Source organism: Crassostrea angulata, chromosome 3 (assembly GCF_025612915.1).
Source record: "Crassostrea angulata isolate pt1a10 chromosome 3, ASM2561291v2, whole genome shotgun sequence".
Lineage (NCBI taxonomy): Eukaryota > Metazoa > Mollusca > Bivalvia > Ostreida > Ostreidae > Magallana > Magallana angulata.
The window spans coordinates 55,521,963-55,810,320 of NC_069113.1; the positions used below are offsets into that span (position 1 = coordinate 55,521,963).

Genomic DNA, 288,358 nt, shown 5'->3' on the forward strand with positions numbered 1-288,358 from the left:
TGGTATATCGCACATTTTTAATGCCCTAATCCATCACCCAAAACATTTTCATGTATAATTTTTATGATCCTACTTTGAAAAGAGTGTACAGTATTCCTTTATTTCAACAAGTAATATATTTCTATCAAACGTGGGTTGCTTTTCTATTAAATGTGGGTTGCTTTTTTGCCAAGTTTGGTTAAAAAGGCTTAGTAAATTAAGAAAAGAAGTACATTCAGAATTAAAAGTTTATGAACAAATATTTGCATTCAGTGTATATTTCCCCTTATCTTTGTATTGGATATCTGCGATGTTCAATTTTCTATGAATACACTTTGATAATTTATGCGCCATGTGCATAAATATAACGCTTCCACATGTTTTGAGTATATTTATTTTTGTAAGATTAAATGAAACGTCCAACCTTCCATGACCAATTTGATATGTACTTTTGAAAAATAATCATTTAATTATATCTACTTCTTAATAAAAAATATTTTTCTTTACAAAGTTACTCACACTATATTTTTAGTCGCAGAAGCCAACTAAATAACATGTTAATATGGCTGTTCAATGTATGTTTCATATCCCTGATTATGAGCATAAATAATGACTTTACAGTGGCGATACACAATATTTCATACAAAAAGACATCAGTATGAAAATATAAATTTAGCATTGAATGCTTTTTTTTTTGGATGTCGTTGGTCCAATGATGCACGAAGCGGTGCATACAAATTATCATACGACATCCAAATATAAGCATTCAATTTCATTCCTAAATCAATGTAGTACCATGTGTGAGCATTACATTGTCCTCACAGGGTGGCACCAAGTTCTGAGTACAGAGGCGTCACAGTTCTGGAATATATACCATTTGTTTGTTAAATAATAACTACTACCGGTATATAGTACCCCAAGCAGTTTCATCTGATGATACAAACAAACTGTATGCATTTAACTATTCATTTAAACTAATATATATGATAGCTATGTCACAAAGGTTGAAACGCTCATTTAAGAACCACACTTGTCTTATTTGTAACTCACTCCAGTTGGCATGTTCACATAATAAGCAAACGCTTGAGTTCTTCTTATACATTTTAATAAATATGACAATAATTACCCCCTCCCCAATTTACAAATAATTACAAGAATGTCATAAAGTCTATAACTAGCTACACACATGTATACATGTATATTTTTATAATGTAGCTTGAAGTTTTTATGACTGACACTATATACACAGTTAATAAATACATGTATAATGGTACAAGCATTCACTTGGTGATTTTGTTGGGGAGTTGGGATGTTGATGCTGATGTCCTCAGACCTGACACTTGTTGAGACCTACAAGAAAACAAAACAACAGGAAAGTAGGAAGTTTTTTACCTGTCATGTAGACCTTGATATTGTTTCACTCTAAAAATATTACAAACATCTTGAAAAAATTGAAATAAACATATGACAACTATCGATGAACTTTAAAACTATTTGAACAATTTCTTTTAACAAAAATTTTCTATTGAATTTGAACATAATTAATGGACAAAAAATAATAAAATTGTGTTTAATTGATCAAAAAGCACAGATAGAGTTCTTATTAAGATTCTGAGTCTTACTTTGCTGATGTGATGACAGTTTTTTTCTTGGCATTGGCTGCATTAGGCTGAGACGAGGAAGCTGGCTTTCTGTTAAAAAAAACAGACTGCCGTGTAAATGGAGTTCCTTTATAAACAATATCCATGGCCAGCCTGGCTGGTTTTATGAATGGCTATGTAGGAACATGTACAAGCTTTGTGTTATATGGACCTCAACACGAAGAGCTGAATTGTATGTGACAATATGTTTCAACAACTGTTTATGCTGTTTAGTATTGGTGTCTGATCAATTTGTGACACCAAATACTGTATCTTCTGATGATGACATGACTATTTTAGAATTTTGTATAGTGCTGTAGCTCTACATTGATAACAGTAATATGTCTCGTACAACACAATACAGTATGATCATTATTGAAAACATGGAAAATTCAAAACCATTGTATATTTTTGGCTGCACTGCTTCACTGCCATTGCATTGTTTGACAGTACAACAATACTAACATACGTACACATCTACTGCTATCTTATTTTGCACATTTAGATGACAGTAACTCAGTCATTCATCCGTACTGACAGAAAATTGCCAAGCTTCATACATTCTACTCATGCAGTGCTTACTTTTTGTCTGTCTTCCCCTTGAAGACCTTGCCAATGTCAAGGACACTCCCGGACTTTGGGATGGAGGGCAATGTGTGGGGGTCACACATCGACTCCCGGTCCAGTTCTAGCCGTGTGGGGGCATACATGTTGAACCATTGCTGTGTATGGAAAAATTTATCAAAATAAAATTTTCCTTCTTAAAATTTATTATAATACAAATTAATGCACAATGTCATGTAAAAGCTTTTGCAAATGTTCAACTCAAAGTAAATTAAACCCCACAGACCCTGTCATGCTCTCTTTCTAACTCTCTCTCTCTCTCTCTATTTTCTAACTTGCTGTGTACTGGTATTTCTTGCTTACTAATGTTATCTTAATGCTTAATGACTGGGCTTGAAGGGATACCTCTGTCTTCCTTTTCTTTATTTTGAGCATTGCTGCAGACTGAGCTCAGACATACCCTTTATTTTCTTTCTCTCTTTCTCAATTACTTCTTGCTGACTAAGCCCTAGCTGTGCTAACTGTGCTCATTGACTGAGTCTTGAGTTACATATGCTTGTTGACTGAGCCCTGAGTTACCTGTGCCTTTTAACTGAGCCCTGAGTTACATATGCTTGTTGACTGAGTCTTGAGTTACATATGCTTGTTGACTGAGCCCTGAGTTACCTATGCTTGTTGACTGAGTCCTGAGTTACCTGTGTCTGTTGACTAAGCCCTGAGTTACCTGTGCTTAATGATTGAGCCCTGAGTTACCTGTGCCTGTTGACTGAGCCCTGAGATACCTATGCTTGTTGAATAAGCTCTGAGTTACCTGTGTCTGTTGACTGAGTTCCTGAGTTACCTATGCTTGTTGACTGAGTCTTGAGTTACATATGCTTGTTGACTAAGCCCTGAATTACCTGTGATTGTTAACTGAGTCTTGAGTTACTGTTACCTATGCTTGTTGACTAAGCCCTGAGTTACCTGTGCTAAACGATTGAGCCCTGAGTTACCTATGCTTGTTGACTGAGTCCTGAGTTACCTGTGTCTGTTGACTAAGCCCTGCATTACCTGTGCTTAATGATTGAGCCCTGAGTTACCTGTGCCTGTTGACTGAGCTAAGAGTTACCTATGCTTGTTGATGAATTACTGAGTTACCTATGCTTGTTGACTAAGTCCTGAGTTACCTGTGCCTGTTGACTGAGTCCTGAGTTACCTGTGATTGTTGACTGAGCCTTGTGTTAGCTGTGCCTGTTGAATAAGCTCTGAGTTACCTGTATCTGCTGACTAATCCCTGAGTTACCTGTGCCTTCCGACTGAGCCCTGATTTACCTGTGCTGGTTGAATAAGCTATGAGTTACCTGTGCCTGCTGACTAAGTCCTGAGTTACCCGTGCCATCCGACTGAGCCCTGAGTTACCTGTGCTTGTTGAATAAGCTCTGAGTTACCTGTGTCTGCTGACTAAGTCCCGAGTTACCCGTGCCTTCTGACTGAGCCATAAGTTACCTGAGCATAATGAATAAGCCTTTAGATTTCTGTGCCGTCTGACTGAACCCTAGCTTACCTGTGCTTGTTGATTGAACCCTGGCTTACCTGTGCCTGCTGACTGAGCCCAATGTCTGTGAGGGCATACTGCCACTGGGGAAGCCCCATGTGCATCAGCAGCAGTCTGTAGTATGCGACGAAAGAGTCGGACAGGAAGTGCCATCGTAACGCCCGGTCCAGGAACCAGATCTCAACTCGAGGCTCATTTCCTCCTGTTAAACATTTCCTAGCATCTTAGTATATGATTTTTGTAAAGTTTGATTTTATTTAAAACTGTTTAAAACAGAAATTTACAAACTGAGAAACATTCTCATGTCTGGGTTTTGTAATTAACATATACAGGTAATTTTCCCAGAAAAATGCAGGAATGAAGTACAATTTTCAAATTTTTTAATAAAATTTATGATTCAATCAGTTAAAAGCATAATCAATAAATAGACATACAATAATATAATTGTTTCTCATAACTATGGAGTTAATTATCATCTCTCTTTTTTTTAAACATTAGGAATGTTTTTGCTTTATGTTTAAGTATAGCACTGTTCTCAAAGTCAAATCATCATGAATATATAAACTAACAGAAGTGATCTCACATTTATCCAATCAATGAAGGGAATGATTTAACCTGTCATTAAGCTGTTTGTCTGGGATTCAATATGACAGATATTTTACATAAAACACATCACAAATTAAACACCCCAGTCCTACATCTAGGGGCAATCTGCTACGTTGCAAACACTAAAGGGGGAAATCGAAAAGGGGACATCTAATAAAACCACACACCAACAGACAGATGGATAGCTACACACTGGGAACCTACTGGACAAGTCTAGCTCATAAAACAAAATTGGACTGTTTGAATCCATCTTTGTTGACTGAAATTTTTTGCTTAATTATTATACCAAGAAAATTATTAGAGAATGAGTATCAGATTTATAAACTTACATGTACTAAGACTTCTAAGAGCCCTACTAGTACAAATCTATAGGATGTAAAATTGATCCCAAATATTTATCACTTATTTGAATATACAGTTACAGAAACATTCATTGATATACAGGATATTGATAACAAATACTCGTCTGTATATATAATCATGATCTGTATTTCAAAATACAGATCTTACTTAGACAACTCCTTATTCCCCCACTATCCCATACCATCCTTATTCATTAGACATACCAGTATATTCTGTAGATATTATAAGGATGGATATTGGGATTTTTTACATACAATTATTAATTTTAGGATTGTTATCCTTGAATTAATAATTATACAGAATACATGTTATTATCCCAATATCATTTCTTTTTAGATTAAATTTTGCAAAATGAGTATAAAAATACCTATAACAATACCTATCCTGATTACTTTTACAGGATAATTATAACAATATCCTACCTAAATATAGATACATGTAACAGGATAACTGTACCAATATCCATCCTTATTAAATATTCAGGATAAACATACAAATTTCATCCTAATTAGATTTACAGGATAATTATCCCAATATCCATCCTTATAAGATTTACACTACAATATAAGTATCCCAATACAATGCCCACTCTTACTAGATTTACAGGACAATAATTCATCCTTTTTAGGTTTTTAGGTAGCGGCAGATCTATAGCTCTCTGGTTGAAAAAATTCGGATAAACAAACCATTATTAGGATACTTATACCAAAAAAATACCCATCATTTCTGGATTTGCAGGATAAATATACCAATTTCCATCCTTATTAGATTTACAAGATAATTATCCTAATAATCATCCTTATAAGATTTGCAGTGAAAGTAACCTAATACCAATCCAATTAGATTTACAGTATGGGTATCCCAATACCCATCCAGACTAGATTTAAATGGGGTGCCATGTTAATATTTTTGAGGTATTTTCTAATATCAAAGAATGGTTTTCTGATATCAAGAATTCGGTTTTTTGATATCAAAAATTAACTTTAGTTCTTGATATCAACAAATCTATTTTGGAATATTAGAAATCATTTTTTGAAATCAAGAATTTGAATTTGTGATATCAAAAAATGATTTTCTGATATCACAAAATAGATTTTTTTATAACAAGAATTTTTTTTTTTTAATATCAAGAATTTTTTTTTTCACATCAATTATTCGAATTATTGATATCAGATATTTATTTTTTGATATAAAAAAATACATGTACCTCAAAAATATTAAAATGGCGCCTCCTAGATTTACAGGATAACAATTCCTTATTAGATGTACAGGAAAATTATATCAATATCCATCCTTGTTAGATTTACAGGATAAGTATCCAAATAGTTGTCCGTAAAAGATTACAGGATAATTATTCTAATATCTATCCATATCAGATTTACAGGATAATTATCGCAATATCCATCAATCTTTATCAAATGTAAAGGAAAATGATACAAATACATACAAAAACAATCCAGATAATTGACCAAGAATATCTTGAATTTACAAATAAGTTATTCATACTTATAATCTAAAATACCACAAAACCCCCACAATAAAACGGATATAAAGTAAATAACTCAATGATTACACATCCTCTACATCAGGGTGCAGTACATTTACATACAGTAACCAGTGTAGTGGGTGTGAGGATACAGCGATATAGAGTGTCATATATACACAGTGGGATCTAAAGATTGAGTCCAGGTAAACTTCCAGGCTTTATGAGAAATATCCTCATCAAAATGAGAGATAAAAATCCCTGTGGCCACACCAATTTTATTTCTTGCTCGTCAAACCTGAGTGTTCATATTTAAACAAAACTATACAAATAATATTATTTTAAATTTTCCACTACCTGAAAATTCAGTTATTTTTCCCACTTCATTCTTCTAATTCATAATTTTTTTAATCTGAAAACTTTAAAAATATATAATCGTATTTAACTCATTTCACCACTCAAATTCAATTTTGTATCGCTAGAAAATTTTGCCAGCCAAAAAAATAATATTGCATGTATTAATATTAAATCACTCACCCACTCATACCTTTTTTCATCAGATAGCTGACATGCAAGAAATTGAATTGGTGTGGCCCGTTTTAAAATCTCTATCAACTTAATTTTTTGAAGCATTGAAAGCAGCATAGAGCATGGAAGTTTATTTGAATCCAGATTGTACCAGGAAAGTTGGCCATTTCTGCATGATATGCTGTCACCAGTCACACAAAGACGTAGAACTGTTGTATGGGACTGAAATGCACCACATCCCACAAAACACCGCGATCCACACAACACCACCCACCACATAACAGAGACTGTGTGACCAGGACGTTACCATGCCCAAAAAGCCAGGGGAAGTAACTACCATAAGTAGGAGGAGAAAGTCATACCAAATCGTACAAGTTCAGATGTGTATTTGCCATCAAATATTTCATTGGCATCAAAATAGGACATTCCTGATAAATTACAATGCAAGGCCAGTGTTAGAATGTGAGGTACATGAGTGAACAAATAGTAGCAATGTTATTAAAAGACAATTCAGATTGTTTTTGATTTGACAAAGGGTTTTTTTTGCATATTAAACAGACATGCATCCCTCAAAAATTGACAAACTGGAGCATGCAGGCACAAAATATCACATGAATAATACAACGATTAATTTTTTGGTGAGTTTCAAGTTAACTGAAATTCTTTCATGAGTAAATTGTTATACAGAAATAAACAAATATTATTAATATAATCTGACATTCAATAGGAATATACTGTACATTTACAATTCCATCTTAGGCCAGTGTGAAAAGGGAGATAAATCAGACTATCCCGCATAATTTTTGGAAGTGAAGAGTTACCTGTCCTGCTTTCTTTATACACGAGGCACACTCGCCCGTACCCGTCACACGGATCTAACTCAAACACCTTACACCTGTTGTCAAAGGTCGGCTTCTCCTGCCCTACACAAAAACAATAAGACACAGTTAACATCCTGATCATAGGCCAGGCTTAGAATAGTTTGACTTTAATTCAAACTTACAAATTTATAAGAATATTAGATCTTAATATTTACAAAACTGGCTAAGGATGAGAAATTATTACTTTTTCAGGCAATGCATGCACTAGTACATGTATTCCATGTTCAATCCCCATTTGTAATCTGACACACCCTATATTTGAAACATGTATTTCAAATTGTGATGAAGCAGAAGGGATCATCCTCAAATGATCTGCTTTGCTCTTTGCCATTCATTTTGCATTGTGCATGCATATGGTTTAATTGTTACTTCAAAGTTTCTGTTCTAGTCCATAATATCATATTACATTCATGTACATCTGTTCATTACCTGACAGTATTGTCTTTCCCATTATAAGATATTTTAGACTATGGTATATCTCACATAAGATATATTCTATTTAATCTGCATTAACCTTTTTGTCTGATCTATCTCACTACTAATTTTTGTCTCAAATAATCTGTCTCCATATATATCACAGAATCCATTTTATAACATCTTTCTTCATAGCTGCAGAAATGTAGCTCCATGGGAAATTTGGGTTGACAAAGCATGGAGCTACAGTTCCATTCATACAAAAAAACTGTATATTTATTGTGCACAAAAAGTTGTGCTTGGTTTTGGACTTATTAAACTTATTTAGGAATATATTTTGTGAAATTCCTGGCACATTTTACTTTAGATGTCATAACTCTGAATATCTTTAAACACCCTCACCAGCCCCTTAAAGTAAAATGGTGTGGGCTTTTTATGGATGAAAATGGTGGCTTTTGGTCCCGACTTCAATCTTTCAGAGGCCTGTTAGGGGGTTTAGGAAAATGTTTGATGAAAGTAAAGTGGTGAATCAGTAGTAAAATATCAAAGGAATTTTTTAGTATGAAAATATTTACAGAATACTGTAGTAGTTGGGGCTATATGGATTGAGGATATCAGCCTGGGTAGCTCTGTGGTAGAGCTCTTGACTAGAGTTGCAGGGGTCCCGGGTTCTATTCCCAGTCCACCAATATGTTTTCAATGTATTTAGAACCATTTTAACAAAAGCTTGGACTTTGGGTCCAAACATCACTATGACATAGGCCTGTCTATTTCATTGCTGGCCACTCAGCCATGGCTCTTTGAAATCAACAAGATAAGACTACGCAATCGGTGTATATTTCACTTGAAACCAGCATCATTTTAACTTGTTTTGACGCAAGAAATAAATAGTTACATCCTACTGAAAGTCCAAGGCCTTTTTAAAATGGTTCTATATATTTCACAGTCAGTTGCTGCTTAAAACTTTCTTAACTATCTCACTGATAATCTTTCTCTTAGACTTTCTCACATTTGCTGTCATAGAAAATCTCACTGACACACACAAACCTGACACTGGGTCCTCGGTGTCTGAGTCTCCATCAAGGTCGGCCAGGGTCGGGTTTACATGACTAGGGGCAATGCTTCCACCGATGCGGGTCAGCTGACTTAGTTTGTTGATGTGGAGTTTACCCAGAGGAATTGGGCCGTCTTAAGTGCAAGGATAAATATCAATGATAATCTTTGAATGCATTCCAACTTTCATTATTTTCCTATCCCAAAATCTCATAATATATAATTTTGGTGTCATGTTACAGTATCCTTTAGTTTTTAAGTGTATCTTAAAGTGGTGTGTTGTCACATATTTGGAGAAAAATTATTGTTTAACAAGTTATAATAGATTTGATTTAAAATCTAATATAAATTAAAATAGCAATTTTCTGAATGTTTGTTTGCAGATATTAAAATATGAACTTGTAATTGAATATTGTAACAAGTAACATATAACTCTGATACATGTACTTTCAAGTGAGCTTATTTTTTGTTCAGCCTATAATTGTACCGTAGGTGGATCCCTGCTAATCACTTACTGTCCATTTTCACACACCATGTCAACTTGTACCCATCAGTCGTCAGGTAAAAATTCTTTAAATCTTCTGGTAGGAAACATGTGTTCCTCTGAAACAAAGACTTATAGTATATAAAACTAGCTGCAGGTCTGTAGCTTCCAGTCTGAAAAATTCGGATGGACAACCTGGGAGCTACAGTGTCACCCATTGAAAAAATTGTGTATTTATTGTGCACAAAAACGTGCACTAGTTTTGGACTGATTAACCTTATATATATGCAAATTCTGTGCAAACTGTTTGTACCATTAAATTATTTATGCTATTTACTAATGATATTATCTCTCTACTTGCCTTAGATCGTCTTTAAATCACCATTACGGCCCAATACAGTGAAGTGATGCAATTTGTTTACATGTTAAAGTGGCAACTCTTGAACTCAATGTAAAATTAACATACATGATTTTCTGAGGTTGGTAGCATGTTCCCGAGAGACTCAGAGGCAAGTAAAGAGACAATATCAGTTGTAAATTGCATGAAGAATTTAATGGTTCTAATTGTTTTTGAGCGCAATAAATACAAAAGTTTTTTAATGGATTGCACTGTAGCTCCCAAGTCGTCCATCCGAATGGTTTCAGACCGGAAGCTACAGACATGCAGCTAATACCGAGCGCAGCGAGAGGCGGGCGAAGCCCGCCTTGCGAAGTGAGGATTAATGGTAACACGTATATATAAGAAAATCAGTAAAAAATGAAAGTTGAATCAGGGGTACTAAGGCCAAAAAAAATTTCTTCCAGCCCTGGGCGCCGCCATATTGGCAGCCATTTTGTTTTTAAAAAGTTAGTTCGATCATTGATTGACAGGTACTTTTCGATGTTTATTGCCCCTAAACTCGCTTTAATAGGTTCCAGTGTTTCAATAGAAGTGAATTTGAATTAAAAGAAATTAAAAAGGAAACCAGAGAAGTTTCAATAGTGCTTCAATCAAGAAACACGACTTGTTCTATGTATGTCTTATCAAATTATCAGATTGAAAATAAAAACATAAACGTCAAGGAACTGATCTTTTAGATACTGAATAAAGTATTATTAAGTTTTATTACCGCGGCATTTATATGAATAAGATTGATGAACAATAAAAGAAGAAATAAAAAAAATTCGGAATCACGTAACTGTCTTCGGCTATTTCCGAAGACAAAACTTGAACGTTTTACGTCTGAAATATGACGTCATAATGTAGACGGAGCACGCAACGTTTAGTTTAACTTTGACGAATGGTATGAGTAGGCAACTATGCAGGCGGATCCTACTGTGTGCGTTTTAAATATATTTTATCATACATAAATCAACCTGCACTGTGTTAAATCTGCGCTCGGTCCAACGGTCACACCGTTTACATATCATAATAGATGAATAGTATAACCATCCCTCTCTTTTCTCTCTCTCTCTCTCTCTCTCTCGTGATAAATCATGAAGAGACAATATCTAAAAAGATTGTTATCGTTTGTTTACCTGTTCCCACATAAGGACAGCATGTCTATCAGCCGGAGTTCGTTGGTCTAGGTCCACTTTACACACACCATTTTTCTTCCCTGAAATATTTTATTGTAAGCTGGTAAGGTCGTTGATTACACTTAAAAAATGTACACAGGATGCTACAATATGTTTTTTATCATCTTCGAAGGAAACGCAAAATACCTAAGTACGTGATAATGCCGACATTCAGTTGATCTAACAAACTCTTGGTTTTGTCAAGGTCTTCCATCAGAAACTTCAACTTGGGTTTCCATCGGTTTGTTTACTGATCAATGTCGAAATATTTCTTGATAGCATCCTGTTATTTTTTATAGAATAAAAGCGTTGATAAGATTCCAAAGGTTCGCGATATTTCAAACTTCGATCCCGAATAAAATTCATTCAGAGCGCTAGCACTTCTCAGACCTGTGCATGCATCCTCTAAGTTAAAGTATGTATAATAGTTGTTGACCGAAAATAATGGTATATATTAATTTAGATTGATTATCAGTTTTTTGGGTGGGTTTTTTTTTTTAGTTTTTTTTTTTGGTTTTTATTTGGGAAGGGGGTGGGGGGGGGGGGTGAATACAATTAGCCATTGATCGGAAAGAAATTACTTTGCAAAGCCTAAGCAATCAAAAGAAATCTGTAACATAATGTATATGGGACTCTTATTTGGGAATAATTAAATCATTTTTTATAATTGTGATAATTTTTACCCGAGGTCTGTGTTGACTGAGATATATACTGCAAAATAACGACGCCCATCAGTATCTGTACACGACCATTCTCTTTAAAAACAAACTATGTATACATAGAATGTAACTTTTTTGGAATGGAATTTTAAATCGGATCAAAGATTTTCCGCCGATTAAATTATCAGCTAGGAATGCTGGTTGATTTAATTAGTTCAAACATTATTTTATTCGGAAAAATACTTTAAATGGGAGTAGCAGGCATAGCCAATAAATCATCACAGCCCCTCCGCCCCCCCCCCCCCCCTCCTACAGATAGACATGTTGCAGCCACCCCCTGTAGCAATGACGTCCCTGAAGAGTCAAATTTTAATATGAGGGACCCATGCGGAGTATCATTAAACTTCAGAAAACATTTAAAGTTGCGTTACATGTTTTCTATTCCACATGTGTAGCGGAGTGAATTCTGAGAGCGTGCTCGAGGCGATAATAAATCTACGAACGAAACGGCACACATCGGTGAAATCAGGATCACGGCTGTTTGAACTTTATAGGGAATTATGTACTTTTATATAAAAAAGAAGAAAGAGAAAATTTAGCGGTATATGTAAACAAACATTGGTATATAATGAAAAGAACGGATCCCGATCGAACTACTGAACAAAGGCAGACAGACGGGCAAAGGGAGATACCAGGGGCACTCCAAGCAGAGCTCATTAATCTTCATACATGTATAACAACGTTAACTATTTCCAGTTTTATCGCGGTGCAGTTTATTCATTGATTTAAAGAATAAACCAATACCCGCAGGAAGACATAAATTCGGATGTCGTCTTTTGAGCGGTGACTTTAAAACACCAACAGTTTGACAGTGTGGTAGAGATGTTTATGAATGGGACTCCAGTTTCGGGGTAGATCGAGTTTCGCTTCACACAAGAAAAGTGTTAAGGCATGGGCCCTATTTATTTGTGTTAAACGCCATTCTTAACTTTCCGTTCCTTAAAGTAGTCCAAGGTTTCTCAATTGAAATGGCAAGGAAATTCCGCAGATGACATTGCGCACGATACAGACTAGCAGCCGTTGAGTCTGGTTTTGCACACTACGGTCCTGAAGGATCTGGGTAGTACTGGATTTAACGACGCCAACTGAAGGATGCAGAAGGTATGAAAAAATAAAACCCAGAATAATGTAATAGCATCAGTTTATTGACTATATTAAAATTTCGTGTGTAATGATTCATATTATATAGTTATATGTTCGGAGTATATACATAGATAATGAACACTTGTACAACCCATCAAATTTTTAATGAAATATCTATTGGTTGCATATTAATAATATGTTTTGTTATTTTCAAATAAATTTGCTTTGGTAAATAACTTTTTCTAATGTATTGTTGAAAGTACAATATAAAAAATTATTAAGTGAAATTTATATTGATATCAAAGGCACAGCTTCGTTATCTAGAATGAAAATCTCCATAAACTGTAAACGGGGTTTCTTTTTTATAATTAAACTGTACTCCCAAAATATAATATGATAAGCATACAGCATATTTATTTCATTCAAAATATATGATTTTCACTTATTTGAGGATTCATGCACTCAATTTCATTCAATGATATTCGTTGATTATTTTATACCAAATTAAAAATATCATCGGAGATCTGAAACCAACTTCAAAGTTCTCCGTTAAATAGGTACCTATTTCGTTTAGGTTTACATTCTAATTAACACTGACCCCAAATTAACAGGTCATAAGATAAACGTTGCAATCAACTCTTGAATAGAGCTTTTAACTTACACAAAAACGACATTCAACAATGAATTAGGGAGAATGTTGAAAAAATGTAAACGAAATAATGAAATTGAATAGAAGTGAGGAAAATGTGTAGTATAATTGTAGTTGTCTAAAAATAAGATTATGATGTAACACAATCCTAAGATATTGTAGACCTAATGTATTTAATGCGTATTTTGATTGGAATTCATGCTAAATAGCAAAGCATACAAAGCAACTTAAGATCCCAGAGATCTTGCATGATATGTACTATGATAATTAAACTTTATAGGATATAGAGATTTAAATCTACATATTTGCTGTCCATTATATCTGAATGAATTCAAAATGACTTAATTTGCGGTGCCTTATCAACATCAGAGAAAAGTGAACTGAAAATATTTTCAAAGATTGATCAATAGTCCATTAACAGTTTCCAGTAAAACTTTTGAAACTATATGGCCAGTGGGTCTTTTTTCTTTGATACACGGCGGTTCAATATACGGAGCACGACATTAGGGAACTTGTAAAACCTTGGGAGAATGGTTATTTATATTGCACATGTAGATCCCTAGGTTAAAATGTACAAAATACCAGACCGAAACATCAGGAGAATGCCCTTTACGTAGGAGTGGAAACAATTTGATTTTTCTCGAAGAAAAGTAAATATGAGGCGATTGACGAATTAATATCTGATACGTTTAAACCCCAGGCGATCCCCGGCTTACGATTTATCAACTGACGACCGAGACACGATCGGTGACGTCACTGACCGTTTTTTTCTCATCCTAGTGCTGACCAGTGCTGCTACGTTACCAAACACCCCTACCACCTAGGGAAAACGGGACAAAACCCATGTGAGGGAGAAGGGCCACTAAGCCTCCTAATGTCACCACATTTTATTGTCTTCACTTTATAAGTACGCCGAGTGATCCGTGTCTATTAATTTCATCTTTCAAATTGATTGACAAATCTAAATACGACATGGCGAGTTAATCTTCTGAAGAAACAAACAAGTGGCGACAGGATTCCGAGAAAAAACGTGGTTGTATCCAAAATAACTATCCGCCAAACCAAGTTACCCGTGTATTGTAGGTCCAGTTGGTTGTAGATCAAATATAAATGCACAGAGTTTGAAGTGTAGCTACATTCATTGACATATTTATACCAAAAAAGCCCGATATTCTTTAATTTCTAATATATACATGTACTTTTCAAAAGATATTTTTCGTGAGTAGAAAGAAATTAAAAAAAAACCCCGAATTATTTTAGTATTACACTAAGATTTTTTTCCATTTTGTTAAATCCAGTCCTTCGCTTACATGACAAGTTTCTCGCATGTATGACATTTCGACAATGGGAGCAATACCAATTCATTTTGAGCATTAATTTTGATTTTTTACAATATTTTTTGAACATGAATAAAAGATTGTGATATTGTTCGAACTTCAGCTTGGTTCAATTTAGAATAAGTTATTGTACATAAAATTTCCGACTTCTTTGACAAACTTTATAGTATTGTCCTTGGCAATCGTATCCAAATAAACTATTTAAAAATAAATCGTATTGTATAAAAAAATGTTTGAGGTTAGGAATCTGAATAGGTGAACGATTCAAATTAATGATCGGGAATTGCCAAGAATTATCTGAGATATACATGGATGATCTCCATCAAATTCCTGACAAATGATGTTGATAGAATTCTTTGGAATAATCATACACCTATTTCAGTATCCCTTCTGATTTAGAAATAACACCTGGTCAGCTTAGCAATAACATAACACAGCGTTTAGGAATGGTTGCGTGTTTCGTTGCTCTATACCGTGGGTCCAAGGACTTGATGAATAAGTAATACCTGAACTAACTACCACCCACTTACAGAGTGACCCAATCTCTTACCTTGCTAATTGTCACTGACTCTCCTGGTTCCATTTCCACATTGTGGTTTACCTGTAATTTACCTGTAATTCCTCTTTGAAGTCCAAAAAGCATTACATGAATTAAAGATCTCTGTATTTTCTTATGAGTTTTATGTCGGGAGTTGCTGTCAGTTAAATGTTGGTTTTAATGAGTAAACACAATATGTAGCGTGCTAATGCTAAAAACCATTAAATGAATGTCAGGATTTTTTAACCATCGATCTCTAAGCAAACGCGTAATCATTTCTGGGTTCGTGTATACGAACAAAGAATTCCTGATGCCCAATATGGGTTTTAATTTAAATCCACCAATCTATCAATGAGAATAAGTTATAGATATATTCATTTATATGCACTTCTAGACTTATACAAAAATGCTTTCAAGAAATTATGTGTGTGACTGTATGACTATCTTTCAGGACTTGGCGCTTGCACATTCATCTTACGCTCGAGTTGCGGGAATCCAAAGCGAGGTCAACAAGGTTACGGTGACCCGTGTAGCCGGAAGTGAGGTTCAGTACCAAAAACAGATGAACCTACAGCGGAAGGACATGGAAATTATGGTCCGAAACATTCGTAAAGAACAAAAAAAATTGCGAAAGTCAATTGTGAGGTACTCAAGAAAACTCCACGAGGGGAGGCGAGACCGAGCAAAGAGAGAAGTAGAGGACCAAATCAGAGACAAAAACAGCAAGAACAATATGCGGAGGATCTCCGAGATATATAACATGCAGTTCCCACAGAATAGTCAGACTCCTCCCGAAGAAAATAAACTCACTATATCAGAGAATCTTTCTTGCACTAACCAAGAAGAAGAAGAAGACACGAAAGAAAATGTGAACGATCAACAGAATAAGGAGAATGTTGGGGAGAGAGATGAGGCGCTTGAAGGGGACACGGAGGATGGGGGACTCACACTTCCCCCCATCAGTGCCCCCGCTCCGTCAGGAAGAAAGTCAAGCGTCTACGCCGAAGAAGACAATCTAGTGAGGGAACCAAGAACGTTACCGGAAATCACGCTGAATCCCGAACTAGAGACTAGGATTGGTCCCAAACGGACGCTAAGAGCGAAGAAACAGGGCGTGTCCTACTCTGACTTAATTAAACTACAGCACTCCACAAGCTCCAAGAAACTGTTTAGTTTGGTCAATATACTGGCACAGAAGCATGGCGGGAAAAACAGAAACATTGAACAAAACGATGCGAGTAGACCTACGCAACTTTATAATTCACTTCCGGCAGAGAAATTTAACCATACCGGAAGTATATCAGAGGTTTCCACACTAAAGACAGACAGACATAAATTGAACTTTGATTCACTGGAATCGACGACAGACGGTAAAATTATGCACCCTACGCCGAAAAATCACGAGAAATCCAAACAAAGCTCTGCCCGAGTGAAATCTCCTAGGTCGGGCTATTTGCCGATTATACCACGACAACCTGTGGAAGAAAGTCTTGAATTTCGCAAAATGACAAAAAAGCGTGGTCCGATATCCTGGACAGATGCGATTGCTTTGATCAAAGGCGTACACACGTTAATTGATTGATAGGGCCTTCATAAATTTAAATGTTCATTACATATTGCATGCAAGATAAAGATTTTATGAATGTACATATAATATGCTTATATATTGGATTTGAAATTAGTGTATTGGATGTGTAAAACATAGTTTGTCCAAAAAAACGTCTTTCAATTAAGTGTAATTTAAAATAAAAACAAATTTTAAGTTACAGGTGTCACTCATATTGTATTTTTCGGTAGTTTCCTACTTCACTTGTATTGCATACAGCCGATGGCTATGTTGCCGTAGAACTAAATGCTTAATAAAATTACCCAAGTTTGCCAAGTCCACCAAATCGAAAGTATTGTAAGTTTGGTCTACTTAAACTAAGGATCTAATTTAAGGGTTTTATATGGCATTTATTGACATTAGATGATAGCTTCGATACGTTTCTATTAGAATAAACCACACAAATTTGATTTCCAGATAAGTATTTGGCTATTGCATGAAACTGCATGTAACGGTTAGGTTTTAAATCGTTGTTTTAAAAGCAACCAGTAATAAAATTTGTTTGGCCTATTTTTGTTATATTAAAAATATATACAAATATTTTGTTGAATTTGTTTTCAGCCTATGACAAATTGTAAAGTTGTCCTAGGATGTTGAACAAAACCAATGTGTAGTTGATGTTGAACAAAACCAATGTGTAGTTGATGTTGAACAAAACCAATGTGTAGTTGATGTTGCTTTGGCTAATTGTTAACACACATAATTCCCATGTCTTGGCCGATTACAACTACTTATAAAGAAACCCATAATTCTGTTATCTTGGCCTATTTAAAACAACTCATGTTTCCCTTATCTTGGTCTATTACAAGCAACACATGAATCCCCCTTGCCTTGGCCTTACAAACAACACATAATTTCCTTCCTTTGGTCATTCATACAACACATGATTTTCCCCCTTGTCTTGGCCTTACAAACAACACAAGATTTTTTTTGCCTTGACCTGACAAACAACATATAATTCCCATGCTTTGGGCTTATATACAACACATAATTCGCTTGCTTTGGTCTTACATACAACACATGAATTTTCCCTTGCTTTGGCATTACAAACAACACATAATTCCATTGTCTTGGCCTTAAAAACAACAAATGATTTCCTTGCCTTTGTCTTACAAACAACACATGATTCCCTTGTCTTGGCCTTACAAACAACACACGATTCCCTTGCTTTCGCCTTACAAACAACAAATGATTCCCTTGCTTTCGCCTTACAAACAATAAATGATTCCCTTGCTATACCAAACACAATATGGTGCTTCGTTTATTGTATCATAGAGGTAAAAAACTGAAACAAGATACAAAATATGAATTACTCATAAATTCTAAAAATCTTTAACAATGTACTTCAAGGCAACAAAAACTCATTATGAAATTTGGTTATCAAAAAGTGTAAAGATAAAAAGATTTAAATTAAATATGAGATCCAAAACATAAAGTTTTAACAGAAATGTATTCCATAAAAAGAATTGTTACAAACGTACGTTTCTTTCGATATAATAATAATGACAGTAACGTTGCTCCATACTTTTAAGAGAGAATGACATATTTTCTTAATACTGCAAATATTAATATATCAAACAAAACAGGCACATATGCAATGAGTATTCGCGCAAGAAATACATCAAAATACAGGTTAACTTACAGTGTGTGGCAGCATAGATACTTGGAATAAACAACGGTAGAATGTCGTTGTGTGGGTCACACAAGGAATCAACAGGAAGTGGATAATCAGGGAAAATAACTCTAAATTACAAATGAAGGACAACTCTAGATAATGAAAGGAAGGACAACTATATGATTAAGAGATAACTCTTTCAAAACATTGAACTTTAGAAAAACAAAATATACAATAATGTTGACAAACATTAGACTTGCCTTGGCCTTACAGACAACACACGATTCTCTTGCCTTGGCCTTCCAAGCAACATAAGATTCCTTTGCCTTGGCCTTACAAGCAACACAAGATTCCTTTGCCTTGGCTTTACAAACAACACAAGATTCTATTGCCTTGGCCTTACAAGCAACACATGATTTTCTTGCCTTGGCCCTACAATCGTTTCTGTAGCACCCGACGCTCGATGACATTTTAACATTTTTAGAGATAAAAAGAGATAAATCTTGGATCGATACAAGAAGCCAGTATGAATTATGGACGCATCAGACAAGACGTGACGAACCACCCAGGGTAATTACCTGAGATCTACCGCTGGGGCACGCTGCACCCTGTACAGTCGAGGGGCAGAGCAACGACTGTAGGTACGTTGTAATGTATATGTTGAGTAACTTATAAAACCTGTCCTAAAAGTCCCATATTACATGTAGATACATTTAGATATATGCACAATTTTTTAAGAATCTAAATTATTATTGATTTTGTACAGAAATAAGTAAGAGTAAAACGAATTATATCTGAATATATGTTTTTCGAAGATTACATAACATATTACAGTGTTTAATGTGATTTTTTCTAACCTGACTTTAAATGCTTTCATCAAACAATTCCGTTTCTTTATTTGATTAAAAAAGGATTTTAAAATGTACACCGAGTTAATAAACACTTAATATCTTTTTCATTGCTTATAAGAAATCAATTTATGAAGACAAGATCAAATATCGGTTATTGAAAAAGCGACAGTTCTTCTACCTGTTGAGATGTACTCTTACAAAATATAGGAGATTCCCAATGGCTGGACGTTAATCAAACAAATCTGACTTTCTAGAATCAACAATATCCAGTCAAATAAAGTGTGGCCAAGAGATTAACGATTTCTAATTTCATCATTAACATGTTTGCTTCAAAAGTACATAAATTGGTCTAACAGTTCAGATATCACTTCCCACACTCTGTGACGACAAACTCTCACTTTGTCTTTTTTTTTATAAGGAACCATACACGGATTCAGTGAGTGAAAGCAGCGATCAACCTTTTACACAAGCTGAGGGATGCCTGATATATAGCCAGTCCGGTGATAATTTTTTGTTTACATCTCCGCGACCCACATATGTGATTACCAGGGAGGGACAGATTTCACCCCCAACCCCTCCTTCTATGAGGATCCACGAGGGTCAGTGTGTTAAAATCCCTAAACAACGGAGGCTTACAGTTCTTAAGGAAAATGCATAAGGTAATGTCGCTGTACATCTATTTCCATGAATTTATTAATTTTTTAAATTATGCTTACAAATCGAAATGGTATGCACATTTATTAAAAAGTCCTGCGACAAAGAAGACATTTTGAGATAATTTTCATATCATTTTAATCCAAGTATCCCTAATTTTTAAAATAGGAATTGCTGGTAAAAAGAAATACCTTTTCATAGAAATTTAGTAACGAAATGTGATCAATTTCCAAAGGTACATTTTAAAACATTTATGGTATTTTTATTAATCTTTACGATTAATTTGATTAACCTGAATATAGAGTGTAATTTATTCAGCTAAAACGAAAGCCAGACAGACTCAAATATAAGCTTGAATACAACAAAGAGGGTTTTAAATAATAGCCAGATGTATCAAAAATGGAGATAGTTTACCGTCCACTAATTAAGAAACTCCCCGCGCATTTTAATATTTCCATATGTTTCATTTTAATGGCATTTACAATGATATATTTAGCATTACATTTATTACAATGTTACATTAACATGTAATGTGAAATACAATAGTATTATTTTTTATGCTAGCTACACTGACTTTGAATGTTATGAAAATGATATTAAAAATGATAAACTCATCTTATGAGATAAAAAAAAATAATGTTACATATAAATGTATCGAAATACGCGAAAGGTGATTATTAAATTCAAATCTAGAATAAACTGAAGTTAAAGTTAGAAAAACTCATTGAAATTTCAGAAGTATTAACGAATTTGAACCGCGTGCTTGTCAGTAAGTTGTTATCTACCCAACAAAGGAATATTTTTAATTTCAAAAATCAAATCTCCCCTATACGCAACCCTTAGTCAAACACTTCCCTTTCCGTCAAAATCTCGTTCACTTCTCGCCACCGAAATGCCAGAACAGCTGGAGAAATCCAGAGATTTGGTGTAAAGTAAATATTTGACGATTTGACGATTTAAGTTTCAATACATTTAAATCACCACCCCAGGTCCCCGCAGCTGATTTATCAACTGTCGATCACCGGGGATCGATACCTAACCATGGACCATTCCTGGTCCCCGCCACTACAGGGGGACGGCGATCGGCGGGGGGACCTTAGTTCTAATCCTTCGACTCACGGCGTCCTCTCAAACAGCCTGAATAGAGCTCAAGGTGTTAGGAAATAGAAACAACTTGTAGATATGGACAGAGATAAGGTTTATTTTATTGCATCATTTAAATCAATATGATGATAGAATATGCTACTTCAACAGGCAATTTATGTCGATATAACAGCTTGGTAACTTTTTCAAGTATTATAACAGAGATCATATACAGTAGCTTTGTTCGGAAATTAAAGTTTACTCTTATAATCAAGCGACCAAGTTTTAATTTTTATTTGTTTTAAGAACTGTCTAATAATGTATATTCATTTTTAAAAGATCAAGATTTTTAAAATGCTATATACGACTTTAGCCACGAATTAACATACTTTTATTATTTTCTCTAAACTGTTCAGTTGTTGGGATACCAAATGATATTTTAATGTATCTAGTGTTTTTGTTGATTGAAATCGGTTTGTTTTCTATAAAATCTTATTTAGACTATGACAAAAAATGTAGCACAAACCTACGCTATAAAAGAAAAGGCATTGAAGTCAAATTCTAAAATGTGTTACTAATTTGAGGTTTTAATACGCATACGCCAATTTAAATCGACATATTTCAAGTATTAGACATATTTCAGGGTTAAAATCGATGTTCTATGGAATATATATTGTTTTAAATGATTTAAAAAATTTGTTGATATTTTAATTTTTTTAGTATCTTTTCCGTCATTATGTAGGCATTTTATACGCCATATCCTTTATGATATAATCTTCTTAATTTAAGGTCAGACGACACGTTCCTCGAGAATATTTTTTGTATCTCCTAGTAATAAAGAGTTCCAATAAAAGTTTTTTTTATAATTATTTTCAAAATGATTAAAATTTACTTGTAAATGAATATATGCCTAGATGGCCTAGTGGTTAGAACCGGGGCCGCTCTCTGCCATGGGAGTAGGTTCTAGGAGTCTGGCCCCGTCCGAGATAGTGTTCAAATATAGTGATTTTCGTTGTGCTGTATATTCATTTATTTTTATATCAGCAATTCTAGTGTATTTTCAAGAAGATTATATAGGAAATTGCATACTCTAGTATTTTGCAGAAATGCCTAGTAAGGTACCCTAATTTTTTGCAAGAAAGGATGTCAAAGTACTAGTAAACCATTAACAAATTCATGGAAACAGTTATATAAAATTGAGGAACGTGTCGTTTGACCTTAAGTGCAAATACCTTTTATTAATTTTTTTCTTTACAGTAAAGATGAATCTTTAAATATTTGAATGTTTTGACTTATCTATACGAGTTGAAATTCATCAAAATCATTCTACCTCGTTTCGAATATTAGACAGCAAAGAACGTGAAATCACCATTTTGCAATTGCTTGATGTAATGAGTATGTACATGAATAATGTACTCGTAGTCTGGTCTGGGAAACCACCAACATTGTGATCAAATGTTAACCTGTCTTAAAGTCGTAATTTGAATAGAGATAGTTTTGAATTTTCCAAACTCAATTAATTGTCAAGCAGTCTGTTCAACATTGAAATAGAAACTTGGTAAAAGAAACGTCTGTAATGTTACAATAATGCATGTACTTACAGATTAGCGGAACACAAAAAAATTCAGTTAAATGTAGGCGTTTAATTAAATACATACATCGGAGGAAGACACGTTTTAGGTTAATGTTATCAAATTCTGACATTAAAAAACCCCAACACAATACAGTGTTTTAAGCTATACTCTTTTGGTTTGTTTATAAAAAATAATGTAAAAGTTTTGTAAGTTTGTTTGGTTCGATTGGATGCAACACGGACGGAACCCAACAAAATCTCTTCTTATCCACCAGATCGGGGTTTGGATTCGGATTCCAGACTACAGTCTGCATTTCTGGGTATAGATCCATGCCTTGCTACTCCGACTCAAGGTTCTTTTCTTTATTTGTAGTCTGATAAACAGGATTTCCTGGTAATTATTTTGTACTTAGTTAATGTCAAATGTAGATAAGGTCTAATTAAGTTAATTATGAGCTAACAAACTTCCACCGGCCAAAAACCCCAAAATATTGATTTCTTTTACCAAATTATCCTCGGATCAGTTGTTTGAATTCCTGCAAACAGAGAAACGAGTGCAGAGGAATTATACAAAAACAACTGTCTTAATACGCCGCCCTGCCTTATCGGGACCGCCCTGCCTTATCGGGGCCGCGCGGCTTACGGAACCCTCACCTTATAGTCACTCACTTGTTTGTTCTTTATTTCTACAAATGCGTCACATCTTGATCTTCATTTTGCCGTTTCCACTCATAAATCGTTCACAAACATAGACTTGAGCAGTTGGTCTGGGACTTTAAGTGTTTATTTTTTGTGTCGCATGAAGAAAACTGTATCAGGATGATGTCAAGAGTTCGCTGGCGAGAGCAGGGGGACCAGTTTAATTACTGGATCCGTGGGGTACTAGACAAGGTATCAAATTATAACTTTTTTCAACACGTCTGTCCAACATGTCCTGCTTATAAATCAGAAAATAAATATATGCGCATTTGATCATACAAAGGGGTTTTAAACTGATTTTGTGATAAAACTTTTGAGACTGATTTACGGTGACAAAAATAAACATTTACAATAGTCAATCTAAATCCTTCAAGTAACCGACATTTAGAACAAAATGTTCTAAAACTTTTGCAATTTACGTAAGACATTTTTAAGCTTTGTGGAATTATTGGTGAAATATTTCGGTAATGAACAGGTAGAAACTGGGTATTAAAAAAACAATCAGCGAGCTATTAAAGGTAAAAGGCCCAATATTATAAATCAAAACAGTCTGTAACAGGACAAAGCTTCAAACCAGGTAATAAGTCATAAAACACCCTAACTCACAAATTACATTGCAATCAGTGTATCGTCAAGACTTAAGATCCGACATTTTCAAAACAAACACGATCCGGGTCCTTTGTGTCCCCGTCAGGCCGCGGGGAGGCGCTTAAAAGCTTTCTCTGTCGCCTCCTAGCAATGCCGCGATCAGGGGCGATAATTTGACGGTCTATCACAACCGTTAATAAGACAAGTAAGCACGACTCCGATAGTCCACACGTAACACTAACAGCCGATTCCCATTTATTGCAGAGATTCTCAAGATTTATTGCTTATTTTTGTCACAAATGTCGGCGATTCCTGCACCCCCAATCTTCACCCCTTCATTTGTCGTGTATAAAACAACGCCCGCGAAAACCAAAGACTTAGAACGTCTTTAACGGCAATTACAGAAACCAAGTGTGAAACTGTTATCATGTTCTAAACATTGTATATAGTTTATGTCATCGTGAATACGTGTAGTGAAAATCTGGATAGCGAAACATGTGCATTATAAAGACAAATGATGAACTTCAGGACTAAACAACACACTTGTGAGTTTACAAAGCTCATCGGGAAACTTAGTCACTCCATCATGAAGGTAATGGTCGAGTCGATTGCACAATCCAAGAGTTGCTCTGTCATTCCGTCTGCATTGGAGGGCCACATTAACTGTACTGTAGATTAATGATAGGTTCTGACCTGACAGTTATACAATGTGGAAGGCTCAACTTTTCCTCTGATTGGTGCTTGTAAGAAAAACGTTTCTAAATAAGGATACTTATTTCCGATAATAGAATATTTAAGAGGCAATTTGTCAAAATATGCAATTTTAACGATAACCCCACATACTGTATTGAAACATCAGTCAAATAGAAAACGTAGCGAAATATTACACATAAACCTACAGAGGTAAGTATTAAAATGACTTCTCTGCGAAATGTTATAAACCGCGTTAACGCTATAGGATATATTTTTTTCTTAAAGATCTCAATAAAATGACTTGAATAATTAAAAGTGTTGTACTCATTGCTTAGCTTATTCAAGCAACAGCACATTTTTTCTGTTTATGATACGTAAAATATTTAAAATTTGAAACCTGTATTCGTATTGGATTTCTAACTAAAGTAAATCTTTACTTTTACCTTAGTCTATTAAAAAATAGTAATTTTTTCAGCCATGATAACATATTTAAATAGATACGGTCATGTACTTATGGACTGCATTTTTAACTTTTACTATTCTTTACTTCATTACCTTCGTTAATTGCCAGTATGTAACAAGAATTTTTTCAAACAATAAATGTAAGCAAATATTTTACTTATTTGTAAATGATCACAAAGTTTAAAGACAACCTTTTATTTGCAGGAAATGGTTCTCGCCCATTCCTCATATGCACGTGCAGCGGGAATACAAAGCGAAATTAACAAAGTCACGGTTACACGTGTGGCCGGGAGTGAGGTGGAATACCAACGACAAATGAACTTACATCGAAAAAACATGGAGTTTGTGGTAAGAAATATAAAAAAGGAACAGAACAAACTACGAAAATCCATAGCTAAATATTCCACGAAGCTTCGAGAGGGCAGACGTGACCGAGAAAAGAGAGAACAGGACGAAAAAATCAGAGACCAGAGGAGTTCCGATAACATGAAACATGTGTCCACCATCTTTGTTGTGCGGGATAAACCGGTGTTACCAAATATCCGGAAGAGTGAGCTCGAGCCCGACAACATTTCTCCTGACAGCGGGATAGGCGGCAGCGACGATGGAAAGGCGCAAGACACGGAGGAAAAGAAACAACGCACAGAGGAGGGGTCTCAGAAAACAGTGAAAGAAAGAACCGACCTACATTTGCCTTCCCTTGGTGCTCCGCTACCTTCCATCATGGAAGACAATGAACAAAACGAGGATGATGAGTTGGAAAGGCGTGAAAACCTCAGCCAGGATATGACGCTTCCCGAAATATCTCTAAACAGAGAGCTTGAGACAAAATTAGAAAGCCATCTTAGAACAATTAAACCCAAAAAACAAGGGGTGTCTTTCTCCGATCTGATTAAGCTGCAACACTCCACAAACACGAAGAAACTGTTTAACCTAGTGAATATTCTGGCTCAGAAACACGGACTAAAGGATATCGAGGATAAACATGAGAAGGAGAACAGGAACTCTAGCATTCTCAGGGGAAGCACTGAAGAATCAATGTCACTTAAAGCGGCGTCCGTCTTGTACCCGATGAAATATGGATACGATTCCGGAACAGAGTCTGAGATCTCGATCCCGATGCTTGAAGGTGAGCGACTGTCTATGTTTGACGGACAGGAAAACAATGTGGATGTTTCTAGTGCAAACAACAGCCATAGGGTAGACACCGCTTCTCCTGAGAAGCTGGATTCTCCCCTGTCACCGTTGCGATCACGTGATCCCACAGTGTTGTCACCGTCAGGGAGGAGCAGAAGGCGGAACAAAAGCCTCCCCATGCTGATGGACGAAGCCCAGAGTCTAAAGTTCATGAGCAGCCTCGGTGTATCCGATGAACCAAAACGAGGCCTGTCTTCCGTCAAGTCTCCCAAATCCAGAGTCCTACCTCCGATCCCGAAGCAGAAGTCCGAGGACACTTATCTAACGCGATCCCAGAGAAGTAACTCAATTTCCTGGACTGCGGCATTTGGTTTGTTGAAGGGAGTCCATAGTCTGCTGGAGCAGTGAGTGCTAACGATACAATGTCTACAGAATTGGTGCTGCATGATTTTACCTCAGGCAACTGAAGACTACCGGTGTTTAAGAAATTGTAAAGTTTGAAATTTCTATAGACTGTTTTGACTTGTGTTTGTTACATGTACGGAGGGGGATACACTGGGCCGGTACATTGTATCCTTTTGTATATTACGAGAGGCGGTATGTTTTGTTCTTTCAAATGTTTAAGTTATTGTTTATTTATTTCTTAGAAAACGGTTAAGTCGTTCCTTTTAAGATTAAAGTAAGATATCTATAAGACCCAAGTGAATCGGTTTGAGTTGTTTTTCACAATTTCAGTGGATCTCCTTCAAAATCCAATAGCCCTGTTATCGCCTCTCGATCCGGCGTCGAGCGACACCCCTGGTATCTGTCCTAATCACCTAAACCACTCCATCCAAAGAGCAATGTTTGTTCCTCTGTTTTTATAAAGTGTTCGATTTACGTAAATACAGATTATTTTGCACCCGACTTTAGAGGGGCAATGTTTCTTAACAGATTCTGGGGAACATATAGGATCGGGAGTCGGATGTTTCAGTATCACAATGATTGTATGGACATTGGTAACTGGTAGTGGGTTCACAGATAACTATTATAGGGTCACAGCGCCCTGGAAAGCTTTGTTGGTGTGATCTATGATCAGGTCACCCCTGTATATGGTAGGTTACTCACCCCAAGAAATATTTGTAAGACTCGAGACAGTTACCTGATGGTGACGTGATTTATATAGATGGAGCAGAGAGTTCATTGTACACCGTCTGGTGATAACATTAATTTTAGATTTGTATTGCTGTAGGCTCCCATTCAAATGCCTTTACCACACAGTAAACCTTAAATGAGTATCGTCTTATTAACAAATCCAAAAAAATTCATATATCTTTTTTCCGTAAAATGGTTTACATGTTCAAATCCTTTTAACAACTCTGTCACAATGCTTGACTCAACATTACGTTGCACATCACTGATAACAAATAAACAGTGATAAATTGTTACGATTCTAACCCAAACATTAGGTTAATAGATGTAGGAAATAAAGTTATTCACCAATTTACAGTAACAAGACAACTTGATCACGTTATTATATCGTCAAAAATGTAGAAGGTTGTGTTAATTTATATGGGGCCACTCAGATATGCCTCAGTGTGATCAAAAAATTAAATAATCTTGCTGAGATTACAACAATCAATCAACTTTTATTTCACATAAGTAGGCCAACTTTGAGCAATGTTACTAACGAAAAGATACACATTATGAACAGCAATTCTTCTCAGTAATTAGACGACAATGCAAACATTATATTAATTCATCGTTTATACGGACAACATACGCATGTGCTTAGTTATATGTAACTGATTTAATCAACTTTTAGTTAAATTAATTCTCAGAATATAACCTAACATACATCTATTTCAACTTTCAGAAATTAAATTACTGAGTTGAACGCGACTTTTTTGATATCGGTGGATATGATAAGTCTTGCCTTTCAAGTCAGGAAACATGGATGTCCTTGCCTTACTTTGTGTTTGTTTTTGATATACGGCTTTTTGTAGCTGTAGGTCTGTAGCGCCCGTTCTGAAAAAATTCAGATGGACGTCCCAGATTTTTTCAGACCGGGAGCTACAGACCTGCAGCTATATTTTTGGACCTTTTAAAAAGAAAGCTGCTTTTTTTCTATACACAATTTTCTTCTTGAAAAATAATTTACAAAGGAAAAATAGAAAGGACAAGATTAAAAAGAAAAAGCAAAACTTTCTTAGATTTAACATAGCTCATTCGCCCCCCCCCCACCCCCGGAAAATTCAGTCTTAATAAATTCACATAGTAAATTATTTTCCGAAAATTATCTCTCATACCCCCCCCCCCTGGATTTTTTTTTATCCATGCATATCTCTTTTTTAACAATATACTGCAATATAAAAAGGTAAATATAATTTTATTTTGTTCACCTCTCTTTATGTGATTTATAGATTAAGTTTGATATATGTAATATTTTGTTATATGCCATCAATATGGTGCAGGATACAAATACTAATAACAAGACTCATTGATTAACTTCATCACCAACGGATATTTATGTTGCATAGTATGCGACAAGTTACAAACATAAACATCATAAATGATATAAATAAATAAATAAATAAATAATTTAAAACCTATATCAAAGTTATCACATTCTATCACATACTTTGGGGGCGGCATGTTTATTGTAAGCATTAAACGACAAATTGAATGCATTGCTTTCACAGTGGTTGGCACGTGTTGGATGACACGTGCATTACCTACAGTGTGTAGTTAGGGTCCGAGTGTTCCCTCAGTATTGCCCGTGTTTTGAATCTTTTTGGTTTTTCTAGAGAACTATATTGTGAAAACGGAAAATTTTCCGGAGACTCTTCTTCCACCGGAAGTGTGTCATGATATTCCTTCGGCTTCCGGTAGCCAATGGCCGGTGTAACAGGAGTGCTCGGAGTGAAGAGTCGCCTGGTTTTCATAAAGTTATGAATGTAAACGTTGTTGGTGTGAGAGACGTGATTGTTATTCACCCGGTTGTAGGTTAAATCGCTCACTTCGCCAACCTCAGAACTTTCTACCGGAGGGAAGCTTCCACTGTTGGGCTTTTCAACTGGAGATTCTCTGTGAACTTTCCTGAGTAAATTTGGGTAATCCTGTCCCGTGTGATTCGGGCGGAAGCCTTTGTAGCCCTCCTCATAGGAGAACTCGCTGTACTGGACGTTAGGGTTCCGGACTCTTTGCACCGGCGGAGGTTTACATGTTGGTTTGATGTCTACCACAGTGACGAGGTGAGCGACTCCGAGCCCGATCTGTTCAGGGTACCTAGAGGGGCGCCTGGGTAGTTCTCTCTAAAACGACATTAAAAAGGGTATTATTTTAAAAAGAGGGTGTTACATTTGATTAATTAACGTCAATTTAACGACGTAAAACAATGCTTGATAAATTTTGGATATATTCAGAGGCGGGTCAAAGATTTGAAATTAGAGGGACGTCTATTGTAGGCAGAGGCTCCATAGGCGTCGGAACCGGGGGGGGGGGGGGGGCTAAGTTAGACCTTACCATTAGGCAGATAGCATCAGGGAGGGTCCATCCCCCCCACCTTTTTTTTATCGCAGCAAACATTTTACCTTAATAAGATTTAAAAATTGGTTGGAGGCATTGGAATAGTATAGGTAATTACCCCCCCCCCCCCCCACCATGGAGTAGGGTTTTCCTGATTTTGGGAATTAGTGGGGGTTTTTTGCCTGTCGAGATTTCTGAGGATTAGTCTAGTCCCCCACTTTCAATTTGCTTCCGACCCCACTGGGCTCAGTGTGTCCAAGACAAAGCCCTGATAATTATTTGTTCTTATGACATTAAAGTAATGAAATTTTCCAAAAGGTTTGTAGAAAGCCACCATATGCTTCTGCCTTGCATATCCTTTTAATCTTTTCATTTGTTTTTATATTAAGAGTATTAAAAACAGTCTGCTTGAGTTTTTATTGTGTAACAACGATACCACATAATGGTGGAATCTACAAAATGCCCTCAACGAATTTTAATACACATTGTACTAGGTGGTGATTTAAATGTTAATGTCAATAAAACAAAAATAATGATTTTCTCCAAAGGTGCAATACAGAAAAAGTTTTTTTATTATAAAGGAGAAATTAGTGAAAATGTTAAAGAATTCAAATACCCGGGTATCGTATTATCAAGAAATGGTTCATTTACTGAAGCAAAAAAGAATTTGTGCTCAAAAAGTCATGTATGTAGTTATAAGAAAAATCAGATATTTGAGTTTACCAGTAAATTGTCAATTCCATTTGTTGTTTAAAACTTGGGGTCTAAATACATGTATTATTGAACGCGTACTTCTGAAAATTTTTAAAACATTTCTTAATTAAAGAAGCACAACACCATATTTTATGATATGTGTTGAAACAGAGCCCTACCCTTTGTATATTATTGTTTTTACAAGAATGATTACAAATTGGGGGAAAATGCTACTAAGTCAGGAGAACGAAATTGTATATACAGTGTACAGATATTTATTTTCACAACATTATAATAGCGATTGTAAAAGCCCATGGATAGATTGTATTCAAAGAATTTTGAACATGTGTGGGCTACAATATGTCTGGCAGAACCATAATTTGGTCAATATCAAATGGTTAACTGCTACTGTAAATCATAGATTAGAAGACCAATATGTCCAAATATGGTCCAATCACAAACTGTTCTTCCAGAGATCATGTGTATAAAATTTTGAAAACCTAAGTTTGGCTTTGAGAAGTATCTCGATATTTTACCTGTAAAACTAAGAAAAAAATAACATTTCGTACATCAAACCCTCGTCTCCCTGTAGAGACAGGTAGATGGTATAACATTCCTTTGAATTAGAGACTATGTTTATTGTGTAATTAAGTTCTCATTGGCGATAAAATTCTCTATATTTAGGAATGTTCATCCCTAGAAGAAATAAGGAAAATATCTAAACAAAAAATATTGGGAAAGACCAAATTTTTTAAGTTCTCTGAACTCATGACCAATTGCAATTGTAAATCGCTAAGAAAATTGTGTGTATTTCAAATATTTTCGACTCTGTCTGCTCTCCTAAGTTGTTTTCCTATTTTGATCCTTTATACCATAGTCTTACACAAGTACTGATTCTATAATATGTCCTTTTTAATTCATATCTTTTCCCTGTATGACAATGTACATGTATGTCCTTCGATTTATATGTTCCTCTTCTACAAAATTATTTCGTTGAAAAGAATATGAATTAGTAGAAATTCTGAAAAGTTCGATGGGAGGATGCAAAAGGTTAATATAAGTTGTGTGTAGGGGACTCACCTGTGACTGTTGTCGGGGTTTGGGGTCAGTGACCCCGACAGGTGCTTTGTTACAGCAGTAGCGACAGATGAAGAAGATGGCGGGAATCAACACAGCCAGGAACAGGATGCATCCCCCCACCACGGCCAGCAATAGCGGCACGCTCATGTCGTCAGCGGCTGTAATGTAGGGCAGGGGATAGGCTTATAACACCATGTCATTCTTATTAAGAAGATTTAAAAATTCATTCACCATTTTAACACGTGTAATGTACATGCATATATACATGGATACATCTAATACATATTAAAAGAAAGTATCAGTTGCCCTTTCATGTTCAAAATTCTTCTTATAAAATTGCATTTTACTATAATGAAAAAGAGGGTTTATAGATTGCTCAGTCATAATTTTGTTGGAAAAGCTTTTTAACTGCTATGATTGAAATAATATGACTGATGTCGTTTTGTTTTCAACTTGGTTTGCTTTACTTCTAAAAAAGGTATTCCATAGTTCAAAAAAATTTCTTTCTTCAACGCGTTAACGACATGTTTTAATTTTATTTATGATATGAAAGTACACGTGCAGAAATATTATAATGACACGGGTATGAAGGAAAATAAATCTATAATATGAATTTTTAATGGGCTATCTAAAAAAAGACGTTTTTACCGTGTACAAAGAATGATAACTCCAGTGTCTTAATTTTAACGTAGCATAAAATGTTCCAAAAATATCAAAAATACAGCTCTTGAAATTGTTAAAATTTGTGATTTCAGTAATTAATTTTTCTGGTTGTGTTTTTATTATAGACACACGACCAGAATATTCAAATAATGGCATACATAGGCCTTTTTGTACATTTTCAAGAATATGTGAAAATTTTAAGATGATTTATTTAGAGGCCTACAGTTTCACAGTTCTTTTTGGTTTCATTACTTAATCTGATTACAATTAAACATTTCCATACTCAGTATGTAGTCAGTACTACATGTAGGTGGTTCCAGAAATTGGTTTGATATTATTTACAACCCTCAATTCATATAGCCCGCTTAACATCGATAGCACTGACTGCGCGCTGTACTTAAAAAAGTATTATTTCATCTGAATACCCGTATATAATTCTAAATGATAATATTTCAAATGAATGATTATATTTCTGTATTGCTTATGATGTCATTCTTAAATTGCATACACTGTGTACATTCGTATTTTGTATGTCGTTTGTATATTACGTTTAAATTGTAATTTCGCTTAATTTCTATCAAAATAATACAAAAATATAACAAACCATTCTAATTATATCTGTTCAAATCTACCTGTTTAAAAAAAATTCTTCCCTGTCTCAAATTACAAAACATTCAACAATCGAAGAATACGTTTATATTTTCAGCACAATATCAGGATCTTTTATTTTTTTTCAATTTTTTGCGTTTATTCTTTTGTGTCTTGAATTGCTGTTTCAAAATTTCTGACACACTTATGGAAATATTACCAAACCTTGTCAGAATCACATTTTAAGGGGTATAGAGTTTTAATAAAAACCCGTTTTTATTTCTTTCAGCAAATTATTTTCAGTTCATAAATACACATGTCGTAAAATATATACCGAAATTTTTATATATGTCTAGTATGTCAAGACTGTAAAATTTTTAATCACTCAGTCCTAAAAACATACAAACACATCTAATTAATAAGATACTATTAGGTAGTCAGAATTCCTTTTTTTTCCTCGTTAGAGACAAGAAAGGAATTTTCATTAGTATACTGATCTCATTATTACTCGTTTTTTACCCAAATCTATTTTGTCCTTTTTAATAGTTGTATTTGAAAATGACATTTTGGAGCCCCTATTTGTATCGAGTTTCATGAAGGGAGTTTAACCATTTGTCAAGTGAATTTGTTTTATCAAAAGTTGAAGTCAAGAATGATTTATAAAAAGGATATCGCTTAAATCATTAATATTCAGAAAGGAAACATTATACAGTTGTTGACTGGGGTCGAGGGCAACAGTTGATCTGTCGGACCGGCTCGCAAACTGTTGCCCAAGGCCGAAGTTCCAATCTAACAGTTCCAGTCCAACAGTCAAAATGCTGGACTTTTTTTCGTATAGAGTTATATACATGTAGTAACTGTTCTACAGGGGTATAACAATATATAAATAGTGCCTGTTTGGGAGGGTAACAGTTGAAATTGACACCCCGAGAAAACCATTGTCAACCGACGCGAAGCGGAAATAATAATAAATAGTGCCTGTTTGGGAGGGTAACAGTTGAAATTGACACCCCGAGAAAACCATTGTCAACCGACATAATTTTCACGCATGTAACAATTTTTATTGTACGGTACGCTGTAGAATTCACGTTATTCCTATATAAAAGAAGTGAAATTTTCTTAAAAATTAAGACATTCGCGTCGGTTGACAATGGTTTTCTCGGGGTGTCAATTTCAACTGTTATCCTCCCAAACAGGCACTATTTATTATTATTTCCGCTTCGCGTCGGTTGACAATGGTTTTCTCGGGGTGTCAATTTCAACTGTTACCCTCCCAGACAGGCACTATTTATATATTGTTATACTTTCATGTTAAATACTGAAATCTGATTGGTTAAGACGCAGTTCATAATCCTTTCTATTACCCTCAGCGTTAGAAACGCACTTAGCAACGGGTAACATTATATAAATAGTGCCTGTTTGGGAGGGTAACAGTTTTAAAATTTTAAAGAAAATTTTACTGCTTTTATATAGGAATAGCGTGAATTCTACAGCGAACCGTACGCGCATAATTTTCGCGCATGTAACATTTTTTAATGTTACCCGTTGCCAAGTGCGTTGCTAACGCTGAGGGTAATAGTAAATATTATTAACTGCGTCTTAACCAATCAGATTTCAGTATTTAACATGAAAGTATAACAATATATATGACTGGGTGTCAATTTCAACTGTTACCCTCCCAAACAGGCACTATTTATTATTATTTCCGCTTCGCGTCGGTTGACAATGGTTTTCTCGGGGTGTCAATTTCAACTGTTACCCTCTCAAACAGGCACTATTTATATATTGTTATACTTTCATGTTAAATACTGAAATCTGATTGGTTAAGACGCAGTTAATAATATTTACTATTACCCTCAGCGTTAGCAACGCATTTGGCAACGGGTAACATTAAAAAATGTTACATGCGCGAAAATTATGCGCGTACGGTTCGCTGTAGAATTCACGCTATTCCTATATAAAAGCAGTAAAATTTTCTTTAAAATTTTAAAACTGTTACCCTCCCAAACAGGCACTATTTATATAATGTTACCCGTTGCTAAGTGCGTTTCTAACGCTGAGGGTAATAGAAAGGATTATGAACTGCGTCTTAACCAATCAGATTTCAGTATTTAACATGAAAGTATAACAATATAAAATGAATGCTTTAGTGTTTCATGTTAAGGAGATTATGTGATAATAATTGTGCAACTTAAGGGAATACGTATGTGTAACAGCATTTTGTTCGAAAGGGTTAGAAACGTAAATGCACAAATAGAATAAACTATACTATAGAGATGTATTAAAATTTAAATTAAATAAAAGATATGTATACGATATGAACTTAGCAAAGTCATATTTTCAACAATTTGCAGCACTCGATCTAATATCATTTTTTTTATGAATGAAGAACAAACAGAATTTTTACAGTGCTTAAAAAAATTCACCATGAATGTTTTGTTTTGTAATTAAGATTGGTTTAGACAAAACCATGGCAAAATAATTCCTATAAGACCCTGTCATTCTTGGTTGCGGTCTGAATTAATTTAAAAGCAGCACATATTTAGTAGAAAAAAATTAATTAAAAAAAAATCAGTTGTTCTTTAAAAGATACAGATACATTTATAAAACACACACCCTCAAAACCCGAAATTGAAAAAGGTTTTTCTAAACTATAAATTAATTAAGAAAGAATTCCTTGAGCCGGTATAGGTGGAGTTTTGGGGAAAGAGAGGAATTTTACAATGCTAATGAGATAAAATTAACTTACATTTTGATGAAATCCAAACAAACCGACATCCCGCCGCCTATAGCCAGGGTGGGGTGAGGGAGAACACGTTTAGAATTTTGCTGCACTTTCATTAATTTCCACTAAAAAGTTAGCAATTCTAATTATATTTAAAGTTTTTATCCATGTCAAGATTTTATTATCCTAGTTTGTGAAATCGTTGATAAATTAAACGGGGTTTCATTATGTCGGCCCCTATAAAAAGCGGGCCTCGTTTTTGAAATGGAGGAATCCATTTGCAGTTAATCTTTGGGTGGGCAGTTAGTGAAAGCGACACAAATATTAATGAGAAATGCAGGTTTACCATAAAACAATTAATCACTCTATTTTGAAAGAAATTGAAATTTTTGTGCACAAAGAAAGTGACTTAAGATGGCGGGTGGCACTATCGGCCGGGTACGATCAGGGCCGCGACGGGGTGACGGTCATGGAAGCAATTGGCCAAATATTGATACAGAAATCATTTTTCTCTATTTATTTTGCATTTTAAGTTCCCGGCTGTCTAGATAGGACTGTGGAATTGGTGAGTAATGTCGTCAATGAGTTACGGTTGTCGTAATATTTGACGCCTTTTTTCAATGCGGTTATCGGATGGCGAGTCTCCTTTGTTCGCGTCGATTCGATCAGTAATTCATCAGTGCACACTCTGGCTGTCACTGATGATTGTAAACAACGCTAAACCAGACCAGTCAATATTGTCAAGTTAACGCAATGTCGTCATAAACAACGCTTGTAAGTCGTAGAATAAAATGATGGGCACTATTACGTTTCAAAATCTTCAACCTTTGCTTGTATCATTTAACCCCCCCCCCCCCCTTATGTTCCTTTTCCTTTTACAATTTGGGATTTTTTTATTTTATGAAAAGTTTTATTATTTAGATGTATTCATCAATTTGAATTTTATACAGCTTACCGATTTCAGTAGAAAATACACATGTACATGCACAGTTGCATGTATTTAATTTTGATTTGACATTAAAAATAATACATAGTTTGATCACAACTAGTACTGTTATTTCCTAAATATGCAATCTCAGGTAGATTTACTTCATTAAACAGTTAAATGATATAATGAATCTTATGAAATTTTGGGTCGTCGATTTTGTTTTGTGTGATTCTGTTTGATCCAAACCTATATAATTTTGTTTTAAATAGCTTTTGAACCTTTTTTTACTGCGCTATATTTTCTCACATTTATTCTAATATAACTGTTTTAAACATTTTATACAAAAACTAGTCTTACAGATGTCTATATAATACTTGGAGCATATAGAGACAATATGTAATGCATGCGATTTCCATTCATTATTTATAACCTTCTAAGTAAGAAACTACTAATCTATTGACCTTTTATCTTAACAATTATGACACATTTATAACCGTCCGTTGCTAATAAAAATACATGCAGATGTAAAAAGATCAGCTTGTCATACACATTTATATACTAATAGAAATATCTATGCAGATTTCCCACATCCCCAGTGGTTTTTGGTAGACTACTTTTCCAAAACAGTTAATTGAAAAGCATTATTGACAAATCTAACAAAAGGCCTCATTGGAAGAAGTAACCACTTGTTGTTGTATTCTAACGACCTGGGTTTCCCAATCAAAACTTTTACATAGGGTTTTCTTTAAAGGTCGTCACTATTTCCTTTTCTCATTACATGTATATGGAATTTCGATCGCGACTTATTTTCGGTGAAATGATATTTAGATTGATGACATTTATTTGCAATATTCAAATACTGCAAACCAAAGAAATTACTCTTTTTCGCAGAGTGTACTTTAGCGTTACGATATAACACCTGAAAACAGAACGTTTTGACATACTAATTAGTGCAGGTAAATATTTGATGTTATGGAGATTAGTCTTCCGCTGACCTTTTGTAAGTTACAATGTAATTACGTGTGGTGTCAAACATTATCCCCATAAATGATAGAAATCATCACCCTGAATTTATTTTATTTAGATATCAAAATTTTAAGTACGAGCATTCGATTTATTCTTGTCTATTTGCATGATGGTAAAAAAAATATATATATATATATATAGGAACAAATTAAATTCTAGTATCAACGAAAAAAAATTCCTCAGAATGTTTCTACGATGTTTATCTTTATCATGTATATCAATCTATGTTCTTTTGGACTACAGTCGATGAATTGATTTATTTGATAGAAATAAATGAAGTACTAGCGATTTGAATTTTTGATTAGTCAATTCATTTATCATAACCATATTTTTAAATATTGCATATAAAACATTTCCGAGAGCTATACATGTATTTACCGCCCCCTTAAAAAAAAACAACAACAAAAAACCCCCAAAAACAAAACAAAAAACATGTGGAAATGCAGGGAGACGAAAGGAAATTTTTCTAATCAATTAAGCCCAGATTCCGTGTCATAATTTACAGTACATGTATGTATAGGCTGATTCTCCGAACGCCTAATTACTATTTTTAATTGAGGAGTAGGCGTTCGGAGAACACACCGTATATGCCACCCTGGGACCCTTCCGAGTCATTGTTATTTATCATTTCATGTTTGAATGTCCTTTTGGGTTTTAATCGTTTAATTATTGCTTATTACACTAATACATTTCTTTGATATTTTGATAATTAAGCTTAATTAAACAACTTATTTAACTTAAACCAAATATATTGTACACCGTACGGTACGAAAAATTTAATCCTAGTTCTCTAGACAGAATTAATTTTTAACTAGAAAGAAGACAACAGCACTGTTTCTCTTCAATTTTATGGAGGAAATATCGCGATTTTCACGCTAATTCATGGAAACGATTTCATGTCGAAATGTAATTAATTTTTTTTCGAGAAAAAATGTTTATAATTATTTACACTCCTTTTGCGTGAAAAAAACGTTACGTAGAATTTTACATTTGATTTTATTGTTTATTTCGATGAATAGTTCGTCATAACACGAAGGTGCCCCATACCACCTTAGATCGTTCTTGTTATTTGAATGACAATGTTCTGAACAAGTTTTTAATCCCCTTTTCATTTACATACTCAGTAAACACCGATCATCTACACCTACAAGCACCTGGCGTTATATATTTTTCTCATGATAAAAATAAATCTACTCCCTACCTAATAAAAAGGGGGTATATTTTTTTTCTTGTAAGAAATATATACAGGGCCTATAAAACATCAGATGCCTGTGTCTACATTCATTATAAAGATATACCCTCAGTGTGATCATCCACACCCACTATATAAAACACCTACCCTCAATGTGAGCCCTGTGAGGGGGCGGGGCCCGAGTCCCGGGGCTCCGTGTGGTGGATCTCCATGTGGTGGAGGTGGTGGGTCTAGCTGTCGTTGTTGTTGTTGTTGTTTTAGTTGTCGGGTGTGGTGTACTGGTTGTTGTTGGCCGTGTTGTTGTCGTTGTTGTTGTTGTTGGTGTAGTGCTAGTTGTTGTCGTCGATGTCGTTGTTGTCGGTTTTACGGTGGTTGTTGTTGTTGTTGTTGTTGTACTGGATGTTGTTGTGCTTGTTGTGGGGGTGGTAGCAGTTGTTGCTGAAGTAGAGATATATCTGTCATATCATTGGGGCCGTAACGATTTATCGATATATTGTGATGTATCGGTATAACGATGTACACGGATAATCGATACATCGATATAGTGTGATGCAGACAACGATACTTAAAAGGAAGAGTTCTAGACTTTTTGAGTAATTCTAGTAATATCCAATCCATATTATTATTGCATTCAATATATACATGTATACGGTAAAAACTGATAGAAACCTGATATTAATGCCAAATTTTTTTTTTATAAAAATATGTATTAGCATATATATTTGAAGCTGCCGATCTGTGTCTCTCTGGGAATTTTCGAAATGACATGCAGTTTTTTTTTCCGTAGAGCTACGGACCTACGGCTAAGATACTTGAACAACTTTTAAATTGTGATAATGACAATTATAATATCCTAGAATTATCTTGTAACTCGTTTTAAAACATCAAGTATCACAAGTATTCCCGTGGTATTTAGTGACCCCCTTCCCGCCCCCTTTAGTCCGTACTTGGGCTCTCGGTGGACACGGTGAGGAAGGGCTGGCTCCACTTGCCCGCCCCCGCGTCGTTGACGGCGCGGATAACGATGTTGTACTGTGTCCCGGGGGACAGGCCCGTCAGGGTGTACTGGGTGGTGTCCTCACCCCCGGGGACGTCAATAGGAACCGTCGACTTGTCTGGCCGCTGATAAAGAAGCCTGCAATAAACATAGATCACCTACAAGGTTGTTTAGATGAACATAAATCGTGCCGTTGGAAATTTGAGCAATGACTCATACATGTACTTCACTACAGTGTAAAATTTTTTTTTTCTCTTTTCGACAGTAAACAATAAAATTTTAAAAAATATGTATACACAAATTGGCATTATACTACAGGCTATACAGAATTCGTCCTCATATTTGTCCTCAAATGTAATTATTTGAGAGTCGTTACTAACGTGTATCCTGAAATGACGCCACATCTATGGTAGATGCTGAGTTTGTCCCATTTTACGGTAAGTGACGTCAGAGTCTTGCTGGTCACGTGTATTCGTGGGAAGTCGTCTGGCGCTGCAAATTGAACGAAAACCAGAATAAAAACACATGCGCGAATTCACTTGAATGAATAATTTTCAACTGTTCTGAATAAAAATGCCAATCTTGATAGTCCTTCCTGACTTTTTAAGTATCAGCAATTATATGTGATATTGGAAGACTGATTTTGGTGGTCGTTTGAATGTGCTGGGTCGTTTCAAATGATGAAGTGTACGTGTTCAGAATAAATAATTGCAGTTTTGAAATTCCCTGCTAAAAATCCAACGCAAGTGCTATTAAATCAACCAAAGATTCTAAAATCAAAGGATCGAGACTATCGTTCAATTCACTTGTCCATGACCATATCCAAATAAATTGCCTCTCAACCTACTCACGTGACCGTGTCAGTTAAATTTAAAAATTAATTTCAGAAATTCCATAAAATTATCTAGCAAATTTTACAGCAGCATTTGGATGATGCGTGAAATCATGAAGAAAAACTCCACAAGGAATTAAATATCCATGTACCAAGAAAAAACCCCCAGGCAAATGTGGAATGGAACAAAAGAAAATCACTAATATAATTCAAAATTTGTTCCAATTCCATTTTCACATAATTGCAAACAAAGACTTTAATTTCACCCCCCAACCTGGTCTAATTTGGATGCCGAGCTTATCTTTTTTTAGAACCAAGTGGATACATTGGCAAATCCTTGAACGAATTATTTTTTCAAAGATCAAAAAACATTTGAATTATTCATTGTGTTGCTGACCAAGGAATAAAAATACTGACTCATCCAGAACAACTGTAATCTGTGTGCATAAACTGCTTTGTTGTATTCTTTGTGTGCATACAATGTATTGTTGTATTTGTTTAGAAACATTATCCTCTCAGGATAAATAGAGTAATAACACGATATCATAGCAGATAATATGGCGAAATCGTAAATCAAGTTTGAAAAAATTCTAATATTTCTTCTGACATGGCGTCTAAACTTTCCCAATCACGGAGAATAAATTAAGATCATTAATTGTAAAATAACGAAACAACAATAAAATAACTATCAAACTGTCAAAAAATGTCCTGGATTTTGAACGTTTTCATTGTAAAACGGATAACAAAAATCTTTGAAAGCAAAGTACGGCAAATGCCAAAGAAATGACTTTTTGATTAATATTGCTATGTAATCCGAGAGAGATCTCCTTTAGCAGGTCATCAAGACTTGGTGTAAATCAGCGCAAACATTAACGCTGATAGAAAATAAAGCTGCTTGTTATCAAAAGGGATTAAAGAGAACGTCCAATCGGTCGTAAATTACATCAAAATGGCTTTCTTAAAGAGATCAACCCCCAAAATATAAAAATAAAAACCCCAAAATTTATTATGAACGGTTTTAAAGTCAGAAAATGACTTTCCCAATGTACTATATCGTGGTTTAATTGTTAAGATTTTCCCTGAATGAGACTAGAAATGAACATTCCAAAAGGCGTCGTTAATTTCACATCCAAGAAATTCGTCCGAATTATAACAAATACAATTTTGCCAGTTTGTTTATCACTTGATATCAACATAGAGCGCATCCCTAGAAAGAGAATGCTGTATGTATGGTCAGAACATTCGGTGCACTACTAACAGAACCGGACGCGGGCTACTCACGGGTACTGGGGACGGTGTAGGACACGGAGTCGGGGGTGGGCGGTTCCGCCGTGGCCGTCAGTCCGTTGACGTAAATGTTGTAGGTGAAGGACGGCGTGACGTCAACAACCACGCTGCTCTGTCGGGGATTCGTCACGTTAACACTCCGGAACACCGTCAGCGGCTTCCGGATCTCAAAATGGACGGCGTACTGTAAAATCCCACAATTCACGTTCGATATATCCCAAGAAATGTTGATCTGTTTCGGCTGAAGTTGGGCCACACTTACACCTGAGGGTCTACCATTACAGAACCCTGGGAAAGAGTGCAGTCATTAGCATAATTATCAGAATCGTATTAGTAATAGAGCTAAATAATATTCAAATGTAAATTGAAATTATTTTAATTTAGGCGTGCACATTTTGTCGTGGAGTTTATACTATTAAATAACTTGTTTGGTAATTTTAGTAAATAAATAAACTGAATTAAACTTCATAACTGAAATATATAAAGATCTTTCTTTTTTCTCTTTATATAATACCGAGATTTGTTTCTTAAAAAAAATAGAAATATAGTAATCAAACATTATTATTATTATTAATTTTTTTATTTCCTTACATACAGTATATTACATGTATGAAATGGACAAAAAATCCACTAAGTCAATCTTTACTTTAATGTACCGGTATATAATTTCAAAATCAAACACAATTTGCTTATAAAGTTTGGCGTTCAATAAATAAATAAATAAAATCATTACTGTTCAACTGCCATTATTTCAATAAAAAAAAAGAATTGAGAAGGTAGGAATAATAAAGCCGTGTTATGTTACATTTATAATATAATGTTACTCACCAGAACATAATTGAAAGCAGAACGAAAAAATACAGGTTAACATAAAACAAAGATGAAATTGTCTGAAATGAGAATTAGCCATTCTTGCAATCTGCACATAATCTCTAAAAATGGCGTAAAGATCCAGTGTTAGGCAAATGTACAAAATTCACACATACCCCGGTTTAAAATAAAAAACACAATCAACAAAAACTGGGGGGACGAAGAGAAGAAATTTGATTGGGTGATAACTGAATACCCTGTTTATTTCCGATATCTGGAGATAAGGACCCAAATCATACACAAACCCTCAGCACTAATTTACGATTGCGAATTTTGGAAACATTATTCGCAAATTAATTAAAACCTACACCCTTATGCGGAAAAATACGAATATACAGGATTTAGACAAACTGGATCCATTCATTGTTGGGTAGTGGACGACAGAGTTATGCTAATTACACGAAGGTCCCTATTGGACCCGGGAGCCTCTTCGCCTATTATACTCAAAGGTGATCTCGCGCAATTTTTGACAAGGCGTTCATATAGCTGATAAAGAGACACATCACCGCTAAACAAATCCGATAATCTCTGGATATTGTCCGATAATCTGTCCTCATGGAAAGATAATCCGACCCAAACGATCCACGACGTAAATCAAATGGTTAACTTTCCATTGCAAAGTAGCAGGGCCAACTTTTGTGCCTATCTAGAGCTTATTCAGTTTACGTTCCTAATACAGAGTTTCGATGTAAAAAAAACAAAAAACTTGTATTCCGCGCATGCTATATTTATCAAACAAACAAGTAGTAAACATGAAAGTAATATTACCATTAAATCAATTTATTACCCGACATTTCGTTTTACTAAAGATTGTCAACCTTCAACCCTAATTCTTCATAAACCACTTATTTAGAAAAACACTTATCAAAACAATATTACATTGAACTTTAAAATATGTATTATTTCAATGTAAATTTGTTAAATTGAATTAAAAATAATTTTCAGAATTTTATAGAAAATATTCACGTGGAGAACTGTTGTTTGCATGCCGGTTTTTTTTTTATCACGAGTGGTGAACTTGCACAAATCTAATTACGAAATAGGATTCAAGGTGAGTTCGTCCCCCGGAATTTACCCTCGCTGTAACACATTCCATTCAGAACTGTATTTGAACAAATCTGACTTTTGACACTGATCAAACTACATGTTCCAATCACCACATAAACACCACCGTTATACAAACCCTTCTAACACTATCACAAAACACATATCCCCATTTGGTGACCATCAGCCTCGCTTACAGTGTGTACACAGAATCATAAATCGCTGCATGTAATTCACATTTCTTCTTTACTTTACCTTAAGCAAACACAGTGTATTACCAAAAAAAATCCACGTGTCCATTTTCCCTATCTTTATTAACTTTTAGTGACAATTATGAGAAGCGCAACACGGAAACCTGGGAAAAAGGCTATATTCTTATCGAGGTCCTAGTTTTGCTTCGGAGGTGTTAAGACTCACACCTTTGAGACTCAATTGTGTCCACTAAGCATGTACTAAGACTCCGGCAAACATCCGGGCATTCACCCGACCACAGACCCACCAATGACAACCAGTTCCTGTCCACTGGAATCATTTTATTGGACACAGGTAGAAAGGACCCAGGAAATTTCGGTTCGGTTAGCGGGATTTATGTGAAAGTAGTGAACCAAATGTAATGTATTTAGACATTTTGGGCCAAATTTTGGTATGAACAAAACCTAACCACTGAAAAGACAAAATTGTTCTACATACTACATCGCGTTGTTTGACATATTTGATCCCATCCCCTTCATCAAAGACATACGGATAATAGAAAATATTCAAAATTAAAGATATCTTTTATACATAAGATATGCCTGAGATACATTTTGTGGCGATTTTTACCGAGTAAAAATTAAAAAAAAATATATGACCAATAGATACTTTGCAAAAGGCGCGCCCCTATCTGGGATCAATTAAAGGGGGACAATTAACATTCCCTTCTTTTATGCAACTAAATGTTTTGACGTCCTGTGATAAAATTTCTTTGTACGCCATACTGGGGCAATAGAAAAAAAAACATGTCGAAAACGGTTTTTTTAAAAACTTTTGTAAAGTGTAGGTTCAACTACATGTACAGTATATATAATAATGTTCAGAGATTGTCAGCAACAGAACCAAAACTCGTTGGCGGTGAAAAAACCATTTTTTTTTGTAAAACTTTATTTTTGTTTTTGAAATAAACAATAAATTTAGTACGGGGTCATGATTTGTTTAATCTTTTAATAGATCATTATCATGAAGGTTACATTAAGGTAAATTGGAACATGTATGCAATTGGCCATATTGTTTACATGTATCTAAAACGATGTTAAAATGTAACTACAACCTGTTAACTTGAGTAAATAACTCCACACACATTATATTCAATGCAAAGTCCATATGCGTATCAATTTTATACAAACAATAATTCCCTAAACTGTTCAAAGATCCAGCAGCATGTTACGTTCATAAATTGTATCCCTCTTGTTCCTCATCAGAAAATTAAACAATTCAAGTTGGTTCTTTATCAATAAGTACACCAGAGTGACTTTTCTGTCTTAAATGGCTACACAGAAGTTCCAAGTTGCAATCAATTTCATTTATTTTGTTACGATTTTTAAGAAAATAGAAGTGTGCTATATCGTCCCTTTGTTGTTTCTAGCAAGTACACATCATCTGCTTGTTTATCTTTGTGCATAAACTACAGCGGGTTTTTTTTTTCAACGTGGTAGGTAATATAATTAAAACAATGTAAGAAAATAATAAATTCAAAGGTACCAAAATGGCAATAACGAAAAGAGTTTTCAGATATTATAAATACCTTATGGGTCTAAATTGTTATTTTATTTTACTCATTTGCATTAAATGACATTAAATGAATGAAGAGCTTGAAGTACGGAAAACGATGTGAAATGAAAGAGCATCAAGACCAAGATCAGAGTTTTTAACAGCATGCCGATAAGCATGCAGGCACGGGTTAACAAGGTCTTGATGTACAGTGGCAATGGTGCGGGGTTTTCCAACACAAGGTGTTCCTTGGCCCTCGACATTGACACCTACAGCATTGTGTTGTTCTGGATTTCCCTCCTTAGAATTATAACGCTGTGTCATCCTGTTATGTTTAATACCTGCCACGCCTGGCACGGCAATGAAGCGATGTAAGAATGAACGGTCCCCATAGCGAAGGTCAGGGTCTTTTAAGGACTTACCGACAGTACATTCAAATACCACACCGGGCTACCAGATCTCAAGGTCATTTAGCAAATTCTCATTTGGCGTAGAATTTCCAAAAGAACATAGAGTTTCGGAAAACTCGAGATTGAATTAACTTAAAAACTTTTTGACATTAGAATCACACAAACAGCATAGGTGCATGTAATTACAAAATTCATATACTTTATATTTATACAATCGATTAAGTTGAATGCTTTTTAATGACCAACAGATATTAACTTTAACACTAAAAATGTTTCGACGATTTGTCTGATATAACGGTTAACGAAGGACATGCAACTTCTAACTAAACTCACCCGCAACTTGAAATATCCAAAAATATTGGTTTTTTTTATATTTTACGATGAACTGGAAAAGAACCAACAAACTGCAAAGATAAACCACAAATCGTTAGCAAACTTTAGTTTATTTAGTGTTTAATGGTCAATAAAAATCCTATCTTGATTTATGTGAATTGCTAGTTCACTCGTAAATTAGATAGTGATAGATTTTACATGCGTGCTAATTCACGTAAGATTAGATTGGGTTTTAACTAAAAAAGAAATAAAATGTTCTTATCGTTAATTAACAATTGCTTAACAATGCTTACTTGTATTATATCTACTTGCCGTAATTCATGTGTTCTACAAATGTACTCTCATGTACTCTCATGTTTAGACGAGAGAGAGAGAGAGAGAGAGAGAGAGAGAGAGAGAGAGAGAGAGAGAGAGAGAGAGAGAGAGAGAGAGAGAGAGAGAGAGAGAGAGAGAGAGAGAGAGAGAGAAATACAGAGGCTATTCTTTAACCAGTACTTTCTGTAAATTGATGCAACCTACATGTAACATTAACACTACAAAGATGTAGGCAGTTTCTTTTCATTCGAACATTGACAAAGTTGTCCAAACGGTAATCTTTTGAGAATTATTAAAATTATAAACGTGTTCCTTCATCCGACTCGCACATACATGTACAGTGAAAATGTAATTTATTGCACGTTATGCTTTTAATATTAACGAACAATTGACTTTATTTTGATAATGTTCTCGTCTCTAAGGTTAAGTCAAAATAAACAATTAAGAACACGAGACATTTGATTTCACAATGTCATTCCAACGATTCTAAATGTCTTAAAAGGCGAAATTAAGCCATTTTTGGTAATTGTCTTATGTGTTTTACATAATTCAAAACAAAATAATCATTGAAGCAAATCAATTGTCAGGTGAATTAATTAGCAATTAGACTTTGGTTGATTTAAAGGTTTGTGTATTAGTTGTTGGGACCTTATCCAGTGCGAGGCGGACCGTTTGACCCCGCATCATAAGCAGACGACATCAGCTGGCACTGTGACGCGGCGAAAACAGGGGCCTTTATAAGCGCCCCCTACCGCGAGGACAGGCATCAAAATATTGATCGCTAGTCAGGTAAGATGTGTTTTCTTGGAAGCGTAGGGCCAGGTGAAAAGTTATGTAATAGAAGTACATATCTCAAGCTGTCAATTGCGTCGTTTTATTGCAATAGTTTTTTAGTTTTCTGAAATTCATGATTTTTTTTTGTAAGCAAAAATATATCGACTTCCTTCTAATGGTAGAATAATTAAGGTTTTACTGTGAAATTTATATTATAAAGTGCGTTCCAAAAATCATAAATTAATCATTCTTGTATAGATAACTGTTAGACCCCAAATTATATCTTTTTAGCTGAATTTCACTCTTTTTTTCAGTTTTTAGTTTAATTAAGCTTTTCGCTGACCATGAACACACACGTATTAGCCGCTTTAGCCGTGGTGCTGGTTTCCGGAATGATCAGTTTGTGCGAAGGTAAGTGTGGAAAGACCAAAATCAGCGATTCAGTATCTTTCTGTGCGAGTCGTAACCGTCTTATTTTACTTTTTTTTAATCGGAATATATATTTCAGTTAAAACTGAGTTTCACATTGTATATGCAATTTTTTTTTCAAGTACACGATAATGTGGGTTGACTATTATTTTTTCATTGTTTTACAGGAAATGCAGCCTGGAATTCGTATTATTATGGTAACATGCGTTCGCCCTCCAGAAGGTCCATTTCCAGACCAACAACCCGTAGCCCGGTGTATAGAAGATATCCAAACCCGTACCGCTCTACTACACGCCGATACTACCCTAAACCTTCACCGAGACGCCAAAGAAACTATTACATGGAACGAAAGCCTACCACAGCCTCCCCCGTCACTGAGCCCCCCACCCCCACGACGACCACCAGTGGACCCCTGACAGCCAAACCCTTCACACCCCAGCCCTACCTCTACCAGATGATGAGTAAGTCGACCAAATAGCCCTACTTTTCTTTGTTTAGTTACAATTTTATAAATGAATACATACATGTATGATAGCTATCAATATTATATATTACGAAAAATGTGACCGTGCAGAATCCATTCAATTTTGTCTAAATAATGTCAGTTTTGGATAAATAATTTAAAATGCAAAGTCTATTTTGGTGTACAAAACATCTTCACTTGGTTTAATCATGTGACCCTGATGACGTGGCGTGTGTTCATTGGTTCCTTAATTGTCGTTCACAGCCTTCAGACCGAGCCCGATCAAAAGAACCTACAAATCACGGTACAACACCTGGCACAGGACCAACTTCAACTAGAAGCCAACATTAAGGTAGGATCCAAAGCATCAGCTACTTGTACATAGTACAAAGTTCTCGAGATCAATTTCTCAATATATTACATTACATTTTTCTCGGGATTGATATTGCTAATAATACTTTGTGGGGTTTTAGGGTTGCCTTGTTATTCGAGGTACCGATGTTTTACTAGGATATTTCCTGATGTATGATTATGTATCTAGTACAGATTTACTGTAACATGTTTTACTAGGATATTTCCAGATGTGTGATTATGTATCTAGTACAGATTTACTGTAACATGTTTTACTAGGATATTTCCTGATGTATGATTATGTATCTAGTACAGATTTACTGTAACATGTTTTACTAGGATATTTCCTGATGTATGATTATGTATCTAGTACAGATTTACTGTAACATGTTTTACTAGGATATTTCCTGATGTATGATTATGTATCTAGTACAGATTTACTGTAACATGTTTTACTAGGATATTTCCTGATGTGTGATTATGTATCTAGTACAGATTTACTGTAACATGTTTTACCACAAGTAAAACGTTCATAAGATTTTAATATTATTGCTGGTAAAGAAGGAATAAGCTAATAAAACGAAGTTATCTAGAGACTTCTTTTACGGTGCGGAAAATGTCAAGATTTTTTAAAGGAAATTTGCAATAAATTAATGGATGTAATGTCAATTTCTGGCTGTGAAGCTCTATTTAGTCGGCTAGAAGAATCATTAGCTTTATACGCAACAAAGATTTGCAGCATCATCCTGTAAGATTCTGTTCAATATTCTGTTAATTAGGAGCACGTCTTTATTTATGTGCTTATGTATCCAAAGGGAATTATCATGAGCATATTTGTAATACATACCAGATTTATGCAAATATAAACTGAGTTGGATCAGTAAATTTGGTTTATAATAAATCGTAATCTATTCAAGCCTCTATAGTTATTATTATCATTAACTCGGTAGTGTAAAATTCATTCCCTAAGTATATTTTAATATTAAACAACTAATCTGTTCAGGCACCCTTTCTTAAAAACTTTTTTTTTTCTAATTTCAGCACAATCCAGATATACATGCATGAGTATTGGTTGATGGCGTTTCATTGTTGTTATTTATTATATTCCTTTATGACGTTTGATTTAATAAATGATTTATTTTTGTAACTTTCCGTTGTTATTTTTATTTAGAATTTTGATTCTAATTTAATTAATGACCAACTGACCATCGAGTCAATCTAAAAAAAACATGAAAGTCATATAGTATATGAATTGTGAAAATTCTTTTGAGTATTTCTTTTATATTGTTTTTATAGAACAATATACAGCAGGTCAGTGTGGCTTGGAGCAGATGATTTCAGTAGACGCAACAAAAAACAAAATGTCTAATTTTCATCTGCCATTCAGTTTGGTTTTAGTCACAAAATTTGATGTACTTTTCTTGTTTAAAAATGACTTGTAACAGTAATTTTATATGGCCATCACCTTCAAAAGATTTCTTTAAAAATCAATTATATTCAATATTGGATCGTTTTACGTAAAATCTGTTAGAAAACTAGATCCATGTCCGCCATGTTGGAGAGACCCGCAACTAGATCTGGAAATCGGATTTCAGAAAAAAATAACCCAAGAACATCTCAAAATTTTACTAGATTTTTCCAAAACCCAATTAATGCAAATATGTAATTCTAATACTGTGGTTTCATCAATATTCGTTGAATACCAATTTTCGTGGATTTCGTTTTTAAGTCTATCCATGAATTTAAATGTTCATTGAAGTGCACTTTCTACTATCAATTTGTATTGAAAGGATCATTGGCCACGAATTTACGTATCCTTGAATATGTGATTTTCACCTTTTCCACGAAAATTGAAACTCTTGAATATTAAAGAAACCACAGTATAAGATACCCAAATATAAACCGAATTCTATGGATTTTCGCATAAATGTGTTTTAAACGAACCATATCGACCCCCTTCCCCATTTTCTTGCGTTAACGTTAAGCGCTATCAACTGTGGGTTTTCTATGATAACGTTTCCACACATATAAGAAAATGCGTAGTATGTAGCCGCATTCGAGCGACACACCTACATGTACATGTACTAGACACGAATAGGGAGACGGTAGATGATAAATAAATCTACTAGCGGGATAGAACGTGTTCATTTCTACTCTACAGGAATTCTATACTAGTTGTTAATAACAGTTTTTAGCTCACCTGAGCTGAAAGCTCAAGTGAGCTATTCTGATCACGTTTTGTCTGTTGTCCGTCTGTCCGTCCGTCTGTCCGTAAACTTTTCACATTTTCAACATCTTCTCAAGAACTACTAGGCCAATTTCAACCAAACTTGGCACAAATCATCCTTAGGCAAAAGGAATTCAAAGTTGTGAAAATTAAGGGTCACACCCGTTTTCAAGGGGAGATAATTAGAAATTAATGAAAAATTTCGAGAAATTTTCAAAAATCTTCTTCTCAAGAACCAGAAAGCCAGGAAAGCTGAAACTTGTGTGGAAGCATCCTCAGGTAGTGTAGATTCAAAGTTGTGAAATTCATGACCCCCGGGGGTAGGGTGGGGCCACAATGGGGGGTCGAAGTTTTACATAGGAATATATAGAGTAAATCTTTAAAAATCTTCTTCTAAGAAACTAATCAACCAGGAAAGCTGAATCTTGTGTGGAAGCATCCTCAGGTAGTGTAGATTCAAAGTTGTGAAATTCATGACCACCGGGGGTAGGGTGGGGCCACAATGGGGGGTCGAAGTTTTACATAGGAATATATAGAGTAAATCTTTAAAAATCTTCTTCTCAGAAACTAATCAGCCAGGAAAGCTGACACTTGTGTGGAAGCATCCTCAGGTAGTGTAGATTCAAAGTTGTGAAATTCATGACCCCCGGGGGTAGGGTGGGGCCACATTGGGGGGGGATGTTTAAATTTTACATAGGAATATATAGAGTAAATCTTTAAAAATCTTCTTCTCAGAAACTAATCAGCCAGGAAAGCTGAAACTTGCGTGTAAGCATCCTCAGGTAGTGTAGATTCAAAGTTGTGAAAATCATGATCCCTGGGGGTAGGGTTGGGCACAATGGGGGGTCGAAGTTTTACATAGGAATATATAGAGTAAATCTTTAATAATCTTCTTCTCAGAAACTAATCGGCCAGGAAAGCTGAAACTTGTGTGGAAGCATCCTCAAGTAGTGTAGATTCAAAGTTGTGAAAATCATGATCCCTGGGGGTAGGGTGGGGCCACAATAGGGGGGTCGAAGTTTTACATAGGAATATATAGAGTAAATTTTTAAAAATCTTCTTCTCAGAAACTAATCAGCCAGGAAAGCTGAAACTTGTGTGGAAGCATCCTCAGGTAGTGTAGATTCAAAGTTGTGAAAATCATGATCCCTGGGGGTAGGGTGAGGCCACATTGGGGGGGGGATGTTAAAATTTTACATAGGAATATATAGAGTAAATCTTTAAAAATCTTCTGCTCAGAAACTAATCAGCCAGGAAAGCTGAAACTTGTGTGGAAGCATCCTCAGGTAGTGTAGATTCAGAGTTGTGAAAATCATGATCCCTGGGGGTAGGGTGGGGCACAATGGGGGGGGGGTCGAAGTTTTACATAGGAATATATAGAGTAAATCTTTAAAAATCTTCTTCTCAGAAACTAATCAGCCAGGAAAGCTGAAACTTGTGTGGAAGCATCCTCAGGTAGTGTAGATTCAAAGTTGTGAAAATCATGATCCCTGGGGGTAGGGTGGGGCCACAATGGGGGGTCGAAGTTTTACATAGGAATATATAGAGTAAATTTTTAAAAATCTTCTTCTCAGAAACTAATCAGCCAGGAAAGCTGAAACTTGTGTGGAAGCATCCTCAGGTAGTGTAGATTCAAAGTTGTGAAATTCATGATCCCTGGGGGTAGGGTGAGGCCACATTGGGGGGGGGGATGTTAAAATTTTACATAGGAATATATAGAGTAAATCTTTAAAAATCTTCTTCTCAGAAACTAATCAGCCAGGAAAGCTGAAACTTGTGTGGAAGCATCCTCAGGTAGTGTAGATTCAGAGTTGTGAAAATCATGATCCCTGGGGGTAGGGTGGGGCACAATGGGGGGGGGGGTCGAAGTTTTACATAGGAATATATAGAGTAAATCTTTAAAAATCTTCTTCTCAGAAACTAATCAGCCAGGAAAGCTGAAACTTGTGTGGAAGCATCCTCAGGTAGTGTAGATTCAAAGTTGTGAAAATCATGATCCCTGGGGGTAGAGTGAGGCCACATGGGGGGGGGGGTATTTAAGTTTTACATAGGAATATATATAGAGTAAATCTTTAAAAATCTTCTTCTCAGAAACTTATCAGCAAGATGATTCTTTATAATTGTTAAGACTTTGGCTCCAGGACAATTCTTCGGCCTCACAAGAAGGTTCAGAGTTTGATGTAGCTAAATATCCCATATATAAACAATTGTAAAGGATCTTTTTGAGAACTACAATACTCAACATGTGATATTACTATAAAATTGAAGCAGGCAGCTATTTTTTCATTAGAATCTTTTTGTATTACTGTTTTGAGTTATTTCCCTTGATTTATTGATTCTTGATTATTTTAATTAATGCATCCACTGTTAACCAATTATTGTGATGATTATTTTTATACAATAATAAATATTCAATGTATAAAAGTTGTTCTGCATAAGTAGTTTTGGGTAAGGCCAGATTAGTTTGTTTATTTTTGATTTCCAATTTTTAGATCCTATGAATTATTTTAGGCCGGAACATATATAGGGACAGTGTCTATTGCAATGTGACGAGCGATTGTTTAGGGTTAAACTTGAACAGGAATGGAGAGATTGAGGGTGTGGACATCCCTGCTCGATCTAATCTTCGTGTTTTTCTAACCTACGATACAGAGTGTGCGGTCATTTCTGCCCTGTATAGCATTAATACAAGTGTGCGGTCATACCTGCTTGTATTGGTGGTGGTTGCGGCGGAGCTCTAGTGTATGGTCATCCCTGCTGGTGTTCTGGCCTTTCTAGCGCAAGTGTGCGGTACTCCCTGCGTTAGGTTGAGCTGTTGGCGCAAGTGTGCAGTCATCCCTGCTTGCGTTAACGTTGGTACCTGTTGAGTTGCGTAGGTGTGCGGTCATCCCTGCCTGCGTAACGTTGAGTCCCTATATATGTGCAGGAGCGGTGATTAAAGTCTGTTCTTGTAAATATTGGCAGCAATCAGGGCTATCCGAGTTCCAAGGGGGGAAAATGGATTTTATTTATACAGGATCTACATGTATTATTGTACATTGTCCAGATTGTTTGTATTATGACTCCATTAAGCTGATTTATCATACCTATCGTTCCTCAGGTGAGCGATGTGGCCCATGGGCCTCTTGTTTAATATTTGCAGTAATTCATACGATTCGTATTTAGTGTTTCAATGATGCAAGGTATTGCAAGATAATTATTTTAATGGATGCAAATATTGTGAGATTTTTGCTTGCCATGCAGCAGGACAAACGTTACTGGGTGACAGACTTTCGTAAGACTAAGTCTGTGTTTACCTGTTGTATGACCGCAATTCTTCAGGTAGTATTCGTTAAATTGATTCAAAGACCTTAAGAAATGCATGTCATTTTCTCCACGTAGTTTATTTACCCCTGTATAGGTTCAAAATTTTCTACTAAACAAAAGCAGACGGAGAAAACCATCTACTAGTATTTTCATACAAATGTATTTCAGTAAATGTGTCGTGATTTAAAAAATTATCAAAACAGTTTAGATTTATTAGATTGATATATCAATAATTTATTTCATGGAAAATCTTGGAATATATTAGGCTTATTTCTAGACACCCTACACTGCAGGTAGAAAACATCATGTAAGTTATAAAAAAATACTATTCATTTAGAAAGATTTTAAAAGGTTGTTAGAATTCCGCCATCGTTCAGTGCCATTATACACATCTCAACAAATGAGGGAGGCAGAAGTCACGCGCTAGCCTGACACACAGGAAGCCAGGTCCGTGGGTACGGTGTACTGGTAGTTCAGGTAAACGTACGCCAGGGCATAGTACAGTTTGGGGTCTCTCTGGTAGATGTAGTAACGGGCCTCTTGGTCAGTCTGGCAGCTGGTGTGACCGCATCTACAACATTTGATGACGTAGTTCTACAAACATCTACAACATTTGATGACGTAGTTATGCAAACATCTACAACATATTTATAAGACGTAGTAAATTTAGGTATCTTACAATACAAAATGAAGTAGTATCTTTTCAATATCTACAATAAAAAATGACGCAGTAACCTTACAGATCAACAATATAAAATGACGTCGTAACTTAACAGATCTAACGTAACAATATAAAATGACGTAGTAACTTTACAGATCTAAATTATAATGAGGTAACCTTACACATAAACAACATATAATGACGTAGTAATCTTAAACATCTACACAGCCAATTGTGCCTCACGTGAACTTCATGTAATGAAATTCGCGTTAATTTTCATATTTTACGCGTAATTCGCGAATTGTTCTCCAAAATTTAAGCTGAATGTTTTGAAATCAAAAATGGCAATGTCCCTAACCAAGTCGTTTTACACATGTATATAACAAATGCCAACTTCTTTTTTTTTTTGGGGGGGGGGGGGGGGGGGGGGGGTGCTGCCTTATACCACTCAAAGTTTTGTTGTTGTTGAAAATTGCGATATTTTAACCATACAATCACGTGTACTCACGTGTTCATCCCTCCGGAAGCTCCCACCTCCTGAGTGGCCTTGAAGAATGAGCCCGTCCCCTCGGCCCAATACTCCCGCTCGTCTGACATGGCGTAGGAGCTTGCTGTCCAGATCCCCTGACGGCGCGCGTTGTTGTACGCCTCCGTGATCTGTCAAACAGGTAACAACAGTGTGCATGGACAGTGACTCAATCAGAGGGCACTCTCTACTTAATTAATTTTTTTAAAATTTGATTAATGTTCTCCGATTCTTAGCAATGTCCGATAACTCTAAATTAATATCCTGAATTTTTTTTATTCGTACCATAAATCTGCCTTTTACAAGGGCAATTTAATAAGTCTTCTAATGTTAATAGTTCAAACAGTTATTCAACGAATTATTTGGCTTATTGGGTCTACGAAGATCTATAGCTTGTAAAAGGGTTCGAGCCGTCGATGTACGTGTATAATTTTTTTTTCATTTGATCTCAGCTTGTATATAATTCTATAGCATTGAATGATTTATTTTTGACGTCGTCGTGTCAATAACTGCCGTCAGGTGAGCAGACAAATTGAATAACGCGCGTTAGCGCGTTATGATATTTTGTTTGCTCACCTGACGGCAGTTATTGACACGACGACGTCAAAAATAAATCATTTAATGCTTATATTTACATTCCCTTACTGAAGAAATCAATTGTTTACTTAAATAAATCGACATAAAGTGCAGATAACGGAGGGAGTGATTAAGTAACAGCAAGAACAGCTGTTTTGCAAAACCGGTTCAAACTGGTTTTCACATAGACTGTTGAGATGTGATCGACGAGCATGAAAATATAATCCATGATAAATAACTCTTGAAATGTTGTTTTTAACAATAAAGTCAACTTTTTTGTTGAATAATTATAAAACATGGTGTTTTGACAACATTCATGCAATGCATTTTTAACAGATAACATAGGAATCACTGTTTGAGAACTACTTATGTAAATTACTCGTAAATTCATACGCAGTGAATAGGTGTTGCATTTAGAGGCATTTAAACATCACGGAATTTAATGGAAAAACACAGTAGAATGTAAATATATTCAATTATTCATCTAGGGCAAACCTCTTATAACATTGTCAAATGCGTGGATACCATCAATAAATTTCTTAGCATTTCATTTAATGTATTAAGGGCAAATAACATTTTTATGATTAAAACATATTTTGAGACTGGGGATCGGAGCACCTTAACTAGTCAATAAACTACTTGTTATTTGACACAATATTGCGATGTTTGTCTCGCTTTGACGACTGACAAAGCGCATGTATCAACAAAATAATTTAATGATCTTATGATTTGGCGTTCCGAAAAGTACTATACACTATAAACAAGTGAATAATGTACTTAAAGGTACCAAAACCATTGTGTAAACCAATCATTTGTACTTCATGTATATACCTACATACACATACACTAAGACTACTAGGTTTATATGCTGTTTAGAGCAGAATCTTTTCCCTTTTCAGGCGACAAGGAATCGGGTTAAGGGCGTTAAAAAGGATAAGGTTCCAGGCAAAATTTATCACAATGATGGGACCGGTACTAAAAAAGATTCATTAAAAATGTTCACATGCCCCATGGCTTTTACATTGAAAAACAAAATGTGTCCCATGCCTTTAGGCTTAAAAAAGTTACTGTCCCATGGATTTATATCTACATATTTGTGACATTGTTGCAATAAAAATTACAAAAAGGACAAACAATCAGATTAGATATTGAATGAAGCAGGCCATTGTCACTACCTGTGTCCTGATGGAGGCCGGAAGGTGCTTGTGAATAGTGTGAGCGAATTCGTGAACCAAGATGTTGTTGGTCCGGAAGTAAGGGTCATATTGATTACACAGGATGTTGTCCTCCAGGATAGTGCAGGGGTCACCACCGACGCCGCTCAATGTATGGTACTTCCGGTGGTCGAAAGTGCAGGTACCGGAACAGGAGCCGGTACAGATATCTACAGAGGTGTTCATCGTTCATCAGTGAAAAATACCGAGTTCATTAGTCAGAAATACCGTTGTCAATGAATTTACTTTAGATCTTTGACGTTTCCAAGACAACGAGTTTGATATAATCAAAGGCCGGAACGGCCACAAAGGCGTCGAGCTGACATTTTCTTTTATATAGATTGATATCAATAATTTGAATTTCTGTACTGATATATATAGTCGTTTATCAAATAATATTAGAATAAAAAAGGAAATAAATTACGTTTTGTGCTGTTTCAAAAACAATAACCAGTATATTTCGTAATAAAATAGGTAGTGATGAGTTTATAATACAATAACTCATCATGGTTACAAAAATCGAAGAAATTTCAAAGTTCAAAAAAAATTATTTTCTTTCTGCTTTAAAAAGTCTTTGCACATTTCACAGGCTCATAATTTGAATACATTAACAGTGTGTCCCTAATTATAATAATAAAACTACTTTTATTTATTTCAATTCCCGTTTGAAACAAGATTACCTATGCTATGGTTGTTTACAAACAAATCCACAACACGTGCTATCTAAAATGCTCGACCAAACCAACTGCATTATCGTGTTTATTAATTGCAACAAAATCTCTAGATAAGTTTATCGCTTACAACTATTTTGGAGACCATTCCCGATAACAAATACATTTACATATCAAATTTTATTTCTATCGGGCACAGTCTCCAATCAAAATGTAAGCGATAAACTTAAATAATATTTTAGTGAATGTTTACATTGCACCTTATTGTATTCATCCGCCATTTCTTGATTAAGCAAATTTATACTAATGCAATGAGTTGTCAATAACCAGGGAGGCAAAGTTGGTTATTTTGTACACAATTTAGTTGAATAAAAGGAATACAAATCTTGTAATACGTTTAATACTTCAAGGAACTTATTTTTTATGCGCATTAAAAAGGCGGTGCAGTGCATGAATTTTTGGACGATTGCCAATCCAGACGATCGCTAGAAGGCTGCCGAGCATTAGCTCGACGCCTTAAAAATGTTCACCGTTCATCAGTGAAAGAAAGAATTAAATTCTGTAGTCGGTAATATCGTTGTCAATGAATTTAATTTAGATTTTTGGAACTGCGACGTTTCCAAGACTATGAATTTGACGTCGACCAATGTAAAATGTAACATGAAAGAACATAAATCTCTCTCTCTCTCTCTCTCTCTCTCTCGTCGTGTAAATGTGTTAGAGTTACATTTATTGCTCTACCATTTTTTGTACTCACTATAGCAGTGGGGCGTGTCTCTTAGGGCGGCATATTCCGGAAAAATAGTAGTATCCTGACCGTGCCCGAACACGGCGATCCGGGCGCTCCTAGCAATAGTGCTGAAGATGGAAGGGGGCATGTGTTTAGTCATCCGGGCCGCTATCAGTGCAGCCTGAAAAAAAGTAAAAGTGTGATCAAGACCTCTTACTGGGTCGTCATAATCAGTAGCTTCAATTCTATGATTGATTAGCCCATGAATCTGAACTTAAAGTACATTTAATAATATTTGTGTTTGCTGTACCAAAATAGAATATATCGTGAAAATAAACCACTCGGAACAGAGTTTTTGTGGATTACAGGACAACCCCAGTCCTCACACCTGTCAGGTGTTCTTACCAGGTAATGGCCCCGCTCACTGACTATGGAAGTGGCGTCCACCTGTAGCCAGTCCCCGGAGTAGCGCGCGTTCTGAATGTTGCCGTTGGCCCCCACGTATTTATGCTTCAGGGACAGGCGTTTGCCGTGGTAGTGAGATGTATTGTTCCTCGATTGAGACAAGGCTTCTGGTCTAGATGAAACAAAATCATTCTAAAACGGTAACGGCCATGTAATTTTTCGTATTAATGGGGCATGGTCACGATTTTTGTCAATTGGTTGACTATTAAAAATGCCATACTGAAGCTTAGTAAACATTAAAAACGGAAAAATATATTCAGACCAAAATCGTGATCATGCCCCTTTTAAGCGTTTCTAAGCGGTATTTCGACAGTTATGAAATATAGATCATCGTTTCCGAGGTGGACGATGTTTTATCCAGCTGTTTGTGGCCCCCATTTTGAATCTGGTCTAACCTGCTCCCTATATTAGAATTTTCAGTGGCTTTTAAAGCACCATGTATACACATCCAAAGACAAAGGCCCACTCAGCACTACAGACAAATTATTAAAACACAGACAAAGGACCATAGATATACTAGGTTTTATTCTCATCACAGGTACAAATATACATGTAGGTCCGCTTCGCAACACAAAGGTCCACCTAACAACACAAAGATCGCTATGCAACATAGTCAAAGGTCCGCTTAGCAACAAACAAAGGTTCTCTTAGCAACCCAAAGATTCTCTTAAACACACAAAGCTTCTCTTGGCCACACAGGCAACAGTTCACTAAGCACCAATGACCGTGGTTAGTGAATCTTGCTTCACTTACCCGTACAGTTTGACCAGTTCCTCTTGTTCGGGAGTGAGTGGTGGTAACCCGGATGTGACTTACATAGAAACAAAACGGCATTCAATACCACGGACGTAAAACAGATTCAAGATGCAATCAAAAATAATTTTACCATTAAAAATTAAAACGGCGAGCAACAGCAACTTCATCATTGTGTTGTAGTGTAAAGGATCGAACGGAATAACGGGTCCTGAATAATAAACTACTGAGTATTAGTTCCAAGATAAGATCGGCGTCGTTCTGGCGACAGTCGACTGTATGCTCCCTTATGTACTGACAGCGAGGACTAACTATTGACCTGTTTCAAGAAGCTTTACCCTAGATATTGTAAAAAGATTGCAAATTTTACTACCACTAATCACCTCACGTGCAGAAGGCGTACACTGACCGACTACTGAAACCTCATGAACTGAGTTCTACATGTATACACGTAGTATGAGCACAAAACATGTATGACATTCTAACGATTTAAAAGTATCGTCATTTTAATTGAAGAGGTTTGCTCTTCTTTTTTTTAGTCGAACATGTGTGCTGACTTCTAGTCTTAATTGCCCAAAATCGTTTCAGTGAATCACCTTATCAATACTGGTAGTTTGTTACAGTTATGCAGTGCAACAGTTAAACATTGTAACAGTTATAAAGAGTAACAGTTATTCAATTTAACAGTTACACAGTGTAACAGTCATATATTGTAACAGTTATACAGTGTAACAGATATACATTGTAACAGTTATTCAATTTAACAGTTACACAATGTAACAGTTCTACACTGCAGCAGTTCAACATCAAACATAAAGCAGAATCCAGATAGAGAACAAGAATAAAGGTATTATTATTTTTGTCGAATGTGATAATAAAAGGGTTGGTTCCATGATAGAACCCCAGACTAAAACTCTTGCTATTTTTTGCTACTCTAGATTCTAATGACTGAACTCAATGAACTTTAACAAATTACAAAGGTAAATAAAGGTATAAATATCTTTGAAGTCATGGAATGACTTTTCACTTCTATGGAAATAACTCATTTACAGAGTATCTTTATGAGGGTTTGATGGTCATGGCCATTTTTAGATTGTATTGATCTCCTTTAGAAAAAGAGCTCTATATAGAGATATAGGAAAATACAACAATTCAAAGGGTAAAAAATGTCGATATTTTCTTTACTTAATGATAGTTCATAGCTAAAAAAATTTAAGGTAGATTTGATGGACCATCCCGCTTCCTTGAGATTATATAATATGTTGGAAACTGATCTGTATTTAATAACAACACAATATGGGACTCAAAATTACATGCTATATGGACCAAAAAATACAGAAAACAAAATTGCCACATCAAGTCTTTACTCTTTTCAATATTACATGTAGTTATTAAAATCATATTGGGGCAAGCATCATGATAGAAGCATCAGTGTATCACACTACTGTCTTACACCAAAATAAAACAAGACGTTCATAAAGCTAACAAAGATGGAATGGCCAAGAGGGGCAACACATTATGCCCCAGCTATGCATTTTAATGCAAACAAAAGGCAATCACTGCTCAAATTTTTTTTGCATCATTCTTATTTGAAGTAAAGCCTCCATGAGTTCCAAACGATCTCTCCTTTTTAGATAATTGAGAGGTTTACTGTAATAAAACATGGGTCTCTCTTCTTCTTCTGTGTCAAATCTTACAGACCCATCAGACTTCTTAATTCTCTCCAACATACTTTCATCAGAATGCAGTAAAGTGAATCGTACCTGCAAAACATATGCAATAAACAATATTGTTATATCCTTATAAATATTTAGAATTTTACTTGTATTAGCTGCAATAATGTAGCCCTCTCCGATTTTTTTATATCTGATGTTTACTGGAGAGGGTACAATTCCATAGGATCTCCGTAATGGTGCAAAAATAATTTTTTAATGCGACTGACTTCAGTCTGAAAAGATCGATTTTATATTTGACTTCCTTTAGATAAAATGATTTTTTAATTCAGGTTGAAAAAACTACCGGTAACCGTATATAAATCAAAACCAGATAAAACACATCAGCATGTTTACCAGTCGTCTTTTTCAGCAGCCATGACAGTTCTCGCGTGATTTTATGGGATTTACGCTTGGAGTTTTGATGGGCTTGATAACGTGAATGTCAGTGTAAATAATCAATCTTACCTCGTTCTATCACTAAAACATCATTTAAGGAAATGGTATATAATGGAAAATTCATATTTACCGCGTTAATTATGTTTAAAATAGAGGAATTCCTATATTCAGTTCAAGATCCGCTCCTAAATTCTCATTGGCTGTCCCAAAATAAAACCGGTCAAGGTCAGTAAACATGGTAAAAATGACTTACACTGGTTTGTTCCACGGTCATTCCCAGAACGGCCCTGGGGGACACTGATCTGTCCATGTACACTAACAGATCACCCAGATGACAGGCCAGAAAGGAATCCGGAGAACCAGCTGGAACACTGGAGTTCACGTCAGAGGGGGATCTGTGCATTCTGTTTGGTGATGATGAAGAATCAGCTCTCTCATTACTCTTTATATCTTTTACATTAACCTGAAAAAATAAAAAGTGTGGATATGGATATAAAATTATTTCGTACCAGCTTATTATATCTATTTATGCTCTACCTATTCAAATCTCAAGAAATCACTAATTTATTTGGAAAATTAATGAGTTGCACTTGACAATGCATAGGATGTGCAATTTTAACAGTGTACGCGTACCAGTGTTTCAATACTTTTCATAATTGCAAAAACTCAGATTCCATATTTTAGGATTATTGTGAATTTCCTTTATTTTAAAATTGATGATTTTGAATTTTTCTCCCTTGTTACATTTTAAAGAGTTTTACGTAATGTGCATCATGATTCAACTGTAAATGTCACTAAACTTATAAGGTGTGATTACTGATATCAACTAATATAAATACTGCCTACACGACAGACAGACAGACTGACATGGAGATAAAAATGACAGCCTACATGTGTTTCCACAATGTAACTGGGTGATTTTTTTAATGAAAAATGTTACCTCACAAACAGCTATGACAGAGCGCCCCTTTCTGGGATCTGATGTCATGCATAAAATATCTGGCTCAGAATTCACTGCTTTCTTAAGTATCAGAGACTTTTGGGTTTTTATAAATGGCTGCTGACTATAAAAAAAGAATCAAATATAAAAACATTCAGATTTAGAGAACAAGAAGGGAACATTCGCACATTTTCTACACAGAGAGTAGGAGGACAGAAGGAGGGACAGACTGATCACTACAGGGCAGATAGTATCTGTTGGGTGAAGTATAAGAGAGAAGAGGGCAAGGGGAGAGAAAAAATGTTAACAATAGCAACAGATCTCTCACCATGATAAATCAACTCAAGGCCACTTTATACCAAGTTGATACCTGAGTTTGAAGAAGTTTTAAAGTGTGTCCCTTAATATTTGAACTCATGAACATAAAGATGAAATAATAACTTACATTGTTTTCATTCCAAAGATTTGAAGAAATTTGTCAAACAAAATCTGGTACTGCCATTTTAGAAAATGTTCATCCTCTCTACAGCTTTCCATGATATATGCCAAAGTAAATATGAAGTCTTCAGCACGGGCTCCAAATCTGCAACAGAAGAATATACAAAAAGTTTTATGATGTAACTCATAAGGTTGTCAACAGTTAACCAAGTTATGTATTCAGTATTCTGAAACTTATATTTTAAAAAAAAACAGTACAAAATATGTTTTAATGACCATAATGAATTATTTAAATATAAGGATATGTTATAAGTTAATTAGTGAGAGGAAATAATACCAAAGATAAATTTAAAATAGCAACCATTAGAAGCATTTTGCAATAATAGAGGTTCATGAACCACATTATTCTTGTTTGATGAGGCTCAATGTGATAAATTTGTTTAAATCAAACACTGAATCATCTAATAAAATGATTGTTGTGATACAGCTTTAGTACTTACGTTGAAGCACCTTCAGATCCTGGATATCGGAAATCGGTGTCAAATTTAACAAGTTTCATCAAATCAGTTGGAAGTCCATCACACCTCACAGCTTCCCTGATCTCCTCTAAGGAATCAAAGTCCACGTTTCTAAAACAAGTAGCTACTTTTGGAAGCATTGTGCGTATTTCTTGAAGACATTCTTCAGGTAACACTGACAAGCTCCACTCTTTGATTAGACTCTCAGGAGATTCCTTGCGTCTTGCACCAATACCAAGCTTGTCAATGAAGGCTCTCCTCCATAATCTCGTATGTATGGGCACGCTGTCAGTGCTAGCACTTAGAAAAGCTGATAATTCAATATCTGAATGCACCAGTCTCTGTGATTTTAAGCTTGATCTATGTGCATCTATGAGGCTTTGGTCAGCTCTTCTTTTTCCAGCCATAATGTCATCAAAAGAAGGCGAAATTGGTTTCCATAACTTTCTCTACATCTGAGAAGATCAACTACAGGTAAAAAAGAAATCTTGCAACATTTACCATTACCAAATTTCCAGGTCTACATTTGGACAATACCATTAGACAGGTGTTAGATCTATATGGGGTCCAGGGGTATTTGACATGTATAACTATAATTGTTACTTTGTATTTGACATGCAGTTGTATAAAAATTGTTACATAACTTAGAACAATTCAATTCAATTCAATTCAATTCAATTTCTTTATTGACCAATTAAGGGCCCTCAAGGGGCAACATGAAGACTGTTGACATACAACATCCAATGAACATAAAACATTCACTAAACATATACAAGAGGGAAAGAGCTGGATGATTTAAAGAACTATGACAGACATGAACAATTAAATAGTATATATGTATATATATATATATGTATAATTATGTATGTATGTATATATATATATGAACAATAAACAAATAAAGGAGGAGAACAGCAAGAGGAACCGAGATGTTTGATTATTTAGAAAAATGTCTCTTAGAGTTGTTATTTGTATTTTTAACGATAATTACAATGCGATAATCCATTAATTGAATCATAATATTAATAGTTGTGTTTTCATTGCATGTCCATCTAAAGCCGGAATGTAACCTAAGGCCTAGTCAATGTACTGACTCAACACGTGACAATAAAATTTGGTCGCTGAGTTTGGACCGTAAATTCATTTATAGCTACCATAATTCACCTCTAAACACACGATGAAGACTTACTCAGTAACTGACATAGACCAAAGTCAAGCTAGCACGCACTAACTTCAACGCACTAACTCCCTTCTAAATATGCTTATCGACTAGTTTTTCGATCCCGACGGGAAAATATCCCTCGGTAAATAGGCGCAAGGCGCCTAAACTAGGACTTGTGACAATTAGGTGACCCCGGATTCCTGAGGGTGGGGGTCCTGCCCGGGGGTGACCGGTCTCAGAACCTTCAATAATTATGCCGTTCTTGGCGCCACGGCCCCCTGAATAATCGTTATAATAACTATATTATCATATTATATAGGGACATAAACAAGGCGCAGGGCGCCTAAACTAGGACTTGTGACAATTAGGTGACCCCGGATTCCTGAGGGTGGGGGTCCTGCCCGGGGGTGACCGGTCTCAGAACCTTCAATAATTATGCCGTTCTTGGCGCCACGGCCCCCTGAATAATCGTTATAATAACTATATTATCATATTATATAGGGACATAAACAAGGCGCAGGGCGCCTAAACTAGGACTTGTGACAATTAGGTGACCCCGGATTCCTGAGGGTGGGGGTCCTGCCCGGGGGTGACCGGTCTCAGAACCTTCAATAATTATGCCGTTCTTGGCGCCACGGCCCCCTGAATAATCGTTATCATAACTATATTATCATATTATATAGGGACATAAACAAGGCGCAGGGCGCCTAAACTAGGACTTGTGACAATTAGGTGACCCCGGATTCCTGAGGGTGGGGGTCCTGCCCGGGGGTGACCGGTCTCAGAACCTTCAATAATTATGCCGTTCTTGGCGCCACGGCCCCCTGAATAATCGTTATAATAACTATATTATCATATTATATAGGGACATAAACAAGGCGCAGGGCGCCTAAACTAGGACTTGTGACAATTAGGTGACCCCGGATTCCTGAGGGTGGGGGTCCTGCCCGGGGGTGACCGGTCTCAGAACCTTCAATAATTATGCCGTTCTTGGCGCCACGGCCCCCTGAATAATCGTTATAATAACTATATTATCATATTATATAGGGACATAAACAAGGCGCAGGGCGCCTAAACTAGGACTTGTGACAATTAGGTGACCCCGGATTCCTGAGGGTGGGGGTCCTGCCCGGGGGTGACCGGTCTCAGAACCTTCAATAATTATGCCGTTCTTGGCGCCACGGCCCCCTGAATAATCGTTATAATAACTATATTATCATATTATATAGGGACATAAACAAGGCGCAGGGCGCCTAAACTAGGACTTGTGACAATTAGGTGACCCCGGATTCCTGAGGGTGGGGGTCCTGCCCGGGGGTGACCGGTCTCAGAACCTTCAATAATTATGCCGTTCTTGGCGCCACGGCCCCCTGAATAATCGTTATAATAACTATATTATCATATTATATAGGGACATAAACAAGGCGCAGGGCGCCTAAACTAGGACTTGTGACAATTAGGTTACCCCGGATTCCTGAGGGTGGGGGTCCTGCCCGGGGGTGACCGGTCTCAGAACCTTCAATAATTATGCCGTTCTTGGCGCCACGGCCCCCTTAATAATCGTTATAATAACTAAATTATCATATTATATAGGGACATAAACAAGGCGCAGGGCGCCTAAACTAGGACTTGTGACAATTAGGTGACCCCGGATTCCTGAGGGTGGGGGTCCTGCCCGGGGGTGACCGGTCTCAGAACCTTCAATAATTATGCCGTTCTTGGCGCCACGGCCCCCTGAATAATCGTTATAATAACTATATTATCATATTATATAGGGACATAAACAAGGCGCAGGGCGCCTAAACTAGGACTTGTGACAATTAGGTGACCCCGGATTCCTGAGGGTGGGGGTCCTGCCCGGGGGTGACCGGTCTCAGAACCTTCAATAATTATGCCGTTCTTGGCGCCACGGCCCCCTGAATAATCGTTATAATAACTATATTATCATATTATATAGGGACATAAACAAGGCGCAGGGCGCCTAAACTAGGACTTGTGACAATTAGGTGACCCCGGATTCCTGAGGGTGGGGGTCCTGCCCGGGGCTGACCGGTCTCAGAACCTTCAATAATTATGCCGTTCTTGGCGCCACGGCCCCCTGAATAATCGTTATAATAACTATATTATCATATTATATAGGGACATAAACAAGGCGCAGGGCGCCTAAACTAGGACTTGTGACAATTAGGTGACCCCGGATTCCTGAGGGTGGGGGTCCTGCCCGGGGCTGACCGGTCTCAGAACCTTCAATAATTATGCCGTTCTTGGCGCCACGGCCCCCTGAATAATCGTTATAATAACTATATTATCATATTATATAGGGACATAAACAAGGCGCAGGGCGCCTAAACTAGGACTTGTGACAATTAGGTGACCCCGGATTCCTGAGGGTGGGGGTCCTGCCCGGGGGTGACCGGTCTCAGAACCTTCAATAATTATGCCGTTCTTGGCGCCACGGCCCCCTGAATAATCGTTATAATTCTTTATTTTTCATTTTCATAAATATTTTTTTATAATCGTTATAATTCTTTATTTTTCATTTTCATAAATATTTTTTTCCAAAAAAATTAGGACGTCTATTTGGTCGTCCTTGATATGCATTTATAGATAATCGTATTTTGCATAAATTGGTACCATATTTTCAGCCCTATATTATTTAGTTCGCAGCCAAAACGAAACTTCCGGTTTTCGTTAAAATTGTAAAGGAAATTGGAAAAGTCACGGGGTGTGGAGGAACCTTAAGGTGGATCTACTGTGGTCATTATGATTTAAAACCTTTTCCACTATCAAATTTAAAAGTTGCCTGAATCTATCCTAATAAAAGCTATTGTCAACTCTAACTTCATTAGTACTTGGACATTTAAATCTCCAGCTGTACAGGTGACTACTGATTTTTATACGACCGCAAAAATTATGGTATGGCGCAGTCGTCGTCGTCCGTGCACATTCGTTTTTGTGGAATAACTTTTGTTTTAGTGGAGGGATCAACATGAAATTTTCACACAATGTACCATGGCATAAAACGAAGCTGTATGAGAAATAAGGAATTTATGGCCTCACCCATTTCAGAAAAAAATACCAAAAAGGGCCACTTTGGGTGTTTTTCGCAAATATAGTTGCCAAATGTTTATTTTTTATTGAATTTTAATGGGGTTTCTTTTATTTTGTTGCTTATATAATTGCGCTTCAGTAGTATTCATGATTTGTATCTTTACATTCATCTTATGTATTCCTCTAGATGCAAGCTTTTAGTTGGGAGTCAGCAGATTCTGTGTGCCTCTGTGTCAAGTTCTTTATCGTGTCCATCTAATTATTGTGTCAACCTCTTTACTGTGTCCACATTCACTTCATATTACACTTGTTCGAATTTCAGTGGTCGACATGCTGCGGTCGTATCTGCTGCGCTCAGCGTAGCCTTTTATTTTTTACTTGAGATTTGTCTATAGGTAAAAAAAACTGATAGCCCTTAGATTTAAATGTCCAGCTACTTCTTTTCATCACCTGAGTTAAGGATTGATTTGAGGTTCACTAAAGATTGGTATCAGCTATTTTTCAATCCAATAAAGGATTAGCTATTGAAATATGACCACACTCAGAGTAAATTGCTTATTTAAAAAAAGGGAAAAAGGGGGGTGTGATTACATATATAGTAGGTCTCAATGGGATCTAAGCAGGACATGGGATTGAGTGGGGTTTTTTTATCTGGGATGTCGCTAATTGTTTGTCTAGAAAACAAAAATTTATTAGACAAGGATTTGGGAATAACTCAAAATTGATTTGGGAATTTGGGAAAATATTAATGTTCTTAAGCAAGAAATTGAAAAATATTTTTTCCTTAAAATTTTGATAGCAGGCTTTCGTATGTAACAATCATTATTGTCTCAAAAACTTGTATTTTTTTAGATTATCAACTTTGTGCATATTGTTACATGTCTCATGCAATTTTTATGTACAGAAAATGAACCAAAATTTGGGAAGCGGGAAATCATGAACTGGTACACCTAACATGGGAATTGTCAAAAGAACTTAACGTGATACGGGATTAGAACCCCCTATATATTACGATAAATTGGCAAAATAAAAATTTTCTGTATGAAAATAACTTTAACCATTAATCTGACCTTATCTGAAGTGATAGCAGACTTTGACGCGGAGGATGGCATGTGATGGCATAATGAATGAAAATTATGTCAGGAGTGTAACATTTATCCATTCTTTAATGATAAAGTTTTTATTTAGTTTAAAAAAATTCTAAACTTAACTGGAAGAGATTTTTTACACTTAATTTGCTCAAAAATTTTCAATAAGGTCAAATTTAAAGATTGGAATATATTATTTGCTTTTGATACAGTGTTTGAATATTAAAAATAAGTGCGATAAATACTAAAAGGACATTTAAAACAATTACACTATATAAAACTGTTGTGAAAGTATCAGAATTGTGTTACAATGCCTCAAATAAACACTAATGATCAGATCCTATCCTGTAAGTTGACAGAAACTAAAAGTGGAAAACCTAGCATTTCACAGAATTTTAGTGTTACACTCCTGACACCTATTTCAAGGCCATAAAAAAGGACTAATCAAATTTAGGCAGTCATGTTTGCATCTCATAGTAACTGCTGCACCTGCTGGTCAATTTAAAACAATAATTATGACAATTACTAACAGTGTTTCAAAAATATGACATTGCAAACTTAAATGTTACACTCCTGACCTACATCAGCAGGTGTGGTTCTATGAGATCAAGTGCACCAGAAACATGTCACAGATATCTACAAATACTTTTAATTTGATCTAGAATATTGTGGTAAAGTATAAGAAATATTAAAATGTCCAAAATCTTTCGGAACTTTGAATTATCATCATTTAAAATTAAGAATTAAGTTTTTTCCTTTTCATTTTTTTCCCTCATTAGGAAATTTGACAGACCTTATTTTACCATTGTAATTACAAAATATGTATTACTTCATATGAGAAAATTTAGTGCATATACACAGGTTTTCAACAAACCCATCATTTTATATTAGACATCATTATTTTTTTTAAAGACAGCTCTTTGAAGCACTTGCTTCTTTCAAAATGTCACACTAAAAGTGTTACACTCCTGACATTTTTGGCCCTATTTTTTGCCGGCATTTTTTTATTATCAAAGATATCATCACGAAAATTTGTACGATTATAGTCACAGGTGGGATACATTTTTTAATTATCTAATACTTAGTATTTATCATCATGATTTGTAATAGGGTATGGTAATAATGTTGGGGTCATTTTTTTTGAAACAGCCCCTATGTAGAATGAATAGTGAACAAAATAGTCTGCATGGCAAACAGGACATACATGTGGTTCTGTGACTTGAAAGAACTGATCATTTATCTATATAGCTAGGTATTTTAGACATGTAGTTTCAGCTGAACAGAAAAAAAATGTCAGTATAAAGACAAAAAAAAAATTGCATAATTTTAAATATAATGCTGAATTTTAGGTTTTTTCTTCTATGATATGCGTGGGTATAGTAATTTGAGCATGTTGAGTGGTATTATACACCAACAATTAAACTTTTATTAGAGTTTTCATGGTATTGACATTTTTACATATATTTTATATATATTTTCAATATCACTTGCTTTGATAGGTGCCATTTTTAGGTAAATGAAGGCTTTTTCCAAATTGAAACGGATTTTGTGATGCGTAATAGTCGATGTAATGATATCAACATGCAAAATGGACATAAAAATAACTTCATTTTCGAGGCTCTGTGAGACACCTTGTGTGCAAATACTGTAAAACAGCCCTGATACATGTGGAAATGAATAGATCTACACCGGTGATGTACGTTGGTTAAATTTTTCATTTCATTTGCAGGTTGTCGCCATTATGCCTGATGGCCATGTACGGGTGGGGTTATTTCCGACACTATCAGAAACAATAGTGTGCCAGCTGGGCACTGTGGCTGAACTCCCCCGTACAGCAACAAAGTCTTGGAAAAGTGGGAAGAAGACCGCCTTTCGGGTACGTCAAAACCTATATATTGGTGAAATGTTTTAGAATGTATGTCTAAAATGTCTGTTTTGGAAAAAAATTCTTTGCCCGGTTGCCGGTAAGCGCTGGGCCCTTGGTCCTATTTTTTCAAGCTTCGGTCATGTATAATTTTTGTAATGTTCATGTATAATTCTTGTAATGTTAGAACATTCGACTAATGGAGGTGTTTTTTTGCAGGCAGCCAAGGCAGCCGCCGCAGCCTCCAAGGAATCCCCCGCAGCCTCCAAGGAATCCCCCGCAGCCTCCTCCTCCAAGGACTCGGCCAGGAAGAAACGAAAGGTAAGAACTCAACCTAATTTGTTTGGTTGTTTGTTGCTATGAAACCTTAAATAACACCAACATTTATTTTTGTTGGCCTTACCGGCCCAGAACGCAGTGTATCATCAGTAGTGTGTTTGGATATTTGATTATTGAACATTCGACTAATGGAGATGTTTTTTTGCAGGTGGCCAATAGCCCTGAACTCGAACCCCCCGCAGCATCCTCCTCCTCCGAGGACTCGGCAGGCAGGCAACCCTCTGAGAAAGGAACGGTAAGAACCCAACCTAATTTGTTGTGTGCGCAATTTCGTGTATACATTGGACAATATATAACGGATGATACATTGTGTATACTTGGTGTACACGGCCTATACACTTGTATAATTTTTGTAATGTTCATGTATAATTCTTGTAATGTTAGAACATTCGACTAATGGAGATGTTTTTTTTGCAGGCAGCCAAGGCAGCCGCCTCAGCCTCCAAGGAATCCCCCGCAGCCTCCTCCTCCAAGGAACCGGCCAGGAAGAAACGAAAGGTAAGAACCCAACCTAATTTGTTTGGTTGTTTGTTGCTATGAAACCTTTAATAACACCAACATTTATTTTTGTTGGCCTTACCGGCCCAGAACGCAGTGTATCATCAGTAGTGTGTTTGGATATTTGATTATTGAACATTCGACTAATGGAGATGTTTTTTTGCAGGTGGCCAATAGCCCTGAACTCGAACCCCCCGCAGCATCCTCCTCCTCCGAGGACTCGGCAGGCAGGCAACCCTCTGAGAAAGGAACGGTAAGAACCCAACCTAATTTGTTGTGTGCACAATTTCGTGTATACATTGGACAATATATAACCGATGATACATTGTGTATACTTGGTGTACACGGCCTATACACTTGTATAATTTTTGTAATGTTCATGTATAATTCTTGTAATGTTAGAACATTCGACTAATGGAGATGTTTTTTTTTGCAGGCAGCCAAGGCAGCCGCCGCAGCCTCCAAGGAATCCCCCGCAGCCTCCTCCTCCAAGGACTCGGCCAGGAAGAAACGAAAGGTAAAAACCCAACCTAATTTGTTTGGTTGTTTGTTGCTATGAAACCTTTAATAACACCAACATTTATTTTTGTTGGCCTTACCGGCCCAGAACGCAGTGTATCATCAGTAGTGTGTTTGGATATTTGATTATTGAACATTCGACTAATGGAGATGTTTTTTTGCAGGCAGCCCAGAAAAGCCACAAATTGAGTTTCGACGGGTACATCGACTTGCTTGCTGCAAAAATTGAAGAAGGGAACAAAACAAAAGGGAATAAGGACCAGAGGAGAGGTGCTGACGGCAAATTTGGCAATAAAAATTTATTGGACTGTTCCTGGAGGACCTGGTTGAAAAGCATGTTTACAGAATATCCAGGTGTGCTGTGCAAGTGCTCTTGTAATCATCGACCTTTGACTAGCGCACAAGCCTTAATAAAACACATAGAGAGAAATCACTATATCAATAATGTGGTATCATTTGGTGAGGAGGACCTGGAATTCACACCACCACAGTTTTAGCTCACCCCCCCCCCCCCCCCCCCAAGTTTAAATAAGTTGTTGAATCAACTTTGGAAATTCACCCCAAATTCAAATTTGGAAATTCACCCTTGTCTAGTGGGTTCAACTATATTTTGTATGCTCTACCTATAGTAACCATATATCTTGATTTCCCAGAAACTTGTTGACGCTGCAATTGCACTTCATATAAATACATGTTTTGGCATTCTATGTTATTTGTAAATGCTGTTTGTCCTTATATTTTGATATATCCAGTTACTTTGTTTCTACTGTTTCGCAAGTATCTTGGCAATAATATCTCTTACTACTGTATATTTTGTATGAGAGTCAAACTGTAGAACTATGTGGGTTGAAGAATATCTCTTACTACTGTATATTTTGTATGAGAGTCAAACTGTAGAACTATGTGGGTTGAAGAATAAAAGTGTGCACTCAATCAAATATTGTTTTTAGGCCAATACTTTGTAAGATATACCAAGTGCACTTGTAATCCTCGACCTTTAGCTAGCGCACAAGCCTTAATAAAACACATAGAGAGAAATGACTATATCAATAATGTGGTATCATTTGGTGAGGAGGACCTGGAAATCACACCACCACAGTTTTAGCTCATCTCCCCCTCCCCCCCAAAGTTTAAATAAGTTGTTGAATCAACTTTGGAAATTCACCCAAAACGTTTGGGGGGGGGGGGGGGGGGTATATAGGAATCACTTTGTCTGTCCGTCTGTCCGTCTGTGCAGTTTTCCTGTCTGGTCCATAACTTTTATATGCCTTAATGAATCTTTATGAAACTTTGGGAGGTCGTTACATATAATTGTATCAGTTGGTGACTTTTGTAGTAACAAGGTGAACTTGCCATTAAAACTTAGGTATTGGTTATTATCAACGAGCCCAACGGAGTTAGAGAGGGTATATAGCGTTTGGTTCGTTCGTTAGTACGTACATGCGTACTTAAGTAATAGTCAGATTAAAGTTTTGGTTAAGGTGCATATCTCGGCAACTACAAGTGGTAGAGGGATGATATTTGGTCAGTCGATACATCTTGGGTAGTAACCAACATCTGTACTGAAATTAGGTCACTTTGACTTACATTTTATGCTTGAGCAACTTAGGTTAAAGTTTCGGTTAAGGTGCATATCTCGGCAACTACAAGTGGTAGAGGGATTTGGTCAGTGGATACATCTTGAGCAGTAACCAACATCCAAACCCAAATTAGATCACCTTGACCTACAATTTGCGCTTGAGCGACTTAAAGTTTCGGTTAAGGTGCATATTCCAGTAACTACAAGTGGTAGAGGGATGATATTTGGTCAGTGGATACATCTTTGGTAGTAACTAATATCGGTACCAAAATGTAGGTCCACTGATTTGAGATTTTGTAAGTTACTGCTACAAACTATATACAAGTATCCACATTAAAAAGTTAAGATACTGATCAATTATAATCTTATGAGTTTTTATACTTTGAAAAAAAAAATGTTGGTACCAAAATTAGGTCCACTTGACCTACATTTTACGCTGAGCTACTTACTACTTAGGTTAAATTTTAGGTTAATGGGCGAGGGGGTTTGCAGTCGTGGACGACAGCTCCATTTCTTTATTATATGTTTCTGGTGGTACCAATATAGTTGTCAGTAATTGAAATGGACTTAAACCATTCTTCCTAAATGAGTCCCTCAAATGTGAAATGTAGGTCACAGCCAAACTCTGAAGCATGCATTCTTCCTAATTGCATGTGGATGTGATATGAAGCATGCCAATTTCAATCTCTGTCATCTGTTAGCTCTGACAAAGTCCCAAAGTCAGCGAACCGTAAAAATATAGGATACATCTAAAATTATGTACCACTGAGTAATATTTGTATCAAGTTGGTGACTTTAGTGGTAACAAAGTGAACTTGCCATTAAAACATAGATAATCTAAAGATTACAGATTTCACCTTGTTGTTCAGAGTCGCCTAGCTTATTAACAATTTTAGTTCACCAGAACTATTAGCGTCCCCCATCATCTGTGTCCACTTTCATGTTACAAGTTAATATCTTAACAACTTTACATTGTAGGATCATCAAACATGGTTAAATTGTTATATGAATGTATCAGGGGTGGTATATCAGCATCTAGGTCAAACTAGATCACTTTGAACTACGCTTTTCGCTTAAACAACTTGTATCCAAGTTTATCTTATACATGTAGTTCATATCTCATGTAACAATATAGTTATGTACCAGAAATAGACTTTAACCATTCCTCCTATCAAAGTTGATCGACTGTGAAAAGTAGGTCAAGAGTCAGTATCTAAAGCCTGCATCCTGCTCAGCATCCCTAGAGGCACCAATACTCGGTGTTCAACTTGTTCAGTTAATTGAGAAATTGCCTTGACCCATTCTCCCTTAATAATTCGCTAAACTATGAAATGTAGGTCACAGCCAACATCTGAAGCTTGCTCTCTTCTTAACTGCATGCAGACATCAGGTGAACTAAAATTACCTCTTTTAGTTTTGAAGCATAGATGAAATGACCACCTAGGTAAATCTAGGTCAATGTGACCAAAATACAATTTAAACCTTGTATTACAAAGTTCTCTTTCTAATATCCAAATATACAGCAGAGACAAAGCCACTCATGCAGAAAATTTTGGTCAAATATACCCAATGATCTGGTCATTACAATTGTAACAAGATGGTGTATTGTATTACCCACCTCATCCGAAAAGCAGATGAGTACTGAAATCTAGCAAAATTCTACAAGCTTCAATATTTACACAAAATTTGAAATCGAATGTTTTCATTGATTGTCACAACAGGACTGACGGAACAATATTCTGAATATTATCTGAATGCCATATATCCTACAGCAATATAGTTGTTGAAGCTGGATGTATCTTTGATCATCTTTGCTCTCACATGAGAAGATTGACAAACAACAATGGTCAGGGTTTTCCATAGATGTTCATGGCAAGCCAGTTATTTTCAAGTTGGTGTCAACATTTAACATTCTAGCAAAATTCAAATTGATACATTTTGTTTAAATCTGACATAAAAGCTGACAAGCTACTGTAAATTTTTCCGATGATATATTGTGAATACTTAGTGTAAACGGTCTATACGCTTTGTACATTGGGTATACGTCGTGCAAACGGCCTGTACAGGGCGTATACTTTGTGTGCACAATTTCGTGTATACATTGGACCATATATAACCGATGATACATTGTGTATACTTGATGTACACGGCCTGTACGCTTGGTACGTTGGGCATACGCCCTGTATAGGACGTATACTTCGTGCACAAATTTGGTGTATACATTGGACCATATATAACCGATGATACATTGTGTATACTTGGTGTAAACTGTCTATACGCTTTGTACATTGTGTATACTTGGTGTAAACGGTCTATACGCTTTGTACATTGTGTACACTTGGTGTAAATGGTCTATACGCTTTGTACATTGGGTACATTGGGTATACGTGGTGTAAACTGCCTGTACAGGGCGTATACTTTGTGTGCACAATTTGGTGTATACATTGGACCATGTATAACCGATGATACATTGTGTATACTTAGTGTAAACGGTCTATACGCTTTGTACATTGGGTATACGTCGTGCAATCGGCCTGTACAGGGCGTATACTTTGTGTGCACCACGAAGTATACGTCCTGTACAGGGCGTATGCCTAATACCAAGCGTATAGGTCGTGTACACCAAGTATACACAATGACACAATGTATCATCTGTTATATATGGTCCAATGTATACACGAAATTATGCACACAAAGTATACGCCCTATACAATTTTGTACACGAAGTATATGACCTGTACAGTCTTACATCATGCAATACCAAATCATTTATAAAAATTATGGGATACGATACCTATCAGTTTGACGCACAGCTTCTCGTATTAGGTTTAGGTTGAAGAATAAAAGAAAATATTCCAACGGAGATGCATTTCTCGCCGGCATGTTCTTTGGCCCTGGGTTCCCAGTGAATGGCTTATTTTGCACCGGTTCAGGCGGCAATACACGGAACCACACTCCAGCCATCTTGTACGGCGCAAGGCAGAACGCACGTGTTATTATGACGTCATTTACGTAAAATGACGTTATAACAAAATACCGCGTTATGGAAGTCATTTATGTCATTCTTTTCAATGTTGATATTATTTTTAAGAATTATATGTTTCGAAAATAATATACATGCATGCATTGCGTAAACATTTTAAAAATAATTTAGGGCAATAATATTATCTGTTGCTTGAATTTTTGAAGTTATTGAGAAACAAACAATCGGAACAAAATTATGCAACAATATGTTAATTACGATAAATTAATAAAATTAATGCACATGAACATATGCTGTTTTAGTGTAATGTTTAGCAATAAAAAAAAACACATTAACTTTTATTTCAACAATTGATATAATAATTATGCAAATTTTGATGGCAGATAAAAAGATCTTAGTTTGTGTAACTATGTATCAAGAAATCCGTTAATTCTAGCGCAATAAATCTCTTTTAAAAATCAAAATAATAAATTAATATGTCAATAAATTACAATTGGATACTTTATTGTTCATAATAACATACGATGCTTTTATATTTATTGACGTATATTTAATAAATCATATGGAAAAAGTGTAAAGTTAAAATCGGCCTAAAATCGGCCCCGTGGCACTCTGGACAACTGTGTGATCGGCCCAAAATCGGCCCTGTGGCACAGAAGTGGTTAAAGAGTGATTGAAAACGTGTTTTCATCGACTTTCATTTAAATTATATTTACCTATACCAAGGACTGCACATTTTGGATATATATATATGTATATGTAATGAAAGCGCTTACGTTTTATATATCGTGTTGTTAATTTCTTTTATTTTAACCACTTATGTGCCACAGGGCCTATTTGGGCCTATTTGAATATCTACGTTCAGTGCCACGGGGCCTATTTGGGCCTATTTGGAAAAGAAAAAAATATTTTTTTTAAAGATACAAATTAAGTGTTACAGGTTTTCCGTGTATTTCATAAGCTATAGTTCGTTAATATTTTTATCAAAAGGAAACAATATCGAAAATTTGCAACGTCAGTTATCTCTCTCAATGGCCGAGTGGGTCATGTTTTGACTTTTGAACAGACCGAGTGCATCCCTGGTTTGAATCCCGCTAAGTGCCATTGATGAGTTTTGCCTGCAGATTTATACTCGGATGTTATTGCCGGATTTACGTATAAACTTATGTACGTGCATACATGTTCTTTATATTTCCCATGAACTCTTTTTCACGTGTTTTTTATAAATGTATTTCATACGCAAATTATTTGGGGGAAAAAAAGGAACTTTTCCTAGGTGTATGGAGTTGCAACTGTATGTATAAACGAATGGATTCTGATTCAATCGTAATAATTTATATAAACTTTGAAAGGGATATTTCTATTTTAAGCAACTGATTGCCGTATGATTTAACTTGTTGAAAGCTTACATGTAGAAGAGCAATGCATTACAACAAGCCAATTTGTTTTCTTCTGTGAATTTGTAGCTCTTACAACAAGTTAAATATACCAGAAATTGATTAACATTTAACGTCTCTTTATTAGTAAAAAAAAAAGGAAGCATTTTTAACACAGCTCCACAAAAAAGTTATGCAATTCAAAGATGTCTGTTTTGTGAGTATACTAATAACACCCCCCCCCCCCCTCAGTTCTACATGTTCTTTAATGTGTCTTCCTTTATTTTCTAATATACAACCTTACCTTAACCATTTATTTTTAATGCATGAGAGGGTGTACGTGTGCGTGTAAGTGAATGAGAGGAATGAGATGAGCAAAGGTCATTATGTTTATGCATTGACAAAATCTGTATGTCCTTTATTTTATTTGGACATATATATATATATATATATATATATATATATATATATATATATATATATATATATATATATGTATATATATATACATGTATTGCTCTGATAAGCTGTAATGCTTGAAGACATAAAGAATTGAATGGAATTGATCCTTCTGACTACTCGAATGACCCTACAACCAGTGTTTGATAACGAGCCATTTCACACCACACAAAAGGAAAATATATATGCGCTTACAATCTTTCCAAAAATAAAATGACCATCTAATTAACAAACGATTCTGTCATAAAGATGAAAAATAACTTAAGTTATGATCTCATATACAGACATCATAAGTGTTAAGGATAAAACAGTTTGATTGGAGGTAGCACTACAATATTAAATATTGTAGTGCATGAAATATAAAATTTTACCAAATATTTAAAACTTTATTTGCATGTAAAATCAAAACAAAGTTTTTGAAATATTCCCGTAAACAGTTTATCAAAAAAAATTACATTGTATAAATAAAACATTGGTAGCAAGAAACACACACACCTTCAAATTTGAAATCAAGTCAGGGCCTTTTCACTACCACCCCCTCCCCCACACCGTCCTCTAGTGATCTTGATTTTTTTTTCTAAAAACTAAGAATGTATCAGACTCTCAGACTTCTAACGTGTTGAGTTTTATCTCATAAAAAATTCAGTCCCTGCCATCGGCAAATAACCCGATGTAAATGGAATAACTCTGGGATTATTTTTCGTCAGCCATGTTTTGACGTGAACCCTGGTATTTATAAATGATATAGTTATGATAACGATTATTCAGGGGGCCGTGGCGCCAAGAACGGCATAATTATTGAAGGTTCTGAGACCGGTCACCCCCGGGCAGGACCCCCACCCTCAGGAATCCGGGGTCACCTAATTGTCACAAGTCCTAGTTTAGGCGCCCTGCGCCTTGTTTATGTCCCTATATAATATGATAATATAGTTATTATAACGATTATTCAGGGGGCCGTGGCGCCAAGAACGGCATAATTATTGAAGGTTCTGAGACCGGTCACCCCCGGGCAGGACCCCCACCCTCAGGAATCCGGGGTCACCTAATTGTCACAAGTCCTAGTTTAGGCGCCCTGCGCCTTGTTTATGTCCCTATATAATATGATGATATAGTTATGATAACGATTATTCAGGGGGCCGTGGCGCCAAGAACGGCATAATTATTGAAGGTTCTGAGACCGGTCACCCCCGGGCAGGACCCCCACCCTCAGGAATCCGGGGTCACCTAATTGTCACAAGTCCTAGTTTAGGCGCCCTGCGCCTTGTTTATGTCCCTATATAATATGATAATATAGTTATTATAACGATTATTCAGGGGGCCGTGGCGCCAAGAACGGCATAATTATTGAAGGTTCTGAGACCGGTCACCCCCGGGCAGGACCCCCACCCTCAGGAATCCGGGGTCACCTAATTGTCACAAGTCCTAGTTTAGGCGCCCTGCGCCTTGTTTATGTCCCTATATAATATGATGATATAGTTATGATAACGATTATTCAGGGGGCCGTGGCGCCAAGAACGGCATAATTATTGAAGGTTCTGAGACCGGTCACCCCCGGGCAGGACCCCCACCCTCAGGAATCCGGGGTCACCTAATTGTCACAAGTCCTAGTTTAGGCGCCCTGCGCCTTGTTTATGTCCCTATATAATATGATGATATAGTTATGATAACGATTATTCAGGGGGCCGTGGCGCCAAGAACGGCATAATTATTGAAGGTTCTGAGACCGGTCACCCCCGGGCAGGACCCCCACCCTCAGGAATCCGGGGTCACCTAATTGTCACAAGTCCTAGTTTAGGCGCCCTGCGCCTTGTTTATGTCCCTATATAATATGATAATATAGTTATGATAACGATTATTCAGGGGGCCGTGGCGCCAAGAACGGCATAATTATTGAAGGTTCTGAGACCGGTCACCCCCGGGCAGGACCCCCACCCTCAGGAATCCGGGGTCACCTAATTGTCACAAGTCCTAGTTTAGGCGCCCTGCGCCTTGTTTATGTCCCTATATAATATGATAATATAGTTATTATAACGATTATTCAGGGGGCCGTGGCGCCAAGAACGGCATAATTATTGAAGGTTCTGAGACCGGTCACCCCCGGGCAGGACCCCCACCCTCAGGAATCCGGGGTCACCTAATTGTCACAAGTCCTAGTTTAGGCGCCCTGCGCCTTGTTTATGTCCCTATATAATATGATGATATAGTTATGATAACGATTATTCAGGGGGCCGTGGCGCCAAGAACGGCATAATTATTGAAGGTTCTGAGACCGGTCACCCCCGGGCAGGACCCCCACCCTCAGGAATCCGGGGTCACCTAATTGTCACAAGTCCTAGTTTAGGCGCCCTGCGCCTTGTTTATGTCCCTATATAATATGATAATATAGTTATTATAACGATTATTCAGGGGGCCGTGGCGCCAAGAACGGCATAATTATTGAAGGTTCTGAGACCGGTCACCCCCGGGCAGGACCCCCACCCTCAGGAATCCGGGGTCACCTAATTGTCACAAGTCCTAGTTTAGGCGCCCTGCGCCTTGTTTATGTCCCTATATAATATGATGATATAGTTATGATAACGATTATTCAGGGGGCCGTGGCGCCAAGAACGGCATAATTATTGAAGGTTCTGAGACCGGTCACCCCCGGGCAGGACCCCCACCCTCAGGAATCCGGGGTCACCTAATTGTCACAAGTCCTAGTTTAGGCGCCCTGCGCCTTGTTTATGTCCCTATATAATATGATGATATAGTTATGATAACGATTATTCAGGGGGCCGTGGCGCCAAGAACGGCATAATTATTGAAGGTTCTGAGACCGGTCACCCCCGGGCAGGACCCCCACCCTCAGGAATCCGGGGTCACCTAATTGTCACAAGTCCTAGTTTAGGCGCCCTGCGCCTTGTTTATGTCCCTATATAATATGATAATATAGTTATGATAACGATTATTCAGGGGGCCGTGGCGCCAAGAACGGCATAATTATTGAAGGTTCTGAGACCGGTCACCCCCGGGCAGGACCCCCACCCTCAGGAATCCGGGGTCACCTAATTGTCACAAGTCCTAGTTTAGGCGCCCTGCGCCTTGTTTATGTCCCTATATAATATGATAATATAGTTATTATAACGATTATTCAGGGGGCCGTGGCGCCAAGAACGGCATAATTATTGAAGGTTCTGAGACCGGTCACCCCCGGGCAGGACCCCCACCCTCAGGAATCCGGGGTCACCTAATTGTCACAAGTCCTAGTTTAGGCGCCCTGCGCCTTGTTTATGTCCCTATATAATATGATGATATAGTTATGATAACGATTATTCAGGGGGCCGTGGCGCCAAGAACGGCATAATTATTGAAGGTTCTGAGACCGGTCACCCCCGGGCAGGACCCCCACCCTCAGGAATCCGGGGTCACCTAATTGTCACAAGTCCTAGTTTAGGCGCCCTGCGCCTTGTTTATGTCCCTATATAATATGATAATATAGTTATTATAACGATTATTCAGGGGGCCGTGGCGCCAAGAACGGCATAATTATTGAAGGTTCTGAGACCGGTCACCCCCGGGCAGGACCCCCACCCTCAGGAATCCGGGGTCACCTAATTGTCACAAGTCCTAGTTTAGGCGCCCTGCGCCTTGTTTATGTCCCTATATAATATGATGATATAGTTATGATAACGATTATTCAGGGGGCCGTGGCGCCAAGAACGGCATAATTATTGAAGGTTCTGAGACCGGTCACCCCCGGGCAGGACCCCCACCCTCAGGAATCCGGGGTCACCTAATTGTCACAAGTCCTAGTTTAGGCGCCCTGCGCCTTGTTTATGTCCCTATATAATATGATGATATAGTTATGATAACGATTATTCAGGGGGCCGTGGCGCCAAGAACGGCATAATTATTGAAGGTTCTGAGACCGGTCACCCCCGGGCAGGACCCCCACCCTCAGGAATCCGGGGTCACCTAATTGTCACAAGTCCTAGTTTAGGCGCCCTGCGCCTTGTTTATGTCCCTATATAATATGATAATATAGTTATGATAACGATTATTCAGGGGGCCGTGGCGCCAAGAACGGCATAATTATTGAAGGTTCTGAGACCGGTCACCCCCGGGCAGGACCCCCACCCTCAGGAATCCGGGGTCACCTAATTGTCACAAGTCCTAGTTTAGGCGCCCTGCGCCTTGTTTATGTCCCTATATAATATGATAATATAGTTATTATAACGATTATTCAGGGGGCCGTGGCGCCAAGAACGGCATAATTATTGAAGGTTCTGAGACCGGTCACCCCCGGGCAGGACCCCCACCCTCAGGAATCCGGGGTCACCTAATTGTCACAAGTCCTAGTTTAGGCGCCCTGCGCCTTGTTTATGTCCCTATATAATATGATGATATAGTTATGATAACGATTATTCAGGGGGCCGTGGCGCCAAGAACGGCATAATTATTGAAGGTTCTGAGACCGGTCACCCCCGGGCAGGACCCCCACCCTCAGGAATCCGAGGTCACCTAATTGTCACAAGTCCTAGTTTAGGCGCCCTGCGCCTTGTTTATGTCCCTATATAATATGATAATATAGTTATTATAACGATTATTCAGGGGGCCGTGGCGCCAAGAACGGCATAATTATTGAAGGTTCTGAGACCGGTCACCCCCGGGCAGGACCCCCACCCTCAGGAATCCGGGGTCACCTAATTGTCACAAGTCCTAGTTTAGGCGCCCTGCGCCTTGTTTATGTCCCTATATAATATGATGATATAGTTATGATAACGATTATTCAGGGGGCCGTGGCGCCAAGAACGGCATAATTATTGAAGGTTCTGAGACCGGTCACCCCCGGGCAGGACCCCCACCCTCAGGAATCCGGGGTCACCTAATTGTCACAAGTCCTAGTTTAGGCGCCCTGCGCCTTGTTTATGTCCCTATATAATATGATGATATAGTTATGATAACGATTATTCAGGGGGCCGTGGCGCCAAGAACGGCATAATTATTGAAGGTTCTGAGACCGGTCACCCCCGGGCAGGACCCCCACCCTCAGGAATCCGGGGTCACCTAATTGTCACAAGTCCTAGTTTAGGCGCCCTGCGCCTTGTTTATGTCCCTATATAATATGATAATATAGTTATTATAACGATTATTCAGGGGGCCGTGGCGCCAAGAACGGCATAATTATTGAAGGTTCTGAGACCGGTCACCCCCGGGCAGGACCCCCACCCTCAGGAATCCGGGGTCACCTAATTGTCACAAGTCCTAGTTTAGGCGCCCTGCGCCTTGTTTATGTCCCTATATAATATGATGATATAGTTATGATAACGATTATTCAGGGGGCCGTGGCGCCAAGAACGGCATAATTATTGAAGGTTCTGAGACCGGTCACCCCCGGGCAGGACCCCCACCCTCAGGAATCCGGGGTCACCTAATTGTCACAAGTCCTAGTTTAGGCGCCCTGCGCCTTGTTTATGTCCCTATATAATATGATGATATAGTTATGATAACGATTATTCAGGGGGCCGTGGCGCCAAGAACGGCATAATTATTGAAGGTTCTGAGACCGGTCACCCCCGGGCAGGACCCCCACCCTCAGGAATCCGGGGTCACCTAATTGTCACAAGTCCTAGTTTAGGCGCCCTGCGCCTTGTTTATGTCCCTATATAATATGATAATATAGTTATGATAACGATTATTCAGGGGGCCGTGGCGCCAAGAACGGCATAATTATTGAAGGTTCTGAGACCGGTCACCCCCGGGCAGGACCCCCACCCTCAGGAATCCGGGGTCACCTAATTGTCACAAGTCCTAGTTTAGGCGCCCTGCGCCTTGTTTATGTCCCTATATAATATGATAATATAGTTATTATAACGATTATTCAGGGGGCCGTGGCGCCAAGAACGGCATAATTATTGAAGGTTCTGAGACCGGTCACCCCCGGGCAGGACCCCCACCCTCAGGAATCCGGGGTCACCTAATTGTCACAAGTCCTAGTTTAGGCGCCCTGCGCCTTGTTTATGTCCCTATATAATATGATGATATAGTTATGATAACGATTATTCAGGGGGCCGTGGCGCCAAGAACGGCATAATTATTGAAGGTTCTGAGACCGGTCACCCCCGGGCAGGACCCCCACCCTCAGGAATCCGGGGTCACCTAATTGTCACAAGTCCTAGTTTAGGCGCCCTGCGCCTTGTTTATGTCCCTATATAATATGATAATATAGTTATTATAACGATTATTCAGGGGGCCGTGGCGCCAAGAACGGCATAATTATTGAAGGTTCTGAGACCGGTCACCCCCGGGCAGGACCCCCACCCTCAGGAATCCGGGGTCACCTAATTGTCACAAGTCCTAGTTTAGGCGCCCTGCGCCTTGTTTATGTCCCTATATAATATGATGATATAGTTATGATAACGATTATTCAGGGGGCCGTGGCGCCAAGAACGGCATAATTATTGAAGGTTCTGAGACCGGTCACCCCCGGGCAGGACCCCCACCCTCAGGAATCCGGGGTCACCTAATTGTCACAAGTCCTAGTTTAGGCGCCCTGCGCCTTGTTTATGTCCCTATATAATATGATGATATAGTTATGATAACGATTATTCAGGGGGCCGTGGCGCCAAGAACGGCATAATTATTGAAGGTTCTGAGACCGGTCACCCCCGGGCAGGACCCCCACCCTCAGGAATCCGGGGTCACCTAATTGTCACAAGTCCTAGTTTAGGCGCCCTGCGCCTTGTTTATGTCCCTATATAATATGATAATATAGTTATGATAACGATTATTCAGGGGGCCGTGGCGCCAAGAACGGCATAATTATTGAAGGTTCTGAGACCGGTCACCCCCGGGCAGGACCCCCACCCTCAGGAATCCGGGGTCACCTAATTGTCACAAGTCCTAGTTTAGGCGCCCTGCGCCTTGTTTATGTCCCTATATAATATGATAATATAGTTATTATAACGATTATTCAGGGGGCCGTGGCGCCAAGAACGGCATAATTATTGAAGGTTCTGAGACCGGTCACCCCCGGGCAGGACCCCCACCCTCAGGAATCCGGGGTCACCTAATTGTCACAAGTCCTAGTTTAGGCGCCCTGCGCCTTGTTTATGTCCCTATATAATATGATGATATAGTTATGATAACGATTATTCAGGGGGCCGTGGCGCCAAGAACGGCATAATTATTGAAGGTTCTGAGACCGGTCACCCCCGGGCAGGACCCCCACCCTCAGGAATCCGGGGTCACCTAATTGTCACAAGTCCTAGTTTAGGCGCCCTGCGCCTTGTTTATGTCCCTATATAATATGATAATATAGTTATTATAACGATTATTCAGGGGGCCGTGGCGCCAAGAACGGCATAATTATTGAAGGTTCTGAGACCGGTCACCCCCGGGCAGGACCCCCACCCTCAGGAATCCGGGGTCACCTAATTGTCACAAGTCCTAGTTTAGGCGCCCTGCGCCTTGTTTATGTCCCTATATAATATGATGATATAGTTATGATAACGATTATTCAGGGGGCCGTGGCGCCAAGAACGGCATAATTATTGAAGGTTCTGAGACCGGTCACCCCCGGGCAGGACCCCCACCCTCAGGAATCCGGGGTCACCTAATTGTCACAAGTCCTAGTTTAGGCGCCCTGCGCCTTGTTTATGTCCCTATATAATATGATGATATAGTTATGATAACGATTATTCAGGGGGCCGTGGCGCCAAGAACGGCATAATTATTGAAGGTTCTGAGACCGGTCACCCCCGGGCAGGACCCCCACCCTCAGGAATCCGGGGTCACCTAATTGTCACAAGTCCTAGTTTAGGCGCCCTGCGCCTTGTTTATGTCCCTATATAATATGATAATATAGTTATGATAACGATTATTCAGGGGGCCGTGGCGCCAAGAACGGCATAATTATTGAAGGTTCTGAGACCGGTCACCCCCGGGCAGGACCCCCACCCTCAGGAATCCGGGGTCACCTAATTGTCACAAGTCCTAGTTTAGGCGCCCTGCGCCTTGTTTATGTCCCTATATAATATGATAATATAGTTATTATAACGATTATTCAGGGGGCCGTGGCGCCAAGAACGGCATAATTATTGAAGGTTCTGAGACCGGTCACCCCCGGGCAGGACCCCCACCCTCAGGAATCCGGGGTCACCTAATTGTCACAAGTCCTAGTTTAGGCGCCCTGCGCCTTGTTTATGTCCCTATATAATATGATGATATAGTTATGATAACGATTATTCAGGGGGCCGTGGCGCCAAGAACGGCATAATTATTGAAGGTTCTGAGACCGGTCACCCCCGGGCAGGACCCCCACCCTCAGGAATCCGGGGTCACCTAATTGTCACAAGTCCTAGTTTAGGCGCCCTGCGCCTTGTTTATGTCCCTATATAATATGATAATATAGTTATTATAACGATTATTCAGGGGGCCGTGGCGCCAAGAACGGCATAATTATTGAAGGTTCTGAGACCGGTCACCCCCGGGCAGGACCCCCACCCTCAGGAATCCGGGGTCACCTAATTGTCACAAGTCCTAGTTTAGGCGCCCTGCGCCTTGTTTATGTCCCTATATAATATGATGATATAGTTATGATAACGATTATTCAGGGGGCCGTGGCGCCAAGAACGGCATAATTATTGAAGGTTCTGAGACCGGTCACCCCCGGGCAGGACCCCCACCCTCAGGAATCCGGGGTCACCTAATTGTCACAAGTCCTAGTTTAGGCGCCCTGCGCCTTGTTTATGTCCCTATATAATATGATGATATAGTTATGATAACGATTATTCAGGGGGCCGTGGCGCCAAGAACGGCATAATTATTGAAGGTTCTGAGACCGGTCACCCCCGGGCAGGACCCCCACCCTCAGGAATCCGGGGTCACCTAATTGTCACAAGTCCTAGTTTAGGCGCCCTGCGCCTTGTTTATGTCCCTATATAATATGATAATATAGTTATGATAACGATTATTCAGGGGGCCGTGGCGCCAAGAACGGCATAATTATTGAAGGTTCTGAGACCGGTCACCCCCGGGCAGGACCCCCACCCTCAGGAATCCGGGGTCACCTAATTGTCACAAGTCCTAGTTTAGGCGCCCTGCGCCTTGTTTATGTCCCTATATAATATGATAATATAGTTATTATAACGATTATTCAGGGGGCCGTGGCGCCAAGAACGGCATAATTATTGAAGGTTCTGAGACCGGTCACCCCCGGGCAGGACCCCCACCCTCAGGAATCCGGGGTCACCTAATTGTCACAAGTCCTAGTTTAGGCGCCCTGCGCCTTGTTTATGTCCCTATATAATATGATGATATAGTTATGATAACGATTATTCAGGGGGCCGTGGCGCCAAGAACGGCATAATTATTGAAGGTTCTGAGACCGGTCACCCCCGGGCAGGACCCCCACCCTCAGGAATCCGGGGTCACCTAATTGTCACAAGTCCTAGTTTAGGCGCCCTGCGCCTTGTTTATGTCCCTATATAATATGATAATATAGTTATTATAACGATTATTCAGGGGGCCGTGGCGCCAAGAACGGCATAATTATTGAAGGTTCTGAGACCGGTCACCCCCGGGCAGGACCCCCACCCTCAGGAATCCGGGGTCACCTAATTGTCACAAGTCCTAGTTTAGGCGCCCTGCGCCTTGTTTATGTCCCTATATAATATGATGATATAGTTATGATAACGATTATTCAGGGGGCCGTGGCGCCAAGAACGGCATAATTATTGAAGGTTCTGAGACCGGTCACCCCCGGGCAGGACCCCCACCCTCAGGAATCCGGGGTCACCTAATTGTCACAAGTCCTAGTTTAGGCGCCCTGCGCCTTGTTTATGTCCCTATATAATATGATGATATAGTTATGATAACGATTATTCAGGGGGCCGTGGCGCCAAGAACGGCATAATTATTGAAGGTTCTGAGACCGGTCACCCCCGGGCAGGACCCCCACCCTCAGGAATCCGGGGTCACCTAATTGTCACAAGTCCTAGTTTAGGCGCCCTGCGCCTTGTTTATGTCCCTATATAATATGATAATATAGTTATGATAACGATTATTCAGGGGGCCGTGGCGCCAAGAACGGCATAATTATTGAAGGTTCTGAGACCGGTCACCCCCGGGCAGGACCCCCACCCTCAGGAATCCGGGGTCACCTAATTGTCACAAGTCCTAGTTTAGGCGCCCTGCGCCTTGTTTATGTCCCTATATAATATGATAATATAGTTATTATAACGATTATTCAGGGGGCCGTGGCGCCAAGAACGGCATAATTATTGAAGGTTCTGAGACCGGTCACCCCCGGGCAGGACCCCCACCCTCAGGAATCCGGGGTCACCTAATTGTCACAAGTCCTAGTTTAGGCGCCCTGCGCCTTGTTTATGTCCCTATATAATATGATGATATAGTTATGATAACGATTATTCAGGGGGCCGTGGCGCCAAGAACGGCATAATTATTGAAGGTTCTGAGACCGGTCACCCCCGGGCAGGACCCCCACCCTCAGGAATCCGGGGTCACCTAATTGTCACAAGTCCTAGTTTAGGCGCCCTGCGCCTTGTTTATGTCCCTATATAATATGATGATATAGTTATGATAACGATTATTCAGGGGGCCGTGGCGCCAAGAACGGCATAATTATTGAAGGTTCTGAGACCGGTCACCCCCGGGCAGGACCCCCACCCTCAGGAATCCGGGGTCACCTAATTGTCACAAGTCCTAGTTTAGGCGCCCTGCGCCTTGTTTATGTCCCTATATAATATGATAATATAGTTATGATAACGATTATTCAGGGGGCCGTGGCGCCAAGAACGGCATAATTATTGAAGGTTCTGAGACCGGTCACCCCCGGGCAGGACCCCCACCCTCAGGAATCCGGGGTCACCTAATTGTCACAAGTCCTAGTTTAGGCGCCCTGCGCCTTGTTTATGTCCCTATATAATATGATAATATAGTTATTATAACGATTATTCAGGGGGCCGTGGCGCCAAGAACGGCATAATTATTGAAGGTTCTGAGACCGGTCACCCCCGGACAGGACCCCCACCCTCAGGAATCCGGGGTCACCTAATTGTCACAAGTCCTAGTTTAGGCGCCCTGCGCCTTGTTTATGTCCCAATATAATATGATGATATAGTTATGATAACGATTATTCAGGGGGCCGTGGCGCCAAGAACGGCATAATTATTGAAGGTTCTGAGACCGGTCACCCCCGGGCAGGACCCCCACCCTCAGGAATCCGGGGTCACCTAATTGTCACAAGTCCTAGTTTAGGCGCCCTGCGCCTTGTTTATGTCCCTATATGATATGATAATATAGTTATTATAACGATTATTCAGGGGGCCGTGGCGCCAAGAACGGCATAATTATTGAAGGTTCTGAGACCGGTCACCCCCGGGCAGGACCCCCACCCTCAGGAATCCGGGGTCACCTAATTGTCACAAGTCCTAGTTTAGGCGCCCTGCGCCTTGTTTATGTCCCTATATAATATGATAATATAGTTATTATAACGATTATTCAGGGGGCCGTGGCGCCAAGAACGGCATAATTATTGAAGGTTCTGAGACCGGTCACCCCCGGGCAGGACCCCCACCCTCAGGAATCCGGGGTCACCTAATTGTCACAAGTCCTAGTTTAGGCGCCCTGCGCCTTGTTTATGTCCCTATATAATATGATGATATAGTTATGATAACGATTATTCAGGGGGCCGTGGCGCTAAGAACGGCATAATTATTGAAGGTTCTGAGACCGGTCACCCCCGGGCAGGACCCCCACCCTCAGGAATCCGGGGTCACCTAATTGTCACAAGTCCTAGTTTAGGCGCCCTGCGCCTTGTTTATGTCCCTATATAATATGATAATATAGTTATTATAACGATTATTCAGGGGGCCGTGGCGCCAAGAACGGCATAATTATTGAAGGTTCTGAGACCGGTCACCCCCGGGCAGGACCCCCACCCTCAGGAATCCGGGGTCACCTAATTGTCACAAGTCCTAGTTTAGGCGCCCTGCGCCTTGTTTATGTCCCTATATAATATGATAATATAGTTATGATAACGATTATTCAGGGGGCCGTGGCGCCAAAAACGGCATAATTATTGAAGGTTCTGAGACCGGTCACCCCCGGGCAGGACCCCCACCCTCAGGAATCCGGGGTCACCTAATTGTCACAAGTCCTAGTTTAGGCGCCCTGCGCCTTGTTTATGTCCCTATATAATATGATGATATAGTTATGATAACGATTATTCAGGGGGCCGTGGCGCCAAGAACGGCATAATTATTGAAGGTTCTGAGACCGGTCACCCCCGGGCAGGACCCCCACCCTCAGGAATCCGGGGTCACCTAATTGTCACAAGTCCTAGTTTAGGCGCCCTGCGCCTTGTTTATGTCCCTATATAATATGATGATATAGTTATGATAACGATTATTCAGGGGGCCGTGGCGCCAAGAACGGCATAATTATTGAAGGTTCTGAGACCGGTCAGCCCCGGGCAGGACCCCCACCCTCAGGAATCCGGGGTCACCTAATTGTCACAAGTCCTAGTTTAGGCGCCCTGCGCCTTGTTTATGTCCCTATATAATATGATAATATAGTTATTATAACGATTATTCAGGGGGCCGTGGCGCCAAGAACGGCATAATTATTGAAGGTTCTGAGACCGGTCACCCCCGGGCAGGACCCCCACCCTCAGGAATCCGGGGTCACCTAATTGTCACAAGTCCTAGTTTAGGCGCCCTGCGCCTTGTTTATGTCCCTATATAATATGATGATATAGTTATGATAACGATTATTCAGGGGGCCGTGGCGCCAAGAACGGCATAATTATTGAAGGTTCTGAGACCGGTCACCCCCGGGCAGGACCCCTACCCTCAGGAATCCGGGGTCACCTAATTGTCACAAGTCCTAGTTTAGGCGCCCTGCGCCTTATTTATGTCCCAATATAATATGATGATATAGTTATGATAACGATTATTCAGGGGGCCGTGGCGCCAAGAACGGCATAATTATTGAAGGTTCTGAGACCGGTCACCCCCGGGCAGGACCCCCACCCTCAGGAATCCGGGGTCACCTAATTGTCACAAGTCCTAGTTTAGGCGCCCTGCGCCTTGTTTATGTCCCTATATAATATGATGATATAGTTATGATAACGATTATTCAGGGGGCCGTGGCGCCAAGAACGGCATAATTATTGAAGGTTCTGAGACCGGTCACCCCCGGGCAGGACCCCCACCCTCAGGAATCCGGGGTCACCTAATTGTCACAAGTCCTAGTTTAGGCGCCCTGCGCCTTGTTTATGTCCCTATATAATATGATGATATAGTTATGATAACGATTATTCAGGGGGCCGTGGCGCCAAGAACGGCATAATTATTGAAGGTTCTGAGACCGGTCACCCCCGGGCAGGACCCCCACCCTCAGGAATCCGGGGTCACCTAATTGTCACAAGTCCTAGTTTAGGCGCCTTGCGCCTATTTACCGAGGGATATTTTCCCGTCGGGATCGAAAAACTAGTCGATAAGCATATTTAGAACGGAGTTAGTGCGTTGAAGTTAGTGCGTGCTAGCTTGACTTTGGTCTGACATAGCGAGCTGCATTCTTCGAAAATCCGCCAAAGATACAAGGATCCCGATCCCGACCCATAAAATGAATACGAAGTAAACAACACCCCCAATACCCCCCGCCCCCCCCCCCCCACCCACACACACACACAATCGTAGTTTAGACCGTGGATGGAAGGTGATTTCTTTTAGCTTTTCATACATGTATCTTTAACTTCACAGAATAGTAAATTCTCTTAAGCTTGTGACCAACTTTCGTTCAAAGTTATGATGAAAGTTAAAGCCCCCCCCCCCAATCTTCGCTAGCCAAGGGTTCCCTTCTATGAGAAGTGTAGTGTATCGGAAACCCTTTGTTAGCGAAGATGACTTCCTTTCCCTTAATTACGATCTAAGGAACGCGTCAATCAAGTAAAGAATGACAATATACAGGTTTAGCTAACCGACGGTAACATTCTAATTTTCTTATTTTATTTATTTGTTTTATATATATACATGAATCGTTTGTAAATCAAAAACTGTCAATTGATTTCAAACAGTCAGCGAGGCCTAAATCAGCTGCTGCAGTGTTGATAGTTGAATGTGAACCCATTTTATTTTGTTTAAGAATTAAACAAAAGCGATCACGAATAGTTGTAAAAACATATTTAGACATTTGAAAAAAATAAAAAAAAGACTCAATAAAGAAGTACCATACAAATTTCTTCATTGATCAATTTTAGAGACAACGTCTATGTATTTGGTTCCATAAAGCTGTAACTAATTTCTGTTCAGCATTTTTATTATTTTTTATTATCCCCCGTTTTTTTTTTGTTTTTTTGTTTTTGTTTTTTTTGTTTTTTTTTTTATAAAATCGTGACCTTTTTTTTTTTAAAATATATGTTTTAATATTATAGGTTGTACACTGTAAGAAATGATAATTCGGACATATACTCTATTTTATTTCATTATTTATTTTTATCATATGTTCCATTAAAACCAGGGAAGGGAAGAATTTGCATATATTATCAACAAACATATTTTGTTACTACCCACAGGGGCCAAGTCCGTTTGAACATTAATTTTAATGTAACCATCTTTATTTATGGTTACATTGAAATTAATGTTAAAACGGGCTTGGCCCCTGTGTTACGACCTGCAAGAGTAGGAATGGTGTTTCTACTAGATGAAAGAACGATAACTCTAAATGACATATATATAGATCGATTTGCACAACTTATATTACGTTATTATATAATTATGTCACATAGTAAACTGTATGGCTTAGTCAAACTCAATGTGGGACTATTGCCCCAATCTTACGTGCTGCAGTAACTTAGTATAATCATTAATATCATCTTTGCTAGCTAGGGAAGGAATCCTTGGTTAGCGATGATGGAATATCATATAGAATAGACTTTACACAGATTATAACTACGATTGATATTTGGGTGGGTTTTTTTGTTGTTGTTTTTTTTCGTTTTTTGTTTTTTGGTTTTTTTTATTGCCTACACATGATGTTTCCTCCTTGATAAATAATTCCTTGATGGAACATCATTTTGTTAAGTTAAGGTCTATTTAAAATTTCCGTTAGGATGGTGACAATTCCTTCCTGCAGGAATTTAATCCGGATTCTATAGGATTTTAAAAGATGGAGAAGATATGAAACACTTCCCAATTGGAAAGAAAGAATGTAAGATTAGAAGTTTGTGCGGATTAGGGCATGTGCGCAATTCAAAGTACTATTTTAAATATAATTGTGCAACAATAACACCATAGCTCAGTAGTTAGAGTACAGGCCGTGTGAGCGCAGAATAAGAGTCCGACTTGATTAGAGCTTTTGTATTTTTACTGAATTAAATATTCGAAAACCATATTTTTTTTCTCAAAACTTGAATACTTTTATGCCTGTTTGGCTTACATATACTGCTGATGCATCTAGCTATTATTCACAATAAAATTATTTTCTGCAAATTTGAAAAAACAAATTTAAGAAGTAGTGATCCATGCACCTTAAACGAAGTATTGAAACCGATTCTCAGAGTAGCGGTAGAGGATCAAAAACATCCAATATTAATCAGATTGCGTGATTGGTTGAAATTGTTACCAAGTAACTGTTTTACCGTGTTCCTGCTGCGGGTTTATGCATACGGTATGCGGGAAGAAAGAGTGAAGAAAGAGTGTTCGAGTATCTGAGTGACTGTATTGCTGCATGATGCGTCATTGATTGTCCATGTTGCAGGTGCGAGTTTGTGTGGCTCCAGGCACGTATACCATCTTAAATTTAAAAAAGTATTTATCTACCTGTATATATAAATATGCATATAAATTTAAGAAAATGATTGCCCCGCGTAGGGTAGAAAAAAGGTTGGAGGCTGTGTGTGTGGGTGGTGGTACGTGACGGAATAGTATGAGAGGTTGGTTAGGTGAGGGTTCTCGTATTATAATTGTTGTATTATAATTTATATATCATTTATTAGACCCTTGACGTCACAATTTAATGCAAATATGTTATTGTACCTCATGTACCATTGTATCATAATGGTTTGAGAGAATAAATTCAATTGAATTGAATCGTATATCAACAACGCATTGTCTTGTGACACGTGGCGCCACCACAAAGGTTGATTGACACATCTTTACCTTACAACACAAAGACTGGAGAACCATCAACACGACATAGAAAACAGACAAACTCGAGTCCGTGCAGATTGGGGTTGAGATATTTCGTTATCATCGATTGCATTTATAGCCCTGCGCCGGGACCTATTATTCCCATGCAAATGAGCTGGCAGAATAATTATTGTCTGGCGAGTAAACATGTTCAAAATGCATGCATAATCAATGGGAATCTGCATGTTCTAGATACAATCCAATAAATTAAATCCTTCTCAAATCTTGATAACCCTTGGATCAAACGATCTTATTTATAGTTCAAGTTCTGCAAATAAAAATCAAATAATTAATCACAGGATTGAGTTCAATACAATATTTTCCTAGCTTTGGAAAGACAATCATTAATTCATTGTTTCTTGTTGTCAAATATAGACACTTTTGGGCCGAGCAAACTCCACAGCTCTCCCCTTTCTAAGTATTGGTAGGTGGTTGTACAACCAAAACATTTGTTTTTCAATTACCAGTAAACGGAGAAACAAGAGCGCGCCAGCAACCTGCAAGTTATTCCGCGGGTCAAAAGCGTCAGTTCGGTATGCTTCTGGATATTAGGTCAGCCTGCTATTTACAGGCGGGGGTAATGCTGTTTTGCGCGCAAACCAGACACCACCATGTGTTGCATGGATTGAATAAATAGGTTAACAACAACTTTAACACGAGGGGTTTTAATTCAGACAAAATATTTTCTCATAAAAATGTCGTTTACAACTTTGCTTAAATTAGATATAATTCTTTGTAACGACTTCCGCAGTCAAGGGGATGTCGTAAAATGAAGGGCATCAATCACTTACATAACAATTTTACGACAAATAAACATTTCCAGGGACCGTGCGTGTGTTAATTAGCGGCGGTTTATGGATAATACCTAAGAAAAATAATTGGTATACCTACTTGGTGCGAAGAGGCATAGTTTGAGGGGCCATGTTTTTTACTGCCGACTTTTGGTAATAAAAACGTCGAAACATGAGTTTCTACACATTGCAACTGTTACATATTTCATTTTGGATGTTTTATAGCATGATTCATGAGTGTATATCAAGGTTATACCACAAAAGTTATTCAAATATCTGAAATGGAACAGAGTTAAGAATCTCTCTAATTTGAATTTTAATTATCGATGATAACAATGTCTTCCTAAGCAAACTTTATCGGGAAAATACGTTATTAAATTGGTACAGTTATTATTAGTATATATATACTCTAGAACATCTTTTCACGAGTATACGACTATAGACATAAAGATAATTTTTGCAAGGTGTTAAATCTTGCGTTTCAAGTAATTTGCTTCACTTTAACAAAAAATATCTACCTTGAAATAAGCATGTAAATACGATCAGTTTTTTTGGAAACTGCACCCAGACGAATACATCGACATTTTCGTCTTCTAACCCAATTCACATTGCGCAAACTTTTGCGCAGGTACATGTAGTAAATCCTTGGTTCTGGCGCCAAGAAACACGTTATTAATGTTCAATTGATGTTTAATCAGTACCAGTATGTTAAACGAAATGCACAGACAAAGAGTTACAGGCATGGAAATATGAGAAAATATTAACCAGTTGTGCATATCTAATAGGCAGTTTTTATTCTGAGAATATTGATATTTTAATTCACAAATTTAAGTAGATTTTTCGTACCTTTTCTTCAGTAAACTGAACACAAATGTATGATTTGTAATGATGTCATGTACATTTTAGTTGAACATCGTTTAAAGCCGATACCGGGGTTAACAATGAACAACTCGACAAAAGTTTGTAAAATATTCTACAGAAAGAGCTTACATAAAATTAGTTCGATCCTGGAACCAGAAACACACTATTTATTTCCACTGTCCTAATTTCAAGATATAAATTTACATATTATAGTTGTTCTCGTCTGCAAGATCATAAGGAAGACAGTTTCAATGTTACATTACATAGAATATGGGATGAAGAAAACTTCTAAACGGTCCATATGAGAAAAGTCGATTTTCATTCTATTTTAAAGAAAGAGCTAGAGCCACGAAGCATCAAAAATTGCCTATCATAAAAAATCACCATAATTTGGTGAAACATAAGGTAGAATCTTAGCTTTTCATTACTTTTTTTTCCCGATATCTATCATACTTTTTTATAAACGGAGTTTACAATATGGCATTGTTTTGATGAAAATATGTAGAACAGACGTCATTTTTGTTAAGTAACGTCATGAAATGATATAACTACTGCGCTCACCGTTCGTTCAGGGTTCACTTATTGTTTAGTCAGATAAAATTATATTTAGGCTAATAACAATACACTAGACTTTGACCCGTGCGTGCACGGGTTGATATTACTTATGATGTCGGATATTTACCATGTTTACGAAATAGATAAATCGAAACACCGATGTTGACCTTACAGTTCACTGTTCATAAGCGCTGTCCAAATTCCGCTCAGCGTGCACTCACCGTTCGCTCAGAGTGCACTCACTGTGCGCTCACCGTTCACGAACTGTTCAAGTGAAAAATAGAACCTTTCAGCGACTGTGTATATGTAATGGATATACCGGTACTAGTATGCCGAAAGCAGTTCTGTATGAAATAATATAAAACAGTTTCGAAGCCCGTTATAGGGCCGAGAACTGTCTAATATTTTTTCATACAAAAGTGATAAGGTATTTCACTCCTCATGTTTTGATTTCATTGCGCAGATGATCATTATATTTAAAATGAATATGATTTTATTTATTCGATCATCACAGATAGATTATTATTTCATAATTACACAACATTCATACAGAAAATCCATTTGAATTCAAGAAACAAACAAGTTTTTGGGGAACTATTTTTTCGTGCGTAAGGTTTTTTAGACGAAAATGACAGAAACAAGCAATTTTATGAATTTTCAATATACTTTTCTTTTTATTATACTTTATTCATTATTCACATTTTTAACATTCGATAGGTTTGTAACATATTTTATAGGTTCTGTGTGACATGTATACATGTAAAATTGCAACATATGTTCAACATATGTTTCGAGTAACATATGTTGAACATACGTTGAACATATGTTGAACATATGTTGAACATATGTTGCAATTTTACCTGTATACAAAATCAAATCTTGAGAATGTGATAGCCGTTTAGCATAAAATCATGCATATATATAGAACGTCTGAATTTTTTTAAGCCAAATTTCGCGAGAATTTTACCTTTGAAGCCCTATATCTAAAATTTGACATCACTGACCCCCATGTTATATTATGTCAAAATGATACTGAATACATATTTAGGCAAACTGGATTAATCTTATAAAATTCTTGATATTCAAAAAGTTTTTATTTCCAATCCAATTGTAACTATTATAGAAATTGTCTATTTTAAGTGCAAAAAGGTCACAAATTTTTTTTTGTAGCTTTGTACAAATTTTTTTTCGGAATCCCTCTATTCAGTGTGACCATTGTGCATAATTAAAAACAATATTTGAAGAAATAAGTTTGCTTAATCAAAAATACTGACAACAAATCCTAATCAGGATGAAATTGCATTTTAGGTGCAAAAAGGTCAAATTAAATGGGCCATAACTCAGAGGGATGGATACTGATCCCCCATTATCTTTGTATTTTTTAAGTTTGTTTTGTCTACAGATTTCAATGATATACTTCTCAAGAAAATCTTGATACAACAACATTGAGAAGTGGGATACCTTAAATCACTGCCATTGAATATCATTGTTGATTTACCCGAGACAGCCCGATTTTAAAGAATAACAGTATTGTAACCACTGGTAACGGTCTGATATTAAGAAGCTCACTAATATATCGGACTGTCACAAGTAAAATTTTTGACTGCTGGAACAAGGGAATGACATTACAGCAATGTTTTAATGTTCATTAATTAAATGAAAAAGGAATATCGATTTCTATAAAAATATTTTTATGAATTAATTATTCCTTATAAATGCCGCAACATGACGTCTATTCATTTCATTTCATTTATTTTTTCTAGTGATATTTGAGAATCTTTTGAGAATTGTTATAAGTGTCAAACTATCCGTAAATGTCTTGAGAATTAAGATCATATTTCAGAGAGAGAGAGAGAGAGAGAGAGAGAGAGAGAGAGAGAGAGAGAGAGAGAGAGAATGTGGGTTTACTATTTTGAAGTGAAGAGAGGTTACAATAAACATTTTTATTTGAAACATTTGATTTTTGAAAGCCAAGCAGTAGCACATAAATAATGTCGTAAAATTGTCTTGAAAAGCCGAATTCATAGCAAGCATGTAGAATTTGTGTTATCATATATATAGATTTGTAATGAACTCGGCCGTAAATCGATTTTTTCAGAGGGGATGGGAGGGGGGTTGAAACAAATACCGTTTTAAATCTCTCTGCACTCATCGTTGTTTTTCTTTTTAAGGAAAGGGCCCAGCAATCTGAATTTTTTTTATATGCCATACAAGAAAAACTTTAAATAGATTTAATACGCATAAAATAATCGAAGATAATTTCAATCGAGAATTTTATAGGCAAAAGTCACCGATGTACACACATTTAGGGTGATTTTTTATTTTATTGGTCAAATTATCAACAAAGACATCACAATTAGGATTAGACTTCTATATAGTGCACATTCTGATAATATATTCTAAGCTGTGTATACCAAAAGTCGTCTTCATCGAAACGGACACAATCAATCTTTGAGAAAGCAGTGTAAATGCATGTAACGGTTCACCGGAAATTCATTGACCACGAGACGAATCAAGGTGCCTGATAACGAAAAGACGTATGCATTGGGAATTAAATAATCAAGTTTTTTTTGACGGAATAAGTTAAGTCTATTATATATTGTACATGTTTACACGTGATATCGACTCTCTTTCTCCCGCGGTATTCAGAAACACTTGTGTAAAAAAATTGCTTGCATCTTTCGTTTAATGCATTTCATTGTTCGACAAAAAAACCCCCAAAAAACCACAACTAGCTACTTATACATGCTATCGCTTATTCTACATAAAGGTATAGGTATATCTATTTACTTACGTACGTACAATGTTAACTTTGCCATAATTTAATTTTTTTCTGTTTGTTAGCAATGTTCATGTATCTCATTATCTGCTGCAATTGAATAATACCGTGGAACATAGAAATAATGCTTTTAAAAAATGCAGACTTTATTGGTAAGTTCTATTGGCAAAATACTGAAAGAACTCAAGATTCCATGTACAGATTCAGCTGACGTTGCAAACGTCAAACTATGACGTCATTGATGATGCACGATGTAAGCATGATTACACAGTATAAAATTACTAGATAAAACATTTTAAAGTTTAGTTTATATACATTTCTTCCTGAAATATTTAATAAAATGATGGTTTTGTAAATAATTACAAATAATTCTTTATCATTATATATTAATTAAATTCTGCTATTTCAATAAAAAGTAAGCAAATAATTACACTAAAATAGAGTGGTCTGTTTTATTTTCTGTTATTAAGATTTTCAAAATTTGTAAAATTCATATTGGCCACACTTGAGTACCTCTATGAAATTTTGTAGGCAGAAGCATTTATGCAATATCTCTCAGTTTTTAAAGTTTCAAAGAGGTACTCAAGTGTGGCCACATTCAAATTTGGGAAATACAGCAGTAAAATCGACAATTTTCAGCTATTTTTAACGACCATAGTATGTTTGATGATGCGCATGTGCTTAACGGTGATTTGAACATATTTTATTATGCAAAATAATATTTACATAATAGGATTGGGCAGCAGGCAAAGCCTATTTAAGCCTTCTCCACTAGGTACAAGGTAGTCATATGTATAAAATACAAGAATTGTGGAGTTAAATGATACAATTAAGAATACATGATTTTTTTGTGTAGCAAAGTGAACAAAAGAAAAAAAGAGGGGAAAAAAGATAAAATTGACAAAACCGGTTATAAAAAAAGTAGAACAGAATTATCAAGTTTTGTCAATAAGGTTACAGCATATATATATGAATATAGGTATATGAATAATTTTGTTTACATTTTCAGTATATGTGTTAATTACATTATTTTCTTTACACAGATCTTCTGGATTTTTTAATGTATTCATGTACAAGCTTGAACAATTTAACATTTTCATCATATGAAACATCATTATCTATACAGTAATAGATCTAAGGTAATTGGTTTTTGGAGATTTAACATAGATATTTGATGAAAGAAACAATTTCTTTCATCATTATATTTTGGGCACACAAAGAAAAAATGATTTGCATTTTCAGTATGAAAACCACAATAATCACAAACAGAATTTTCTCGAATAAAATCACAAAATAAGTCAGCATTTAAACTGCTAGCATTATTTCTTAGTTGACAATGTATAATGTTTTCCCTCCGATTCCCTAAATTAAAAAGTTTTGTTGGAGTCTTAAAAAAATATTTCTTAATAGCATTTGAAAAGCAAGCCAACTTTGGAAGACTTCTAATAGCTAGTGGAAGATCATTCCATAGCTTAACTGTAGATGGTATGAAACTTTTTAAATAAGATGTTGTTCTGGCTTGAGGGATAGTGTAAGTAGATTCATCATGATTTCTTAAAGGATATGGGGTTATAGGTGGAATACATGGTTCTAAAAGATTTTCAAGGTAAGTAGGTACCATGTGGTTTACCATCTTATAAAACAAAATTAACTTGTGCACTTTTCTTCTTTCTGATAACATATCCCATCCCAATTCATAATACAGCTTTGTTCTAGAGGAATTGATTCTTAAGCCTGTGATAATTCAAGCTGCTGTGATTTGAACATCTTCTAAAAGATCTGATTCCCTGTCATTGCAGTTGTCCCAAATAACATCGCCATATTCTAAAACAGGTCGGATAAAGGACAGATATATTTTTATTAATGCATCGCGACAAAGTGTGTGTTTGAGCATACGCAACATGTTTAATCTACTACAAGCCTTTTCATATATGCCTTGTATATGTAATTTCCAGTTTGCATCAGACTGGAAATTAAGTCCTAAATGAACATGATTATTTTGTATTGTAATATCAGGACCATTATTACCAAATTTAATAGTAGGATGAGGAATATTTTTCCGAGTAAAGTTTAAGTTTATAGTTTTTTTAGGATTAAAATCAACCATCCATTTTTTGGACCATTTATCTAACTTGTCGAGATCCTTTGTTAGAGAATCTGCTGCTTCCATAATATCCTGATCAACAATAACATAGAGTGATGTGTCATCAGCAAATAGTCGAACATTATTGGACAAGTCAGAGGCAATATCATTAATGTACAATAGGAATAAGAATGGCCCTAACACTGATCCCTGTGGGACACCAGAGTTAGTAGGACCCAATGAAGATGTAAAACCATCTAAGACTACCTTTTGTTTTCTATTCCATAGATAATTTTTTACCCAGTTAATAATTTGACTTGAAATGCCATACTGTTTTAATTTAAGAATGATACCCTCATGCCAAACCCTATCAAAAGCTTTGGATATATCACAAAATATGAACCTTATGTCTTTGCCTTTGTCTAAATTGGAAACAATGGTGTTGTAGATTTCAACCAGCTGATTAGTGGTTGAGTCTCCACTTTGGAAACCTGATTGATATTTGTACAAAATGTTATTTTCAAGAATGAAGTTATTGAGATGCTTGACTATAATTTTTTCTAATAACTTACATATAACAGATGTAACTGATATGGGTCTATAGTTATTTACATCATCAGGAGTACCCTTATTTTTAAAAACAGGAGTAACCATTGCGATTTTCCATATGTGGGGAAGTACACCATTACTTAGTGACATATTGAATAGTTTAGCCAAAGGTTTGCAAATAACATGTGCAACCTGTTTTAAAATTCTTGGTGTTATGGAGTCAGGACCTGATGGCTTAGATATATTGATAGCTTGTAATTGATCCAATACTTCATTGTCAGTAATATAGTGAGTGTTCATGTGATGTAAAGGTGGGTCTGGTACATTGTGTGCTAAGTTATGGGACACAGATATGGTAGAAATATTTGTAAAGAAATTGTTAAATGCATTAGCTTTGTCTATGGGATGAAATAATGTCTGACCATTGACTTTCAATGGAGGTGATGGTTTGTGTTTGTTGTTTAATTTACAAAGTGATTTAACTATTCGCCACCATTTACCAGGAGGAATTGACTTATTAATTTGGTCTGAAATTTTTTTATTATATTTCTGTCGAGAAGCACGTATTTCATCTATAACTTTATTACGCAAGTATCTATATCTTTCCCAGTGTAGAGGATTTTGGGTTTTTACAGCTTTATGGTGGATACGATTGCGCTTTCTCATTAAAACTCTGATAGTGCTATTCATGTGCTTAACGGTGGGGCCGAAGTGAAAAAATTTCATATGCATAGAAACAGAATATTGTGCCCTAATCGTAATTAATTTTTTCAAAAATAAATCAGAAGTTCTAGTGAACAAAATGAAAAAGTTATTTTTTTTGAAATATATTTTATTGGGTTTTTTTCACTTCACCAACAGTAAAACTGAAGTAGATCGTTTTGAGTCTTGCTGTAAAACATAGACTATCAACTTTCACTGCATTGAAAACAAAGAGACAAACAAGAGATAGCGTTTACAAGAAACACAGAATGTCACGATTTCGGCCATCATTACGTTGGTCACCTCTTATACATGTATCTCATCATTTTGGTCTCTATATTTCGGCATTAAAACACAAGTAAATCTTCTGCAACAACTCAACATCAAGATCGATTATCGCGCCAAATCAACCAATCATGTTCACCTTAATCGGGTCAAACTTAACGGAGTTCTTCTTATCGCCTAACGACAGCAAATAGGAAAGTTCGGAAACAAAAAATCTACCATAGTCCTTCTTTTTATCGCGTTAGCAGAATTCCAGTCTGACATATCAGCGTGACCGTATCGGCGGATGAATCTGCGGGTTTTGGGACTTTGTTACTCGGATAGCCACCTCACGCGCACTGAGCAAACACACTATCAGTACTATATCTCTGCATCAGGAGAATTATACCCGGAATCTAAACAAATTTAAACAATATATGCTCAAAGTAATTCTATAGAGGGTTCGAGCTCCGTCGCCTGGGTATTCTGATAGAAACTATTTTGCGCGCAAAATTACACTGATTGTAAATCTCGCTTTGCCAATCCGGTGACCAATCGGAAGGGAGATTAACGAAGTATGGAAAATGAGTTTGACAGTTGTTGTATGGTACAGAAAGCTCGATAAGAGAATTTCAGTCTCCGAACTGATGTAAGAGAAAACGTGTGTCAAGAAGGATCGGTTGACGCAGAGACACATTTAAAACATTCCTTGACTTACTGAAGCGTCATCTATACTCTGTCCCAAGATAATCATACTGCACATTTTCCTTAAATTGTTACATATCCAGAATACCTCCTTTGAAACACCCCTCTAGCTTAATTAAAGAACGCGGGCAAAAATAAAATCAAGATACGGGAACTCTGCATTGAAAATGACATGAAAGTACACGGATGATAACGTTGAAAAATTGGGCGAGGTGTTTCGAATTGAAATTTACCCCCGTTTTGAATCTACGTTAGAGATATGTTATATTTTGTTAGTTTTGCCTTGTAAAAAAGAATTTACATGTCGATGAAGATATTTCAAAAGTTTCAGTTTATATAAATAAAAGATACGGTATATACATCTACAACTATTGTCTTTTTTCTTACGAAATCCGACTGTAGCCATACAGCTATTAACAACACCAGATCAAAATCATCAGTTTTGATCCATTATTTCTGTAGTGCTCTCAACCTGCAAGCTTACATAAATCACCAAAGCTTACATAAATCACCAAAAAAAAAAGCATTTTGACATTCACAAACATCTTTGCCTGTTTAACATATGGAGTCTAAAAGAAAATCATTTCATCCATAAGTTGTCACTCAACATTTTATAGTACCAGAATTTTTTTTAACATTTTATACAATATTTTCATAAATATGCAATAGGGAAATGACGACAAAACTGACTTATGTTGAGTTTGCTTCCGCGAATAACAATCCATATGAAAAAAAGTATTATATCATTAAAATGATAGTAATACAAATCATAATTATGGAAAAGGTTATATTGAATTTTCAAAAAGTTTATTTCAAATATATGACTTATTTTCTACCAAAGGTGGAATTTTCAAGTTGTATCCCATAATTGATAAACTAAATGCGTCAAAGGACCAGCCACCAAACAGCCTATACTACATTGATTTTGACTCATCACAGGTAATCTAAACTCATCAAAATCTCTCTTGTAAAGACGGATCAGTGTTGTCGTCCGTAACAGAGGATTAGAAGTAAGCTGACAACGTGTAAACTGAAGTGGACGAGTGCTGATTGAAAACAATGTAGCAACGGTTGGAATTGTCGCCAGAACGTGTTCTCGGAATAACAACAGGTGACCTGTTTCCTACCTGGACATCGGAGAAGCCATTGAAGGACACTCCATCAGAGAAGTGTCCGGCAAAGACAGACCTCCTGTCAATATTGTAACTAATGTGGGAGACATAGGCGCTGACCAATATCGTGGCATGCGGGTCAAAGTAATAAACCAGTGGTCCAGAGTAAGGCTAACTATCAGGGTTCGCTATTTCACGTACATAGCTGAAGCTCTCTATGATATCAAAATACATATTTGATACACATTAAGCTGAATTTTATAAAACATATGTTAATGTTCATATCATAATTCTAATAAAGTCAAATAAATATATTGAAACATAACTTTCCACATTGACGTCAAATCAAATCAAACTGTTCTTAAGATAGCCTTATTAGCGACTATTTGCCGTGATATTTGCCAAACAACATGGCGCATACCTTACTAGCACTCTTTTAAAAAGAATTACCTATTGGAATCAAAGTCCTGTATGAATTTAAACTTCGATAATTTTTCAAAGTGGGTTGCCTCAATTCTTTGAACAAAGGCACCTGACGTTGAAATTTTTTCTCATGATAAAAATAAATTCAATATACATGTACCTAAAAATAATATGATGTATTATTGGGTGTATGATATTTATCTTTATTATAAGAAAAGATTTATACATGTAACATCAGGTGCCTGTGGATAGAATTAAGATTTGTAGTAACCTTTAATTTAAAAAGATAGTAATTTTTTTCTTATTGGAAAACTACTTCTCTACAAGAAATTCATATGGGAAAAACATTCATCCTCGACAGGAAATAAAACTGTTATAAAATTTCTAGATTATCCTAAAGCAAAATAGTACTAAGCAACGAATTATTATTTTCCCAAGGTTTTTTAATATTTAACAGTAAATTTATCACCTAACAGGTAATACACACTAGATATAAAAGCAGAGGTGGCATTTGTATCCTCTGGGATTATCATAGAATAAGTAATTCATAAATGGATGTTTATGAAACTGCACAATTGAAAAGTGCATACTATACATATATAAGGGCATAGCACCTCCTCCGGCTTCTTTTCTTTTTCCAAAGATAGACATATTAAAAACTAAATGAATCAATTAATTATTTAAATTCTAAAAAGTTCATTGTTGAGTGTTTTGATCCGAAAAAATAATAACATGGGCAGTAGCATTCGAAAACTGCTTTTAAAGATGGGAGAATAAGGCGGGTAAAATGCCTATATTTGGACAGACTGGCTGCAGAGGTCTGTAACTCCCGGTCTGAAGGAATTTGGATGGACGACCTAGAATGCTACAGACCTTCAGCTAAGGACAGATAAGAAACTGAAGTATAAAAATATCAACAAGTTTGATAATTCTTTTAAATATCATTCCAAACGATTTATGTTTACCATAACATTGAAATGTAACCCTTAAATAGGCTCAATACTTGGAATATTTTGATTTGAAGCAGTGCATGCGTACACCAATCTTCAAATAGAATTATTTTTTTAGAACTTCACTGCCTTTTATTTTATAGAGCGAGTCTTTGCTCCATAATTTTGTCATAGTCTGGTGAAGGTCTAATAGAAAACGGAACAATTTCAATAAAAAAAACCTTATCTTTGATGGCCCACTATGCATGTGTGTTCCAACAACTGAACATTCTAGAAAAAAATAGTGGTCCGTAATATCGCGACCAAAGTAACATTTCCCAATTATATTGACTTCTTTGTTGGGATTAACGGTTCAGTGGTTACAAAAACCTTATATGACTGGCCTTATTTGGTTAGGGGTTCGATTCAACCAAAATTTGAGGCAATTAATTTTCATTTTCTTCGATTTACCGACTAATATAGATATAATGACTATTTTTTAAATTTTTTTTTTGTTGCAAAATTACAATTGTATTTTATTGTTATCATTTTAATGAAAATGTATCATATAGCAATTGTGCCATCTAATTATCCCATCTTTTTTTGCAGTGCACTGCGGTTACAACCCCCCCCCCCCTTCCTCCATTTTCAATTTGCTTACTACATATATGCATAATCATAAGGTATTATGCCGCATACAATACGGACTTCGCTGTTGTGATCGGTATAAAGGCTGTCTTAAATTTGTCGGAAACAGTAGCTTTTCATTCGATATTTACTTTCCATGAATATCTACACCATACGGCTTATTAAGAACAATGATTCTAGAATTCTGAGGGACCTTATCATTCGTTTGTGCGTTCTATAAAACTAAAACTATTTGTAAGAATATACTTTTCATTTCGTCGATATAGGCGGTTAACAAGTTCCCATGCAAACATAAAATCAAATTTCACGTTGGCCTCTGTGATTTGCACCAAGAAATCGCCATTTTGTACGTTCTGCTTACTGAATCAAACGTCATATAAATGCTAATAAATCAGAATTTGTCAAACCATCAGATACAGACCCAGCTCCACAAAAAAGACCGCCAAATTCCGCACTGCAGTTCTCGCACTCTAGCCGTGATTTAATCAAATGGAGTTGGGATAAAATTCTGGTAAATGCTTTTGTAAAGCAATTCCATGTATGTTTTTATTTTATTTTTCTTCATTATTAAAAGGCAGACTCAAATGCAAAAAACATTATGGATTTTTTTTATGGAAGCGTTTTAGTTAAGGTAATCTGATTTATCTGAGAATATAAAAGGTACAAAAACAAATTCACTGGCCTATTTTAAAAAAAAAAAATCGGCCATGATGTTAGGTAATTATAAAAAAAATTGATTAAAGTACAAACCACTAAATAGTACATTGTACTGTTTCGGTTCAGATATCACTGTATTGTCTTTGTGTTTTTGGGTGCTACTGTAGCATAAACGTTTCATTGTACTGAGTTAGTCCTGCGATACCCGGGGGTCGCCGCCCCCTGACCTTTTCGACCCCGTGGCCTATCGGTCCGTGATAGTCGTCTTGTTTATACTAATCCACTACTCACTCCATTAATTCGCAGCAATGCAATCACTTACCCCCATCATGTTATTGTGATCAGAAGTAATAAGCTACTTGATGAGACGGGCTGATGAATTGATAGTTGATGGCTGGGTGAGCTGAGGTATCAGTCGAGAGCTCCTCTTTTCTCTCTCTCTCTTCTCTCTCTCCTCCCACCTTCCATCCCGCTTACAGCCGCGCAGGATTCGTGATAAAGTCAGTGATGCGTATCGACAAAACTCTTCTTAGCTACTGTTCAATGGGAGAAAAAAATTGTCAATCATCGCACTGGGTCCGTACCTCTGCGCGTCATCGATATCAGAGCTCTGCCATCGACGCACGGTCTTAACCACCAACACCAAGCAGCTTAGCAAAAGCTACACTTTCATCTGAAGTGTGCTCACTAAACTTAACATATTCAATATTTATCTTTTGAAATGAGGATGTGAATTGACTTATCCCGTAATACAATTTTAACGTTTGTATTTTGGAAGTAAGCATCTTGGTAAGTGTTGCCGTGCATATCATGTTTTATTATCATCTTAAAAATTATTTCATTCCGTAATCTTGATAAGGAGGCTGAATTAACAACTAGCTTTTATTGTTGCTTCATTAATTTTCCCCTTAATTTCTCGTAATAAATATCAGAGCGAAATTATAGTCTGTTATACGGCCAAAAATGAAATATTTGAAACTAAAATAAAAAGAATACTTGTTGAGTAAGTGTAGAGAGCAGGCATCTATGGCTCAATGAAAACATATTTGATACGGTAAAGAAATGCAGGCCATTGCAGAGTTTGATCGTGAGTAGATGGAATTGTTACTTATTTATATAAAGCCCGATCTTTTTTTTCACAATCTGAGGCAATGAAATCTATGTACAAATGGAGGGGAAAAATGAACTTTATTTTTAGGAATTGTTTACTTTTCTTATTAATTGGCAATTTCTGTGGTAAAACAATATTCAGTGACATTTCAAAATTTGCCGAGAAAAAGGTCGTTATTGATTTTTAAGCCAATCACAGATGTGACAATTCATTTGTAATTCAGAAATTACGATGTTTTATATTCTAATTCCCGGTAGCAAATCGTATCAACCAATTTAAGCATATGTTTATTAAGGATGTCAGGTCATTTAATTTCTCTTCGTTATTTAGAGTCATTTAGATCAGGAAATGTCCTTTACAAAAAATTTAGATTTTTCAACAAATGTAAACGAAAATTAATGATAACTATAATGTAAAATCTAAATTGTTTTTAAGGATAACCACCTAACTTTGACATGACGGAAATGACACGAAGAAGCAAAATTAATTTGAAAATCAAAATGCCGGTGACGTTCGCATTCGATAATTTGTCTTATAAATGTACATACGGGATACTTCTACGTATAATTTCCGTCTTATTCATGTTGGTCCACTCGGTTAACAAGCTGACTGTTCATCAGTGGCCACTGCTCTCCCCGTGTACCTGTCCTAATGAATTAGACGGCAGGTAATTCCGGATTGCTATTGAACACTAATTAACATCACATTTACTGATGTGAGGTCGTTCAAGAGATGTACAAAGAGTTTAGATGTATCAGCAATCGCTCCTGGCACTACCAGAAGTCGAACGTGTTAGCAGGGATTATGTAATGCCAACAAAAATTCAGATCAGCATCTGAGTAAATTTTGAAGTTAATAGGTGTTGCGGTTTGAATTTCTTCGTCATTCGTTGCGCATTGTTTCTTGTCATAGATTACCACTGTAGACCATTGTCTGCAATACCTTCGGAACTCCTCGGTTATCACAGACGCCCACATGTTGATGAGGATAGGCATAATTTCTTTGTCTTTGCATGCCACAAAGGTTGCATTTGCGACTTCAAACACCTGAACCTTTCAACTAGATATCCGATATTTTTTATACATCAAGTTTGTCAAAAGCACATTATTACTTCTTTTTAAGGTAACGAGAAAGAGAAATCCTTTTACACAATGTAATGGCGTATGCTGCTAAGAGTCCTGACTGGACCAATATGAGGACTGTCCAGTTATTCTTTGTCTGTGTGATTTTGACCGGAAGTGTGGCAGTAGGTAAGTCATGTATCTACATTTGTCTACATCTACCAGTATTGTTGTACAGCGTGTGCCTTTAAGGTGACCACCATGCTGCCCTCTTTGATGTATTGACTGTTTTGAATACTCGCACGATCCTCTCTGTGCTTCATTATGGCTCAATTAAAATTATTGGTTATAAAAAAATTCGACTTTTTATATGCTGAAATATTTCATCAACATGACCTTGTATTTATCTCAGAAATAACCGTTAAAGTTAATCTGATTATCCAAAGATAGATTTGCAGCCAAAGTGCATATAGTGAGCATTACACAAAAGTGTGCACTTTAGCTTGGTAAATGACTTTAGATATTGCAAATATTTCTGAGCTCTGAGTGTCGATAGACTTAACATTCCAATCAAAAGGAATCGATGTTCAACTGCCTCGTTAAAGTTAGTTGATACCAAAGAGGAGTTTTAAACAAAACAAAAACATCTTGGAAAGAGCGCGACCTGATGTGTAAAAGGTTATGCATATAAATAAAACTTGTGTATTTTTGTATCAATGGAGATTGAATTTGATGATACACAACTTGAAGAAGTTAGCGCCAAATTGAAGCTATTAAAATCACATAGAGATGTTTTAAACCATTGGCGGTTCTTCGATTTTGTTTGTTTTTTTCTTCAGCATCTACTTAAAGTGCCGCTCTATTTGTGCGATAAACAGCATTGATACCCATACTTCAAAAACCTCGATCAGCGAAAAGGAAGAACTTCTCTGTAAGATATCACTAGAAAGGGGTCATTAATGCACAGGATATGTTAAAGTGTCATTATGTGTGCATTAGAACAAAAAAAGCACTGCCTGATAAGCAAGGTTAGGGTTTAATATAAGCCCCATGGCTTGTTTCCCGATCTTACAATTGTAATTATCATCATGTAAATGTATTTGAATCTATAATGAATAAATATTGTTTAAACTAAGGTTAGGCTATACCGTTGTTCATAGCGAGATTCCTTGCTGAAACAACTTCAAAACTATGGCATCGGTAAGAGTTTGCATCAGTTTCACTTGGACATCCTATAATACCCAATCAATGCTTATCAAAAAAGATCATTTTGTTCACCGAACGATCGGTTATTTCAGCGACATATTGACATCCCGAAACCGAATCTTGGAGAAAAAAATCATTTCTGTGGAGATCAAACAGTAGTGTGGAACAACTAATTAGCTTCATCTGCATGCTTTTCTTCAGGTTTGGGAGTAATAGTTCTGAATCAATATAATCACCCAGGGCCACAACAACCAACGGAGGAAATCATAAAATTGTCCCCTTCCGTTATTTGGGGAGCATTATCTTCATAGGCCTAGTAAATAGAACGGTGCCATTTAACATTCCACAATCAGTTTAATCAAGGATTACAACTTCACTGGCTTTGACTATTTTTAATCTTTGCACCTTTTTATGACGTTTAAATGACGTGCATCGGTCATATTTGAAGGGTGTGGACATGAAATGTCATACAAATAGGGATCGAAGGGAGTGAATGAGATGAACGGAAGAAAATAAGTTACTGTAGATTCCTAATTAAATGCGAGGAATTAACATCCGGGAATAATCGCGAGAAGCACGTCTCGCGAATTTTATAATCTCGCTTAAATTTTTCGGATATATATTAATTACAAGAAACTGTGATAAAAATTCGGCATTCGCTAATTATTGTTCTCGCGATTTGATGGAAAACGTTTGAATCGCGGAATTCTAATTTTTTTGGTTTTCTTTTGTTGTTTTCTCAATTTGTTTTTGCAATGCAAACAAGTTTACACCGAGTTTAGGTTTGATTCCAAATTATTGATCAGCAATGATTACGCCAGCCATGCAGGTCTGAGTCCTAGGTTTGGTTTGTTTTTATTACACTGGGCCTGAATATTTCATCTAAATCAAGCATGATGTATCAAGCGCATCTGAAGAAGCTGTACGCCCCTACCACTAACCAAGTACTGGAGATCCAGCTCTCTATAGCCACCATTGATCACAGATAACTATCCCCCCGCGCAACTCATTGCTGGAGGAGGTATACATGCAAGCAAGGCTTACTGTGTGTATGTGAATGTTTGTGTGTTAGTGTGCCCGTGTCGAGATGGATGGAAACTCTTAGCAAATAGTATCAATAAACTCACTTCTGGTAAAATGGCTAACCATATAAGTTATTTGTGAATTATCTATCGAGATATCTGCGATATGATTAAGTAAAAAATTAAAAATTTATGTAAAAGTTAACAAATTAACTAATCAAGAAATAGTGTCATTCATTTGATCACCGTACTAGTACCTTGTAAATAATAGTACTGCCTCGGTCAATGCCTTGTTTATGATGAGTACTAATCAAACATCAAAGTAAGCAGATTCAAGTAAATTTACGAAAGCTTGTATCCTAAGCGTCAGTAATTTACTATATCTTAAATACGTCTCCACGAAGACCGTTTTGTTGTTAATGTCTGAGATTTATTTTGATTTGATTTTGTCCATTATTGAGGGACGGGACCTAACACGCGACCATTTGTACTTGCACGAGGCCCATTGACTTGTACCGTTGATTGTTTTTCATCCAATGCCCTCTTTCTGAAGACACTTCCTCGCAGTTGACATCAGGACCCAAAATGGAGAGATAAACAATTCACGTCTATTTATGATCCAATCAACACTCGACTTCCATTAACTCCGCTTAGTATTTTCAGTTTTCGGTTGCCATTAGAAGCTGCCTTGGATCTCGCGTACAAAAGGGCGTAGAGTGGTCTTAATTATTTGTCATCAGGATGTATCACGTAAGTTTTTGACGGGCCAGGAAGCGGCGTCTTACGGTGAATTCTGGGAATGGCCACGTCGGGAGAGGGTCATTATTATATAAGATTGTAAAAGTGAAATGCCAGAAGTCTGATTGAGGCGAAAACAGTCTCAAGTTACACGTCTGTGTCCAGAAGTAAGAGCAGTGGAGTTGTTATGGGTTTCTCTCTTTTCAATAAACCGTATGATTTATATAATTATAAAGGAATCTCTGAGGTGATGATTGCTCAAAATGACGGTTCTGCCAATGGTTGTCTTTCAGTAAACATAAAAACGGGATTTCTGCCTGATAACAATTCCAAACTTTTTTGTTTCTAAATCTGTTTTGAAGTAAAATCGATACATTGTTGTATAAATCATATTCTATGTCACTGATTTAATTAAGGTGGTATGAGACACATGTCAGGATTAATGTGGATTAAAGTACATTTTCATCAAAATACTCTCATCGGTTTAAAATTTTCAAATTTTACAAAATGTTTTAAAATCTCATAAGTTTAGAATTTTCAAACTTTACAAAATGTTTTAAAATTTTTGGAAAGGTAAAGTTTATGAAAGCCCGAGTTGGATTCGAACAAATGACTTAAAGATTCGTATTTAAAGCTCTAATCCATTGCGCTACGCTGTTAGGTAACAAATTGGGGAGAGAAGAAATTTATAAAATTATACTTACAATGAAGCGCATTGAAGTGGTAAAATTTGTCGTTCGAATGGAATGTTCTAAACTTTGTATCGAACGTCAATTGGTATAAGACACGCCCGACACGATACTTTACATTCAATCGATTGGCTGATAGCTTAGTCTTGTTAAGGTATTACAGAGCCCCTCATGCCTTGTTCAATGAGACTTTATTTTGGAAGTTCTTAATGATATATGTCACATATAAATCTCTAATCCTGATATCAATTTTGAAACAAATAATATAATAACGAAGAGAAGATTTCAATAAGAAATCATTCATTTATAAAAATCGAATGTCAAATAAACACGCAAGACTTGGAAGACTGTACATTCTTCGCTACTACAGGTTCTTGTCCATGTGTGAAGAAGCATAGTTGGTGAATTCTTATTCTAATTCCGTGCTGTGGTCTATTTTAAATCTCAAACAAAAAACTCCTCCATGTTTACCCCACACCGATTGTAGCTGGCGTAATGTCAGTGTTTATAACAGTTATGTTTATATTCAAGATGATCAGAACAACCGGTGAGTGTTACGTCCCTCCCGGGTCGGAGATAGTTGGGTCTTTCTTACATTTTCACAGCATTGTTCTCTATTAGATAACACATGCCGGGGCATTTTTACTCAGATAACATGACGGTTGGTTGGCGTGAGGAATCTCTGTTAATCACAGAAAGCCTATCACAGCACCTATTATATCACGTTTTATTGCCCTCTCTCCGGGGGTGAATTTGTCTGGGAACGCAGGTGCCCGGAACCGCTTCAGTGACAATTTACGGTGTATGTATTCTAATATCCTCCCCTCAAAAATAAGCTTGTCTGTCACATGTGATTCCTAATAGCAGATTTAACGAACAAATCGTACCATAAATATTTACAAGCTAAAAGTGTTTCGACTTGAGGGAAAGATTTACTGCGAAGTTTTTCACAAGGCGATGTATATGCTGCTGGAACGTTCGCCTCTATCAGAAACCATTAGGAGAAAACATTAAGAATCTCATCAAATAAACACTAAAACATATAAAATAATCTGACAGTAACAATCATTTGGCGTCTCTCTAAACAGAAAGACAGCTTTGGTGTGGACATTTTTTTTAAATAAAATACTCACAGACATGTTTATCCAGTCGATGAGTTTATTATGAAGTTCGATGGTCGAAATCTTTTTTGAGATATTTTCCACCTACAGTCAAAGCATATTCTGATAAATTTAAGGTATGATTAATTAGACTGAGGTGCTTTACTGTAAAGTAATTACGTTGTATAGTTAATTAAATCTAGAAAGATTGTATATTGTTTTATGGACCCTCGACCCTAGGTGACGTTCTTCCGATCCGCATCAACGACTTTGGTTTAATGGTAAAATTGGACACCACTACTTCGTGCATGGCTATCCCCTAATCCGCCATTCAGAGTTTTTAAAACAAAACATATTTTCTTCTTCTTTGGATATAACTCAGCCTGACACTTTGATACTATTACTTTGTAAAACACCTGGATATAGTAGCATTTTTTTTTAAATTTAACTGACATAAAAGAGAATAAGTGTAATGAAAAATGGTTTATCGGCAATGATGTATAGTTATAAATTTACTTATATGGGAGTTGTCTTTCAATATAATACTTAATTTATAAAAGTTGAGAGGCTAATGAAACATTATTGTCGCTTTTTAAAAGTTACTCTAAAAGTTATTAGTCAAAGAATCGCAGACCTGGCTAACAAGATATTTTGGGTACATAGAACAGTGTACATTGAAATTTAGATTGCCTTCACATTGTCCAGCCATTGAAACTGAACGGAATAATAATACACACAGAGCCCAAAAGAACTGTTTTTCATGTAAAGCCTATTTTGAAGATGAATCCCATTTTATCTTAGTGTGCCCAGTATATATTGGTACCGTTAAGATATATTAAAAGTATTTGTATGAGAAACCATCGATGTTCAAACTGCTGCAATGGTTTAATGATGAGAATTCTAAAGTATAACCTCGGCAAATATATTCGTTTTAGAATGAAATTAAAAACCAATATCCCTAATTAAGGTGGAATAACACACCTGAAAAAAGTCTCTCAAATTAACTGTTAATTATTTGATTATGAAAGATATAATGATAAATAAACTATACATATGTCAAATAAGCAAAATAATTGCAAATTGGGGATAAAAATAGAATATCTTTAAAAAATCAATGCAGTAAGTAACAACAAAAGCCCCGCGGGATTCGAACTCAATATGTACGGATCACAAGCCCGACACTTTATCCACTCGGCTATGAAGTAAGTTATATGTTGCCGTCGATAAAATCCTTTTAATAAAACAAAATATGGTTTCGATCAGAGATCAGTCATTTTATGACGATGTGTTATTCCACCTTAACTTTTGCAGTTGTTCTTTTAATATTTTTTACCTATTTAATATATGTAATGTAATATGTGTTATTATGTAATGTGGAACATCTACTCTTGAACTGAACTCTGTTACTAATAAGATGTAATTATATACTTTGATAAGCTGCAAAGCTTAAAAAAAGCAAAGAATGAAATAAAATGGAAACAAGCTTAAGGTAACACAGCTTTAATAAGCTTTATAAACCATCCTTCCGTGTTCAAATATATGTATGAACATTAAATGGCAGTGACAGGTGTCCCTAAATTTTGTATATTAGATAGAAGATTTTTGTGTTATTTGCGAGATACGCGAGCAAATCGCCACATTGATCAAATAGGTATTTGTCAAAAGTTATTTTTGGGTAAACAAAGAGTCATCGAACAAAATTGGACTTGTATTTTACATTAGTTGGCTGTTTGATATACCGGTATACGTTGTATAAAAATCATAACAAAAAGTTGTTTTCGAGTATTTTAGTTTACAATCATTTGCAATCAACACTATTAAATTGATTCTATTTTCGAATGTTTTTACAGCACAAAAATTCAAAAAGTAACGCTCGCGTATAAACACTGAATTGTAACATACAATGAAGCTCTGTCAATAGATAACCCTATCAAATACAATATCTGTGTGAATAAGAGAAAACGTCTTTGGTGCATTATTGTACAGAACCCGGAACTGTGTGTCCTCCACATGATACGATCAGCAGTGCTAGTGTCTGAGTGATGTGCTTCAGAATCACCTTTCTGCAGGCTGTTTTGCCTCGATCGAGGTTCCTCTATACACATAGTGTGTCTTTGATGAAGCTCTTGTAAGCAATTACGGGATTTTAGATACATGGAGTTCCCGCCATTGTTCTACACTAGTTCTCGGACGTCGGTTCGCCAAATATTTCATCTCTTTCCATGTTTTATTTAACCGCTTAAAGAACATGTTGATGTTTCTATCTGGAAATTTCTGATTGATTCGTGTAAAACCTGTAGCATCGAACACTCTTCCGCTTCGTTGTAGGTAAACAAGTCAAATTGTAGGGCACGCTTCGTAATGAAGATAGAATGGCAAAGCAAACATAAAGGTGATATTTCATTTTATTTTTATTATTACCCCATAACTTATATCTCAAGACATACACTATAAATGTTAGGTTACTATGAATCACTAGAGTCTGGCGGATCGTCAGCAGTTTGCTTCATAAGGTTGCTTCAATGCACTTGGATAGTCTCTCTCTCCCGGAACACAATGGCATTGGAGAGTCTTTGTAATCGACCACCACAAATTTCCAGGTCACTGATTTTTGATCAGGACATCAAATTCCCGGACTTTGAATTGGGAAACATGACCATTAAGATTTCCGATGACACACACAGCACCGATCTGGAACTTTCTGCGTCTGTCCTCCACCCTTGTTGATTTATAGCTACTTTCATTTTCATTTGCTGCAATGTGTCTATTACACAACGACGTAGTTGCTGACAGGATTAATTAAATATTTTTTAAGCTTTGGTTGGTCTTTGTCATCACTATAAACGCTTCTAGAGTACTTTTGTATTAACAATTTTTTGATCTATGATATCAATCACGTGTTTTGGTATTGTACATTACATTCTCTCACTCAGTATGAAGATGACCTTATAGATTTTATTATATAAGTAAAAAAATCTTTATATATACATTTGTGCATAATGTTGTCGGTAAAGAATCCATTTGTATATACATGTTGCAATATTTGGATAAAAAGACATTGTAGTACCTTATTGATTTTGAATATGCTCTAAAATCATTACTAGTCTTATATATAAAACGTTATTATTTTGTAATGAATATTGATATTTTTATAAACGGGCATTTGAACCTTCAATATTTAATACTAGAAACACGTTCAAATAACCAATATATAATTATACTTTATTGCAATATTTTATACATTTTGAAAATTTAAAGATAGACTAACAAGACTTTCGTACATGCATGTACATATAAATAGACTATTGAACACTGCCTGTATCTCCGCGTGCTAGGCAAGTTTTCACAATAAATTTATGTAACCTCTACTATAGTGAATATGGGGGTAACTGAAGCCCATGGTGTGGCGGCCTGGTATTTGTGGTATATGAGTGTTATACGGAAGCCAAAACTAATTGCGGTAACTTTCGCCTGCAACACTGCGGAATTCCGCTGATCGCAAGAAATTGAAATCTTGGATATAAGGGATCTAGTGTGAAATAAAGATACGTTATATCATTAATGAGATTACAGAAAGAGGAGTCATTACTTCACATTAGAGGCTTGAGGGTAAGGGAGGTGTCATTGATTAACTATAGAGGTTTGAGGGTAAGGGAGGAGTCATTGATTAACTATAGAGGTTAAATATTTGAGGGTAAGGGATGAGTCATTGATTCACTGTAGATCTTTGAGGGTAAGGGAGGAGTCATTATACATGTACTCTGAACCTGAGTGACCGTGGTAGAGAAAACTCAGGGAATGTTGGTGACAAATCCTTTCAGATGGTCACTGAACTGACGGGTGGTTTCCAGAAGATAGATACACTGTTGTATTGTTATAATAACAATAAAAGTGATTGGTGCCTTTAATTTATATCCCAGAACACAAAATTAAGTCTCACTGTTAGATGAATGCATTGCATCTCATTTTTCAATATTTTAAAATGTTCTAGAATAAGAAATAAAATACTCTTTGAAAAATTCATATGCAATTATTTCCAATTATCTCTCTCTGCTGAACGTAAATTAGTTGCATTTTTTTTTTAAATCTGTAAATGATAATGGCAGTTCTTTATTCATTAAGATCGATGTACGAATCAAAATTCGTAGCCACGCATAATCACTTCTTTTCTTCGTACGTTTAAGTTGATTGACTTTGGTGAGGTTTTTTACCTCCAGATAAATATGTGATTTTTACATAGAACTGATGTTAAAATCTTAGTCTATTACAATCTTAATTTATCTCAAACGCTTTATATATTTGATATGACACATTCAAGGCATATGGGCCTGACTTAAAAAAAATATTTCTTTTTATGGTAATTCCCTTTACTATGATACTAGTATTCATTATAGTACAAGGAATTATCTTATTATAAAAAGAAATATAATGTCAGGCGCCTGTGGTTCAAGGTGACATTTTTACCTAACGAATGAAGAAACTCCTCATGTTTATTTGTGTATTTATTTATTTTGTGTTTTTATGTTTGATATATTCTCATTCTTATTATGGGTCTAAGCTACAGATCGGAATGAAAATGATATTTTTTCATCAGGATTAAGATTTTTGTGCAGAATTTTCGTGCTTTCTGGGTAAAATCCATTTTCTATATTCGAGGTGTTTTTTGTTCTTGTTTCAGACCCACTGCTGGTGCAACAAAAAACCCCACCCACTCTGAATGACTGCACAGGACCGGATGTTTTCATGTGTGACCAGAAAGACTGCATTCCTAACCAACTCAAGTGTAACGGGGTCAACGATTGCACGAACGGCCTTGACGAGGATATAGCTACCTGTGGTAAGGGTTTAAATTGTTCGGTGTAAAATAAAAGTTTAAAATTGAAAGTTAGTGGTCCAAATTATTATATATTCTCTATATATTCATCAAACTGGTTCTTAACAAGAATATATTTCAAGATATTAATTTTTTTTTTGGGGGGGGGGTGTCAATTAAGCTTTTTGATTTTAGTCATAATAATAGTACAGAAATAGATTTTTAATTATATTTGTAAATTGAAACATTTTTGTGAAGATAGACAGTACTAGGTATATTTTATTGAACGGCGGCAAATTGTTTTGATTCAATGATTTAATGCTTATTACCAATCGTAATAGGATTTTATGGCACCATTTGGTTTATTTTGAGTCCAGTAGGAGTTTTAATGTTGTCGATTCGCAATGTTACGTCTATGGTCTTACATAATCCAACAGTGCTTGTTTTGGTCACATCATCTGTGCAGCAATCTTAGAGTACACCAGATGGACAGGGAACGATCAGGGTTCCTCCAGTAAACCCCGACTCTAGGAAGAAATTGATTTATATATTGTTTTGGTGTTTTCACTCGCATTTTATCGAATCAGCTCCTGTATATTTCATGCAGCAAATTAATGAAAGATGATATTTGTAGTCAAAACAACATCTGAAAAATGGAAAAAAGAACAGTTATTTGAATATTTTTCAACGTTTTTGCGTATTTTTTTTGTCACTATTTAATTTCAAATCAAATTTACTTTCTTTCACCTTCGAGCTGACAATGAATATTTCACAAATTAATAAGAAAATTTATTGGGTTAAGGATTAATTAAAAAAAAGAGATTTAAATATCATCGCTGTTATTTTTTGGCGGCAAATTAATTTTGCTTCCTTTATTTTTAAGCTGATGATACATCCAACTTGACTAAAAAAATAACCCGCTACTTTCATAAGATTTTGCTGTAAATACATGTAGGTCTTTGAACATATGATGACAGAGAAGTTCGACGCTCTCTGTCATTCTCTGATTGGTTCATTGGACGGACAGATAAATAGCTTTATAAATAGAGGAGGTGAGATATATGTGGACAGATGGCGTGATAGGTATCCCCCTCAGAACCTCCCCCCGTCAACACCCTGTCACTCAGGCATGCAGTGAGCATACGCACCATCAGTCAGGGTAAAGGGTGATGGCTTAAATATGCCCCATCCACTGGCCGTTAGCGATGTTTTTATCATGAACCGAAACAACTCTGGACAACAAACAACCACGTGCCAACACGCGCAGATTCTTTACGTATATAAAGTAATACATGAAACCTCTTCCCTTCCTGTTGCTCACAAATCAAGCCACGATCTATATCATACAGAGACATCAGTATATCTGACGCAGAAATGAATTGGAAAACGTGCTGTATTCATAACAAATTTTCTGTTTACTATAAATCAACCAAGGGTGATTTGAGAGTAATGAGGCGAAGTAGCACATGGCTCGGTAATTTCCTATCATATTATGTGTTGATGATTCGAGAGATAGCGACCATTATCAAAGAGAATTATCGGCAGTCATCTCTTAAAATAGAATATGATCACTATTTAGCTGTGTGTACCTTTCCTCTGTGATTTAATGCTATCTTTCTCGAAACATAAAGTGCCTATTGATTTTGATTTTAATCTGATCATAAACACTTATCAATATTTCTTATTGCGTCTTCTTATTTTCCCCTATCATTTTAGGCATATATAGATCTTCTGATTTATATTGCACATAAAACACATATAACATTTAACAATAAATTTAGATTTGCAACAATATATATCGTTATATCAGCTCTAAATTGTCGCCATAAAATAAAACAATGACGGAATGGTAACTTAATGGTCACTGAAATATGACTTAAAAGTAACTGAAAGGTGACTGAATGGCCACTGAAAGGTACCTGCCATTCAGTGACTGAAATGTTACTGAAAGGTACCTTTCAGTTTTAACTGAACGGTCTAAGTTTTCCCTGTGAATGTTCGTATATCGTCCGTTTGTTTACGCCTTATGTTTGTCTTGGTTCGTTAGTGTTGCGTCGTTTGTTAATATTTTATGCCCCAGTCACACATTCACGGATCAACTCCACGGTTCTACTACGGAATATTTTCCACGGTTGACACCGGAAAATCAAATAATCGTTAATGCCAAAGTCACACATTCACAGTTCAACTCCTAGGTTCTACTACGGAATATTTTCCACTGTTGACACCGGAAAATCTTATGATACGGAGTTAGTACGGATGCACCACGGAATGGATACAAATTGATACATACGAATTACTATGGATTTATACGGAGTTAAAACGGACTTCTACGTTCTAAAAGTTTAGTTTAGTTAGTTAGTAAGTTTTTCTAAGGAAGTACTACGGTGGTTTCATCCGTAGTGGAATTTTGAACATGTTCAAAAATTGTCGCAGCTATACAAGTATTGCTACGTTTGGATACGATAACAGACGGAAAAGCCACGGATCAATACATATCGCCACGAATGATTCCGGATCGCTTCCGTAGCTAATCCGGCATGTGTGACTGGGGCATTAAGTAATGTCGGTTAAGATAATCATTATTTTCATTTTGGTAAAGCATCTTTGTCGAAGAATTATTTTTCAAATTGATGTTAAAAGATTTAACTGCTACAGACTGAAATGTTGTAATGACTGGATGTCTGATCACGGAGTATTAGTGTAACAACACAACCTGGATATACCTTATATAGGATATAACATTGTATAGACCTTATATAAGTTATTACAATGTGAAGACCTTATATAGGTTATTACATTGTAAAGACCTGATAGAGGATATAACATTGAATAGACCATATATAAGTTATTACATTGTAAAGACCTGATATATGTTATTACATTGTATAGACCTTATTTAAGTTATTACATTGTAAAGACCTGATATATGTTATTACATTGTATAGACCTGGTATAGGTTATTACATTATATTTACATTTTACTGTGTTTTTCCATTAAATTCTGTGATCTTCAAATGCTTCTAAATGCAACAAGTAGTCAAAGGTCAAATTGACGAGTTTTAGTATGACGTCACAAACGTTGAACGCTGTAAACTGCAACGTCACAAGCGAAAATCAAAGTTCACGCTTGTGGCTGTTACTGTGGCTCTTCCATTAATATTAACTTACCCTTAGGATAAGATAGGAATTTTAAGGTATAAATCACATTTGCAGACAAGCTAGAAGTTAAAAAAAATGTAAATATAAGCATTAAATCATGATTTTTTGAAGTATACACTCTCATAACTGCAGCGTTGTGTGCATACAACTTTTCATAACGCGCTAACGCGCGTTACTCAATTTGTATGCACACACCGCTGCAGTTATGAGAGTGTATACTTCAAAAAATCATGATTCAATGCTATAGTAAAGACCTGCTATATGTTATTACATATTAAAGACCTGATATATGTTATTACATTGTATAGACCTGATATATGTTATTACATTGTGTAGACCTGATATATGTTATTACTAGACCTGGTATAGGTTATTACATTGTATAGACCTGATATATGTTATTACATTGTAAGAACCTGATTAAGGCTATTTCATTGTAAAGACTTGATATATGTTATTACATTGTATAGACCTGGTATAGGTTATTATATTGCAAAGACCTGGTAATGGTTATTACATTGTAAAGACCTGATATAGGTTATCACATTGTATATACCTGGTATAGGTTATTACATTGTATAGACCTTATATAAGTTATTACATTGCAAAGACCTGATATATGTTATTACATTGTATAGACCTGTTATAGGTTATTACATTGTAAAGACCTGGTAAAGGTTATTACATTGTATAAACCTGGTATAGATTATTACATTCTATAGACCTGATAAAGGCCATTTCATTGTAAAGACCTGATACAGCTTATTACATTCTATAGACCTGATAAAGGCTATTACATTGTAAAGACCTGATATAGGTTATTACATTGTAAAGACCTGCTATAGGTTATTACATTGTAAAGACCTGCTATAAGCTACAATGTATGATGTTGTACGTTACAGGCTGTCTAAGCACGGAGTTCCAGTGTAACAGTACGACCTGTATCGACCTGATCCGACGCTGTGACAGGACCGAGGACTGCAGTGACGGTCTGGACGAGAAGGACTGTAGTAAGTCACCGAGTCATATCATTCAGTCATCACCTCATATCATCCCCTATCACCTCATTTAATCAGTTCTTACTCATTTTTCAACGAATAAATTCAGCATCTTATCAGTGTTTGTTTCGTAATTTATCATTGATAGTTTATTTGCTTACAACTTATCACCATTTCATTATTTTATCTTTAATTTTTTATTATTATTATTCAACATAATATAAATGCTTTTTTAATTGATCAATTGTGTGATATTTGTCTGTTCATTCAGTTACCTACGCCTGTCCTCCTACTCACGGGAAATGTAAGAATCACTACTGTGTACCACGTGACAACTTCTGTGACATCGAGGACAACTGTGGAGACAACAGCGACGAAGTCAATTGTGGTGAGTTATAACAGTTTGAAAACGGGAGACAACTCCCACTGCCTTATTCTTTGTCTTTTTAAGTCACTGTCTATTTGGGTTTCCCTCTTTGTCTCTCTGTCTCTGTCTCTCTCTCACTCTCCGCCCCTCTCTCTCTCCCCAGGCATTGGTATTTCTTTTATTCTTTCCTAATTTTATGATAGAATAATAGGTAAATAGATTTGGTTTTTTATTATTTATAATTACTTAAGATAAGTTTTTTACACCAAATCCCAAATGTTATCAATTATGTTGGTTATAACGCAAGTCCTTGAATTCTCATAAACATTTTTTTTTGTGTTCGGCTTACAAACGATTTCTTTGAACCAGTTTCTCCAGATTCACTTATTCGAGGTCTGTGGGCCTCTTGCATCACTGGCGTTTACAATTGATAGTTTATTTCTCAGACATAATAATTTGATATACCACCGGATGTTTGTTCTCTGCTTTGCGCGTTATTATGTACAACTGTAAGAGGAGAGCCCTCATCTTCAACACTTGCTGTCATTTATTATGGTTCGAGCTATCATGTATAGCATTAGTTTAATTAGACCGCGATGTCGCTGGTAATGGATAATTGCTTCTCGTAAGTCATTGAATCGCAGTCCTTTCCAAGGAGTCCTGTTCATTCATCTTTCTAGAGTGTTAAGATGCTACCAATTTTACAAATGCTTTGCTGCACGCATACTGTATTGCAGATCTGCCATGAATATGTACGAGTACGGGGTATGTAGACAACAAGGTCTGAATACAGTGCAATCTGTGAACAGTGAATAACGCGTTATCTGAGATCTGTATTGACATTAGAATACAGCTTGATAAAAGATGCAAAATAGTGCATTAATATACAAGGTCAGCATGTCTTTCCTTAAGTATCGTCATTTGAGCATTTGTAGACCCGTTGATAGACAAATGTCAGCTGTACCGGAAGCGCTTCACTTATCCATTCGTTCTATCGAATTGTTTTATATAAATCATTTTCCTTCTAGAGGCTCATTATTTTTTGGATAAAATCAATTAAACACAGGTTTAAATTATTACCTTTTTCAAAGCGCACCTAGGGTGGTGTTTATTTGGAGTATGTCCTGTTAGATCAGGGAGATGTTATGTCACAGATTTAAAGAAGCGGATCCTGGATAGGTCCTCCTGACCGTTATCTGTGGCAGTTTTTGGTCTGATTTCGAGGAAATCTTCAGTGTTTTTAAGCCAGTCGTGTCAGAACTCATTTATCATCCTTAAACTTGTCAAATATTTACGGAATCAAACAATTATAATGAACAGTGATTTATAACAAAAATAATTTGGTTATTGCAGCATCCTTTTGAATGCAATCGCACTGGCAGCTTTGAATGAATACTCGATGTATCGAACAAAACTGTTGAATGAACCAGAAACTGATGATTCGTATAAAAAAGCATTGGCTGAAATTAGTCATTAAAATTATCTTGGATAGTTTAAGAGTATAGAGTATACTGTGTTTGATAGAATGCTTCCTTGATTCCAGTGTTTTACTATTAATGGAACTGTTTCTTGATTTCGATACACCAATTATATTGAAAACAATGATTCATAAAAAAAAAAATAAACGGGGTGGGAGTGAAGTTTTGCAATTGTGCAACGATTTTAAGTGAAGTTTTGAAATTGTGCAACGATTTGTTATTGATTTGTTATTTGTTAAGTGAGGTTTTGCAATTGTGCAAGGATTTGTTATTTGTTAGAACAAAAAAATATAAGATATTGACTGTATGAAGTGTCTGGAGAAATTGTCTGTCACCAGTAATGAGTGGTCCGGTTCTACGACTGGGTAGATGCTGTGTAGAACTCCCTCAATTCGCGCCCAATAAACTCATTGATCAGGGAGTTGTGGCAAAACTTACAGCGAAATCAATTTCCGTTTCATGGAATATCTCATCGAACTCCTCTCGTGACCTAATTAAGAACATTTATTAACAATTAGCCGTATTCCGTCCATTGATTATTAGAAATAACGCTATGTTGATATAGGAAAATATAATTTGAAGAGTGAAACGATCAAGTCAGTCAATGAAAGTGTTGTATAAGAGGGAAGAGATCCGCCACCACAAGGAGGCTAGATCCGCTCCCGCCAACAACCCTTCTTTTGTCTAGTATATGATTTATACCGCTTTAAGGAGTGTTTTGCCAATAACAATTAGCTTATTATCTGGAAAATTGTTCAAATATCAGATAAGCACTTACATGTATATTATCAAGCTTAAAGATAATACAACATTTCAAAGTAAAAACGTAATGATGTCACCAATATCCATAAATGTCATATTTATGATGTTTGCACATTCCTGATGTAAGATACTCAGGGTTACTGATACAAACTCTATTAATTTATTAAACGTGTAATATTTGGAAAATTCTATTTATCCATGCTGATAATTAATACTAGTACATGGCTATATTCTGCCAAAGAGTTAGGAATATACCTGTATTTTTGTTTATTTATTTATGATTATTCTGGCTATGCGCTACAACACGCTCTGGTTTACTACCATTTTACGCTAAGTATACAAGTAGATTACATGGATTATTCATACTTGGCTTTTTTGGCAGTATGGTTCTGGGCTGTATTTTACAAAAGAACTTACGACAAAGTCGTAAATATTTACAGTCTCGTAAAATGGTTTAAGAGAACAAAATTGACATAAAACCATTTGTTAACAAACATTTCAATTCCCATAATTATATTTTCCAGCCATAAGAATAATTCATTGATTAGTTGGCATTAATTAGCATTCATTAATTTTGTCGTAAGTCCTTTTGTAAAACGCTTCCCTGATCGTTACATGTTTAAACACGCTGTTAACAGGTACAGCTTTTCTAGTTAAATGACCCTTTTAATAGATTTTGTTTATTGATCAACACTAATTTGGCATATGCTACAAATATATTCCGTAGTGTTGACTTAGTGCTATTCTGACTATATGCAACAAATACTATGAACCATACATGTTTTAATTAAGGGTACTGACACAAAGCTATTCTACATAGTTTTACGCTAAAGTAGTTTTTTCGTTTTCTATAGCTATACTTGCTGTATGCTACAAAAATATTACTTTTAACTGATATATTGCTGTCAGTTTGGTTAAATGCTACAAATATGTTTTGTTTTATTTATTCGTTATTATTCTGGCTTTAGGCAACACATTTTTATTTTATTGATACATGGCGAATCGATCTAAACGATACATACATAAATGATGATTGAGGGCCATTTTACGTTTCTTTTCGCCAGCTTACCCAGAATGCTATGCCACTCAGTTTGAATGTCGGAACAAACAGTGCGTGAACCTTGATCTTCTGTGTGACGGGTTCAAGGACTGCTTCGACGGAAGTGACGAGGAAAACTGCGGTGAGTCACGAGTAGCTATGGCAATGTTATAAGATAACATACTGACCAGAGCACAATCTTTTTCATATTATATTTTTTGGCCCTTGCAATTTCAATCCTCATCCCCCTTCCCCCATTTTATCTCGCAACCTTGAACAACTTCTCGGATTATGCATGCACGCAATCAACCAGATATTTTGAATTTCATCCAATTCAAATGTCGTGAAAACTGTATAATTATATCTGCAATTTCACCTGTCACAACATCTTTATAATTTTTGACATTCCTGGTTACCCCATCTTATCAATGTAGCAATCATTTATCTGATATTTCATTCTGTAATGAATTAGGCGTAGGGCCACATTTGACTTGATTTAACGCACGAAGGTCGCTTACTATTTTAGGTCGATGAATAATTCCTATATGTATTTATGGTTGCATTAGATCTTTTGATATAAATAATGCTACATGTACCAAGCTCTCCGGTACACTGTTTTTGTTAATTGTTAAATTTTGTATATTTTGGCAAGGTTTATTTTTCAAACTAGAACATTTTTACCGTTCATGTGTTTCTAGTGAACGTATATTATAGATTCTTGCTCCCCTTTTTGTGTTTTTGTTTGTGCGTGATGTTTGTTTGCTTTGGGAGGAGGGGGACCTTGGGAATTATACTAGTATTTGGGTGTCTTTTGTTTGTGATGTATTGTTCTTTTTCTGGGGTTTTTTTTTAAAGAATATAATTAGAAGTTATCCTGGTTTAATTCTTGGATCGCTACAATAATCCCTTCATAGCACGTGTCCACTCCAAAAATGTCCAAAGCGGCGGCCTGTTAATAGCCAACAATTCTGACTGGTTCGTTTTTATACCTCTTACAGATCGGTACCACCGCTGCGGCTCCGGTTTCTATAGATACCAGAGCAGCGTATGTGACGGGTTCCAGGATTGTGCCGACCAATCAGATGAGTCCAATTGTAAGTACCCGGATCAAACTTGACCGACTAAGGTTAGTCCTTAGCCACATTTTTTTAAAGTTAACTTCTCTGTAAATGATTCTACTTTGTCACTCACTCAAGACTATTAAATCATCTGCTCTGATGATTGAATCATTAAAACTGAGGCTAGATAATTGAGAACCCTTGAATGGACGTACTTCTATCCTAGGGAATCCCTTAATACCTTATAAATGTAACAAATTGTTTCGTTTTCGATCCTATAAAAAATTCTCCCTAAGAGATCATTAAAGCTGTAAAATATTGCTCAGTCGGCGAGAAAACTCATCTGAAATCATTTCAGAGCGAGCAATGCTATTCTCCCCCACTCATGAACACAACAGTTCGGCAGTCTGACAGCGGGTCTCAGTGGGGAATTATGGGTAACACACTCCTCATCCGCGTCATCATAAATAGATTATTAAAGTCTTTACAAGAAAAACTTGTTCGTTAACAGACTGAACACTGCAATTCCATTCTCTCTAAATGGAGAGTTCAAATTATAAATCAACGGAGGTTAGAAATGAGAAAAACGATTGGAATCGTAAAGTAGGTTTTGAATATGTTCTTTTATTATTCAGAAATAGAAATAGGCGAAGGAAATGGCTTATGAATCACTCACTATATTTCTAAAGATACGATCACTTCATCTCTGATTGGAAATATAACCGGAAAAAGTCTAAATAGATTATATACATTTATTTTAAACAATTTGAAATTATTTGCTAATCCATACACCATTTTATATGAATTCATGTTTTATATACTAACTGTTATTAATACACATAAGCTAGCTAACAAATACCGCATTATACTTCATTGAATAATACAGTGTACTAACAGATAATTAATTTAATCATGTATCAATGCTGTACAACGTGTGCATTGTTGCAAAAATACAAGAAATGCACCCGTTTGAGCATTTGGGTAATGAAATCTAATTTTTAAATTATCTTTTAATTTCCCTTACATCACCGCATTACTTTCATGACATCTGTTGGTGGCAAGGTAATCCGATTTAAGGTCAAGGTCAAAAGGAATGCAAGTTACCAAGGTGATAAGTACCTACTGTAAAACGTCGTGTACCCAACAATTACTGAAGCGATGAGACAAATTCTCGGCGACTATTGTTGTTTAGCAGTAAAACATGCAGTTCTTTATCTGGACAGTAGAGACCTATAATTATAGGACATTGGCCTTTAATTATAGGACATAATCCAAAATTCACAGATTCCGAGCACTTGGCGGTGGAATAAATGTTTCCTTCTTAATGAAATGAGGAAAAGCAATATTCTTACAGATGATCAAATGAAGTAAATGAGATTTTTTTTATAATGAAAAAAATATTACCTATTCAATAAAACGTACGTTTGTCTTATTTTATGCTGATTGACAGGATGTGTATTTTGTATCTGTATTATATTTATGGTCAACCTTATTCATGACGAGGACTGCACGTACGTCTTCATGATAATTTAAGGTAGTTATCTTCTGTTTAAAGAAAAAAAAATCATTCCCGGTATGAAAGACTTAATCCTCTAAAGAATTCGTGGGTACAACGGCGATTTCTATAAAAGTTATCTAGACAGATATGTTGGAAAAGTATGTCTTTTTGTCATGCTTAATTTTTAAGGTCATAAACCCTAGTTCAAATTCTTACACATGCGCACAGACGATTGAGTTACCTAATTGGGTCAAGAATGGACACCAAAGATCTGTTCAACAGAGCGGGTACCTGCAAGCACGCCTCATCTCCTGAACCCTATAATGAAATGGTTCGGAAGCGATTGAGTGCTTGCTATGTCTTTCTCTTAACCTGTTTTGCTTTCTCCCTGTGTATTTTAATCTATAAATTAATACTCAATATCTTTATTTGTCAGGAAATCGTTATCCCAAGAATTTTAACAGTTCCTACGAAACCTTTTGTCCAAAGCTGATGAACGACTCCATGTAAATGCTAATCATTGTGGACAGATTTTGGTTATTTTTCTCGTTAAAATGCATATTATTCATGACTCTTTAATGAGCTTCTATTGTGCTGCTCTCCTGCTCCTAGAGACGAACTGAATCGTATGTATGAAATCAAAGTTTCATCAAAGAAAGAACGCAAAGGTTCTGTATTCCAATAGTTGATCAATGGATTACTAGTACTTAAAGCTTTCACATGGCGGAGAAGTAGACGATAGCGGTGCTGGTAATGGATCTGTTAGGTGGCAGGGGATAGTTTTTTTGGTCGAGAAAATGTGAGGCAGATAGTGCTCATATATGTGATTTAATTTTCAGTGGATTTTTAAATTTGCTAAAATTGGTTTGCATGCAGGGGTCACATGGTCCCGACTCTTGAGAATTTTTAAACATTTAAGAATAAAACAAGTACAACTTACATATATCACTATATAGAATAGCCGGGGACGGTCTCAAAATTTTCTGAAAAATTGCCCTTTTTTCACATTTTCACGGGTCCAGCACTATGCTCCAGTCCCGAGCAACTGCCATAAACTACCATAGGATTGGTAGCTCAATGTATACCCATGCAAATAATCACCAATTGATGGGGGGTCAATCACCTTCTTTTCGAGTGACATTTCGTGTTCTGAACCCACCCTACTTTTCAAGCACAAAACCGAAAGTGAAAATTTTGGCCACAGTTTCGCATTTTCATTCCATATCTGATGAAAAGTGCTACCAGTATAATAGTGTCATATATCAATGAAATTGACATGAGCTCCTCTATCCACAAAATGAATGCAATAAATATTCTAGCAATTTATACCCCTCAAATAACCAGCCAAATCTCAGATTTTCCCTTTATTTCAAAATTTTGACGGGTCTTTCCTTCGAAACTATCTCCTGCCACCTTAGGGGCTACCTGCTTTTTCTGATGTCGGGGGCGATTTTTACGTTTTGGTCGGTGTTTTGGATATAATCCTCGCTATAAATTGAAGTGACACCGTCAGGAACTGGTCGCTTCATGTCGATCTGTCTCCTCTACGGTCCCTCTTTCTTCCCAATAGCCACGTTGTCACTGATTCTGTCAAACTTACAGCAGACGCCATTAATCTTGACTTTCCTTGAACAATTTTACCTAGTTAACATCGTTCCCTGTCGAGACCTGTCCCCTGACCGATTCACAGGAGATGTATTGCTCGCTGCAAGGTGCGACGACGCTACTTCTGTGTCAGGTTGAAAGAAAAGTCAACTCTAATTCAAGTCTAAAATGTCACGTTATGTCAAATCATTCTGTTAATTGCATTTAATTAAGAGTTGGAAGCAAAATGCCCACTGCACAACATCACTTAACAATAGTTTTACGGAAAATAGAGATTCAAAATAGTGGCAAAAGTCGTGGCCTTTCCAAAATTAGTTGCAAGGTTTTGAAGCCTATTTCCAGTTCATTTTGGTCTCCACTAAATTTAAACCGATCTTGTAGGCACAGAATCGTGCGATGATGGCTTCCGGTGCAGAAATGGGCGTTGTCTGGGAAAAGCCAATCACTGCGATTGGTTCTGCGACTGTGGAGAAAGCTGTGAAGACGAGATGGACTGTGGTAGGACAAATATTCATACTTCATTGAAATACAGTTTAATCAGACCTCTTGTAATAATTACAAACAAAATGTTTTACACTGTCAGTCTCAGTGGGTTATCTTTCCTCAGGGGCGTCGGTGTGCCGCTTGGGGGAGTCGTTCCCGTGTAAGTTACTATACGAGCTGAGGGTGGAACGGTGTATTGACAATCAGTACCTGTGTGACGGCCACAATGACTGCTACAACAACGAGAGGGGCTCCGACGAAATGTTTTGCCTGAACAAGCTTCAACAGGGCTGTAAGTACCATGAGGTCTGTCAACAGTGATGTAAGTACTGAGATCCCTGACAACAGGGCGGTAAGTACTCAAGGCTCTGACAACAGGAGATTGATATCTCTATATCAGCTACAAATGGTTGTACATATCTGTCAGTGGTTGATGGGTATCTGTATCAGCTACAAATGGTTGTACATGTCTGTCATTCAGAGATTTGTATCTTTACCGGCTTCATGAAGGTTGTAGTGTGTCTGTCACTGAGGACGCACAAATCTGCTGTTTACAAACAGGGATATCTTCTCTGTCGCTCCTACCGTATGTGAACCGCGGTCAAAATAGATTAAAGTTAGAATCGAGAGGTTGATACAAGATGGGTTTTGAGTACGATTTTGTTATACTTATACCAAAACCAATTCAAACCAAGAACATCACCATTGCCAGTGATACAGTAGAGAATTATAAATACCAATTTGACGGTATACTTAAGCTAGGGACCGCAGACAACAAAAAACCTAACCATAGAATCTATTAGTCTTCAATTGTCAAATCAGTATAAATGGACTGCGCCAAACTAATTGCACAAATGAAATTGAAGTAGATCTGACAACGATGTGTACCACAAAAAAAACATACCATAGATGATAAAAAAAAATTCTAAACCATTATAAGACTGATAATATAGTTAATGCATGGGAACCCATTTAGATTTTAACCAGCAGTGCTTGTCTCGCGAGCGATCGAATGCAAAGTTTACCAATTAACCATAATGAGTGATTTGTTTTGCAGCCAACTGTTCTTTTGTTTCTTATCACCTTGTGAGATGATAACATTGAAGTGTGCTAAAGTTCTACGGATATGTAGGAATCGGGACAAACAGGGGACCGCTAGCCATACCCAGGGGTACTCGGCCTTCAGAGGCTTTGTCGAGCCATTCCGTATCTCGGAAACAGTAAACACAACAAGAACGGATCTATAGTATATTTTTTTAATGAGGGATGATTGGCCATTTGATTTCAGTAAAACAAAGTGGGATACACTCTTAGTGGGCGTTAGACATATTACGCAACAATCGATGATAGAATATTGCACTGATAGCGTTGTCAATTACGGGTACTTAAGTATTAATGACTCGGATCTCGCGAGAGTTGTTCAACTTATTTAGCTCACCTGAACCAGATTTAGCACAAGATTTTGATTGACAGGTTCTGCTTGTCCGCTTTCTTTACGCTACATCTATTTACAGTGTATCGTCAATGTTGACGATACTGGTCCTATTTTCACAAGCCCTTATTGGACAGAGGCTAATACAGCTTAAAGGGTAGGGATCTAAAGGAAAATAATATTGACTGTAAAAATGAAATTATTTACTTAAAACTGTCTTGCAAGAAAAGTTAAAATCATCAATACCAGTTTACCATTGATCAAAAAACTGTAGACAAAGTTTTATGTATTGTCCATTAGGCAATGCATAGCGTGGGGTTAGGGAATCATTCTGAATGAATTTTCACATAAAGAATTAAAAAGAAGAAAATTGTAATATCAATGTATTAATAAGATATATATTAACCCCCACCCCTCCAAAAAAACAACATTAGCACAATTTAAGTATATATAAGTACTCGTGTATTTTGGAATGAGCAGCAGAAAATTCTTCTCTTCGTGTGAGCAAACAAGATACATTCTTTATTAAGGCACGATATTAAAATTCGTCTGAAGGTTCATTTCATGGTCTGGAGTGTGTTAAATTCTCCGTTCATTGCCAGAAAACATCGATTTCCATTAAGGAGGCTGGGTGGTCGACAGATTAACAATCAGATCGAAATTCAACTTTTAAATATGATTCATTTGGCCATTTACTATTATATAGTAAAGAGAAAATCTGGAATATTTTGGCTTTAATATTTAAATATTATTATGTATCTCTATAAAGAGCTCTTTGCCTAAATGAGGTCAATATAGCCTAAAAATGCCCATGACCATTCAGCCGTTTTAAATGAAATATAAAATGATTGGTCCAATGAACGCTTGCTAGATACAGACACAAGGCGTTTCACCATCATATAATATCTACTTTTTAAAAATTATTAGAACATATGGTCAATCAACCGTTTGATTAAAAAAATCCCAGAAATGAGAACGCTTGGTGAGTGTTATATGCCGAAGGCCTCTTGTTTACTATCGCACAAGAATGTTCACTGTCATGTCAATAAGAAATTAAAGAATGTTCACTCGTCTTTTCCTGTAGGGAAAAATTTAAAACTACTCATTAATTTGGGGTATTTGGGTACGGAAGCATCTCTATAAAGTACAGTGGCTGCGCTACAATTTCTGTTTGACAATTGGCTGCGGTTGTATGGATTATAATATTATAATAAGCAGGCAATCATTTGTCTTGGCACCTGTCACTAACATGTTCAGGGGATTTTTTCTCCCTTTCAAGTGTCACAAATTAGATTACTGGTAACCCTTCAGCTAACAGCCAGCATAGTCTATGTTTATTTTTATTTTATTTTGTGCATCAAACTAAAAAAGTGTTTGAATGTTATGAAATGCAACTCTGTCTTCTGCACGCTGTGACCTCATGGCGGGAAAGTATTCCTTTCGCGCCGATTATCTTCTAATTCCAAACAGATAAGCCAGGGTGTTGCTGTGAGATTTAATACTCATTAAGTTCTGTCTTTTTGTGGTTTAACGATCGAATCAGTTCAACAACACATCAGACGTTCTTTAGGTGGGCTGGCAAATATGGAGCATAAAACATTGCGATCGTTATCAAATTGCCTTGAAAACATAACACTTCTGTAAGATAGTCGACAACTTTCTCTAAAAATATCAAACTGAACAACAATAAACTGTTTGTCTGTCGTTCTCTTTTTATTCCAACAGATTTCTCTTCTCTCACAGATAACGCTACTAACCTTGATTGTCGAGATTTCGGTCGGGATTACTTTCCTTGTCCAGAGGGGCGCTGCATTCCCCGGAAGTCGCTGTGCGATTACTTCATTGATTGTCAAAATGGCGAAGACGAGGACACAAAATTGTGTGGTAAATAAACTGGTAAATTGTCTGAAAAATAGACAAAATAAATAAAAAGCAAAAAATCTAAAAGCAAATGACCAAATGTTCTATCCGGTTCTCTTTTTATATCCTAGAGAAGTTTTTCCGACGATGCACAGAGGCGGAGTTCCGGTGCAAGAACAGCCAATGTGTGAACGCGTCTCTCCGCTGTGACGGACGGGCGGACTGTTTTGACGGCTCAGATGAGGAGGAATGTGGTATGCGACTGTTAGGGTCCAACTCTCAATTGATAAGGCAGGAAAATCTCAATAAATGGGGGACACATCTACATTTTTTTGTCCTTTACACAATGATGAAAAGAAACAGATAGGGAGTTTTTTGCTTATTATATAAATTTGGTTCCAATGGATATTAAATTGCCATTTTCATTTCAAAACGTTTATATTTAAATTCATCTAATTCATTTTGATATATTAGCTGAAATTAAAATACCCGAAATATACTTTCTTTGGACTTATTAGAAGTTTACCAGATCTAGTTTTTGTTCTCTCAGATAAAATAAGTTGTCCCCCTGGCTACAGACGCTGTAAAAGTGGGCCATGTATACCGGAAGTCCAATGGTGTGATTACTTCCGGGACTGTCCGGATGTTTCTGATGAAACAGACTGTGGTACGTATAATAAACTACTTCCTGTCCGCCGACATGAACGGCCATTACGTGTAGTTGTCCGATAAATCAATTGAATAATGGTATGGAAATCAGACCATCAAATTCTGCGAAGCGTTGTGTAACAGCGGTGTTTCTATTAATTTCTATTCAAATGAAGTTTTTGGCTGAGTTTCTTACGATTTGACAGTTCGCCAGGCCTGCAATCACAACGAGTTTACGTGCAACAATGGGCAGTGTATCGATTCCAAGTTTGTGTGCTACAAGCCGGCCGACCGACGGAAAGGTTGTGCTGACGAGTCCAACCTTTATCTCAACCAATGTAGTTAGTATCTTATTAACTTTCCTGCGGTGTGCTAGTCCAATTGCTTTGACATTAAAAACATACAGCCGATTTACGATGTAGATATTTTGTTTGACAGGTTTATGTTCAATATTTCCTACCGTGGGTCTCATTTTCTTTCGCGATAAGTGTCCTATGATATGAGTTATTACTATGATATTTAATTTTCAGAGAAATCGAACTGTTCTTCCGGTCAATTTAAGTGCCGGAACTCCTACTGTATCGACGAGGCGGTCGTGTGTGACCACACTATCGACTGCCCCCTCAATTCCTACTGGGACGAGCTAGGCTGTCGTAAGTCTTAAAGTCATCATTATAGGTTCTCAGGGGTCTTAGAGATAGGCTGTCGTAAGTCTTAGAAGTCTTAGAGATATAGGCTGATGTAAGCTTTATAAATAAATTGATGTAAGTCTTAGAAATAGGTTGTCGTAAGTTTTAGAAATAAGCTGTCGAAATTCTTAGATATAGGCTATCATGAGTTTAGAAATAGACTATTTTATATTTTTAAATAGGCTGTCAAAAGTCTTAAAAGTAGGCTGGTGAAAGTCTTAGAAATACCGGTAGGACGTCGTAAGTCTTAGAAATATTGTATATTTTAGAAAAAGGCGATTGTTTGAAACTCTTGTTCACCAAGAGATGGCTAAACTTTGCCAAACAAATCTATTCGGTTACAAATTACTTGATAGAAATATTTCTTTTGCACAACACACTTGAAGAAATAACATCAGTAGTATCGTCTTATTTATATCAAATATATATCAAAAATAAGTTGGCGCAGCACATTCCATAATTTACTTTTCGTAGAATCAAAGTCAACTGTGACATAAATTTTGTGCTTGGTAATGAACAAACCGCATAAAATAACGATAAAGCCCAAGGAGGCGCGCTTTCGATTGATTTCGACATTTTATAATTAACTTTCTATCTGCAAGCTGCGTCAGTTTAAATTACTTGACATTTCAAACAAACATATGCACAATAAGTGTGTTTGATCATTTGATCGTAAAATATAACCCCAACCCCGGTGTCAGAGATATTTTGTCGGCAAACTAGATCATTCTTAACATTTATTGCCCGAAAATATTAAAAAATTACATTCTCCAAAAATAAGAATTACGAGAAACCTGCAAACGCACTTAAAGTTTAAGACATTTACTCTGTGTATGAAAATGTTCAAACTGTTAATGTCAAGATGATGTAAATGGAGGACTTCTCTCCTCGTAATAACTCCTCCGAACCTGACGCCGATTTTTTTTTATAGTTTGAAGAAAGATAGCGTTAAATGAAATGAATTGCACATTTAATGCGAGTAGTCCTTAACGCGTCTGGCAGGGGTAACATCTGATTCTAACACCGGGCACGTGCTTTACACGTGTTATTAGAATAAAAAAAAACACGAAACCAAGTATCATAAAAATATGTCAACTAAATCGACCAGCATGGTTTATTTTTAGCAATGGTAATTTATTTTCGCCGTTTTTGTTTTGCCGTAAAATTTGAATAATATTTTAGATAATTAAACGAAATCTGTAAATAATTGTTGCACACAGGGTAAGATTATAACCTCTGCTGGCTCTGTTATGTATTTTGACATATTTTGTCTTGGATAAGTGTAACCCCGTTTTCTTAAATTAATTATAAAACAAATATCCTTCAGTTTTTGAAAATACTTTATGTGAACACGTGTCTCTAAGGGAAAACAGTCATGACTTGAGCTGAAAATTTTCAAATTTTATTTTTCCACAGCAATTTTTTAGTATTTGTTAAATCATTTTTTTTTTAGATATTGTACTTTCTAACCAGTGACCTTAATATTTGAACAAACAAAAAAGGCACGAGTCTTGTTTGCATAACAAAATGTTGGCGTTGTGTACTTCGTGTGAAACTTGACAAATGACACTCAAATTATGATTAAGTAGATTAACCATTATAAATATACACTATGCATTTTAACCATTTGTTCAATCCAAAAATAATAGTCCCAAAACTCGTGAATATGCCCCCTTAAAGAAAGCCTCTTTTGACCTTGTGTATTGTTGTTTTTAAAACTGTTTGGACCGATATTTTGGCAGTAGCAGTAACAAATAATTTTCCTTACAAACCAATTATCGTAGAAAGTTACAGACTTTAACCTGCTTTCACCAGCAGAATCCAGTCTTCTTTCAAAGATAGAAATATTCAAATGAAGAAAATAATTTCTTTATGGGAACAAAATGCATCATTGGAATGTTTAGAAAAGGGAACCGTTTATTTTCGTCAATCGATTGGTTGGGTTTATTCAACCCGCATTTTATTCATTGATTATAAACAAAACAAACTTCAGAAATATTAGTAAAAAATTTTGAAAGGTTTATTTTTGATTTGCTAAAAAAAATGAAATCTTATTTCCTTTCTTTTTAGCGAAAGTCAATGCCGTAATGCCATCATATAAACCCGCCTCGACGCGAGGTGTTAATCTTTATGAGGGGCGAAATAATGCTATAGCTCTTTTATGTAACGCTGTTTTGTAAACAAATAGTTTATGTCATTTTCATGGAAATATGGCTTTTTTGACCGGGAAAACTACTACAATACCTTTTGTATTATAATATACCAAGTAAAACCAACGTTTAAAAGCGTACAAAAAATTTGAAATAAAATCGGACCAAGCAACTTTAACATATATGCTCCCTGAGGGCCTCTGATTGGTAAATAAACATAAACATTTTGTTGTTGACAGCTGCACCCTGTCCTTACCTGTCCAGGGAGTGCGTGTGTCGCACGGACGAGATCGACTGTCGGGGGAAGGGACTCAAACAACTTCCGGCGGATCTACCCCAAGAGCACAACGTGGCAAAATTGTAAGCGGGCGCCGCCATCTTTATCCAGTATTTCTTGGGAACTAAATACAATTTTATTCGATTTATCAAGATATAATCAATTAACAACAAGATACTTAAATTACATTTATATTAGTATTTTCCTAAATTATATTTCATGAATTGAAAGTGTTAAAACAACTAGAAATTCTTCGATTTTTTTTCATTGCAAACTAATTGTAATTGTATGCAAATTCAACTTCTCTTGTTGCAGTTTCTTGAGTGATAATTTCCTAAACAACTCTTTGGATAACACTTCCTTCCTGATTTACTCCAAAGTTGTATACCTGTGAGTAAAACTTCCTGGTATAAATTCAAAGACTAGATTCTTTTCCACGTCACGTGTTCTATTTTTACCATGTTATTGTAACTTTTATATTCCTTTAGCGATCTGGGCAACAACTCTTTGAAGCAGATTCCCGTGGGAATGTTCCGGAACTTGTTTCGACTCGTGTCTTTGTAAGTATCCCCAATACTTTGTAAGTGTCCCCATGATGATGTGGGTATTTATCAATACCAGTATTCATGTTACGACCTTCACCCTCTCTCCCTAGGGTTGACATGGTGCTTCGACACTTTGGATTTTTGTAGATTTCCAATACCGGAAAATTTCCCGACAATGCTTGCATTCTTTCTTGAGCATTATATGATTACCGCTTTATTTGGTTTAATTTGAACATATCTTTTATTGTATATATAATAAACAAAAACAAATAGTAAGGACACAAGTTTTACACCGTAACAACTAACCTGGTCGGTGTTTATCATTAATAAAGTCAAATTGTACAAAACTCACAACTGTTTTAACATGATACAAATTTATAATTTAGCAAAATGGATAGCAAAACTTGTTTATCAATCATTGTAATATAAAAAAAGTTCAGTTTTAAAATAAAATAGCAAAATACGTGATATCTTCGAGTTAAGAAACATGCACATAAAATGAATTAAAGGAATCTACCAGTTTTGTTGGTATACAATTGAACTAATGAGAATTCCGCTTTATATACTAGAAAGTCTTATCAAAATCCCTTTGCAGTCTTCAGTGTATAATATAACAGCAATGTAATAATGTAACCATGTACTAATGTAACTGTGATAATGTAACAACATAATAATAAGACAATGTTATTATGTGACAATTTAACAATATAGCAGTTCCCTTGTAGAAACTTGGAGAACAATAAGCTCAGTGAACTTGAAGAAGGGTCCTTCGTCGGCCTGTATAATCTGAGAAGCTTGTAAGTTTGGACTTTTATCGCAACTGATATAAGACACCATTTATATGCTAATAGTGAAAAATAAAACTATATCATACAAATGTCCACTGGTTTTTATTTACGCTTTTTATTAAGAAGGTATTTATTTGCCGTTTGTAATTTTAGATATCTGCGGGGCAATCAGATCCAGGAAATATTCCCGTACGCCTTGACGGGACTCTCCAAACTGTTGACTCTGTAAGTCCCTCTCACTATCCTTATTCATAAAGAAAAAAACATCGGCATTTCTGAATCCAATCTCAGTTCAGCGCCCAATGAAGTGTTGCTTTATCCCTGTACAATCTCTGTATGGAATCTCTCTCTCTCCCTAGGGACCTGAGTGGACAACAACTACGCTCGCTGTACAAGCTTGGATTTGTGGGGCTTAGGAGCGTGTCGCGACTGTAAGAACACACATCCATCGCTATCTCCTACAGCCCACGCTATTTGTCTAATCTTGTCTTGGACAACCAATTAGAAATCTCAATATACACCGTGTTTGGCTGAAGCTTAGAGGGTAATAAAGTGGTAGATTACTTTCTAATCTGTTTGAAATATTTCTTGTTTTCCTCAGCGATCTGTCCGGGAATCGGATTGAGTACGTGTATGGCGGGTCATTTAGCGGCCTAGACAGTCTTCTGACCCTGTGAGTATGACCAGAAAACCATTTGACACCACATATACACACTTTCTTAAAATAAACCACCAGAGAACCATCTGGTATCACCTATATACCAGTACCACAAACAAACACGTATATGATCTGAGAACCATATGCTAGCGCACATAAACCACTTAAAATACTAGTATGAAATAAATGTGACTAAAGAACTATCTAAAACATTCATATATTCGAAATAACGCTTCATATTAAATATGACAAGAAACCCATTCGAAAACCTCCATAAAACGCACATCACACCACTACTAATTGATCTGTCAGGGTTCTTACCCCGTCTGACGCGTTCTGATTACTGTGATAGATCTATAGTTGCTGTTTTATCTGTTAATCAGACATCAGATTGATTGTAACTCTGTATATCTGGCTTCATCGTTTTATATCATGGACGGTTTCAGGGACCTCTCGGACAACCGTATCTCCTTCATAGACGGCAATGCCTTCAGCGGACTGGCCAAGTTATCCCGACTGTGAGTAATTAAGGTGTTACATCCGGGTTATTTTATATATCCAATACCACCATGGTGATGGGAATTCACCAAGTAAATGTGTTGATAGCCACGCTGATCTGGCCCCCAATTCTCTCATTGCCATTTCCTGTTGCTTATTAATTGACAATCTGCACGAAGAATTTTTATTTATTAAAAAATGTAATTTTTCAACCGGCAAATTATGGATTGCAATAATTAAAATGTTTTAAAATAGAACACAGAGGAAGTAGTGTTTCTTTGAATGTTGGTACTAGACATATATGTTTGGAATATATTTGTTAACCGAGGCTTAAGGCCGAGGTCAACCAATACATGACCACAACTGTATTGTCACGAATACCCTATAAGGAAATCAAAAGTTATTTTCTGCTTCAAATGTTCACACCGTAACTTTCTATAAAATATACTTATATAGATACTTATAATGCATAATAACAACGTTTCAACAATTCAAACTAGTAAAAAGAAACAAAAGAGCAATAAACTGTTTACCCCCCGCCTTACATTGTTTCTGTACATCAGCGAGGTTGATGAGTTCCGGTTCTGCTGTCTAGCCCGGGACGTCCAGCAGTGTCTCCCGGAACCGGATGAGTTCTCCTCGTGCGAGGACCTGATGTCTAACTATCTCCTCCGCATCACCATCTGGATCCTGGGAACAGTGGCGTTCTTTGGGAACCTGCTGGTCTTTATCTGGAGAGTGAGGGATGACAGAAATGGAAAGGTAAGGGTCAAATATTGGTGGCGGAGTGGAATAATGATTGGCATACATATAAACTGAACGGGAAATGTGGTGGCCAAATCCATTGTGTTTGGTGGCTGGGGGGGGGGGGGGAGAAGAGGTGGTCAAGAGAGGGTATTATTGAATAGAAACACAGACAAATAGGTGCAAAATGCTGTAACTGCTTTACAAACTCATGGTGTCATCTTTCTTTTCAGGTGCACTCCTTCCTGATCACTAACCTAGCGGTGGGCGACTTCTTTATGGGCGTGTACCTGCTGATCATCGCTGTGGTGGATAGCTATTACAGGGGGGAGTACATCATATTCGACAGGTCGTGGCGGGAGAGTGAGTTGTGTAAGTTCGCGGGTTTTATCTCCACGTTTTCCAGTGAGCTGTCCGTCTTCACGCTCACCGTTATCACCTTGGATCGCTTGATCTGCATTATATTTCCATTAAAACTGAAACGCCTGGGGATTAAACAGGCGTCTGTTGTGATGCCGTGTATTTGGATTGTAGTGATTGTTCTTTCCGGGATTCCGTTGTTTGGTTTGGATTATTTTGACAATTTCTATGGAAGATCCGGTGTCTGCCTGGCGTTCCATATAACGCCGGATAAGCCAAAAGGCTGGGAATACTCTGTGTTCGTGTTCCTCGTGTTGAACTTTTTATCTTTTTTAGTTATCTTTATTTCGTACTTATGGATGTTTCTAGTAGCCAAACAAACTACCACAGCTGTCAGGAAATCCAAAGCCAAGTCCGATAACTCGATGGCCAAAAGAATGACACTAATCGTCATGTCGGACTTTTTCTGTTGGGTTCCCATTATCCTCCTCGGGTTCGCGTCCCTTGGCGGGGCAACCGTTCCACCACAGGTCTGTATTGCTACAGAATCGTCACATGGCTTCTAAATGTGCACCACTGATTATTTTCACGTGACTTTTCACGCCATGTTTGTTACGTTATCACTAATAGTGTGTTTTGTTCTAGGTGTACGCGTGGGTGGCAGTTTTTGTTCTGCCTCTGAACTCCGCCATGAATCCAGTGCTCTACACAATATCCACAGCCCCTTTCATGAGAAATATTAGGAAAAGAGCCTCGCGCTTTCGGAAATCCTTTACAGGGTCATCAAGAAATAATGATACCAAGAATTCGTTCATAGGTAAAGTTTGCTTACGACTGAAGGTCCTCGATTCCTTTTCACATCATTCCTTGGACTATTGTTAAGAGGTAACTCCTGCGCACTGAAGTGACGTCACTTATTACGTCAGACGTAGAGCTAGTCCCGCACAAGATTACCTAATTATGTTTGCTTAGTATTTTTTATGGAACGCCTCAACTGCCTTATGTAGATAAACTTCATGATATGATGATACTTTAACATTACATGCTGATACTTCAACATTACATATTGTTATACTTTCATGTTAGATACTGAAATCTGATTGGTTAAGACGCAGTTCATAATCCTTTCTATTACCCTCAGCGTTAGCAACGCACTTAGCAACGGGTAACATTAAAAAATGTTACATGCGCGAAAATTATGCGTGTACCGTTCGCTGTAGAATTCACGTTATTCCTATATAAAAGCATTAAAATTCTTAAAAATTAAGACATTCAGTATAACAAAATAAATAGTGCCTGTTTGGGAGGATAACAGTTGAAATTGACACCCCTCGAAAACCATTGTCAACCTCCGCTTCGCGTCGGTTGACAATGGTTTTCGAGGGGTGTCAATTTTAACTGTTACCCTCCCAAACAGGCACTATTTATATAATGGTACTTTAACATTTCATGCTGATACTTCAATATTTCTTGATGGTACATTAACATTACGTGCTGATACTTCAACATTACATGATGGTACTTTAACATTACGTGGTGATACTTTAACATTACGTTGCTGATAATTCTTCATTAAATGATACTTTATCATTACATGCTATTTGAATAGTTTAATACATATATGATTGTGTCCATGTGGAAAGAGTGCTCATGGCATTTTTTGTGTGCACATTTTGAGATTTTTACAGAATTGAATAAAAAAAATATCTTTCATCACATACTCCAGTTGATAATCTTTGTTAATTTTTTGTATGAATATAATTATATTAAAGTGTTTGTTATACATAATTACATATGCATACATGTAGGATATGTATAATTTTTTTAATTTAATTGTCGTGATTGTTACAAATATAATAAAGGCGACCGTGCCCCACTTCCCTTCAGAATCCAGTTTCACCTGAGTGGCACAAGCTCTAGTTTTGGCAATACGTATTTTAATAATAACCACTTGGGTTCGAAAAGTGTCCATTTTTATGTAAGGAAATAAAGGAAGTAATAAATGAAGCTTGTTTGAATTGTTGTGTAGCTTGACTGAAGTCCTATACTTTCCTCGTAATACGGAATCACGATCCTGGTGCTTATAGCTAATTAAGAACCACTGCATACTGAAATACCATCATTTTATGAAATATCAGCATGTAATGTTAAAGTATCAGCATGTAATGTTGAAGTATCAGCATGTAATGATAAAGTATCATATAACGAAGGAGTACCATCATGTAATGTTAAAGTATCAGCATGCAATGTAAAAGTACCATCATGTAATGTTGTAGTATCAGCATGTAATGTTAAAGTACCATCTTGTATTGTTATACTTTCATGTTAAATACTGAAGTCTGATTGGTTAAGACGCAGTTCATAATCCTTTCTATTACCCTCAGCGGGCTGATTCTCCGAACGCCTACTGCCCAATTATCATTATACAATTATACTGGACAATTATGAGGCCTTCTAAAGGGGCACAGGTAGACTTTACCTGTGATTCCTTGAATGAAAAATAATATAACAGTCTGTCATTTTTGAATGTCGTTATAATTAAAATTGTTGCATAAATAAAAAGAAAACATTGACTCAATTTTAATATATTTATTTGATTTATTTGCACTACATATATATAAATTTAAAAAAATAAAAAAAAAATGTTTTAAAATTGCATACCATTTTATATACAATTGTCTTTTTTTGGACACATAGCACTGTTTTAAAACACTCATAAATACATGGTTGTCTAAAACATTAATAACAATTCATAAAGTTTTAAAAGTATAATTCATACCAGTATATACACAATATTTACAAAGTAATTTGGGCACGGAGTCTGTCTTAATGTCCTTTCACTTTCACTGTCACTATGTCAATGTCCTAAATGAAGAAGTTCCGATGCTGAATCTGCGTAGGTCATAAGGTCGATGATCCCGTCTTGGTATCGCTCCTTCAGGGTCTGCAGTCTCCTCTTGATGGTCGCATACTTCTTTGTTGGTTGATGAATGGTTTCTCCTGCTTGTTTCTGGATTTGAAGAATTTCTTTGCTGTTCTGGATGTCCTTGAATATCTTGATGACAGTGTAGATGTTTGGGTGCGCGTGTAGGGCCATCCTCTTCAGCTTCCCATGCCATGCTTCTAAGTTGTTATTGGTCCGTGGTCCATTGGTTCCGAAGTGATTCCAAATAAGTCTGTCACCATTCACCCACTGTTCTGGCAGCAAGGTCTTGAAGGTAGTCTGTTGTCGCAAACGCAAGTATCCTGTTGTTCTGGAAGATGTCATCTAGAAGAAGGAATTGTTGACCCGTCTCTGTCTCTGTCCATTTCCCCTCCAGTTTGATGTCTGCTGTAGTCTTTGGAAGTGGTGGTGTCTGTTTCCTGCGGGCTCTGTAGAGTGATGACCTGGCGGTGTTGAAAGTCGGCAGCCTCTCAATGAGCTCTCTGCTGGTGTCGTCCCATTCGTTGTCTCGGACTTTGTTGAGTTCTTCGCTGAAAATGGAGGGGATGGGCCTAACTTCATCTGTACATCTTCTGGAGATGGCTGTCATAATTTGTTTGGCGACAACTTCAGTGTTGTCCGCTGCATGGGTGTGTTGCTGTCGTCCAAAACCTGTGGGGATGTCGTTCTCTGTTGAGATACTGGCGGAACATCCAGATTTAGTGCACCTCCAGAAGATCTTGTTGTCCGTCCTTCGATTTAACCGGTAAATGTAGCCATTGAATGTGAGATTATGTCCCCCTCTTCTGTTGGTGATGAACTTAAAGTTCATCTGTGCATTTGCCATTGTGAGTGAAAAGTGATGATGTCTGGATTCTTTCCTTATATTTATACAATTCTGCAGCTTGTGTTCATTTATTTACAACTTGGATGAGTTCAGTTTAACATCATTTATTTACAGCTTGGATGAGTTCAGTTTAACATCATTTATTTACAGCTTGGATGAGTTCAGTTCAACATCATTTATTTACAGCTTGGATGAGTTCAGTTTCACATCATTTATTTACAGCTTGGATGAGTTCAGTTTAACTTCATATATTTACAGCTTGGATGAGTTCAGTTTAACATCATTTATTTACAGCTTGGATGAGTTCAGTTCAACATCTTTACAGTAATTGATTTTAAAACTAATATTTTAAAAAATATCAAAGTGATTTTTTTTTTACCATAATGATGTTCAATTACTTGGTTTTATGACTTTATTGAAGCTTATGTCGTTCGTTTATTCACAGCTTGGACAAATTTGTTGAAGAAAGTGATTTTTTATCATAATTTTATCTCAGTCATAATTTAGATTTTCATCCTTTAAAATCTCTGATTTTAATTTATACCTTAAGATATAATGTTTTATTTTGTTAAGATGTAAATTTAAAAATGAAGAAAGATATGTATTTATTTTTTTAAATAATATTTAATGATTATTTTATTTCACTGAAACATTTAGGTTATATAGCTCTATTTATTGCATCCTTTTATTTATTTTTTTTAATTAAATATAAGATAATGTCGTCTACCTGTACCCCAAAGTATATACAGGTAAAGTCTACCTGTGCCCCAAAGTATATACAGGTAAAGTCTACCTGTGTCCCCTTAGAGGGCCCCATAATTGCCTTGACCAATTATTATTTTTAATTGAGGAGTAGGCGTTCGGAGAACACACCCCTCAGCGTTAGCAACGGGTAACATTAAAAAATGTTACATGCGCGAAAATTATGCGCGTACGGTTCGCTGTAGAATCCACGTTATTCCTAAATAAAAGCATTGAAATTCTTAAAAATTAAGACATTCAGTATAACAAAATAAATAGTGCCTGTTTGGGAGGATAACAGTTGAAATTGACACCCCTCGAAAACTATTGTCAACCTCCGCTTCGCGTCGGTTGACAATGGTTTTCTCAGGGTGTCAATTTCAACTGTTACCCTCCCAAACAGGCACTATTTATATAATGTTGAATGATCAGCATGTAATGTTAAAGTATCATCATATAATGTTGAAGTAGCAGCATGTTATGTTAAAGTATCATCGTATAATGTTGAAGTATCAGCATGTTATGTTAAAGTATCATCATATAATGAAGATTACCTACATAAGGCAGTTGAGGCGTTCCATAATTTTTGTTAGCATTTAATTTTTAGAGAGTTAAGAACTGAATTTTCTTGAGCTTTTACACAATGATTTTTGAACACATCACTTTCCATTTTAGATATGCACAGGAGTTGCATTAAAGCACCAACTGAAGCTATAGATAGGTTCAGACTAATTTAGTCGTTAGTTATTGTAGTTTCTTTAATACACATAGGAATGTCATTAACAACCAATTTGCTCGGGGGGGGGGGGGGGGGGGTGTTGTTGTGTTTACTTAGTTTATAAGATGGTGAAAGTGTCTTTTTACAACCGTACAAAAATAGAGAGACTCAATTTTAGTTTTTTATTTCTCGAGATGTTTAAAGGGACTCGGTCACGATTTTAGTCAAAAATTATTTTTCCAATTTTAATGTATACAATGCTTCAGTTGACATTTCTAATAGGCAACCAAAATTTAAGTATCATTCGTTTAGTCGTAAGCGAGTTACAGAGCTTAAATATTTTGCAAGTAAACAAAGCCTTTGTTTACATTTTGAATGTTAGAGTAAAAATTCCAGTTATAGAACAAAAGTTAAGGTGTTAAACTTTAGAAACTGTTAATTTCTGCTTAAAACGAATAAAAAGATAGACAAATCAGCTTAAAAACGATTTTATACTGGTATATTGAACCAACAAAACAAAAACAGGGCAGAGCCTCGTTTACATGACGAAGAATTGTGAGCCCTGTATCTTGCTTATAAATCTACGGCTGACTCTTAAATTTCATTTGATCATTAGAAATGCATTCCTAAAGCATTGTAAGTAATAAAAACAGAAAAATAAAAATTGAACAAAATCGTGACCATCCCCATTTAATTTTTAGTTTTAATTAAAGGTGTTGAATTATTCAGAATATTTTTCATTCAAACTGAGGAATGAAAATGAAGTAAACGTTTTATTTCCAGGTGAAATAAAGCTTTTTTACGGTTTTTAAAAACGATTGTTATAACCTTATAAATATATATTCTTCCATATACTATAGATCTTAATAACAAAAAGTCCAATAAAACGAATGTTAACAATTACAAAGGACTGCTACTACACAGCCAATTAATATTGTTCCATCTCGGCGGAACGGAAATATTGTTGATATTTGAAATTATACTTGCATCAACCTGACCTTCCGTTGAACATAAAGGCAGAAATGTTGCCCTCGGCCTTTGGTCTTGGTCAACAATCATGTCTTCAGATCCAACAAACAGCCCCCATACCCAGCCAATAACTGTAATATTGTATGCCCAGTTTTGCCCAGTAACATATCCGCAATAATGGTCTATAAGTTTATTCTCTAATACTATATACACATGTACATTCCAGTTTTAATCATTTGGTCATGTCTTCAAAAGGTTGTTGTAATTCAAATTAATAAATTGTCTTGGATCGAAAACAACTCTAGTTTTGGTAAAATTTTGTCCAGTATGCCAACTGGTCATTCACGTAGAACTTTAAACAACAAAGGTGGACCATGTGAGCCCTTGCTTATTTAATCCCCTTTCTTCTACTTTTATCTTCGATATTAAACTTTCATCTATATTGTTTGGAAACTTTATTCATTCAGCAGGATAAAAAAAATTTCAAGAATTCATTCTTTGTATCGTCAGATTGAAAGACTCGATCGGCTTAAAATAAGAAGTTCTACAGGAAGCAGGTTACTGTTCATATATATACACATGTCCTAAAATTATTGAATAAAGTGAGTGAAGGTGGAAAAATGTGATATTAACAATCAGGATATTCTTTAGATATATTTCAATACATCATCTATATGATCATGTTGTGCATGCTGTTGGTTATTGTTTTCATTCGGTTCAACTAGTTAAAAATGATTCTATCCTATAAGACTGTTCACACTCTATCGTGAACAACAATCGATTTTTTTAATTCGAAATGAACAAAATACTCAAAGAATATGGATGTTATGAAATAACATTCTTTTTATCAATGTTTGTTTATAAAAAAAAAAGCACTCTTTACAAAATAGGGTTGCAAAAACTAATGTTATTTTTGTCTTCTTTTTTTTTTTTACAGAGAATTCCTCTCAGATCTGGAATCGTAATTCCATGTACCGACAGCTGGAGCTGACGCGGCTGCGCGGGCTGAAGAAGACGTACACCAATCACCACGACAAAGCCACGTCACGCCTCGCTTCCTAAATCGCTCTCCTGTTTTAGGAGGCAAAAATCTCACGCAACATTTAAAATCGTGGCGATACTCAAAAAAGACCTAACATTTGTTGATTGTATAAGCTGAATTCATAACAAAGTCAGTGGTTCATATTGATTCGTGTAAGATCTGCTCTACTCTTTTGTCGCTGATACCAGTGGCTTTGTTTTAGACCATCACACCCTTTATAACAACAGATGTGTGCCCGGCACGCTGAATATTCCTTAACCATAGTCAATATATTTGTTGCAAATGGCACTGGAGGTCTAAGCTTCTCTTATACATATCTAACTGGACATACAACAAACGTGATTTGACGTCAACATAACGGGAGATATATTAGTACAACTAAACTTGTAAGTTTAGTCAACAATAAACGTTCGAAAGACCATCATCAAACATTTTACGCATGCGCTGTGACAACCATACAGTGAGTTGAACAAGCAAGTCGTACGTAATCTGTAATAAATGTGACTGATGCTTGGAGGGTGTGTGTCCGCCGTCTTTTTGTATCTGATGACTGGTACATTATTCATCAGTACATAGGTACTTGTGTGGAGTTTCTACCTGTGTTATAATGATTTAGTTTACTCCATTCACTATAATGTGGAGTACTAACTTGTACGTGTTACACTTACAATGAATATGGCTTTCAGTTATTACGCTTTGTTGAATGTTGCTCAAAATTGTAAATTATTCTGAGACTTCTATACTTTACATTAAGAGAACAAACTAGATATTCAGTAACTTAAAATTATATTTGCAAAAATCATAACATTTTCCTACCACCTTCAAAATGTAAAAAGGTGGCGGAATGTACATTCAGAATAAGGTTGGAATGATGTATGTGAGATGTGATGAATAAATTCTGACATTTTGTATTTTGTGCCCATCTGTTAATTGATGGTAATAAAAGTAACATGTACTCAATTAATTAAAAAACTGAAAAATGAGTTGGAATTCTCTCGTTTTTGTTTTGCTGCCCGGAATATGATTCAGACAGAAACAAGTTGAAAAAAAGGCAAATTACGTTCATACGTGTAAGTATTTGGGTGAATTAGTTGCTGGGGTTTTAAAAAGTCATGGATTAATACAGGGTGTTTCAATACCACTGTTCTTTCAGTACCCTCGTCCTTTTGAATAGTAATTAACCTATTGAATAAGATAAACTGTTCTTTATGTTATTACTGTTACAGTGTATTTGTTAGTTCTTGAATTTTATCACGTTTTTCAAAACTAAATAAATGGACTTTCAGTTTTCCTTTTTGATGAAAATATATTATGAAATATGAACAATTCAGTTATCAGTTAAGGTAATCAATGTATAAAGACATTTTATACCTAATAAATGAATAGTCCGGTATTCTTAAAGCTGCTTGGTCCGATTTTTTTGTTATTACAGTATCAATTTTTTTTTCATACAAACTAATTATCTTAGAAAGTTATGGACTTTCTCCTATTAACACGAGCAGAATCAGTCTCCTTTCAAAGTTAGAAATATTCAAAGTAAATAAAAATAATTTCTTTTTGGGCAAACGAAAAAACAAACCAAAGTGCATCACGGGAATGTTTAGAAAAGGAAACCGTTTGGTTTCGTCCCCCGAATGATTGGGGTTATTCAACCCGCATGCTATGCATCGATTGTAAAGAAAGAAAACTTCAGAAATATTAGCGAATAAAACGTACACATGTTTATTTGTAATTTGTCTGATTATTTCGACCTTTATTTAATGCGATGTCAAAGTCCTAATACAACCATAACCGTCTCGTCGTCAGGGGTAAAATTTAGCATGAGGCGAAATAACGCGGTACCCTTTTATGTCGTTTGTTTGTTAGCAAATTTTGTACGTAATTTTCTTCATTGAAATTTGGCTTAATTGACTAGAAAAAACTACTGCAATGTCTATTATTATACATATACTAAGCATAACCATCGTTTAAAAGCGTACATAAAATTTGATATAAAATCGGAACAAGCAGCTTTAATCATGGTATCATTTTGATGGTGTTATCAAATAGAAATACTCCACGAAAGGGTTTTTAAAAATTTTGAGTATGGTCCAATTAAATTACACAGAATGTACTTTACATTAAGACATCCTTTCGTTTCAATTGTTCATGGGTTCCATTTGAGACAATACCATGCAGTGAATACACAAACAGTCCATTACCCGATTATCTGACTTTCACACACGGTTCCTCACTTTTTCACATGAAAAAATCTTATCTTCTCACGTGTAAATATTTTAACGTATAATCTGGCCTATCACTTTAATCTATCTATAACCCTAACATAGGTATTCAGAACTTCCGAAATCTTACATGACTTTTACAAATTTACCTCAGCTTTACACATGAAGCCTGAAATTTTTGCTTGTAATCTGGTAACCTTCCTCTCTAACATGTATCCTGGCCCTCTCACATGTAACGTTGCCCTCTCACCTGTAGCCTGGCACCTCTCGCATGTAACATAACCTTCCTCTCACATGTAGCCTTGCCCTATCACATGTAACCTGGCCTTCCTGTCACATACATGTAACATGGCCCTTTCACATGTAACGTGGCCCTCTCACCTGTAGCCTGGCACCTCTCACATGTAACATAACATTCCTCTCACTTGTAGCCTGGCCCTATCACATGTAATGTGGCCCTCTCACATGTAACCTGGCTTTTCTAACATGTAACCTTCCTCTCTAACGTGTTTCCTGGCCTTATCACACGCAACCTGGCCTCCCTGTCACATACATGTAACATGGCCCTCTCACATGTAATAAGACCCTCTCACATGTAGCCTGGCTCTTTCAAGTAACATGGCTCTCTCACGTGTAACTTAACCCTCTCACATGTAACCTGGCCCTTTCACATGTAACGTGGCCCTTGCACATGTAACCTGGCACCTCTTACATGTAACCTTCCTCTCTAACGTGTATCCTGGGCTTATTACACGTAAGCTGGCCTTCCTGTCACATACATGAAACATGGCCCTATCACATGTAACGTGACCCTCTCACATGTAGCCTGGCTTCTCAAGTAACATGGTTCTCTCACGTGTAACTTAACCCTTTCACATGTAACCTGTCCTTTTCAAATTCAGCCTGGCCCTCTCATATGTACCCTAGCCCTTTCACATGTAACGTGGCCCTTTCATATGTAACGTGGCCCTCTCACATGTAACATGGCCCTGTCACATGTAAAATGACCCTCTCACATGTAGCCTGGCCCTCTCACATGTAACATGATTCTCTCCCATGTAACGTAACCCTTTTAATGTAATGTGATTCTCTCACGTGTAACATGATTCTCTCACATGTAGCCTGACCCTCTCACATTTAATATGGCTCTCTCACATGTAACGTAACTCTTTCACATAAAAGCTGGCCCTCTCACATATAGCCTGGCACTTTCACATGTAATCTGGATCTCTCACATGTAACGCAGCCCTCTCACATGTAACCTAGCCCTTTGACATGTAATGTGTGTTTTTTTGCATTCTAGCTGGCCCTCTCATATGTTTCCTGACTGTCAAATGGTACCTGACCTTTTCTTCTTTTACCTGACCTTCACACGCGGTGCTGACCATTCAATGCGATGTTTCCTCTTCGCCTGTAGCTTAATCTTTTCTTGTGTTACTGGACCTTGTCACGAGCATGTATAACCGGACCTTTTTGTTAACGCATAACTGTTTTTGTTTTCCGTCCTTGCCACTTATAAGTCCCCTACCGGTTTTCACCGGACGGGACTACAGCTTTCCTCTGCGTCCGTCAGTCCTTCTGTCCGTCCGTCCATCTGTCTGTCCCACTTCAGTTTCCACACTTATTTTCTTTATGCGTTTGAGGAATAATATGAAATTTGCTGAACAGCTTCAAAATGTCAAACTACAGATCAAGTTTACACTTTTGTAGCGTCTGGTTTACATATTTTCGAGAAAATTAATTTTTTATATTCCAATTTTTTAATGTTCGGGTTCGATATTCTGCATAACAGTGCATTGTTTTCACAATTTCCACAAACCGTATTGCTTATGCAATACTCTCAGAATGATTGATAATATAGCATTTTAACATGTTACTTGACCCTCGCACCCGCTATCTGACCTTCCACATGTCACTTGACCCTTTTAAATCACAGGGTGGAGACCTGTTATTACATTAACTGTTGAATCACTAGGATTAATATTCATTGTGGCTCAATTTTCGTGGTGTTCGTGAGTAGCCCCCTCCACGAATTTACATCCCCGACGAAAACAAATTTGAATGAATGAATTTTTTAACAGAAACTGAAAATCGACGCATCCACGAAATTACATTACAACGAATAAGCACAAAATCCACAATCAACGAAAATAGGCCCCCTCGAATTTAAATGATACCACAGTAGTTAACCGAAAGGTGACTGAGTGACACACGGTTCACCGTCTGAATGCTGCCTTTATATATGCTTATCTTTAATCAGTTTGGGTCTGACTAGGTTGTTTGTACGAAAGGTCTCGAAATCTCTCACTGGTACGTACATTGATATTTTCAACCCGGGTCAAAATTCTTCGTTACAGTATGTAAAACATTACAAAAGGGTTTTCTTAATTATTTTATTCAGAACAAAATTTATCACGTACAGAGAAAACAAAACGAAAACAAATAAGTTCCATATACATCAGAGAAAACTCCGCCATTTGTTGCTGACAATGGTGATGAAGAGCACAAAGAGTAACACGGACTGTGTCCCAGCCATTCCTCCTGGAAAGACATCGAAAACTAAACATAAATAAATTACACTGTAGTGGTTACATTTGCCTTATTACAATGTTATATTCTGGTTACAAATGCACCAATTGTCTTTTACATTAATTTTGATCATCTAACACATATTCAACACTTGTAAATTGCAATCAACAATTTACATTGCTAAAATACAAACGTTAACTTTGTTTATTTTTTACATTTTTGAATATTCATAATAATTTATTTTAAGAGATAAATTGATAAAGAACTATGTCTTTGACATGATAATTCTAAGACATTATAACTCTTCGCACCTGCTCCGTTACAGGTGGGTGTACATCCGGCCACTTTCGGGTCCTCGTCACTTCCGTCTGTACAGTCCACCGCGCCGTCACACTTCTTGTCGATGTCCACGCAGTCGACACTTCCGGTCTTACAACCAAACGAGGACGCCGTGCAGTTCTGTCGGCGGGAAAAAGAAATGCACAATGTGCTTATATCTTATTAAACAATATCAAATGTTAACAATAGCAGACGAATATCATATACCTTGAGACAGTGAATGCGTTTATTATAACTTCGAACTATCTACGCTTTTTAAATTACTGTATTGGAATAAAACAGGAATATAGCTATTCCCCGCTCCTTTGACACAACATAATTCAAGTGAAAAAAACAAGGGACTATATCTTTAATAAACTATTTGAGAAAAAGAAAGAAACATTGTCATTCATTGCTACCAAATTATCATTTCCTTCTTTTTGTAAAAAAAAAAAAACCTATTTTCATGCATGCATACTCAAAACATTCGTTTTCTTTAATTTGGCCAAATCAAGACCATGCGATCTATTTTTGATGTCATCGGGACGAGGTATTTTGAGGGATTAAGCGGATGTCTTAGCGTGTCCAACAGAAATATCATCATAACTAGTTCCGTATTACGAGCTCTGTAGGAATTATAACTATTAAAACGATCTCCGTCTCTCAAAATGGTGTGTAAACATCGCTTTCTTCTTCCTCTGTTTAATATCTTTGTAAATTGATTAAATATAAGCATGTAATCTTTAGGCGCGTTTCCCGACTGCTGTAAAAGCGGCTATTTGGACTGTTTATGATGACAGCTTAATACCCAGGCCATTACTTGGTCATAGTTCATCAAAACAGAGCCATCCAATCACAATTGTATGTCAGTGCCGAGTGTTAGTAGTGTCTGTCGGTGATGTACAGCCAGTATTACCAACTAAGTAACTTTAGCAATCTAAAGACAAAGTAGGGGACTTTGACCTTGGGAGTCATTTCTACCTTATCCAGGTTCCCAAGGGCTGAGGGGTAACAGGTGCCTGCCCAGCACGAGTCGCTGTCAGTGTTGTTTCCGGGACAGTCCGCTCCCCCATGCTGCGGGGCGGGGTTATCGCAATCACGAGACCTTGTCTTTACCCCGTTCCCACAGGTACGGGAACAATTCCAGGCTGACCAAGATCCCCACTCTCCGTCAACTTCAAAGAAGAAACGTATAAATACATGTATCTTTGTTTTATTAAACCGTTTTAACAATACAATTGTTTTGTGCTTTTATGAGTTGAAACAATCTTACTTGGGCATGGTGTGGTGACTGTACAGGACCCAGTCTCCGTCCCACTCCCTACGCAGTCTATGCCGTTGTTAGCCGGGGCGGGGTTCGTGCAAGTCCGCGAACGGCTGCGAGAGCCCGTCCCAGAGTTACACGTCAGTGAGCACGAGCCCCACTGCGCCCAGTCCGCCCAATTTCCGTTTACTTTAAATGAATAATTCAACGGTTAAAACGATTAAATGAGTTAACATAACTCCAACAAAGTATCCTCTTATGTAAGAAACTAAACATACTATATTTTATATATTTTGATCAATTTTGAATGCTTTTACTTTACGGTGGTGAATATATTATACATTGACATTACTTCTCGGTGGGTTGGCCAGATCTTCATCAATGGCTCCGTCACCATCGTCATCTACCAAAACAAAAACACGACAGTCAATATAGTTCCCTGTCCTTGTGGCCCGCTCCTATGGAGAGTAATCGTGTTCAAAAATCCAGACATGTAACTTGTTAGTCCAAATATGCAGTCGTGTTGGAATTTTGATCGTATAACCTATTAAACTCGGGCATGAACACTTTATAGAGTTGACCCCGTAGGCCTTCAATCGAATTTATTGCAGCTGTAAAATGCTCTTTGTTATTTACTTATAAACTGCCATCAAAATACACACTTTCCACCTGTAGTCTCTGCATTTGTGCTTCCGTTTTCTGAAATAGCACGGCTGACATGTTACAAATCAACAAACGTAAAGTCTACAAGTTTGTCGAATTTTGACATGACCATATATGGAAACAGTGACGTCACCGATAAACAAGAGGCCCATGGGGCCACATCGCTCACCTGAGCAACAATGGGCGTTCAAAAGATATTGTGCCATATGGCCCTCGGTAGAATAACAACAAAATAAATATTGTAAAGTATTCGAATTTTATTTTTGCATACACGTAATCTTTGACATTGTACCTTCATGAAATACTGTTTTTACACAGAATAAAAAAATCCTACGCAAGATATAGAACTAAATATTTGGTAGGGGTACACTGTTATATAACTTCTATTCCCTGTATTTTCGTTCTGCCCCCCCCCCCCCTCCCCCACTTAATAAAGCGATCAAAATATATGAGCGAATATACGTACATTTTCTTCCTCAATTATTCACTAGTTATTGTATTTTTTTTTAAATATAATAGTTATTGTATTTTATCAAAGAAATCCTACATGTATATATGTGAAGAAGAAAATTGTACCTCAATGCGCCCAATTTCTCAAATTAAATATATTCATCAATTTAATTAGTCTTCTCCATTATAATTAAATGACTGTTGTTTACCTCGCGTAAACTCGTGACTTTTATAACTTCACTCACACTTGATTGATGAATACACTGGAATGAAAAATGTTGTCACGTGACATGTTAATATAGCATTGAATGATTTATTTTTGACGTCGTCGTGTCAATAACTGCCGTCAGGTGAGCAGACAAATTGAATAACGCGCGTTAGCGCGTTATGATAATTTGTTTGCTCACCTGACGGCAGTTATTGACACCACGACGTCAAAAATAAATCATTTAATGCTTATATTTACATTCCCTTACTGAAGAAATCAATTGTTTACTTAAAAAAATCGATATAAAGTGCAGATCACGGAGGGAGTGAGTAAGTAACAGCAAGAACAGCTGTTTTGCAAAACCGGATCAAACTGGTTTTCACATAGATTGTTGAGATGTGATCGACGAGCATGAAAATATAATCCATGATAAATAACTCTTGAAATGTTGTTTTTAACAATAAAGTCAACTTTTTTGTTGAATAATTATAAAACATGGTGTTTTGACAACATTCATGCAATGCATTTTTAACAGATAACATAGGAATCACTGTTTGAGAACTACTTATGTAAATTACTCGTAAATTCATACGCAGTGAATAGGTGTTGCATTTAGAGGCATTTAAACATCACGGAATTTAATGGAAAAACACAGTAGAATGTAAATATAGAGCTATAAAAATCAATGTTACCGTATTGACAGGCACATCACTCTTATTTACTATGGCCCACCCATTATTTTCATTTTTATTCAAAAATAACAAATGGCTACATACCAGGATAATTTTCCGCCGTAATATTTTCTTAGGAATAGCGATAATTCTTTTATCCCCGCAACAGAAATGTGTCAGAATTATGGAAACTGTTTTAACGATGTCGTTTTTATTTACTCACATTTCACATTATCCGTTGTATAAAGAGGGGACCCCAGAGAGTAGTTATATACAGCATATCATTCTTTAATTTTTTGTGTACAAGTATTTAACATACTCTAATTCATATAGAATTTCTAATGATCAACCAAAATTTCAGCGTCAATCATAGAATTATAAGCAAGATGAGGTAAAAATTTTGCTAGGTTTGAGTCATATTTTGTTCACATGAGTTTACTACATTCATGCAGCTTAAGATTTTTAACTTGGTATTTCCTATTCGGCATTTAAAATGGAAAAAAATGAATGGCCTCAGATCTGTGTACAAACATAGAATTGTGAGCAAATCTCTGTATCTTGCTGATAATTCGAAGCTTAACACTCAAATATGGTTAGTAAATAGAAATTGTAAACAGTTAAACACAAGAAACATGCAATACATGTATAACAAATAAAGAACACAATTTATTTTTCAAAATTAATCATATACATGTATATACCTACATATTTCTGTTAGCGATATTAAACTCTATTTAAACTGAATAAACTCTAGAAAATGCCAAGCATCTCAACAAAACATATTGCATTATTCTACCATTACGCAAAAAATGATACCGAATTACCGATAGCCTGAATGAATTGCATTTTAGTTCTTTCTTAATACATCAGATATTGCTTAATTTGCGCAGGTAAACAGTAAACTTTTTGATTTACCGAAGTCTCTGTTTGATTTGATACGTAAAAATCAGGAAATACAAGCGACAGTTCCCAGGTTAACGCAGAGCATAAATGAAAACGAAACGAAAATCACAAGCTAACACCACCGTCATATGTGAAAACTGTCAACGCATTGAAATATTTAGCCTCAATTTACTTCACAAAATCGGCACCAATGTATTTTGCATGTTTCAAAGATTCCCTTCGTACACGAACTGTTGCACAACAAACAAATTCATCATTGTCAGATCGACCCGTTTATCATATAGTGCCATGGCTGCTTTAAACAAAGAACCTCGTTTTAGAATTATGGAATACGAGTCTTGGTAAAATGAGTATGCAAACCCGGGCCGTCGCAAAATAAAAGCCGGGGCAGATCGGCAATCGTCAATTCCAAATACGCATTATTTTGCAGCAATATTTACAGCGAATACAAATATACTGGTCCATCAAATTATTATTATTTTCGTAATAACTCAGATTTGAAACAGAATTAGCACTTAATTTTTGCAATTTATATTTTCCTTTCCATAAGAATTATTCATGCTAAATTACGTTGAATTTGCCTCAGTAGTTCTTGAGAAGAAGATTTTTTAAAATGCACCCCCCCCCTTTTTTTTTTTTTTTTTTTTTTTTTTTTACAGTTTTGAGATTTTCACCGCTTTCAATGGAAATTTTTCTTTCATTTCTGCAATTTATATTCATCTTTCTATAAGAATGCTTTGAGCCAAATTTGGTTGAATTTGGTTAAGTGGTTTTAGAGAAGAAGTTCAAAATGTGAAAAGTTTACAGGCGGACAGACAGACGGACAGACAGACAGACAGACAGACAGATGGACGACGGACAAAATGTGATCAGAATAGCTCACTTGAGCTTTCAGCTCAGGTGAGCTAAAAAAGGCTAGCTGCAGGTAAAGGCATGCCGTAATCGCCGGAATGGAGACGGAATGAATAAAAAAAATATTAGGTAGGCTTTTGATCATTTTATTTCTGGACAACGTTAACATTTTTAGGAAGTTTTATTTTTCGAAAAAATAAATCATAAGCTTGGTGTACATTTTATCAAGAGAATGTATTAAAGTTCGATCGGCTTCAGATACCTTCTCAGAACTGGAAAAAAACATATATAATGACTTTGTTTGAATATAAATGTATATGGATATACATGCATTTTTATTGGAGTACATGCAACAAATTGTTAAAGTACAGAGCTCGGCTGAATAAAGAAAATATCTCTTAAAGCATCCTTATCGCTAACACAAAGTTGGAACAAGACCTCCCCCCCCCCTCCACTCCCGGCTAAAAATTACACGGGGTCGGCAAGCTGGACAATTAAATAACTGAGTTGCAAAATTATCAATAATAAAACAATCTATTAAAGACAATGGTTATGAGATCTTGATCAATATGAGACATAAGAAGCGACATCCTCCCTTTAAAAAAGATAAATAAAAATTCCCAAGATAAGGTTAACTGTCGTGAAATTAAAATGTGTTTACATTATTTTCAAAAATGTTTCATTTTGCATTGTCGGTAATATATAGGAGGAAAAAGCTCATCATGCAGGTGTATTTTTTCTTATTTCAAGCAATTATTACGGGATATGAGTATGACGTCCTGAATGTCCGTTCAATACAGACTCACTTAGTGAAGTTGGTAAAATTGATAAAAATTTTCCGGAGAGCTATTATAACACTGCTCTACAGACACTTATGAACATGTACTGTTTACCATAAAGCAGCTACTTAATTTCTGTAAAATTATCGTCAATACAGTATATAATTTAAAATATTTTATAATTAAAACTTACCAGTTCATATACGATCAAATTCATCTGACCCACCCCGGTTCTTAATACAAAAATCCGATTTCCGAAAACATAATTACAAAATCATAAACATACTCATATACCCTTACTTTTTCTTCAAAACGTTTCAATTCTTAACAAAATTTTATGCTTTAATTAATAATTATAAAACTTCTTTTTATAAGTTTTATATTATTTTATTATTTATCTTGTACTTGCACAACAAAATCATTTAGATTTTTTAAAAAGGTACTAGTATAAATACATGTATAGTTACATACATTTTTCCGCAAAAACTTACAAAATCTTTGTAAGTAGTTTAATTTTAACTAATTCAGAAAATAACAAAATTAACAAGAGAAAAACAGCGGGTTTCCTTTGTGTGAACAGTACCCATAATTCATAATCCATACTTGTCAATCCTGAATTGATAAATACTACCTATCCAGAGAAATGGGGTACTCTATATGCAATATTTTTGCCAGAATGACTTAGATCAACGGCTGGTATTTGTTTTCATAAATTTTCAGAAATCAAATCCTAGCAATTTTCATACCTCTGATAAATGTATAATTGATCTGCAAAAGAACAAATACCTATCTTGAAAACTGTGGGAGGATTTATCGGTACAGTAAGTGTACCTTTTGGCAGGCACTCGCCCGCCAGCCATTTTCACTATTTCAATAACTAAAAAACCCGGTCAAAAATTCTCTCTCAAAAGTCTTAGAATTCAGAAGCAATTGAGTTACATGGGAGCTCAAGGCGGTCTCCGAACCCCATGTCGCTCAAAATATACCGGTATTCACCCCCTTAAGAAATTTCTTGATCCATCTCATTTCTTAAAAAAACTACGCATTAACTTATATTCCAGTTTAAATTACATGTCAAATTATTTTAAAGAAATAGGATATTATGCATTTCTTTTTAACCCTTATCGTATATACAATGACAATTATATTGCAGAAATTCGCATTCGTCACATCGGCAACGGTTTTAATATATATGAGCCTCTTCCTGTTTGGTCCAGTTTCAATCATACCTCAATAATTTTTCTAAAACTTATACCGGTATTTTCGATAGAAAAAGTGTCACTCATTAAAAGCTTATTGCAACAGTTTAGCTGAATATCATGTTTATTTTTCGTCCATTCTTGCGATTACAGCATGCCTTTTCCCGCAGCAAAGCAGTTGCCATATAAGGTCATGTCAAAATTCGACAACTTTGTAGACTTTACATTTGTCAATTTGTATCATGTCAGATGTGCTATTGCCGAGCCTGGAGATACAAGTGCAGAAACTACTGGTTAAAAGTGTGCAAAGTTGAAGGTTTAATTAACTGATGAAAACAATTAAGCTGCAAAATGTGCATTATACAGTCGTTTTACCGGTAACGAATCAGTATGCCGTTTCGTCGTGCATGCGACTATCATTATCGGAATTCCTAATGTTTTTATTTTTTGTTTAAATCGCGTTTCTTTGTCCTTCTAAACTGTAGTATCAAACTTCCAAAAATATAAAGGATGAATTACGGAGATAGTAGTTTCAACACCCCCTCCATTTTCCTAGTTTCGAATACGTTTTCCAGTATCGAATCAAGCGCCCTCTATCACTTCTGATCGAAAATTTTGGGGCGGATTCATTTCAAAAATGCACTAGAGTACATGTCAATAGACTTATAAATGAAGAAGGAAAAATAATTGTGAATATATGTTATTTAAACGAATAATATGATCGTTATTTTTATCGTATCGTTCTCCCGTCAAATTGAAACTGGACTTGAACATTACTTTATGAAATTGAATTTTTATGAAAACACTTTATAATAGTAATTGATGATAAGTAATTGTCATTTGCCTTTGTTTTGCCCGTATATTTATCAATATATCCAGCCAAATAATACTTCTGTCGCAATGAACCGACACTAGGAAAACTACACGTGGTTCTATCTGAAGTCGTAATTTCATTCAAAGCTCCATTATTATTTGATATGATGCATATTCTCATTAAATGGGTTATAATTACTAATTATCCACAAAAAGAGGTCAATAACAAACTTATTTTCATGGTTAGTTTTAATTGTTTTCACACTTTTGTTTTTTCTGCCTTGCACTTCCGGCAATACGGTAAATAATCGTGCAAATGTCAAACAACTCCACGCACTGATAGAATATTTATTTATGTATTATAATTACCTAGCTTGGATTTTTTAAAACCTTAACTTCGTTTTTCACAAATAAATTTTCTAAAAATTATTCGATACTGGCAAATATTCGTTACCGGTAAAACGACTGTACGAAGGAACGTGTATATGCCCGAGTTTTATAGGTTACACGATCAGAATTATAAGTACACACTTTTATCCTCAGACTCACACACCAACACGATTGCAAATTCGGATTTACATGTTTGCATGTCTGGATTTTTTAACACGATTACCCTCCATACGCTCCGGCGGGTGATTTCTCCAATCAGTGAGTTATTTTTATCTTCGTGATTGAGTAAATTGAAACAACAAGCAATAGCCGTGAAATGCTTTTTGCCGGCAGTAAGATGTATGACGGTATTTCAAGGATCGTTTTTCTGTCACTGCATTCTTGGACTCTCTCAGACAAAGGAAGTTTTTATAGCCATTGACCTGATTCCAGTTTATGATTCGATGTTTTCTAAAAATCCCCTTATACTGCTGAAACACACCGATTGGTGGAAGGCTGTAGAAATCCAGAAGTAATTGCTAACAAACATAAGTGACAGATTAGTTCCAGATTTTGACTTCTATTCCGAAAAGTCGTACATCGATAACTGTATGTATGTATTCAGAAGAGAAAATATTTTTCTTCTTTTAATGATGGAACCTATTAAGTCCACGCAGTGATTTGATACATAAACTCGAATTTTCAATTATCATTAAAATATTTTGATTGAAATTTACTGGCTTTATTGCAATTAAATGTTTTCGTTGTTTTCATATTATTTATTTGTCTTTATCTGCTTGATTAACATGTACTTTGATTTTTTTTTCATTTTCCAATTATACATTTGAAACACCCAGAATTCAAAACTTTTCATATCAAAAGAGAATGTAAACTACTAAGTATGTAAGCCTTGGTTAGTTTTGCCACATTTGATAAAGCGGGATGTTTTTATTTGTTTCGTAGTTGTTTACGTCACGTGGGTAAAGCGCTAGGACTTGTGCTTTAAAATAAACTCTTTCTTAGTCACTGTTGACATTGTTCTTGTAACTGTAGTAACAGTTCAATGTCTAAGACTAACACTATTTTGCTGAAGTTAAGAGTTTTTATTTAGGTTGGTACGAAGAATTTACAATTAGTTGGCCATGATTTTTTGACCATAATGGTATGTGGGGTTTCGTGCTATGTTGGTTACGTTACGGGTGGTTACATTACCTATTCCGTTATTCTCCTCCTCGTCGATCCAGCCGTCGCAGTCGTTATCCACGATGTCCCCAGCCACGGTAGCGGAAGTACTGCACGGCTAGTAACAAAAGAAAACATACCGGACATTACGACTTACTGTAAAATCACTCAAATTCATCGGGACCCATTTTCGTGGATTGATTAAATTTCACAGGTTCGTGGGGACGTAATTTTGTGCATTCTCTTATCCTTACAAAATAAAATAGGACTTTTAAAGCCTAATTCAATAACTCGTGGGGGATGTGAATACGTGGATGAGAGGTACCGACGAATCCACGAAAATTGAGCCACCGCGAAATATAATGAGTCCTTAGTACTTTCCTGACTTTAGTCTACTGGTTATATAAATCAAAGTATCAATGTGCTGTGTAAATGTTCTTTCAAACATAGAATCTTAAAATAAATTTAAATTCAGATGTAGACAATACTAGTAGTTCTTAGATCTTAAAATAGCGTCATCTCTTACCCCATTAATGGCCGCTAATCGAGTTCCGGCTGCGTACGAGTACGAGTTGGTCTGAGCGTTACCGAACGCCATCCCCAGAAATGTGGCTGCGGGGTTGGTGTTGTAGATAGAGTGAGAGCCAGGGGTCACCTGAAAAGTGGCTACCATCAGGTTCTGGGAGGAACCCGTCACTGCGGACCACGTGACTCCGGAGGGAGTCTGCTCGTCTAGTTTCAGGTCGTTCTTGGCAGAGTCTTTGATGACCACCACCAGGTAGTTCTGGAAGTCCCCTGTAGGGGTTTGGATCGTGCTGAACGTGTAGTCGGACGGAAACTGCGGGACAGCCGGGAGAATGCTAAACTGTGGGTCTCCACCATTGGGGGCGTCACCAGTCTGCGTGCTTACGGTTTTACCAAACATGGTGACCATCACAGGCTTGTCGGCTGTGACACTTTTGTAATCCCCTGTAGCTACATTTAGCTCCACGAACTGGTATTGGTTGAGTGTAGTGTAAACGGACCCGGCCAGAGACACCTGGGTGGAGTCCTCTGTAGCGATGATGCGGTAATAGTCTCCAATGTTCCTGTCCGGCGTGCTGATAGTGAAGAAGTCTTTCCCAAGAGACTCGATGGGCGGGACTTGTTCTACCAGGTGGTCTGAGCTGGAGCGCGTCATCGTGTCTTTGACGGCCACCTTCTTGTTTCCGGTCATCACTGTCACGACTTTGTCCGCCGCGATCTTGGTCCCCGTGAAGTCGCCGGTCACGTCGTAGGCGTGGAACGTCTGGTACTTGTTCAGGTTGACGGTGAAGGACTGTCCGTTAGTGAAGGTCCCGCCATTATACGTCACGGATGTAGCGGTGGGGTTAGAGGCGGACAATGTGATCTGCACCGTTGTTGCGTCTTCTGTACCCACGATCATAAACACCGCCTCAGACGTCCACGTGGCGAGGACGTACTCCTTGCCGATCGCGTCCACCGGGAAGGCCACGAACCCGTCTGTGGAGTACATCTCCTTGTTGACCCCGTACACTGTGATCTCCTCGGTGGACACTATCTGGACTCCCCGGTCCTGTACCGCCGTCCCAGAGCCCCGGATGTTGTAGGTTATCTCGATCTTCTCTATGTTCCCCCGGCTGACCGTGATCTTACTGGAGAAGCTAGGGTTGAAGAGGGGCGTGGTCACTGTGACGTTGGCGGGGGTGTTCGATGTTGTCGTCACAAACAGCTCGATGTTGTTAGCGGAACCAGATATCTTGTTATCCATGAAGCCCAGAATGAAATCAGTTCCCATGTTGTCTCGCCCTGTTGAAATTTCAAAATATTTGAAATAAACTTGTCAGAAGTTACAACATGTCGGAGTAGACAAGTTCATTTTCTAATAGTGCTAAGATATAAGGGACCTGTCCTAATCTACTAGTATTTATTTCAAAGTTTTAAAAGTAGAGATATTTTACATAATGCGGTAAGTTCAAGTTTTATGCTAAATTGGAAGAATTGTTTTGAACTTTTTTTCCATATATTATGGTTGTTTGAAAAAGACTCTTGAAAAAGACTAGTATACATCCCCATTTGCTGATATCCTTTACAAAAGTGAAATAAGCAAGTTAAGGTACTTTTCACGATTAAAAATCACTGGTTCTGTCAGTGGTGAAATAATCATAATTAGAAACATTAATATTTTAATTGGTTACCTCCTCCTATAGTGAAACAAACCAAGAGAGCGGACACGGCCATCGTCAGAAGCGCCATCTATAACACAGAATCAAACAATTAATTTAGGAAATCAAATCTGTATATCCATGTCCAGAAATTCTGACGATGTTTATCTTATTTCTGATTCAGAAGTAACTGTAATATTTTGTTATAACTTATTGTATGAATTACCTTGTGATTGTTCCCTCGCTTCTGGCTGGTCACAGAATGGCTTCTTCTCTCTCCCTTACCAAACAGACATGACGGACAAAACCAGAATTAATTCAATTTAAATATTCGGCCTTTGGTCAAGAACAGGCACACGAAGAGAAAACACTGTCGCGTGCCCTAAGTCGAGGGACCTTTCAATGAACTGTCAATATTGTAACGGGATTAGATACTAAAAGTCTGTAAGATGTTTAAACTTTTTCAATTAAAAGACGAATATGAAAGAAAACATCTGCTCAATTCCATGTATATTTATATTAGCAATATAGTGTTTAGCATCTTACTATTAGAATAATTAATGGATATGTTATTTTATCTGCCTACCATACCTGTAGATCGTATTACAGATTAACATTTCCTGCACTTCTGAAATACCGGTACTTTTTCTCTAAGTACTTAATAATTGTCACCTAATCGTCACTCGTTGAATCTCAATCATAAAAGTTCTTTTTTATTGTAATATAATTTAATTAACCCCGTGACCAGACCCATTTGATGATTGTGATCTCGAGTGAACGTTTAGTGACCTCAAAATGTAACTTCTACACTTTGAGTACTACTTTTATTCTTTAACCCTTCGTTTGGTCATGTGAGTTGTTATGTCTTAGCATTTTCTCTGTAGTGTTAGTTCTCCCATTGGCTTTGTCATTTTTTTTTTACCTGTTTACTTATATTCCATTATATTCAATTATTTTCAACTAGCTTGTCCAGACAATACTAGTAATTATTGTGATACAATGTATTATGATATCGAAAGATATGAAACATGAAATGCAATGTCATGTAAATTGTCGTATTGTTAATCAATAAAAACTGAGTCCAAAGTCCAAAGTTACAGGCGGTGTTGGGTATGATTTTGAGAAGACAAAAAGCATAATGGTTATATGTATGAACATTACATGCCAGGTTTGATATCATGTATCAGATGAACAAGATTGATTCTGTAGAGATGACGATTATTTTGACGAGTGTGTTCGATTGATCATATTCTACTACTGGGTGGATTTTTGCAAATCTTTATAAAGACTTTCACGTATATCAATTTTTAACAGGTGTTTAAATATAAAACAGCAAAATTCTGTATAATTTGTCAGCATCAGAGTAAAGTTTTTTCTTCAACGATCTCCGATCCTAAGCAATGTTCGATAACTCTAATTTATCCGGAATTTCTTATTCGTACCATAAATCTGCCTTTTATGTAGACACATTTAATTAGTCTTAAAGTGTTAGTATTACGCAAAGCCATTCAATGATTGGCTTAGTGGCTCCACGGAGACCTACTGAGGTAAATGGTTCGAGCCACCTATGCATCGGTACAACCGTATATAGTTTTTTTTAACTTGTATTCGTAAATTATTCCATTATATCCACCGTGGACAAAATTGCAATTACTTCGTAAAATGCATGCACACCATCAAAAACATTCTTTTTTTAATTTTATTTCATTTATAAAAAAGTTTGAAGGATAAAAAACATTTTCATTATCATTTTTATGATGAAAAAATACTTTGAGGGTGATGATAGAGACCTTAAGTCAGTATTCTCTCTCTCTCTCTCTCTCTCTCTCTCTCTCTCTCTCTCTCTCTCTCTCTCTCTCTCTCTCTCTCTCTCTCTCTCTCTCTCTCTCTCTCTCTCTAAAATTTTGCAAATATCTACAAATTGTTTCATGTGATTTGTATCTGGCTTATGTGTCTCTATGGGTCTTTAAGCTTAAGCGTGTATTCCACTTACATTAATCCGTAAATAAAATATATATATTTAAACTTAATAAAATTAAACCATTTGTTGTGAGTAACTCCGCCCCTCTTTATCCTAGTTTTTAATGCTTTATACAGACCCGTAAGGACGAACCCGTGATGTAAGTTTGTCCATACGAAGAGGGAACGGGTTTCTGGTAGGTATATGTATATTACTTATGTCGTATCATCTCTAAACAGAAGTTTGATAATCTGTTGATGTGTTCACTTCTTTGTCCCCTCCACAACAGTCCGGCATTCATCATGATCAGAGTCCTAGTGTATGTGGGGATCTTGGTCCTTATTCAATCCGCGGCATCTCAAACAGGTAAGGCGCTGTATTAGGAGAAACTAATACACCAGTAATATCACTCCAAATGTCAATTCTCAGGTCGCTGTATTAAAAGAAAACAATCTATGCTTATTGAATCATTCTAAGTTATTTTAGTAATTCTATTTTTATACATATGTATTTAAAACATAAAATGTTAATATAAACTTGTAGTCCATAACTTTTAAACTTTTAGGTTTACGTTTTTATCATAATTTATCATGAGAATTAGTCCATTGAGATTGTTCCCTTGTCCTCCAGTTGGGGGACTGCCCCCCCCCCCCCCCGAAGATGGAATGAAAGTTATGTTTACCTAACAAACATAAAGTTACATATATTTACTTAAATTAAAATACATATTATCAGTTCATGTAATACTTACAGCTTTGTATGTATAATCCCCTTGTCTGCGTGGAAGAGATTATAGAATAGTATTAATTCGTTACGTTTTGTGTAAAACTGTAGTTTGAACTATATTTGTTTATTTATTTATATTGTTTTGCTGTTGAAAATTGTAAAAGAAAATCATGGAAAATTCCAAAGAAAAAAAAAATTCATGACAATCAGTGAATTTCTTTCATGCTATTCTTACATTTGTTACTGCAGTGAATGGCAACTGGGGTCAGTGGACGGCTTACGGCGCATGCTCTGTGACCTGTGGAGTAGGGACCCATCAGAGGACCCGGTCATGTGACAGCCCGGCACCGTCCGGAGGAGGGACAACTTGTCCTGGGGACGCACTAGAAGCGAAGACTTGCTTTGATGTCACGTGCTACCCCTCCATTCTCGGGAGTCTGGAAAGGGTAGGTATCCAACATGGCTTCCCCCAGCGCTAATTGGTTCATGTATTGTATACGATTTTGTTTATCGAGTGCCGGTTTAGGGCCACCTAGATGTAGTTAGTGAGATCGCTACCTTTTCGATCATTTATGAAGTACAAACATGTACATACTTTGATCATATTCATTCAAACAACCATACAATCGTCCCTCGTGACACAGTGGTTAACGCAGACAGCCAATTCCTTATACAGATTCCACTTAATCACCGAGCCTGATGTCTCTGGTTCGAATTCTCGACGGTCCGTACAATCGGTTCATGACGATAGAGACTTTGAAAGCCAACCCTATGTGGATTGTGTCAATATTGCTCCGGTAACGAATCTCCGGAAGATTTTCTCTGTCGCCATACGATCATGAAGTGTGTATAACAGAAAATTCACCAGAGAACATTTGTTTTTCATTAAAAATCAATAGTGTTTTCAGTTTCTGATTTATGGCTTATTTCATATTCTAATCATGTTGGGTTTTTTTCGTTTTTTTGCGTTTATATGTGTACGTTAGAAATTGTTTTCCCTTATATTTTGCGGTAATATTGCCTACTAATAATTTTAAATTGGAAGCATTATTTAAAAAATAAAATGCTTTCTTTGGTGATTCATTCGTGATATGAAGGTAGCGACATTGCATAAAAATACATAACACGCGCTAGCGGGTTTTGTAATTTTTTTCTGCAATGATCGCTACCTTCATTACCCGCATGAATCATCAAAGAAAACATTTTATTGTTTATATTAACATCTTTCTTCTAACTACTTAATAAATTGATTAAAAAAAGTAAGTAAAATTCACTAAATTACTGTTAATGTACATAAGTACGTTAGCTAAAAGAAACAGCCAAATCGTCTCCAGTGAGACTTTGAGTCTGACATCATCATGATTATTTCGTTCAGTCCGTGATTTTTCTTACGTCGCTGTAGGTTTCGACCAATCGATAAACGGGGTTTCAGTCTGATTTCAGTCTCGATTTCAGTCTGGCTGTTTTTATAGAGCTATGAATTAACTATGTTTCCGTAAGAAATAGAGAAAATAATACTCGGAGATGTAAATACTAGTACGTGTATAAGGTAATTACTGCATACAGTCTCCTAATGATCAGTTTAGATGTGAAATAGGCTCGTTATTTGATCGCTTTGTCCTAACTTTCTCGACAACGGCCGAATTTTCTTCCTATTGAAATACAGCACGATTCCTGGGCTTGAGTGACGCGTACAAGTATAAGCCACTCCCCCCCAAAAATTAAGAAAAACGCTATAATAATTCAATCCGAAGTCCATATGATTCAAGAGTCGGCTTTTTGATGTTGCTGTTCTGGAATGTTAACGACGTGACCAAAATATAACTAGACAAATTGCATCGAACAAATTAAATCCATCAAGCATTCAATGTTTCCACGATCTTTTATCTGATTTGTTTATCAATTACAGAACTGCTCTTGGACATTCTTTGGCTGTAAAGTCGGATCGATGTCATGCATTGATTTCAGTTTCCGGTGTGATGGCAAGAACGACTGCGATGACGGGAGTGACGAAAGTCCGGAAGTGGCCGGGTGTCCTACGGTCTGTGGCGATAATGGCGCCGGTAGGTTGTGTTTTTCCATTGTTAGTTTAGGTGTGAGGTTGGATCTGATAGCTATAGGGATCTTTGTAATCGGCTCCCATTTGTTTCTCCGTGGGGTTGACATCGACTTTTGAGTCACATTGTTTAGGCATGCCATTCACAAAATTAAAAAAAAAACTTCGTTGTGTTTCTTTTCAAAGTGTTCAGATATAATTTCAAGATCGCTTTCTTTTTGGAAATGTTATCCTTCGTATAAAAGAAAGTCGAGTATTGAAAATAAGATTTTGAGATGGGGGAGGGGGGGGGGGGGTGGGGGTCCTTTAGTGGAAGTGTACACTGGGATAAACACAATTAAGCGTTTGCTTCTGTAAAACAGTGTTCAAATTTGAAGCTCTTATTCTTTTTGCAACTAGAAATGAATATTTACGTGTTAAGTGTTATTTTCATGTCCCCAAACAAATCATTTAACGATAAATTTTGTCCTAAATTAACTGTTAAACTTTTGTCGCCGTCCCAGGCACTCCAGTGGATTGACAATTTTCTTGCTTTTCCAAACATTCTAATGTTCTTGTTTTTTGTTCGTTTGTTTGTTTGTTTGTTTGTTTGTTTGTTTGTTGTTTTTTTGGCTGGTGCTTTTTATAAACGTTAATGGATTGGCTGTTTTGTTGGGATGGAGAGGGGTGAGGGGTTTCAAACAGCCTAGTTGATTTTTCGTGGTTTTCTTGTTGTTATTGTTTTGTTTTATTTGGTTTGTTGGTTTGTTTTGTTTTTTATGTGAATATTTTTCTTTCTTTTTTTCGCTTATGCTTGAAATTTTAAATACTTTAATGGGTTGACAGTTTTGTTGCTTTTTTCAATAAGTATTTTATGCTTCAGACAGTGTTGTCATATATGTATACATATATTTAATTTCTGCTTTTTTCAGACACCCCACTGGTTTCAGCGTTAGCGACCGTGGTCCTCGCGGCCTGTGGAATACTGACGATGAAGGTGCTGGTCCTCAAAGACTGACCGATACCTCCCACAGTGTTGTTTTAGTTTTGTCCTTCGTCGTTATTGTAAATAAATTGTTCAATAGTTTCTTATTTCTCTAGATATTATCATTTAAACGAAACTTTTAAAATTAAAATTATAAATGAATACCTTTAAGCATGTCGCCAAAAACCAATAATTTATGATATTGTTACTGACATGTCACAGATGGTCCCATGGCTGCGTTCAAGATCGTAGCAGCTAGCGTAGCCGCTAGGTCGTAGATATCTACATGTAGGTACATTGAACGGACTGCTAGGGTAGCCGCTAGTTGTCTGATTTGAAGTGGAAATATTCAACTAAAGACTAATAACATTGACATAATTTGTAAATTTCAAGTGGAAATGTATATGTTAAAATTCATAGTAACTTAAAGTATGAACAAAAAAAAATCACTAAATAAATAAAATCCATGTTCGTTACAAGTGGTAACGAAGGTGGCCATCTTGACTATGACGCTAAGCATAAAATATTTCGGCTACGGATATCTACGTAGTGGCTAGGTTAGCTTATCCTTCAACAGCGTAGCTGCTACGTAGCCCTACCTAGCCGCTACGATCTTGAACGCAACCCCAGGTTTCGGGCAAAAGCCGCTTAAAGACTATTACCGCGAAAACGAAAATGTTCAGTTTCTGCGACATCAGCACCATTACACTTGTATGATAAAAAAACCTCAAAGTAGCCATTTTCTGTGAGTAAAAGTACGGTATACATACGAAAAGAGTACATCCAATAAGAATGATTCCCTTTATTTCTTACGGATATTAATTGTAATTCATATATCTATAGAAACTGGCAGGACTGAATTCTACACAATCCAGTTTTTACCAGTTATCGATCAGTCAAAACATCTGAAAAATTACGGACTGCACGAAATAATCATGATGATGTCAGACTCAAATTCTCATATAAGATGACTTGGCTGCACATGTTAGTGGTGTACATGTATTGTTTCTGCATTGTCGGTATCATTATTTTCGGATTTCCGAACGAGTTACCAAAAAAACATTTTATAACTTAAATATATAGATGGAAAAGCCGGTCCATATTTGACATATGACAGTTCTCCATATCTGGTCATGTCATGCAGTAATTCAAAAAAAATTCCAGTATAAAGACAATCTCAGTGTTACTGGCCTTACAGCGGCAGTAGCCCCTTTGGTATGAAAAATTTAAGACAATGAACATATTCAAAAATGAGACACAGAGCAAATTTAAAACAACTCTTGCCTACATGGTGTTTTATAAAAACATTATGCATTTCTTGATACATTTCTGCTGTAACATTCACTGTCCATATGTTTATTCTGTAACAGTTGTAATTGCAAGCCTCTGTGAACTGCTAATACTGTGGGACCATCTAAATCCGCGGGGGGGGGGGGGGGGGGGGGGGGCAAATTTTGTGGCTTGTGGGTTTTATGCTTATTCAAGGGGATGTAATTCCGTGGATGCATCGTGTTCAGTTTCATTAACAAAGACAACTCTTTCTAAATTTCCTTTCAATGAGGGTGTAAATTCGTGGGTGAGTGCTAACCACGAATATCATGAAAAATTGAGCCACCACAAATTCTAATGATTCACAGTATCAAAGTCTTTATTTAACACAGGCATAAAATGTTTACATATTGTATTGAAATTTTTAAGTTATCAGAATATCATTTTTAAAGGCTGACAGAGATCTAGATGTCAGGAACTACAAACACAAGGTTCCATCACTTTTCCTGCTACTAGTATCGATATTCAGTAGATAATTTTTTTTATTGCCTGTCAATTTAAAAATATTTTCAAACCCCTTGGCAATGAAATCTACCATTCCTAGTATTTTCATTACTTTGATTTTGAATTTGATACACATTTAACAAAAGCATCAATATAAACATTGTAAAATCAAAACAAATACCACTGTAAGTATCTTTGAAAATTTAATATCCAATATTTACAGTTTAATATAAATGGAAACACTTTGAGTCTCTGTTACACTACTTGGTAGACACTCTAGTTTTCTTGTTCCAGCTAAAGTTGGCACCGTAAGATTTCGGTTTAAATTTGGGCTCTTTCTTCTCCTCCAAGTAATACTCCCAGCCTGAGGAAAAATCAAACAAACTTTAAAAGTACAAGTCACCCTGTCATAATGACAAATGTAGATGCATATGTCAATTGATTATTAAACACGATTCTGACAGGATATAAGCTCAGGCATTGGTGTAGACAATATTGACATACCATTCTTTTCGCAGAATTCCATGGCATCTTCCGGGGATTTGAACTCAACCGCCATATTTGAAAGTGGGTCAGCGCTAGTCACAGAAAAGGAATATATTTAATTTTTATTTGGTTATCATAATAGGTAAAACATTTTATCAGTGTTTTAGGGTGGAGATCCCTATTAAACTTGGAACGAAAATAATAAAAAATGTACATAAATAAATTGTAACGTATCATTAAATAAAATGGCCTGTATACAGGTTCTTCTGAAACAAACCAGCTATTTCACTGAGCTTTTTTATTAAACTGTAGAAACATTAGAATTTCTGATAAATTAGTTCTTAGATTACATGCCCCCCACCCTTTGAATTTCCATTTCAATGGAATAGAAACACAGCGTTAATTCATAAATGATATATTAATCCTTGAATTCACACTCCTACGAACCTATCAAAAGTTGAAAATTGACAAAAAATTTCAATGATGCCACAGTATTGTAGACTATAAAACATAATCTTATGTGATGAAAACTATCGTCAGCAGTCCCTTTTACAATGATGAATTATAAAAAAAAAATATCTTAGTTCCAGCAAGATCTCTCTTTGATACTCATGTTCACAACCATGGTCTCTTACCTTGAGGCCCATCCCATCAAGGGATTTTCCCATCTTTCCCGAGTATCAAAATCAATCTTCCATCGCCTTGTTCCGAACACTCCCGACTGCATTGCGTTCTTAGCGGGCACGTATATCTTGACTCGACGCGTCTTGATGTGTTCCTCAGGTACCCCAGTCAGGCAGGAGATATCGGTCTAAATAACGAAATAACACAATATCAGAAAATAACACTATAATGTTAACAAAGACATATAACCCATCATCTGAAACTTACACTTTCCTCCTAAAGAAAGAAAAATAACTCTTGATCAGTATATAACACTTCAAATTTTATGTTTCTTATTTTGATGTTAACAATGCTTCAATAAAGTATTTGCATTAGTCAACCAAAATTTATGAGTCATTTGTCAAGTTATACGTGAGATACAGAGCTAACAATTCTTTGCTCAAGCCGTGCTTTCATTTAAAATTGAGTGCTTGATACAAAATACCAGTTTCTATATGAAATTGGATATGAAAACACTAGAATATCAATGGCCTGAAAGAGAACGTTTACCAGTATTTTTGTAAACAAATACATGGCACAACCATATAAATATACTGTATAACAAAGAAACATGAGCTCTTTACCTTGCATATTACTAAACAACTGACTTTCTAATTTAGGTTGAGCATTACAAATATCATTGTCAGCATTACAATATTGAAACATTGCAAACAAGATATCTGTGAGCCAATTCTCACTCGTAATAACCCTGCTCTGATGTGAATATACAAAATAAGCAGTCGACAATTACAAGGAAGATGACGTCCAATTGGTACGAAAATAGATCCCAAAGTATGGCATGCCTAAACACTGAGTGTGTTAAGATTTCAATTCTTAATACTTTTTAAAACATAGGTAATCACAGATTACAAAGCATCACCTTTATAAAGCATCACCTGTATGAGACCACCTTTATCATATTATATGAAAATCATACTTTATGATCTTGGATACTGTTTTGACACAATATCATATATCATCTGTTAAAAAATTGTATGATAATCATATGTTCATTTCATACGATATTATAAGAAACAATGTTTATCAATACAATAATATAAATTACAATATTACATCCTATCATACTTACAATACATATCATATAATACAATAAAATACCATAATAAACAATGATGAGATATTTAAGCATTGAATCATTATTTTTTGAAAGATGTGGTCTCATAACTGCAACGGTGTGTGCATACAAATTGAATAATGCGCGCTAGCGCGATATGAAAATTTGTTTGCACACACCGTTGCAGTAATGAGACCACATCTTTCAAAAAATAATGATTCAATGCTTATATTTATGTCTTTTAATATTTATTCCCCTTCCCGCAAATATGATTTACTTTTTAAAGTCTCTGTCTTTTTCAACGCGTAATGCGCATTTAATGGAAGAGCCATTGGAACAGCCGAAATATGCTGACAAAAATAGTCCACAGCGTTCTAAATTATAGTTACACAATTCTACTTTTAAGTATGTATTTTTATGAATTTACATTTGGCATACTAAGACATTAATCAATTGAATTCATTTAACTGTTAAAATATATTTACACCAATGAAATATCAATCAGTGTATGTATAATATCAGGTCGTAATCTGGTTTGAAGTTGCGAAGAGAGTCGGTCAAGTTTTCCAGGAAATAATAAAGGAAGACACGTGCCAGATTTGGTGATTGGGTCTTCTGTGCTATGCGCAAATATCACTCAAATCAATCAATGCAATTTAATAGGGGGAAAGAAAGTGAATGTAAATATGATATTGTAACACATGACACATGTATGACATTGTATTGTGTTTTACATTATTTTCTTTGATCACATAATACAATATCATAATACATGGTATTTTATGATACAATATCATATCACATAATACATCACAATATTGTATATCATGATTTCATATTGCACAATATATATTGATATTATATTGTATGATACTGTATCATATTTGATACATAATATGATATAATATAATTTGATACAACATTGTATCATATCATGTGATACAATATCATGTGATATAGTTAAATATTATATAATACAACATCATATAATACAATTTCATATGATATTATACAAATATTGACTGTGGTTGAGGGCAAGCCTGCCAGGTGCTTCAGTATCACAAAGACACACCATCCATGCAAGTTTGGTGAAGTTAGGACCAGTAATAACTAAGAATTCATCATCAGAGGGCACCTGTTTCAAAAACTTTAACCAGCTCTTAACACCTTGACCTCCTCCAGCATCCGAAACCAATTGCTCAGATTCAGCATTCAAGCCTGTCTGGTGCATCATTATCATAAGACGCACCATCCATGCAAGTTTGGTGACGTTAGGACCAGTAGTAATTTAAATATTGCTATCAAAGGGCACCTGCACCAAAAACTTTAACCTGCTCCAAAAACCTTAACCTCCTCCACCATCTGAAATTCAGGATTCAGATTCAGTATTTAAGTCTTTCAAGTCCATAAGTAGGTCCAGATGCATCATCTATGCAAGTTTGGTGAAGTTAGGACAAGTAATAGCTTAGATACAAAACCTGCAACAAAAACTTTAACCAGGTCCTGACGCCGACGCCAGGGGTATAGCATAAGCTCCCCCTGACTTTGTTTCGGGGAGCTAAAAAGCATTTAAATTAGATTGTATAATTTGCAGACAGTTTATAAATGATGTAGCTTGATAAAAAAACATAAGCATTTCTTTCTTTAAAAACATTCATTAAATAAGGCACATTACTTTGAAAAAGACAAATCATATGTCAATAGTAATTATCCCTACATAACATCAGAGATAAACATATATTAACAGTATACTACAAGCTAAACATAGAAAAATAACATCCTCAGTTAAGGACACTACATGCTACGTCAGCTTCTGTAACAATATCAACAAAACTTTAAGTTTTTTTTTTTCACCATACGTAGACCAATAAACCTCCATTTCTTTTGAATGAGTGATGGGGCTTTTTACCTGTTCCGGCACCATTATCTCTCTTTTATCATCAATAGGTTTTACGTTGGGTCCTACAACAGAGCGGAGGTCGTCTTTGGTTGAATAGCCCCTGTAGACGTCAAACAGAAATAAAATCTAATACAATCAAATCAACACAGTGATACAATGCAAAGCAAATATGTCAGGTCAGATTCAATATTCAATAACTAGACAATATTGAGATAGTGACCATCTCAAAGGGCCCCGCTTACATAGTGGACAATATGATGAAAAGAATTTCAGAATTTTGCTTTGACCTTGACCTATAACTACGAAATTTTCCACCTGGCATAGAACGTCTTATTCAATCTCATTACCCCTTACATACAGGTATTTTTGTTCAATCTGAACAGATTAACCAAATGGGAAATAATCTATGATCTAAAACTGATTATAAAGAGATTTGCTATGACCTTCACATTGACTTGGTTCAAGGTAACTGGACGTCATTAACCAATAGCTCTGATTAAGTACGGTATTAGCCAAAAAGGACTAAGTGGAGAGTGTATATATGCTCTTATAAAAGGATTTTTGTTTGATCTGATATGACTTTGACATTTTATCTACAAACATCATATAAAGTCAATGCATACCCTTTAATCAAAAGCACTATGTGAGTGAAGTATGAGCCAGATTGGAGAAAAGGAAGAGAAGATATGCTTAGGACAAGGATTTTTCATATAATTCTGCTATGATCTTCACTTTTGACCTTATAAATTGGTTCAAGGTCACTACACACCTTTTATTTATAAGCTTTGTTTATTGTCTGTTTACGCTCTGAGAAAGTATATATGCTCTGAATCTGAAAAAAGGATTTGTGCTCGGTCCGATATGACCTTGACCTACAAACTTTATTCAAGGTCACTGCACACCCTATGCCCATTGACACAGTGTGAGTGAAGTATGAGCTAGATTGGACCAAGGGGAGAGGAGATATGCTCCGGACAAGGATTTTTCATATAATTCTGCCATGACCTTAACCTTAGACCTAGAAACATAGTTCAAGGGCAGTTTTAGGTCACTGCACACCCTTTAAGGCACTCTTTGGGTGAATATATGACTGATCACTAAAGGGTGCCTGCAGAGCGGGGCCCTAACTCCCTCTTATTTAGCTACGCAGCTCAAACAACTTATATAGCTTTGTTTACCTACCTGAAGTAGGTTTATTTAGCTACTTTTATGCAATTTTGCATTTTTATATCAGACAAGAAGTTGCAAGGAAGTGACAACTTATATTTGAACTATGTAGTTTAAAAAAGCAACCCAGAGCAAGGAGAATTAATACATTGCTGCTTTGGAGCAGGTTTAAGCAAAACATGCATTTCCATTGTTTGAGTAGCTGTATGACACCTTAGGTGCTAGATTATGAGGCATGATTTTGTACTACTACTTCAATAGTGCTGAATTATAATTACGGTACTAATCATGTAAACCAAAACTGGTTTTCTTTGTTATTTCATTAGAAACTTTTCAGAACTTTAATTGCAATTCCTCTGAAGGAGGAACCTTTCTCAGAGCGATTTTTCCATGAATTGTTTTCAAGTCAGCTCTAACTTGGCATTGAAGGAGCAACATTTTCCAGTGTGCTTTTCATGGACTGTTTTCTGATCAGCTCCAACTTTTAACAGATTTGGAAGCTTACACCAACTTGAAAATTTTTGCTGCACTTAAGGCCAAATATTTGTACAAAAGCTCATTTAAGGATGACGTTTACTCAGAATGAAAAAAAAATCCACTGATGATAATGAAAAACCATCTATTGTGTGTTATAGACCTTTGCTTGTATTGTTATTTTTCACTTTCAGAAAAGTAGGTCAATGACCTACTTTTTGTGTTAATGGCCATTGAATATTTATAGAAAAATCAAGAAAAATCCCGTAAAATTTTACACTACGATTGAGATTTTCTTAACTATAAAAATATTACAAATAATTAAACACTTTAAAAAATAAGATATAGTTTATGAATGGTAGTGGCACTAAATAAGTACACAACATTAAGATTTCAGCATCAATTTTAAAAAATAATTCAGTTCGAATTTCCTCTATGAATTTTCAAATCTCTACCCATTTTTGATTCAATTTTATAAAAAAATGAATGATGATAATACAAAAACATTTATGATATTGAACTACTTATATTGACCTTATTCTGTTGGCATAAAATTTATATGAGGTCAATGATCAAAATTTTGAGATACGATGTCTTTTATCGTTTTTAAGTAATTTTCAATATTTTTATTATTTGTGCCATAAGATTATTTTAATGACTAAGTTAGGTAAAACCAAGGGAAAATATGCAAAATTACGTAGACTTAAATATAAAATCCTAACTTTTAATATTAGACTACTGCCAAAAAACTTTTAGCAGAAAACAAAATCTGCAAAATTTAGTCCGAATTTCCTGTTTGGCTAAAAGTCAATTTTTGTTTGAGCATAATTCTATAATAAAGTAAAACTATTGAAAATTTTTGTTAATAATAATTCATTTCATAAACACTTTTTGTGTTTAGAACAAATTTCACTCATTACATTGAACTTTTTAACAATCGGAATTTGAGAACTCAAACCCTGAGTAAATAACACCCTTAAGAAAAGAAGTATGATTGAGTGGCTAAATAAACCTACTTCTGGTAGGAAAGTAAGCTATGCAGGTAATTCAAGATATGCAGCTAAAGGACTATATATGGTTTGAGCCTAAAATGGCCCCCTTAAATGAACATTGTCATTTTACTGTAATTCTTTGGGTTTTTTTAACAAATATACATTTAAGTTTTTTCATAATTTTCATTTTGATTTTAATGCCCACAATTAAAAAATATGACATCATAAAGTTTACCTTTTCCCGCCATTTTCGCATTTTTAGCATAAAACTGCTTGTTTTGAGGCAGTTTTTCTTTAAGGAAACATTGAGCGACTGCTTGAACAAACAAAATATTTTCACCAAAGACGTATCTCGATCTCCAGGACTTATAAGAGACAAAAAGTTCGTTCTTGTTCAAAGAGTCGCTCTATATTTCCGAATCGAAAAAAGATAAGAAAATGTCAAATTTTGACTGATTTTGATTGAATTATAAAAATGGCATCACTTCTGACGTCATATACTGCCAGTGAGTGCATGTAAATCAAATAAATAGGTGAAAAACATATTTTATGTCAACTCTTTTATAAAATAGCACAACAAATTAATGTACCTGAAACATTATAAAATTAGCGAATTATGGGGGCCAAATTTGACTTATAACATATATAGTTCTTTAGTGATTGTACCAGACCTGTTTATGCTAAAAAAAGTGGGCACTTAAGATGTAGACTTGGCAGGAATGTGAGCGCACACGGAGAGTGAAAATTTCATCAATTAATTATGCACATTTTTCAAATATAACCATTATTTGGTTTCTGTTGGATGTAGAATTGGTAGAAAAAATTATGAAATGCAAAAGGTTTTATCATAGTATGGGTCTAGATGTATATATAGCAAAACGTCGGAATTGATGCAAAATCCAACTTAATTACAGCTGTTTTTAAATGATTTTGTTGTCTCTGGGTCTTATCTCCACAAATTTGAAATGTGTAAAGATGACACATTTCAATATAAAAATATCGCTCTTTTTATTAATTATGTACTTTTTCAAATTATTTTTGGGAGAATAAAAAACAAAGTCCAGAGATATGACAATGTTGTTTCAAACACTACTTTATACCGCATATTGTAAAGTTTCGCATGGCTCACTGGTTTCGTACTGGATTAGTGACATGAAATGTTTTAGGTTCAAATCCTCCTGGTGATTCTCCTTTTTTTTAAAAACTTTTTTGTTTTTAAATATATGTTGGTATTACATTATGTTAGAAAATAAAATACCGGAATATTTTAATTTGTCGTCATTGACTTCTGCCGTACGAACACTATTTTCTTGTCCTTATTACTAGTTTATTAAGATATACAATATACCTGAATTAAAATATATATGCATTAATATTTTCAGTATAATTTTTTATCCGTTTACCCCTCATTGTCCTTTTTACAGAGTTTGTGAGGTTTTTTTTAATAGCCGAAATAGACATGTACTTCAACTCTAAACATAATATAGTTTGACTGTTTGAGCAATCAATTTTTGTTTAAACCTGTACATACAGCATATCGAGGTTATATACATTAAAATTCCAAATGATTCATGTCAATGATTCCTGCAAACTTACAATCTTGCGCGCCCAGTTTCTTTGATGTCAATTGTTTAAATTTGACAAAAAAGACAGGTGGGCATAATATGTCTTGTTGGTAGACGGACATCTCGGCCCATCGACACCTCGGCCAAGGGGTGTTTGACACCTGGGCCCAGACGGGTCGGCCCAAATTTATTGACACGTCAGCCCATGTAAAAGACACCTCGGCCCAATGAAACTTTAGGTTCTACTAAAAATAAATATAAAAAATTACATTTAATTACAGAATCTTTAAAAAAAGCTTTGGACAGGAAATTTATCTTACGAAACTTCCATATGATCTAAGATTCATATTTACAAAATTTAGAACCTGTAATCATAAATTACCTATTGAAACTGGGAGATGGAATAACATAGAAAGATGTCATAGAATTTGTTCATTATGTAATAAAAACACTTTGGGTGACGAATATCACTATGTTATGGAATGCCAGATATTTTCTTTATTCCGCAACAAATTAATTGAAGAAAAATATTCAACGAATGTTAACGCTTAAAAATTTGGGAACCTTATGAATACCAGTGACATTGATTCATTAAAAAAACTGTCCATATTTATTATAAAAATATTAACTTGATTTATTTTACTCTGTACTCTTCCTAAATTGACTCTGTATTTGTACATTTGTAAATATTTTTGTTTTTTGTACCTCATGTACCATTGATATGGTTTGAGCGAAATAAAACATTCATTCAAACAGACTTCGGTAATTATCGTCTTATTATTAACTGCTCGTAATTAAATCTTCATTGTCCTCATGTCATGCGTTTGCGACTCCAAAGGAAAGTGCTGCATACTCTTGTTTGTTTAACTATTAGCATGTTAACAATTAGAACTTAATGGTCTCATTTTTTTATTAATTCAATTTCTTTTACACGTCTTTGATATGTAATATTTTGATAAAATATATATGTTAATAAAATAAAAACATTTAAATCAAATATTTTTGTTTGAATTTTGCTTGAACCGAGATGTCTTTTAAGTGAGCCGAGGTGTCTCAAATTTTGGGCCAACCCGTCTGGGCTGAGGTGTCCTGGGGCCAAAGTGTCGTTGAGCCGAGGTGTCGTTGGGCCGACATGTCTGACATTCGTCTTGTTTCTATGCACATTTCCAGCAGGAATTCTTATGTTTAAGGGGGTATTTTTTGGCAGCATATGTTTTTCATCCAACATAATTTGAGAATGTCAAAAAACAACTTTTTGATTCATGTTTATAGGAAATAATTTTCCTCTTTTTAATATGGATATCCACTCTGACTCTCTTCTTCCTCTTTCTTCAAAATATGTATAAAACACATGGTTAATGTCTTAAAATATATATATATATATATATATATATATATATATATATATATATATATATATATATATATATATATATATATACACACACACACACACACACACACACACACACACACACACACACACACACACACACACACACAGTATGATTTATGTAATAATATAAAAGCAGGGTTAAAGTCATAGAAATCTTGGAAATCATATGCAAGACCCCAAAACACCAGAGGAAATTCGAACAAAACTCTTTAATCACTGTAAACAACCTTTTAAAACAGAGTAAATTTTTTTAGTTTGAACACACATATTTTGTGATGTGAATTACCTCGATTCAATCTGTGGAATCAGTCGTGTAAAACATCGAAGGCCAGTTTTGGTGACCAACGACATTGTTGATGGTTAAACAAGAGAGTCCAACACGAAAGATAACTCATTTAGGGGGTTTTTTCTGGACAAGTCGTACAATTTTTAGATTCTAAGTTTACAGTCCTTTAGTTCTAAGATGTAGTCCAATATCATTTTGATTGGTTATTTGATTACCATGAATTAATCATTTGAATTTCAGTATGATTTAAGGTCACTTCCTGATACGCTTGACTGCAACATAACAACAGAAGGATTCAACTAATTTTGTATGGGTTTTTTTTTAAACCTTAGAAATATCTTCATTTGAATTTTAAAAAACCCAAAAATTATCTGATTTTTTACTAACCAGCTACATGTAACAATATTGTCAAAATATCATGGACTGAGCGAAAACCCGGGACAGACTATAGCATCCATTATATTCAACTTTTCAGTTCCTATCTCCGCAATGGGACTGAAAATTTTCTCTACTGTAATTTCAAAATTTTCATTTACATGTTTATATTATTTATTTTTTTTCCCATTTTTATATATGGTTTCAACTGAAAATATATACTATGACATTATTAATCATGAAGCTTTCAATTGCATTTTGCATGCTTTTGAAAGAAAAATTCAAAATATTACAACTCCAAAAAATTACTCGACCCGGCCTGGTAATACACTTTTGGGCATAACAGATGCAAAAGAAGAAATATTATGTCGAATTAAAAATATCTTTAAACTGAGGATCCTCGCGAATGTCCTTAATATACCTCAAATCTTTCGGACGACATGCTGCATGTATGTTACAGCTTTAATTTTCATATATATAATATATATGTTCAGGTGTACATGTCATATTTCATTCATTCAGAATTCAATTATCGTACTGAGTTTCACATGACATTTGAAAATGTTTGATCAAATGGTAAATAAGAAAAGTTTACAATTATTGTCTTCTTTGGATTAAATGTGTGTCCTTAATTAAAATGTGCAGTACAATATTAAAACTACATTGGTTGATCCATTCAAAGAAAACAACATGTATAGCATTACTACAGAACTCGACCAAATCATCTGCATGTATAAACTTGACTTTATGAAACAGAATTAAAATTTGAATCGTACATTAATATAAGAGAGATGCAGTAACTCTTTGTAAATTAAAATTTAACGTGCAATCATTAATTATACATTTTGAACTGGTCTATATAATATGCACTTAACTCTATAATAATAATATACATGTACGTCCCTGCTCGAAACAAGATGCAATTATAACTGAAATTTCATTTTATGTTATATATTATAAGCATGCATTTCTCCATTACCATTTTTAGTTCGTTAAAATCGAACAAACGATTAAAAAGATCGAACATATAATTAAATTTCTTTGCACATATATAAACGACTTTTTGCAGAATTGAACATGCACACTGATATGTATACGCCGGCTCAATTTAAAAGTGTGATAAAATTAATTTAATAATCACATTTGATTTACAAAGCAAATAGAGACAGTTTTATAGTTATCTACTGATTTTCAATTTAGTACCAAGGAAATATGGCGTAACATGTTGTTAAATACGAATAATTTATGGCACAATCTGTTTCTAAATAACAGGTGGCGCCTCTATCGTGACAACTGAAAAACAACATGTCTGTCCAAGTTTAATTCTTTGAAAGTTTTTCGGCTTTGTTAAAATGTGATTATACTTTCAAAAATACCTGGTAAGTCACACAATATATATTTTACCCCTAACATCTGAGATAAAACTTGTTCTTATATCCAAACCGCGTTTTGCATACCTGTCACTCGTCTGTGCCAAAAATGACGTTTTATGAAATAATTTTAGTGTGATCATGCATCAGCAGTCTATTTGATATTCTTTGCTTTTATCCATTATGCCATTTGTTTTTAAAATAAGTATTTGTTATTTAGTGATAGCATATATTGATTATTTACGTTTTAAAGCAAAGACTTAAGTTTTTTAAATTATTATTCTGGATGTTGAACAGAAGACATCAAACTATAGGGCCCCTTTCGAGCTTTCTCAGAGCTTACTGATGACTTAAAGCTAATTTATGACTATCAACCAGTAAAATGGAAATAACACGGTTGCAGTTTATTTATTTGTCTTGTCATCATCAGAGTAACGTTTGATGAAAAAGCCTATCTCTGAAGAAGTGGGTTTTTTCTTATTTAATTTTAGTGTGCAAATGCTGTCAGCTATTTCAATATTAAGGGTCCTCAACACCTGTGACTTTTACTTTTTATGACAGTACATCACCACTTGATAATTTCAAATCATTGTGAAACTGAATGTGTCATCAAATTTGCATTAGTATAGCTTCATTTTACTGACCAGCAGGTACCAAGTTGTAAATACAGTAGGAACTTTTCTTTGTATTGATAGCAATTAATTTTTAAAAGTTGATTTTTCCTCAAATTTTAATCTTTTTTCTGCCATTTTCAAGCCAAACACATCCCATAAACTCTAACACTGAGGTATATAGAAGTTTTGGCTTCGTTGTATGCAAAACTTTTTCCAAAGGTGCGGAATACCCTTAAATCTGGATTTTCATTTTCAAGTCTTTATTCGCTCAAGACCAGTTCACTGGTATTTGAGGTTCAAAGTCAGTATATACAAATGTACACGAACACAGTCAAGGATCACATGTACAGTAGGAGTAATAATTGACAAAAAAAGGTTAAAATCACAATACAGTAGGGTGTTAAAGTTGGTTTCTGGAAGAACAGACTTTGAAAATTTTCTTAATAAATATTGACAAGTTTTTTAGTTTTTCTACATTAAAAGTATTCATGAGCTCGTTAAATTTTATGATATTTGGGTTTTCATAATATCTCTTGGGTAAAAACATTTTTCTGTCATTTACAAAATTTGTACATTCTAAAATATAATGAAATTCATCCCCAATACTATTAGAATCACACATTGTACATTTTCTTAAATTTCAGATACTCTGTCTCAAGATATCCTTGCATCACATTTTCCCTCAATCATTCAATATTGAAAAAAAACAGGGTTTATTAACCATATTCATTCAATATTATTCAATGTGAAAAAAATCCAAAGATTGCTCTTTCCCTCTAGATAGCTTGTCAGGTTGAAAAATAAAAGTATGGTACAAAGTCTATGGAGATTGGTATTGCTAATGACTTGACAGTACACGAATGATAAGATAACTATTGTAAGAAATCTGTTATATAGTTTCTTCAGGTAATAAGGGATGGTGTGAGAATAAGAGATGTTAAAACAGTTAACTGGTGAGACCACAATTTGAAGGGAGAACTTGTAATAATTAGTCAATGACAAATTCTGTCAATTTGCTGTATTTTACATGGCAATCACTTTATATGCAAGGGAATTAAACTATGTTTAATGCTACATGTACATGTAATACATGTATTAAATACACTGATTATACTTAATTACTTATACATGTACATGGATCACCATGGTATCATGGCATTTATTGTATATGTCATTATTCATTAAAAAAAATATTGAAAAACATGAAAAAGTTCCATTACTTATTATCATACGATGTGATAAAAAGTACATGTATTATAGCTTTTCAAGAAATTAGTGAAAATTACACCATATACTGGGGACAGAAACTGACACAGGTTTATTTTCACAGTTCAATACGGGAAACGTGCAAGAAAATTTGTCTTGTATATGACAGACATTCAGTGTATTTGGATAAACATGTATCACTGTGGCTTCATTAGTATTCACTGGCACCCATTTGTATGGATAAAGTGAACGCAGCTTCAGGAATCTGTAAATTTCTGACTTAGGTTCCTATCAATACAATTTGTTATTAGCAAAGCAATCAACATTTAATTTCAAGGATCAATTCAACAACCAAATATATAAAAAGTGGTATTTAATACCCCAGTATTTTATTCTATTCTGTTCTATTCTATTCTAATCTATTCTACTCTATTCTATTCTGTAAGTCATTTTATTTATGGTAACATTGATATATGACCAGTGATTTCTGGGATAAGAGGACTCTATACAGATTTTTTAGTCATTGACATGTCACTGGCAATCTTAGTTATATCCATTAATTGTATAAATCAATAAAAATAAGAGCAGGTTTGATGTAACATATATAGTATATATTTTGTATCCATTTTATCCGCCATGATTTGAAACATCTATATAATTACCATAGAAATAAACAAATTTATGCATAGACATGATAGATCTCTGAAATATATCAGTGTCTCAATTCAGAGCTAAATTCACATAAATCACATTCATGAATAATTTGAAGAGGAAGTGTATGTGAATAAGTTAAATCATTCTTCTTACTGACTAGTAGTTTGAATGTGTTCTTTAGAAGATATTGATCAATGTGTATTACTATGTCTGAATAATTATTGACAGGAATATCAACAAGCTTTATTCACCTGATCATAGAATATGAGCATATTCTTTTAGTTTTGTGTTGTAAGTAATGAAAACTATTTGAGCTACAATAACAGAAGGAGTTGGTTCCTTTGGTCCCATATACAAAACAACAAGGCAGATTAGGTCTTCCTTACAATTACAAGAAATCTTTCCAACAAACAAACAAGCATTGTCAAGACATTTCTCTGTTTATAATGTGACACTACTCAGTTTGTGTTGTTCATTATTTAAATTGAACTTAATAGACCAGCTATCATCAAGAGGAATAGTAATTTTCAATCGACTTATATTGGGTAAATTAAGTCACCGAAATTGATACATATATTTTATTATAAATAGTTTAAAGTGTCTTTATAAATGCCCATGTTTTAGCAGCTTTAAATTAAGCTCATTATGTACATAATTATCATAAAAATAAATGATGTATAAAAAGACTCTGTAATGTTGAATTGCTTGAACATTGACTGTGACACAGATCTCCTTGCGGTAGGAATAAACAGCGGGGATTTGGCTTGTTTATGGTTTGACTTTTTAAATAACAGGAATGGGATAAGTGTAATCTGTGGTGTTCAGGAGCTAGCGTAATTAATAGAATGTAGGAATTACTCCCCGATTACATTTATACACATCAGTCGGGATTATCCTATGAACTTTTGGTGACCGACTTTCATTGACTGTTGGACATCTTTGGCTTCAATGTGTATGTACGTTACAAGGACATGGACACATATTTCCCAATGAACGAAGGCCCTAATTATTTTTTTATCATGCAGAAAACTTACTCAGACATTTTTTTAAAACCCTGTGTGCTTATAAAGATATTGATTTGTTGAGTGATGTACAGTATTTGTTCAGAGCATTGTGTGAATGGACAACCTTCACTTTTTGCTGATAATAAAGGCAGTCTAGTGCTGTCATAGACTGCAATGGGGTGACAGTGTAAGCCAAACCCTCTTGTGACAATAGCATGAAGGCCTCTCAGGACAAACACTTTTTTGTTGACGATATGGCTCTCAATAATTGAAAGTTAAAAAGCCTGTTATGTGAGAGAGAACTGTTATTCTGAATGAGATGTACCAGGGTGATTAAGGTTTCATGTGTTTCTTGGCAATCAATACACTTTAATGATGTTTTAGTGACTCCACTGGAGGTTTAGTTGGCTGGTAAAGAAGAGAGTTACACATTTCAGACCCATTATTTATGTGCTGAAGTGTACACTAATACTAAAGTCTGCACACTGAAGGCTGTGAAGCATTATATTCTTTGTATCCTTGACTTTCAGAATTTTGCCAAGATATGTTGAGTTAGAACACCCAGACTGTAGGACATCAAACAGACATGGAGAGAAGTGTCGGGTAAGTATATCTGTACTTATACATGTACTGAGAAATTTTGAATGAATGTTCTTGTGATCACTTTAGAAATTTTATTAGTGTATAAGTGTATAGGTGGCATGGGACAGTTTTTTTGATACATTTCATTGTAGCCAAGGGATGCATGTCTTCGGAACTCTGTAACTAGAATTTCCTCAGTTCCCATTCAGCACAAATACCTTTAATTCACTCTTTATAAGGCCAATCACCAATTTCTGAAGAAAATTACTATTCAAAACCTGTACAATTTTCTACATACTGGTTTTTATGAGATTTTGACCCTTTCTTATTTTGCTAATTTTTCATGATTTTTCAGCTTTTTAGACCTCCCCCAGCTAATTCCCTGCAGAGGGTTGACCTTCTGTACCGTGTGCATGTTGCACTATCACATGTCAGAAACTTACCGGTGTATAGTTTACAATGTCCCATCCACCTACTTTTCGTGTTATTTTACCTCCCGTCTGTAATTTGCAATTTACTGTGTAAAGTCAACACAACAGTCATAGCCGCAGGTTTAGCATTTTACTTCTGATTCTCATGTACCTAACATATGGGGCCTACATATTGCATATCAATTTCAACAAGAGACACCCTTCTAACTAATGATAATCATTAAAAATCATTTCATGAATTTTAGCAACACTCATAAGCCTTCAAGTACAGCAACTCTCAATTTTACAAAAATATTGGCGGGTACTTTATCCGAAACTGTCCCTTGCTACCATAGCTTAATGTAACAGGCATGTTCTTGTAATATATTGATTGTTGTTAATTGAAATATTTAAATGTATACATGATTTTTAAAACCTCTCCTTGATATTGTGGCCCGGGTGTACTGTGATTTTTTGTATGTGATGCGTGATACTTGACAGTATGTACTGTTGTGTAAGATATGACTTTACTTTTGGGGGTGTATTGTAGGTCGCGACTACAGACCCTGTTCCAGCAGCTGGAGAAGATCGGGGGTAAGCAGGCCCGGAATCAGACCAGCACGGAGGACCTTCAGACCATTCGATATGTTACCTCAAAGATACACCAGATCCTCAACTCACAAGGTAGACCCTCACCCCCTACCAACACTCATCCCCACCCACTCATCATTGCTGGCCCTCACACCTACCAACACTCATCCCCACCCACTCATCATTGCTGCAGCACCCTGGGAGGGCTTTTTTGTACAGGACTGAGGGAAAATAATCAATAGCTTCTCCTATAAATGTGTCAGAGATTGAGCTACCTTTTTTTGTTTTATCGTTTTTTTTTTTTTTCAGTGTTTGTTTATTTATAGCCTTTCATTGTTTCTGGGTTGTTCATTTAAACAATTGATTTGTTAAGTGTTTTGCAGAGAAAGAGAGAGAGGGAAGAGAGAGACAGAGTGTAAATTATATATTTCTTGTGTGTATATTAATCTATAACATTTAATATTGTTTTGAAAAAGAATTGCTTCAGAATTTAGAAATTTACAATTGCTTAAAATGGAGAGGTTTCATTCTAATAAAATTTATGATCCGAAAATCAAATGAAATTACAACCCATTTTTGTGCATTGTATATACACTTTCACGAAGTGGAATAATTTCTTCCACTTATAGAGCCTGGTATCAAAGATTTAGTGGATGAGTGAGAATTCCCATGTTCTAGAATTAGGTGAATAAATACTCAGCGATTTAAATACTAATGTACACCCCAATTTTGTGTGCAGAATAACAGGTTTCGAGTTAATTAAGGTCTTTTGAGTAAACCTGATACATGTATTAGTTATTCTAAATGTGGAAATATTTTTCTTCAGAAAAGACGCACCGAGACACGGTCCTGAAGAACAGCGGATGGGTCGATTTAATTCTCGCTACTTTGAAGGTAAATATAGAGATCGTTTTTCAGGCTTTATTGTTTGTTTAGTGATTACCTCAAATTAATGTGTATTCAGGAAGGGATTAGATTTAATCTCTTGTTCAAATAAACTGAGGTAGGAATTGTAGGTGTTGTAAGAATAGATTAATGGATAATGAACATGAAATACATCTTCTCTCAAGTCCTGTCCCGTTTGCTTTTCAGAATACAAGTGACAGAACAGTGCTGTTGAACTCCATACAAATCCTGGCAGAAATGTTGGGCAAAACTCGTGAGTTTGATCTGAAAGAAAGTAAAAACAAGAGCTCTTTTACAAAGCAATAGATTTACATAAGTTGGGAAATAACAAATTAAGAATTAAGTACTAGAACAAGTACACTTTAGAGCATTTAATATTCTAGAATGGAATATTTTACATTATACATTCATTTGTAAAAAATATACCCTATTTTTATTTATTTGATATAAAGAATTCAGAATATTTCCTGATATTTACATGTCCTACAGAAAATTGGCTTTTATGGATTATTTAAAACATTATTTTATTGATATAAGAATGCAAGAAACAAATAAAAGCAATAAATCTGTAGGTTATTGACACTGACTGAGACTTTCATATGTTTTTACATGGAATTATTATGTATGCATTTAACACATCCAAGAACTGACCAATTTATTTTATAAAGATATACATTTAGTTTATAATAATAAATAATGTTGATGGGTATGGAATGTTGTGGGAAGAAGGATAGGGCTGGAGGGCAAGGTAGTACTAAGATGTTTGGTACATCTAGATGAGGAACAATGAATTAACATTTTATGTCTGAAAATCCTTTTTCCTTTCTTGAACTGAGCACGTTATGCTGAGTGCAATAAAACTTGAGTAAGATTAAATGTTGTATACAACATTTTTGAATAAGTGTTCTCGTTATGTCACAAATAAGATAATTTTATTACTATGCCATGAAAATTGCTGAATCACACCAGAAATAGTTATATTTGCCCTCCCGGAAAAAGTTAAATTTCAAAGGAAATGGTTATAATGCCCTCACGTGCAATACTTCTGCATATTAATTACGTCGGGTTCGTAATTTAGCTAAGCAAAGGTAAAGAGTTCCTCGAAAATAAAAATGTCAAGATAGTGTCTGCTTTTCAGAAAAACTTACTTGAATTGTTTAATTTGAAAAATTATCTTCTTTTTGAAAGCATTGATCAACATTTTCCAAGAAAATTGATTTGTAAGATATGAAGATGCATTAATAATTAAAATACACCTGTTAATGAGATAAATATATAATTCTTAAACAGATTTTTATTTTTAAAATGTCATATAACATATATTACATGTCTTCTCGGGCAACAATACCAGAATATTTGCCTTCGGCATCGGGCGACATAACACTCCAGTGCTTTCCTGTCACCTCGGGGCAAATATTCTGGTATGACGCCCTCGAAGCCATGTAATATGCTGGTATGTATAATATACACTGCATACTTTTGTTTGTATGTTATCCAGCATACATGAATAAGATTATACAAGCTTTTTGTACAATGGTATTTTGTGTATGTTATAAGACTGTTGTGTATACACTGGGGTCTATTGTGTTTGTACAGAGGTTGGTAAGCGAGCCGGTGTACTGGTCAGTGCCAACGCAACCAACATCCTGTTCCAAGTTATTTACCGCGAGGCAGAGGACCAGTTATCTTCTGAAGAAACCATGATGCTGGCCCACTACGTCCTCGGAAAGCTCGCACAGAAAGGTGTCCACTTTGCTCTAATTCCAGATATAAATACATCATACTCTTTCTTTGCCCTGTTCAAAAAATGTTAGGCCAATAGCAAATAAACATATGTTGTAACAACTAAACTGGTCATTTTATTTTTCTGCCTGTAAGATTATGAATCAAACTCTTATTTCCTTGTTCTTTGACAGATCGTAAATTTGCCACCAAAGCTCGACTGAACCTGGTGTTGTTGATCACGCTGAACCTGATCAAGAACAACTTGTATAACTTCAAGAATCTCCAGTCTCTGCTGTCCGTGTTCAAAGCCTACACCAATAACAGTAAGTGTATAACACCAATAACAGTAAGTGTATAACAACAATGACAGTAAGTGTATTACAACAATAACAGTAAGTCTGTTACACCAATAACAGTATTGTTTAGAACATACTTTATTGATTAAACAAAGGGATTAGAAACAAGTTCTAACAACTTACAAGTTCCTCTCTTTAACAGTAAGTCTGTTACACCAAAAACAGTAAGTCTGTTACACCAATAACAGTAAGTCTGTTACACCAATAACAGTAAGTCTGTTACACCAATAACGGTAAGTCTGTTACACCAATAACGGTAAGTCTGTTACACCAATAACGGTATGTCTGTAACACCAATAACAGTAAGTCTGTAACACCAATAACGGTAAGTCTGTAACACCAATAATGGTAAGTCTGTAACACCAATAACATTTAGTCTGTAACACCAATAACGGTAAGTCTGTAACACCAATAACGGTAAGTCTGGAACACCAATAACGGTAAGTCTGGAACACCAATAACGGTAAGTCTGTAACACCAATAACGGTGAGTCTGTAACACCAATAGCGGTAAGTCTGTAACACCAATAACGGGAAGTCTGTAACACCAATAACGGTAAGTCTGTAACACCAAGAACAGTGAGTCTGTAACACCAATAAGAGTAAGTCTGTTACACCAATAACGGTAAGTCTGTAACACCAAGAACAGTGAGTCTGTAACACCAATAACGGTAAGTCTGTTACAGCAATAACAGTAAGTCTTTTACACCAAGAACTCCAAAAGAGTATTTCTGTTACATTGATAACAGTCTATTACAACAATAACAGTCAGTCTTGCTACAATGGTAAAGAACTATATTAAGTTAACTGATGTTACTGATAGTGATAGTTGATGGTATTTCTGGGTTTGTTACAGGTGTGAATGCCTCCTACCTGGGGAAACAGAACTCCATTCCGCCCATGTTTCGTGTGATTCAGCAGTGTGGGAGGAAGCACACGGCAATACTGAAGCTGGCACTGGACATCCTTACCAACCTTACCAAGTCAAGTAGGTCACCGCACTGTCTGTCTGTCCGTCTGTGCATTTGTCTGTCAATATGTTAATCTTATTGTCCATTTATCTGTCTTTCTGTCTAATCATTCATCTTGGAGATAGTCATTGTTTGATTCTAGTCTTGAGTATTTTTTATTAAAACCTACCGCTAGTAAGCATATTTTATACATAATACATACATCGTTGAAGCTACAATCATGAAAATTATAAAGTAATGTTTTCCCTATTAAGGGTTTGTTTGCTGTGCTTGCCACTGATGTATTTGTAGAAGTGCATGCTCCTTATGCGAATTCTATCATAAATGTTGACGCTTGAACAAACTGTGTTTGTTTATATGTTGCAATATTGTGATGCGTACGTTGGTTTTGTCATCAGGAAACAACGCAGCCAGAACGATAGGGGGGGAGCACGTCCCCCACCTGCTGGCTCTCTACCACGAATGGCATCAGCTGGACACCAAGCATCGACACGTCAACCTCAGGAAAGCCATCCTGAACATCCTCAAAAATATCACCAATCTCCGTAAGTCACTCAACATCCTCAAAAACATCACCAATCTCCGTAAGTCACTCAACATCCTCAAAAACATCGCCAATCTCTGTAAGTCACTCAACATCCTCAAAAACATCACCAATCTCCGTAAGTCACTCAACATCCTCAAAAACATCACCAATCTCCGTAAGTCACTCAACATCCTCAAAAACATCACCAATCTCCGTAAGTTATTTAACATCTTTAAAAAATAAGTCAACAAAAACAAGTCAACAAAATATATCCAATATCCATAATTTACCTTCATCACTCAAGGCTACTCTGAGTCACTGTCAGTCAGGATGCTGTCACTGGTCTTGTGTTTGCATTGATTGGCAAGTCATCACTGAAATGATCTACACATTATGCATCTATAGCCACTGTCACATAGATTCATATTTAAGTCTGCTTCACAGCTTGTTATTGTCACCTACACATGCCATTCTGTATTGAGTGTACACTAAGTGTGATTCTGTAGGCTCTGGACGAAAGGCTCTGGCAGACGCGAACGGTATCCAGATCCTGTACGACAGTGCCCAGGAAGTGATCGACTGCCGTGAAATGGAGAGCCTGATCCTGCTGGCCAGTGTCATTATGAGGAAGTGCTGCCCGCGCAACAAGCTCCCACTGGACAAGCTACAGAGTCCATTCAACCTGGAGCTTCCCGAGTCTGAGCTGTATCCGACTGGACAAGGTGTGTACCAGGAGAGGTCAAGGTCAAATAGTGTAACAGTCAGTCTGTTTAGGAAAAATAAGTTTATGTTAGGCAGTTTACTGGCAATTCTTGACCTACTTTACTGTTTTTGTGTAAGGTCCTCCACTATTTGTGATGATAGTTCTTGAGTTTCATTTCTTTGAGAGTTAGATGTCTCAAAACAAAATTCATTGCCTCATACATTTTGATCCTGAGTTGCAGTCTTTGAGAGGAAATACCATGCTAACATTATTTGAATTGTTTGACAGATGGAATCAATGACACGGGATACAACGGTAACTCACCAGACAGCGACAACAGCTCACTGGAGGAGGACGATGACATTGACTCGGATGATGAGCGATTCAAGACCGAGGACCACTCGGAAGAGGTGAAACTCTTAAATAGACACAGTTTATACAAACATCATTGGTGAAATGATTTGAGTTTTATATGTGTATTTTGGTGATATTTGATTGTAGGCTGAAGACGATGCCAGTGAGGCCCCAGAGCCCTACAAAAGGACCTCGGAGGACCTACGGATGTATGACAGCTTCTTCCCAGAACTGTTTGAAATAGAGGTAAATTACAGGAGCCATGTAACTCATCAGAGCATACGACATCCAATGGTTTTATCTTTTAGCTATGAAAGAAAACTTAAGTAAATAGAATATAGAATGAAGGTGGCTAATTTTATGACCTGATATGTTTAAATATCTCCAGCCTCAAGAAGATGACGATGAACCCTCAGCCTCTATCTATATCCCGACTGGAAATGTTGACTCCTTTGGGAATGTCACTGCCGACTCAGAGTCTCGCCAAGCCAATCTCAGAATGCCTACTGCCACCAGCTACACTAGCTCCAAGAGCAGTGGTTATAGTTCACTTCACTATGATGCACCTGACTACGAATCTTATGGGGCCAATCGGTGCGACTCAGCTACTGCCATCAACCTAAAGACAGGGACCAGTGTGTTCTCATTGGACGGTCCGTTATCTCAGTCCAACAAAGCTCCAACCAGCGCAAAACCCAAACAGCTAATCCAAAAGTCTAGCAGTTCATCGTCATCACTACGGAAAGCAAAGGGGAACAAGAAAATCACCAAGGACAAGAAAAAGAAGAGTTCCTCCTCCCTGTCGTCCGCGGCCAGCGCGGGCCTGAGGATGAACGAGATGGAGGCCGAGTACTGTAACGCCCTGTGCATCACCCCATTCCCTTCCTCCAGTAAGGAGCTTGACCTTGACCGGGAGGGGTACAGCAGTGACGAGGACGACATGGAACAGTACCTCCACAGTCCCATTGTGTTCCAGGAGGTCGCCGGCGCCACCAAGAGTGTGGCCAGGTTTGAGAAGCTGGCCTACCCTGACCTAGTGGGCGGGAAGTCAGGGTCAAACCTTGAGGGGCTGTACCACAGGAAGTTCGGGGTTCAAAGGTCAGTCCATTAATCATAGATGTATGTAAGATATCTAGTCCATCAGAATCAGTGTTCTGTCTGTCAGAGGTTGTATTCTGTGTAATATTCTTAAGTCAAGATACTAGATTAGATAAACATTAACAACAGTGACTTACTTTCCCCACAGAATCAAGGTGTTTGAGGACATTGACCGGATGATCCATCCTGAGCATGTGATTGACCGTGTGGTGTATGATGTGGACACTGTGGTCGCCCGCGCCTCCAGCGCCTACACCTCCACCACTCCCAGCCTCAGTAACAGGGACCAGATGAGGTAAGCTCACCCTCATACCAAGTTACATTGTGAAGTTATCCAGGTCAAATCTATGATTAACAGGGGTTTATCCTCATTCATTCTTTGTAAGTAGTCTGAAAGATATGTAGATTACAATCTGGGGGTAACCCCTGTTCATCCTAAATTGGCCTCTAATAATAAATTTATTTCCTATGTAACAAATTTTTTATTTGATTTTGGTTTACACACTCTTGTTTGTTTGTTGATCTACAGTGCGTAGACAACACTTTGTGGCATTACTTTCCTTTGCAAGAAAATTGATAAACATGCATTGTGACATCTTTTTTATTCACCCCCAGCTTTAGCAGGGTGTTTGGAAATTAATACCTGGTTTGCTATTCAATCAAATCTCCTCCTACTAGCCACACAAGTTTTGAAATACTCATACTTCCGAAGGAGATAGATTTTGGAAGATTAGGTGTGACAATGTCACCAAGTTACATTCTACGTACCTGTAGTTTTGCCTCATGTTTTATATGTAAATAATGCATGTGTCTACATACTTGAACTTGCTTTTATTTTGGCCTCGAGTAGGATTGGAAGTCGTCTGGAGGCCGGAGGGTCAGCTTCGCTGCGATTCAACTCACAATTCGAGAGCGGCAATCTGAGGAAGGCGATCTGGGTAAGACTAAATACCTCACTGCATTTATTGATGACGAAAACAATTAATAGGGAACTTATACCCTATAACCACATGTACTTGTATGTTTTATGAGATCCACAAAATTGTATTAAAAATGGAGTATTGATAAATATATGCACATTAATGAAAAAAGTTAATAAGAATAGGTCTATCTTTGACAATTTAGCATGTACATTTTAGAATAACATTACTGTACGAGGGTCAATCAAAAAATACGAAGACTTTTGTCATAGCTATGTTACTTAACGTCATATCATTACTAAATTTGGTAGACATAATTTAGCAATAGTTTCAGACAATTTGCAAGAAAAAAAGTTAATAAATTTCTTCATTTCTAAGAATTATTTAGAATTTAATCCTGCAAAAATGAGGTCACGGCGCACGGTCAAAATTTGTGTAATGTCAACAATAAACCATATAATGTTGAAAGTATTATCTCTATAAATTTGGCTGAAAACCAAATTATATTGAAACTTCGAATTTAGTATAGTCATGGTATTCTATGTACCAAATAATGACGGGATATATTGTTTTGTCGAACAGATATTAGTAACTAAAGTCAGATAGTCCTCTTTAGAATTGACTAAACACATCGACGTCACCTGACGTCATGGCGCAACGAGAAGTACAAATAAAATGGATTTAACTGAGGTAAAAGTCGATACAAGCTGTGAAAATGCTCAATGGTGCAAAAAATAAGTCAACAATTATATGCAAGTTTGTGTTTTACTGTAATAAATTTTGTGGGGGTGGTGGTCATTGTATTTTGAATATAAAACAGTCCGAAAGAGAGTAGAATATCTGTAAATATTTGGTCAGTACATAAATAACGTCAACCGACGTTCAGGGTTATCCTTACTGTAAACTAAGAGATACACGGTTAGAAAATGAAAACATTGGAGAACTAACTTATGATTCTCGAGCAAATGTGTGCAAATAAGATGTTAAGTGGTTCAGTGCCATTTTAAATTGTAAGGAGAAAGGTACAAGAGACTTAAGCGGGATATAAAGATGGGGTTTATCTATAAACTGTGCGTGTTTAATCTTGACGTCATGTTTTGAACGTTACCGTGCGCCGTGGTGACAAAACATGCTGTTTTTAAAAAGGGGTAACAAAAATACCCTTTCATCAAATGGACCAAAACTTCGCATATCAATAACATAAGTGTTGGTGCACAGATGAATCTGTTAAGTATGACTTTCATGAAAAATATATGATAGACAGCTACATTGTCTTCGTATTTTTTGATTGACCCTCGTATGAATAAAACTCTACGTTGGATTGTAGGTGCGTGAGTTTGAGTATGACCTGATTCTGAATCCGGACGTAAACACGAACCACCACCACCAGTGGTTCTATTTCGAGGTCAGTAACATGGTGGCCGATGTACCGTACCGCTTCAACATCGTCAACTGCGAAAAACTCAACAGCCAGTTCAACTTTGGTAAGATATTAATTCATTTAAAATTGAAATACTCTTAATAATACAAACAGATAAAAAATAAAATAATCTTAATGAAATTTCTTAATTTCTTAAAAATGAGTTGAAAAAGATACGATCAGTAGAGGTGCAAATGTAATTCTGTAGGACAAGTACGTTGTTATTCTGTTGTCAACTGTAGACTATAGTCTACCTAGGAAAAGATTGAATCAGATTTTACAGTGTTATAAATTGATATATTTTTGTGTAGGAATGAAGCCTGTGATGTTCTCAGTAACTGACGCTATGGACGGCAAGCCGTACTGGTTCCGGACAGGGACCAGTATCTGTTACTACAAGAACCACTTCACCCGCAGCGCCCAGGCCACAGGGGGCATCAAGGGGAAGACTTACTACACTGCAACCTTCACTGTGACCTTTAAACACGACAAGGACATCTGCTACCTTGCCTACCACTTCCCCTATACCTATACCACGCTACAGGTACGCAGGCAACTCACATACACCACGCTACAGGTACGCAGGCAATTCACATACACCACGCTACAGGTACGCTGGCAATACACATACACCACGCTACAGGTACCCCAGCAACACACATACACCATGCTACAGGTACGCAGGCAACACACATACACCACGCTACAGGTAAGCCTGCAACACACATACACCACGCTACAGGTAAGCCAGCAACACACATACACCACACTACAGGTACGCAGGCAATACACATACACCACGCTACAGGTACGCAGGCAACACACATACACCACGCTACAGGTACACCAGCAACACACATACACCATGCTACAGGTACGCAGGCAACACACATACACCACGCTACAGGTAAGCCTGCAACACACATACACCACGCTACAGGTACGCAGGCAACACACATACACCACGCTACAGGTAAGCCTGCAACACACATACACCACGCTACAGGTACGCAGGCAACACACAAACACCACGCTACAGGTACGCCGGAAACACACATACACCACACTACAGGTACGCCGGCAACACACATACACCACACTACAGGTACGCAGGCAACACACATACACCACACTACAGGTACGCAGGCAACACACATACACCACACTACAGGTACGCAGAGAATGGGGGAGATAAAGCTCTCACAGTCAGAGGGTACAGATAACAAGCATTAAACATTATATGTATATGCTGTGCAAAATAAGAGTACCCATATGTCTACTTTAGATGTTTATATTGAGCACAGTGAGATCACCTGTATATCTTTGACAGACACATCTGACTCTCTGGGAGCAATACCTGGACCAGACCCAGATCTTCTTCAGGAGACAGACCCTGTGTAGCACCATCACCGGTAACAAAGTGCCCGTCCTCACCATCACCGCCCAGCCAAAGTCCCTGTCCAAGGACTTTGTAGATGACCTCAGTAAGTAGCCATCACTCAGTGTCACTCCTCAGTCAGTAACCATAGAAACCAACTAAAGGTCACTGACAAAGGACTTTGGAGAAACCAACTGGTGTCACTGTCATTGAACTCCAATGTGGATATTTGTAGAAACACTGCCCATGATTTGTGAGAAACTCTCATGTGTATTTTTGACTTCTGTTCCTTTATCAAATTCTTTAGTTGTCAATGAAAAGATTGCTTAAATTTGTCCAATTTGCCTTTAAAGGTGTTCTGAAAATATACATTCCAATCTGTAATTTAGATTTCTTTTAAATAATACCATTTCATAATGACATTTTTATAAACAGACAATGTATTGTATGTGTATGTAAGATTTACCTGTTTCACCTGTTCACACGACTGGTTTATTACAGGAAGTAGACCATACATATTTCTATCAGGGAGAGTTCACCCAGGAGAGAGTAACTCCAGCTGGGTCATGAAAGGTCAGTTATACATCACTGTCCTGATGTTTCTGTGTGTAGAGACAGTTCACATGACCAATTACAGAGAAATCAAAAATAAAGAGATAAAGAAAATAAATTCTTTGTTTAGAGTGTAACCAGTAGAGCTTATTACGTTCTGTTGTATGTAGGCACCATAGACTTTCTGTTGAGTAAGCGACCAGCTGCCCAGTTACTGAGAGAGACCTTCATCTTCAAGATAGTCCCCATGCTGAATCCTGACGGGGTCATCAATGGATGGTAAGGAATATTTAATTTCTATCATTTGTTCAAAGTGTACAGTTACAATACATTGCTGTGGTTGCAAACCCAGCATGTGAAAGCCGATTCCCTGTGTTTTATGATATACAGACTGTTGATATACATGTATTGGTTTCAGCCACTGTTGTTCCACTGTGCTTTATGATATACAGACTGTTGATATATTGATTTCAGCCACCGATGTTCCACAGCAGCAGAGGATCTGAACCGGCGGTGGGACAACCCCTGCCCCAGGCTCCACCCCACCATCTACCACACCAAGGGCCTGCTCCAGTACATGCAGATGATTGGCAAAGTCCCTCTGGTGCGTACCACCATCAGCTCACGGATATTTAATGCTGACATCATTGCAATTATCAGCACACAGCTGTATTATTGACTGAAATCTTTGCAAAGTACAGCTTATAGTAGAGCTAAATGTGTAATTATGTAAAATGTCATGTTTTGTGATTGAAGGTTTTCTGTGATTACCATGGTCACTCTCGGAGGAAGAACATTTTTATTTACGGCTGTTGTCCCACGCTGTCTTACATACCCAACGACACCAAAAACCCAGCGTGTACCGGCAACAAGACAGAAGATAACTCCTTCAAGGTACGCAACTCTTGCAGCCTTATTCATTCTTGTTGTTTACAATGTATAATAGCATTCATTAAACCTCTATAGAAATACTCAAAGTAAGTGGGTAAATATTTTAAGATAAAAAAATGCTTGAATTTATAAACATTTATGTGCAACCATTTGTATCCAAATGAAACTTAAACAATGTTAATATATTTTATACATAATTCCTATATTTATATATAGGAATAATATAACAATAAAATGTTATAACATTTGGTTGTCATTTTGTTTTGATTGCATTTCAGACACTACCCAGAATTCTACACCTCATGTCACCAGTGTTTTCCTGGCAGAACTGTAGCTTTGTGGTGGAGAAGGCCAAGGAAACCACAGCCCGCGTGGTTGTGTGGCGACAGATCGGCGTCATTCGGAGCTACACCATGGAGAGCTCCTACTGCGGCATCGACAAGGACGGCAAATACAAGGTCTCTACTCTCGTTCTAACATCTACTTTCTCTCTCATCATATTCAGCTCTTCCAGCATTAGTACTCCAAGCTTGAATGTATAAATGATAGACAATCAGACCATGATAACACACTGAATAAAACCATCATTGTTGGTTCCGAGTTTCTGAGTTTTCCGCCTTCCCACATTATTGTCTCTTTTTTGGGTCATCTGTGCTTTGGGAGATATAAACAAAAATTGTTGAACTTATTTATCAATTGTTGCAAATAAATTTAAGACTACGTAAAGATACTTTTTTGATCCATCAAAAAATATTTAGGTGTGTTAAGCCACTTTGATAATATTGTTTGGTGGAGTATAATGATGATGTGTCTTGAGCTGAATATCATTGTATTTTAAAGTTGAATAATTTGACAGTTTGTTGAGTTGAATATCATTGTCTTGAGCTGAATATCATTGTCTTGAGTTGAATATCATTGTCTTGAGCTGAATATCATTGTCTTGAGCTGAATATCATTGTCTTGAGCTGAATATTATTGTCTTGAGCTTAATATCATTGTCTTGAGCTGAATATCATTGTCTAGAGTTATATTATATGACGATGTCTTGAGTTCAGTGATGTGACCATGTGTAATGTGTACGGCTTTGTGTCCTCCAGGACCAGCACATCTCGACCCTAATGTTGGAGGAGATGGGACACCGATTCTGTGAGGGACTGCTCAGACTTCGGACTCGCTTCTCGGGCAAGGATCAGGCCGTTTCCTTCCCGTTCGCTGAGGACAGTAACTCCCCCAACGGACCAACCCAGGAATCCGGGTAGGGTGCCAGCCTCGTGGTTTATGACCTCAAAAAATTGTGCTCTCTTGTAGTTGAATCTAATTGGTCTAAAAATTATATTGTTACAGTCAAACCTCGTTATCTCAAACTAGTTGGACTGGTTAAAACCTTCGAGATATCTGTGTATTTGAGATATCAAGGGTAAAATACTTAAAGTATTTATAAGTGGTTTGGACTTACAAATCACTTCAACATATCCATGGTATTTGATATATCAGTGTTCTAGATACTGAAGGTTATCTGTAATTATTGGATGCCGACAAGGGTAGCATTGAAAAGGTGATCTCTCAAATAATAATGTTGACCTAAGATTTGCCTTAAAACATTCCTTTGGGGTGATAACCTCCAATGTTATCCTCCCAAGCATTCAATATTAACATGATGAATTGTGAAATGTCAGGTTTTGTCCTGAGTGACTGGGAACAATGTGTGTTTATAAACTGTAATTTCTGAGCTTTTCTATTTATAGATCTGATGAATTCTAATTTTAGATCTGATGAACTGTTGGCTGAGGCTGATGAAGATGTTAATCTACCTGATGAACAGATCTTGTACGGAGCAGAAGATGAGGAGTATGATGAAGAAGATGATGATGAAATGTATGAGGAAGATGAAACATATGATGATGATAGAAACTAAGCAGAAAGGATTGAAACATACAACAATGATAGAAATTTAACTGCAGAAGATGATGAAGGAAGTCCCATCGGGAAAGATGCAAAATGATGATGATAGAAATTAAGCAGAAAGTTTGAAAAGTACAATAATGAAAAATGGTTCATAGAGTTGATAGGATATTTTTGGTAGTTTAGACAAAAGACTGTGAAGAAAATGGCTGCAATGAGAGCCAAGTGTTTGTCTATTTAGGTTGTTATTGTTAAGTTCATGTGCATTACTGTTTTGCTTATTTGTAATACAAAGATCTGTATTAATGTTTACCTGCTGTAGATCTAGATATATGTCTATATTCCTGGGGTAGGTCCCCCTGTATCTGGCTCATCATGAGTGATTGTAGTCGTTTTGCTAGAATTTCTTGATGATTGTCAAATGTCGTATCAGAACCACTGATGAGGTTTAGTCAGGATGATGCTGTTTGATAACAAGTAATCTTTGTTATCTTTTTAGTTATGCAAGTCTAGTTTTATACATTAAGGTTATTATAAGCTTATTGTAGTTATATATGTATAAACTCGTAACACCTCAAACCAACCATTTCTTCCTGTCGGTAGCCCTGTGAAGTTGTTTACTCTGTAAAGCTGGTATGTTCAACCATCACCTGTTCAAACTGACCTGAGTTCATCCCATTTTCAAAGCAATGACCTACATTCATTAATTGTTCCAGCTTTTCCCCTTCCTTTCTTTATTGCAATTCAATCTGTGACCTTAAACACATCAAACTTGTTATATGGAGTGATATACATGTACTTCTATCATTATCAAACATTTTTTGAATCACACTGAATTACAATAGTTCTATGCAATGGTGCCAGTATTATAATCTGTTGGAATATGACTTCTGTGAGGGGTACGTTGGACAAGTAGTCAGGTGATTAGCTGGGGGGTGATTAAGCTGATTAGCTGGGGGGTGATTAAGCTGATTAGCTGGGGGATGATTAAGATGACTGTTTTCTGTGCCTTTGAGTTCTTCGCTCTGTAACCAGAATATGTGGGCTGTTTTTGTTTTATTACTAGTACAAGGTGCAATTTCAACCTCACAAGTTGTAGATACATTGTTTGGGAGTATTTTTATTTGCCTTTCATTTTACTGATTCAGTCAAAAGTATAAGATATGGAAGAATGTACACTGTTATTTCCAGATATTCCTATACAAACATTAGTCCTGTTTAAACATTAGCTCTGTATTTTTCTACTGTTATTTATGTAGTACATGTATATTTGAGTGTGTTCTTCAGAAATCAGTTTAACTGAATATGATTAAGTAGAAGATTACTATAAACTTACAATGGGTACAGATATTTTGTCACATCTTAGTAATTTTATCAATTGTTTGCTTGTATGCATCCAATACATATAACCCATGTGATGAATTCTAATACTACAGAAACATTAGATTTCGTGGTGGCTCAATTTTCGGGGAATTCCTGGGTACCTTTCATCAGTGAATTAACATCCTCCATGAATTAATAAATTACTGATATGAAATCATATTTTATTTTGTAGGTATAAAATAACTCACGAAAATGTGTCCCCACGAACCAGTAAAATTTAAGCAACCCACGAAAATTGACCCCCACGAATTTTAATGATTCCACAGTATTTAGCAATTTCTTTATTTTTGCCTTTATATACGCCTGGAACGAGGATAAAAAAATGTCAGGTACTGGTATATGTCTAGAAAAGAATTGTCTATGCTTTGTAATGGATTGTGAGTTTGATCCTATCTCACAGTGTTATAAGAGGGAAAACTTCAACACAAAGAGATGGAACAATCAAAAATCATTTCTATCACAAATCCTGGGAGATATAATTATATGTCATACATGGCATGTCTTATTTGTATATGATCCTGACATTGTTATGTATACTGTATCATTTAGACATAGGTATGATCTAGACATAGGTATGATCTAGACATAGTTATATATGATCTAGACATAGATATTTATGATCTAGACATAGTTTTTTATGATCTAGACATAGTTATTTATGATCTAGACATAGTTATATATGATCTAGACATAGTTATATATGTATACAATTATCTAAAGCTGTGATCAGATTATCTCTTTCATTTTGAATTTATCTTATTTTAGTGTACTAAAATACTTGATGAAGTGTTTGCCTTTATTTTAACTTTATTTTTATTTGGGATTATTTATTTGTGAAAGAGGGAGGAAGAGAGAGATTGGTTGTAGTTAGAGTGGTGCTGTGTCTGATTGTGAGGGTATATCGTGGTCCATGGTGTTTCACTGACCAGACCGATGTACTTGTATACCATTTAATGACATACATTAGATATACATAAACTGTCAAACTAGGTAATGCTGTTACCTATTTCTGGTACTCTCGGCATTTCATGTACCAATAAAATGGAATGTTCGCTCTGCTTCTTTCTCTTGTTTGACCCGCTTGCTTGAGCAGATACCTGGACTGTTGGGTATCACTGTCAGGACTGTCGGGTGGGAGGGGATTGTTCTCACGGACTGAGGGTCGTTTTCACCTGTATACCACACTGTCTGTGTTCATCAAACCTCACCTATGTACTGTTATGTATATGCAATGCAGCTACATGAAGATGATCTTTAAAACCACTCCTAAATCAATGTTAAGATAAAACTGCTGCATTTGAAGTGAACCCTGTCGGGTAAATGAGATACATGTAAAATGCACATGTGTGTATATTCTAATCTGCATTATCGTAAATGTTCTAACTAAAATGAACCAAGAGCTGTGTCTTTTGGATAGAATTTCTTTTGTATAAACACAACAAGTGTGTAAGTAAACAATTAACTTTATGGAATCTCTGTATTATTGTAAATTTACCACCGGGATATCCTCAAACTTTTCACCAGTTCCTCTCGGAGTTATCTCGCTTTACTTGAATCGCCTTCCGTGCTACTCCCATAGCCGCTAGAGTCCTGGATTACCCCGATAATCTCGCAATGCTTATTTATCTTGCTCCCCGCTTATCTCTTAAAACCACAAATCCCGTCTGTTTATGTATAACTATTTCCCCATTATCTCACAGTAGCAGCACACAAAAGGCAAACTAGTTCATGAACCAAGTGTGAATTCAATAATACGATAAATTGTATTTCTAAGAAGGAGCGTTGTTCAAATCCAATGTACATGTCAGACATGTAACAGAGAGCTTACAACATATTTCGTGATGAATTGTCCATTCAGCTGAAGGTTGCGCACATCAGTACTTGGTACTCTCTAATATAATAACTGATGTATTATAAGTCTGTATCTCCCTTGCCGTTTAGGGCTTTCGTTTCATGATCTGTTGCTGTGTTTGCTCGGTTGGTTCTGTTATACACTGGGTGTTTGGGCGTTTGCACTATAAGCCGCGTCTTATTAGCGGTGTATTCGTTGTTTGTTGTCTGGCCTGTTGCTTTGTTTCTGTGTCATACACGGCTCATTTGTTGTGTGTTTTGTTGCTCTGTTAGCTGTATTGTATTTGGTTAATTTGTTCTGTGGTCTGTTGCTCTGTTAGCTGTGTTGTATTTGGTTAATTTGTTATCTGGCCTGTTGCTATGTTAGCTGTGTTGTATTTGGTTAATTTGTTATCTGGCCTGTTGCTCTGTTAGCTGTGTTGTATTTGGTTAATTTGTTGTCTGTTGCTGTGTTAGCTGTGGCTGTGTTGTATTTGGTTAATTTGTTCTGTGGCCTGTTGCTATGTTAGCTCTGTTGTATTTGGTTAATTTGTTCTGTGGCCTGTTGCTATGTTAGCTGTGTTGTACATGTATTTGGTTAATTTGTTCTGTGGCCTGTTGCTATGTTAGCTGTGTTGTATTTGGTTAATTTGTTCTGTGGCCTGTTGCTATGTTAGTTGTGTTGTACATGTATTTGGTTAATTTGTTCTGTGGCCTGTTGCTATGTTAGCTGTGTTGTACATGTATTTGGTTAATTTGTTCTTTGGCCTGTTGCTATGTTAGCTGTGTTGTACATGTATTTGGTTAATTTGTTCTGTGGCCTGTTGCTATGTTAGATGTAAGAAGTGTTTTGTATGGTTTGTTTTTAAGTAAGTGATGTTGTACACAGTTTTATTTATTTGTTACGTGTTCATTTATTAAGTTGTAAATGGTTTATTTGCAGTGTTGTCATTTGTACATTTTGTTGTGTTGCTGCTGACTTTTGTTTTGTTTCTCTCGTTATATTTTTTTTTCTGAGTGTGCTCTGATTTTTTATAACTTATTATGACCTGTAGCAATAGAGCAAGCCGAACTATACAGAGATGCGCACTTTATGTTACACAAAGTAAGGTTTACATCATGTTGCAGGGCCATGGTTACATTACACAGATTGTAAGTGTTACGGAAAAGCTTCAAATATGTCAAGCAGATTGTCCGTCACTGTAATAGTGTGTTATGTGCTGTCAAGTTGTACTTATGTCAGCAAGGTGTGTATTTTATGGTCTCTAATTAACCTTCTAAAACGCCGATATCCGCACTGGAAACTAACAAGCTTTTATTGGAAATCAAACAATAATATTACAAATCAAACAACGCTGAATGAGATAGTCAAATATTTTTCCGTGTAGATAATCCCAAGAGGCGGACACTACTCGGCTGATTTTCTGCTCACTGCCGCACTCGGGGGAGGGGGTCTTGTTTAGGAGGTATTCTCTCTTGCTCGAGATTGGCTATTTATCAAGTAGAAGGCGAACGTGGTAGTCACCAGTGGATTATCAGGAAGTCTTTGGGATCGAGATGATCGTTTAAATCGACAAAAAGAGTACTTTTAGATTAGTTGAGACTAGAGATTCAGTTTGAAATAAAGTTGAGCCATTGGAGATAACTTGGTCGCGTAAAATAGCGGCAATTTATACGTTGACGTCGGTCCAAGGTCGGCGTCTGTCCGTAATTACATGCAATATGTCGTTAAATTTCTGGGATAATGTTGTACATTATTCTCAATCAAGATGCCAGGTGCTTATTAGTCCTAGATTTACTGTGTTTGTAAGTCAAGACAACAGAGACGGGAATTGTGTCCCTTGTTTGGAAGCTGGTTGTCGTACACGGCCGGTCACCGTGTTAACACTACGGGAAAGTCACATTCCGGCACACCGCTTGTTTCCGGTCCTGTACAACACTGCGCAGTGTCACAGATAACAAATCTTACACGTGTAATTAGACAGACTGGTCTTATTAGAAACATGCGGAAATGTTGGAATGGAAGGACAAAAGAAACGTACTTTAATTAACCTCGGTGACTGCATCACATACTCTCTCTCTCTCTCTCTCTCTCTCTCTCTCTCTCTCTCTCACTCTCTCTCTCTCTCTCTCTCTCTCTCTCTCTCATAAAACACATTTAAAATGTATATTTCTGGGATGAGCCTAATGCTTTGTATCTACTAAAATCCATTGTGTATTGTATTTCTTATCAATAAAAGAGATCTGGGCCAGATGGGGTGTAGGGAAAACTGTACTGTCAGCGGCGCAGGAATTAAGGATGTCTGCAACACGAGATCAGGGAGAAAAAGCAGCAAAATGATAACGGAACACAGTGCTCCAGAGACCAGGCAATTCCAACTGATGCAGGCCGATAAAAGACAGGCCCTTTTAGGGATTATGAGTACAGTCTCTTTAGTGGAGGGAAAGTAAGTGAAGCAAGGGATAATTTGGTTTTTAAGTTTCCCCTATACCGAAAGGAGGACTAAGTGAGCGTAGTCAGGGTCCAAAATCACAACATCCATGTCCATTTGTTCCACTTTTTTAAGGACTTCTGTTTTCTCTTCGGGATAACTGGGGGGGAGGGGGCATGTACATATACATCTAATATAAACAGTATTGCTGATGCATTATGTATACTAAAATCCCCGAATAATATAATAGTTTCCTTTATGAACTCGCATAATTGGGACCGCGATCAACAGGTGTTACATGAAAACATCTATGTCTACTCATGGTTAAAGAATTATTTTCCTTTCTGTTAAATTCAAAAGGAAATCTGGATGTCGATGTTTTTGGTCCACGCTAGGACCACAATAAGAGTGGCAATCACCTGGTCTCCAATTAACTCCAAGGAGCCAATGCCGGCTCGTCTGTCGACAGACGACATCTGGCCCGCGCCGTTGCCATGTCAACCAGAACGAGACTTGTGGCGGAATCTCACCTGAGCGTCCCGCCCTCGTAACTGTGATCAGAGCTGTGGGTGCCGGAATCAGCAGATGGTGGGGGTCCTGGGGAATTCGCCTCTCAACAGCTGGGGCATCTACAACAGGCAACCTGTGCGTGTTAAACAGGTGCGCTGCGGGTCCCAAGAAAATTGATTGAACAAGCAAGAAAACGACAAATTACGCTGATCACAAACTTGACAATAAAGTCGGCCATTCTTACATCGATAAATCAAAGTAAAGCGTTGATCGGGGGAAATGTGCTCTAATTTTCCGATTTGTTAGACTTGGGAAACATTAAAGAACTGCTACAAGAAATCGCGCTATTTGCTTTCTCCTCAAATCCATCCTTGTCTTTATGTGGACGTTTTAATCTTCATGCTATTACTTGGCGATTTAAACGATTTTAACCACGTTTTAAATAGGTTTTGTACTCAAATTTTTTTCTTCGCTGTCAAATGATATCCCATATTTTCGGTGGAAACAGGAAAAAGGAAGTGCTTTGAATAGATTAGACACATTGAATAAACATTTGGGTTTTACCTGTCCTTTAAAATAGATACTTCTCGATATTTCATATAGTTTGAATAACCTTTTAGACCTCCACAGGTGTCATAAGTAATTAGAGCAACAAAAACCGGCCTCCCCTACAGGAAACAACCAATGCTGGAGATATCTCGCTCACATATATTTCATTCACTAATTTTCACGGGAATAACAAAACAATCCGCACCCTAAAACATGGTTCTTTTTATCTGAGTATTTGATGAATCTGCGGAGAGATTGGCCGTAATACGTCAAACTATTGCGGGCCAGAAATGGCCGTCAGCCTCCCAACCATCACACATAATCGTCGGCTTCACTGTCAATTGGTGGGTCCTTCTTTGACGAGAGGATGATAAGCTCTCATGGAATCTACATAGATTAATTGGTTGATTCTTTATAATCAATTCGTTGAACTTGAACTTTGCGCCATCAGGTCGTTGGCGCCAAAATTAACAGGCGATAAAAGATGGGAGTTTAGAGCGAGTTTGGGTTTAAGCTTGTAACATATTGTCTTTCAGACAAAACATGCTATCAAAAACAGATTTTTACAGAGGATCAAGATTATGTTTCGTGCGCCTTATGACTGATTTGATTTGGATACTTGGAAATCTTGTAATCCATCCATTGCTGTCTGTCGTGCGACTTGACTGCATGCTTTTATAGTCGTAAAAAACTTCCCCATCCCAATTAAGCACCAGGTGTTTCTAGTATCAACATTAAACAAAAATAAAATATTTATTAATCATTTATTGACGATTGCATAAAATATAGTTGAAATGAAAAAAACAAGGGATTTAATATCTTATCGTTTTGAGTGTGCATTTTGGAAAATTGTAAAATTAAACAAACTATACTGAACATATATACATGGGTTTCTTGCACTCCAAAACTGAAAAAGTTAAAAAGTTTATCCCTCATCTTCGCTAGCCAAGTGTCCGATTCGTTTCGGACACTTGGCTAGCGAAGATGTTTATCCCTATACATCGTCTATTTATTTAATTAGATGACGTCCAGAATTGTTTTGATTGGACTGGAGACTGGATGTGGTACACAAATACCAAAAGGTGACCCGGTCCCGAGTCAATCGCTACGAACAATACACAGGAAATTAAACTCAATGAACAATTAGCTATAAAGTTATTGTAATTCTGCACCTAGAATTAAAAGTATTGATCTATGTTTGAGATAAACGTAAGCAATTTAATTAGCCGTACTAATGTTCTAAGAGTTTTACGGGGGCGTGGGAGTCGTTTCATCTGACCCTCTCCGTGATGGGCGGGAATCATTGGACGCACGGACTCCAGCTGCTGGAGTTTGCTGCTAGTGTAATGGGACTATAAAATGGCATAACACTTATATATACAATAAAACAATTGTCTAAACCTCAGCGGGATCGATAGATATGGTAAAATGGTAAAAAACGGTCTCTGATTATTTGAATGATTGAACTTTGGTAAATAATTACATTATTTAATCCATTTTACAGTACTGTTGCAGGTTTTATAAATAAGGATGTTATAATATGACAGAATTGTGTCACGTCCTTGACCTATAACACAGGAGCAGCGGCCATGATGGGTTCGCTGCGTTGGATTACGCTGCACCGGGCTGTAACTTCGACTGATTCTGCATGTGTTTTAGTCGTAATCTATTGACAGGTCGATCGATTCCATTTATTCTGAAAAACTCGGTGTCTCCTGCATGTGATTGTGTATATAGCACTGCCTTTAGCTCCACACAATGGCCGCGCCTTGCGGTGTCTACGGGTGCTATAACTGTGTAGTAATGAATTCTATAGACCAGAAATGAATCAGCAAAATGATACAAAATTGAAAGTCCAAATACAGAAGACGGTCATTTAAGGGTCCAGCACCAGCATCACAAATTATTCTGCTGAATACAGAAAGGGGAGATACAGAAACTGCAAACAGTCTAGCGAGAAATGAAGAAACATATTTTGGGATGATTTTATATGACTTTTCTTGTCGCGGGCACCAGAGCATTAACATATTGTTTCTAAAGACGGAAAATGTCGGAAGTATATATCTCTATGTCAGAGAAAAAACCCCAACAAATTTTCATTGCATTCAATAGAAAAGCCAAATGATACACAAGGCTCCTTTGGTGCAATATTAAGGATTCCCTTAACAAAATCATTTTCAAGCTCAATAAGAATTAAAACAAACTCCAAGGATGAAGACATTCAGGTACCAATGTGTACAAATTGGTCACATCCGGAATGGTCATATACTTGTTCAGAGGCGAGTTCAACAGAGCAAGCGCTCGCGAGCGCTCGCCAAAATTCCCAATACCCGCAACACAAATTTTGGCGAGCGCTCGCGAGCGCTCGCTCTGTTGAACACGCCTCAGGTCTCTTTCAATAGTTTTATCATTTGGTGTTTTTGTTGTTCTTTTGTTTATTTTTTGGTTTTGTTTTCGTTGTTGGTTTTTGGGTTTTTTTGGTTATTCGAAATCGTATTTTTCTGTGAATTCAAACAAGGACAACATCACTGATACTGTTGTTTATGTTTCTTTTTTATTTATTTATTTTTTTGGTCAAACTATAAAATTGCAGAATATTGCAAAAGTCTGCTGTGTGTATACTAGTACGTACTAGTTCTCGGAGGATTTATGGCCGTTTGTCCGTGAATTCAACACTTGTAGCAGAAACATCCGAGGATTTCCCCTAAGTTCATGTACGTATACTCAATGACCTACACGTTGTTCAACTAAAAGGCACTGCATCAAATGCGTGTAATAAAAGGACCCACCTGTTACTATGTATCAAATTTAATTGATTTTAATGCCGCAATAAAATAATTTTTCATAAACTTTTTATGCAAGTATTTTTTCAATGGTCAATGGTACAGGCAATGTGGTTTGTTGGATATAAGTCGTATCCTTTGACCATATCCTGGAGATGTTTTATTCTTACGCTGACCTCTAAAGATTGTTTCAAGGTGAAATAAGAGGGGAAAAACACCCTATGTGACTGGCGTGACTTTCCGTGTAGAGAATTATATTGCATTATATTTGTAGGTGTGTGTAAGAGAGAACTTGATACCCAAAGACCATTATAAGTGTACATATATGGAAAATGTAAGGTATGATATTCGGAGTGTAGAAAAACCAGAGAATATTGCAGTCTACTGGTTGTACTAGTACCCGGAAGTTGAAGGTGTCTCTGATTGCCATAGAATGTAGCTTTTTATAACGACCAAGCCATGGAAAAAGTTACTTCGTGATAAGGAGAAGGTTGGGGGTCGTATAAATATTCATAAATAGAATAGACAGAAAATTATAGTTGATTCATAAATAGGTTTACGTCTCTGTATGTGTTTAAAACGCCATATTGTGGAGCATTTTATCATAAAAATGATCTACTGAGAGAATTATAGATATACATTCTGCCTCCATCGATCCTCTGCAATAAATATTGGAGGGACATTAGAACTGTTTATTGAGGCCTCAATTAATATGATTAACTTTTTCTTGCAGAATTTCCAAAAGTAACAGAGTAAGACGATAAAATTGCATGGCAAGAACATCGTTTCCCAGCAGTGCCTGAGCTTGCGCGGACCGCGGCCTTCTATGTTATTATTGAGGAGCCGTGTATTGCACGGTTTCTGTAAAATATATATATTTTATTTTGTTTTCTCCAGGGCCCCATTTACATTTTGCTATCGTGTTTAGGGACCACAAGAACAAGCAACCGAGCGGTTTATGAATAGATGGCCCCAGCGGGGCAATACGGTGCCGGGTTTGTGGGAGGTTCAACATTTGGCAGTGCTCCCATTCTGCAATTTCTGTAATAAATATCAATTAATTCAAATCTCATTGCATCTGTTTTTCAGACAGTTTCGGTATCTTCGATCTGTAAAAATTCAATGTTTGGCAATAAGTCCGCGCAGTGTATAAATACTAGAGTTATACATCAATAGTAAATTGGTCCTCGGGCACGGAGAACTATATCTCTTTCCCGGCAAACTGTTTTCTAAGTATTTTTCAAACTCTCTATTAAATGGATACTCAGAATTCACTACTTCCTGTGTTGACCGTTAGTAAACATGGCGCCTAATGGAGCTCACATTCCGGAACTACTTTACGAGGGAATCCCTCCCGCCGCCATTCCTCTACATCCCTCCGATAATACAATCGCCAGCATCGGCAACATTATCGCTCTACAAATGAACGCAACGACGCATTTATTGCTATAACTAGGAAATGGAGAAGTCTTAAATAATTACTTTTACGCAACGATCGTTCGGGAAATCTTGGGAATCGATTAGGTAGATATGAAAAGGGACAGTTGGGGACGGGTGTCCGCTCTATCATATTAGTACCCATCACTCTGCGGCCAGCGATTGTGAAAGTCCTTTCTGAGTGACCCCACCCCTTTGGTCCTGGGAATATATTCTTCTATAACGTATATTGTAAAAAGTACTAAACCACATGTTTTAAACAACAAGTTCAGAAAATTTTAAGAAAACACTTTTTAAATTACTGGGCATTAAAACGTGAAGAGGGCCTAAACTCTGGAAAAATTGATACTTATTTTTTATATAAAGAAAATTTTACAATGGAATCATATATGTTTATCCATTCTCATAATATAAGAAAAATACTTTTTAGATTCAGAATAAGTGCACATGACTTACGAGTTGAAAGAGGTATATATGAATTTACAAAAAATAATACTGGTCAAAGAATTCCTTTAGAAAGAAACAAAAAGACATGTTTATTGTGTAACCAAAATTGTATAGAAGATGAAAGTCACTTTCTTACTGAATGTCAATTATATAAAGAAAAAAGAAATTCATTTTTCCATTATGTCTCAATACTCAACAAAAACTTTATACTTTTAACAAAGAAAGACAAATTTATCTGGTTAATGTCGAATGAAGACAAAATAATAATTACAAAGTTAGGTGAATTTCTGATCAATGCTTTCAAAAAAAGACAGAATACTTTGAGATCTAAATGACCGGTGAATTACTTATACAAATCATGATACTATCTTTATATTTGTATAAATTACCTTTATGACTATATATTATATGCACACTGTTCATATGTTTTGACATACTGATGTACATTTGCCCGGCTGTTACAAGTTCATGTATGTGTATGGACTATTTTTATATGTTGAATCTATTATTTAGGCATTTCTATCTAATATCTGTAATCTTGTATGCCCTCTGGGCCCAAAATTGGAAATAAACTATTATTATTATTATTATATTATTGTTTTATACCGACAGAGTCATTGCAAGCCATTAGTGTCCAAAATATGTATGTGCATCAGCGCAATGTTTAATCGCCTATTCAAATGTCCTCGACCTATCTAAAATAAAAACTAAAATAAAAATGGAAAAGGGCTCAGAAGCGAATGTTGCTACTGTTTATTAATTTCGCCTTCAAAATAAAGCACAATTTTATAGATATATACAAAAATATTAAATAATTTGTATTGCCCACTATAAACACTTATGTTTTAGTTTTTATATTTTACTATATCAGTAATATAAGTATAACGTACTCTGTATCTCGATAAACATGTATGCATTTTTTCTTCTTTTTTTTATTCATGTATGAAATTCATACTGCCATGGCGTTGTAACAGTAATTCCCACCGAAAGAACACGTCTTTGATAGATATCCCCATAGACCCCCCCCCCCCCCAAAAAAAGAAAAGAATTAGTGTAGGGTTTCCCCTGGGCGGAAAATACAGTCCTGGTATAGACTTATATCCTCCTGTTTCCGGAATTTCATCAACTGATGCTTCACAAAACGGCAATTAATTAAACTCAATATATTAATTTACAGAGAACGTTTCCAAATATACATGTACATGAAATCGTATTTAAATAGTTATCGAGGAAAATTTGCTTGCATTTTGAATAAGATGTACATGTTATCAATTTTTTGATAAAGGAAAATGTGTGTCTACATTTAGTTTTTTGTTTTTTGTTTTTTTTTTTTGGGGGGGGGGGGTATATGATCAATAATATTTTTAAGAATGAATATTTCTTTATAGTGAATTTACTTGTTGCTTACATATTTCTGAAGAAAATCGATCATTTTAAAATCAAAATTCAATTAAAAACATTTTCCTTTTTACAACTTCATTTTAATGCCTAGTACATGTGAAATTAATAACGACAAAGACGGACCAAACAAGGAGAACAGTTGATGAAAACAGCTGTAGTTGATTAACCAACTCAACACCCTCCCAATTCATATTCTGTTCGGATATTTTTCTGCCTCAAATAGTAATTCGTTTTTCCCTTTACATCAGAATAAGAACGATACAATTTGTGTAAATTCTCTTAAAGTACCTTTACACACGTGTGAAAAGTATTCTTTAATTTAAAAAAATATGTAAATCGGATAAAACAACATTTTATAAAATGTTGTTTTTTTTTCATCAATTTCATCCCATTGTACACAATTTTTCCTGCGCAAAGTATTATCTTTGAACATTGATGATCATAGGCACGCTTTGAAAATAATTTGCCTAAATGAAATATTTTGAATATGAGGTATTTATTTTGCCTTCAAATAAATATTATCTAATTTGTCGGAAAATTATACATCAAGGTCATCGTCCATTTCCAGCATTATACAACAGCAAAATACTGTATGAAATGTACCCATCATCAGGGACCAATTCATACCGGACGTTCCACTGTAGCCAGATATTTGATACGAGATTCAAAGGAAAACTTAGGATGCTAATATTGTGTAAAAAAGGGGGGGGGCAAACATTGACCCCTTTCCGTAGGTCACCGTATCCCATTCCGGTCTCCTTTTGCTCGTCGGTCGGAATCCAAAAGCTCCCGATCTCTCTGTAGGGCAATGAAACTTTGTTATACGATCGGAAAACATTAGCCCCAACACCTTGCAAGATGGCCGAAGTGAGAAAGTGTATTCAATTATTCCGAAGTCAAACCAAGTAATGGAAGTGCACTTTAGGAACTGTGTGTTTTGTTATTGATAAAACCATTAATTTCCGATCTTCAGGGCCATTTGATGTAATAACGCAATCAAAGTTTGAGATGTCTTACCCAACTGAGACTTGGGTTTCCGCGGATAAGCCCATGATCCTCAAGCTGTTCGAAGCTCTAAGTGACAAAACCATGCATGTTTTATAAGGCTAGATTGGATTATTCTGGGTTTCTGTTATTTTACCAAAAAAACACCACGCTGTATCATGTTTTTAGCAGAATTAAAATTTACTTCCGTATTATTTTAATTTGCGACAAATACAAGGTCGTTTTTATCCATACGTTGATTTGAAATTGGTAAATGCTGAAACCCGGACCGCATCGTTGCATCATTGATCCATCCGGAACTCTCTGCAGTAGCTGACACATTATTGTCTTTATTCTTTTTTCTTTTAAATTGAAATTAATCATTGGTGATTCACTGATGATCTTAATTGGCGCATGAATCAGCACAGTAGTGAATCAGTCGATGACGTCACAATTCCAGGTGGCTGCAGCAGATTATAACACCGCCATTACTGTCTGCCCGCGGCCGGGTACAAACAGAAGTCGCATCTCTCCGCGATCACTGCGCATGACGAAGGTTGATGGGAGATCAAAGGCCCAGGACTGCTTAAGAGGAAATCAAATATTCAAAGCCATAACAATGGATAAAGAACAAGATGAATAATTTGAAGTCCGCGGCAGAATCGTTGGTCTGGCGATTGGTAGGAGACAAAGCGGTAGATGGGAAGACTTGCAGCACCAAGGAAATCGAAATGTTACAATGACAGAATCCAAGAAAGGGGTCAATGATTATTTCCTATATTATGCAACATCTGTCTCAATTTCACGGCATAATTGCAAACTATCATGTGCAAACACTTGAAAGCTGGCCGCAAAAGCGTTGTCATTAAATTCTATAAAATTAACCGTTTTTAAAACCATAGAAAACGTGTTCTGATTGATTATATGTTCATAGGTCATAAATATTGTAAAGCTTTTGTATACTTAAGGGGTTAGATTAAAGGGATATTTGGTAAAAAATGATGTCTCTCCCTCAGAAACCGATTGAATACTATATAGTATATGGTTGTAGCTTATAGGTTTCAGTCCAATTTGTTTAAGAACTTGTACATTATGTCGCTTATTTGTTTGTGATGTAGTCAAATTTAAAAGAAATATTGAAAAAACTGTTGATTTATATGATTTGATAAAATTTCATTCATTTCTCCATCTATTGATGTCTGGCATGAGATGTAGTAGCATTGCTAGTGTACCTACATAATGAACATCATACCGTATACAGCTGATATAAGTGTAAGCGAGATCTTTCAAGCAAGAAATAGTTGCAAATTGGCTGATTATTTTGGATTCTTGATTTACAATTTGTGTTTTTGTGTTAAAAGGCACACTTTTTTGTTTTCTGCTTAAATACCCAACTCCGTGTCAAAGGCTTAATGGTACTCCTACAAAGTATATTGTATTCCGCTCTCACCCGAGTTTCTCGTTTGGTTTTCAATTCCGCTCCCTGCCCTTCTGCACGGGAGAAGCATGTTATCTTTACGCCTGACTGATTATCCAGACAACAAAGAATAGAGTCTGTGTCATATTTTTGCAAAAATACTATTGGAGCATTTTATTTTCGTCCATAAAAATCGATCACTCAATGACAAAGAAAACGCTTTCTTCAAGCAAACACAGCATCTGTCGGTAAAAACAGAACAGGGCGGTTGTCTTACTGCTTTAAATGAGTTCTTGGATAAATGAAAAATGATTTAACATATATACTAGTATCCACAGATATGAAATGATGAAGTTGTAATTTAAACTGTGATATTGTACCTAATTATGGACATATCACTACAGTTATAAAGAAGTTTGAGTAAATATCTCGATCAGGTTCGTTTGTCTTTTGTCCTCTTTGGATTAACAATATCCTCACCTGCCGTTCTGCCTCGTTAAATCTACAGAATATAAACACGTCTGCATGATTTCAGAAGTCGTCCCTCATTCCTTTACCTGGCGAGTTGGCGCGTGCCTGCCTACTCAGCCGTAGAGGGACTTCCGACAAGGTGTAAACTGTCGTGTGGGGACCTCGCGACTTTATATAAAGTTTGTCAGGTTTTATTTTTCAGACTTTAAGCTTAAGAAATTTACATACAGGTGTAAACAGGTGGTACATTTACACCTGGACTATTTCTGTTCCGATACACATTCCCTCAGACATGCGGAGATTGGCGGTGATTCCGGGGCAGGTGCTCTGTGTAGATGTTGACAACACATAAGTTCAAAGGTTATCCGGTTCAGCGACTCGATACCAAATTACTGCGTTTGAATTTTTCTTTTAAAATTGTTTATTTACTCTGACGAAATTTAGTGACATTATACTACAACATTCCAATAATTCAGTAACGATATAGAAAGAATTTTTAAACGTCAAAGGCGAGAAAAAAAGATTTTAAACACTGTATATAGTTTAAAAAAAGAAAAAGCTTGAATACTAAAACGTGGGGTTTTTTTTAAACAATATACCTAAATTATTAAGTGTTGTGGTATTTAAAGATAAATAAATAGTTCAATGATTATTTCATGACATTAGTTCATGACATTATTTTGCCTGGCAACATTTGAATGACATTTGGTGTTTTTTTTTCAAAATCTGTTGACTTTTGATTTTTTTCTCCCTTAAATTCTCAGAATTTATGAGTTAAAATGCGATATTCTTTCATTTAAATAATTAACCTTTATAAATGTTCAAGCGACGACTCTTATTTTTTCATAAAACGAATTTTTATTCTAAAAACACATGAATGGCTTCTTTTAAAATCATTGGTTTATCATCTCTGTTCTATTGTTGTTTTTCAACCAAACAACAGATTGCGCGTCCTTGATCCCCCAGACCTCGTAAACAGCGCGGGTCACGCGCTTCTTTGATAATCAAGACAAAGGAATTAACTTTCAAAATATTGACACGGTCACGGCTGAGTGATTGAAGCCCGACTCTGTCCTTGAGATGACCCCGCCCGGTGCACCGGTCTGGGCAGGCTCGCACCTGTCTGAATTTGGGCCGGAACTTAGACACGGAGGCTGCGCGCCCTCTCCGTAACCTCCATTGATTTCCTCCGGGGGTGCCTTTGTCCCACTGTCGGTTCTCTTCACCGCTAGAAGAGCGTCTTTGTGTCCTTTCTGTGAATCAACGAGAAGATTCGATCTCGTCAAAAACAAATTCATGCGGGGTTTTAAGTGCGCATGTCAAGTTTTAAATGCCCAATTTGTTTGTCTTTTGAAAAAAATAATTAAAGATTTAATTTTGGTTCAGATTTATTGAGAAAACGTTTGTTGATAAATAGAGTAAAGAACACACACACTCTCTCTCTCTCTCTCTCTCTCTCTCTCTCTCTCTCTCTCTCTCTCTCTCTCTCTCTCTCTCTCCAATACCAATATTTCCTTTGTACGACGTAATTGTATTATTGAACAAACTCCTCGATGTGACAGGGAAGTGATGTTCGGGCCCTTCTCCTTTTTTATGTGACCCAGTTATATATTTGATTCATCTGTTCTTCGCTGACAATATCTTTCTAGATTTACATCAAATATTGTCTAATAGAGTCGACCGACAAATATTTCATCTCACCATAACCAATAGGAAACGAAATGGGCCAAAGCCATTATTCAAATGTCGCAAGCACAAAGCAGTATAGGGTATCGACTTCCGCTCGAGTCCTCCTTACAGTTCGGACAAAAAGCGAGGAATCTCTTTGTCCTGAGGACGGTGTTAACAGATCCTTGTGTTCTCTGATGTTGCTGAATCCGACCTTCATAATCACACTCACTCTGGCCAACCTATTTCATCAGTACAAGATAGTATACATAGAGTATATATAGTATACGGTTCTCCCCGTACTGTATATGATGTGATTTACATGGCTCTTTTCAGTCCACGCAATGAGCAATTCACTCATTTACGTAGATAATTACTCGTACGCATGTGCATACAACCATGTACATACGCTAAATTTGCAGTAGTAGATCATTACTACTGTTATTCGTTGTTAACGTGTCATCAGTTTGTACCTGATTTAAAATAAATACTTTGCAATAAGATGAAACACGTATTGTTTTTTTTTTTTTTTGGGGGGGGGGGGTAGCTAAGTACCACTATGTACCAAAAATATTAACATTTTCCAGTGTCTTTGTATATGATAACATTACAAATGTTATTTTTTTTATTGTATAGTCCAATACATTACATCAATAAGTTTTTAAAAAAAAATATTTAATCGTATGATTGCTGAGAATTATATAATATCTAAGTAGTAAGGAATCGTCCCTTGAATATTATGAGGTGATCAAATACGACCGAGCATGATAATCAATCATAAAACCCTTCCCTTCGGGCTCTATTTGATTTGACCACCCCCTGGCCGTATTTGATCACCTCATAATACTCAAAGAATGATTCCTTATTCAAACAATAGTATAATATTTACTTACCTCTTTCAAACGTAGTTATAAAATCTTGGAAAGAAGAAATAATGCATATAAATTGATACAATATATAATATATATATACCAATAGTATGTTCTTTCTGTAGAAATGAATAAATACAAATACAATTTGGTTTCTGTTACCCTTTTAGTCCATATGAGTGCATACTTAAAACCATACTGAGATCACATTGTATGAAGTCTTACATATTTTAACCAGAAGTTGCAGAAAACAAGTCTCCCTGCCCCTCAATAGGTTCACAGAGATATGGAGGTAAGGACATCAGTATTTTTACATTGTATTGTCCTATTCGCTGTTCTTGCTATCCTTATTTTTCTATACAAAGAACATATCAATTCCCAACACTGCTTTGTGATTTTGAAATGCATGTTTACTTGCTCATTTTGAATGATTAACCAAAATTTGAATGTGACAAGTCACGTTATAAGAGAGATACAGAGGTAAGAACTCATTGTTATGTAAACAAAGCTCGAGTCTTATATTTGTTTACAAATAATGTAAAGTATGGAATTACCATTTCTTTGACCAAATGACTCGTGGCAAACAAGGTAAACTGATTTAATTTGTTCATAGATAATATGATATAAACAGAAAAAAGCAACTCTTTGAGTATTATGAGGTGATAATTTCGGTCGGGACGTGATCAAATCCAATAAAGCCCGAAGGGCGTTATGATTTGATCACGCCCCGACCGAAATTATCACCTCATAATATTCAGAGAATGGTTCCTTTATTACTTATATTTATCAATTTTAAGCCATCGTACGATTAAATATTTAAATATAAATAAGCAAACCCCGCTGGCGCCTCAATTTGGCGTCATTTGTATTATGGGTTATATAGTACAAAATTGATACGTAGGATTATCACAGGCAAAGACAATGGAAAATGTAAATATATAACAATAAAACACAAATGTAAACCAATCAAAGCTCGAGCTTTGTTTACAAAACAAACATTTTCAAACTCTGTATCTTGCATATAACTCAATATTTGACTTTTTGAATATAATTGATGTACATTTGTTACTTTGGGGTGACAACACTTTATCTTATGATGAAAACATAAAAATATTTAAAGAAGTTCATACATTTATACAAAAGTGTGGTAGATTTATCTAAGTTTTTAAATTATTTGCATAACTTTCTTATCCAACCTAATTCTAATTCTAGATTTAAAACTAATGATTATCAATGTTATCAATGTTAACTGGCATTGTATGGCACTGTAATATATTATGTACAAGGAGAGGACATTCTAAGTTTTTGGAACTTGTGTCCAATCCTTTTGGCATTAGTCAATAAAATATGTTCAACACATTTGACTTTCAAATTTTGACAAAGCATTAAAAGTACCCATATTAACCATTCTAAACACTGAAATTGGAAAAATAGAATTTTAAATTTTTAGCCAAAATCTTGTCGAAGTCCCTTTTAAAAACGAGTGACAGCAAATACAAAATTTACAACAATACAACTAGATTTATATTTTCCCTAGATTTTACTCTGATTCATTTTCATTGCTTACAATGTGAGTAACGAACGGCATCATCTGACAACAATTTTTTGACGAAATATTTGCGCAATATGCTTAATATAAAAGGCAATCTTATTACTATGTACAAAAGGCATGCAGAAGTATTATAAACACGAATAAATGTTGATTGCCGAATGAAAATGCTATAAACTGATCGTAAGGATGAAAATTGAAATAGTGAACTGTGATAGGGACGTATTAATTAATAGAGCACGTACAGCTAGTACTACATACGTCCCTGGTTCGATCTATTGACTCTAAAAATATTAACAATATTTTCATGAAAATAAAATATAAGAAATGAATGGGACAAAAGACACCCCCTATACAAGTCCTATCCATAGTTCAAAGTTATTTCATGTTTATATTATCTATGGGTTATAAAAGAAGCAGAACAAAACCCTACATAACTAAACAAAGTAATTAACGGCGCCCGTAATTAACATAGATATTGAACTCCGGGTAAAGGAGGGAAATCAGTGACTGCATGTTGATTTAATCATCCTTATACTTTAAATTCTATATTGCCTGGGCTTTTACAGGCACGTAGCATCAGGGGGGGGCAGGGGGGGGGGCCTGGCCCCCCCACTTTTTCTCGCAGCAACAAATTTTTTAAAATTTACATATAAAAAAATGAATGATAATAGAGTTGCCCCCCCCCCCCCCACTTTTTTGGCAGTTAGTAAAATATTGATATGAAAATAAGGAAATGAGTAATCAAATTGAAGGTACTACCCCCCCCCCCCCCCCCCCACGGATTAGGAATTTGAAGATTTGGAGGAAAAAATTTTTTGGTAGGGAAGAATTTTTTTGGAAGTATAGTTTCGTCCCCCCCCCCCCCCCCCCCCGGATTAGGATTTTGAAGATTTTTGGAAAACTTTAAATTTCCTTTTTTTTTTTTTTTTTTTGCTTGTCAAGATTTTTTGGATGGGTCTGGCCCCCCCCCACTTTCAAAAACGATGCTACGTGCCTGTTTTACAATTGTTTTACATATAAATAGACTTTGTTGACAACGGAAACGACACTCGATGTGTATTTTTAACAACCTGTGAACTTTATATCCTGTCATCAATAATCGATTAAATCTGTGTTTACAAACACATGTAATTTGTTGTGCAATGTGTACACAGGTAAGTTTGTGTGTGTACTGGGATCAGCAGAGAATTATCCGCCGATATCGATCTATCGGAGACAATGTGTTTATGACAATATATTTCTGATTAAACTTTAAAGGAGACCACATAACAATGTATAATCGCTCTATTGTTGTTTAATTTATCCAGATAAACGCTGTTTTGAATGACCTCGATTGATGTGTAAACATCAGCTGGAAGACCCACCCGCCTTATAACACCTTGCTGTCGGTCAGGGCTGGCCCCCGCGGGGTGCACCGCCTGGGATGACGCGCGAGATTTCCTGTGTACAGCCAACAACCCCAATTCCCGCCAAATACACGGCGTGTCAGCACTTTGTAGCGGGGGTAATGCTAATTGCCTTAACACTTAGATGCCACCAGAGAACAAACCAGGATGGAGGCCCCTGCTGTGGGGCACGACATCATACGACATTAATCGCCAGTAATGGAGGATAAATCAGGGGCCATCTTTTCCCGCGTAACCAGGACAAGAGGAGAGCCACTGGTCATTTCGCTATCTCTCTCCAATGTGTTGTAAATCATGTTAGATCAAAGATACGATGCAATTATGTTTAAGTATATTTTATTAAAGTTATTTTCTACAAGCATTATTCAAGATAGACGGGCATCGAATGACAATATATTGTTAATGGAATACTTGATTACAGTATAACTTACAATAAATACTGAGAACAATTTTAGATTCATCTAAACCTGTAGTAATTGGAAAGATTATGTTCAAGTGTCGAATAAGCGGTTTCGGAGGGAATTCCATAATCTGCAGAAATAAACAAACAAGTGTGTCGGGTTCGGAGTGAATTCTCAAATGTCGTGGGATCGATATGCGGTCTTTGGACGGGCCGTCAGGCTCATGTGCCACTCAGGGCTGATATTAGCTAGATATTAAATTAAAATATTCCCACCGGCTTCACTTAGCAAACATGAACGACCATCTAGTCATTTAGATTGAATGCAACTAATTTGTCATTTTCCTGATCAATATTTCGGAATTCCAGTCTATTGCTTTATATTATACATGCTTCTGTTAATTAAAATCACGACACAGGCTTTTAATGAGGGGATTGATTTCAAGTGCTTTAAATTAGAATCAAGAATTTTATACATAGTTGCCAGCAGCTTAAATTGTCTCATTAACAGTCAGAATCATTCAATTAATTTGTTAAATGACGCTATCGACAATTTTGTCATAACTAAAGCTTCTATAAGATTAGTGAGGGAACTCAAGTAAGGCTCAATATTTAGACATTTAATATTACCACGGTATGTATAGGAACTACAGCAAAGGAAAAAGTACACACTAGCACAAAGTACACACTAGCATCGGCATCAATTTTACAAGTACGGGGTGGGTCGAACGGGGTGGTGGTCAAATACACGTATTGATGAAGCCTATCAACTTACTGACAGTATGAAATGTCACTATGACCGTATCCAGGACTTTCTGTCTTTTCAACTGTTTCAGGACGTCCGACCCCCCTCCCCCCCCCCCCCCACTGGAAAATTCAAACTTATTAGATTTACATTTTAATCACAAAAAAAAAACAAAAAAACCCAACAAACTAAGAACCCTTAACCCACCCAGTAAACTAAATCATTCCTGAAAATGTATAATATTAAATTTGAACTAATTATTTATTTTTATGCATAGAAGTAATTATGTTATATGTACATGTATGTCTGTTGTGTATATGAGTTTATAATAATAATATAATATGTTAATAGTTTATTTCCAGTTTTGTGTCCATATGGTATACAAGCTAACAGGCATTAGAGAGAAATGTCTAAAAGAGAGATTCTACATACGAAATAGTCCACACACATAGATCAACATGTAACAGCCGGGCAAATGTACATCAGTTTGTCATAACACATTAACAATGTACATATAATATGTAGTCATAAAAGTAGTTAATACAAATATAAAGATATAAAGTTCATATCAGTGCGTGCCTCTTTCATGTGTGTCAGAACATACACGTGATCTTATATACATGTCAGAGTGTACCTGAATAATTATGTGTACATTATGCATGAAGTTATTTCCTACTATCATCTGTTCATTGTAAATGTATTGTCATATTGTATTTTTTTTAATTTACATCCACCTGTAAATTCAAATAAACTATACTATATGACAATACAACCAGTAGACATCTGATAATATATATATATATGTCAATACGTGTATATGTCAATACGTGTATATTTTATTATCTGTGACTTTAATTTGAATATGGAAGATTTTCGTAGCTCCTGTATGTTTTGACTTTTATCTACAGTTTAGTCAATAAGTTTGTTTATTTGGTTTTTGTTTGTTTCTTTTTTTTTCGTGTTTACGGAACAAGTTTTTTCACTATATCAAATCAAAGAGTTATGAAGAATATCTATAATTCTCTGCTAATTAAAATCCAATCAGAGGATCACGTGAATCAGTTAACATTTAGGCTGTAAGCTGGCGATATTATCGCCGATGACGTCTGGCGATATTTCTGGAAGTTCGACAGCTGGGCGCGTGAGAGATGGCGCTCTGAGAGGGATGAAATATTTACAAGTGTTCCAAAGAGATACAAAATATAGTTTGATAAGATTCACCCCTCGTGAAAAAAGATATCGTAAACCCGCGAGTTTTTGCCCTCGTTAATTACGATGGTATTAATAATAGCATATAGTATAAATATCTATCCGTTCATTTTTTTTATGTGCGTGGTTTGTTCACCAAATTATCAATTAAGAAATAGAAACCCCTCAAGAATCATCATTAATCTGCTGAAACAAGAACGATGATTTTTTAATCAGTTAAATTGATAAATTAGGATTCTCGTCAAAATTAGTGGCGGTCTAACAAGCGACTGGTAATGGATCTCACACTACCATTGGGCAAAATTGGCGCCTTTTGAGTTTACGCATTGCAACACACCTGTCTCCCGCGCCTTTTTTTACCCCGCGGTTTCGCGCTGTTGTAAATTGTTTACATGTAACTGCCATTTAATTGTTGAAAATCAACACCATCAGGCTCGCGACTTTTCCCTCCAAGAAATAAATTATACATGTTATATATTATATCATATGTCTGCCGAATATTCGTGCCAGAGCCATTCGCGTTTTAACGGCCCAAATTGCATGTGTATTCATTATCTAATTTACAATAAGCCAAGCGTATTGTTTGTCCGGCCCGGACCTTCCCATGTATATTAATCTAATTACCGTGAAAGGCAATTACCATCATGTTTTATTCAGAAGCAGAGTAACAATTTGGAGACTTTGCTCGGCAGTAGAGGAACATAAATTATTCAAGTATTACTTATTTGGCAAAATGATAAAACCCCATGTGTGCATTGTTTCGTATATCGGAGTATTTATTGCTTTTATCTATATGTTGCATGACTCGTTAAAAAGAAATATGTTTGCATTCTATATATATATATATGTATAGCTCTATTTTTTTTTCAAACCATACGTTTCAATTTTAGTAATGTTAGTAAAATTAAATCTTTTTCCTAAATATATATGTGGAAATGGTAAGATATTTAAAATTTAAGGTGTTTCACATTTCAAGATAATGTTGCATGAAGAAGGGCGATCTACATGTACATTTAAAAAAAGAAACTTCGGACAAAAGATCTCAATCTGAATAAAAGAGATATCGATTAAACAGGCCGAGTGAATCATTTTGAATCTTGATCTCCGTTGTTAATCCATTGTTAGTCTAACGCTCTCCAACTCTTGTTATTGTATGTAGGGTTCAAAGGTAAAACTCCGCCCCTAATCGAAGACTAGCCAATCAGCGATCAGAACAGATGGCGATCTTGGCGGAATCTTTGTGAATCTGACGTCACTGGGACATATTGCTTTGTGCTGAGGAGAACCGATTCAGAAAGTGCGCGCTTTAAACTGAAGCGAACAAAGATTCAACCGTACAACGAAGGATATTTATGAAACCAAATAGTCCACATGCTTGGCATTATCAACCAGACAACCACCAAGATGCCAGCTAACATGTTCTCGGAGGTAAATGCAAACCAAATACCCGAAGACCACCGCGCACTGCAACTTGCATTCGAGCTCTCGGTGCTGCGGATGAACGGGGATGAAGAGGTTCCAAATCTAGCATCATCAACTATGGATTCTGAAACGGCGAGAAAGAGAAGTGCAAACATGACGGAATGTGTGCCAGTCCCAAGTTCGGAACATGTGGCCGAAATAGTCGGAAGACAAGGTAAGTTGTATATTTCATTCATTGATATAAACATGCGACCACGAGGAAGCCTTTGTTTATCGGTCACGCTCCAACTGGCCCGGGATAGCTATTTCAGTTCGCACGTGTAGCACGTACATGATATATAGACAGCAGAAATATTTTTCACATTGCTTACTAAAGTTTATAAATAATTTTGGTGAATTTCTAGTGAGAAAAACCCTATTTTTAGCAGCTGACATGACGATTTAAAAACAATGAACAAAGAAATTTCGAATAAACACGTGGTGATAAGATTTGAAATACGACACCTGAATTAAGCGAGGTTCTCGGAAAGGAACACAATATGTGATTGTAAATTTTATTTCATTCATGAAATTATTTAGAAGAATGCTTCTCAGATTTATTTCACTTGAAAATATACATTGAAACAGTCATTTTGAAAGTAGGAACGCGTCATAAAAAATCCCAAGTACAAAGAAAAACAAAGGGGGTAAACACGTGCGCCTTTCATTTTGGGGCGGGTTTTTGCAATTTTGGGTGGACACTGGGACATTGTTCTTGAAAAATATTTGTCTCCCAACAAATAACTTCAGTATTAAAATGTTTACAAAGCATATAATGCGCTGCTAATTAAAAATTCATTGTTTTTGAAAACTGAAACTGCAAGCAGGCAATGTAAAATATTGAGATTAGTCAACATCTGGTGTTGGGGCATTAATGTTATGAGAGTTCACCTAGAGGTTGATACTGTAATTAACACTGTAATTTGTTAATTACACGGATGCTGTGCTTGCTCGAAGTAGACATCTCCCAAGTTTTTCCTGTTCTGTTAAATTCTCAGGGTCAAGAAATGATTCTCTGGTTGGGCACACTTGATCTGTAGCCGGCTAGAAGCAGGACCTGTATCGAGTGTTTCCTGAAACCTCTTGTAACAATCGACACACTAAAGTGCCTCGATTGCCCGATATGTAATTGTTACTTCTGCTCACAACTTGAACATTACTGAAGGAATTCTGTTTGGATCAGCTGTAATATAACTCATATAAAGCCTAAATGAAACCTTTCTACCAATAAATTTTTTGTTCTCTAAAACTGTACCTTGATAAAGAATTTATAGATATGTTGAATTTAGAACAGCATTTTAAAATAGCATTTTAGATGTGTGGGGTGTCAGTTAAAAATGTAGGATTTCCTGTCTAGGCGATAAGATAAGGTTCTCAGACTCTGGAGGCTGACTTCGTACTAGGGAATTTTCAAACATATTGAGTTCAGAGCACTTGTGTGTTAATGTTTTTTTATTGGGTCTCTTTCAAGAAACAAATTGGCAAAAGGTCAGTTAGGAGATGTCTGAATAAGTCACTTAATTTCAAACACACACAAGCATGAATCATTTGATTTGTGACTAGGGTCTGAACTGTCTTGTGAGAGAGCTACATGATGTAAAAGCCAGTGTGAAAGATAAGGAATTCTGCTCCAGCATTGAAACTAGCTGCGGTATTTGTTGTGCAGAGATTTTATTTGTTACATACACAGACACAATTTTTTACAGTCCTCTCAGATAAAAGAAACTCGCCCCTGGAAATGTTCGCCCCAGGTTTGAGTGTAGCCTTGATTTTATGTTCTAGTTATGTAACCAGCATCTGGATCTGCCTATTTACTGTAAACACTGAAGGACTTGTGGCACATAGTTTTTGTTGGGTAATTGTAGCCTAGGCTCCCGGGGTAAATGGCAGTGTAATATAGAGATGGAGTTACCGGGTTACAGAGAGGCTATTGTTTTATTGAGATGTAGGTGCAGGAACTAGTCTACACATGCTGCTAATTCACCAGTCTGGCCAGCATAGCGTGTTTATTGTAGGGAATCAATTTTTATTTGGCATTCCTGAGTAAATTGTCCAGTTTCATATTCAATTATTATCAGAGGCATTCTGACAAACTAAAATGATACAAGGAAAGCTGCAACATTTGGCATTCTGTAAGTCAGATATATTGATTTTTGACAAGAATATGTGAGTCTGTCTTACTTACCACCAAGTAGAGAATTCATGAATAACAGACATTAATATTGTATTTCTCTCTTCAGGATGCAAGATTAAAGCCTTGAGAGCCAAAACCAACACATACATCAAGACTCCCGTCCGTGGGGAGGAACCGGTGTTTGTAGTGACGGGCCGAAAGGAAGATGTCGCCATGGCGAAACGAGAAATTCTATCAGCAGCCGAACATTTCAGCCAAATTAGGGCATCCCGCAGAAACAGCAGCGTGTCCAGTTCCTCCTCTGTGACCACCCCCGGGCCCAACGGACCACCCAGCCCCAGCACACCTGGCCAGGTAACGATCCAGGTACGAGTGCCCTACCGTGTGGTCGGTCTAGTAGTGGGACCCAAAGGAGCCACCATCAAGCGGATCCAGCAGCAGACACACACCTACATCGTGACCCCGAGCCGCGACAAGGAACCAGTATTTGAAGTAACCGGACTACCAGAAAATGTGGACAAGGCCAAACTAGAAATCGAAAGCCACATTGCCATCCGCACAGGGGGAGTGATTGACGGACAGAATGAAGACGACTTTCAAACAAATGGCATCGAAACAGGCCTTCATGAGCTGCATGGAAGCAGTGACATATTTGGATTCAGCAAAGTGCACAATGGACTGAATGCTTTAAATAATTTTCACAATCTTCAGAATGGGAATGGACTTCACAATGGTGACACCAACATTTTCAATTTTCCGACAGTCAATGGATCCAAGATTGGTGATTTCTCTTTGGGAAATATGATTGGAACCTTCAATGGCTTCGGAAGTTTTGACAACGATGAGGGTCTTGGTGGTTCCCCCTCCTTTGATCCTTTCCTTCCCTCCCACTCGGTGTGGTCGGATGTCGACAACTCCTGTCAGTCCTGTGTCTTCACCACCAGTTCTGCAAATCACCCCCGCGGTCCAAGTAGCCTCGGAAACAGCACTCCGAGACAGATGTCCCCCTCCATCACAGACTCGCCCACCAGTTCATCCAATGGGAACTCAAGCAGCAATCCCCCATCGCCCCCGCTTAACAACCTCCTGGAAGGTATCCATGGAAACACTGGCTTGCTCAAGACATCAATGAACGGGACCCAGGGTTTTCCCCACACCTCGGTCGTCATGGAAATGGGGCTGACCACCAGCTTCTCACCTGCCATCACCACATCGTCCCTGGAGAAATCCCCCGGGGGCGTCTCCATTCCTGTGCAGGTACCCATGGTAAACGGTCGCCCGAGACGTCAATGTTTAATGTGTTCAGATAGTGAAATCGTGGCCGCTCTTGTTCCTTGTGGCCACAATCTCTTTTGCATGGAATGTGCAAATTTAATCGTGGAGAAACCCGCGAGGGAGAGAATTTGTCCCGTGTGCAACCAAACCATTTCTCAGGCAATGCGCATCATATTCTCTTAGAAATCCGGCGCAGGAGAAAGTAATCCCAAGAACAATTTCTGAACTTGACCAGACCAGAGTGCATTTTGTTCCTTAAATATGAGATTATGTTATATATTTGGATTTTTTATGTTTAGTGAGGTTTTTTGCATTGACAAAGAACAAAGAAAAGCAGTGCTATGCAATGCAGGTGTGGAACTATTTCCCTATGCTGAGAGCATGCCTCCCAGTATATTATCCATTTCCTTTGAGAGCCTGAAGTTGATTTGGGGGGGTGGGGACTGTGAAAAGCTATTCAGGGCATACCTCACAACCAGCTGAAGGAATTGGTGCAGTGATTTTTATCAGTCAAAAGGACCAAATGAACTGCAGGCTTGACACATCGTTATTATTTTTCTAGCCTTAATTTGTTATATAATCTATTAACAAGCAAGCACAGTAGTTTAATTTTTTTATTTGCAAAAGAATTTATTTTTATATTCCAATTGTCTCATTGTTAAACGTAGATATAGCGTTGGTTGTTTGAGAGGGCGTGAATGTATAAGGAGAAACCCCAGCAGACCCGACTATTTTTCCTTTGTCCATTTTTTTGTTTTGTATGTACACTTTATTTTTTGATTTATTTGGACATTTAACGGGAACCAGTCACCACGACCCCCTCATTGTGTTTGGACGAGCAGCCAGAGCCCTTCCGTGTCTGTGTACATTCTAGCGGATAAATTTCCTATTATTTTTGTATGGAATCGGATAAAATTTCATGTGTTCATTGCAAATCATCACAGAGACTGGTTATTTCAGAACAAGGCTGCTCCATACAGGGGTGTTTGGACACACCCGGCAGCCTTAACCACTGATTCTCTATTGTGTATTGACGTATATCTATAAATATATATTATGCAATGAAATGGAAGATAAAATATTTTTCAACAGCACCAATCACCAGATTTTTTGTTGACCTGCTGTCCACCATAAGGACTTTATATATATTATATAAATATATGTATGTATTGTGTATTTTATCCTTTTTTTTGTTGAGTATATCTTGGATGCTTGCTGGTCAACACGATGTCGTACCGATGCCCAAGTCCTGGAATATTTTTCTACACTTGTACGTAGTGTGTATAAGTTTACAATATGTTCCCTTTGAAATATATTTTTATATATATTTGATTGTATTATATGTGATATTGAATATTAAGCTTCCATTGGTCTTTATAAAAGTGTGTATTTGAGGCTCATGGCTTTTCTCCGTATTCTATTGTAAACTGGCTTTACACATTGATATGATTTTTCCTTTATTATAAACATCCAGAAAAAAAATATTTGCCAAACAAAAAATCACAGACATGTATATTATATCTCTTCATCGGCTCATTTATTTCTCTATCTTGGGGAAAGAAATCATAAATCTTTTTTTGAACAACATTGTACATGTTCCTACAAACTTATCAAAGCATAATCATTTGAATCTTCCCGTGCAATAACTGTAATCAAATATCCAGCACTTTATTTCTGTGTATATTTAGATCTGGTAGCCGTCATATCATTGTAGAGATTTTGTTATTGTATATCTAGAAATATCTTGTTGTACTCGTCATATCCAGAATTGTCTAGGTTGTGTTGAAGTTCAGTCTCGGAACTGTACTGTTATAGATATTTTATATGATTATCGATATGCCAATTTGGTGCTCAGTTTTAAGTTTGCCAATTTTATTTCCATGGAACGGCTGGAGTGTTGCTTGGAACATAAAGTTTTCGCTGAGGTACCTTGGGGGATGCCCAGTCAGCCCCGGGGGAAAAGAATATGGTCCCATTCAAGTAGTTGCTAATTGTTGCCCTTTGTTGCATGTTTCTTTATATGTTTAGAGGTAGTTTTTTCCTATAAGAGTTTGTTTATTTTGTTGATGCTATAAATAGGATATGGTCCAAGGCTTCAAGTTTTCTTTAATGATCAAAAATGGAATGTTTGGGAAATTTAGGAAAAGATGTCTTTTTTAAGCTGGTTTTGTTTTGAGTTTGGATCTTTGTATTTATTTTATTTCATTTTGACAGCTTCTATGTTTAGTACAGGGTATTTTTACTTTGACACAATTTCTGCTCATCCCAAATCTTAACTTTTTCTATCATAAACATTTTAGTATCTCATAGCTTCAAACAAAACTTTCTGTGCAAAATATGCCAGAAACTAACTTAACAACCAAAGATATGAATTATAACCATGTGCAGTGCTAGTCAATCATTTTATATCCCCATCACTACCTTTTATTTTGTTTTAGTTTCTCACAAACTTGTATCAATTTTTTTGTTTTTTTAATGTCATTATAACTCATAATTTTGAAAGAATTAGTATTCACCATTTTAGATTTGCAATTAGATGATTCTTGCCTTTTTTATTTTTATATACCATCCATTGATTCTGTGTGACCAGCCTATAACAAGATGTTTTTATGCATAATGTACCTGTGTGTGTTTGTCATGGCCGTCTGTCCTATTGTTGATGTGCTTAGGTATTCTAGATCTGAACACAAACCACTCAATTACTTTCTATCCACTTTGTTACAAAGAAACTTACGATTTATGCAATATCCATTTTTCTTACCACGGGCTGTATTCCCAGCTTCACCATGGCCACTTCTCACAATATTGTTTTCTTTTTATAAAATTCCATTTTACCCAGTTGTCAAAAAAGAATTTTTTATACCAAAACAAAAAAAAATTGTTAAAAAAGGTGAAAAATTTTATTCTATTATATGAATGGCATTGGTTGGTGTCATTTGATATTATATGACTTCAGGTCAAGGTTAAATCAGACCAAGTCAGGGTCATTTAATTGCAAGCACCAGTCATATTATGTAGAATACATCAAATATGTGTTATTACAGACATTATTGAAAATGAGAAGAATAGACACAAGAATTAAATGCTTTATTTTATAATGACATATTTACCAGTTAATCCTGTATTCAATAACCCTCCGGACTTGCTTTTGAATTGAATCACATTGTGTATTCAAAGGTAGAGACAAATTATTGCAGTATTATATAAATACGAAAAATAACTTATGTAAATGACTTGTACTGTTGTTGTGATTTTGAGAGTAATATATAAGAAAGCTTGGATTCTGTACAGAGCTTGCTGTCTAGATAGTGTTTTTTGTATTTTAATATTATTTACCTTGTAATGTATGTCAGATAATCTTGAGATGCAACTGTTTGAGACAAAAAGTATAAAGATATTTTTTATTTTATCAGGGTTTCCAGTAGAAACTCGTGAATATTATATTTGGTGAAATTATAAAAAATGTAAAGTTTTATTTTTCTGCAAATAAAAATCTTACCAATACAGAGTTATTGTTTATTGAAAGAGAAAGGGAATGAGATAAAAGGGCACAGAAGTCGAGTTCCTGATAGACTGTCGGATCTATTCAGGCAGAGGAATGCAGCTTTGATTTTAATTAACTCTAAAGAATGAAAAACAAGGTCAATGTCACCATGATCCATAAATAGCACTGCAGTAGAAAGAAATTTAGACAAAGGTTTAAAAATGAAAGCAACATAACCTATATCAGGCCTGATAATTTAACTTCTTTGATGAACAATTTCTGGATATAAGTGAAACACCTGGAGCTAAAATTTGCCATGCTGTGTTGGCCTAGTTGATACTTTCGCCGTGAAGCCTGTCTTTTTCCCTGATAACGGGTATATTTTCATCATCCAAGTGGACAATGGGTTGTCTTTATCCAAACGGGTGTTGCTTGGAACCGTATCTACAAGTAATTAAAGAAATTATATATCGGGGGGGGGGGGGGGGGGGGTTAGGCGCGGATCAGGGATTTGTCCCATACCTATATCGCTACAATTTTATCCTTATTTGCAGAATCTTTACAAGGTAAACTACGTGTACAGAGTTCCTCTATTTACAGGAACTACATGTAGCTTATAGAGTCTGGCTTACTGGGGGAGGGGGTTGGAGTCCTCGAGGTTGTCAATTGGTTTACATTTTTTCTCTAAGGCGGGGGGTGTTCATGGGGTTGTTATGTATCTATATATATTCAATGACTTTGCAAAGTCGAGTACCGATCCCGCCCCCTCCCTCTAGATTCGCGCTCGTGAGTAGACTTTAACCGTGACCTTAATTATCTCCGAGATGAACCCTTGACAAACATGGTTGTAAGAGATGGACGGTGGATGGAGAGAGAGAGAGAGTTTTGCCTTGTCAGTTCAGTCGAGCTCTGAAACATTTTGTTCTGTGATCATGAACAGTTCGTAAACCAGTATGTAGGCTTTGTAATGTCTTGTAACACTAATTATGTGTTTTTGCCGAGTTTCAGTCTGTCTAGAAGCATGTGCAGTGCAGTTGTCACTTGCAAGGATCTGCTCTACGTAATGAAGCTAACATCTGCAGATCAAAAGCTGGTGATCGGGATGTAATTAAAAAATTTAGAATATTTAGGCTTCAGATCATCTTTTTGCCTCTTGTTCCGAACGATTCCATTAACACATGAAATAATTCATTGTCAAGGTTAACCTATATTTAATGACCCCCCGATTCCGGTAATGTTGCATCTAAGATTTTCAAACCCAACTTTTCAATGACGAAATTCCGTACTAGTATTAACATTTACTCTGTAAACCTTTGTGAACAAACCATTACAATTAAAGTTGCATACATTACTTCTGAACCTGTGAACCTGTTTGTCTTAAAGAAGAAATCGGTGAAAACCGACGGGTCAAGGTTTTCTTCCTACCAATATTATAGCTTCAGAAACAAACACAATGAACTTCTGTGTAAATTCGAACCATGTTTTTATAGGTTATATCTTCAGCCCACTCTGTCTGTTTATAGTATTATGTTAGGAATTACCCAAAATTTTCACGTTCGGCAAAATTTGAAGTATTCTGAACTATCTTCATATGGCATGAACTTTACAGCGCTAGCAGAGTACAATCGACTGATTGATTAGTTCAATCCAAACGGTTTTCTCAGCTGTCCTAGTAGAGTACATGCGCGGATCTAGAGGGGGGTCGGGGGGGGGGGGGGTCCCGACCCCCCTGGAAAATGAAAATTTATTAAATTTACATAGTAAAATTATCGCGAAAATATGCCTCGGACCCCCCCTGGCAAACACAATTATCCTTCGGACCCCCCCCCTGGAAAAATTTTCTGGATCCGCGCATGGAGTACTAGTATAAGCTTTAACTCTTTCCGCCATTTACTTACTAACATCGTTCATTACTATAATTGCCATCACTGAGAGGACCCAGGGCAGCAGCCAGTCATATTTGACCTTAAAAATCGATCCTTGGAAATACGATCGGGGAGCTAAGAGCCTGCCTTATCATGGACAAGAATGCAGATTCCAGAAAAAAGACTTGAATTTGACGCTAGCTAGCTTTGTGCTTTATGACAATTAAATGTTAATTCGAGGTCAGATTAAACCTCTGCACACTAGCGCCGTAGTCTCTTCACCTTCTGTCATCTGTGCCCGGAGCTTCAGACTGCGCGGGTGGACTTGCAGGAAACCAAAATCTGAGATAACCAAAAAGGGAATTTCCTGTTATAACGATGTTAACGACAGACATTAAATTGGATAACATTCCTCCATCGTAAGCCTGTAATAACGATTACATGTGTATCGATCTCCGCTCGTCCGACTTTCCCGGGACAAGTACACAAAGAAAGTTCAAAGGAGCCTGACATTCTCCCCGTACAGCCCTCCATCGCCAGAGACCGGCGTTACCATGGAAACCATATTCCATTATTTCATGCCGCATTTATGCAGATTTACCCTAGGGACTGTCATTATGCAATATAAAAGTTCCTTTTTTTTAATTCAGAGGTAAACTCCGGGATTTCTGTTCCGTCGGGAAAGACTCGACCTGCGAGCGCCCAGTTACACGCTGAAGCGACGCTTTATCGAATTATTCGGGTAATTAAATCAAGTTTGTTCAATGTTAGACAGAATGAAAAAGGAAAATCGGGAATCTAGATACTTAGTTCTTTTTATCTTAATCAAGTATTTTCCAATAAAAAAGGCGATCGGTTTAAACACGTGGTATAAAAACAGTCTGATAAACATGTGTCGAAAAACAACTCTCACTTCCAATTTCTAATAGTGGCCGCTTTCAAGATCAACCATAGAACCCAATGTTTCATATATGTACCAGTTTTATGTATGTGCACTAAATTTGATACACTCAGATAGAAATTTTCATATAAATATATGGAATTGTCACTTCCTGGGCGTATAGGTAAAATGGGAGAATACATCTATCCGCCATTACTCTGTTAGGTCTGACACGAAGAAAGAATCTCGTTTGAGGAAATTAAAAAAAAAAAAATAAGCCATCCGGTCATGACTTGTCAAGGTCATTTATCACTATGACGACATCCACTGGGTATACCTGATCACGTCACATCCGGGCTTTATAGGCAAATTAAACATTGTTTTCTTCGATCAAAGATTCTATTAAAATCATATATTCTATAAGAAATGGTTGACGGACAATATTAAGTGCATATACAAAGATTTTGACTGATTTACTCTGGTGTTGTTAAATATTAATGACGTAGCACTTTGCGAGTTCTTTCACAGGATATGTTGGAGTACACGGCATGAAATTGAAGTCAGAAAACATGGATTGTGGAATGAATTATGCAAAGATGCACGGAGATATGTTGAAAGGAAAGCGACATGCACATGTACACGTGCTGCAGCGAGGCTTAAAATAACAGATAACGAAGCGGGACCTTGATACAGATATTGTTGATTCAGACGATTATTAGTCGGGTTCGAGATGCAAGACAACGACTAGTCAAGGCAGCAACACCAGTAAACTTTGAAACAACAGAACAGATTGTTCCCCGGGGAAGAATAAAGTTTGATAACACGCCGACATCAAATGGGATACATACACACAGCAAGGACAGTCTATGTGCTATCCATTACATAGTTTCCATTAGTAAATACAAGATAGACATAATTTTTTTTTCAATAATAAGACATCAATCATTATGCTAATGAACCATGACCATGACCTTTATATGTAAATTGCTGCTTGCATGAATTGCATGCAAGAATGAGGAAGTAAATTTGAAGTATTTTCTACTCGTTCTCTTTACTTTGTGATCTCAGAATGAGACAGGCATTGGTGTTGTAAGTGGCATGCAATGAGGCTTGGGTTCATCTCCATGGTGACGTTTTTATCACAATTGTAGTTAGCGCGAAAACCATATGTCATATAACCTTTAAGACGCTTCCACTTGTGCCCATGCTTCAGGTATTGAACAATTTCAAAATGTATCAAATGACCTTGAACTTGTACAAAGGCCAAATTCTTTTTGGAAAAGGTCATGGTATGTCGATTTTTTATATTGTGGTATAGATCTGCTGATTCAAACGGTATTAAGTGTGAAAACAAACGACGTTCATATCAATGCGTTCCTATTTTTTCTAACATATTTTTGCCAAATTGACCTTGAGACAAATTATCTAAATGATTATTTGGTCGATTTAAGAACACTTGGTCTAGAAACCAAGTTTCACTGATCTCTGGGTACATTTTAGTGCTAGAAGGCTACCACAACAGCCACTGGATTATGAAACGAATAAAAATGCTATGTTTTCTTTTCAACTTGTTTAAAGATGATGGAAACGTAATCTTAATAATAACTTCCTAGCTCAGAATTTCGCAGTAAGCTGCATTTTTCATCATCCGGATTTATCGATAGTGGTGAGGTTTTTCTTTTTACGATGCTCACCTGTTCCTTTTCACACCGATTAATCTTCTCTGCAATAACAAAAATTAAATAATAACTGAACATTTATATTTGAATTATGAAGACGCGTTAACAAATCTGTATGAGCTGCCGCATCCTATATATATACACCTTATCTCTGTATTAGTCAACAGATGAGTCTGTGTATAACGCTCTGTCACCTGATCATTACGGAGACTTCTCCACGGGAGGAAAAATCTGTCAGACGCCATTTAAAGTCTCGCTGATTTAATCAAATAGAATATCGAATAAGGGGACTTTGAAATCTCAGATGCTTGTTGGTACAGAAAAAAGCAACAGAGCAGCATTAGCGCATCTGTTCCCAATCGTCACGGGCCAGGAATTGGGTTAGTTAATATAACCCTGTCACTGCTCATTAGCTGACACTGATTCCTCCTCTCTGGGAATTCCACAGAAACGGTGACGGCCGACGACTTATGATGCTGGGATCTGATCCAGACGAGAGACAATTTCTCACCTTCATTCATAATCCCATCTGCATACACATTTACGCTTTTTGTGTACAAACATAACATTACACGCTCTACATGCACATACATTACACGCTCTACGTGTTCACACATTTACACGATGTGGAGAACACACATTTACACCCTGCACGTATACACACATTAACAAGCTGTGAATGTACACACACTTACAAGCTGTGAGTGTATACACATTTACAAGCTGTGAGTGTACACACATTCACAAGCTGAGAGTGTACACCACTACACGCTGTACGTGTACACACATTTACACACTTTACCTGTGCACCCATTTACACGTTGTGAATGTATACACATTTTCACATTGTAAGTATAAACACATTTTACGCTGTGAGTGTACACACATACACGCTGTGAGTATACACGCATTTACACGCTGCACATGTTAGTATACACACATTTACACGTTGTACGTGTACACACATTTACTCGCTATGTACACGCTGTACAAGAACAAAGATAGACACGCTCTGTATATTAATTGACTATCATCCCATGAATAATCGCCGAAAAGTAACGAATAGGGAATTCGTAATTGTGTAATAATGTGATGTTTTTATAATGGGGCTGATCAAAATGTTTGTGAAATACAATATTATCGTGTAAAGATTGATTTATTTTGAGACTTTGATATGAATTATGTAGGCAGTTTCTATTTTAAGCCATTATGATGCCGCTATTTGGTACGTATATAAAAACCATCAAACATGAACAACAAGGTAGAGTCGACAGAGAAAAGTAAACATAGGTATGTTTTGATACATTATTGTACGTGTCTAAGTCTAATAGATATAAAGACATGGTCACGCGTTCTGAATTAGCGAGAAAGAAAGAAAATAAAGGCTAAGCAGGGTGGTATAAAAGAACAATATATAATGCTAAAAAATTGACACTGTGTTATAAAATAATATGAAGTTTGTTCAGGTAATGACAGAACCACAATGGATGATTTGATTGACGCTCCCTTTTATTTTTTCTTTGTATAAATAACCAAACTACCATCAGTGCTGTACAGTTTCAAGTATTCAAGTTTCTTGCCAACTTCTAAATCCATTAGTCTGCTCAAACGGACATAATATGAACCCAACACGGTACCGGAGCGTCTGATATAGAGGAGTAATGTTCATAAAGCATCTCAGTGCTGCAGCTAAGTCCTACAGAACTTATCGTTTGACCCTCACCAGTCTAGCTCAGGCTTGTTTTGCTGAGTTGGCAGAATTCGTGCCACATCTTGGGCCAGCAACGTGTCGAGAGCGAGGTTACGGTGAGCGCTGATGGCGAGATTTGGGGGTCCCCGGGTGATGCAATCAGGACAAAACACGTTTGATTAGCCGGTAATTAATCCCTGGAGGCCGTTTGTAGCAGAATTAGCTTCTACTCTACGAACAAGTTCTGCAGGCAGAGTGGCCGCTAACTGGTGGGTAATTGTGTAATAAGTGGGGACAATCATGGTTGAGTTAGGGCGGGGGGGGGGGGGGGGGGTCATGCAATAGGTCGATACATTATAAATGAGAGAACTATAAGACGAGAGAGATCAGGCGATAACGAGAACTTGTCGTGTCTGTGCACTAATCAGGGAGGGGAGAGATCAAAGTCCAATCACGCGGAGTAAACTGTCCCCGGGGTCACCATCAGCGCACTGCCCGCTTCCCCGGGACACGCCCCACAATGCTTCATCACGGACATGGACACTGGTCAGCATTGTAAGAACTATGGACGGGAGGCACACTAACAAGAAAATCTAATTCTCAATGGTAATGTTCATATCAAGAACAGGCTAGAACGTCGGAAACACTAGCTACCTTGGGAGCCAGAATCTGTAGCCATTTTTGACGTGAAGGTCGCTGTGAGAATTTTATGATATTGACTGTCAATACAAGACACAAAGGTGTAAAGTCATTCAGGACACCTTATCACGCATTTACAGCTGTAGCTGGACGAGAACATATACACAAATTCAGGGCAGGGAGAGGAGGTCGGGGTCCGGTGGGGGTCAGGAATCAGGGTCCCCGAATAAGCACTGATTGTACACCACTCCAACTACTAGCTGAAGTACTAATGACATGGGCTATTAACGCCAGTTCTACAAACAGGGACACACTCGCTACTTCGCTGTGGCGCAGAATATCAAGCTTGCAAAACTTTTTAATTCATTAACACATATTGCTAATTGTGTATAGCTTTTCAATATTTCAGTAAAAAGTTTGATTTAAGACAATTTACAATAGTTACATTAAATTATTCAATACGCAATCAACCTTTTCTTTTCCTTGACAGGTTGAAACCGTAAACGTGATTTTTATTTTAGCGAATTACAAGTCTAAGATTCAATTTTTACAAAAAACAAAAATAGCACTTACAAAAAAAAGTACCAGACAGTGAAGAAGAGTGAGAAAAAGGTGTGGTTTATATTTATAAGTATACAGTACTAAGTCTACTGTTGTACACAGGATTGACAAAGGAGACACAAACTCCATACTGCACGTGTTGACATCCTCAATTTCGTTTAAACTCGTTCAATGCGTATTATCGTTTTATTTTAACAAGTGTCTGTGTGGATACGAATTTCCGGAGTTGATCTGTATCCCCGGGAAAAGAGCCGGGTAATTGTAGGTCTGGGGAAGCGCGGCGGGATTAATGACCGCCATTACTCCGTAATGTCTGTCGCGCGCTTAACACGAACCCGATCTTAAATACCTAGAAAATTACATATCATCGAATCTATACAATAGAATAATTCTGTGTTGATGGCAGCGTGTTTGGGTATATATCTATACATGTAATCAAGGTCCAAAATCTGTGAAAATTAGAGAGTGGGAATTATTTTCGGAAATGAATGGGTTAAGGGAGATGTTGACCAAGTCTTACAGAGAAAAATGTAGATGGCCTTTTAATGACATGTTCTTTATCTTATTTATTCTGTGTGTCTTAAACATGGGATAACACCCCGATAAAAATCAAAACAAAACCAAAAACCAGCGACTAAACATATTCCATATGAATGTTTATGCGGCATAGATTCTGCAGACCTAACTGCGTGAAACGAAAGTACATTGCAAACACTGATTGGTCAATAAGCATTGACACGACACTTCCGTTTCGCTGCCATACTTGCCGGATATAAAGATAATCATTTTTTTTATCCTGTGACATATTCCAATGAATGTATCAGTCAATGGCATACACAGGAGGACTCCGGAGTCCGCTCTGACTCCCCCACGTAATATTAAGACACGACTGCCTTGTATTCTTATTAGACATTGTGTACCTTCTAGGTTTTGAATTTCATCTGAATTTTCATGCAGCTCCCTTATATCAATATCGTTATACATGTAAGACAAGGGGCAGGGGTGGGGGGGGGGGGGTGAAGATTTTCTTTGTGTAGACTGGATAAGGATTCGGTACCGATTCCTTAAACCGATTCCTTAAACCTTTGGTTAATTGAGCGCTGAATGCTTATTTTTGGATATCATCGGTCCTATATATAAACACCACGCAGAACAAACAAATTGAATATTGCGCGTTAGAATTCAGTACTTATATTTATATCAGTTTTGATTTTTATATGAAATATTTTATATTCTCACTTTACAGCCATTACATACGCTCTCTGTCATTGAAATGAATAATAGATGGAACAACCATAAAACATGCCATTTAGTGCGCTTTTGCGACTTAACAGAGAGTGCCAGAAAATTTGCCTTGAAAACTCTTTTTTGAGTTAGGATAGAAATGACTGAATGACAATTTTTAAACACTACATGCGTATCGAAGTGGTTAGGTTACTAGTAGGTAAAACGCTTTTAACAATAATATCGCTATTCAAAACGTGCGATGACGTAAACTTGTGCTCATGCGCCGTGATCAGATTTGACGCGCGTTATCAAAAATTAAACGTCACATATTTCCAACAAAAACATATGGGGAAATATACACTGAATGTTATAACCACAGACACGAGAAAAGACAGGCTAAGTTCAATAATGTAGCCCTCTCCGAATTTTTTTTTTTTTTATATCTGATGTAATGAAAATATAATATATTTAATGTTGCCTCTAATATAAAGTAATCGACTTCATGCAACATATTGTACACACATGTAACTCCACATATATCATACATAAAATTATATAGATCAAGGCTATGATACCACTAACAGATGTGCTCTCCTCTAACACCGTCAAGAATGTCCCAGGAATAACACGGGGGTTGTGAGCTGTGTTTATTTATAGCTACCTAATTGTAACTGTAGAGGCGGGGGAGGAGGCGGTCCAGAAGGGGGGGGGGGTTGATTGGTATTGACTCATTAGTCAGTACCTATTAAATACTTTAAAGATATGAACACGGAGATAATTGCAAATCTGTCAATTTTAACGCGGACCGTCGATAGCCGAGAGTATCGGTGAACTTAAAGTGAAAATGAGAATAGAGAGGAAGTACCATCTCATTACTTGTCTGGCACCAAACGGCCATCAAGCGTTATAACAATACATGTACTTGTATACATAACGCTTTTTTTTATTTCACATTCCTCTGGTATATCATCACAAATGAGTCTTTTATTTACTCAAGTAAACTTTAAGTTTACAAAGACATATATGCAAGTGTTTTTGGTGCAAGACTTTGTTTATTATTTTTTTTATTATTCCACAGATTTCATGATCCACCATTAACTATTTTCTTTTGATCGCAATAATTCCGGTACACGGAGGTTATCACAGAAACAGATTTATAATACCGGCGACCCACTGTACCGCCACAAACCCACGCTCTGATCCCAGATATCGTCAAAATATAAAATTCAAGCTCTTTGAAATCCCGGAGAAATAAATTTTAAGTATCAGACCAAAGCAATCAATGATTTGCAGTTGAGCTGTACCGGAGTTTAAGTAATTTCTCTAATCAGATATCTACAAGGCTTATTGTACACTTTGTAACGACACGAATGTTTGAAATTGGCGAATACAATGACGTATAATCTGTGCTGCAGTCGATCGGTAGGCTGTAATTTCAAGGTCAGCTGGTCCCGAGGGCAATGCTACAGACCTCTAAAGACATATCAGAGAAACCGTATCACTTAGATCCCAACCCAGTTTACATGTTTGGTTGTACTTTTACGAAATGTCTGCATCTGATGTGCTTTGAAGGTCACTTGCTCATCTACTTTAGGTACAACAGTGATACATTTAATAGAGGGTAATGGGGGAGACAAAATGAAACACAGACGCACAGAAACAAGATTTATTTACACGTCGCTTTGTTTATTATATGTTGGTTGCATTAACACACCCCAAACAAGAACCACATGTAGCAGATCTTAAAATCGGTGATGAGGCAACTGACCAAGGTCGCGACCTTCAATTTGGGCGCGCCGAGCCAAACACAAGTGATTAGCTATGTTAGTCAGCTATGTTAGTCAGCGATGAATCAAAATGACCCTCAGCAAGTCTGTGGCTTGGGTTCGTTCTGAAATCTTTCCCCCGCTAACAATCGATCCCCGGGATTCGTGATGTATTGGATTTTGGATGCTTTGGTTGGATGATTCAATATTTACATTTCCTATATTTAATTCAATTTGTGTTAGAGTCAACAATACTTTGACAATTATCCGGGTAATTAAGCGCGCTATCCGATGAAACCGCGGGCATCGGAACGCGTACAGCGTGATGTCACGACGGGTATACAAACCGTTCATCATAAAAATCGCGAACATAAAAACAGAGCGACATATCTTTTGAATCAATGCCTGGTGTCACTGCTAATGATGTGAATTTTCTCGGCAATTCTCGGAACTTTCAGGTGTCATCTGATTGGATCAACGGAACGTGTACATTCAGTGACATCTAACGGTCACCGGCCATTTTTCTCCCAATCTTATTTCGGCTCAAGACGTTTTACGCTTGTAGTTGTAAACGCAGCGAATCGAATTGAACATGATTTGAATTCGAGTCTCTACAAAATGATGCCTGGTCTCTGGGGACGCGCTGTAATGAAGTTGCACGTGCAGGAACGAACCATAAACAAACAGGTCAAGTCGACTTGGCGCTCCGTCGGGTGTCATTACTGTTAATTCGGTCCGCGAAATCAATCCCCATCAAGTGAAATTGATGCTGTCTCATGGACCTACAAAGATAAGGCTTGTCACTCTGACTCTGCCGAGTGAAATGACCCACATCATACCGTTTTCTCACCGTGACGTCATCGTTTAATTTGGCGCTGGCGTCCTTCGAAATTGCTTGCTGATTCCATTAACATTTAAGACCGTTTACCCAAAAGTGGCTGAAGATTTTTTGCACATATATTGCAACATGAAATCTGAAAAAATGAAGTGCATATTTTCTGAAGAAAGCTATTGTTATAATGTCAGGGTAGTTTACCGCCATTCAAAACGGACTGAGTTACGTTTTCTGATCCACATCGCTTCTCACAGTTGTGAGAAGAGGTGCGGATCAGAGAACCTTGACTAGCGAAAATGACTGGGTTATAAGAAAACAAAGACTAGATTAACAGTCTAAAGCTGGAATTCCCTCCAAGCAATTCCGTAAAAAGTATCTATACGAAAAAAAATCTCCCCCAAAACATTGGTCCCAACAATCTGAGTGAATTCTTAAGAGATTAAATGGCTTCATCGTCGAAAGTAAAGCCTTGATTAGTTCTGATTAATTCTTCATTCTTCAGTACCTAGAGATATAAAGGAAATGATACTCAAGAAATATCTCGCAGTGATGAACTTTGGAACCGTATCATCGCAGTTTGGCGAAAATAGACAAGTGCTAAGTTCAGAGTATGATTAAGGATTATTTTATTTTGCGTCTTATAGTTCCCCTACCCTCACAATGTTTACCAATTATCGATATATCACGGATTTCCTCCGCAACACGGGTTTTCACTTTGTACCTTTACACATTGGGCCGGCGTCCATCGACCACTTTCACCCCAGAATAAGGTCACGCGGGGAAGAATTCCGGGAAAAGCCTCGCTCTCATTGATCCGGAGGGTCGGCAGATGTCGGATTTAGGACCAAGTAAAGGAGCGCATCACATCACTGGAAATTTAATTAAGCACATGTCAGACGAACAAGGCCCGAGCAATACTAGACCTAAAAACCGGTGTCGAGGGCCCTTTCATTTAATTATTCCACAGTGCTCGTTTTTCCGGAAAAAGAGTCTCTTTTTGTTGCAAAAATATACTCAAAATCTGTTTTTTTCATCTTAACCGTTATTGCTTCATACTAATAAACGAACACGTGGAAAGAAATAATTAAACTCAAAGGAAGAGTTCGATTAAAGGATATTGTGACTTAGCAGATTCCCGATTTGATTGAACACATTTAAGGTGTTAAATGCAGCGTTAGAAGAGAGATATGGGTCGATAGTTCGGGGGGTGCGTCGCTTTACGCTCACACAAAGCTCTCATAGCGCGGGGTACAGCGAGTTATTTTATTCAGAAACGACATTGGTCTCCTCCATGCAGGAAATCTGCACAATCCCGAGGAGGGTCGCATCCAGACCTTGTTTATCCGTGCACTCTACAATCTCATCATCTTAGACATTCAAATTCCGATACATGATTACAAGGTCCTTAAGGTGAACTCTGCAAACGGGAAAAGTTCATTACACATATTTTATAAATATTCTGGAAATATTGTGTCAAGCGTGAGGTACTTTATTGTTAATAATTAATGTAGATATTACTTAGATTACATACATGTCCAATATTACCGATGGTAATCAAATTTGACCAAAAATACAACAGCATTGCAAAGCATTGTGTACTCCAAGAGTCATATTAAGTTTGTTATTTACACCGAATGACCGTTCTATCAAATTGATTTTGATTGGAGGTTAATGAGTTAGAATCACCGCAGCGGGAATTTCCCGCGTTAAATCACTTTAATATCGCGATTTACTCCTAAGATCAATGTGGTTACGTCATTTCCGTGTTTCCCTTTTTTGTAGAAACCCCAAAAGTTCTCATCCGGGCCATCATTACGTTCTCACGTGACTTCATTCTCTCCCCATTAATGACAAGAGATATATATTAAGATAACAAGGTCGGATTTAAATATTAAGATGGTTCCTTGCATGTTTGACACTCGCAAGTCGATTATCCGCGCCATTAGTTCGGTACCGATTGTTTGCTGTTTGCTCCCAAGTGTTCAAGAGATACATTTATTTTTCATGTCTTCAGTTCAAGTAGCTTTACTGGAGTAAAATTATTGATACAACCCAAAACGAGAAATGAGTCAACGAGGCTGCAAGGAAGCAGATATTTTTCCAGACGATATCGAAGGGACTATTTTTTTTAATTCCAGCGTTTAAGGGGCAAATAAATAAAGTCTTGATTAAAGCTAAATTAAGCCACTTTGTCAGACCGCATCAGCGAGCTCACCCGTTTACTCTCGGTGTCACAAATAGTTCTATTGAACAGCCATTGTTGCGGAAAGTCAATTTCGCTATTTGTTATGTAATATGTCAACAAAATTATAGAATTTGTTCAAATAAATAGAGTTGCACTCTTGATGGATGACTGTTCATCGACTCGTCATCTCTTATCCCGTCCAATCTTTGCGAGCGAGGGTGGATCTCCACTCAGACAAATCACCATTGTGACGTCATAGGCAGGAACGAGATGAAGATGTAATCCAGTAGATAATTGGAATCCCAACTTGGAAACAATCGATGCCGGTTAGAAGACGCGGTTTAACGAAATTAAGAGTTAAAAAAAACCCAGCACATACATTGAGGCATCTGGCAAATTTAAAGGGGTCGCAGAAAAGTGAACATTATTTGCGTACATATCGTCTATATATAGGATTAATTATGATCTGAGATTTTATACTATTTTTGTTCATACTGAGTAAGATAACGATTACATTTGTATATATGTCATAATATTACAAATTATGGTCGATTCTTATAAGATATGTTAATTGTTATGTTAATTATATGTTAATTCCAATTAGGAGAGCTGGATGGTCAGTGCAATTTCTATACTTTATTAATTAATATCCGTTATTTAAAGAGCTCTGCATTTATATAGGCCTACTGGAAACTATTCAAATTTTCAAAACTAAAACATTTGGAATTTTTGTTTTCACTGAGTGATAGTCCATGGCCAAATATACCATATGTAAAATTGAAAAACGGACCTGGTAATTTGTTGTCCGTAAACTTTTTGGGAGTTGATTTTAATCTACTCTCCTATGCAGTTACTCTGGCAAACCGAAAGTGAAACAGTGTTTGGACCGAAGCACAAATCATTCCTGCTGACAACATTCACAGATTCTTGTTATATTTAACCCTTACAATTAGATCACAAACACCTGCCTCATGTAACCCTTACAATCAAATCACAGATTCTTGTTATATTTAACCCTTACAATCAAATCACAAATTCTTGCTATATTTAACCCTTACAATTAGATAAAAAAACACCTGCTTCATGTAACCCTTACAATCAAATCACAGATTCTTGTTGTATTTAACCCTTACAATCAAATCACAAACACCTGCTTCATGTAACCCTTACAATCAAATCACAGATTCTTGTTGTGTTAACCCTTACAATCAAATCACAGATTCTTGCCTTATTTAACCCTTACAATTAGATCACAAACACTTGATATATGTAACCCTTACAATCAAATCACAGATTCCTGTTATATTTAACCCTTACAATTAGATCACAAACACCTGCTGCATGTAACCCTTACAATCAAAACACAGATTCTTGTTGTATTTAACCCTTACGATCAAAACACAGATTCTTGATTTATTTAACCCTTACGATTAGATCAAAAACACCTGCTTCATGTAACCCTTACAATCAAAACACAGATTCTTGTTTTATTTAACCCTAACGATTAGATCACAAACACCTGCTTCATGTAACCCTTACAATCAAATCACAAACACTTGATATATGTAACCCTTACAATTAGATCACAAACACTTGATATATGTAACTCTTACAATCAAATCACAGATTCTTGTTATATTTAACCCTTACAATTAGATCACAAACACCTGCTTCATGTAACCCTTACAATCAAATCACAGATTCTTGTTATATTTAACCCTTACAATTAGATCACAAACACTTGATTTATGTAACCCTTACAATCAAAACACAGATTCTTGTTTTATTTAACCCTTACGATTAGATCAAAAACACCTGCTTCATGTAACCCCTATGATTTTTATCACAGACACGAGTTACAAGTTACTCTTACAATTAAATAACAAACACTCGTAACATATAATCCTTACAATTAGATTTTAAACACTTTTACCATTAAACCCATACGATTATATTAAAAACCTTTAACCTCTAGAGTTTATTTACATTCACTTGTTACATTTAACCCTCATATTAATATCACAAATACTTGTTACATGAACCTATACAGTTTAATAACACCACCTGTAAGATGTTAAATGTAATACTTATAAAAATATCACAAATAGTTGTTATATGTAACCAATTCAGTTAGAGCACAGATACTTGTTATATGTAAACATTACACAAATACTTGTTTCATGTAACCATTGTAATTAATTTACAAACAATTGTTACACGTAACTTTTACAATTAGATCACAGACACTTAACTGGTTGAATTATTGATTTAGCGATCGATATTTTTAAAAGTTGTTACAAGTTATCCACACAAATGGTAGACACTCTAGTTGCAGGTACAAGTAATGTGTTTTATTATTACAGGTATTCTATCACAATAATAGACTATCTAGTTACAGGTACAAGTAATGTTTTGTTTTATTACAGGTATTCTATCACAATGGTGGACACTATAGTTACAGGTACAAGTAATGTGGTTTTTTCTTATTACATGAATTCTATCACAATGGTGGACAATCTAGTTACAGGTACAAGAAATGTGTTTTTATTACAGGTATTATAGCACAATGATGGACACTCTATGTAGGGGTAACACATAGAGTCGAACGGCTTGCTAGTTTAAGTAACTTCATGTTACGAATAGAAATAGTAGACTATTCATTTACGGGTAACGCTAAGAGATATGGAAACTGGCTGGTGATACAGCTTGATACAAGACCAATAGAAGGATTCTAGATAAAGATCGCTTAATTAATAAATTCACATACAATCTACATGTACATGCGATATATATGACCTTCAACGAATGACCTTCAGGTCGTCACGCAACATTTCGTGCAGAGCGACTGTGCCACGACTCATCAGATTATTACGTTCATCAGCTACAATGGTCTATAATGTAATCGGTACGCTGTTTCATCCTAATCAGTCCAACATTTCTATAAATCACCTAGGTGATGGCACAAAGATAAGTCAAACCGGATCTCAATATTAGTCTATATATACAGAGAGAGGAAGCCGGGCTGGTTCGAACTAGCAAAAATTCGAATTCGTTTACGACCGCTATTCCCCAATGCATGGATTTATTAAATAGTAATTTTTAATAATCATGCATAAATACTATAACGAAACAATCTGCGAAGTTTCACTAAAATACTATGATTTGGGGTATAGTCAGGTCTTGCTTCTAAAGATATAAATGTGTGTATTTTACAAATTCGAAAAAGAACTTCGAAAAAAGCAACCCCCTACCCGCCCCTCTGCCGACAAAAGAAATATCAGCATATCCAAAAGTTAACCAAAAGCAAAACCTTTTTTCATCAAACTTTAGCTATGGACCATGTGAGTTCTTTTTAATGCTAGTAAAGCCCTGAGAAAAATAAAAATCGTCCTCAAATTATATAATATTGTGCACAATTCAAATTGCAGAAAATAAAATAAAAATATGGAGATATTTTATTTAAGGAGGATTTTGGTCGGAACGATTGCGTGTCGAAATCACATCACGATAGAATCACGTGACTTTAAGAGATCATTCGGGTAATAAAACCATGTAGGAGGCACCCGAATCATACATAATGGACGATTTCGGACACTCAGATATTCCATTTCCTCAAAGTGGATCATTTTGTAATAATCTCAGACAAAAGAATAGGTTGGTAAAACTCAACACACATGCAAATTAGACGTTCTGGTAAATGCAAAGATGGTTGTACCATGCAACCAAAGTTAAACTCTGATTATTACGGTACTTGAGTTGGAATTAAAGAACAACAAAATCTATTGTAAATTGAAAATGCACTGTTTCTTTTTGTATTCTAATCAACGAGTTACGCAGACGAGGTTGTCAACTTTCTTCTGGGAACTTCCCAAGAGCCGTCATGTAATAAGCCTTATCACGACAATTAAATTTATAATGGGGATAATTGTGCATTTATCACCAAAACCAGCCTTGTTGTCAAAACTCTAAAGACACGTGTTCAAAAAGAGCGTTATATAGCTAGTTCCATAAACTGAACGTAATTTTAATTGTGACCGTCTTTTCACCGGAAGTGGTCCTGCTTTATCAGTGACAGAGCCTGCGTGCCCGCCAGACCTTTGGGTCGGCCGCCGTGATTTACCCTATTATTACCCATCGATCCCGTCGCGTGGTGTAAGGCCGGCCGAGGGGTCTTAATGAGAGCTGTTTATCCGTGCCTATATGCACACACCCCTGGTTTTCTGCCGCCTGCGATATTCGGTCAACTTTCGACCTTAACTTGGCGTAGGAATAATGTAGTCTCCAATTCCCCGCCGGGCGGACTCGGCGGCGCAGATAATCGTAGCATATATTGAAAGCAAAGGAGAAACAACTCTTTATATAGCAGTGCCCTTCTCTGTTTCTCACTGAGATGAAATATTTTTCTCCAACACGTGTCAAAATGGTTTTTGATGGATAAGGGATTTGTGTTTTGGACGTCAGCAATTTGGTGGTGAATTACACTAACCTGATTACTCATTCAGTCAATTAATGCGACTCGAGATGTAATCCCCGGAACCAGTTAAGTCTTTGTAACTGTGATTTGGTCGTCGTACGAAAGAATTAGTCGTAAATCTCGCCCATGTATAGTAATGAGCGAACTGCAGCAAGCAGGCACGGCTGCCTGAAACATACACTGGTGTTATAACATAAAAAGGACGGCCATTTAAATTAAAGTGACACTAAACAAAACCTATAGGACTTGTACCAATACAACGCTTTGATATGATTATACTGGTACGATATGGTTAAAAAAATCTTGCTTTTCTTTCGATTTGGTGTATTATATTTGATTAAAATCAGCCGAGAGTAAAATTACAATACACCTATCAATATAAGCCGACGATTCCTGCAACTCGTCGCCATTTTATTTTCCTGATTTTTTTGACATGTTTCAAGGAAAGCTGTGTTAAAATATTAGAGGTCTATAAGTCTGAAAACATGAATTTTAGCATGACATTTCCATAAAACTATAGTATTTAGTTTTAACACAAACTGTCTGCATTGCTCTATTAGTACCCGGATTTCCACGTACACACCAGCAAATGCAAAAAACAAGCAATATAAGAGAAACAATAAACAGTTATATTAGTTAGTGCATTTTAAAAACCGACCCCCAATCCTTATAAATAAATATGCATGATGAGGGGCATGTGAAATAGAGGGCACATGCACGAACATTGACTGATGTCTGGTATATAAAGTTAGATAACTCAGACGTGTGTATTTACAAATAGTTCACTAAACGACTAAACAACAACAACAACAACAACAACAACAACAACAGAACAAGACATCAGAACAACAAGAATAGAAGCAACAAACCAACTAAAGCCAAACACAACGACAACATAGATAACAAGAACAATGAAAAGAAAACGTCAGCAAGATCAACAACTACGATGATACCGGTAACAGGAATAAAAACATAAAAAATAAGCCTTAGGACACGAGAAACTCGTTTACAATACCGACAAAAAGAACAACGATCACCGAAAAAATCATTATCCACACTACCGACAACAACATTATGGACACTACCGACAACAACATTAACGTTACTACCAACAAGCGCTGTTTAACGCTCGGTTCGATTTATTCTTATATAGTCGCTAGATTGTAGGAAATGGTCGTATGTTGTAACAATTAGCTGATAAAACAGTAAGTGGTGGAGAGGAAATGGTTACTTTGCCTTAATCCAAATGAAGAAGTTGATCTAGATTTCTAATTCCCCAATAGGAAGTGTTTTCCTAAAGTTAATCAGTTCATCGATCCCTTCCTCATTTGCTTGCACTCAAGACGAAATTAAATCCTCCTATTGCAAAGGATATAAGTCTAGTTCCTATCAGCCGCTTTGAGAGATTTAACGCACACACACAAAAACTGAGTACATCAAAATTGGACCAATGAACATAACAAGAAGCCACATCGCTTACCTGAGTAACAAAAGTCATAACTCTGATCAAATCAGCATTACAGCACCCAATTCAAAATATCTTGACAAATAAGTACAGCACAAAATGCTAGAAAATCTGCCGACTTTTATCCACATATTTTTATGGTAAATACTACGCCACCTTTTGTTGTCTTAGTAAATTTGTGAAAAGATTCTATTCTATTTAAAAATCCCACCTCTTGTGGCCCAAATTTTCTCCAGGGAATCATGGTTTGATCAAACTTTTATCTGCACAACTTGTGCAGTAACAGTGCATTCACGCAAGTTTCGACTTTCTCTACTGACAGTTTCTTCTGATGATTTTTAAAGATTTTATCTAATTATTCAGTTATGTATAAACTTGACATCCCTCCATTGTGGTCCCAACCTACCCCGGGAATCATGATTTGTACAAGCTTGAATATACACTACCCGAGGCGGCTTCCACAGAAGTTTAAACTTCTCTGGATGAATAGCTTTTGATAAAGATTACTATGTAAACATTCATCCCCCCAATTGTGACCCCATCCTACCCCCTGGGATCATGATTCGAATAAACTTGATTCTACACAAATTTGATCATTTCTAGCCAAATATTTTTGAAAAGATTTTTAAATATGTTCTCTATATATTCCTATGTTAAAATTCGACAACATTTGTGGCCCCATCCTACCCTCCGGGGACCATGTTCTAAACAAACTTGAATCAACACTACCTGGGGATGCTTCCACACAAGTTTAAGATTTTCTGGCCAAATGGCCGGGATCTGAAAAGAAACATTTTAAAGATGTTCTCTATATTTTCCTTTGTAAAAATTCATCTTCCCCATTGTGGCCCCACCCTACCCCCGTGGACCATGATTTGAACAAACTTGAATCTACACTACCTTTCACAAGTTATGGTCAAATGGTTCTTAAATGGATGATTTTTTTAATATTCCAACACATTTTCAACAATTCTAAATTCTTCAACAAACTTAAATTCCCTTCACCCAGTGATGCTTTTTGCCAAATTTGATTGAAAATGGCCCAGTGGTTCTGAAGAAGAAGATGAAAATGTGGAAAGTTTGCGACAACGAGGTAGACGATGACAGACAACGGACAAATCTTGATCAGAAAAGCTTTGAGGCCTCGGCTCAGGTGAGCTAAAAAGCTTACCTTCAAAATATTTATAAATGCAAAATCATATTTGATTAAATACTTTTAAAGGAGTGTACTTGCTAAATGTACGTACAAGAAAGTAACAATAGACTTACGGAGAAAACAACAGAAAAAAATGAAATTATAACTATTCTTAACGTCTTCAAAAGCTGAAACTGACAAGGAAAACGATTGATAGTTTTACGTTCCTCATTTCATTTACAGCTGCAAAGATACATAACGTTTTGCATGGAATCAATCCCTTTTCACGAATACGTATACTTTATTACTCTTTGATCACAATCGTATATGTGGTGGTAAAGGTCAAAGTGATAAGATGCGCTTACTACTGTGAAATCATTTAATTTTCGTGGTGGCTCAATTTTCGTAAAATTCGTGAGTACCTCTCATCCACGAATTAATATCCTCCACGAATTAATAAAAAAAGGATAATAAAGTAACATTTTCTCTTGTAGATACAACAGAACACACGAAATTACGTCCCCACGGGCCTGTAAAATTAAAGCAATCCTCGAAAATTGACCCCCACGAAATTTAATGATTCCACAGCATTACTACTATAGTCTGTCCCAAGTTACTGCTTCCATCATTTTTTGATGATTTTAATAAAAATACACATACCTGTGAAAGAAATACAATTGAAATCGATAAAAGGGAATATATCCAAGATATCTTCATTGAACAATTATCCCTTTTCACTCATAAAATTTCACATGAACGAAAACAATTTTCTTACGGAGATTTGAAATGGGAAATGTTTACATCTTTTCTCCATTCGGAATACACTCGGAATACATCGCGCAATTTTTTAACATTATCATCCGGGCTTATTAATGGCTGATGCAATGCAAAATCTCAGTAGACTTTTAATTTCTGGATATGTATTGAAACCTGAAGCGGTAGAAGGGGCGTTTCAAAACAGATAATCTGGACATTTTTCATCTTAGTGGATGAACGTAGTTTGAGCACAAAGGTATTTACTATTATTGAAATATCAAGCAAAAAGTGGTGGAAGCAAAAACTCGGGACAGAGTATAGTATTCTACATGTATGTTGTCACGCTCAGGTGTTTTAAGGGGGCTCCATAGTCTGGATATTTCTACTTTGATCTCATTTAAAGAAGAGCTCAATATGAAGATAAAGAAAGCTACTAAAAGTTTATACCTTTAATACATATTTGCTAAAAATTTAAGGTACATTTGTAGTTCTGATGGTATATTCTTGGACCGCACATCCTCCTTAACTTCTCTGCCTTCTGAGTTCATGTCCATTTTAAAGAAAATCGAATAATAAATTGTTCGTCCGAATAAATTGTATTCAAAGTTATATTGTTATAACATACATTTACAAAATTTGATACAAATTATTCATTACAATCTTCAAGAGACTGACCATAGTAATACTGTATTATAGTTTAATTTACAATCTATTATGAAATACACTATAGTTTTGATTTACAAGTAATACAGTGTGTTTCTATCAGTATGTGACGTACGATGTATATATTAAGATTCACGACTAAAGAACATCTAAAAGTACCAGACAATACCAATAAAAATAAAAACCGGTATGCAATGGTTTTTATTTCCCTGAAAATAGTACATTACAGCTTCGATTTACAAATGGTATCCTCCCAGTGTCGAGCTACACAGTCCATAAAATCACTAAAAGCCTTTTTATAGTCTTCTGTATTGGTTTTTAAATGCATCGCGTGCTTAGATTTCGTCCAACATATAAACGACACTGTCATTTTCAAATTTTCCCGCCAATTTTTGATAATGGCATCCACCAGGTCAGCATCACACATTGGATCGTCTCGGCTATACACGAACAAAGTCGGCACCTGTAAGGGAAAGTCCTGAAAAAGCTGCACTCCTTTCTCAAAAAAATTGAGAGTATATTTGTAGGTTACACACAGATAGACAGACAGGAGGCGAGGGATGAGGGACTGCACCAGGGGGTTCTGGGACAGACCGTGCCTGACGCCGGAAATCATGCGCTTCGTGGACCCCAGGGTCAGGCTGTCAAAGATGACCCCACGGAGACGATTCCTGAAGGATTGGAACATCGTTGGGTTCTCCTGTAGGAGCATCATACAACTGGTATGGTTGTAGGCGCCGATAGAGATGGCGTGGCAGAGCAGGTGCTCGTAGTGCCCAAGTTCGCTGACCGTAGCGAGCACCTGCCGGGCTAGCTTCATCGACAGCGGGGGCCATGCAAACTGGATCACGCGCCCAGGAATATAAAGCACGTCGTAGCCTGACTCGTGATACAAATCGACGAAGCGCTGCACAGCGCGCTGACTGGCGTTCAGCCATCCATATAACAACACAAGTTTGGCGCCATTGTTTGAACTGACGTCTGGGCGCTTGATGAGTGAAAAATCCGTGTTTTTCATAGTAGACTCAATGACCTCACTGTAGCTAAAAATTATAGACAAGAACAGTATTGACAGTATGCAAAAAAAAAAAATAAATAAATAAAAAAATTCAAGGACTGCACGAAATAATCATGACGTTGTCAGACTTAAATTCCCATTATTTCTTTCATTTAAGTAGTGATGTACATATACGTAAAAAATAATTCGGTTAATTCTACTTGCTCTTTACGATCAATTAATTATTTTGCTAGAAAAAAGATGTAAATATTAGCAATAAAATGCATTCTTTGATAATTCACGCGGGTTATGAAGGTAGTGTCCTTTACAAAATTAAGATTATTAGGAATCAAAATTTGTACATGACAAGTTGTCATGTACAAATTTTGATTCTCAATAATCTAATTTTTTAAAGGACAGTAGCGATCATTGCAAAAAAAAAATAACATAAGCCGCAAACGCGGGATATGTATTTTTCTGCTATGTCGCTAACTTCAAATCCCGCATGAATCACCAAAGCATTTTATTGTTTATTGTTTATTGTTTATTAAGTATGTAGCAATGCAATTTCATCTAAATGTTACTAAATACAGATTTTGTAAAGGTTTCTTTACAAAATTAAAAATAATTTTATCTGCGAGAATGATATCCTAATTAATGCATTCTGCAGCATCTATCTATATCACATATGAGCTAAGTTGTAAAGTACGGAGGAATTAAAGGGTCACGATTTTGGTCAAAATTTATTTTTCAGTTTTTTTAATGTTTACAATGCTTCCGTTCTGAAAGGCATTTCTAAAGATCAACCAACATTTTTGTGTCAGTCGTCGAAAGCGAGATGCAAAGCTTAAAATTCTTTGTTATGTAAACAAAATTGAGGTAATGGTTTTGTGAGTTCCATTTTAATATTTTTGCTTATTACTCTATGACTGATGACACTCAAATTTTGGTTGATCATCAATATTGCAATGTAAACAATAAAAATAGAAATATAAAACTTGACAAAAATCGTGAGCGTGCCTCTTTAAACGTTATACCCCGGTATTATTTACACAATGAAATGTTTTCTTCGGGTTATGAAGGTAGCGACATTGCAGAAACAATATATAACCCCCGGTAGCAAGTTATGTTATTTTTTTAAAGAATGTTTATTTCTCTCAAACCATATCAATGGTACATGAGGTACAAAAAAAGATATTTACAAATGTACAAATGCAGGGTCAAGTTAGGAAGAGTACATTACATCATCTAACCGAAGTTTTTCGTAATACTTAAAATCAAAGTACCGAAATTGCAGGAAAGCGGCTGGCAAGCTTGCTGTCGAGTTGTTGAGAATATTTGCATTAATATTTCATTTCTAGTTATTGTAGAGTTTTAGTACAAGTTCAGACACTAACCCACCACTCTAGTGCAAGACAAGCCAATATCCCCCACTCCCGAGATACCAATGTGGTTCAACTATAATATTATTTGAAAACAAATATAAAAATCATATATTTCTATAAGTCTAACCATTTACCCACGGTAGGACTGTGTTGAGGCCAAACCTATATAAAACAAAATCAAATTTTCAAATTAATACAATTTTTCCTGAAACTGCCAATCTACTTAATGGTTGCCAAATGATTTCAATGTCTGGCCCTGGATCAAAAGTACATGGGTATATCCCTCTAACTATTTTTAGAATCAGTAGGACAACGAATAGTGCCTATAGGCAGAATAGTTCCTATACTTGCAGAGTGTATATACATTTATTGGAACATTTCCTATCAAAATGCTTGACACATGTCAGGAAAGAGTCATTCAACGGTGTTACTCGTTGCTGAACGAAAATTACATTCTATAGGAAAAATGCATTACCCCCGCCCCCAGCCATTTGCAGAAAAAAACCCGACGAATTCCACACCGGACTTTCCAATGTCCTCGGACAAATGAAACAAGCCATGTTATCAAAGGTGGCGTGATCCATTCGGCGGTTTGAAAAATGAATTCATACCAAAGAAAATGCTCCCGTATCTACCTTTTTAAAAAATATTCTCCGCTCTACAAGAGAGAGAGAGAGAGAGAGAGAGAGAGAGAGAGAGAGAGAGAGAGAGAGAGAGAGAGAGAGAGATCGGCTCCGGTAGTCCTTTTATTATGTTCAAAGAGGAATAACTCTGTTTTTTTATCGTGATGCTACAGAACGTGGACACAAAGTAGCGCATGTAACGCCGTGACCTGGTTACGAATAACTTTGTTCAATGTTGCTTTATCATCATACCCCGTACTAAGTTACGTCTAAAATGAAACGGCTACACATACCTCTGGATAAATTATAAACAATCGTCATTCTTCTTCACCCCCATAAGCTGCGATAGGAGTTGAGAGGTCAAAGTCCAGTAAAATATAGCTAAAAAGCGGAAAACGAAGCAATTATCTTATTAACAATAATATTATAAACAACAATGGAATATTTGATTCGAAAAGATCAAAATCATTAACTTACGTATGTTCAATATATTTATCTGTTGATTAGTGTTAAAGATAAAGTCAAAGAAGATATTCAACATGAAAACTATAAAGACAATGTCTATATAATTTATTCTGATTTTCTTATCTAAGTGGGTAAAGTTTCAATCGATCATTGATATGTGTAAAATGTAAATTGTGCAGTCTGTTTGTTAGTTTATATTATAATTAGACTTTCAAAAAGGAATATGACTGTGTTCATGTTCTAGAGACGATACTAATTAGAATTATTTATCTATGTAACAAATTAGATCAGATCCTGCGCAAGCGCAGGAATCAACAGGAAAATGTTGACTGTTTTATCCCTTTATATTGTGAACTTAACTACAAGTTCATTAATGCAAATTTGACAATAATTTGTAGTTGCCATAACACAAAGTATATAAACCACAGAGTATACTATACAAGAGCGCATTCCCTAGTATGGTATGTTTAACCATATTTTATGATTTAAAATATAATATAGTGATGTCTTTATAGACATTATAGATGAATATAATTGTAAACCTATTTTTAGATACAGTCGTTTTACTGGTAACGAATATTTGCCAGTATCGAATAATTTTTAGAAAAAATTATTTGTGAAAAACGAAGTTAAGGTTTTAAAAAATCCAAGCTAGGTAATTATAATACATAAATAAATATATTATCAGTGCGTGGAGTTGTTTGACATTTGCACGATTATTTACCGTATTGTTTACAAATTAGAAAGGTGGCCCAGATATGAACTCCCGGAAGTGCAAGGCAGAAAAAACGAAAGTGTGAAAACAATTAAAACTAACCATGAAAATAACTTTTTTTTGGTATTGACCCCCTTTTTGTGAATAATTAGTAATTATAATCCATTTAATGAGATTATGCATCATATCAAATAATAATGGAGCTTTGAATGAAATTACAACTTCAGATAGAACCACGTGTAGTTTTCCTAGTGTCGGTTCATCGCGACAGAAGTATTATTTGGCTGGATACATTGATAGATATACGGGCAAAACAATGGCAAATGACAATTACTTATCATTAATTACTATTATAAAGTGTTTTCGTAAAAAAACAATTTCATAAAGTAACGCAAAATGAAAACTGTTCAAGTCCAGTTTCAATTTGACGGGAGAACGGTACGAAAAAAATAACGATCATATTATTCGTTTAAATAACATATTTCCACAATTATTTTGCCTTCTTCGTTAATAAATCTATTGACATGTACTCTAGTGCATTTTTGAAATGAATCCGCCCCAAAATTTTCGATCAGAAGTGATAGAGGGCACTTGATTCGATACTGGAAAACGTATTCGAAACGAATGCTGGAGAAAACGTACCCAGGAGAAAACGTACCCAATTTCTAGGGTACGTTTTCTCCAGGAGAAAACGTACCCGGGTACGTTTTCTCCAATGAAAATCATAAATAATAGTTTTCATAATTATTCTAAATTCTAAATATATCATTAATAAATTATTTAGGCAATAATTTGTTACACACGTACACGAACATACGCTAACATCGCCCGGGCAGTTTATAAAGTCGGCAATTAATTATCCATAAACAAACCGTTAAATAATTAGTTTTTATTGCAATCTATAATTTGGAGAACTAAAAGATGAGTATCTTAAGAAGTCGATAGCGCGTTTTTTTTTTTAATTTTTTTTGAAAATTTATAAAACAAAGTTGAAAATATTTAGCTCAAATCAAGTCCAAGTCTTTTGAATATTTTTTTAATTTATATATATAAATGGTTTAAAATATATATAATTTATGAATTACAACACATTGAACAGTTTATTCAGAAGAACATCATGCACACTTTTTCAAAAATGTTATCATTTGATATTTTCATGCTTGTATGCATTTTGCTTCTGACGCCACTGACCATTGCTGACATGTATAATGTGTGGGTAGTGAATATTTCTACCTCCTGCGCGGGGCATGGGGGGGGGGGGGGAGGCAATACATAATATTACATAACAATAACTGCACAGGTATTAAATTGATTATCACTATAATTAAAAGGCAATCAGGGGATCTCGCACAGAGATACTCAAATAGGTAAGGCTAACGGTAAATGGAAAACTTAGAAGTAAGCTGATAACACTTTATGACAGGTCATTAATTTGTACTAAAATAAAAGTTGCTACAATTATAATAAAGATATAATTCATAAAATGAATATATTTCAATCTATTTCTATATATTTATGCATTGAAATATGCATCTGAAAATTATTTAGTATGTCCAAACCCTTTAAGAATATAACACATTAAATTCAATCACTATTAAGTTCATACATTTCTGTATATTCATTATGTAAAATAGTATACATGTAAAAGTAATAAAAACTATTGAGTAGTATATTTATGATTTTCATAAGGTACGTTTTCTCCTGGAGAAAACGTACCTTAGAAATTGGGTACGTTTTCTCCTGGGTACGTTTTCTCCTAGGTACGTTTTCTCCTGATACCTTTACCTTCGAAACTAGGAAAATGGAGGGAGTGTTGAAACCACTATCTCCGTAATTCATCCTTTATATTTATGAAAGTTTGATACTTCAGTTTAGAAGGACAAAGAAACGCGATTTAAACAAAAAATAAAAACATTAGGAATTCCGATGATAATAGTCGCATGCACGACGAAACGGCATACTGATTCGTTACCGGTAAAACGACTGTACATGAATACATATGTATTATGGATTGATGTAAAGAGTTATTCCCTTTCAACGCAACTTATTCCTATTGTACTATTTTTATGCCAAATATTCATATTGTTGTTAATTATTGTAGGGCTATTTATTTATTTTTTACTATCTATACCAATTTAATAAATACTGGATATGCCCAGAACCCGAATAGGCGTTTGTTTGATTCTTTGATACTCAACAAATACCCTTGTACATATATACCTGGATTTGGCCTCCTAGATCCCTAGGGGACATGGATGGGACAGGGACACACACAACCACACTTGGCAAATGGTGACGACCACAACCTCATTACGCAGAAAACACACACACTTATCTTACATACATTACAATTTCAAGTACAACACATGTATTTTACATGTATTAATATTAAACATTAGTTTACTTAGTTGAATAAACCTTAAATAACATTTGAGTAGAAGTTGTTTAATGCTTCTGCTGGGAAAAAATTACCGAATCTTACCATGGCCTTGCTTGCAGGGTATACACAGGATGTTGACAATGGAAACATAAATACGAAGTTGGCATAGACAATAAATTTCCGGATAAATAAAAAAATCGTACTGTTTTACCATATAAAAAACCTCAGTAATTTTAGAAAACAGAATTTATACTTACATAATTTTTAGATGATACATATGTACTAAGGTTTGATATTACTACCGACATAGATAAAAAATATACAAACAGTGTACACGACCGATTTAATTCATGTCAACAATAAATTAATCTTTACCTCATACGAGTCAAGTTTTCAGCCTCTGTACATAACGTACAATAATTTCTGTTGTGCAATAATGAATTCATAGCTACTTATGTAAATTAATAAAGTTGATTAACAACCACTAATTAATTGATTTTTTAGGTCACCTGAGTCTCTCAGGTGACATTTGCAATTGGTTTTCGTCCGTCGTTGTCCTCGTCGTGCGTTAACAATTGAACATTTTTAACTTCTTCTTCAAAGCTACTAGGCCAATTTTTTTTAAATATTATAATAATTCATCTTTAGGGTAATGGTATTTCATGTCCCATGATGGCTCTAGGGGCAGGGCAAAATGTTCAAAATTTGACCATTTTTCAAAAAAAACTTTTCTCTACTTTCACACATCTGTAAAAGACCCGAATTTATAATTATTTAGACCAGAAAGCCCTCTACCAAAATTGTAAATTTCATGTTCCACGGGGTAGAGGTTTTAACTCTAGGACGGGGTCAAAATGGTTACATTGTGTTAAGGTATAAAATGTTTAAAAATCAACTTCTATTCTCCCATCGACTGTAAGGAAAATCGATCTGAATTCATGATCAATTAGACCAGAAAGCCCTCTACCAAAATTGTAGCTTTTCTGTCCCCCTGCGTAGGGGTTTTGACTCTAGTGTGGGGCCAAAATGGACATACCGTGTTAATGACTATACTGTTATACAAAATATTCTTCGCTACTCCCACATATTTGCAAGAAAAACTGAATTTATAGTTAGGTACACCGGAGAACCTTCTAACAAGTTGTAAATTTCATGTCCCCCTGGGTAGGGGTTTTGACCCTAGGGTGGGGCCAAAATTGTTATGTTGTGTTAATACATTTAATGTTTAAAAATCGTTTTCAATATCGAATAAAAAACTGACTGCATATTAAGAAAACAAGCTATCGTAAATTGTAGATTTCATGTTCCTCAAGGTTGCAGTTTTGATTCTAGGACGGGGCCAAAGCAGTAAGATAGTATATGGGGTAAGGGTTCTTACTGCAGGGTGTGGCCAAAATGGTCATATAGATTTAATATATACATGTATATACATTGTAATCTTTACGTCTACTGACACAGAATAGAAACTGATTGCGAATTAGATAAAAAAAAAAACCCATTAAGCTCTATCGATAATCTTTTATTCAATTTCATGACACCTATATAAGGCAAAGCATATGGCTGGGGGTGTATTAGTCTTCTTATTTTATTCTGCTCTGGAATTTAAATGAAAAAAAATGAGTAAATTCACATATTTAGAAAAGAGAAAGAAAGAAACTGTCTATCAAACTTAAGATTTGGAAAGAGTTCAAAGGGGAGGGGGTATAACATTTAATGGGGTTATCTTCCCTTGCGTGTACATATTTAGGAATTGATAATTAAAAATGATGTAGATTGAATGAGAATTTGTATGATTAAAAGAGTTGTACAAGAATTTTTTGTTATTTAAGACAAAACAAGAAAAACAGTTTTAACTTTCGAAGAAAACAAATAGACTTGTTAACATTAAAGTAACAATCAACTGGTCAGCCAAAATCACGGATAAGCGCTACATGTAAATTTTGGATAAATGCTAGATAGTGTGTTACAAAGGTTGAATATTGAAAAGCCGAAACATGAGAAGTAATATGAAAAAGGGAGATTTTTATGTTTTATTTTTCGTTTAAATATCCTAAGAGGAAGTTTATGTCTTGCCCCCTGGGGACGGGGGATGGGAGGTTGTTTAAAATAAAACATATATACTAGCCATCTTGTTTTAGTTTATCTACGAAAACTTATGAATGTACACATAAAACCTATCTTAAATGTTAACAAATTTTGGAATATGAGAAGTATTTCCTTTTAGTGTCTTGCACCTTTTCAATATCAGGTCAGGCGCTCTATTATGATCTGGAAGTTTTTCATGATAATTATAGGTTTCACAGTTCTTTTTGAAAGATTTCAGACAGGGAGGTTGTCTTCAATACAATATTTTTTTTTTTTTTTTTACTCAAGAATGGAACGTAATTAAGAGCATATTTGAGATTTATCGACAGGTCTGTGTTTGGACTATGATACTCGGGTGACCGTTAAAGCCTGTTTGCCTCTTGTTTTAGATAAATTAGTTAATAAATCAAACTGTTACGTTTCAATTTTTTCACAATATCTTATAAAAATTTATAACACATGTACAATGGATAAAACTAAAAGTATGCTGGAATGATAATAATGTCATCCAACGAAAAGAACACCGTCACAAAAGACATGTTTTTTTTCAAACGTGGAAATAAACAGATGACTTCCTGATCCCTTCCTACAGAAACGGAGGGTAGATGGCACTGATAGGGTCTGCGTCTCGTTAACGTTCCGTGTATGTTATTTATGATATTACATATTACAATATCAGAAACAGCAATATATAATACAGTCCTGCGGCGTCCGTGTCCGGTTTTGTATTCTATATGCACCATATCATGACAGAATCTGCCTGGAGCCGAGAATCACCTTGACAACTGCCTTTCACTACACCCTTTGGAGCAATAAATATAGTTAGAATTAATCTACAAGACAACTCGCTCACTAGTGATAATGTTTCATCGTTGATTATATTTCTTCCCCTAAGAAATAGATATTAATTTTCTATACCAGCCGTTTGAGCAAGGTGTAACATTCCTATTGATGTCCCAGTAATCCGATCCAACTTTATGAAGACGTTTGTATTTTATTATTTGAAAACTTCTCACATTTTGGAATTCATCTCCTTTAAAAGATTTCAAAGCTATCACATTTTTCAATATGGCGAACTAATATTATCTGTAATTTGTTCAAAATAGTAAAAATAAGCGCCATTCTTATGATGGAAGAACGCCCTCGGCATGCTAGTCGAATTAAATTGTCTCCGTTTGATAATTACTTACGCTATCATATAACAAGATTATGAGATAGAGGTATGGATTATGAGAAAGAGGTGTTGATTAGATGAAGGCTTCAAACACCGCCCTCAAGATACAACACGCAAATCGGTGTGAAATCTGTCATTAAACATACCTAGGTAATCAACCTATCAGTTTTTGAATACCTATTACAATCAAGAGAATTGTAAGCATATAAATGTTTTTCTGAACATTTAATGCACACGCGTTTAATATTAATTGCTGGAAATAGGTAAATTATCATTCATACAATGTCATATCCCGTATATAGTTAAAAAATCTATTTCTCAAAAAAAGGTGAAATGAATACCACGTTGCTATATCTATTTCTTGAGAAAAATATGCAAACAATGAAAATAAATGAAGCCTAAACCAGACATTCACTATAATTCTTTTACATCTAAAACATGCATAATGTTTTAAAGTTGTATGCAATCATAAATGTACATCATCACAAAAATAGCAATGAGAAAATCTATAACATTAAAGAAAGGATAAATTCTATTTTTAACAGGTTTGTTGAGATGCAACTACATGTATGACCTATGTTTATTAAAGTAAATCCACCCTCCTGTGACGTCATACATTTTACATAAACCATGAATTCATTAAAATTCTTGCAAGTAGATTTGTAATTTTTATGTTATGATAGGTGCACATCAAAAACTCAAATCATTGTTTACTTGCAGATATTTAATAAGCGTTTTTCATCCTTGTATTCGACATAATTCAATAATAACAAAGGAAAATAACTCTTTTCTACTTTTCTCTGAGTGATATACCTAAATGCTATAATTTTTCTAATGTGAACAATTTTTTTTTTTTTTTTAATTAATTTTAGTTTTCTGGCAAAGTAAGCAATAAAATTTAAATATACAATGTACAAACAAGTATCCATCCACTTATATTTAATTTTTAAACAAAAAAAAGTGTGATTTTCAGATGATAATTTCAGCCTTTGGTTTTTATTACCTTACATCTTAAATAGTATGGATACATATATATTTTATTGATTTTTTGATGAAATTAAAGTCAACTAAGTTAAAAAAAGTTATGTTTTTAATTTTGAACCCATGGTTTTATAGGTACGGAGTTACCTTAAAAGAAACAATGTATACATGTACTCGTATATGATCTTATATGAGTGCACACACGCAGTGACGTCCAGACTGTTTTCTTACGTAATCCTAATTCATAAAAAATGTCGACTAAAATTTTATCTGAGTCACACCTGGTCGCCAAAAAAAAAAAATACCAAAAACTTAGAATGTAGATCCCGATCATTTGGCTGGTGCTCAACTTCAAATACTACATTTTATATGTAAGCGGAACAGTGTGTATTTATTCTGGTCTCCATCTTTTCGGTAATTTAGGTCACGTGCATGCTCATAGAGCATTAGCAGAATCACAGTGCTACATTAACACGTGCAGTATCTCGTACCGACCACAAAGACTGCTGATTAGAATGTAGTTACCAACATACATCAACTCCGATCTCAAGACTAAAATAAAACCCAGCAAACCAGAGAGAAAGTCTGTTGAATATTTTATCAACCCCAAACAATTGCAAAAATTATCAGAGTCAATGCATTTGATATCAAGGACTATCAAATTTGCCTGCGTGACTTTGGAATCTTAAAGTACCTTCCGAGAAAATCTATAGCTGGGCCATTACCCCGCTCGACATTATAGACTATCGACCGCCAAAATGATGCAAAATTCTTCCCGTTAAAATTGAGGAATTGATATTAGGAGAAGTGATTGATTCATGAGCCTTGATAATGTTTTGCAGCGCCAAGGCAAAATGATGTTCCGGCCACGGTAACAACGCATAACGGTACAAGAGAAATGATTTTCTAACGACGGAGAAAGCCAAAATGGCTGCCTGGTCATCCGGAATCCATGCAACATGTGTGTTGTTGCTAGGTCTGTTCGTATGTACCCGCGCGGAGTCTTGTTCATACAAATTCAGCGTGTGGTACCCGGATAGAGATGTCTTAAACAAACTTCAAGTTGTTGAATTTAAAATCTCAAACCTGACGTCTTACGTAGACTTGGAAATACTGAAACTGAAGCACACAGACTTGCACGAACTGAAGTGTCTTCAAAACAGAACTCATGTACTGGAATTAGAGTTAATCAAATCAAAACTGAAAGAATTCAAAGAAAACTCGACTAAAAATGATTCTAAGCTGTGTGAGGAACAACAATTACAACTGAACAATTTAACGGGACGTTTGATACAATTAGAGAACAAGTTCATCAAGAGAGGTGGCCGGAAGTCAAGGATCAAACACGAAAGGGCGCTGAGTGACAGTGGTCAGGTGACAATGAACACGATCAGAGCCTCGGTCAGTGATCTAAGATCGGAGTGGATAATGATCAAGAGAGATATTTTTGATATTCACAAAGAAATTGCATACCTTAAGAAAGACCACAACGACGTCACAAACTTGACGAACCATATCCAGGATACCACTGAGATGCTAAAGAAAACAGTGGAGAACTTCAAATCCTCACTCGAACACAGCTCACAATCTATCCGAATACTTCATTCAAATTTCGACACCCTAAAACAAATAGTATCAAGCAGAAAGGATGAGCAATTGCAGGCTGAATTCAAAACGATGACCAAGGATTTCCGTGACATCAAAGAACAGCTACAGGCATACAAACTGAATGCTAGTTCTTTAGAGAAAGTGGTAGAGAAAATGGTATCGACGCGGTCCATTTCAATCAACAGGGCTACAGAAACCCCGGCATCCAACCGGACCATGCCATCAGGTAACTCGGGATTCCTGATCTATGACGTCATGACGTCCTTTACTTCAATATTTCATCATTTTCTTGATTCACAGGGGCTTAGGCGGTTTTAATAATAAGCAATTACAATATGAGTACACTCAAATAGCTTTGCAGTCAAGGGCTTCATTAGCCCTTGTGACCAGGCTACGTACAATAGATACGCTGTAATATATGTGACCAGGCTACGTACAATAGATACGCTGTAATATATGTGACCAGGCTACATACAATAGATACGCTGTAATATATGTGACCAGGCTACATACAATAGATACGCTGTAATATATTTTATTTGTAAATTCTTTTTTCAGACTGCGACGATGTTTTCACTTCTGGTCATTCTTCAAGCGGTGTGTACAGAATCCAGCCCACCGGATCTCGGGACCCTTTCAATGTCTACTGTGATTTCTCCCAGGGAAGCCTACTGGTGATTCAAAGACGACAGGACGGGCTTCAGAATTTCGACAGAAACTGGTTAGAATATAAGTTTGGATTTGGTAGTCTTTACGGCGACTTTTGGCTCGGCAACGAATTAATTTACCAAATCACAAACCAGAGGAAATACGGTTTGTTAATTACTCTAGAAGACTGGGAAGGGAAGTCCGGGTGGGCGGAATACTCGGGATTCGAATTAGAAGATCACACCAATCAGTACACGCTTCGCGTTGCTGGATACAGTGGAAACGCCGGCGATTCTTTAGGATACCACAATGGGATGAAGTTTAGCACAGAAGACACAGATAACGATCTGAACATGCGCAATTGCGCGGCAGAGAACAGGGCGGGTTGGTGGTTCGATTCTTGTTACCTCAGCAATCTTAATGGCGTCTATCACAAGGGTTGGTACACTCAGACACAATCTAGCAACAGTGATGGAATCGTGTGGTTTACGTGGAAAGATTCTGAAAAATATTCGCTGAAAAAAGTTGAAATGAAGTTGAAACGTGTTTAATCGAGGGTGCTGGATACAACGCGCATTGGGAATTCAATACAGTAAAACAATTCATGTTACAGAGGATACAATTGATTGTAATTTTACAACCCAAGTGTTGTTACTGTTGATGAATTCAAATTTTATAGAAAAACAATAAAGTAATGTGGACATAAAACAGAATTTGTTTGTAGACTCAATGGAGGTACTGAGTTGCTGAGTTTTGTCACGTGTAAGGATTATTTATTATATACAGACAATAAGCTAGAAGAGATTTTGTTTTAAGTAAATTAAAACATTATTAGAATATAATGTAAAGATATTCAAAAAATCACGTAAAATATAGTCATTTTAGTGGCTAGAAGTACATCATTATATTGACGTGCACGTGACAGTAAGTGGCCAGTCTTTCCCAAATCGATCAGCCGCTGTTTTTACATTATATAAGAGCCTATATACATGTATATTAAACGAAATCGTTAGATTCTTATCCATCATTAGGGATCAACACAATATATTAAGCATTGAGGAAAATTACAAACACTGTGTTTCTCACTGAATCCTTTATAGTCTTTAGATAAAGCTTGTTTTTTTTTTATTGTTGTTTGTTATTGGTGCCATGCAAAAAGCTACACGATCGATACAGTATGGTTGTATTTAATTCTGGGGATGTATTCAAACACATTATTAAAAAAATAAATATTGTAATCACGTGTGACATGCTTATACTTTGTTAGCTGCAATAATGTACCCCTCTCCCGATTTTTTTTTTTTTTTGGGGGGGGGGGGGGGAGAGGGCTACAACTCCATAGGATCTCCGTAATGGTGCAAGTGCGGGAGTGATTCACTCCCGCAACGATTTCGTCTCAAATCGTACATAAATGACAATAACATTTGCATTTCTTACCTGAACTCAAACATTGTAGATGTCTATGGCATAAATTAATCCAAAAATATCAAGTATAGTCAATATATCGGTTATTTTTCGTGTATGTCAACAACGAAAGTTGAATTTGTCCGCCATGTTTACTGACCTTGACCGGTTTTATTTTGGGACAGCCAATGAGAAATCAGGAGCGGATCTTGAACTGAATATAGGAATTCCCCTATTTTAAACATAATTAACGCGGTAAATATGAATTTTCCATTATATACCATTTCCTTAAATGATGTTTTAGTGATATAACGAGGTAAGATCGATTATTTACACTGACATTCACGTTAACAAGCCCATCAAAACTCCAAGCGTACATCCCATAAAATCACGCGAGAACTGTCATGGCTGCTGAAAAAGACGACTGGTAAACATGCTGATGTGTTTTATCTGGTTTTGGTTTATATACGGTTAATTTGTTCAACCTGAATTAAAAAATCATTTTATCTAAAGGAAGTCAAATATAAAATCGATCTTTTTAAACCGAAGTCAGCCGCATTAAAAAATTAATTTTGCACCATTACGGAGATCCTGTGGAATTGTAGCCATCTCCAGTAAACATCAGATATAAAATTTTTAAAATCGGAGAGGGCTACATTATTGCGTGGACCCTGAGGTCCACGCAGAAAATATATAAGCGAGGTTAAACCGGATGCTATGGGGAAAATTCAGTCTGCGCATGAGCTAGCCTGGTTCCTGTGCGTAATGGGTAGCTCAAGGAACCAGGTTAGCACACGTTTATCTAAATCGGGATCGGGATTCCGTGCCATATGCATACATAAGTTCAAAGGCGCTGTATTTGTAAAGTTGTCGGTAAACAGTACAGAAACAAAGTATACGTTTAAGGAAATTATTGGCATGTGATATGAACTATCATTATTATGAAATAAGTTAATGTTAAGTTGAAACTACAACATGCATCAACTAGCATAATTTGCAATGTTTTGTTCTTTTCCGAATACACATGTCACTTAACTTTACTTTTATAGTAGGCGAGGCTAGAGAACTTCCCGATTTCATTTTTAAGCATTTAAGTATGATTCAATAATTATGTCACTGTATAAAAATTAAAATCTCAAGAAAAATGCATCAAAATATGAAATTTTTAATTTACACAAAGCTGTCACTGCATAGTTAGCAAAAAGTAGTGCGAATCGTAATGTGTGCGCAAATAGTAGAATTCACCGAATGCCTGGTCCTATACATGCAAACTTCATTCATACTTAGATAGATCATAATTATTTTAGAAGTATGAATCCTTTAAATTCTGAGATAAAAAGTCAGGGCTATATATACATGCATGTATACGTAATACAACGTACAAATTTAGTGGTTAAAAGCAGAGGGCTAGAGTCGGTGGAAATCTGATAATCTTAAGGTGTCACTACAGTATTAAATTTTATTATATATTCTTACCAAAATTGCACAACTTAACATACAGATTAAAAATTCAAAACGAACTTCTGGAAAAAATCCTCTTGACATCATTTTAAACAACGATTCATTTACAATTTTCTAGCAAAATACACACGTGCATCCAGCAAGGCGTGAGACTTTGTTTACCTCGAAGTTACACATGTGCTTGAAAATCAAGCCCGGGCCTTTTCATCCCCTAAGGAAACAACACGCATCAAATATTCAAATGGCCTCGCATTATTACAAAAATGAGATAGTTAGACCTCTTACACATTGTTTTTCATCTCATAAAAAATTCAGCTCCTGTCGCGTGCGGAAACGCTCCGAATTCAAAGGAAAATTCGGGAATTATTTTGGCTCAGCCATGTTTTGAAATACAGTTATGACACCTTAAGGCTTTCACGTTTTCGTTGGAAACACATGCAAATGGTCCACGTATTGTAGTCCTTTTTTAAAGGACAGCAACTTGTTGCAGCTAATACTTTGTCTCTACCATTGCTAGGTGTGACAAGCTCATACTTTGTCTCTACCATTGCTACGTGACAACTCGTACTTTGTCTCTACCATTACTACGTGTGACATATTCATACTTTGTCTCTACCATTGTTACGTGTGACATGTTCACACTTTGACTCTACTACGCTACGTGTGACATATTCATACTTTGTCTCTACACTTGCTACGTGTGACATGTTCAAACTTTGTGTCTACCATTGGTTTGTGTGACACTCTAATACTTTGTCTCTATCATTGCTACGTGTGACACGCTAATACTTTGTCTCTACCATTGCTACGTGTGACATGCTTATACTTTGTCTTTTCTCTACCATTGCTACGTGTGACACGCACATACTTTGTCCCTACCATTGCTATGTGTGACATGCTAATACTTTGTCTCTACCATTGCTATGTGTGACATGCTAATACTTTGTCTCTACCATTGCTATGTGTGACATGCTAATACTTTGTCTCTACCATTGCTACGTGTGACACGCTCATACTTTGTCTCTACCATTGCTACATGTATGTGTGACATGCTAATACTTTGTCTCTACCATTGCTACGTGTGACACGCTAGTACATTGTCTCTACCATTGCTACGTGTGACACGCTAGTACTTTGTCCCTACCATTGCTACGTGTGACATGCTAATACTTTGTCTCTACCATTGCTCATGTGACACGCTAATACTTTGTCTCTACCATTGCTACGTGTGACATGCTCATACTTTGTGTCTATCATTGTTACGTGTGACATGCTCAGACTGTCTTGACCTGCATACCTACAGACATTTCTTTTTTTTAACACCTAGGAATGAACTGAGTAATTTTCTCTATTTTGACATTTAACGTGGACGACGATATATTTTTGTCCTGAGTTCGCCCACAACAATTATTCGAGTGCATGATCTTTCAAATTTTAACAATTAAGAGCAATTCTGTTAACGAGTAGATTGACACTAGATTGGCTTATATAATCTTTGGTATTCAAAATATATTTTTAAAAACCATTTATGAAGTACAAATTAATTAAACAATATGTAAAGACTTTAAAAGCAAGCATAACTATACTATAAGGTCTACAGTAAAAAAAATATTGCTCTAGCATTGAAATGGTACACCGCATATTTCCAAGTATCAAAGCAAGTTTGTGAAATTAGCTATGTATCAATGATGTTACAACGAAGTCCGGCAGATCCTTCTACCTTGCCCAAAGTGAACGTTGAGCGAAACTGTAACTAAAGACCATGCTCCCTGTCTCTCCGCATCACAAACTGTCGCTGGCTACGTCTATTAATAAATACCCCTACTGTTCGTATCAATATTCAACGAATTTAATAAAAACTCCAGGGATCAAAGCTCAATGATCTCAATGAGAAATCTATTTAATAAACACTAAAACCATTAGACAATTTAACAAATATTAACTCTCATCGTGCAGTCAGCATAGTCGAGGAGCGCACGGCATAATCATTTGTCAATGTTGTAATACAATTAATTATTAAAACGCGTTAAAAGGGTATCTGGGAAAGACATTGTACATTATCCAATTTTCTACAGAAATCAATTATGTTATTTATTTCATAAATGGGAACAATTCCCCTATGACAGGCCTTGCGGCACATAGTAACAAATTAATATTTTTACGGGGAAATGAACATTTCTGGAGTAATGTTATTCCGCTTAATCTGTCCGAGGAGACTTCTAGAAGTGTAAAGGTAGAAAATTGGAAAACACAAATAAAGCTAACGGATTTCCCGCTACCAGCAGTCACCACTGGAGAAGTCCGGGGATGACGGGGGTTCCCTCAGTCTGATGCTCCGCACTTGTCCGTCCTGGACTTTAGCAGTAGTTCTCTGAGCTGGTCTACAAAACACGAGAATTATACCAGGTCAATACAAATCATGAAAATACATGCCCAGGCATTTACATCTGGTATAGAGTTATTATAGGGAACATTTCGCGGGTCATTACCGATGGAGTAGGCTGATATATCCATGGAGTCGCTGGAGTAGAGCTCTTTTGCGTCCTCTGTATATAAAAGAAAAACATTCTCAGAAGGTTAGCCAACAAAGTCTGATGGTTTTTTCTCGTTATATTTCATTGCAAAAAAGGGGGCTAGGGGGTGGCTGCCATTTTAGACAATATTGATCTCCTATAAAAATAATAGAAAATGATGAAATTTTATATTAAAATATATGAAATTTTTCTTTATCAAATAGTAGTTGATAGCTTCAGAAATCGCATATAAAATTTTCAAATAAATCTGATGGTTTTATATTATCCGGGTGGACAAATATATGGAACATATTAAAAGTATGTCGGAGAAATAGCTACACAAAAGAATAATAATTACCCGAAACAGTGATTGACTTGTTTGTATCCAGATTCTTTCCTGGTTTGTCTTGCTCCTCTTTAACTTTTCTTTCGAAAGGAATCTGCAAAACGTAATGAGCAAAATTTTGTCCTGATTGAAAAAATTGACATTTACCAATGGCGTAAAATTAAAAACCCAACTATGATAGACTATGTTCAGTTCATTGTGTTGCTGCTTAAACTGCCGGAAAAGAATCTTTAAAATTTTGACAATTCATTTTAAAGTTGAAACCAAATAATTAAACCGCCCCCTCCGTGGATAAACAAGCACCTGTTTAAGGCGGAGGGAGAGGAAGTTAGTACTAGATCTGTGACAATGTTCCATCAGGTGTGATTAGGTGAGAACTATCATATAACCAAGACAACGGACACTTTTAATTCTTACATTCGGAAGCGTTCTCAAAATCAATCCGATTTATTTATACCCTCCACAAAGAAAGTTATTAATTGAAATATGGCGTTCGTCGCTGGCTCCCCGATCACGTGACCAGTGAGAGTAATCGCTGTTTGATGCAGGAAATTCATCTTCATCTTGAAATTGAATACACCAGATGAAGGCGAATAATGATACCAGCCTTTTGTTATTACTCGTAAAAATTGATTAAATTAGCTTTCGACTCTACTTTTATTTATCGGGGAAAGTTTGAGGTATTCTGTTTCCTATTTTAATTTAATAAGTTTTAGCTTCGGGTACGGGATCTGGTGACCAAGAATGATTAGGGCGAATTTCATGTTTCTCTTATTGTGTCTTGATTTTATATTTGGACAAAGATATCAGATCTAACTTAATTGCCAAGGCATATAAGAACTACCAGACGAAAGCTGAAATTAAACAAACCGAAGCAGCGATAACTAAGAGTTGCCGTCATATTGGGGAATGTTTATGCGTTGTAATTCACCAGTAAAAACCTACTGAACATTTTATGGAAATGACATTTTTCCTTACCAGTATGTATTACAAATTAGGTTTAGAAAAAATGTCATGAATTGATGACAAAAGAAGATAATTATTGAAATTACTTTAAGACAGAAGAAATAAATGATTGTAACATCAATCTATTTAATCAGTTTATTTTCATTGTTCGGTATTCATTAACTCAAACGAGCACACACTTTATTGTTATTGGTAGGAGAAAAGCATCTTCAATTTTACAACGTACAACCCCCACCTCCCTAAAAAAACCTATCGAGACATTATTCAAAATATGAAAAACACTACTTGAAATTTTTAGAGAACTTATCTAACTGCATATAGATAGGTTTAAATCTCACGTTATATAAATGAAAATTTTACTAAAGAGAGTGTAAATCTTACGTAAGATAGTGTGAGTCAGCCTAGACATCTTTCATTATGGAGCCGATAGAAAATATAAATCATACAGTAGATAAACGATGATTGACGTTAGATAGAAGTAAATCTTACGTTAAATAGAAGTAAATCTTACGTTAAATAGAAGTAAATCTTACGTTAAATAGAAGTAAATCTTACGTTAGATAGAAGTAAATCTTACGTTAAATAGAAGTAAATCTTACGTTAGATAGAAGTAAATCTTACGTTAGATAGAAGATAATCCTACGTTAGGTAAATTTAAAATTATGTAAGACTTACGTAAGGTTTGTAGTTAAAAGGTCTGTCGTCCTCCCCTTTGGATTTAGTCGGACTAGTCGCCTCTGCTTCAATAAACTGGTTCACGTCCCTGGTCAATGTACTTGATGGAGGGTCTGCCGACGGCTGCTTGATTTGTTTTTTGTTCTCACCCCGAACGCTCCTCATGTGACCGGAAGTTTCAAATTTGAGGTCCCCCTCCCTCGTGGAAGACCTGTTGGAATCGCTGGAGGAGAGGATCATGGAAGGGTAGTTGATGCACGGCATGTTGATGGGGAGGGGGACAGAGTTACAGTGTGGGTAGGGCTGCCCGGTCAGGTACATCGACTTCCACCAGGGGGTGTAATGCATGCTGAGGGAGCGCAGGATGTCCCCGTAAGAACCAATCATGTTGCCGGGAAAATTGGACTGGAACGACGGATGGGCGATTTGTCTGTCTGTCTGCTCCGGTTCTATGACGGTGGGTCCAATGTAGCTATTAAACTGGTTCACCCCTGTTGGCATTGTCTGTGGATGGTCGAATGGACTCTGGGTTAACGGCCCAACAGGAAGTGGCGCAGTGGTCGGTGAAGATGCAGGACCCATGCTCGGTTGAGAGGAGCGCTTCCGGCATCCTCCGTTAAACATGGACTTGACGTCTTCCCACGCGTGCTGAAGGGAATCTGAGGGCGAGGGCTCGTTCAGGTGAAGATGACGTCGCCATGAGTTGAAGTTTGCTGCGTCAGGGTGACGGAAGCTGGATGATGACGTCTTGTGGTAGTGGAAGATGAACTTGTTGGGCGAAAAGAACGAATTACAGAAGGTGCACTTGATACATTTAGCCCGCGAACTATTGTATCTGGAGGGTAGAAACAAGCCCTGGCAACCCCATCCACACGAATGATGTACCTTAAAAGAAAAGTTTTCTGGGAGTTTCGGCGGAGGGATTTCTTCTAGGAAGGACTTGACCAGCCTCTCTGCCTCTCGCTTGGTGATCAGTCCACAGCGTCTTGACGATACCGGCATGGCGCCCGTTCGTCGCAATATCTCGAGCTGGACAGGCGTGCATTGAAGGCACGTGATTCCCAGCGCCACTCGGCGGTTGTGGATCTCGTTATAACTGAAGTTTCTGAGCAGTGTGTTGGAGATCTGCGCCAGACAAAGCCGCTCCCTGTTCTCGACATACAGGCAGACAATGGGGACCCCGAACAGAACCACCGTTCCCACCTCGTTGTCTGCCACAGGAGAGGACAAAGAATGCTTGGATGAAGGAGACTTGCGATCACAAATTGTAGACTGACGATCACAAGCCTGGTGCTCTTTGTACGGGAGCCCTATCTCAGCCTTGCTTTCTGTATTAGAGCAGCCATCAGAGGAGAACACATCTGAAATTGTACGAAACATAGGTAAAAGGTACACAAGTACATTGCTTATCCTTTCCCAATGAGTATACATATCGGGTAATTGAGGAAAATGTTAATGCAAACAAGCACTCTGAGAGTATTGCATAAGCAATACACGTCCCCTACCGGTTTGTAAAAATTTGTGAAAACAATGCATATCATTTTTTACCGTCTTCTGTACCCCGAATCAACAGACCAACCCGATTGTAATAATGCAAAACACCCTGTCGATTAAATTTACAACACAATGCTTGAAACTATTTTACAGAACGTATTTGTTTGTTAGAAACAATAAAAAAAATGGTCCAAGTAATATTATTACTGACTACATAATTTCCTCGTTTATTCAATACATACCGAACCCGATAACGAACCCGAACATTAAAAAATTGGAATATAAGAAATTAATTTTCTCGAAAATATGTTAACCAGACGCTACAAAAGTGTAAACTTGATCTTGAAGCTGTTCAGCAAATTTCATATTATTCCCCAAACGCATAAAGAAAAAAGTGTGAAAAACTGAAGTGGGACAGACAGACGGAAGGACGGACGGACAGACAGACGGACTGACGGACGCAGAGGAAAGCTATAGTCCACTCCCCGGTGAAAACCGGTAGGGGACTAATAAGCAACATACTAAAAAATCTAGAAAAGGACCTTGTTGTGTTAAGTATAATTATGATTTAAAATGTTATTCAGGTTGAAAATATAATAATATAGATACAATACCTATAGATTATAAACTTATATATCTATAATGAACATGTTCCATAGTAACGTCTAATTATCGCCACAACAGTGGTACTTATTTTAAATACAATCATGCTATTAGTTTTTTAGTTCCGTAATATAAATAATTACTTTACAAGCGCTAAAATCATGTTATCACCGACAAAGTATTTTAAATAAAAATTATTATTTGAGGGGGGGTCAAAACTTTATCCTTGTGTCGGCATACTATTCAAAATACACTGTTAGGGGCATTTTATGATAAACTTCAATTAAGGAACCTATTTTTATAATGTGAGTTTTCGACCTCTACACCTAACATTGCAACATAATATTATTCATTTAGACCAAGCCAAAGTTCTGACAAAAAAGTTCTGTTTCAGATTACTATTCTAATACTGGTTGTAAATGTCAGAAAGGTTTCAATGTAGGTGTACCATGCACCAATTTGTTTACTTTATTACAACAATAGAATATCTGTTATAAAGGTATAATTATATTCGCTTGAAAGAATTAATATTCGAATTATCTATGATGTTTTTGTTAAGTTGTAAGACATAATGTATCTAAAATGAAATCGGTGTATTAGTGGGTTATATAATGTCTCAATGATAACAATTGTACTGTGTCTAATATAAAGTGATTATAACAAATTAGGAGGTCATTTTCACACGAACAAATCAATCAAACCACGAAAGGCATTCATTATAGGGATTACAGCATAATCTCTTCAATTTTTAATAGATTAAGTTTTATCAAAATGAAAATTCCAATTTAGATGATAAATTTTGCCACAAATTAACAGAAAAATTATCTGTCGGAACTTTAATTGAGCAATTGAAAATAGTTGTACTAAAATAACTTAACATTATAAGCATTCGTAGATATTTTATGTTAGAGCGTCTTAAAATTTCTGTACAAAAATACTTTAATATTCAGCAAAATATTATTGAAAGTTCTATGTTTGAATGTTGATTTTGTTTTATATCTCTGTAATAAGATGTTTGAATGTTGATTTTGTTTTATATCTCTGTAATATGATGTTTGAATGTTGATTTTGTTTTATATCTCTGTAATAAGAAATCGAAAAAACATAGTAGAATTACGAAAATCATTCAAACATGCAATTCACAGAATTTTATTTTCATTTCCTGCATGAATTAGTGAATCAACAGTGAAATCAAATATTTCAAACTGTATTTCAATGAAATATATTTTAGATAAGTGGTCATGAATGTTCCCCTTTTAGCTACTATATTTGGTTCTCTTACAATAGAGGAATCAAAATATAAATCAAATGTTTACAAATACGCTAAAATTGATAAAGCGACTTGAAACTCGTTTAAGCTCTACAGAACTGAATAAACAAATTGTTTATTTTATGGCACTTTGATAAAAGACATTTAACCCTAAATCATTATATTTTTTTATTTGCCAAATATCTTTAAGATACACAGTCGTACTACATTGATGGCCAACGTATGGTACATGCAAGTATTTTTTTTTTTACCACCGAATGCTCTAATATTTGTCCTGTAAATAAAATGTGCTCTACAGTACACTTCAATAACCTTCGTTAAAAAAAAATAAAAATTACATAATATTTTCATTTGTTTGTCACTGTAAGTCAACAACTTTTTAATTCATACATGCAAGTGACAGAGAACAAACCCATGGAAATAATAATATTTACGCTATGCGAAAGTAGGAGAACATAAAATGTTCAGTTTGATGGTTTCATTAAGATTACGAGGCATTAGAGAAGTTTATCTTTTCCACTGATGACCCACAAGAATAAAGGCCATTCAGTTCAAATAACGAAAACCAAGGCAACGGAAAAGGTCACTTACTACTGCAAATTAATATCACTGTTTATCATTTTGACATTTTTGTCTTCAACTCCCAAATAACAAATTACACTTTTGATGTGCATGTGATTGAAGCGCGTGCATAGTGGCGCTAAATTGATGATAACACTGGAGTACTACAGTCGGGCCCATAGATCGATGATAGCGAAATATGGTGGGAAATAAAAGCCGATTGCCGTCAAACGTCTAGGGAGGTTTGGCGCTAAAATTACTGGAATATATTTTAGTCTGAGCGCTTAAATGAAGTAGTGAGTGGAACACAGCGGTAATGATCGAGGTAGCGGGGACCAATTCCTGATTAAATTTGCTCCGTTAATTGTATGTGTTGAATTTCATTTCATTTCGTTAATAAAGAAATGAAGATCTGGTAAAAGAAGGTGATCAGTTTTTTACGAGAAAACATTTGTCATTACATACAAATGGATCTGTTGTCATCTTAGATAGTTTTCCCTCGGTGACATAGTTTTGTTCCGATTTCTTAGTATTCATCTCACAAATTAGTTTTTCTTTTTATCGCCATCAGTAACTCTAAGTGTTGTAAAGATTACTTTTTTTGATATGAATTTTACTCAACAAATGCTGCTAATTAATAAAAGAAATGAGTTATACTTTTGTAAAAATGAAAAAAAAGTGTGCACTACCTATTATAAATTTCAAATTGAACAAAACATGAAAAATAAGAAAGCAAAAATATAGTTTAAAGAAACAAAACAATACAACAACGTCTCTTAAAAAAAGAAACAAATTGTGCAAAACATGCACATCTTGGTGTATCAAAAAAGTCAATTGTAAACCCTTTTACCAACCCCCCCCCCCTTAAAAATACAAAACCACACAAGCTGCAATAAAATACATTGTATCTCTAATAAACATTCAACCAGCAGTGCTGTAGATTTACTTACAATTTAATATTAAGCAGCGCAAATTAACAGTAGGTATTAAACAACAAACAGGGCGGAAGTGAAGTCAACAATTGATAAGCAACAAAAAGCGAAATACATGCAATACTTTTAACAATTGGTTACAACTAACACAATAGCCATTTGATTTTTAATTATAGTACAGTTAACATTTTACCTTTAAATAACACAAAATAAACATCGCAGCCCAATAAACCTGTTAGTTTTAAATAAAAGCACAATACATTTCGTACTTTTAAATTATAAAACAACAAACAATTAACTTTCAAATAAGAGAACAATAAATGTATCACTTTAAAATAACAACAATACAATAAATATATTACTTTTAAATAACAAATATATCACTTTTAAAGCACAGCGTAACAAACGTATTACCTTTGAAACAACAGGGTAATAAACATAATTTTTAAAATTAGCAACAAACAATTCAAATAAATCATTACTTGTATCTATGTTACATCAGCCATATACAGGGCAAAACAGAATAGATAGAATTATCAGGATCAATTAGCTACGAACAGCGCAATAAAACAAATAACTTGTAACAACCAGCAAATAACGGCAAAAATATTATCTCTCCCTGTCTTTGGTATAAAAAAAGAAAAGAAAAAAACCCATTACTTTAAGGAGTGTTGGATGGTTGGAGCCATTTTCAGGCTATATCAACCTCCGTTAGACAGAGAGTTCTGTATGAAAATATGAAAAAAGTTCAAATCATAAAGCCAAAATAATTGGAATTTTTCTTTACTAAATGATAGTCTATGGCCAAAATTATCATGCTCAAAAATTAAAGCAGATCTGATGGTTAATCTGTTGACAATCCAGCCTCCTAAACAAGAGGTGATAATACTCTTTTATTAGCAACAAAAAAAGAAAGGAAAAAAAATTCAATTCAAAAACCAGCAAAGATAAAATGTATTGCTTATTACAATGAGCGACAAAAAGCACAACTAACAAACTCAAGAGAATATGAAGTAGCCCGCAACAAACAAAGCAATAAAGACCGTAGTTGTCAATCGTTCAATAAACCGGTTACCTGTAATAGTTGAAAGCAAATATGAAATAACACAAAACATTGAAAAAATATTAATTTTTTGTCCATAGAACCAATAGGCCATGTGAAAATACATTATCTACCATATTCAATATTACTTTAAATACGGAATTTAATGTTGTAACTATTTATGTTTCGCAAGAAACGTTTTCCATTTGCATGTTTGTAAACAGGGTTCACTTTCTCACTACAAACGTTGAGCATAATTTTGTAAATGACGAATGTGATACTTATACGTACGTATGACGATATGAATATTTTGCCTTTTAGATAGTGTTATGTGTTCTTGATATAGCATAGTTTGATTAAGATTTTAGAAAAAAAAATATGAACGATTTATTGCATAAATGATATGCATATTGTATACATTTGAAATTTAAATAAATCAACATGTATCTTATTTATTGTTTCAAATATACATAAAAGCAATGTTCCTAATTATCTATTTAATGATATGTTGCGGATGTTTTCTACAATTTTAAAGACATTTACAGAGAAGAAAGGATATAAATAACAACGGTCGCCATTAAATATTAAGGAGGCTCGACGGCCAGCAAATTCACCATCAGATCTACTAAAAAAATGTATGTTTTATTTAACCTTAAACTATTATTAAATAAAAAACAAATCCATATATTTTCCTTTTAAAATTAGGGATTTTTTCTATTTGTTAAAATGGAACTCTTTTTCTAAAGGAGATCAATACAGTCTAAAAATGGCCACAACCATCGAACCCTCTCAAGTCTCTTTTTATTTACCCATGTCTTCAAAAGTGATGGATTCAGCTTCGTTCGTGTCTTTTAAAATTTGTTATTGTGTAACAAAACTCTAATAGCTATAGGTCTGCTGTTAAGATGACATTGAAGCAGATGATTTATCGGTTATCAACCGAATACATACCATATATAATAGAAAACTTGGTACACATCCCAGCAGTACATTATAGGATTTCAAATTTTTATTCAAAAAATTATTCATCAAAATTTTACATCTCTCTGTCTAAATCTATATTCAAGATAAGATGGTTGGTTCCTTTAAAAAACCAACATGTGCAGAGAGTATTCGTTTTGAATGTGATCTTGATTTCAATAAACCTATTTTTTTTTTCTTCACTTGAATATTGAAATACTAAAAGTACATGTAATTGTGTTTTTCTATCACTAGTAGATTAAAGTTTTTTACTGAAAAGATCTAATATATAACTTTTATATATTCTGATTTCACCATTTAATTTTAATTTCATTTTACTTTATCAGAGTTATGAATTAAAAATGATATATCAAAAACATCATATTAATAATTTCATGCATATTCTACAGTACTTCATAAGTTTAGAGACGAGATGCCAAATTAAGATGCACATTGTATTTTGAAAACAAACCTTATTGAAAAAAACCCAATGCAATTAAAATTGCCATTCATTTCTAAAAGCACACCAGTTTAGGTATAGATTTTCATAAATAAGTTTTATTTTTAGGTAATTTTTGTTTTTTCTAAAATTCAAGATATCATTCTATTCCCCCAAGTTATTGTAATCATATGTATGCCTTGAATATACAAAATATTTTTTTGGCATTTGTATTTCCTCTTACTGTTCTATTGTACAGGTCCTAACTTTATATTAGTATATTAATCGAAAATAATATAACTCATAAAAATTCATAAGAATATATACTTAATATAAACATTTCGTTGAGGTGGTATGACGATAATTTGTATTATTATATTGTTTTTAGTTTATCTAAAAATTATGATTGTTCTTATTTCAGATTCCCACTGACGTAATACGGTTGTGTTGGTAGATAATCACACTATTATTACCTTGGTAAACAGCAGCTGAAAACCTCTGCATCTTTCCTAGTAAAATGCCTTGCATTGTATTTAAAAAGTTCTTAATAAGTATATCTATACTTAGACTTTTTATGCCTCTGTATGTTAACCATACTGTTAATAGACAATCTTTCATATAAAAGTCATACTAAAAATTAAAAAAAAACAACTTTGTTAAAACTTAAGTTTTTCTTATTCAAAAGTAAGAAGAATAAAAAGCTAATATTTACATACAAAATTGGCTTCTGAGAATTAAAATCATTAAATCTTTGTTACCTTGTCTGTCCGGTCCCCATGTGTTAAGCATTGTGGAAGGACTTGATTCCATGATTTTTGACTTGTGATGGTTTAGTCTTCGTTAACAAGGGACATAGAACGTTGGACGATGTTTGCAGAGAAATATCATTTGTTTTATTATATTACCCATGAAACTCTTCTCAATTTATTAGCTAGTTGCAGCGTGTGTCAACATAATGCTGAAAGACTGGTGACAGATTGGGACCACGCCCCCTTCTGTAGAGATGTTAATCTGTGGAACTGAAAATCGTCGTGAAAAGGGGGAAAACAGAGCGAATCGCATCAGAGTACGTACTTGTTAAGCATTTTTGTACATCGTGAAAATGATTCCGTCAAATATATAAAGCATGTATAAGTCTATGTATATGATTGAAATGTGAAGAAAAATCACGCCTGACTACTATTTAATGATAAGGAACCATGATGTTAGCAATAGAAGTCACAAGAGTTTTAACTTTTTCTCTATAGAATATGGAATGAAGAAGTAGGTGTAATTACATATTGAGGTAAATCGAAAATTTCAAACAATAATAGCAGTAACATAAATATAAATGATTTTGAAAATTTATTCGTTGCTAAACCTCAAAAAATCTATAAAAAAAAGGATAACTTCACAACCCTTAAAGTAAATTTGAATAAAATTCTATTAAAATTGAAGCAGTTTACACTTTTATGCCTATCAAGTCTGGTAGATTTTTTGGTTTTTTTAATTGGCGATTAAGTTTATTTATTTGCTGCAAACTTCATTTATTTAATCAGTATTATTTGTTTAATCAGTAAAACAACTAGTCCTGGGGGTGTTTTTTTTTTTATTAATAACATTATCTTACTTTGACTTTTAGATTTGTCTTATGTCTACAGAATAAGAGTTATATTTGAGTCAATATATAGCGTTAAAAATTAAAAATTATTTAATTATTTTTATACATGTATATTTTAAAGGCATTTGGGAAGAGAGAAGAATAACTCGTTTGTTACTTTTTTTTTACACTTTACAAAAATCCAAGAAAACTCTTGTTTTTAATTTTGAAGATGTTGTGTGTTTTCTATCCTCAATGCCAAGGCTCGGGGATAGAAAACACACAATTCGTTGGACAAAAATCATATATTATAGCAAATCATGAGAGATCCTATATATAGCCAGTCTCCAAACTATTTATGCTCTATGTATTGATGTATTTAGATGTCAAGACTGTGAGTTGAATGTTAAGTACGGCCACCACCTGAATTTGACCAGCAATAATTGCAAGGCATACATGTACAAACCACTCCTTCATGGACACACAGAAAAATAGTCATTTTGCTATTCAAAACTTATCCACCATTCCTAACTTTAGTTCTAAAATAAAATTGCTTCAAAGTACATGCACATCTGTTACAGTTTCTTTATTTTTATATTTATAAAAGGTTCTATGTTGTTGCCACGTAAATTACATTTTTATACAATACAATACACAATTAAAAGTATAATGTCTTTTGATATGATAATTTTTACAATCTTCCAGATTCCACAGTAGGTTTTATCTTCAGAAAATTATCAAGAATCTATACTACTATATTGAAATAATTGACTCGAATTTTTGGGCTTTAATACCGAG

At 36.2% G+C, this 288,358-nt stretch overlaps 17 protein-coding genes across 33 annotated transcripts; 9 read left to right on the plus strand and 8 right to left on the minus strand.

Moving 5' to 3' along the window:
* Positions 1-1,067: 1,067 nt before the first annotated feature.
* Positions 1,068-11,391, minus strand: LOC128178843 (tubulin polyglutamylase complex subunit 2-like). Of its 2 annotated transcripts, XM_052846213.1 has the most exons (10): positions 11,234-11,391; positions 11,048-11,127; positions 9,561-9,648; positions 9,040-9,180; positions 7,519-7,620; positions 7,060-7,125; positions 3,756-3,919; positions 2,202-2,341; positions 1,602-1,670; positions 1,068-1,329 (listed from the first exon to the last, which is right to left on the minus strand). In XM_052846213.1, exons 1-10 carry the CDS (start codon positions 11,298-11,300, stop codon positions 1,260-1,262), a joined length of 987 nt encoding a protein of 328 aa, XP_052702173.1. In that variant the 5' UTR covers positions 11,301-11,391; the 3' UTR covers positions 1,068-1,259. The 2 variants fall into 2 exon arrangements, with proteins under 2 accessions (XP_052702173.1, XP_052702174.1); XM_052846214.1 differs by lacking the exon at positions 7,060-7,125 and having other exon boundaries at positions 11,234-11,390.
* Positions 11,392-12,200: 809 nt separating this feature from the next.
* Positions 12,201-17,493, plus strand: LOC128176770 (uncharacterized). Its single transcript, XM_052843301.1, has 2 exons — positions 12,201-12,906; positions 15,864-17,493. The coding sequence occupies exons 1-2, from the start codon at positions 12,898-12,900 to the stop codon at positions 16,992-16,994; spliced, it is 1,140 nt and encodes a 379-aa protein (XP_052699261.1). The 5' UTR covers positions 12,201-12,897; the 3' UTR covers positions 16,995-17,493.
* Positions 17,494-19,148: 1,655 nt separating this feature from the next.
* On the plus strand, positions 19,149-27,079 carry LOC128175037 (uncharacterized). Of its 6 annotated transcripts, none has more exons than XM_052840417.1 (4): positions 19,149-19,274; positions 19,903-20,143; positions 21,128-21,335; positions 25,441-27,079. In XM_052840417.1, the coding sequence occupies exons 3-4, from the start codon at positions 21,321-21,323 to the stop codon at positions 26,779-26,781; spliced, it is 1,356 nt and encodes a 451-aa protein (XP_052696377.1). In that variant the 5' UTR covers positions 19,149-19,274; positions 19,903-20,143; positions 21,128-21,320; the 3' UTR covers positions 26,782-27,079. The 6 variants fall into 6 exon arrangements, with proteins under 6 accessions (XP_052696377.1, XP_052696378.1, XP_052696379.1 ...); XM_052840418.1 differs by having other exon boundaries at positions 19,149-19,270; XM_052840419.1 differs by lacking the exon at positions 21,128-21,335.
* Positions 27,080-28,856: 1,777 nt separating this feature from the next.
* Positions 28,857-42,899, minus strand: LOC128176980 (mucin-5B-like). Its single transcript, XM_052843487.1, has 7 exons — positions 42,720-42,899; positions 41,886-42,179; positions 40,153-40,264; positions 39,723-39,910; positions 38,923-39,213; positions 31,654-31,811; positions 28,857-29,666 (listed from the first exon to the last, which is right to left on the minus strand). The coding sequence occupies exons 1-7, from the start codon at positions 42,799-42,801 to the stop codon at positions 29,088-29,090; spliced, it is 1,704 nt and encodes a 567-aa protein (XP_052699447.1). The 5' UTR covers positions 42,802-42,899; the 3' UTR covers positions 28,857-29,087.
* A 4,794-nt stretch (positions 42,900-47,693) lies between these two features.
* Positions 47,694-49,736, plus strand: LOC128175148 (uncharacterized). Its single transcript, XM_052840572.1, has 4 exons — positions 47,694-47,794; positions 47,980-48,273; positions 48,540-48,627; positions 49,668-49,736. Exons 1-3 carry the CDS (start codon positions 47,728-47,730, stop codon positions 48,611-48,613), a joined length of 435 nt encoding a protein of 144 aa, XP_052696532.1. The 5' UTR covers positions 47,694-47,727; the 3' UTR covers positions 48,614-48,627; positions 49,668-49,736.
* A 4,530-nt stretch (positions 49,737-54,266) lies between these two features.
* LOC128177313 (uncharacterized) lies at positions 54,267-60,018 on the minus strand. Its single transcript, XM_052843980.1, has 7 exons — positions 59,889-60,018; positions 59,756-59,813; positions 58,943-59,114; positions 58,565-58,718; positions 57,098-57,306; positions 55,329-55,477; positions 54,267-54,730 (listed from the first exon to the last, which is right to left on the minus strand). The coding sequence occupies exons 1-7, from the start codon at positions 59,926-59,928 to the stop codon at positions 54,583-54,585; spliced, it is 930 nt and encodes a 309-aa protein (XP_052699940.1). The 5' UTR covers positions 59,929-60,018; the 3' UTR covers positions 54,267-54,582.
* Positions 60,019-60,977: 959 nt separating this feature from the next.
* LOC128176307 (uncharacterized) lies at positions 60,978-108,272 on the minus strand. Of its 2 annotated transcripts, none has more exons than XM_052842560.1 (6): positions 108,254-108,272; positions 63,745-64,230; positions 63,252-63,389; positions 62,807-62,930; positions 62,120-62,329; positions 60,978-61,518 (listed from the first exon to the last, which is right to left on the minus strand). In XM_052842560.1, the coding sequence occupies exons 2-6, from the start codon at positions 64,167-64,169 to the stop codon at positions 61,312-61,314; spliced, it is 1,104 nt and encodes a 367-aa protein (XP_052698520.1). In that variant the 5' UTR covers positions 64,170-64,230; positions 108,254-108,272; the 3' UTR covers positions 60,978-61,311. The 2 variants fall into 2 exon arrangements, with proteins under 2 accessions (XP_052698520.1, XP_052698521.1); XM_052842561.1 differs by lacking the exon at positions 108,254-108,272 and adding an exon at positions 64,952-64,967.
* On the plus strand, positions 70,802-73,453 carry LOC128176309 (nucleolar protein dao-5-like). The gene is made up of 7 exons (XM_052842562.1): positions 70,802-70,939; positions 71,147-71,248; positions 71,415-71,501; positions 71,684-71,764; positions 71,931-72,017; positions 72,201-72,281; positions 72,448-73,453. The coding sequence occupies exons 1-7, from the start codon at positions 70,805-70,807 to the stop codon at positions 72,778-72,780; spliced, it is 906 nt and encodes a 301-aa protein (XP_052698522.1). The 5' UTR covers positions 70,802-70,804; the 3' UTR covers positions 72,781-73,453.
* Positions 108,273-108,476: 204 nt separating the features above from the next.
* On the plus strand, positions 108,477-150,993 carry LOC128176306 (G-protein coupled receptor GRL101-like). Of its 3 annotated transcripts, none has more exons than XM_052842558.1 (26): positions 108,477-108,720; positions 110,165-110,292; positions 119,537-119,695; positions 123,736-123,843; positions 124,103-124,219; positions 127,503-127,619; positions 128,476-128,571; positions 132,020-132,136; positions 132,246-132,413; positions 135,297-135,437; positions 135,545-135,667; positions 135,964-136,080; positions 136,268-136,402; positions 136,592-136,714; positions 139,140-139,260; positions 139,493-139,567; positions 139,666-139,737; positions 140,448-140,519; positions 140,664-140,735; positions 140,870-140,941; positions 141,112-141,183; positions 141,615-141,686; positions 142,230-142,428; positions 142,644-143,300; positions 143,416-143,655; positions 149,906-150,042. In XM_052842558.1, exons 2-25 carry the CDS (start codon positions 110,199-110,201, stop codon positions 143,650-143,652), a joined length of 3,336 nt encoding a protein of 1,111 aa, XP_052698518.1. In that variant the 5' UTR covers positions 108,477-108,720; positions 110,165-110,198; the 3' UTR covers positions 143,653-143,655; positions 149,906-150,042. The 3 variants fall into 3 exon arrangements, with proteins under 3 accessions (XP_052698518.1, XP_052698519.1, XP_052698517.1); XM_052842557.1 differs by having other exon boundaries at positions 108,490-108,720; positions 143,416-143,587; positions 149,906-150,993; XM_052842559.1 differs by lacking the exons at positions 136,268-136,402; positions 136,592-136,714 and having other exon boundaries at positions 108,489-108,720; positions 143,416-143,587; positions 149,906-150,993.
* A 3,624-nt stretch (positions 150,994-154,617) lies between these two features.
* LOC128178878 (uncharacterized) lies at positions 154,618-166,919 on the minus strand. The gene is made up of 9 exons (XM_052846264.1): positions 166,824-166,919; positions 166,631-166,688; positions 164,959-166,241; positions 164,463-164,550; positions 156,696-156,746; positions 156,353-156,532; positions 156,061-156,254; positions 155,073-155,220; positions 154,618-154,773 (listed from the first exon to the last, which is right to left on the minus strand). The coding sequence occupies exons 2-9, from the start codon at positions 166,686-166,688 to the stop codon at positions 154,691-154,693; spliced, it is 2,085 nt and encodes a 694-aa protein (XP_052702224.1). The 5' UTR covers positions 166,824-166,919; the 3' UTR covers positions 154,618-154,690.
* A 1,753-nt stretch (positions 166,920-168,672) lies between these two features.
* On the plus strand, positions 168,673-172,405 carry LOC128178213 (coadhesin-like). Of its 2 annotated transcripts, XM_052845264.1 has the most exons (5): positions 168,673-168,753; positions 168,847-168,923; positions 169,533-169,729; positions 171,193-171,346; positions 172,251-172,405. In XM_052845264.1, the coding sequence occupies exons 2-5, from the start codon at positions 168,860-168,862 to the stop codon at positions 172,334-172,336; spliced, it is 501 nt and encodes a 166-aa protein (XP_052701224.1). In that variant the 5' UTR covers positions 168,673-168,753; positions 168,847-168,859; the 3' UTR covers positions 172,337-172,405. The 2 variants fall into 2 exon arrangements, with proteins under 2 accessions (XP_052701224.1, XP_052701223.1); XM_052845263.1 differs by lacking the exon at positions 168,673-168,753 and having other exon boundaries at positions 168,815-168,923.
* Positions 172,406-174,260: 1,855 nt separating this feature from the next.
* On the minus strand, positions 174,261-184,221 carry LOC128178508 (NADH dehydrogenase [ubiquinone] iron-sulfur protein 4, mitochondrial-like). Its single transcript, XM_052845715.1, has 5 exons — positions 184,081-184,221; positions 178,210-178,300; positions 175,198-175,373; positions 174,581-174,654; positions 174,261-174,440 (listed from the first exon to the last, which is right to left on the minus strand). Exons 1-5 carry the CDS (start codon positions 184,143-184,145, stop codon positions 174,337-174,339), a joined length of 510 nt encoding a protein of 169 aa, XP_052701675.1. The 5' UTR covers positions 184,146-184,221; the 3' UTR covers positions 174,261-174,336.
* A 1,505-nt stretch (positions 184,222-185,726) lies between these two features.
* On the plus strand, positions 185,727-207,022 carry LOC128176449 (cytosolic carboxypeptidase 1-like). 2 transcript variants are annotated; one of them, XR_008242789.1, is made up of 26 exons: positions 185,727-185,834; positions 189,834-189,906; positions 190,846-190,979; positions 191,713-191,780; positions 191,979-192,045; positions 193,389-193,535; positions 193,709-193,840; positions 194,729-194,860; positions 195,242-195,388; positions 195,876-196,091; positions 196,361-196,482; positions 196,574-196,672; positions 196,815-197,524; positions 197,673-197,819; positions 198,375-198,462; positions 199,772-199,928; positions 200,176-200,408; positions 201,195-201,348; positions 201,744-201,815; positions 201,965-202,073; positions 202,269-202,398; positions 202,551-202,688; positions 202,964-203,143; positions 203,783-203,940; positions 204,453-205,507; positions 205,556-207,022. XR_008242789.1 is itself a non-coding variant. In XM_052842803.1 (25 exons), the coding sequence occupies exons 2-25, from the start codon at positions 189,890-189,892 to the stop codon at positions 204,598-204,600; spliced, it is 3,705 nt and encodes a 1,234-aa protein (XP_052698763.1). In that variant the 5' UTR covers positions 185,727-185,834; positions 189,834-189,889; the 3' UTR covers positions 204,601-207,022. The 2 variants fall into 2 exon arrangements, 1 of the variants encoding a protein (XP_052698763.1); XM_052842803.1 differs by having other exon boundaries at positions 204,453-207,022.
* Positions 207,023-229,336: 22,314 nt separating this feature from the next.
* On the plus strand, positions 229,337-236,456 carry LOC128176433 (RNA-binding protein MEX3B-like). The gene is made up of 2 exons (XM_052842755.1): positions 229,337-229,716; positions 231,782-236,456. The coding sequence occupies exons 1-2, from the start codon at positions 229,452-229,454 to the stop codon at positions 233,131-233,133; spliced, it is 1,617 nt and encodes a 538-aa protein (XP_052698715.1). The 5' UTR covers positions 229,337-229,451; the 3' UTR covers positions 233,134-236,456.
* A 21,694-nt stretch (positions 236,457-258,150) lies between these two features.
* On the minus strand, positions 258,151-264,950 carry LOC128178427 (uncharacterized). 6 transcript variants are annotated; one of them, XM_052845573.1, is made up of 5 exons: positions 264,922-264,938; positions 264,660-264,745; positions 261,553-261,640; positions 260,771-260,798; positions 258,151-259,297 (listed from the first exon to the last, which is right to left on the minus strand). In XM_052845573.1, exons 3-5 carry the CDS (start codon positions 261,578-261,580, stop codon positions 258,478-258,480), a joined length of 876 nt encoding a protein of 291 aa, XP_052701533.1. In that variant the 5' UTR covers positions 261,581-261,640; positions 264,660-264,745; positions 264,922-264,938; the 3' UTR covers positions 258,151-258,477. The 6 variants fall into 6 exon arrangements, with proteins under 6 accessions (XP_052701533.1, XP_052701534.1, XP_052701539.1 ...); XM_052845574.1 differs by lacking the exon at positions 264,660-264,745 and having other exon boundaries at positions 264,922-264,950; XM_052845579.1 differs by lacking the exons at positions 260,771-260,798; positions 264,922-264,938 and adding an exon at positions 260,538-260,709 and having other exon boundaries at positions 264,660-264,906.
* Positions 264,951-269,670: 4,720 nt separating this feature from the next.
* On the plus strand, positions 269,671-272,540 carry LOC128176797 (angiopoietin-related protein 7-like). Its single transcript, XM_052843345.1, has 2 exons — positions 269,671-270,893; positions 271,226-272,540. Exons 1-2 carry the CDS (start codon positions 269,987-269,989, stop codon positions 271,864-271,866), a joined length of 1,548 nt encoding a protein of 515 aa, XP_052699305.1. The 5' UTR covers positions 269,671-269,986; the 3' UTR covers positions 271,867-272,540.
* A 3,519-nt stretch (positions 272,541-276,059) lies between these two features.
* LOC128177873 (SKI family transcriptional corepressor 1 homolog-B-like) lies at positions 276,060-286,863 on the minus strand. The gene is made up of 5 exons (XM_052844772.1): positions 286,740-286,863; positions 278,681-280,041; positions 277,052-277,133; positions 276,670-276,726; positions 276,060-276,561 (listed from the first exon to the last, which is right to left on the minus strand). Exons 1-5 carry the CDS (start codon positions 286,789-286,791, stop codon positions 276,503-276,505), a joined length of 1,611 nt encoding a protein of 536 aa, XP_052700732.1. The 5' UTR covers positions 286,792-286,863; the 3' UTR covers positions 276,060-276,502.
* Positions 286,864-288,358: the final 1,495 nt, after the last annotated feature.

What these genes read in the sequence shown, in the direction of transcription:
- LOC128178878 (XM_052846264.1), bottom strand. Translation starts at nt 166,688, where the DNA reads ATGGCGCTTCTGACGATGGCCGTGTCCGCTCTCTTGGTTTGTTTCACT. An exon ending in GATTAGCGGCCATTAATGGG is followed by an intron (nt 164,551 to 164,958) that starts GTAAGAGATGAC and finishes TTTTGTTACTAG; the next exon opens with CCGTGCAGTACTTCCGCTAC. An exon ending in ACCCACCTGTAACGGAGCAG is followed by an intron (nt 154,774 to 155,072) that starts GTGCGAAGAGTT and finishes ATGTCTTTCCAG; the next exon opens with GAGGAATGGCTGGGACACAG.
- LOC128176980 (XM_052843487.1), bottom strand. Translation starts at nt 42,801, where the DNA reads ATGGCTAATTCTCATTTCAGACAATTTCATCTTTGTTTTATGTTAACC. An exon ending in CTACACCGTCCCCAGTACCC is followed by an intron (nt 40,265 to 41,885) that starts GTGAGTAGCCCG and finishes TTCAATTTGCAG; the next exon opens with CGCCAGACGACTTCCCACGA. An exon ending in TCACAGGGCTCACATTGAGG is followed by an intron (nt 31,812 to 38,922) that starts GTAGGTGTTTTA and finishes CCTACATTACAG; the next exon opens with CCGCTGACGACATGAGCGTG.
- LOC128175148 (XM_052840572.1), top strand. Translation starts at nt 47,728, where the DNA reads ATGAACACACACGTATTAGCCGCTTTAGCCGTGGTGCTGGTTTCCGGA. An exon ending in AATGATCAGTTTGTGCGAAG is followed by an intron (nt 47,795 to 47,979) that starts GTAAGTGTGGAA and finishes ATTGTTTTACAG; the next exon opens with GAAATGCAGCCTGGAATTCG. An exon ending in CTACCTCTACCAGATGATGA is followed by an intron (nt 48,274 to 48,539) that starts GTAAGTCGACCA and finishes TGTCGTTCACAG; the next exon opens with CCTTCAGACCGAGCCCGATC.
- LOC128176797 (XM_052843345.1), top strand. Translation starts at nt 269,987, where the DNA reads ATGGCTGCCTGGTCATCCGGAATCCATGCAACATGTGTGTTGTTGCTA. An exon ending in CAACCGGACCATGCCATCAG is followed by an intron (nt 270,894 to 271,225) that starts GTAACTCGGGAT and finishes TTCTTTTTTCAG; the next exon opens with ACTGCGACGATGTTTTCACT.
- LOC128178427 (XM_052845574.1), bottom strand. Translation starts at nt 261,580, where the DNA reads ATGACGATTGTTTATAATTTATCCAGAG. An exon ending in TGTTTATAATTTATCCAGAG is followed by an intron (nt 260,799 to 261,552) that starts GTATGTGTAGCC and finishes TGTTTTATATAG; the next exon opens with GTTTGGCCTCAACACAGTCC. An exon ending in TCAACACAGTCCTACCGTGG is followed by an intron (nt 259,298 to 260,770) that starts GTAAATGGTTAG and finishes TATAATTTTTAG; the next exon opens with CTACAGTGAGGTCATTGAGT.
- LOC128176306 (XM_052842557.1), top strand. Translation starts at nt 110,199, where the DNA reads ATGGCGTATGCTGCTAAGAGTCCTGACTGGACCAATATGAGGACTGTC. An exon ending in TTCTGATGAAACAGACTGTG is followed by an intron (nt 136,081 to 136,267) that starts GTACGTATAATA and finishes ACGATTTGACAG; the next exon opens with TTCGCCAGGCCTGCAATCAC. An exon ending in CTCTCCAAACTGTTGACTCT is followed by an intron (nt 140,736 to 140,869) that starts GTAAGTCCCTCT and finishes CTCTCTCCCTAG; the next exon opens with GGACCTGAGTGGACAACAAC.
- LOC128177313 (XM_052843980.1), bottom strand. Translation starts at nt 59,928, where the DNA reads ATGATGAAGTTGCTGTTGCTCGCCGTTTTAATTTTTAATG. An exon ending in CGCCGTTTTAATTTTTAATG is followed by an intron (nt 59,814 to 59,888) that starts GTAAAATTATTT and finishes TTTCTATGTAAG; the next exon opens with TCACATCCGGGTTACCACCA. An exon ending in CGGCCTCCATCAGGACACAG is followed by an intron (nt 55,478 to 57,097) that starts GTAGTGACAATG and finishes CCTGTTTGACAG; the next exon opens with ATCACGGAGGCGTACAACAA.
- LOC128176433 (XM_052842755.1), top strand. Translation starts at nt 229,452, where the DNA reads ATGCTTGGCATTATCAACCAGACAACCACCAAGATGCCAGCTAACATG. An exon ending in CGAAATAGTCGGAAGACAAG is followed by an intron (nt 229,717 to 231,781) that starts GTAAGTTGTATA and finishes TTCTCTCTTCAG; the next exon opens with GATGCAAGATTAAAGCCTTG.
- LOC128178843 (XM_052846213.1), bottom strand. Translation starts at nt 11,300, where the DNA reads ATGGAAGACCTTGACAAAACCAAGAGTTTGTTAGATCAACTGAATGTC. An exon ending in CACCGAGGACCCAGTGTCAG is followed by an intron (nt 7,621 to 9,039) that starts GTTTGTGTGTGT and finishes GTTTTTGTGTAG; the next exon opens with GGCAGGAGAAGCCGACCTTT. An exon ending in AAGGGGAAGACAGACAAAAA is followed by an intron (nt 1,671 to 2,201) that starts GTAAGCACTGCA and finishes TTTTTTTAACAG; the next exon opens with AAAGCCAGCTTCCTCGTCTC.
- LOC128178213 (XM_052845263.1), top strand. Translation starts at nt 168,815, where the DNA reads ATGTGTTCACTTCTTTGTCCCCTCCACAACAGTCCGGCATTCATCATG. An exon ending in ATCCGCGGCATCTCAAACAG is followed by an intron (nt 168,924 to 169,532) that starts GTAAGGCGCTGT and finishes TTGTTACTGCAG; the next exon opens with TGAATGGCAACTGGGGTCAG. An exon ending in CTGTGGCGATAATGGCGCCG is followed by an intron (nt 171,347 to 172,250) that starts GTAGGTTGTGTT and finishes TGCTTTTTTCAG; the next exon opens with ACACCCCACTGGTTTCAGCG.
- LOC128175037 (XM_052840415.1), top strand. Translation starts at nt 24,596, where the DNA reads ATGATGAACTTCAGGACTAAACAACACACTTGTGAGTTTACAAAGCTC. An exon ending in TTAGTCACTCCATCATGAAG is followed by an intron (nt 24,674 to 25,440) that starts GTAATGGTCGAG and finishes TTTTATTTGCAG; the next exon opens with GAAATGGTTCTCGCCCATTC.
- LOC128177873 (XM_052844772.1), bottom strand. Translation starts at nt 286,791, where the DNA reads ATGGAATCAAGTCCTTCCACAATGCTTAACACATGGGGACCGGACAGA. An exon ending in CTTTTAACTACAAACCTTAC is followed by an intron (nt 277,134 to 278,680) that starts GTAAGTCTTACA and finishes TACGTTTTGCAG; the next exon opens with ATTCCTTTCGAAAGAAAAGT. An exon ending in CAAGTCAATCACTGTTTCGG is followed by an intron (nt 276,727 to 277,051) that starts GTAATTATTATT and finishes TTTTATATACAG; the next exon opens with AGGACGCAAAAGAGCTCTAC.
- LOC128178508 (XM_052845715.1), bottom strand. Translation starts at nt 184,145, where the DNA reads ATGTCGTTGGTCACCAAAACTGGCCTTCGATGTTTTACACGACTGATT. An exon ending in ATTCCACAGATTGAATCGAG is followed by an intron (nt 178,301 to 184,080) that starts GTAATTCACATC and finishes TGACGTCTACAG; the next exon opens with GGGCTATTCAACCAAAGACG. An exon ending in GGAATTCTGCGAAAAGAATG is followed by an intron (nt 174,441 to 174,580) that starts GTATGTCAATAT and finishes ATTTTTCCTCAG; the next exon opens with GCTGGGAGTATTACTTGGAG.
- LOC128176307 (XM_052842560.1), bottom strand. Translation starts at nt 64,169, where the DNA reads ATGGCTGGAAAAAGAAGAGCTGACCAAAGCCTCATAGATGCACATAGA. An exon ending in GGATCTGAAGGTGCTTCAAC is followed by an intron (nt 63,390 to 63,744) that starts GTAAGTACTAAA and finishes CTTCTGTTGCAG; the next exon opens with ATTTGGAGCCCGTGCTGAAG. An exon ending in TGACCGTGGAACAAACCAGT is followed by an intron (nt 61,519 to 62,119) that starts GTAAGTCATTTT and finishes TATGTTTTGCAG; the next exon opens with GTACGATTCACTTTACTGCA.
- LOC128176449 (XM_052842803.1), top strand. An exon ending in CCGAGGACCACTCGGAAGAG is followed by an intron (nt 196,483 to 196,573) that starts GTGAAACTCTTA and finishes ATTTGATTGTAG; the next exon opens with GCTGAAGACGATGCCAGTGA. An exon ending in AGGAAGTTCGGGGTTCAAAG is followed by an intron (nt 197,525 to 197,672) that starts GTCAGTCCATTA and finishes CTTTCCCCACAG; the next exon opens with AATCAAGGTGTTTGAGGACA.
- LOC128176309 (XM_052842562.1), top strand. Translation starts at nt 70,805, where the DNA reads ATGCCTGATGGCCATGTACGGGTGGGGTTATTTCCGACACTATCAGAA. An exon ending in CGGCCAGGAAGAAACGAAAG is followed by an intron (nt 71,249 to 71,414) that starts GTAAGAACTCAA and finishes GTTTTTTTGCAG; the next exon opens with GTGGCCAATAGCCCTGAACT. An exon ending in AACCCTCTGAGAAAGGAACG is followed by an intron (nt 72,018 to 72,200) that starts GTAAGAACCCAA and finishes TTTTTTTTGCAG; the next exon opens with GCAGCCAAGGCAGCCGCCGC.